At 41.5% G+C, this 288,358-nt stretch overlaps 9 protein-coding genes across 22 annotated transcripts in view; 3 read left to right on the top strand and 6 right to left on the bottom strand.

Moving 5' to 3' along the window:
- CDON (cell adhesion associated, oncogene regulated) overlaps positions 1–61,550 on the top strand; it is a 102,526-nt gene extending 40,976 nt beyond the window's left edge. For 3 of the 4 annotated variants that reach the window (XM_033204847.1, XM_033204846.1, XM_033204848.1), the window contains exons 3-20: positions 1–186; positions 1,686–1,832; positions 2,984–3,127; positions 4,088–4,375; positions 5,956–6,225; positions 11,413–11,766; positions 16,031–16,329; positions 17,988–18,162; positions 20,203–20,334; positions 24,683–24,886; positions 27,144–27,325; positions 27,798–27,903; positions 32,703–32,825; positions 38,348–38,569; positions 41,351–41,631; positions 44,303–44,382; positions 56,430–56,773; positions 57,317–61,550. The exon at positions 1–186 is cut by the window's left edge and continues 87 nt beyond it. In XM_033204847.1, coding sequence (XP_033060738.1) covers positions 1–186; positions 1,686–1,832; positions 2,984–3,127; positions 4,088–4,375; positions 5,956–6,225; positions 11,413–11,766; positions 16,031–16,329; positions 17,988–18,162; positions 20,203–20,334; positions 24,683–24,886; positions 27,144–27,325; positions 27,798–27,903; positions 32,703–32,825; positions 38,348–38,569; positions 41,351–41,631; positions 44,303–44,382; positions 56,430–56,773; positions 57,317–57,480 — 3,701 coding nt within the window. In that variant the 3' untranslated portion in view covers positions 57,481–61,550. The remainder of the gene's footprint in view (positions 187–1,685; positions 1,833–2,983; positions 3,128–4,087; positions 4,376–5,955; positions 6,226–11,412; positions 11,767–16,030; positions 16,330–17,987; positions 18,163–20,202; positions 20,335–24,682; positions 24,887–27,143; positions 27,326–27,797; positions 27,904–32,702; positions 32,826–38,347; positions 38,570–41,350; positions 41,632–44,302; positions 44,383–56,429; positions 56,774–57,316) is intronic. The other variant, XM_033204849.1, reaches the window with a different exon arrangement.
- A 499-nt stretch (positions 61,551–62,049) lies between these two features.
- Positions 62,050–72,296, bottom strand: VSIG10L2 (V-set and immunoglobulin domain containing 10 like 2). Its single transcript, XM_033206005.1, has 12 exons — positions 72,215–72,296; positions 70,314–70,664; positions 69,768–70,043; positions 68,064–68,339; positions 67,208–67,456; positions 66,286–66,546; positions 64,666–64,956; positions 63,970–64,266; positions 63,180–63,302; positions 62,847–62,871; positions 62,686–62,738; positions 62,050–62,535 (listed from the first exon to the last, which is right to left on the bottom strand). The coding sequence occupies exons 1-12, from the start codon at positions 72,294–72,296 to the stop codon at positions 62,438–62,440; spliced, it is 2,382 nt and encodes a 793-aa protein (XP_033061896.1). The 3' UTR covers positions 62,050–62,437.
- A 21,681-nt stretch (positions 72,297–93,977) lies between these two features.
- Positions 93,978–112,495, bottom strand: DDX25 (DEAD-box helicase 25). The gene is made up of 12 exons (XM_033204465.1): positions 112,290–112,495; positions 111,591–111,657; positions 111,275–111,319; positions 110,663–110,798; positions 108,875–108,967; positions 108,660–108,762; positions 106,701–106,815; positions 105,675–105,852; positions 99,903–100,140; positions 98,353–98,515; positions 95,695–95,883; positions 93,978–94,269 (listed from the first exon to the last, which is right to left on the bottom strand). Exons 1-12 carry the CDS (start codon positions 112,350–112,352, stop codon positions 94,208–94,210), a joined length of 1,452 nt encoding a protein of 483 aa, XP_033060356.1. The 5' UTR covers positions 112,353–112,495; the 3' UTR covers positions 93,978–94,207.
- A 139-nt stretch (positions 112,496–112,634) lies between these two features.
- Positions 112,635–123,012, top strand: PUS3 (pseudouridine synthase 3). The gene is made up of 5 exons (XM_033204466.1): positions 112,635–112,781; positions 113,482–113,681; positions 120,160–120,583; positions 120,699–121,264; positions 122,209–123,012. Exons 3-5 carry the CDS (start codon positions 120,206–120,208, stop codon positions 122,708–122,710), a joined length of 1,446 nt encoding a protein of 481 aa, XP_033060357.1. The 5' UTR covers positions 112,635–112,781; positions 113,482–113,681; positions 120,160–120,205; the 3' UTR covers positions 122,711–123,012.
- Positions 115,859–131,618, bottom strand: HYLS1 (HYLS1 centriolar and ciliogenesis associated). 8 transcript variants are annotated; one of them, XM_033204470.1, is made up of 4 exons: positions 128,026–128,717; positions 125,014–125,064; positions 117,341–117,395; positions 115,859–117,159 (listed from the first exon to the last, which is right to left on the bottom strand). In XM_033204470.1, exon 4 carries the CDS (start codon positions 117,132–117,134, stop codon positions 116,235–116,237), a length of 900 nt encoding a protein of 299 aa, XP_033060361.1. In that variant the 5' UTR covers positions 117,135–117,159; positions 117,341–117,395; positions 125,014–125,064; positions 128,026–128,717; the 3' UTR covers positions 115,859–116,234. The 8 variants fall into 8 exon arrangements, with proteins under 8 accessions (XP_033060361.1, XP_033060360.1, XP_033060358.1 ...); XM_033204469.1 differs by lacking the exons at positions 117,341–117,395; positions 128,026–128,717 and adding an exon at positions 131,204–131,618; XM_033204467.1 differs by lacking the exon at positions 117,341–117,395.
- A 7,816-nt stretch (positions 131,619–139,434) lies between these two features.
- PATE2 (prostate and testis expressed 2) lies at positions 139,435–239,601 on the top strand. Of its 3 annotated transcripts, none has more exons than XM_033205305.1 (11): positions 139,435–139,758; positions 190,676–190,826; positions 194,133–194,231; positions 195,262–195,503; positions 195,732–195,862; positions 195,992–196,483; positions 235,325–235,521; positions 235,628–235,756; positions 235,902–235,925; positions 236,513–236,641; positions 236,996–239,601. In XM_033205305.1, the coding sequence occupies exons 8-11, from the start codon at positions 235,705–235,707 to the stop codon at positions 237,130–237,132; spliced, it is 342 nt and encodes a 113-aa protein (XP_033061196.1). In that variant the 5' UTR covers positions 139,435–139,758; positions 190,676–190,826; positions 194,133–194,231; positions 195,262–195,503; positions 195,732–195,862; positions 195,992–196,483; positions 235,325–235,521; positions 235,628–235,704; the 3' UTR covers positions 237,133–239,601. The 3 variants fall into 3 exon arrangements, with proteins under 3 accessions (XP_033061196.1, XP_033061195.1, XP_033061194.1); XM_033205304.1 differs by lacking the exon at positions 235,325–235,521 and adding an exon at positions 219,724–219,828 and having other exon boundaries at positions 235,678–235,756; XM_033205303.1 differs by lacking the exons at positions 235,325–235,521; positions 235,628–235,756; positions 235,902–235,925; positions 236,513–236,641; positions 236,996–239,601 and adding an exon at positions 196,810–199,354 and having other exon boundaries at positions 139,436–139,758; positions 195,992–196,015; positions 196,343–196,483.
- PATE4 (prostate and testis expressed 4) lies at positions 149,329–168,884 on the bottom strand. Its single transcript, XM_033205306.1, has 4 exons — positions 168,701–168,884; positions 164,120–164,236; positions 162,449–163,795; positions 149,329–149,339 (listed from the first exon to the last, which is right to left on the bottom strand). The coding sequence occupies exons 1-3, from the start codon at positions 168,756–168,758 to the stop codon at positions 163,674–163,676; spliced, it is 297 nt and encodes a 98-aa protein (XP_033061197.1). The 5' UTR covers positions 168,759–168,884; the 3' UTR covers positions 149,329–149,339; positions 162,449–163,673.
- On the bottom strand, positions 215,142–218,736 carry PATE3 (prostate and testis expressed 3). The gene is made up of 3 exons (XM_033205308.1): positions 218,605–218,736; positions 217,231–217,353; positions 215,142–216,261 (listed from the first exon to the last, which is right to left on the bottom strand). The coding sequence occupies exons 1-3, from the start codon at positions 218,651–218,653 to the stop codon at positions 216,137–216,139; spliced, it is 297 nt and encodes a 98-aa protein (XP_033061199.1). The 5' UTR covers positions 218,654–218,736; the 3' UTR covers positions 215,142–216,136.
- Positions 239,602–266,155: 26,554 nt separating the features above from the next.
- PATE1 (prostate and testis expressed 1) lies at positions 266,156–269,718 on the bottom strand. Of its 2 annotated transcripts, none has more exons than XR_004435934.1 (5): positions 269,642–269,718; positions 269,302–269,337; positions 268,567–268,602; positions 268,191–268,312; positions 266,156–267,408 (listed from the first exon to the last, which is right to left on the bottom strand). XR_004435934.1 is itself a non-coding variant. In XM_033205965.1 (5 exons), exons 1-5 carry the CDS (start codon positions 269,691–269,693, stop codon positions 267,275–267,277), a joined length of 384 nt encoding a protein of 127 aa, XP_033061856.1. The 2 variants fall into 2 exon arrangements, 1 of the variants encoding a protein (XP_033061856.1); XM_033205965.1 differs by having other exon boundaries at positions 267,275–267,408; positions 268,563–268,602; positions 269,642–269,693.
- Between the last annotated feature and the right edge of the window lie 18,640 nt (positions 269,719–288,358).

The raw sequence follows: 288,358 nt of genomic DNA, 5'->3' as shown, positions 1-288,358 counted from the left end.
GGACCACTCATATCTCATGGTTGCATAATGGAAAAAAATTGGATGGAAACATGGAACATATTAAGATTCATCAGGGGACTCTGACAATTCTTTCTCTTAACTCCTCCCTTTTGGGTTACTACCAGTGCCTTGCCAACAACAGCATCGGTGCCATTGTGAGTGGCCCGGCAACAGTATCCGTGGCAGGTGAGTTTAATTTTGTCCCTGTTATGTATGGGTTTTCTGGAAATTACTGTTAGTGCTTGCATTTCTGAAGAGGGGAGAGACTATGGACTTTGGTGTAAGGCACATAGGAGTTTTTGTCTCAGCCTTGACTCTTGCTGTGAGTAGAGCTTGTGGAAATGCACTCAGACCTCTGAGCCTGGCCTAATGTCCTCATCGGTAACAATGATATGGAAATGATTTTTTTAAAGTTACACAGTTAGGGCAATTTTTTTTTTCTTTATAATCTCTGCAGCTCTGCCAGGGAAGGACCCTTTTCTAATGTGAATTCTGAACAATTTCTTTGTGAGTACTTGGAAGTCCATGATATCATTAACAGCAAAAGCCGTTGTCGACTCTGACCCTTAGTTATTTCCTGGAGTCCTTTGTCTTCCTGTCACACCTAACTGTTCTATTTGCCTTGATTACTGAGTGATTTTAATTCATTTAATTGAAACCGTGGTTAAAAAGCAGGAAAAAAGTAACTGTAAAGAAAGGAATGTTGAATATTGAACTTACGGAAAATCTGGAACGCGTGGTTTTTCTTAGTAAGTTGGAGCCATCTGCCTTTCAAATGGTGATGGCTTCCAGTCATGGAAAACGTCTTTGTAAGGGCACCCCTATTTACAGAACAAATCTGGATTCCCCAGGAGTAGTGAGTTTGTCATAACTGAGAAGAGTAAATGTTTTTGTAGAGCTGTGACCCGTGGACAGCTGTAAGACGCGCACTGGAGGGTGGAACTCCTCGTGGCAGGCTGCTGAGCGCTTTGAGCCCTGGAGATCATAAGAGTTCCCCCGCAGGCTCCATCCTTAGTGAACTGAGACTGAGAGGAATTGAGACCAAGTTAGTAGATTCAGATGATCTAAACAATGATATCCTTCCTTATTTTTTTGATGTCCTAGGTTCGTTCCAGAAATCATTTTATTGCGATGTGAATAACTACAAACAGACTAGGGATCTGTAGGGAAAGTGAGTTTTGATGGGGGACTGGATTGAAAAGGATTTATCTTGACCAAATGGGAATAATTATGCTTTATAGTTCTAGATGTCTTAAGAGCAGTTTATATTTATTCTGGTTCCCTAGAAGCATTGACTTATGAAAAAGGGTGCCATGACTTAGGTCTTAGCCCTCAACCATGCACATCTGCCCCAGCTGCTTTCTTTTTTCTTTTCTTTTCTTTTTTTCTTTTTTCTTGAGATAGGGTCTCACTCTGTTACCCAGGCTGGAGTGCAGTGGCACGATCTTGGCTCACTGCAGCCTCAACCTCCTGGGCTCAAGTGATCCTCCCACCTCAGCCTCCTGAGTAGATTGCCCCAGCTGCTTTCTGAGGTGAAAAGATCGTGCAGCCCTTTGGACTGGGGTCAGCTGCCACAAAGGCCATGCTGCAGATGTTGTTTCTAATTTTTAAACTTCCTTTGGGAAAAAGAATTCAAATTTGCATTTATTTATTTATTTACTTATCTGTTTCCTTATTTATTTCAGTTCTTGGTGATTTTGGTTCATCCACAAAGCATGTTATTACAGCAGAAGAAAAAAGTGCTGGTTTCATTGGCTGCAGGGTACCAGAGAGTAACCCCAAAGCTGAGGTGCGCTATAAAATCCGGGGAAAATGGCTGAAACATTCCACAGGTGAGACCTTTTGTGAAAAGCACACACATAACAAATGTTCATTGAATAAGCCACTTCTAAGCTCTGTGTGCTAGAGATGAACTGTGGATACAAGAAGGCATGAGTGGCGAGGACTAAAACAAGTGGTTACAATATACAAATAATTACGGCCCCGTCCCCTGAGGCCTCACTCCCTCAGTTCCTTCAGACCTCCATCAGATTTCACTTCCTTGGAGAAGATAGCCCTCATGGTCCTATCTAAAATAATATACCTGGTGCTCTCTGGCCCCTTTATTTAGTTTTGCTTTTCTTCATAGAATTGATCACACCTGATACTGTGTTATTCATATTTCTGTTAGTTTATGATTGTATGTCTTTTTCTCTGACCTCCCCACATACCCCTACTGGAATGTGGGCTGCATGCATGCAGGGTTTTTGTCTGCTCTTTTCCTTGCTGTAGCACTTGTGCCTGGCCATTGTGGGCAGAAAGTAGCCCCTTAATATGTGTTTGTGGGAAAAAAATGAGTGACTAGACAATGCAGAAACACCATGTGACCAGTGCTGTAGGCAGAGGTTTGCCAAAGTCGAAGCATGTTTCTTATGCTTTGAGATTCGCTATCGTTAAAATGCTTCTGCCGAGTTTGATTTGCTATGCTAATTCTGTTGACCTTTTTTTCTATTCTGCTTTGACTTTCCCTTTCCTTCATTTAAGAAATTATCCTTGATTACTTCTTTGCCACTAATCTCATGTCTAAACGTAATGCAGGCTGTCTTGTGGCTCACGCCTGTAATCCTAACTTTGGGAAGTTGAGGCAGGAAGATCACTTGAAGCCAGGAGTTCAAGACTAGCCTGGGCAATATAGTGAGACCCCATTTCTACAAAAAATTTAAAAATTAACTGGGTGTAGTGGCATGCACCTGTAGTCTCAGCTACTCGGGAGGCTTAGGTGGGAGGGCCGCTTGAGTCCAGGAGTTCCAGACTTAAGCCGTACTTATGCCACTGTACTCCAGCCTGGGTGACAGAGTGAGACCCCCATCTCTAAAATAAAATAAAATAAAATAAAACAAAATAAGATGGAATAAAGCATAATGATCAACCTTTGTGAGTTTTAGTTGTGCTGTGGTGTCCTTCATAAAGGGAGAGGCCTAACTGCACTCCCTTCCTTCCTCAGAGAATTACTTAATCCTTCCATCAGGAAATCTTCAGATTTTGAATGTATCCTTAGAGGACAAGGGATCATACAAATGTGCAGCTTATAATCCTGTCACACATCAGTTAAAAGTTGAACCTATTGGCCGAAAGCTCCTTGTGAGTCGTAAGTATTTGGGAGAATGGTAACTGGTGGAAGAGGAAGAGTCCTCATAAAAATTTGGGCAATGATAGTTCATTTTTTTCCGAATCCTGTTTGTTTATCATAAAAAGTCTTACCAAAAAAGGAAATACAGGCTGGGCATGGTGGGTCACCCCTGTGATCACAGCACTTTGGGAGGCTGAGGCAGGTGCATCACCTGAGGTTAGGAGTTTGAGACCAGCCTGACCAACATGGCGGAATCCCCGTCTCTACTAAAAATACAAAAATTAGCAGAATGTGGCGGCACGTGCCTGTAATCTCAGCTACTCGGGAGGCCAAGGCAGTAGAATTGCCTGAACGTGGGAGGCAGAGGTTGCAGTGAGCTGAGATTGCACCACTGCACTCCAGTCTGGATGACAGAGTGAGACTCTATCTTAAAAAAAAAAAAAAAGTAAGTACATTAATGCATTATAGAAGAGTACTGTACATGCTTTAAAAATGTAACTTACAGAAGGGAATTTTGGCCAAGGTGACAGAGTGAATACACGTGGAGAATTTTGCCCTTTGTTCAAACAAGAAGAAATAGAGGAGATGCAACTTTATAGTAGTGGTCATTAAATTGGTGTCTGTGAATTTTGAAGAAAAAAAAAAAAGAGCTATGTCTGTCCTCTTTCAGATGTGATGAAAATCATTGTTGATTTTTAGGTTATGGCGGTAGAGTTGAGGTGGCACCAATAGTTAGAGCACAGTGAAGGCGTGGCTTCTGAACTTGTTGGGAATTCTGCATTCCCAAACCACCAATTCAGAAGTAGCCCTAAAAGACCACAGAAATCTTTTAATTCTCAACTAAAAAGGATTTAACTGCCAAATAGGACCTTGTAGTATAAAGAATACGTGGGAAAACAGTGATACCCACAGCTTTGCTAAGCAAGAGATTAGAAACGAAGACTTACTAATAATCTCTCGTCTCCTTTCCTTTTCCAGGTTCTTCTTCAGATGAGTTTCACATTCTTCACCCCACCCATTCACAGGCATTAGCTGTTCTTTCTCGTAGCCCCATAACCTTGGAGTGTGTGGTGAGTGGGGTCCCGGCTCCTCAAGTGTATTGGCTAAAGGACGGGCAGGACATTGCACCAGGAAGCAGCTGGAGAAGGTTGTATTCTCATCTTGCCACAGATAGCATTGACCCAGCGGACTCTGGAAACTATTCCTGCATGGTGGGAAACAAGTCTGGAGATGTAAAATATGTGACTTACATGGTTAATGTACTTGGTAAGATGTAGTTTTTAATTTTTTTCAAATGAAGCCATTTTTCTGGTCTAACTGGTATCTGAAGGAAAGATCCATTTGTGAAATTGAAATAGGAAATATCTAGAAATATCTACACCCTAGCCAGAACAAGTTTCATTTTTATAATGGACTGCTGAATTAGGCCATTTTTCTGGGTGGCATAGAGCATTTCGCATGGAATATTCTTGGAAACCTCACCCCCAACCTAGTTATGCAATATAGAGATTATTCTCTCTTCTTCATAACATGGAGGAAAAAACTGGAAATCAGGAGAATGGAAGAATCTAGCTGATATCTGTGTGTAGTATCCAGTAGTAGTAACTAAGACAGAGTACTAATGAGAAAATGTCAGGCCAGGCACGGTAACTCACACCTATAGCCCCAGCACTTTGGGAGGAGGTCGGAATACTTGAGCCCAGGAGTCTAAGACCATCTTGGGCAACGTGGCGAAACCCCATCTCTACCGAAAATACAAAATTTAACTGGGTGTGGTAGCACAGGCTTGTAATACCAGCTACTTGGGAGGCTGAGGTGGGAGGGTGGTTTGAACCTGGGAGGCGGAGGTTGCAGTGGGCTGGGATCACGCTATCGTGCTCTAGTCTGGGCGACAGAGCCAGACCCTGTCTCAAAAAAGAAAATGTCATCTCAAAAAGAAATCAATCTATTTAATTTAATTTTCTTTTTTTGGATGCTCTTACCAATGCCTGGGTGATAAAATTGAATTGTTTCCACCCACATTTCTATATTTATACTTTATTTCAAAGCTATTCGTTTCTGAGCAGCTACCTACTTCACTATCATGTGTAGCTGCAGAAAATGTTTTCCTTTAATGAAACAGATTTTCATGAAAAAAATAGGTGGAAAGTGGTTTAATAGTGAATAAAATTGTTGTAAACACTGCATGTATTTATAATATTTATAACCATAACCTGCTATAGGTTAGCAACATTGGAATTAACGTAAGTGTATGACAAGTGAGCTTTGGAACTCAGTGATTAGGACTGGATTAATATGCATAATTTAGACATATGCTACAAATTCTGATAAATGATTTACTTTTTCTGGGTAATAAGTGACTTTAAGGATCCCTAACGGAAGTTTCGTTTTTTTGTTTTCGCCTGTTACACATCTAACCTCAAAGTTGAGTTGACCATAAAAATAATTTAACCTCTGAATAAACATTCTTCTGTTTTGGCTCCTGTTTAGTGTGAAATCCAGGGAAATTATTACTGTATTTCAAACTAATCACCTGAAATAAATGCTAAGAGAAGCCCAGGATTAGAAACTATTTGTGTATATGTGTGTATTCCCTTATGTTGTGGGGAGTTAAGTGGGTGGAGTAATCTGTGAAAGGAGACGATATGTTATTAGTAACATATGGTTTATCCTATTAGTGGAACATTTCTAATTTTTTTCTTGATTACCACAGCAGACAGAAGAATGTGAATAAACAGTGCAACTTTGTTTCAACTGGTTATTGGTAGAAAGAAGATTTTTATGACTTGATAATTTAAGAAGTCCGTTTTGAGGGCTAGAGTTTAATTTGTGTGTTTTATTTTCAGAACATGCTTCCATTTCTGAAGGACTACAGGATCAGATAGTGTCTCTGGGTGCCACAGTACACTTTACCTGTGATGTTCGTGGGAACCCAGCCCCCAACTGTACCTGGTTTCACAATGCACAACCTATTCATCCTTCCGCACGACATCTAACTGCAGGAAACGGACTGAAAATCAGTGGGGTTACCGTGGAAGATGCCGGAATGTATCAGTGTGTAGCAGATAATGGGATTGGATTTATGCAGTCTACTGGAAGACTTGAAATTGAAAATGGTAGGCTTTTCTTAGGTCATGCCAGTCGTAAGAACGTTTATTTTCCAGGTGGGCTTTTGTTGTGGTCAAAAATGAAATTATTTTTACTAAAAGAAAATAACCCTAGCACCATACAAGAACGGTGTTCATTCTCCATGTTCCTTGCTAGTGACGGGTAGGCATTTTCATGAAGAAGTAATCTTATTTAAAATCAAGCTCATTAAAAAAAAGTTTTTAAAAACTTTTCAACAGATTCTTCATACTCTAAAAATCTATATGGTACAATCTCTCTCTTAATCTTTTTTTTTTTTTTTTTTTATGATGGAGTCTCACTCTGTTGCCCAGGCTGGGGTTCAGTGGCACGATCTCAGTTCACTGCAAGCTCTGCCTCCTGGGTTCACGCCATTCTCCTCCCTGAACCTCCCAAGTAGCTGGGACTATAGGCGCCTGCCACCATGCCCGGCTAATTTTTTAAAAAATATTTTTAATAGAGATGGAGTTTCACCGTGTTAGCAAGGATGGTCTCGATCTCCTGACCTCGTGATCCACCTGCCTCGGCCTCCCAAAGTGCTGAGATTATAGACGTGAGCCACTGCGCCCGGCCTGTGTCTTACGCTTATTCTCTAGACAGTTCCTCTTTTTAGAAATAATTAGTTTTGTCAGTTTCTTGAGCAGCCTTGTATGTAGTACACATACAGGTGGTTTCACACAACATGAGAGAGTATATGTGCATTTTATAACAATATCTGTTTTTGTTTTTGTTTTTTTACCTAAATAGTGGTAGCATTCTTTACCATACATTTTTTACTTAACATCTTGGGGTATCTTCTCACATGGTACATAAAAAGTATTTTCATTCCTTTTTAAAAAATTGCTGCTTAGTGGTCCATTGTATAGTTGTAACAATTTGACTAGTACCTGATTGATGGTTATTTTTAATCTTTTGCTATTACAAGTAGTTCTATAATGAATGCCCTTCTACAAAGATTATTTTGCACATGTGTGAGTATTTGTAAAAGCAATTCCTAGAAATGAACTTGCAGAATAAAAGCGCATCTGTGTTGGTAATTTTGGTAGAGATTACTGAATCACGCTCCATGGTCGTTACCAGTGTTCACTCCCACCAGCAACACTTAACTCTCCTTGTTTCCTCAAACCCTCACCAACATGGGGCATTGTCAATTTTTAAAGTCTTTGCCAATCTAGTAAGTAAAAAAAAAAAAGAACCATTTAATCTGTATTTCTTTTATTACAGGTAAAGTTGGGCATCTTTTCATGTTTTTGAGTCCCGTAAATTTGCGTTTCTGTGTATTGACTGTTCTTTGTCTCTTGCTCGTTGAAAAAATTAGGTTGTTGGTCTTTCTTCTTGATTTATAAGAGTTCTTTATCTATTAGGGAAGTCCATTGTTTATGATATGAGTTATAAATATTTTAAATTTCAGAGAATCAATATATGGACCGAATATTCTGACATTAGTGTAATTTATTTAGAAGTTAATAATGAAAACATAATTTTTAAAAATTAGCATGTGTTTGGACATTAAAAATTATACTTCTCAATAGTTGGATCAAAAAAGAAATCGTAATGGAAATTTAAAATACTTTGTACTGAATGATAATGAAAAGGCTACAGTCAATTTTGTAAGAGACAGCCAAATAGAATTTAAAAGGAAATTTACAGCCTTCTGTGGCTGTAAAAGAAAATTAGTAAGACTAAAAACTACTGCGTGAAGTAAAAGGGTAACAAAATAGATTCAAAGAAAGGAAAAAAGATCATAAAAATAAGGGCAGAAATCAATTAAATAGAAAACAAAGATAAAATAGAGAGGATCAATGAAGATAGAAATTGGCCCTTTGTAAAGTCTAAGAAAATGGACACATCTTTGGGGAAAATGACCCAAAGAAAAGAAAGCAGGTACAAATAATATTAGGGACAAAAGAAGGCTATAAATACAAGTCTTACAGCAATTAAAGATAGATTAAGCTAAATTTTATGACAATTTATAATAAAGACAGAAATGGACAGATTCTGAGGAAAAAATGTAACTTAGCAATGCTGACTGAAAAGAAATAAGCTTGAGTAGTCCTAACCCTATGAAATCAGTTGCATTAGGAGTTAAAAATCTTCTCACAAAGAAAATAAGGGGCCAGATGATTTTATGGAGGTTCTACCAAACTTTGAAGGATAGACGGTTTCAAATATTATACAAACTGTTTCAGAGAAGAGGAAAAGATGGAAACTCTCCAGTCTTGATTCCAGAAACTCAGTAAGATGGTGCAAGTAAGGAAAATCAAAGGCCAGTCTCATTTATGAACATAGGTGTAAAAATCCTAACTAATATATTAACAAGACAGGACAGTGTAAAAAAGAAAAGACGTCATTTCCAAACAGTTATCCCAGAAATCCACTTGAAAATGTAGAGTGTCATTCACTCTATTTATTGAATAAAGGAGAAAAACAATGTGATTATCTCACTAGAGATGGAAAAACATTAGACGTAATTGAGTACCCATGTTAGACACTTAGAAAAGTAGAAATAGAGTTGAACTTTCTTTTTTTTATTTTTATTTTTTTGTTTTTTTATTTTTTTTTGAGACAGAGTCTCGCTCTGTCGCCCAGGCTGGAGTGCACTGGCCAGATCTCAGCCCACTGCAAGCTCCGCCTCCTGGGTTTACGCCATTCTCCTGCCTCAGACTCCCGAGTAGCTGGGACTACAGGTGCCCGCCACCTCGCCCAGCTAGTTTTTTGTATTTTTTAGTAGAGATGGGGTTTCACCGTGTTAGCCAGGATGGTCTCGATCTCTTGACCTCGTGATTCGCCGGTCTCGGCCTCCCAAAGTGCTGGGATTACAGGCTTGAGCCACCACGCCCGGCCTGAACTTTCTTAGTAAAGAGTGTCTAACAAGGACTTACAGGAAACATTGCATTTAATGGTGAAATATAAGAAGCACTCCCTTTGAAAATCTCTTCTGGCCATCATTATACTGGAGATCCTAACCAGCACAGAAAGACATGAAAAGTAAAAGAATGAAAGAACCCAGATCATTGTTAATTTACAGCCAATATGATTGTCAACATAGACTATCCCAAATAGTTTGCTGGCCATTATTGTGACTGTTGTATGTCCTATTATGACCTGTTATGATAAATAATAACATTTAGCAAGGTGGATGGATGAAGACCAGTGAACAAAAATCAGTTGCCTTGGCTGGGTGCAGTGGCTCACGCCTGTAATCCTAGCACTTTGGGAGGTCGAGGCAGGTGGATTGCCTGAGCTCAGGAGTTCGAGACCAGCCTGGGCAACACGGTGAAACCCTGTCTTTACTAAAATACAAAAAAAAAAAAAAATTAGCTGGGCTTGGCGGCGTGCGCCTGTAGTCCCAGCTACTCAGGAGGCTGAGGCAGGAGAATTTCTAGAACCCAGGAGGCGGAGGTTGCAGGGAACTGAGGTGGCGCCACTGCACCCTTCGTCTCTTAAAAACAAAAAATAAATCAGTTGCCTGTCTGTATACCAGCAACAAACAGAAAGTATAATTTAAAAACCACCTTTTTTAATATTATAGCAGTAAAGCATAGCCAGTTATATAAGAAGATATACCAGTTCCTCAATATTATATATTGTATTTAGTATTATATAGTTATCTGGTCTTTCTAAAAATTTTCTGTGGATTCATGCAATTCTAATTAAAATCCCATCATAGTATTTTAAGGACCTTGACAAACTGATTCTAAAATTTATATGGATAACCCAAGGCCCAAGAATGGCAAAGGCACTCTAAAAGAAGGAGAAAAAGAACGTGGGAGACTTGCCTTAAACATCTAAAATACCTGTAGTAATTCAGAAAATATTATATTGGTACAGAAACAGATAGACTCTTGGAACAAGATAGAGACTTTCAAAAAGACATTTGCATGTAAGGGCTTGACTGAGCCGGCACTGCACATCAGCAGGGAGGAGACCGATTTCGCATTTTGATGTGGGATAACTGGCTGTCAACATGGAGGTAAAAGTGAAACTCAGTGTCTTACTCACATTGTATAAAAGATACATTCTCAGTGGATTCAAGATCTAAATATGAAAGACGAGATGAAAAAAGTTTTCAAGAAAACATTGAAGAATGTATGATCTGTGGGTAAAACTTTTTAATAAGACATTTTAAAAGACTGATTTTAAACGATATGACCACATTGAAATGAAAACATCTTCCTAATAGATACTGTGAAAAGCTGAAAGGATAAGCAGTACATTACGAAGGAGGTACTAGTCACATACATACCTGAACAAAAGAACAGAATCTAGTATATACAGAGAATTCCGAATCATTACAGAAAAGATTCATGACCCAATAGAAAAACTGACAAAGGCCATTTCACAGAGGACAAAAATTAATAATGTCAAATAATCACGTGAAAAGATGTACAGCCTCATTAGACCTCAGGAAAATACATGTTCTGAGCAAGGAGATAGCATTTTACACTCAGTAGCTTGGCAAAAATCCAGAAATCTGATATCAGTTGTTGGGTGGTTTTGTCAGACATGGGAAGGAGGACTAGAGAAAAAGAGACATACTGGAGAAAATGTCAATTACTTTGGTCAATACTCCATTGTAAGCTCTCTTAAAAATGCCTCCAGAGAATATTAAGACCCAAAGGAAAGACTTGGTGCCACTTTAATTTAGAAACAAAAATGCTGTTCATGTCTATGGGAAAAAAATACAGGTATCATCAGTGTCAACTTTTATTCAGAACAGGTTTTTTTCTCCCAAGCTTTTTATAATCAAATTCCTGCCTCCCTTCCCACCGTACCCCACAAAATTGACCATTTTCTTGAAGGAAAATTATCTGCTTTTATACTTACATTTTCCTGTTAAGGTCTGAGGTTTCAGCTTCATATGTTCTATATTTGCAGTGGTCAAATATGTTTAGTGTACCTTCAGAAAAACTCTCAAAAGATTTCTTTGTATATATTCCTTTCTTTCTGAAGGACAGGAAATTTATGTAGGAAATGTTTAGGAGCCTACAGCTATGAAACAACTCTACTATTTATTGACAGTTTTACTTGGTGAAAGTTGAGAAGGGAACTAACAAGGAGGTAGCTATCTTGGTTTTAATCATTACTCCCACATTTACATGATAGAATGAAATTGTTTTGCATCGTAGATACTACAGTGTTCTTAATTTTTCATATGTCAATCACTTTTTTAATAGACAGTGGATTCAAGCCAGTTATAATTACGGCACCAGCAAGTGCAAAGGTGGCAGACGGAGACTTTGTCACTCTGTCCTGCAATGCCAGTGGGCTGCCGGTTCCGATCATTCGTTGGTATGACAGCCATGGATTGATAACCAGCCATCCATCTCAAGTCCTGAGATCTAAATCCCGAAAATCACAGTTATCAAGACCTGAGGGCTTGAACCTGGAGCCTGTGTACTTCGTCATGTCCCAAGCTGGTGCAAGCTCTCTCCATATTCAGGCTGTGACTCAGGAACATGCGGGGAAATACATCTGTGAAGCTACAAATGAACATGGTACCACACAGGCAGAAGCATCTCTCATGGTTGGTGAGTTGCCATTATTATTTATTTTTAGTTGAATAAGTTCCTTTTATAAGTTAAACTGACTTGAAATGTTATTTTAATGAGTCCAGCAATCTGTATTTTTTCCTGATGACAGTGAAATGTAGAACTGTGTTTCTTGGTATTTCGCTTTATGTGAATCACATGAATTTTGGTCTCTGTTTCTGATGTGTTTGTTAAGATTGTAGTTGCAATATAGAAAGTTCTCATTTGGGAGCAGGCCCAGAATATAACCTGTCTTTGGGATTAATGTTTTTGGTTTTCTAAGCTACCGAAAATGATATTGCAGACATTTTTTTATGCCCTTGATAACTACAGTATTGGGTCTAAAGGACTGGCCTTCATTGAGAATGTAGAGTTGTGGTACTATTAAGTAATACCTGTTTGTATATATTCCCTCTGTCTTATCCGAAGTTATTTTCTAATGGGATGTATAATATTAATTCTTCATATTTTACTGATTTTTTGTGATGGTGACTTAAAAACTATGTATGATTTTTGAGGTACTGGTATATAGACTATTAATATTCATGGAAATGAACTCAAACGTGACTTAATTCAAGTTCAAACCTTCCATCAGTAGGCTTTTAGAGCAGTGTCCCCAACAACTAGTCAGTTGGCTGTAGATTGTCACCTTACTTGTCCTGCGAGAGGTCCAATATCAAAGGCAATAGTGCCTTCAGTCTCGGGTAACTGAGGTCTCTGACCCTGGCCTCTGCTTTAAGGGGCTTAGCGTGGCTCTCTTCTGCCTGGGGCCATGGTTCCACGGGTCAGAGAGCCCACGGGGTCAAGGAGCAGTGCTTATGCTGAGCTCAGAGCCCACGTTCCTCCTTCTAGACAGGTCTGGGATCCAGCATTCCCTGCTTCAGTGAGTTCACAGTTGTCCCCACAGTTCCTCTCCCCTGGCCCATCCGCCACAGTCTGGACCACACGACCAGTGTGTGGGCACCCTTAGCCAGAGCAGTGGCCAACGGGGGGTCCTTGGCAGAGGAGTGATGGTTGAAATAAAAAGAGTTTGTATGTGCACATACGATTTCCCTTCACGTGCAAACCAGGATGCTCTTGCTCTGAATGAAGGTGGAGGTGGTGGAGAAGTGGTGGAGACCGGGGACTTCCCCTTATCCTCTTGTGCATGTTAGAGATGGGAGAGATGTGGAGGCTGAGCACAGGGGCTGTGTCAGAATCCCGGCTCTGCCACTTAGCAGCTTTGTAACCTAAGGGCAAATCCCTGAACTCCTCTGTTCTGTTTCCTCATCTGTGTAACAGGTATAGTGAAGGTGCCCACTCATGGGATTGATGTGAGAATCCGAGGAGTTAATGCATAGTAAGTGCTTAGAATGGTGTCTGGCAATAGAAAGCCCTCCATTGATACTAAGTATAAAGTTATGATTATTACTGTCTAATTATTATTAAATTATAGTGATCTCTTGTGGCAGTGTTAAGGGAAGGAAGAAATAGTTACTGATTTTAGAAACCTTAAGAATCCTCAAATGAAGAAAGTAGTTCAGTGTTACATAAATTTGCACCTATAAATGAATATGTGTGTGTTTTTTATATTTCTATTCCTCTAGGCAAAAATAAGAGTGGCTCTGCTCCAAATTGTTAGCTGCATGGCAGGTGTAGTTGCAGGAGCTTCTTGGGTAGAATTTAGCTGAAGGGATTATGTGAATACAGAATATAGAGAGGCAGATGTCTTAGTTATGGCTGATGGAACTAGACATTTTGTCTAACTTCCTCATCTTAAATATGAGAAATCAGAAGCCCTTTGAAGTTATATGAACTAACTTTAGAAGATCTTTAAGATTCCCATGTGCTCCAGGATTTTATGTCTTGATAAATACCACTTTTGTATATGGTAACCCTATCAGCTATATTCTACCAAAGAGGTCCTACATTGTCTTTTTAAAATTTTCTAGTATAATTATTAAGATCCAACTGAGTTTATTAAAACTCAAAACAATACATAACAACTCACTTCTTTGCATAGGAATCTGAGCCTTATGAAATTCTAGCATCCTGACAAGTCATTTACTTTGTCTACTGTACTGTAAAGGCGAGAGTAAGCTAGGTTAGAGAAAGAGAGACCTTCCTCCCCAGCCTTTTGTTCTTTCCAGAGACCTTGGGTTTTTGAGGTCCTGGATGTACAAATATTTGTAGAGTGTGTGGTACTCCTTAAAACTATAATGGGAGTTGGCGTGGGTTTCCTAAATAGTTTGGGTGTGAGTTGCTGGCAGCAGTGGTCACAGTGGGAGCGTCTTTGACAGATATGGTTGTACTCCCTTCCTATTTAATTAGTTTCCACTTAGAGTCATTAAGTTTATTTATGTTGCCATAGTTGCATCAATCTCTTTTCCAATTCAAAAAACATTCCACCTTAAAAGATGCTAGATGCCTATTCTACCCATTTCATAGAGTTCTGAAGATAAGTTGAGATAATACACGCAAAAATACTGGGGAAGTACTGGTAAGGTCTTTTCAGTTGTATTGAGTGTATCTCTCAAGTGCCCAGATTATATCGTTGAAACAGAAGAAAAAAGTTAATTGAATCCCCCTTTTAATAAAAATTCTGGAGAGGTCTCATTGCATCTTAAATCTTACAGAAATGGAATTTTGATACTCAAGACAGTGGAGAAGCTGCAGGATAACATTTTTCTCATGCTTCTGTATAAACTGAGGCATGTGGCATTTAAACTCTTTTACAGCCAGATCCCACTTCCCAGTGGAAAACTGCCCGGAGGATCCACTAAACTTCTAATGATAAAAAGATCCTTCTCCACTACCTCAAGCCACAGTTAATTACCTCCACTTGCTGAGTCCGTCTCTCTGCATTAGCAGGCACCAGATCACACCCTGAACATCAGTCTGCAGTCTGACTCACTAGATAAACACTGCTGTTCCAGGAGCAATATTTTGAAGTTGTCTCAGTGAACTTAATTAGTTTTCTTCTACATTATTTCCTCACTAGCTTCTTGTTTTCTCTGATGGAAGATGCTTCTGGGACACCCTTTCTCTCTTTTACACTAACAGAGAACTAACCTTACACTGTTAATCCTATTTCTGTTGGTTCTCTGCTACAGTGCAGCCCTTCTCCCAAAAACACACCCACCTTTTACCAGGAATCTGACTTCATTTTGGAAATGAAAGTAGTACGTTGCTTCCTCTGCACTCTTCCTCCACAACAGGAGTGAAAAATAGAATTTTCCGTTGCCAGTATTAATAGCAATTTAGAGAAACCACGCTGTCACTCCTTAGGTTTTATTGTACTGGCAGTATATTTGTTTTCGTAAATTGTTCCTTCTTATTTTTTTTTCACAGCAGCACCGTTAACATTCTTCCTGGCCGCTGTCACTTAGTCTCTCTGAACCTTAATTTCTTCATCTGTAACATGGGAGTATTGCCATCTACCTAAGAATGTTTTGAGAATTAAATGAGATTATGTTTATAAGAAAGCTCATACAATGCTTGGCACATAATATGTGCTCAGTAATTATCTTTGACTATATGCAACCTGTGTATTTTTTCGGTGCAAATAAATTATTTTTATCTTCCTCTGTATATTCTGTATGCTGTTAGTAGTAAGTGTTAAGGCTGCCTGCTTGTTTTATCTTTTGTTAATTTTTTTTTGAGACAGGTGTAGTTGCAGGATCCCCTCAGGTAGCAGTTAGTTGGCCTGCTGCCCAGGCTGGGGTACAGTGGCACCATCATAGCTCACTGCAGCCTCAACCTCCCCAAGCTCAGGTGATCCTCCCACTCAGCCTCCCAAGTAAAGTAGCTGGGACTACAAGTGTGTGCCACCATACCTGGGTAATTTTGGTGTTTTTTGTAGAGATAGGGTTTCACCATGTTGCCCAGGCTGGTCTCGAACTCCTGGGCTCAAGCGATCCACCTGCCTCAGCCTCCCAAAATGCTGGGATTACAGGTGTGAGCCACCATGCCCAGCCAACTTGAAATCTTCTGAGGTTAAACTAGCAAATTATTATTACTAAAAAGAATACTCTTAGAGAACAAGGAACAAATAAAAACATTTAACTGCTACACTATTGCATCATATAATTGGTCCACCATGAGAAAAGATTTCGACTAGAGGGGTTAAATGTTTCCATGAATTATAAATGGCAGTGTTACCTGTTTTAACTTCCAGGGCTCAAATTGTGCTAACAGTATAAGTGAGGGCAGTCACGTCACAAACTGGGTAAAAGATGCTGAAAGGAGGGTTTCTTCACGCTCTCTTCTCTCTTTCTCCCTGTAGTTCCTTTTGAAACAAATACAAAAGCAGAGACAGTCACACTTCCTGATGCTGCTCAGAATGATGAAAGAAATAAGAGAGATGGTTCAGAAACCGGGTTACTGAGCTTATTTCCAGTGAAGGTCCATCCCAGTGCAGTGGAATCAGCACCAGAGAAAAATGCCAGCGGCATCTCTGTTCCTGATGCCCCCATCATACTGAGCCCCCCACAGACCCACACACCAGACACGTACAACCTGCTGTGGAGGGCAGGCAAGGATGGTGGGCTGCCCATCAATGCTTACTTTGTGAAGTATCGAAAGGTAATATCTTGTCGTTTATCATCTTTCTCTGCTCACACCTGAACATTCTTTGTATGACATATACTGTTGTCTTTTCCATTTGTGGAATGGCAGGAAACAGAACAAGAGTGTTCCAGACTGATGAGTTTGTCAGAGAGATCCCAATCATGCTGGATTTACCAATCCTAGGAAAACACTGAGAGTGAAGTATAATTTCCCCCCAAATTGGAATTCTAGGAACCCAATGATGTCTTTACATGTGTAATCAAACGTTTTAACCCTTCAATATAAAGTTCTATAACCACTTTTAAAATACAAACTCCTTCCCTCTCTAAGGTAGTAGAATACTATTTATTTAGCAAATAAAGCAGTTTTTTATTAAAAACAACTGTTTGAACAGAGTCTGTGGCATAATTTATGTCAATTGTTTGTGTTTCAAGTTTGTTTGTTAGTTTGTTTTGAGACAGGGTTTTGCTCTGTTACTCAGGCTAGAGTGCAGTGGTGCGATCTTGTCTCACTGCAACTGCCGCCTCCTAGGTTCCAGCAATTCTTGTGCCTCAGACTCCCAAGTAGCTGGGATTGCAGGCATGCACTACCACACCTGGCTAATTTTTTTGCATTTTTAATAGAGATGGGGTTTTGCCATGTTAGCCAGACTGGTCTTGAACTCCTGACCGCAAGTGATCCACCACCTCATCCTCCCAAAGTGCTGGGATTACAGGCATGAGCCACTGTGCCCAGTTTCAAGTTGCCTTTTTAAATGTATTAAAATCATACATTGTTTGGTCATTTTTTGGGGTAAACCTTGGGCCTCTCTCAGTTAACTCTTCAAATATTGTTTTCCCCATGGGCTTGTATTGGAGCAGAATGGAAAAGTTCCTCTCTGTTTAATGAACCCAGTAAATGAATGAAGTGGGAGGGATGCATTCATATTTAAAATAATTTTCTTTGTTCAAGAAATTTTAGTATACATTGTTGAATGGTAATGTTTTTAATGACTAGGAAAAATCACATGATGATATTTTAACATGATGATATTTGAAGGTTTACATACTGTTTCTAACCTAATGAATGATTCTAGATGAGGAAGTTTGTTAGTAATCTCATCTACCCTAAAACCTCCATGCAATATTGTTTCTTGGTTCCATTAATCAAGAAACAACTGATTAGATCTTTTTATTTCCTTTAACACATACTGAACAGTGTCAAGGCATGAAGCAAGAATGCTGGAAATATATAATACATAATTATATAATTAATATACATGTAATATAATATCCATCTTACATTAGCATGTATCTATTATGTATACTATGTAATTACCAGTGATACCTATTATTTTATACTTATTTTATTCTTCATTAGCCCAGGAAGAAAGAAGGTATTGTCTCCATTACAAGTAAAGGAAACAGAGTCTGCGAGGGCAGTAACTTGCTTGAGGCCACACATTAGTGGTCAGATGCAGAGCCAGGAGTCCTTCTACAGTGAGAATTGCAGCGTTCTTGCAACAGATCTTGTATTTCTTAATGTGAAGAAGTATTGTGTCTTTTTTACTTACCGTGGTGTATTACTTCTTAAAACTCTTCTAGAATTAAATGAATCCTAGTTTTGATCAAATGTAACCGAAAGTTTTCCTCTCCTCCATCTCCTGCTTTTCTGGTGTGTTTTCTCTTGGGCAGCTGGACGATGGGGTTGGCATGGTGGGAAGCTGGCACACGGTTCGAGTCCCAGGAAGTGAGAATGAGCTCCATTTAGCTGAGCTGGAGCCATCTAGTCTTTATGAAGTCTTGATGGTAGCAAGAAGCGCAGCAGGTGAAGGCCAACCTGCCATGCTTACCTTCCGAACCAGCAAAGGTGAGTGAGGGCTTCCTTTGGAGGAACGAGCTGGCTGCCCTGATGTCAGTTTACCAGTAAGAATTCTTTCTTTCTTTTTTTTTTTTTTTTTGAGACAGAGTCTTGCTTTGTCGCCCAGGCTGGAGTGCAATAGCGCGATCTCAGTTCACTGCAACCTCCGCCTCCCTGGTTCAAGCGATTCTCCTGCCTCAGCCTCCTGAGTAGCTGGGACTGCAGGCACCCACCACCAGGCCTGGCTATTTTTTTGTATTTTTAGTAGAGACGGAGTTTCACAGTGTTAGCCAGGATGGTCTTGATCTCCTGACTTCGTGATCCACCCGCCTCAGCCTCCCAAAGTGCTGGGATTACAGGCGTGAGCCACCGTGCCCAACCAGAATTCTTTTGGATAGTAGAAATTCCTCTATATAAATATACTAAATGACCCTATTATACCCTCCCCCTTCCATTTTGGGGTCACGTTTAGGTGCTTGTATTGTCCTGTTCCATCGAGTATTCCACAGATGTTTTTGAAAGCTTATGTTACATAAGGCAGTGAGGATAGATGACATAGGGAAAATGAAGATGGTCAAGATGAGATCCATCCCGACAGAGCTTATACTTCGATGAGAAATCTAAGATGTGTAACTTAATACCAACTACAAGACAGTATTCAGTTCAGCTAATATTTATTGAATGCCTTTTATGTGTCAGGCAAGAAGCAAAATAGGCAAAACTTGTGGCCTCATAGAGCTTACATTCTAGTTGAGAGAGACTTATATGTAAGTTGTAAGTACATTAGAAGGTGTTAACAGATACAAGTTAGGGGTGGATATAGGAAGTATATGGGGTAGGAGTTGTTAACAGTTTAAGCAGGTAGCCAGAAAAGTCCTCAACGAGCAGCCGACATCAGAGCAGAGACATGAAGGAGGGGAAGTAGAAAGCCACGTGTCTCTCTAGAGAAAGAACATTCCCAGCAGAGATAGCAAGTGCCAGGGCCCCGGGTGGGGTGTGCGTGGTGTTCACTAGGAGCACGAGGGGGCCACTGTGATGGGAGCAACGTGGGTGAGGAGGCTGTAGGGAACAACGGGGTGTCCACATCACACAGCACACCATCCACCTTGGGAGGACTTTGTCTTTACCTCTGAGTGAGCTGGGAAGAGCTGGAGCATTTGAACTGACTGGAGTCTGGATAGAGTGGAGGTGGGCAGGAGTGTAGGCAAAGAGACTAGCATATGCCAAGTACCACAGGAGATTTCCAAGGACAGTGCTGGGGAAGCACAAAGGAAGGATATTTTTGTCTGCGGGGCAGCTTGTGAGGGAATCCTTGATAAAAAAAGATGCCATCGTGGCTTGGCTGTAAATGAACAAAGAGACGTCAGTGGGTAGAGAAGGGAACTGGATGGAAGAGTATTTTAGTATGGCACTGGAACGGAAAGGAGGTATGAAGATTGAGAAGAAACCAGCTAGTGGCTTTTGAAAAGACCCTTTCAAATAATTACTAAGTCTGGCCAGAAAAATAACAAGTACTTTCTATGTTAAATGTATCTTGAGTTAATTTTCATATTCAGTCATTAGGTGTTCATAGAGTCTGACTTATAAATACTGAGTAATCTTGCGTTTCAGTTTTTAACAAATCACACAGTTTCACTTTTTGAAAGATGAAAACGATGTGACACTTGTCCTTAGAAAACTTAGCAGAAGCTCTTTAATGGTGAGTTGTATGGCTTAGAATTCAGAAATATATACAGTAAAAAGAAAAATGGACGAATAGTTTGAACCCCTAGTCATTTGGCTTTTTCACCTGTGTTTTGGCGACGTAAAGTTAGAATGAAGAAAGGCATATTTTAGCTTTACTTTAAAGATACTGGAAAAAGACAAAGTAAGTTTTGGTCAGTTCCTCAGATCAGCTAAGTATTTATGAAGCAGGTCTTACATGTAGATGCTGTGGCAGATCAGTTCATAGATTTATAACCACATACCAGGTAAGTTTCACAGTGCTTTTTTCCCCACTTCTCATACATATAAGCTCATGTTACTGTATATGGTTTTTTACCTTTCTAGAAAAAACAGCATCCTCAAAAAACACCCAGGCATCCTCTCCACCCGTGGGCATCCCTAAGTATCCTGTTGTTTCAGAGGCTGCAAACAACAATTTTGGAGTGGTACTTACAGATTCCTCTAGGCACAGTGGAGGTAAAAAGAATAATATTTTATTGTTTCTTTACAAATATAACTGACCTGCTTCAGATTTTGGGAGGTAGGGTGGAATAGGGTGTGTATTTTCATATCTTACCATACAGGTCTCTTAGGTTCTATTTCAGCCATTTTAATGTCCTATATTTAAACTTTGGCATCTCAGTGTCATGATTAGTACTTAACTTCATTAACTTTGACTCAAAATGTTCTGGTACTAAGTTTTTAGAACTCAAGAAAGGAGTTTTGTGGCTAGGCACTGTGAGAGGCTGAGGTGGGCAGATCACTTGAGACCAGGAGTTTGAGACTAGCCTGGGCAACATAGAGGGAGACCCTGTCTCTACTAAAAATTCAAAAAAATTAGCCAGTTGTGGTGGCACACACCTGTAGTGCCAGCTACTCAGGAGGCCAACGTGGGAGGATCGCTTGAGCCTGGGAGGAAGATGTTGCAGTGAGCTGAGATCGCACCCCTGCACTCCAGCCTGGATGACAGAGTGAGACCCGGTCTCAAAGAAAAAAACAAAAAAACAAAAAAAGGGGTTTTCTGTGTCTTCTCTGGTAAGAGAAGGAAATTTTTATTTTGAACTCTGAAAATCTCACTTTTTATATGTGTGTGACTCATCAAAATATATAGTGGTACCTGTGATAAGTTGTTTTACTGAAGGATTGCATGTTACATTCCCCTTTCTTTTCTTTTCTTTTTTTTTTTTTTGCTATATCTAGTTAATCTTATGGTTTTTAAAGGTCTTGGCTGTATAATTTTCAAAAGACTTTTTTAGTATTTAAATTTCGCACTTACATGAGCTCTACACTTACAGCCAGGTATGCTTTTTGTGATTGTTCTAAAACATCAGGACATCTAGGGAAGACTTAAAATTTCATTGCTAAGCTCTAAGAATTTTCAGACTTGACTTCCATATTTTTACCATTTTCCATGAATTGATCTCAGACAAAAGCAGGTTGTAACACTTTGAACTCCCTCCGGAGCACCTCTGTCTTCAGTATCATGAATCTCTTCTACTTGAGTGCTCTCATCTCTGAGGCACCTTTCAGCTACCTTAAGCAGATTATATATGAGTATTAATTTCATGTGAATAAAAGTAATGTCTGAAAAACAAAAACCTTGCCATTTATTTTACACATCCTCTGGCAGATACTATATGAAATGCTGAACAGCAAAGATAAAATAATCCTTGCCTTCAAGAAGTTTACAATGTAGGCCTAGCACGGCGGTGCACAGTGGCTCATGCCTGTAATGCTAGTGCTTTGGGAGGCTGAGGCGGGAGGATCGCTTGAGTCCAGGAGTTTGAGAACCGCTTGGGCAACATAGTGAGACCCGGTCTCTACAAAAAATGTATAAAGTAGCCATGTGTGATGGGGTGCACCTGTAGTCCTAGCTACTCAGAAGGCTGAGGCAGGAAGATCGCTTGAGCCCAGGCATTTGAGCTGCAGTGAGCTATGATTGTTCCACTGCACTCCAGCCTGGGTGATAGAGTGAGATCCTGTTTCTATTTTTTTTTAAAAATTACAGTGTAGTGGATGATATAGATAGCTAAACCCATAACAATATGTGGATAATGTAGACAAACTAGTAACGATTTTGATTGATTATGCTTGATACCCTTCGTGTTACGGGTTTACAAGAGAAATATCTAAGTCAGTCACTCAGTGTAGACAAGGGTGAGTAGATAAGAGAGGCTTCTCTGCATCGTAAGCTAAGCTTCAAAGGACAAAGACGATACAGATAGATGAAACAGGAAAGGAGTTTCTAGCAAAGACATCTTGTGCAATAGACAACTGGCTGACATGTTCTATTTTGTTTAGAGATTGGGAGGTTAGAGATTTTATTTAGTGTGACTGATTGCTGTGGGGAATGATGCTATAGTGGGCAGGTAGGTGGGTGCCTTGTGTGATACACTTCAAAGTTGAATCTTTCCTTGAAAGCTATAATGAACCCTTAAGGATTTTAGAGAAGGAGAAGGGAGGAATAGCAAAAGAAAAGGCTAGAGAAATAATAAGGCGAGTGACAGTGTGGATGGAGGAGGGGGGAGGATCTGTATGAGAGATTAGGGGAATGGAATCCACACTGAATGAGAAGGAGAAAGATGATGGATTGGGTGTGGGCACCAGAAGACCATTTACCAAGAGAAGTAATAAGAGTTTTTAGGTGAAGATTATGGATTCAGTTTTGGAAATCATGAGTTTGGAATTGTCCAAGAAGAGATAACCATAAGAAATGATTTATTTAATATTCATAACAACCTAATGAGGAACAGATTTCCATATCTGTTTCACAGATTAGGAAAGTGACACAGGAGGTTATGCACAATGCCTCAGATCATCCAGAAAGTGGATATTCAAGTCCATGCTATTCAAGTCCATGTCTAACTCCAAGTGCCGTCTTTCTTTTATACCTTGTTAACAGTCACGTGCTGTTTCTTTTAGATATTGAAGATATTCTTTTCTGTAGAGACATTTTCCCCAATAACTTTATTTTTCCTGTTTGATCTGTGGTGTTTGGTGAATTTTGATTTCAGATGAGTCAACATAAGGAAGTCGTTCGATTTTCTAGTATTAAAAAAGAGTCACTAACCATTCTATTCATTCTGTTTTCATTGCTTTCTACCTTGAAAGGAATACAGTAAGTATCACTCAGCATTGCCTGCTTTGAATATAGTCCTGTTTTATCCCTTAAGCAATTTGTTTTTTAAAATGCTACAGTTTTCTCCATACAAATACCACATTGAACTTTATTTTTTTCTCTCTTATGTATTTGTATGGTGAGTTGAAGACATGCTGAGGTGGAAGGGTGTTGCTCGGTTGAGGAGTATGGCATAGGCTAGAGGTGGGGCTCCCTATTGGCTTTCCCAAAGTAACTACTGCCACTGTGGCCCAGAGTTGGCCCTCCACGTTCCAGCTCTAGAAACTTGATTGGCAGCATGCCGGAAGATCACTGGTTTCTTGAAAACCAGCTCATGTCTACACAATTCACAGATGATCAAGGCAAACCAGAATGGCAATTACAAGTTTGCGATGTCACTGTCCTACAGACTGGATTATTTCTAGCCGCATTCTTTCCTTGTAGGAACCCAGTGGGAAGCTAGTTACAACCACAAGATTGCTTGTTGTGTTGGTCTGTTTGTGTTGCTATAAAGGAATACCGGAGGCTGGGTAATTTATAAAGAAAAGAGGTTTATTTGGCTCATGGTTCTGAAGGCTATGCAAGTATGGCACCAGCATCACTTGGCTTCCGGTGAGGCCTCAGGTTACAGTCATGGTGGGAAGTGGAGCGAGAGCAGGCACATCACATAGTGGGAACGGGAGCAAGAGAGACGCCACATGCTTTAAAATCACCAGCTCTCCTGTGAACCAACAGAGGGAAAACTCGCCTACTACCATGTAGGGAGGCACCAGGCCATCATGAGGGAACTGCCCCCATGCCACAAACACCTCCCACCGGGCCCCACCTCCAACACTGAGGATCACTTTTCAACAGGAGATTTGAAGGGAATAAGTCTCCAAGCCATATCCCTTGGTCATCAAGAAGAGTTAGATACATGGTTTCAGTGGCTGATGAGCTTATTCCTCATATTTTCACCTCCTGCAGGGTCTAGACCATCTACTTTGTGTGTCAGGGCATCCCCTTTCCTCGGCAGTGCCAAGTGAAAACTGCTAGACCCTAGCTCCCTGACCCCCCTTTCTACATGTTCACGTGGATCATGTTTTCTGCTAGCACTTTGATTTAACGACCTATCCTGTCTTCCTGTATTCATACTGAGCAGCATTCTCTCTCCCCTTTATTAACAGTATTGATTTTATCTCTTGTTTGCCAACTTGTAGTCTGTATTTTGGAGTAACCTTCCTATAGCCATGAGGTGTATTAAGATAATACGGAATAGTAATAGTATTAGAATTAGTAGGTTGCTGAATGCATTTTGTGTAGCTTGGATAGATGCAGAAAAACATATAAATAAGATAACACATAATTGTGAAAGTTTATTATAAATTTTAGCCACAGTCAAACTTGAAGCATCAAATAGTACTTACATATTATTTTAGCCATGAATCCGAATAGCATGGTCAAAATGATCGTACTTGTTAGCTTTCAGTTTTTCAGAGCTAATTATCAAATTTGTAGATTATTTTACTTTCTCTTTCTTTTATTTCCTGTATTCCCATTAGCTTTTCACAGAGGAGGGGAAGATAGCTGTAAATGTTATAAACTCTGGCAAAAAGTTTGATGAAGAACGTTTAATAAGAGGAAGTTTGGGACTTACCCTTTTCATTTATCTATGTAATTCTTACCTCTGACATGGTGGGTTACTGAAATGAACGTTTCCGTGTTTAGTTCCAGAGGCACCAGATCGGCCTACCATCTCCACTGCGTCAGAGACGTCGGTCTATGTCACTTGGATTCCTCGGGCAAATGGGGGTTCTCCAATCACTGCCTTCAAAGTCGAATATAAACGGATGAGGACCAGCGATTGGCTGGTGGCAGCTGAAGACATCCCTCCTTCCAAACTTTCAGTGGAAGTTCGTAGTTTAGAACCAGGTAGTAATATTCAAACATTTCCTTTTACCATCGGTGTGAACTTTAGATACATACATTTATATATTTTGAGATGGGGTCTCACTCTGTTGGCCCAGGCTGGGGTGCAGTGGCATAATCATGGCTTACCTCAGCCTCCCAAGTAGCTGAAAATACAGGCACTCACCACCGTGCCTGGCTCATTTTTGTATTTTTTGTACAGACAGGGTTTTGCCATGTTGCCCAGGCTGATCTTGAACTCCTGTGCTCATGTAATTTGCCACCCTCGGTCTCCTGCTAAAATGCCAGGATTGCAGGCATGAGTCATAGCACCTGGCAGATGGAAATTTTTAGTAGTCTTATATTTTTTTCTGATTGTTAAAGTATTCATGCTTATTGTATAAAAATGTGTAAATAAAGAAAATATAAAGAAGAGAATAAGTCGGGAGGCTGAGGCAGGAGAATGGCATAAACCCGGGAGGCGGAGCTTGCAGTGAGCTGAGATCTGGCCACTGCACTCCAGTCCGGGCGACAGAGCGAGACTCCGCCTCAAAAAAAAAAAAAGAAGAGAATAAGTCATCTAAAATCCACCCATTCAGAGATAATCATTGTTTATATTTTGTTGTATTTTTTCGTAGCCTTTTGTCTCTCTTTCTCTTTTTTTTTTTTTTGAGACGGAGCCTTGCTCTGTCGCCCAGGCTGGAGTGCAATGGCACGATCTCGGCTCATTGCAACCTCCACCTCCCATGTTCAGGTGATTCTCCTGCCTCAGCCTCCCGAGTAGCTGGGATTACAGGCGCCTGCCACTACGCCCAGCTAATTTTTGTATTTTTAGTAGAGAAGGGGTGTCACTGTGCTAGTCAGGCTGGTCTCGAACTCCTGACCTCAGGTGATCTGCCCGCCTCAGCCTCCCAAAGTGCTGCGATTATAGGCATGAGCCACCGCAGGATCATGCCATAAATACTGTTTTGTTATCCCATGTTCCCCATATTTTATCATATATGTTTTCCTGTATCATTAAAAATTCTTCACAAACTCAACTTTTAGTAGAGATTTACCTTTCATATAAATAAATATACCATAATCCACTTCGCTATTCTTTATTTCTGAGCTTTAGAGTATTTCTGTTTATTTGGAGTTAGAAATACTGTGGTGTACATCTTATATGTGTGTGTGTTTTGCTATGACTGAATACTTTGAGAGGAAAATTGCTTGTTATTTGACAAAAATTACTTGATCTGCTGAATTTCAGCACAGTTGTAATACTCAGTGCTTCGTGTTATGGACATGAGTCAGTGATGAACATGCGTTTGTTCTTTAAGTTTTGTTTCAGCAGAGGAACCCTCCCCTCCCCACAAGAATCTTGAGGCGATGTGAGAGAAATTAAACCATAAAAGACGAAAAGCATAAATCAACTTTCTGTACTTTCATTCGTTTAGGTTTCATGGCAATTTTTTTCTGGGCTTTTAAATGTACATTAGTAGCAAATGCCTATGGCTGTTAAAACAAGCACCATGCGCAGCATAGGGTCATGTAGGTGTAGTTGGGAGAAGCATCAGTTTTAAATGTAGGTGAAGCTAAGAAACATTCCATAGATTGAAAACACTGTCTTCAGAAGCTCAGTAATTATTTTTGAACTATCGGGAAACTTGCTTTAGGATTTTAATTTATTCTTTAGGTTCAGATTTTCAGAAATTCATAGTCCTCAGCATTTTTTTAAGTTCTTAATATCTAATTCAAATAATTCATTCCCCAGTAGTTAAATCTGCTCCCTCTTACCCTGTTAACAGTGAAGCCAGAGTGACATCTGCGGCCGCCCACACAGTGCCTCTTTATGAGTGTATTCACCGGATTAAACCGTGCTTCAGTTGTTTTCTTTTAAAGTGAAAAGAACCTAGTTTTGGGGACAGGTAGTTCAACTAACACTGTCATTGACGGGTATGACTTAGAACAGGATGGTGAAAAGAGCACATGTCCTCTTTCCTATTCTCTACCTGCTTCTTCCCTGAGATGTCATTCATGTTTTGCAACCCTCTTTCTTGGTGACTCCTAAGAAGGTCTTGGGATCTTGAACACAATGCATGGAGCAGCCACTCCCAGTTGATGGAAATTGTCAATTGGGTTGAAATCTATTTACCATACGGGCTTTAGATACTTTATTTTAGATAGGTACTTAAGCACAGTTGCCATATTTTGACTATTCTGCCTTTCGTTGTCTTATTACAGCTTTTCTTAGTTATGTTTTGTTGTTGTTGTTGTTTGTTTTTGTTTTCCCTCAAAGGTTCAACATACAAATTTAGGGTCATTGCCATCAACCATTATGGTGAGAGTTTTCGGAGTTCAGCATCTCGCCCTTATCAGGTGGCTGGGTTCCCCAGTCGCTTTTCCAACCGTCCAGTAACTGGACCCCACATTGCGTACACAGAGGCTGTCAGCGATACTCAGATCATGCTAAAGTGGACGGTCAGTAAACATCTTCTGGAATGAGATCTTCTGGTTTGGTCATGTTAACAGTCAATTTAATATTCTCATGACACAATACAGTAAACAGCAAATTTTGAACTTTAATTGAGGGGACATGCAAGGGCACCAATATTTGTCTAAATAAGAGCACATATTTTGAGGAGGGGCAGGGTTAAAAGGAAAATTGTTTCCTCAGCTCTTATCCAAATGTTGTTAACTTAATTGCCATCGTGATTTATTCGTTTTGAACCAAATGTGCTGCCTACCCAGGGAAATGTACTGCCTTATTTCTGTTTAACTTTGCAATAAGCTAAATGCTTTTAATACCTTTGAAGTAAATTAAAAATGGCCATTATTGGTATGTTTGCAAAACGAAACTAGAAAAATGTGACCAAGTAGATAAAGAAACCTTAATGAATGAGAAAATTATATTTGTTTTTCTCTTTGACAAGTCTTTGCTTCTATTTTTTAGTACATTCCATCAAGTAACAACAACACTCCCATTCAAGGATTTTACATCTATTACCGACCAACAGATAGTGACAATGACAGTGATTACAAGAGGGATGTTGTAGAAGGTAAGTCCACCTGGCCTACTGGAGTCCCTGTAAAGGCGCTTTGGAGAAAGAAGGTTTATGAATATAAAATGCATCATCCCAAGTTAAGACAGTACAAAGTGGAATGGTGTATGTGTTATTGCTGTTGAATTTGTCCCAAAGAAAGCCACCTTTTCCCATTGAATATATGCAGCACCTTATATTTTGGTTGCAGAAACTTGTACAAACATTGGGGGAAATATGATTAATCAGTAGTAGTTCATCTGAAAGAACATTTTGATTTCTGTTTCATTTAAATGAACAGTGACCTGAGTTTAAAAATCCATTGCAATGTTCAGCTTTTAAAAAATAATATCTCACTCATTTTCACTGGAGTCTGTCCTAGAAAGATCAAGTCTTAAGCATCTTGCTCGCTTGTAGAGATGCTGAGAAATTGGAATGCATGTAGAAAAGAAAGAAAACAGCTAAGAAGATGGCGAAGGGTGTTGAAACTGCTTTTTAAACTGCGTTTAAATAGAATCTACAGTTTTGCCTATGGCCTGAAGGCTCCACCTGACCTGGCTGGCCCCTGTCTACACCACGTCTCTTGCACCTCTCCCTTTCTGGCCCTTCTTTCAGTTTCCTTGTGTGCACGGAGACATTTTTGCCTCAGGCCCTTGGCACAGGGTAGTTCCTGTTGCCTTTACCTAGTTGTGTGCACAGAAAAATTGTCCCACTTTTCAAAATGTTTGACAGTCAAGTTACGGGGAGTCGGGTCTTCCCCGTAACTTCCTCTCAGGTAACTTCCTCTCATTTACATGAGAAGGTACCTTGCCGTAGTTTCTAACCATACCCTTTATGTTTATTTCATAGCAGTTATCAAAGTTTAAGTACATGGTTTGTGTGTGTGTGTGTGTGTGTGTGTGTGTGTGTGTATTTGAAACTGTTTGCTTAAAGTCTGTCTCCTCTACTAGATGTTAACTCCCTGGTGAGCACGGGACCTTTTCTCCCACTGCTATGTCTCCAGAGCCTACAATGGTGAGGTGGCCAGTATTGAATTAATGTATGAATGGAGTCCAAAAAGAACAAGGGAATGTCGAACAATATTCAGGTTGAAAAAGACTAGCAGAAGCAACCTGATCGCTGCCTTCAAGTATTTAAGGACTGTTATGTGGAAGAGGAGCTGAGTCAGTTGGGGGAGGAGAAGTTGCAAGAAAGCAGTGTAAGAAAGAACTTTCTTTTTTTTTTTTTTTTTTTGAGGCGGAGTCTCGCTCTGTCGCCCAGGCTGGAGTGCAGTGGCCGGATCTCAGCTCACTGCAAGCTCCGCCTCCTGGGTTCCCGCCATTCTCCTGCCTCAGCCTCCCAAGTAGCTGGGACTACAGGCGCCCGCCACCTCGCCCAGCTAGTTGTTTGTATTTTTAGTAGAGACAGGGTTTCACTGTGTTCGCCAGGATGGTCTCGATCTCCTGACCTTGTGATCCGCCCGTCTCGGCCTCCCAAAGTGCTGGGATTACAGGCTTGAGCCACCGCGCCTGGCCAGAACTTTCTAACATAGCATTCCTAACATAGGTTCCCGCACAAAGTCGTCAACTCCTTAATGCTGGAAGTGCTCAGCAGAAGCTGAATGCCCACTTCTCAGTGATATCTTGGAAGAGATTCTTGATATTGGAGGAAGTCTTCTTCCAAGTTCTTTTTTTCACTTCAAGATTCTGATTCTTTGAAATAAGAAATGTCCTAGTGAATTATGTCAGAAAATTGCCATAGGCCAAGGTTATTTTCCATATGACTTCTTGACATCAAATACTGCATATAGTTTGTGTTCTAATAAATCACTTTAACTATGCTGGATCACATTTCTTAAAATATTGTAGCAGTCCTTTTCATATTTATCCAGTGGAATGACTTTGTACTATAATGAGAAATTTATGACCCAATTCTTAATGCTCGGCACATAGTAGGTGCTCAGTAAATATTTTTTGAATGAGGGAATGATTGTTTCTTTTCTGCCATAACTTTTAGTGGCAAAACTATTCTGTGCTCTTAGGACTCACCATAGTAGCTGTCTCACGGGAAAGAAGAGCCTGGAAGGGGCGAGCCTGGAAGGGGCATGAGGGGATGTTGGGGGTGGGGGCTTTCCTGTGTTCTCTTTGTTGACTTAGGTATGGGTGCCATGGGCATGTCCAGTTTGTGAACATTCATTGAGTGGTACAGTTATGTGGACTTTTCTGTATGCATACTTTACATCAGTAAAACGGCTATTTTAAAAAAGAAAAGGAAGGATAATATTTAGGTTGGTGCAAAAGTAAAAAGTAATTGCGGTCTTTGCCATTACTTTTAATGACAAAGACTGCAATTACTTTTGCACCAACCTAATAGTGATTGTTCTCCATTTTGGGCCTGTCTAGGTCTTCCTTTTATTTCACTGACTTTAGGGCAGTGGGGATGTCAGAATTTTATTTTTAAAATTTTTTGACAGAGGCTAAACATTTGCCATAAAATAGTTCTAAATAAAATGAGTATCTGTCTCTGTCTCTCTGTTTTTCTCTCTCTCATCATCACCCTTCTTGGTTCTCTGTTCTAGAAATATTCACTAATAAACAGTTTTAAAACTATATTCTCTAGTCAAATCTTTGAGCTTTTACAAACTTCTGAAATATGCATATTGAGCATGGAACTTGGAAATTATTTAAAGAAGCTTTTATATCTAGTAGTGTCTGCAAATGTGAGTTTTGCCTTAGGTTCACAGAGCACTTGTTTATAAATGTAATATACTGAGCAGTTAGATGTTTAAGTGGACTTCACTATGCTGTATAATTTGCTTATTCTATATTTTCAAGTTTATGCATTTGAAATTCTTTTTGTGGCAGTTGGAAACTATTGGTCTGTTCTCCAAAAAGCAGGAACAAAAGTATTCATCCTTTGTACTTAAAGTTTTTTTTTTTTTAAGTTTTAGATTACTTCTGTGAATTGACCCAACATTTAAACTTTTGAAAACAAAATTAAAAGTCAAATTGTAAAAAAATACAGTAAGAGAAGGACAATTAAGCTATCCTGTTTTCTGAATTAGATTCCACATGTAGATAAACTATAAATGTTTCCAGCACACCAGTGTTTTGGTGTTGAATATTTTTATCTTTTAAAGTTAAGTCAATTCCAAATAAAGTATCAGTCATTCTGATCTTTAAGTCTGTGCTTTGGTTTCTCTCTGAGGTAAATCCTTACGTTTTCTAAAATATCCTTTGGGAAAATAATTGCCTGTTAATCCAAGGATATGTGCTGGTTGGTCGGTTTTAAACCTAATGATGTACTTAGTTGTCTTATTCATCAATGGTCAGTAAAATTCTTTCTCTTTGCTGATATTTCCTGTAATTTTAGCCAGTGGAAGAATAACTATACCAATGGAATATTAATCTAACAAGATATGTATCATTTTAACGATTTTTCTCTCATTAGTAACATATCCAAAGCCTAGTTTAATTCCATTTTTATGAACACTATGAAAGGAAAACTTCAAATCTATTGTAGTAATTATTCAAGAGAATGTTTGTAGTGTAGGTGAATGTAGGGCCAGGTTGGGAAAGACCCAAGGCTAGAGAAAAAAAAGAAGTTTTTTGGAAAGCCTTTGGATTTTAGAGGCAGATCTATTCCATTTTCAACCAGTTTTTGAGTCAGTATCTTTTGGGGGATCCTTTTTACATTTGTAAATGGGGCATAGAACTCCTCACTTTTGAGCCTTTCAGAGATGATCCTAAAACAAGCAGATTTCCTTCCTTGGAAACCATGGGTCTGTACAAGTGAAAGGTGTTGTACTGTTGACCTGGAAAGAGGCTTGTACTTCCAGATTGAAATATTTTTGTCTGTGTTGAGTTAGAAAGGAGTCTGGTGATATTGGTCCTGTCAGCCAAGTAGATTTAACTTGCATGTGTGGTTTTGTTTTGCTTTTTTTCTCCCCCTTTAATTAATTCTTAAATCAGTCGGGGGTATGCTTGAGTTTCTAAGAAACAGTGGAGACAGTCTGAAGAGATATTTCTACAAGGGATTAAGGGTGCTTGAAGAGTTAATTTAATCTGGCAAAAGTGTCCCTGCTTATGAAAGATTGTCACTGGTCCATGGAAGTCAAAATGAAGAGTGATTTCTACTGGAGTGTTCAGTTTAGGAGTGTTTCTAAATGAAATGTTGGCTGTGTGCCATGGATAACAGAATCATTCTATTAGAGATACTTGTGTGGTTTGGAGATCTTGACTCAAAGCAGGAGTAGGTGGTGGCTAAGAGTTTCTCATAGTAGATTTGGCTTTTTGATGATTCTCAGCAGTTTATTCAGGCATTTGGTCATATGTCAGTTCATGTTGCATCCATGACAATGGAATTGAGAGCTTTGCTCGGGCCATTCTTGTAACTGGTCAGTTGCTCTGGGTAGTACACCATTTGCTGGTCCCGAATGTACTGTTGCTTTTTGGTGCAGGAACATAGCGGATTGAGTTGCTGGGTTACGATGGGGATGAAAGGACTTGAGGTTTCTTTCCTATGCATAAAATTAACATGTATTTTATGAAAGACTCCCCACTAATTACTTTTAGTGAAACAAGTATTATTGCCAACACACAGATATAGTTTTAAGTCAGCTTATCTCTTCTCTTTACCTTTTTTTCATGTCATGTAGTAGAAATGCTGTTTATCTGTGGTGCATTAGTCAAATACTTACTGTTAAGGACATTTTTATTGCACAAACTACTAGATGGTGGTGGATGCTGCTCCAGCCTCATCCTGAAAACATTAACTAATTATACTGATATTATCATTTAGGCTGTATGATGTGTAAAGCCTTTTATTTTTCCTTTTAGGTTCAAAGCAGTGGCACATGATTGGCCACCTGCAGCCAGAAACCTCCTATGACATTAAAATGCAATGCTTCAACGAAGGAGGAGAAAGTGAATTTAGCAATGTGATGATCTGCGAGACTAAAGGTGGGAGAAGTTTTGCTTTTTCCCTGGACAGTGATAGAATTCCAACCCTGGATTGCTGCTTCTGACTATTGATATATTCTGGCTTTTGTTTTGTTTTGAGACACGGTCCCACTCTGTCACCCAGGCTAGAGTGCAGTGGTACAATCTCAGCTTGCTGCAACCTCCGCCTCCTGGGTTCAAGCGATTCCCCTGCCTCAGCCTACCAAGTAGCTGGGACTGCAGGTGTGCACCACCACGCCCAGCTAATTTTTATAATTTTAGTAGAAATGGGGTTTCACCATGTTGGCCAAGCTGGTCTCGAACTCCTGGCCTCAGGTGATCCACCCACCTGGGCTACCCAAACTGCTGGGATTACAGGCGTGAGCCACCACACCCAGCCATGACTATTGATATATTTGCCTAAGGAAATTTCTGCTTTGGACCATTTTCTAGGTGCATACACTTACACTGTCCAAACAAATGGGCTCGAATACTTGTCTAAAAAATAGTTTACATAATCATTAATCCTGCTCATTAATTTCTGTGTGACTCTTAAGTAAATCACCTCCCTTCCTTTTTCTTTATTTTTATTTTATTTTATGTGTTTTAGAGACGGCGTCTCACTGTGTTGCCCAGGCTGGTCATGAACCCTTCCTTTTTTCTTTACAAAGATGATAGAAATATTTGTTGACTACTTTCTAGATTGCTGTGAAAATGAGAATACTAACAAAAGTTGAAGAATATTAAGAAGTGCAACATATGTTTAAAGTGGTTTCTTGAGTGACAGATAATGTAACTTCTATCTACTTGTTTAATTAAGTGTAGTAAAGTTTAGAATTAGCAGTTGCTAATTCTAAATTGAACATTCTCAACTCTGCCTGCATAGGTAGATTCACTGTCAAGAGTGTTGCTATCTCTAAGAAGAGAAGACACCGTAGGGGAATAATAGAAATAGCTCATGTAGATGTTTACGAGCAAAAACACTCTTGTCCACAGTCTCAGTTAATCTTCACAACAACTTTGAGGATACTGTCAACTGCAAGGAACACAAAAATCTCCTCTCAGTAGGCTTCAACAGTGAGGAAATGTGTTATCCCAAAAATAAGCAGCCCAGAAGTAGGTAACTAATTCCAAGGTTGTTTAATTCAGGAGGCTGAGGCAGGAGAATCGCTTGAGCCTGGAAGATAGAGGTGGCAGTGAGCCAAGATCGGGCCACTGCACTCCAGTTTGGGCAAGAGAGTGAGACCTTGTCTCAAAAAATAAAAATGTTCATTGTTTTCTGTCTTTCCTGTTTGCCATGTTCCCGTTGCCAGCTTGACCCTAAGACTAGCACTGCTGTTAGCTCGCCACAGTTCTGGGCATCACCTTTAAGGTGTTATAATGTCTGACAGTGTTTGTTTTCAAGAACAAGGAAGATTTCCCCCAAAGGCCTCTACTAGATCTTCCCACAAGTCTCATTAGTCACAATTCAGCCACACACTGCCCCCAAACCATCGACCAGACTTATCCCAGAGTTTCTGTGGGGTTGCGGTAGACACCCAAACAAAATTGGAGCTCTGATAACTTGGTAAAGAAGGCTGTTGAGTGAGCTGGGCAGCCATCAGTGCCTCTACAGGTGATCTTATTATTCCTTTTTAAAAATGAGGACATGAAAAAGTCGATTTTTTAAAAATGAGGAAATGGAGGCTCCAAAAGATTAAATGATAAGCCAAGGCTTAGTTCTAGCTTTTAAATTCTAAATCATGTGTGTCTCTGCTGCAATACTCACATCCTAAGTCCATACTTAAACATATATCCACATAGCTTTAGACTTACCTTGAATTTCATTTGTTTAGCATATATTTGAGTGCCTTTTTGTACCAGACACTGTGATGTGTTCGTGGGATACTTGGAGTAAAGTTAAATAAAAATGAAATTTATCATCTCTGTCCCCAGGATATTTAAGAATCTAGCCAGATGAAACATAAAACATTATAACTGTTATTTATAGTAGTATAATAGTATAGCTGTGATTACAATAGTATGCCTCATTTTCTGACATCAGTAGGGAATGAATAGGTTCTACCTACAGACTTTCAGATCAGTGAAAAACAAAAAACTTCTTTGAAATGTTAACTGTTCATGTTGAATGACTTTTATGTAATTATATATTACATAATTCCCAGCCTGTTTAGATGGAAGAGCTCATGTATACTTCAACCTTTAAAAAATGACTCTAGGTTCTTGTGAACAATGATGGTTTTATCTTGAGTAATTGAGGAAGGTTTTCAGGGATGACAGAGGCGCTGAAGGCTGGCTGTTTTCCCTTCCCACTGAAGATCAGAGACTGCTGTGATGTTTCTTTTAGTTCTTTGGTTTCTCTCTCTGTTTTTCATCTCACCTTTCTTATTTCAGGCTGTTAGCTGTCTCTTCCTATCAGTGTTAATGGATCTCACTCACCCTTCAATGCAAGCCATCTGTCCTCAGTTTCTAACTTTAGCAAGGGGTTGGAAACCAGATCATGAAGCTTGATAGAGTTACAAATGAATTAAGAGTAAATAAAGAGTGATTAAACCTGACCGACTTCCCTATGAGTAATCATGATCTTTAATATATGATATGGACCATCCATTGTGCCTCAGAAACTCTTTTGTTTTCTTTAGGGTCGGCCAGGACATAGAATTGTATAATCTAACATACCACCTCAAGTAGAAATTTCCTTTAGCATCTCTGCCAAGTATTCATCCAGCTTTCAATAAGAGAGAACACCTTCTCTTGAAAGATGACTTCTTTTCTCATTCCCAGCTCTGTTTGGTGTGGTTGATGCTGCTAGAAAATTGAACCCCAATTTAATGTTGTTTGTTGAATAGATTTTTTTTTTTTTTTTTGAGACGGAGTCACCCAGGCTGGAGTGCAGTGGCGTGATCTCGGCTCACTGCAATCTCTGTCTCCTGGGTTCAGGTGATTCTCCTGCCTCAGCCTCCCGAGTAGCTGGGACTACAGGCACGTGCTACCAAGCCTGGTTAATTTTTTGTATTATTAGGAGAGACAGGGTTTCACCGTGTTAGCCAGGATGGTCTCGATCTCCTGACTTCGTTACCTGCCCAGCTCCGCCTCCCAAAGTGCTGGAATTACAGGCATGAGCCACTGTGCCCAGCCAAGTAGATTTTTATTTTTTATTTTTTTCCTGGTTTTTCCTTTTTTTTTTTTTTATTATACTTTAAGTTCTAGGGTACATGTGCACAATGTGCAAGTTTGTTACATATGTGTACATGTGCCATGTTGGTGTGCTGCACCCATTAACTCATCATTCACACTAGGTATTTCACCTAATGCTATCCCTCCCCCATACCCCCACCTCATGACAAGCCCCAGTGTGTGATGTTCCCCGCCCTGTGTCCAAGGGTTCTCATTGTTCAATTCCCACCTGTGAGTGAGAACATGCAGTGTTTGGTTTTGCTCAGAATGATGGTTTCCAGCTTCATCCATGTTGCTACAAAGGACATGAACTAATCCTTTTTTATGGCTGCATAGTATTCCATGGTGTATATGTGCCACATTTTCTTAATCCAGTCTGTCATTGATGGACATTTGGGTTGGTTCCAAGTCTTTGCTATTGTGAATAGTACCACAATAAACATACGTGTGCATGTGTCTTTATAGTAGCATGCTTTATAATCCTTTGGGTATATACTCAGTAATGGGATCACTGGGTCAAATGGTATTTCTATTTCTAGATCCTTGAGGAATTGCCACACTGTCTTCCACAATGGTTGAACCAGTTTACACTCCCACCAACAGTGTAAAAGTGTTCCTATTTCTCCACATCCTCTCCAGCACCTGTTGTTTCCTGACTTTTTAATGCTCGCCATTGTAACTGGTGTGAGATGGTGTCTCACTGTGGTTTTGATCTGCATTTCTCTAATGAGCAGTGTGATGATGAGCATTTTTCCTCATCTGTGTCTGTTTAGCTGAGTAGATTTTTAAAAAGCTGCTTTGCTTCTGTGGTTTGTTGGCACCGTAACAGGAAATTCAGTATAATAACCAATAATAACAGCAGAACCGATTGACCACCACCCTGAGCCAGGCTCTAAGTGCTTTCCATGGCTTAACTCGTTTACCCTTCATTACCACTAGATAATTGATAAAGCTCTTATTAATATCCCCGTTTCAAAATGTAAAAACTGGCTGGGCACAGTGGCTTACGCCTGTAATCCTAGCACTTTGAGAGGCCAAAGTGGGTAGACCACTTGAGGTCAGGAGTTTGAGACCACCCTGGCCAATATGGTGAAAACTTGTCTCTACTAAAAATATTTAAAAAATCCAGGTGTGGTGGCAGGTGCCTGTAATCCCAGCTACCTGGGAGGCTGAGGCGGGAGAATCTTGAACCTGGGAGACAGAGGCTGCCGTGAGCCGAGATCATGCCATTGCACTCCAGCCTGGGCAACAGGGCGAGACTTTGTCTCAAAAAAAAATAAATAAATAAATAAAAACTGAGGTTTTGGAGGTAAAAGTCATACAGCTAATGATAGGTGGAGGTGAGGTATAAACATAGGCTGTGTGCTTCCGGAGACTGGCTGCCAACCACTTTGCTCTGCTGCTTTTCTGTGACATGTAGAGAGTTAAGAACATACGATTTGGGGATGAGAGAATGAGGTTTGAGTCCCACCTGTTATTAGTTTTTGTTATTGCTATTACCCAGAATACCGATGAACCGGGTAAGAGTACTGCACCTACATGGGCTCCAAAGGCTTTGTTTTTGGAATGCTTAATACTATGTGTGAGATTTTGGAATGTCGTTCTAGTAACCCAAAGCCATAATTTCTATTATTGGTAGTGATTTTTATATACATGGTAGAAGCATAAAATACGTAATTCTGAGTCTTGTTTAGCTCAAAATATATCTGACAGAAAGGAGTTTGTGTTCCATCCATAAGCGGAAATCCTTTTTTTTTTCTTTGAGATGGAGTCTCGCTCTGTCGCCCAGGTTGGAGTGCAGTGGCACGATCTTGGCTCACTGCAACTTCTGCCTCCCAGTTTCAAGCAGTTCTCCTGCCTCAGCCTCCCCAGTAGCTGGGATTACGGGCACCCGCAGCCATGCCCGGCTAATTTTTGTATTTTTAGTAGACACAGGGTTTCACCGTGTTGCTCAGGCGGGTCGTGAACTCCTGAGCTCAGACAGTTGCTCGCCTCGGCCTCCCAAAGTGCTGGGATTACAGGCGTGAGCCACCGTGCCCAGCCTAAGTGGAAACACTTTCATTTCAACTATTTGGGAGTCTTCTCCAAGTACAGTTAAGCAGATAATCATATAGCAGTTTGGATGAGACCAAGTGCATATGTTTCTCTGCTCTTAGGATTTCTCTAAAGTTTGTGGACTAAAACTTTGGCACATCAGGTTTTTAAACTTTGGAGCCCTCTTTGTGACTCATTGGTGGTCAGATCATCTCAGTGACAAGAGTAAACAGACTGGCTTGCATTCCTAACCAGACCTCCTTCAGAGAGGAAACCATTGCATGGAGTCTGTATTCACTCTGACATCATGTTTTCCTTTATATTTCAACTAGTGAAACGTGTTCCTGGAGCTTCTGAATATCCTGTCAAAGACTTGAGTACCCCTCCAAATTCTTTGGGAAGTGGAGGAAATGTGGGGCCTGCAACCAGCCCTGCCAGAAGCAGTGACATGTTATATCTGATCGTTGGCTGTGTGCTGGGCGTCATGGTCCTCATTCTGATGGTTTTCATTGCAATGTGCCTGTGGAAGAATCGCCAGCAGAATACCATACAAAGTAAGTCACTCATAAGTATTTCCTTCTCTTTTTCTAAAGATGGGTGAACAAATATTGTCAGAATAAATATTGATTTCTAACACTGTTGTGTATTAGTGTCATGGTATGAAGCACATGAGATACTCTTCATTCAGAGGAGATGACTTTAAAACTGTCCTAGCTGTCAGCCAGAGTAAGTGGAGCATCAAATTAAATTGCCCAGCAGACATAAACACCAAAGCCAAAACTAAGCAGGTCTCTAAGTAAATAGCTGACTTATTGCTGGGAAACTCCAGCTTTGTTGGACCACCAAAGAGGAGCCTGAGCTCTGGAATTGCTGTAGGAACACCTTTACACTGGTACAGAGCTTGCCAACAGGGAATAGAAAAGCCATGATGGAAAACAGGTAGTGAAAACTTCTCTAAGTCACTGTCCCTGAGTGACACGTAACCAATGAGGATAGTGCAGCCCTATTTCTGTGCCTGATGGACTCAAGACTGCTCCAGCGTGGCATCCTCTTCCTGGAGTGTATCTAGGAATACATGTGCTTGAACATCGGCGATGGCTCTGCTTTGAAATAACAGTGAAATAACCTAGAACCCCCTTTCTCTTTTCTCTTCCTTCAGTTCTCTTCACCTCACTGTCCTACTTTTTGTATTATCTCAGCTATTACAAAATAGGATCATCAAATCAAGCAGAGAGTTTAGTCTTTGGTGAGAGGAAGTTTTTTGATTTTCCCTTTGGCTCCAGAATAAGGAAATGAAAGAAAAGTGAGGGACGACCCCAGCAGGCACTTCCGGTGGCTGTTAGCCAGTTCTCACGCATGCTCCCCTTTTAGTTACCGGTTCCGGGGAAGAAAGTACTCTGTTTGTATTGAATGGTGCCGTCCAAGAGATAGGGGGAGAGATGGTGGCTGCATCAGGCTGAAAGGGATGGTGATCATTTGATTTTCTAAGTGGTTTTAATGCCATTGCCTTTAATTGTGTGAGTGTGTGTTGAATCATTAAAAGAGAAGTATTAATCTGAAAGGGATGGTGATCATTTGATGTTCTAAGTGGTTTTAATGCCATTGCCTTTAACTGTGTGAGTGCATGTTGAATCATTAAAAGAGAAATATTAATCTGGTCATCTGAGCTGTATTAATCGGATTAAAGTCATCCTACTTTGTGATGTGATATGTTTAAAAATGGATTCTCATGGTGGTGTTCATTCAGTCATTTATTCAAAAGATAATCATTGTCTTCTGTATACCAGGCACTGTTCTGGACAGTGGAGATGTAATGGTAAATAAAATAAACACCACGTCTGCCCTCTCAAAGTTTATAGTTTAGTGGAGACCACAAGCAGGTGTACGGAGATGACACACCTGGGCAAGAGTGCACAGTAATGTGGGCAGCTAAGGAAAGGAGGGACACCTAATCCAGGCTTGGCGAGCTCTCCTGCCTTCGAAGATTTTATCCAAGCTCCAACAACAAATCCTGTACAGTTTGGACACTTTAGTTTCTAAGAGATGTTTTACTTTTTCTACGTATATCTGGTAGATGTGCCTCTGGAAATCAGAGTTTTGAGACAGTCATTTATATGCTTTTAATAGAAGGAAATCGAAGGCCAGGCACAGTGGCCCACGCCTGTAATCATAGCACTTTGGGAGGCCAAGGCGGGCGGATCACGAGGTCAGGAGATCGAGACCAGCCTGGCTAGCACGGTGAAACCCTGTCTGTACTAAAAATACAAAAAATTAGCTGGGCATGGTGGCACGTGCCAGCTACTCGGGAGGCTGAAGCAGGAGAATTGCTTGAACCCGGGAGGCAGAGGTTGCAGTGAGCCAAGATCATGTCATTGCACTCCAGCCTGGGCAACAAAAGCGAAACTCCATCTCAAAAAAAAAAAAAGAAAAGAAAAGAAAATAGAATCACTTTTTGCCTTTGGTACCCCACACCTTCCAAATGGGTTATAATGACTAAGCAGCTGTATGAATGGTCAGTGACTGTATGTACAGCTCCATCCTTTTTTTTTTTTTTTTTTTTTTTTTTTGAGACGGAGTCTCGCTCTGTGGCCCCAGGCTGGAGTGCAGTGGCCGGATCTCAGCTCACTGCAAGCTCCGCCTCCCGGGTTCACGCCATTCTCCTGCCTCAGCCTCCCGAGCAGCTGGGACTACAGGCGCCCACCACCACGCCCGGCTAGTTTTTTGTATTTTTTAGTAGAGACGGGGTTTCACTGTGTTAGCCAGGATGGTCTCGATCTCCTGACCTCGTGATCCGCCCGTCTCGGCCTCCCAAAGTGCTGGGATTACAGGCTTGAGCCACCGCGCCCGGCCTCAGCTCCATCCTTTTACTGAACATAGTTGTTTATTGCTACTGGAAAAACCCCATTAAAGCTAGTCTTTTGTTGTCATTTTATGCCGTTTTTTCCAGCACTTTGAAGTATAATATCTAGGAGTTTAAGCACTTTTTCCTAGTGTTGCCAGTACTCTGATAGTCTAGCTTGCCCAATATGTTCATTCTCTTTTGAGTAATTTCTTCCTAGGTAATTTTTCTTCCTGTTAACAGAATCATAATTAACTCAGAGTGCACAGCTATCTCTACACTCTATGGAAAATAATAGCAGTAACTTTATTAAAGTATGTCTTACAAGTAGGCTTTAAGTGAACATTTTTCAAATGTTTTTATTTTAGTCTATTTGTAGTCTCTTAGGGGTTTTATCAGTAAGACCTTCTCAGGAAGAAGATTGTCCTTTTTAGGACAATGTCTTATTTTGTGTGTGTATGTGTGTGTGTGTGGCTTTTTTGTTCGCTTTTAACAGAATACGACCCACCAGGATATCTCTACCAAGGATCAGATATGAATGGGCAGATGGTGGAATACACCAGTCTCTCGGGAGCAAGTCAGATAAATGGAAACGTTCACGGAGGCTTCCTAACCAATGGCGGTCTCAGCAGTGGCTATTCCCACCTTCACCATAAGGTCCCCAACGGAGTCAATGGAATTGTGAATGGGAGCCTAAATGGAGGGCTTTACTCTGGGCACACCAACTCTCTAACCAGGACACATGTGGATTTCGAACATCCTCATCATCTAGTGAATGTAAGAGACCTAACTATAAATAAAAACCCCTCTGTCCCTCAGGGTGCCAAGTGCCAGAACAAGGACAGCATGCTGGGCTTTGTTCAATATGGAAACCTCACAGGTTCCCTTGAATGGAAACAGCATCGATCACTGGCAGCCCTTTGATCCCGAGTAGTATTTGTAAGTTGTTTTCTATTGCCAGGTAATAGTTATATTCATCAGTTTAGTTTCATTTTAAAATTATTAAACACTGAAAGTGGAATACCAGCAATGAACAGACTGGAAGTTCTTTAGATGAAATGGAAATACCACTGGACATAGACTAGACCAAATAACTTTAAATTTGATTTATTGAGAGCAGGGTCTTGAAAATGCAAATGCTGAGAAGAGGCAGGCAGATCAGGACATTGTGGGAGTGAGATGGTAGCGCTGGAGGTGATGCCCACCTGGAGAGCACAGACTGTGTCTTCGGGAAACAGCTGCAGTTTGACACGGTTGTCATGGGCTGAGGGCCCAGTGTTGCCACATTTTCTGATTTTTCAAAACCTCTGTAAATCCAGGTGAAATTGACCGATTTTTACATGCTGGCCCCTAATTCAAATATGAAAACATATGTAGGCCATGCCAGACATCTCTGCAGGCCACCGGGTTGTGACTTCTGACCTTTCATGGGCTTCTTTTGTTGGTTTTTGCCCAATATGTTTTGTTGTTGTGGCTGGTAAGCTTTTCACATTTTACAATGTTAGTATTCTTTAGCCACAAAGAGTGATAATCCCTTAAGACAACCTTATTTCAGAGATGACTAGTTGATACCGTTTAATTTTCGAAATGGGAGTAGAATGACTAGCATATTTTAGACTTAGCTGGGGTTCTCTGCACTAGAAAGTTTGATTTATGACATTGTTTGGATGCACATCTATATTACTTTTGATCAAATAGATACCGTGTTTAATTGATCGAATTAAGCACTCAGTTTTTGGCATTGTTCTGATTACAAATAAATTTACCGTGACCCACAGCGTGCTGCGGTTTGAAGAAGCTTAGAGGTTTTCTTTCCCCATCTTCAGTTTATTAAAGATTTGTTAAAATCTATTTGGAGAACAAAACTAATATGTACTCATATTTTAAAGCTAGAAATTGAATGGCTTTTGTGTGACCTGCCTTTTGTATGTTGTGGAAGAAATATGAATTTGCTTTAATGCATCTCACTACTAAAAGAGAATAACGATTTCATTGTTGTGTGTGGAAAGATACAGCATGTATTCAGACTTCTGAACGTCTTTGGTCACCATTCCTAGTCCAAACTACTACGATTGTCCAAGAAAACTGAAGGAGAGAGTAGTAACGTTTGAATAGCACACACTGTTTCCATAAGAAGAAAAAATAAGGCCAATGTTTCTTTAGTGTTTGAACACAGAACCTTGGGTTTTTTGAACAGTGAATTTCTATTTAAATAATAGGCACCCCATTTGGTGTACAATGTCAGAAGTTATCTGTGATTTTAAATTATTAGATTTCTTTTCTGGGTGGGGGAAATGAAGAAATTTTAACAGTGTTAGTGACCCTAAAAATCATTGCACTAACTTTAACATGTTTAGGGATTCAGAGAATCCCTAACCCACAACGTTACCTTGCAGGTGGTGAAGTTCGTTTTCTGAGCCTTTCAGGTTTGCCCTCAGACAGAATATAGGATAGGAGAGTTCTTTTCTCTTGATATGTTCTTAATCGTTCCTATTGCTGGTTGGATCAGAAACACTGAAGGAAATTTTCAGCACTTTTGGTTTGCTTAGATTCTGGCTGCTGTTATGAAATGAATGGAAATGGAAAGTATTCTAGGAAAAACAATTGCCTGAACTTTTCCTAACCTTGAAGGCCTGCTTTGGGTTTGGGTGCAGTGTGACAGCTTCTCCCACCTTTTATCAAACTCAGTTCTGTTTTTCTTCTGAAAGCAGAATTCTGCCTGTGACTATCAGGCTAGTTTGATTTTTAACTTCATTTTTGAAGAACCTTGCTATCGTTATCTGTCAAGCGAACATTTTACAATGAGGTATGTGTTAATCTGGGCATTTTTCTTAATTGCTGGGCAGTTCCGCCAAAACCAACATCCAAATATTAACACGCCCCCTCCAAATCATTGCTGGCCACAGATCCTCTCCATCTGGAAAAATATAGCGTGCTTTAAAACTCAGCGTTGTCAAGTGAACAGACCTCATCGAAATAATTACAGGAAAATGAAGATGAGTTTATCATGTGACATCATCCACACAGGTTTTACACCCTGTTTCTCCAACTGGCATCACATGAAATTCTTCCCTGACTGCCGAGAAAGGAAAAATGAACAGAGGCTATAACGTATAATGTATTTTGAGCCCACTAGATTTGAAGGGAAGTGACTAAACCTTTCCCTTCATTTATTTGCTTTTGTCTATTACAGAAATACGTAGAAAAACCTGGCAGTGAAGTTTTTGGAATACAGTTTAATATAGCGCAGAACTCTCATTCACTCCTTTGTGAATATGGGTCAATGATATTCACAATGGCATTGCTCTGGGACTTGGTTAGAATATACCATGTGCCCATTTATGGTTGACATGGCTTATGTGTATTTGTGATTATTTGGCTACTGGTCTGTGGGCACCTTCAGCATTCCTTCTTCTTTTCTTTTTCTCTGACCCTCCTTCCTGTCCAGGGTGGTGGAATGTACACGGCCGTGCCTCAGATTGACCCTCTGGAGTGTGTTAACTGCCGAAATTGTCGAAACAACAATAGGTATGTTAATAATGTGTCTGCACAAGCTGTTGTGAATAAGGCATCTGCATCCTTTTATTTTTCCCTTCAGCAAAGGAAGTTCTTGGAATTTTACGTAGGATATAAAGTTCAGGATTTGCAGTCTTAAATGTAAGGCTAGTACTGATTTTTTGCCTCTGCTTTCCAATTTTTATCTTTTTGTGCCTCGGTGTCTTTAGCTATATAGAAACAATCGTAAAGAGTCTGTTTGTCACGGAAATATTATTATAAGTCTTCATGTTTTTGAAAATTTTAAATTAGAGTCATTCTCTGTTATAAAGACCTAATCTTTTCTCACCTTTTATTTTCTACTCTATGTTATGGGATGTTATGAGGATGAATGACAGTGTGTCCAAGTGTTGGGGGGAGGCGGGAACCCTCTGTATATAGTCATGTTTTTTTCATAGTAATATTACTGACATTTTCCTACCAGATTATCCAGTGTGTTTTTTTTAATTCTTAAAATCTTAAGAAAATTAAGTAGCAAAACCTTGCTTTGAATTTTGTATTTTAGTTTTAAAAGTGATGTGTACTCACAATATTTCAAACAAGATAGAAATATGTAGAGCAATGTGCATTTAACACACAGGATATTCAGCACACCTTCCTACTATCTCTATATTAATCCCAAAGGATTACCAAGCTTTTTGTTGTATTAAAGTTGTTTCAGAAATCTTAGTTCTTTTTTTTACACAATATTGTTATTGAATTACATGGTGTCAAAAGTCCTTCCTTCTCAGTTCTAAAACTCTACAACCAAAAAGATTATATCATAGTTGGTACACAAAATAACTGGCGTATGGGTTGGAGTTTAGATATTTTATTATTGAAATGATGTTTGACCTATATACTTAAAATGGATTAACAGTTAAGAGTTGTCTCTGGGAGTTACTGAAACCAGAACTTGAAGAAGGATGAGGCCAACCATCGAATTAAAAGTACATTGTTTCAGCCTGCGTTTTGAGAGTTGCAGAACAAAAGCAACGAAGCTTCTTGGAGATTTTTTGTTATCATTTACTTAACCCATTTCAGTGTGTCTATAAAAGAGCCATCTGCTTATTTTATGTACTAAGGTTTACTTGTTACATATCTCAATTGTTTATGACCCTGGTTTTCAAAATGTTCATCACATTGAAACCACATTTTTGTCTTGAGCTTTTCATGGACTTTACCACAGTTTGTTAGGCAACATGCTAAAGACCTGGTAAAGATGGTTCATGTACCTGGCGAGTAATCAGATGGATTTAGTTACAAGTGGTTTTGCTTAGAAAGATAATGTGTTTTCTTTTATGGTTCTTGGTCATCAGCAGATCTTGATTCTCCCTGGACAATAGAATGGTATAACGACAGGATCTCTGGTCTAAGAATAAGTAGACCTGGGCTCTGACATAGCTTAAACCTGTGATCTTGTGAAACTTACATGATGTTTCTGAAGCTATTTCCTTAACCAAAAAGGGGAAAATTGTCCTAGGTAATGTAAAATTGCTCCCAACATAATGTGATGGTAGTCTCTGGCAATTTCCTGCCAATCATGTCTTTGTGATGAAGTATCATCTTAATATCAAGAATACATCCCATGTCCTTAGAGGGACTTATATGACCTCTGCCATTTAAATGACCTTGAATTTGTGGCTATTTGTATGTGTAATGGGGGTGTGTGTGTGTACGTGTGCACGCACGTACGTGTGCACGCACGTGCGTGTGTATGTAGTATTTTAGTATTTGAAAGTTTTCATTATAATAGTTTTTTTTCCCCTTTAAGACAATGGGCAATTGTATTTCTATTAATTTTCAAGTTAATGACTTACTGCATTTCATGTGTGTGGGTTTTACTGTTATCTGGGAATTTAGGTGAATTCTCTTCAGCTTGGAACACCAGATGCTTTTTCTTCCTGATTTAAATTTTCTTCCTCATGAGAATCTGCCTGTTGAGGGCAAGTCTTTACTTGCCTGCATTGCCTCCAAGGTTAGCCAGCGTCTCACCTGGCTCCCAGGAGCAACTGTATGATTTTGACACTTCATAATTGGATAGATATTAATAAGTACCTACCTTCAGCTCTGGAAAACTTGAATTATTAAATTTAAAGATTTTAAGTCTTTTCACTTTGGAATTGAGAACAGGTATCTCCTCGTAAGATCTTACAAATGACAAAATTTGTAAAAAGCTGTGAACGCTGAAAGGTAGATGATATGTGGTTTACTCTCAAAATGTAGAAAATGGTAGTAAGTTGATGCTTTTGGAATATCCACATTGTTACTGTGAATGAGTTTGCATTTCTGAATGTCAGCTGCAATAGTGTAAACATAGACAGAAGCACGATTTCAGTTAAGTTATATGAGGGCTGTCAAGTGGGCCTCATAGGGTTTTTGGCCATTTGGTCAAACAAAGCAAAACAAACATGTGAAGTAGTAGACTATCATAGTTGTAGGGAGAGAAAGAAGAATTTTGAGAGATTTAGGATTTAGAAAGAGACGAGTCTGAGAGATTAAAAAAAAGAAAAGACCAAGTAATTGGTTGAAGAGGCCAGTGAAAGAAGCAGCTGAAGGTGATGTCTAGGTGTCTGGGTGCAGCCATCGAGGCAGAAAACACTGCAGGAGATGAAGAGTTGCCACCCCACAGTGTACTTCTGGGGAGTTGCCCTCTGAGATCTGGCGGTGCCTCTGCAATTCACCTTCTTCATTCCACAGATACTAAGAACTGGAGAAGTCTTGCGTGGGGCCTTTTCTGTATGGACTCTTACCTGCCCTGTGCCCTGCCACTCCAGGTTCTTTTTTCTCTGCCTTCTCCGTTGTAAACTTAAGCATATTTCTTGGAGTGAGCTTTTAAGAAACAAGACGTTGCCAACCCTTGACCCCTCTTATCTCTCCTTCTGGAGAGAAAACATTGCCTCTATTACGTATATGAGAGTATGATGTGAACAGTTGAGAACAGGTGAGGGGAGGGTGCACTATATAGATCTGTGGGGAAGTTTTTCTTGATTCTGGGGCTCTTGTGACATGCCATAAATGACCGCTTGCCTCACTGTGTTCCATTCCCTTGAATCCTTTTTAGTTTCTTTTGGTTTTCTTTTGTTGTTTTGAGACAGAGTCTCACGCCGATACCCAGGCTGGAGTGCAGTGGTGTAGCCTTGGCTCACTGCAGTGCTGCTTCCTGGGTTCAAGTGATTCTCATGCCTCAGCCTCCCTGGTAGCTGGAATTACAGGTGTGTGCCGCCATGGCTGGCTAAATCTTTTGTATTTTTAGTAGAGACGGAGTTTTGCCATGTTGGCTAGGCTAGTCTCAAACTCCTGGCCTCATATGATCTGCCCGCCTTAGTCTCCCAATGTGCTGAGATTAACCCCTTTGCAGTTTTTAAGAGTAATATGTAAAGCTCACTATGAACACCTAGAAAGAAGCATATTTAATGCAGCTTTGCAGAGAGCCAGTTCCTTACACCAGAGACCTAATCAAGAAATCCTTGTGCCGTTTGGGCATTTCAAGAGTTAAACGGATTTTAATCAAAAAACATCGAAAGCTTTCTGCCCTTCTCTTCTCCTCTCCTGAATTCAAAAGTCAGTAATGCAGCTCTGGATATGTAATCAAATGTGGCTTATTAGTTGCTTGGCTAGTTTAATGGAAAGGGATTGACATTAAATCTGGTCTTTTTTAACATCAGCCTTGATAATTTGTAAGAGAGAGTAGAGAGGACACTGATGAAATTCACAGATGAACAAACTGAGAGATCCCATCAGGAAGGAATGAGAAATTAAGAGTCTTAGACAGACTGGAGATGGACAGGAAGTCTCCCAGCAAAAATCAGCTTGGAAAAATTATATAATTCATCTGGGAAAAAAAGTACAAGTTACATGGCTGATAGTCAAGAGAAGTAGTAAAACGATTGGGAACAGTGCTTTAGAGAACAAAGATACTACAGATGACTTCCGAGTTTTGTATAATGACAACCTTAAAAGTCTGTGTCTTGGGTTTGGGAATACTCTTTCACCAACCTGAAACCCTCCGTGGATGTCAGATGTCCTCTGATGACAAAAAAATATAGAGATGAATATGAGAACATTAATTATAATAGCAGTTCTTTCAGGCCTAAGGTTTGATCTACCCAGTTGGTTTGCTAAGTATGAAAACAAGAAGTTGTCCAGTTCACCCAAGCTTTTTCTTCCAGCAGAAAACGTGCATTCAGCTTCTCTTCCATCTATGGTAATCTCCCTATTTCCCTAAAAAATTCAGAGTGCTGTGTTGAATTTAAAAAATTGATCAGTACCTTCCTTTTGGGGAAGTTATATCTCCCCAAATCTGTCTCCTTCTAAGATGGAGACCTAGGGCCTGTTCTCACGAAGTCAGGGAGTCCAGCTTTCTGTCTTTCTTTATAAGCTCGTGTGTGTCTGTCAACTTGCCATGTTCAGGAATACACTCAGTCATTTGTTGTCACTCCACATTTACTGTCATGTTTTATGTGATGGCTGCTGATAATTCCCAAAAAGGAACTCCCACTCTAATGCTGCAGTCCTCGCAGCATCCAACAGAGCAGACATCGAGAAGGGAAGACACTGTGGCCCTGGAGCGGTGCCTTCAGGGTTCTTTTTATTTTATTTTATTTTATTTTATTTTATTTATTTATTTATTTTATTATTATTATTATACTTTAAGTTCTAGGGTACATGTGCACAATGTGCAGGTTTGTTACATAGGTATACATGTGCCATGTTGGTGTGCTGCACCCATCAACTCGTCATTTACATTAGGTATATCTTCTAATGCTATCCCTCCCCCTCCCCTCCCCCATCCCCACTCCCCACAGTAGGCCCTGGTGTGTGATGTTCCCCTTCCTGTATCCAGGTGATCTCATTGTTCAATTCCCACCTATGAGTGAGAACATGTGGTGTTTGGTTTTCTGTTCTTGCGATAGTTTGCTGAGAATCATGGTTTCGTGCTGCATCCATGTCCCTACAAAGGACACAAACTCATCCTTTTTTATGGCTGCATAGTATTCCATGGTGTATATGTGCCACATTTTCAGGGTTCTTTAGGTAGTAACTGATAAGCTCCCGAAAATAAGAGCTGGGTCAGCAAAATGGCACAGTGACAAGTGGAAACAGTAGAGGTGAGTGGAATTTTAAGATAAACTACCGGCCGGGTGCGATGTCTCACACCTGTAATCCCAGCACTTTGGGAGGCTAAAGCAGGCAGATCACGAGGTCAGGAATTCGAGACCAGCCTGACCAACATGGTGAAACCCCATCTCTACTAAAAATACAAAAATCAGCCGGGTGTGGTGGCGCGTGCCTGTAATCTCAGCTGCTCTGGAGACTGAGGGAGGAGAATTGCTTGAACCCGGGAGGCAGAAGTTGCGCTGAGCCACGATCGCGCCACTGCACTTCGGCCTGGCGACAGAGCGAGTCTCTGTCTCAAAAAATAAAAAAGACAAAGAAAAAGAAAACATAAACTACCACCAAGATGTAACTATTTCAGAAGTCCCAAGAATATATGCATGAGAATAAGTATCACACATCCAAGAGATTCACAGATAGTTCTTTCCCTCTAGGCATAATCAAAAGAAGAAACTTAATGCAAAAATTATATAATCATCTAATCAAAGTAATTCTGTACATAATCATGCTTAACAAATATTAAACTGTGTAATCAGAAGTGGAATATTTTGAATATGTTCTAGAAAATATTTCAGAGGTGCTGTATAGTTTTACAAGAATATCCAAAATATGTTTAGTCAGCTACTAAAGCACCTTATTCTTCCAAGCACAATCCTACCCTACTCTTCCAATCTTTTATTTCCTAGTCTGTGCTATTCAGAGTGTTGCCTGAAGAATATTTTATTATTTTTTGTGATGCCGGAATAGAGTCATTTTGCTATCTCACAGATTGGTCAGACAGGCCTTTCCTGTTTTACTAAAAGTTATCTTAGTAAACTAACAGGTCCCAGACCACCTGAGGTTTTACAAAACAGCTTAGATTTTTGTGATGTGTCAAGATGCATAGAACTCCATTTACTCGATGTTTTTAAACTTAAGATTAAACAAAGTAGTTTCATTGAGCTAGAGACAACTCAGTAAAAACTTTTATTCCACCTTATGCCAGTAATAACTGCATTTGAAAGACCATTTGAAAAGCCTAAGATAGTGAAGTGGCAAACTATTTGCATTATATAAACTGTAAAATATGCATTGTGAGAGCATTTTATTGAATGTCATATGTGTGCAGACATTTGTCCTGTTTTCTTATTTACTACTTTAGATTTGTCTCTTAAGTTTGCATAGGTACAGATATGATTTTTGTGATCATCTAATTGCTTTGGAAATTTTCACTAAAGCATTATTAGTAAGATAATAGTTTTCATGGGCCGGGTGTGGTGGCTCACGCCTGATTTACATTTGGTTAGCTAATTGGTTAATTACTGATGATTATGAGTTAAGATTCAGTGTACTAGAAAATTTTAAATCAATGGGGTTTATGCTGAAACTCAGGTTACAGTTGCTTTACAAATCTAACTCCCAAGGATGTTACTGTCAACACCACTCTAGTAGTAATTGAGGGTCATAGTTCAGAATAAAGTAAACACTGCTATGATTTCCTGTTTTACTTCTCTGAAAAACAGATGCTAAAGAGTAGGTAATAGGAAATTGTACTTCTCTCTTGCTAAATGTCTGTAATTTCTTTAAGAAGTTTATGTATTTCATATGCTTGTTAGCGCCCAGCACATAAAGCCTGTGTCAACACGCTGACGACCACACTTGTGGTTGGCCCGTGTGCCTCTGTCTGGCCCGCTCCTCCAGTCCTGCCCCATCCGTAAAACTTCACTGTCACTCTGACAAAAGTAGTTTACACACTGTTAGTCTGCCTTTTAGACTTCATTAAAAAAAATCTCATTCTGTAACTTGGCTTTAAATTAAAGACAAGAGCAGAAGAAAAGAAATTAAACGGAAAGAAGCCGGAGGCTTTAAGGGCATCTTATTGTCTGGCGAGTCATCATTGTTTTGTTATATCAGCATTATGAGTTCATTCAAGTTCGATCTATATAAACAAGTTATTAATTTCTAATATTTTTAGGGAGCTGTCCTAGGTTTTCAAATTCCGGCAAATATGTGTATGTGTTTTTTTTCCTACATCTTAATTTTCCTTCTCTTACATGAAAACTTTTCTTTCTGATCTCATACTTCTTCATTTTTAAAATACAGGTTTTAGCCAGGCGTGGTGGCCCACACTTGTAATTCTAGCACTTTAGGAGGCTGAGGTAAGAGGATTGCCTGAGCCTAGAAGTTCAAGACCAGCCTGGGCAACATAATGAGACCCCATCTCTACAAAAAAAAAATTAAAAAGTTTTTCAGGAATGGTAGCATGTGCCTGTAGTCTGATTGAATCTGATGCAATAAGGAAGAATATACTGGGACTAGTCTCTGTCTAGAATGTGGGAAGTGCCCTATTCTCGTAGCCTCAGCTGCTCTGGAGACTGAGGTGGGAGGATCACATGAGCCAGGGAGGTCAGGGGTGCAGTGAGCCATGATTGTGCCCAGCCTGGGCAGCAGAGTGAGACCTATAAAGAAAATACAGGTTTCTAGTAGCTTTTTATTACCTCCAGATTCTTTTTTTTTTTTTTTTTTTTTGAGACGGAGTCTCGCTCTGTCGCCCAGGCTGGATGGAGTGCAGTGGCCAGATCTCAGCTCACTGCAAGCTCCGCCTCCCAGGTTCACGCCATTCTCCTGCCTCAGCTTCCCGAGTAGCAGGAACTACAGGCGCCCGCCACCTCGCCTGGCTAGTTTTTTGTATTTTTTAGTAGAGACGGGGTTTCACCGTGTTAGCCAGGATGGTCTCGATCTCCTGACCTCGTGATCCGCCCGGCTCGGCCTCCCAAAGTGCTGGGATTACCACCCTTTGAGCCACTGCGCCCGGCTGCCTCCAGATTCTTGCAGAGCAATGCGACATCCAGGCAGAAGATCACTTAGTACATTTTAGGCCATCACTGTTGAGGGATTTCATTAAGTACCTGACTGTACTGTGTGTCCTAAGGCATCTGACACCGAGAACTGTCATTGCCTTTGCTCCAGGAGATTGAAGTGTAAGTCAGATAACTTTGAAGCTGACAGATAATAGAAGGACCTTACAGATCCCAGAATCAGTATTGAACTAGGACAGAAATAACTACTATCATGATGCAAAAACTCAAAGTGCATCCATTCATTCTCACTTTAATATATGTGTCTATCTTACTGTTGGGCATGGGCTGCTATAAGGTACTTTGACTGTTAGTTTAATTGTTGCTCCCTGATAATTAAAAAAGGAACCAGTCTGGTGTTCTAATGTTTATCATTTTTAAAAAACATTTTTGAGGTCCTATTGTGTGTCATTTTCTATGTGCTTGGGGCCAGCCATTATGACATTAGTTAGAGTTTAATGTGAATTAGGACTTTTACCACTTTTCAGACAATACAAATACTTTAGAACATCTTAACTCCATTTCCCCCTCCAATGTTTTGTGTTATTTTCATCATTTGTATTCTAAAAATATTTAAAATCCTCTAAGACATTAAAAGTACTGCTTTTGCAATCCATATTTATTCAGAATTCTCTGCTTTCCTTTTTTTGTTGCTACTCATTCCTTTCTGTATTTCCTTTTTTTAAAAAAATCTGTTGCTAGTCATTTTCCTTCAACTTGAAGAACTTCCCTTAATATTTCTTATAGTACAAGACTGAAGGTGACAGTTTCCCAGCTTTTTTGTCAAAGAATATCTTTAATTTGTCTTCATTTTTGAAGGATTTTTTTCTTTTTTTTTAACCGCGTATTGAATTATAGATTGGCAGTTACTATCTTTCTGTATTTTAAAGACATTATTCTGTTACTTTATTGCTTCCATCATTTCTGTTGAAAAATCATCTATACAGCTATTGTTGTTCCCTTTCAAGGTAATACGTCTTTTTCTTCTGGCTGCTTTTTTGATTTTGTCTTTGTATTTTGCTTCTACTCATTTAATTATTGGCATTGATAGGTGTAATTTTCTTTGAATTTATTCTGCTTAGGATCCACAGAGCTTGGATCTGCGGCTTGTGCTTTCATCAGGCTTAGAAAACTCTTAGCCTCTATGTCTCCAGTGCAGCTTCTGTTGCATTCTCTCTTTTTCCCCTGCAGAGAGACTCCAGTTATACGTAGAGTTTTTCGCCATACGGTGCCTCCTGTGTTCCTTCAGCTGTTTTCGTATTTTCCATCCTTTGTCATGGGAACTGATGTGCTTCATGGTCAACAATCCTCTGTTTGCCTGTGCCCAGCTCGCTCTTATCCCCACGTGTTGAGTTCTTAAAGTTCAGTTACTCTACTTTTAATTTCAGAATTTCCAAGTGATTATTAATATTAGATTCTAGTTCTCTGTTAAATTGTTGTCGTCTACTTTATTGAATGTATTCATCCAGGTTTTAAAGTCTTTGCTAACTCACTATCCACGTCACTTGTTTTTCTCTTGTTCTTGTCTCCTGATGTGCCCTGTACTTTTTATTGAATTTTAGACATCAGATATATAAACTTGCAGAGTTTCTGGAAGATGTTTTCCCCCTCTAGAAAGGATTTCCTTCTGCCTTTGGCAGGCAGTTGGACAAGGCCCAGATCACTTTAAGTCATTCTGGGATTGACATGATTTGGTCCTAAGTTTCAGTCTTTATAAAAGCCCTCTCTACTCTCTTTCTGCTTCACTCTTCACTCTTTCAGTGCCTACCACGATGTCTAACCTATGGAAGGTATTTAGCAAATGCTTTCTCAATAAAGGGTTCTTTCAGATAAGGTTTTTTATATAGATGGATAATCATTAAATTCTCAGTAGTAGTAGTTCAGATTCACAAAGGCTTTTCTCCCCCCAACCTTGCCCCACATTTCACGCTGTTTAGAGTCTGTAGATTCCATGCATTGAATACATTCAGGGGGACTTGAGGGTTCCCCGAGTATTGGGAGACTAACAACAAAATGCAGGAAAGGAAGACACTGATCACGTGGACATTTTTAAGTGGCTTTCAGATGAGTGCTCACCTTTGCCAGCATCCAGAAAAATTTTTTATGAGTTCGGGGTTGAATAAAATAGACAAGAGAATAAGTCAGGAATGCCATACTCTTCTGCAGTCATGACACTTCTAGACCAGTGCTCTGATTGTGGCTCCAGTTAACGTCCTTCCACACCAGGGTTTTCTTCACTAATTATTCACTGAAGACATGCGTGGAAACACATAGGTTATATCTAAATCAGGCATTTTTTTGCTATAGAATTAAGCATTAAAATTAGAGTCATATTAATTATTCTACACAGATGAATACTTGTCTTACCTTACTTACCAGGTGACTGGTCTCTGAATTTAATTATCTATATAGTGAGTATATTTCTCTATTTGAAATTAAAGTTGGAGTTATTTAAAGATTTGGTTTACTGACAGATATCTTATTCTCTTTCAGGTTTATATCTGTCTTCATGCTTAAGATTTGGTATTTCCAATAACTTGAACCAGTGTAACTGCTAGCAATAGTTGATTAGACTTTTACTGATTTTTCTTTGCCCCAGAAACATATCAGCCCATGTTTAAAGGATGCAAATCCAAATAATTCTTATCTTCATTGCCTAACATTATCTAGCTCCAGGATACTACTGGTCAGTCCTTTGTGTTTCCTACCTAACACGTCCAAATCAAAGCCCAGTGCAATGTCATCTCCAGACTTTTCTTACTCCCAATTTTAGGGGAAAAAAAAATGTCTCTGAGGTTCCAACTTCCAGAATGTTGGAATAGCTTGATCATCAACAGATAATAATGATAAAATCTGGATTATTTGAAAGTATTGGAGAATAAGCAGAAGCAGGCAGAAACAATCAGAGTCTACCCTTGTAATAAAATATGTGAGATTTATGAGTTTATGGGTTTTCGTCTGAAAGCGTTCTCCAATCTCGGGGCAAGGATGCAAGCAGAAGCTATCGGAGCACTGAGTTTGATGCCAGCAGAGCAACCAGAAAATTAAAAGGAAAATCCAGTTTTAAAAAAATTACTATACATGTGAAGAAACAGGAAAATGTGATAATTAAGGGGGAAAAAAGTCAATAGAAACAGACTCTGAGATGACCCAGGTGTCACAATTAGCAGATAATGACTTTAAGCAGCCATTATAAATATGTTCAAGGACTTAAAGGAAGGTATACACATAATAAATGAACTTATAGGGAATTTAACTGATAAACAGAGCCTATACAAAAGACCAAATGGAAATTCCAGAGCTAAAGAGCTCAATAACTAAAATGGAAAATTTACTAGTTGAGCTTAACAGTTATTGGAGACAACAGAGGAAAAAGTCAACGAACAAGAAGATAGATCAGTAGAAATTGTCCAGTCTGAAGAAGAGAAAGAAAAAAATTAAAATGCACCTTGTAGGTAAAGGCGGGAAGTAAAAGTAGAGCAGAATTGACGTGAACTGCTCAGTGGTAATAAATTCCAGTAATTAACTCTGTGAAGAAAAAAGTTGAAAAATTAAAAATTCCTGGATTTTGAATGTCTAATCCTTAGTGTTTCCTCCAAGAATGAGGGGGAACATATCGTCTGATTTCAAAGCAATGTGTTTTTGGTTAACTTTCCCGAGGTCGTTTCTTTCATGTGGCCGTACATTTCTCAGCTTCCTATCCTCCTCTTCCTCTCTCATCCCCTCATTCTTCCCAGTAGCTAATGGCCTTTTCCTTCTGGGTGCTACTTTTGGGAGCCAGTTAATAATGAAGTAGATGACTTCTGACAGTAGACTAAGACAAAGGAAGCCTGTGTGCTGGGACATTATATAAGGATGCATTCTTAAGTCTTCTTTTGATGTATTCTCCTGTTGTGCGGCACTTTTCACTATCATTTTCAAATTCTCAGGATTTCAAATCGTGGTGAATCATTTAGTTGTTTTTAAGCATCAGTCTTTCTTAAGAGTCTGTGAGTACAGAATACCAAATGATATTTCAAAATAGGCTTATTTTAATTATTGTCTCCTCTAGACACAATTCTGTTTCTTTTGGTTTAAACTCTGCAGGTGTTTCACCAAAACCAACAGCACTTTCAGCAGCAACCCTCTTCCTGTGGTCCCTGTAGTAGCACCTTATCCTCAGGATGGTTTGGAAATGAAGCCCCTCAGTCACATGAAGGTGCCTGTATGCCTGGCTTCCGCAGTCCCTGATTGTGGCCAGTTGCCTGAGGAGAGCGTCAAGGACAATGTGGAACCAGTCCCTACTCAGCGTACCTGCTGTCAGGACATTGTAAATGACGTCAGCTCTGATAGCGCAGAAGATCCAGCAGAGTTCAGCAGAGGTCAGGAAGGCATGATCAACCTTGGGATTCCAGATCTTCTTCAGTTAGCTAAGAGCTGTGTATGGGAAGGTGATGCTTTCAGAGTTTCCCCTCTATGATTAGTTTACATATTTCTTGGGAGACTGGGTGGGATGCTGGGTCCTTTAAAAAAAGATAGGACTCAAATTAAAGGATTCTTTGAAATTCTGTTATTACTCATGTCCTTCATCTCAGGCTGTCAATCCCATCACACTTTCGAAAATCTATTTGGAAATAGGCTTTGATTTCATTCATAGGGTAACAGAAGACGTGGTGGAAGAATGCATTTTGTGAACATGAGCCCCTTTTTGATTTGAGTTGGTTCTGGAGTGGTAACCTTTCTATCAGATGGTTATTTTAGGGCTTTTAAGGGGTTGCTTTAATCCTCAGGTGGATTGTATAGCTACTTATGAGAGTTCAACTTTATTTAAACCTTTTAAACCTTCTGTCTCCCTCAAATTCAAACACAAACCAGGTTCTACTTACGCTCGTTTTTCTTTCTTCATGGCTCAAAGTGTGAAGAAGTTTTTAGACTGCTTTGTAAAAATCCACCTTTATCATTTGATAATGCTCCCAAACCTTTCTGTGTTTCAGGAGACAGCTATGCCCATTCAGAAACAGAGAACGACGTTGTAAGTTGGAATGCTCTTATTTTGCCACCTGTCCCAGAGGGCTGTGCTGAAAAGACAACGTGGTCTCCGTCTGGCATTCCTTTAGACGGCCCGACAGAGGTCCTTCAGCAGCCCCAGGAAACCTGAGGATGTGCAAACAACCGGTCATTTTCCAACTTCAAGCCAGTAACTGCACAAAACAGGCCTGGGAGTGAACTGTGTGAAGGACCTTAATTCAAATCAGAGAAAATCATTATTTATTTTTTTGTAGTAGTAATGTCATATGAATGTATCTTAAAATGTGTGCCCTTTTATATTATTTATGCCTTAAATGTTTTCTTCCCCATTCCTTCCTCCCCCCAGTAGGAAACAACCTTGTTTTGCATAGTATTCAGTCACCTGGAGGGCCGAGGGGTCCTTCCATGTTTTCTAACAGCTACAGTGACAGCAAGAGCTCCTCATGCAAAGGATCCCATCTCTTGGCTGTTTTGGCTGGGAGGGAATGCAGGGGCCACTTGAAGGTTGCCACCCGCTGGGTTTTCAGGTAGAAAATGGTCTTTTAATAGTGTATTCTCAGACATTTTTTTTTTTTTTTTTGAGATGGAGTCTTGCTCTGTCGTCCAGGCTGGAGTGCAATGGCCTGATCTCGGCTCACTGTGACATCCGCCTCCCGGGTTCAAGCAATTCTCCCGCCTCAGTCTCCCAAGTAGCTGGGACTACAGGCATACAGTCACCTGCCACCACACCCGGCTAATTGTTTTGTATTTTCAGTAGAGACAGGGTTTCACCATGTTGGTCAGGCTGGTTTTGAACTCCTGACCCCAAGTGATCCACCCGCCTCCGCCTCCCAAAGTGCTAGGATTACAGGTGTGAGCCACCACGCCCGGCCTGTATTACCAGACTTTCTGAGAACACTTTGAAGTCAACTGCAGTTGTGACCCATGTTTATAATAGCGGACTTGGCTGGCGAATTTTACAAGAGTGCCTTCCACAAAAGTGGTAATGTGTCCTGTTGACTTTCTATCTGCACGTGGGCACAAGTGACGTTCATTTGCTAGGCACTAGTCATCGTGTTGTGGACGTGGTGGAGTGTAAGGTCTTGATGAATTCTGGCAGTATGCAGAAAAGAAACCAAGGCCAGAGAGACAAATAATGCCTCATGTCCCACTGCTTTCAAATTCCATTTATTTATCAAATGGCTACTATGGGGCTCTTTTTGACTGTTTCTAGGAGTAGGAACAAAGTAAGACATTAAGTGGTGCCTTGAAGAGAAAGATATACATTTTTAGAAGAAAGAAAGGGGAAGGCTGCAGGGAGCCCGTCTTGGTGGGAGCTCTCCAGTCTGTTGGATTAGCGTAGGAATATGCTCATGGTGCCCTGAGGCTGAAACTAGTCATCCCCCACCTCCAACATAGGCAGCAGCCTGCAGGGGTGAGTGTCAGAAAAGACTTATGTTGGAAGAAAAGGGTTTTTTTTTTTTTCTGAAATTTCCTGATACCTCTTTCAGAATGTCACCCTTGTAAACAGGCACCCAAAGCGTTGGTCAGCAGAGCTCCTGACCACGGCAACCTCTGCGTGACAAGGACATTTGCAGCTGCCTTTGGAAGGCTCTTCACATTAAAAAGCAATAATTATATCATTGTGTTTCATAGCTTGAGTCAAGCTTTCAAGGATCACTGCTCCTTTTTGCATTATGCATCCCTTTGGGGAAAGAAACAAAATTATTCTCTTTATATAGAGTCAAGCAATTCCAGAAGTGAAGAAATGTTAGTTTCCCAGAAATCGCAGTGGAATAGAATATAATACTATGTTAACCAACTTTCTGTATAAATGCGTCAGTATTCCCTTACATATGTCTATATATTTTATAATAGAACTGTTAGTGAAAATGTGCTTGTTTAAGCTGGGTCACTATGCAAGAGTTACTTCCAGTAGAATGTAGTGAATGTAATTCCCTAGTCAGATATTAGGGATGCTGTAGACCCAAGTTCTACATTCCAGATGTCCGTGCCTATAGTATACTGGATTTATTCTTCATGTTGCTTCGATGCAATTAGCTCTGGAGGGGGATAGCTGCGTCCTTTATTTATGGGACTAGCAAAGGACAAAGTCCCAGCGCGCAGAATCTGAAAACATACCCTGTGTTAGCCAATCAAGTTACAGCAGTGCTGTCACAAAGGGCGTTTTAGAAAACAGGCGAGTCGATGTCCATAGACGACAGCCATTTTGATTCAGGAAACAGGTGTATTAGCATGAGCCTTAGGTCATGAACTGCTTTTAAAGATTGAGTTTGAATATGGGATCTGTCCATGAGGAAGAGAAAATGGCTTTACCTTTAGGACAATCTCATTGTGGACTGCTTTATTTATATTATTAGTAACGCTGTTTTAAGTGTTATTCTTTTTATTGTATTTTATTTATAAAAAATGCCTTTATATATTGAAATATATAAATATATATATATACACACACACATATATATATAATTGCCTTTATGTTTAGGCGGTATGAGTTCTCCCTAAGCGTGAGTTGGCTCTGAAACTTGTCTGCCCTGCACAGGCACCCAAACAGTCCTACCTAACGTCACTTCACCAGGAAATGAGAGGACATGGTACAGTGTGAGAGAGAGCACTAACACGTGTTGAATAACTGCTGTGTACCAGGCACTGTGCTCGGTGCTTGTTACTGTTAACTCATTTAACCCTCACAACACATCTACAAAGTTGACATTAAAATCCCCAAGTCACTCAGTGAGCCATGGGACCTGAATCCGAGCCCAGTTTATCTGGAGCCATAATCTGGGCTCCTCCCATTTTTCCATCCTGCTTTCCACAAGCATGGCGGTTCACTCTTTGGATAGAACCAGTCCCGTTCCGTCTGCTGTGATCTGTCCCTGCTGTGGAATTCCTCCGAGGCTCCAGCTCCGCAGCCGGAGAAGCTGCCCTCTGGCCTCTGTGGGCAGAGCTCTGCTTATGACTTCGTCTTCCAGGAGTCCACATTTCTCCCCTTGATGCGCCCGTCTGCCACCTCCACCTGGAAATTTGAGCTTTACTGTGCTCAGTGATCAGGAAGTTGGTCACGCCTCTTCATGTTCCTTCTCATCTAGAATTCTGTGTGATTGTTTTAGCGTTAAACTGCCCTGCTGCCACTGTATCATTTCACTATCTCCTTTTAATGTTTTTCTTTCAGTTTTGCACTGACAGTCTGGTGACAGGTGCTGCCAGGGTGCAAGTGAAATGGCAATGTTCTAAACCTTTTGCAGTGTTCTTAGCAAAAGCCTTTCTTTCTGGGTTTTGTTTTTGTCAAATGAGTCTATGAAGACTCGGTGCATCCGGCTTGGGCTGATCGTGCCACAGATCTCATTCCAGCTACAGTACTGCCAAGAAGTGAAGTTTAGAATTGAATTTTACCTGTGTTGCTCTCTTTTAAAGTAATGACTTTGAGGTGCATGCTTTGTATCATACTGAAAAGTATGTTTGATTTTCCTTAAAGTTGTAATGTGTGAAACTGTACATATTTTGAATGATGTAGCTTTGGCAGGTTTTATTTGGTTGACATGATTTTATATTAAAAGAGAACGCTGCTTTCATATAGCGTAGCCCGAAGGTGGGGCTACTCCCTGTTTCTACAACGCTGCTTATAGTTTGTGACTGGGGTGGGCGCATGTCTTCCTCTGAAATTCTTTGGAGCCTCCACCCCTGTCCTCCCCTGAAACTCCCCCTGTGCACACCCTTTCTGTTCTGGCTGCAGAGATCAAGGCCCTGAAGGAGCAGGATCTTGGGCAAGTGTTTTAGGGGAGGCTGAGAACATGCCTGAGCCTGGGGGGCGATGTGGAGGCAGGCCCAGCTCCTCGGGGCAGCTTTGCGTTTCTTTGGAAGGAAGGGAGGTGGGTAGGAGAGGAGCTTGGAAGGATGACGGGGAGCGGTCCTGCCTCACACGTTGTCTATTTTTACCGTTAACCTAGGTCCACATTGTTATGAACTCCAGTATAGAGATTTAGCCTTGTGAAAAAGTGTTGTTTTACTGCCCTACAAGATACACATCTGTAGGCATCTGTGACCAGAAAGGCAACAAAGTCTTTTGCATTGGGTGTGGCCCTTTTGTATTTTATTTCCCATATTTAAATAAGCCTTCCTTACACCCTAGCCCCAGTCCTGAGAGCTTTGAGGGTAGCTGAAACCCCTTATCTAATAAAGTCTAACTCTGTGAGAACCACAGAACCTTCTTCAGTTTCTCAATTTTCTGTCTCCTTTCAGGCGCCACTTCCCTTGTGCTGGCGGGTCACCCGTTGGCTTTCTTGCCGTTTCTTCTCATCTGTGTCTCCTGCAGAGGCGGCTTGGAGTCCCGAGTCTTCTAGTCAGTTGAACAAGCATTCATTTGTGTTTTCACCCAGATTGCAGACACACACACAAACACACACACACACTTGGAGCTAGTGAGTCATGCTGGCAGCTGACATTGTGACTCTGGAACAGCCCCGGTGTTCTGTGGGCCAGCTCCCCCAGCCTGGGGACGGGAGGCTACATCTGCATTACCTCCGCTCTGTATCTTGTGGGCTGGGACTCCTGGAGTCGGGCCACTGCAGCGCCAGTGATGTTCTTAAGCTGCGGTTGAGCGCAGGAACGCACACCTACACACCTTGTTTCTCCCCACTGGCCACACCTGGGACCCAGCCATCAGCCTCTCTGCGGGAGTTGCGATGGAAATAGCCCTCCGTTGGCATGAACATCAGCTCTGATTTATTTAGGAATTGCTCCATCCAGACTTTTTTCTGGAAGCAGCTAGCTTGCTCATACGTTTGTGGCACCACAGACGGTTCCCAATTCCATGGCTGTCACTTGCCCTCAGATACCCAGTGATCCTTCTGTCCCAATTGTGGGTCCTCCTCCTCGTCCTGCCACCTCTGTCTTCCACAAGCTGGGCCAGGGCTTCTCTTGTAACCGTGTCACTTAGGGCCTTGCACCAGTTGGAAAGACTGGGTGTTAAGTGAAAGTGGTAGTTGGTGTCTTAGCTACGTTGGTTTTACGAGCAAAGTCTGACAGAAGCGCTCTTCCCCAATCCCACCTGCCTTCCCTAAGCCTATTTGCATCTTCCTCTCTGGGCCTCATGGTGTTGCAGTCACTGTGATGGTGACATTCACTGGAGCATCCGTGGTTTCTTGTGCAGGATCCAAACCTGGGGCGGTAGTTGGTGCTTCAAGGCCTAGGAAAAGCGTATGTGGGCAAAGAACAGAGATGCCTTGGGAGTGTCCAGACGTTCCCAGAGCTCAAGAGAGACCCAGCGTCACCCTCAGCACCCAGCACTGGTCTCCTTGCACATGAGTCGTCTTTTTCTGGATATAGTCGTGCTTACCTGCCTGCACCTCAGCATCTTCTCTGGGGCCCCTCTGTTGGTGCCTTTGCTCCCTGAGAGTGAAGTGGGAGAGTAAAGTTAGTGGCAACTCACTTCCCTCGCTTTCCTTTCCAACTGGAGGAAAGCCCTGGCGCCCAGGATGACTGGGGTTCCACACTCACATGGGAACAAGCAATTGACCAAGGCCTGTAGGAAGGAAAAGAAAAGGAACATTACTTGGCCAGCCCAGCAGAGATCCCAGGAGAACGGCCCTCTCTTTCCCAATGGGCTCTGTACTAGGGCCTCAGGAACCCAGAAGGGGATGGCCCCAGGTGCCTGGGTTGGGGGTTTGAGCCCTGAATGGCAACATCTAGCACTGGGGAGAGGGTCAGAATTAAGGAAGAGCCTAGATTCTTCTCCCCCGGGAGTGCTGCAGCTCTCTTTTGGATAGCTCAGGGTCTGGCCACCCTGTGGGGTCAAGCAGCCCTTCCCTTCCCATTCCCATTCCCACTCACAGGGGAAAGTCTCTGGGTGCCGGGCAGCATACTGGAACACCAGTAGAGAGGCCACCGTTGCCACCACCATTCCTGTGCCTGCTGCACCCAACACCGCTGGGTAGGCACTGAAGGGGGGGTCCGCTAGGAGGGGAGAGCATAGGTTACATGGTTTAGAGCCACTGCAGAACTTGGGTCACAGTGGCTTGTAGGGAACCACTAGGGTTCTGGAGAAGCGGTGCCCTGCTCATCCAGTTCCCCCTGCAGCTGACATGGGGGACCCAGAGAACCCGGAGATCAGGTCTCTCCCAAGGAACGTGGCGCTCTGTCTGCCTAGTGCTGTGGGGTTTGACTCTCCTGCCAAATCCCGTTTCTGGTGCAGAAAGCAAAAGTCTGGTTATCTTGGCGGCTTGGGGCTGAAGAGAAGTATGCCATAAACTAAGGAATTCCCAGGATGGAGAGGGGGCAGCAGGAAGCCGAGAGCCTGCCTGTAGCCCTGGAGGGGAGACTGAGGCACAGAGTGGGCTCCTGTTCTTAGTCACCGGCACCTTTTCCTTCCTCTCTATTCTGATCACATGAATTAGGGTTCCTAACCCTCAGCCTGGAGCCTCCCGAGCCCCACAGGGAGGGATGGGAAAGAGCCGTAGAGATTATCTGAGGGGAGAGTGGAGAAGTGGACAGGCTGGGGACGGGATAATTCAGTAGGAAGGGAGCAAATGAACAGAGGAGGGGGTGCTCTGTGAAGAGGCAGATGAACCAGAGGCCGGTGCTTTGGAGAAAAGGTGGGTCCCTCCCTGGCATTAGCTGGCACCTGGTATCTTCACCTCAGAGGGATGTCCTGCAGTGTGGTGATTCAGAGCCAGGATGCGGAAGGCATAAAGGACCCCGGGGTCCAAGCCTCCCAGCCGCCGGCCTCGGCTCTCCGGCTCGATGTCACTAGCTGCCGTCTCCCACGCCCCAGCTCCTAGGCCCAGGGCACTGGCCTTCCGCTGCACCAGGAAGCCCGTCAGGTTCCCGGGGCCTGCGATGGCCCATTGAAGCTCCACCTCTCTCCGGTGCCTCCCGTAGGTCAGGCGGCTGATGGTGACGTTGGGAGGAGCTGGATATCCTGGGTGAGGGTGGGGACACAAAGAGGCACATGGATACCTACAACCACGTGAGCTTGTGCCCCCAGATTTGCTCCTGTCAAGAGGCAGCCTGGCTGTGTGGAAAAGGCACTGGGTTGGGGTCTGTGGACCTGAGAAGCCCTGTCTTGTCCCACCAGTTTTTTCATGTATAAAGTGAAAGGGAGGCGATGCTGCCTGCACGGCGTTCTGTCTGCCATGAGTGTACCAGATTCACGCACATGTTGCCCATCTAGCTCTTGAGTCCTGCCTATGCCCAAGGAAGCTCAAGCGCTCACATTTGGGAGCGGGGAATCCTTGTGCCTTTCCACTTAAAGCACTCTGTGGCTGTTGGTCTCCCGGCCCCCACCTCACCACACACACACACTCGACCCCTCACTCACTCAGGACCTCCAGCAGCACGCTCCGACTGCTGTTACCCACGGCGTTGCGAGCCACGCATTGGTAGGTGCCCCTGTGGTGTGCCGGGTCAGCATCATAGATGCCCAGGCGTAGCTGGGCACCCTCAGGGTGCAGCGTGAATCCTGAAGTGCCATGGTCCACCTGCTGTTGTTGAGGCCCCAGCCAGAGGAGCTGGGCAGGTGGTGTGCCCCCACGGAGACAGCACTCCAGCCAGGCCTCTCCCCCCTCCAACACTGACACGCGGGGCTCAGCCACGTCCAGCTGTGGGGCTTCTGCGGGGACAGAGAGGATGAGGCTGGCTAGTGGAGGGCCTGGGGACAAGGTGCTGGCCAGCATTGGAAGGGATGGAGAGGAGATGGAGCGGGGAGTGCTGCAGAGTTGATAAGGAGGCCTGTCTGGGGCCAGTCTGCTTTCTCTTCACATTCCCATTCTATGCCAAGTTCCTGTCGCAGTGTGCTCCAGGGCTTGCTGATATAGGATAAAATCAGCAGTGTTCCTCCCTGCTCCTTCCCTGCCCCACCCTAGCCTCAGCTCCTGCAGGCAGGGGCCCTGCCTTACTCGTCTCTGCATGAACAGCCCCTTCCAGCACCTGTCCTCCCTCCCACTAGGGGCCCCCACCTCCTGGCTGGCTCCAGGCGTAGCGCTGGGCCCATAGCAGGCGCTCAGATTTTATGGACTGACTTATTAAAGACCCAGACTCTCAGGTGTCAATGAATCTCCTACGATGGAATTTCCGGTCCTGAGACTGAGTAATAGGGAAGGAAATATTTGGGGTTGAGGCCTCCTTAGAGCCCTGAGAACATGCTAGTTACCAAGCCTTTGGAGACCAAGAGGTAAACCATTCTGTGAGAACTGTTGTATGTGACAGCTTCTCTGTTTGCTTTTTTCACTTTTTTTTTTTTACTTTGATATGTAATTCTTTTTTCCTGGTTGCAGTAAATAGACTGGCAGAGCCAGATGAAGACAAGGAGGAACCAGACCAAAACCAGAGTAAGAGAGGTAAAGAACTGACTTTGGAAACATTAATGCAAATCAACAGTATAATCAGGCATCTCTCTTACACAAATCCATGTGAATGAAGACTATGCAATTGACATTTCCACATCACCTAGATCAGTGCTATCCAATATTGTAGTGAGCGGCCACGTCAATATGGGAACTTGAAATATGGCCAGGCCAGATTGAGATGTGCAGTAATTGTATATATACCAGATTTGAAAGATAAGATGTCAAATATCTCCTTAATAATTTTTATGATTACATGTTGAAATGACAGCATATTGGATATATTGAGTTAACTAAAGTATTTCACTTGTTTCTTCTCCTTTTTAAATGTGGCTGCTAGAATATTTTAGATCACATATATAGCTCACATTATATTTTCATTATACAACTCTGACCTAGCCTAACCCCCTCATTTTATGGATCAAAGAAAACTTGAGTCCCTGGGAGCTCAGCTCCTACCTACCTCCTAGCTTGCCCGTCCTCACTGACTCGCTTTCCATGCCAGCACAGCCACCCCCCAAGATCTCTGTATCCTGGTTCCAAAGGGTTGCTCCTCCTGTCCCAGTCCCAGAACAAACTCGCTAGCCCCTACTCACCCAGCTGGAGGTGGCAGTGGGGGTCAGGGGTCCTGAGCAGGTGAGTGCCCCGGCAGGTGAACTCTCTGCCAGCCAGATCTTCCTGGGCCTGCAGGAGGTGAACGGCCATGGAGGAGCTGCTACCGCCCAGGGGCTGCTGCTGTTCGTCAAGCCAGCTCAGCGTGGCGGGGGGCTCGCCGCCAGGCCACTCACAGCTCAGCATGATGAACTGGTGCCCCATTGTGGCTGTGCTCCAGCAGGTGGGCCTGCCGAGAGGCTCCCCTGGAAAGAATGATGGCTCAGCATGGCCCTGTGGAAGGAGGAAGGGCTTGGCACATCCGCACTATCCCCCTTCCTGCATTTGTTCCTTCACTCCCTCCTTCCTTCATCACTTTGTCACTCACTCATTCACACACTCATCATTTATTGATGGCTGATCATGTGCCAGGGAAATGGTGGGAACAGACATTAAATAATGATTATGATTTAATGTGTGCTAGAATATAGACAGAAAGACTAACTCTCTGGGGCTTCCAGAAAGAGGACAGGATGACCTCTGAGCTCTGTCTGGGCTGATGGCTGGGAGTTTCTCTCTGCACACTTGGCAGAGAGAATGCTGAAGGCAAATTTCAAGCCCAACATGCGTCAGAGCGGTAGAAGGGCAGCGTAGGGGCGATGAGAGGCTGCTGACCCTGCAGGCAGGGACAGTGGGGAGGTATCAGGGCTCCAAGCCCGAAGTGAGGGGGACAGAGCACAGTGTGGATGGGAAAGGTGGGAGATGGGGACTGAGAGCTGAGTGCCGCCCACCTGCTTGTGACATGGCGTGTTTTGGAGCCTGCAGTCTGGAGCGCCACCCAGATCCCAGGCCCCCCAGCTCTCCCCTGACCTCTACACACACTCTGCCTGGAATGTCAGAGCCATGGGCTTTCCTGTGTCCACTCACAGAGCGTGACTGTGCAGAGGGCAGGCGGTGCCAGGGCTGGGTGCTGGCCAGTGCAGGTGAAGACGCTGCCACTGGAGAGCTGGGCGGCTGCATGACTCCAGGTGACGTTGCTGGGGGCAGTAGGGCCAGGTCCCTGGGGTCCTTCCCACTGCAGCTGGGCAGGCGGAAGCCCTCCAGGCCAGGCGCAGAGCAGAGTCACAGCCCCAGGGCTGGGATGCACTGCACAGGAGGGCTGTCCCTCAGGGGGATCTGGATGGGGAAGTGAGTGAGGCTGGCGCAGGCTCCACTGCCAGTGCCCTGCAGTCCCCAAGCCCAGGCCGGGGGTCTGGAGGCCAGGGGTGTCAATGGGTAGAGGAGTAGGGAGAAGTGAGTCAGGGGAAAGACTGAGGCTCTCTGAGGGGCTGGTGAGGAACAGGCTGAGCCCTCAGGTGAGGGGCGGGAGGTTACCAAGTGTACAGGAGTTTAGAGTCCCCAAGGAATCCCAGAGGCCCCATGGAAGGCCCCGTCTCCCATTCTCATCTTTGCCCCTGGGCACCCAGGAGCCAGCACACCTTGCCTCACTGCCATCGCCCTTCTCTGTGCCTCAGTTCAGTCCGCAGGGCCATGGGAATAATCACTTAGGGGCGGGAGGCTATGTAGTGTCGGTAGCTTCCCCCCTTCCCTTCCCCTTCCCATAGTTTTCTTATCCTCTTTCCCTGCCCTCCAGCTCCACTTGGTCAGAGATGTCCCTCCAACAAGAGCAACTTCGGCACGCCTCTCCACGGGGCAGCTGGGTCTGCCTGAGAACAGGCCCACAAAGGCTCCAGCGTGAGTTGTCCCCAGGCCAGGTCTGGGCGTCACGCGACCCCACACTCACAGTAGATGGTAAGCTGGACAGTAGTCTGGGTGCGGGAGTCCAGGTAGCTGTTGTGGGCCAGGCAGGTGTATAGACCCGTGTGGACACGGCCTGCTCTGGCGATGACGTAGGTAGGTCCCGTGTGGACTTGCGTGTGGTCATGGAGCCACACGTAGTGACTAGGCGGGTTGGAGGCAGCCAGGCAACTCAGGGTCACCTCTTCCCTCTCACTGGCCCAGAAGCCCTCCTCAGCGAGTCCCAGTGGCTCCACAGTGATCACAGGCTTGTCAGGACCATCTGGAGAGCAAGGAAGGCCGGTTACACCTCCCCAACTTCATTCCTTCATTCACGCACATGCTCATCTCTGAATGTATGCATCAATCCTGGGGGCATGTAGTATGCTCCGGCCTGTGTCCACCCGGAGGCTAGGCCCTCCTGGAGCTCAGAGTCCAGGGACCATGAGCAAGTCCAGGGTGCTCAGGGCGTATGTGTGGAGGTGAGCGCCCTGGGCTGTGAGCGCTTCCTGGAGGGACTCCTGGGTTGGGCCAAGGTGGGGCAGAAGAGAGGAAGGAGACCAATGCTCCCCATGTGCCTGAGACTGAGGGGCTCTTGGAAGCAGACAGGCAGCCACTGCAGACTGCAGAAGTAAGATACCGCAGTGGGGTGACGCCCTGAGCCCGATCCCAGCAGCTGCCTCCTTTCACTTCCTTGGACTCCACCTTCCCCTCTCTTCCTGCGTTCCAAGCTCGGGGTCACCATCTTCGAAGCTCTCCTTGACTCCCAAGGAGTTCTGAATTCTCTGCCTGCTTCCAGTCTGCTCCTGCCTCTTTCTCAAGAACTCTCCTGCTCACCTGCCTCCTCAACAGTCCTCAGTTCACAATTTCCACAAACCACCACCGTGAAGACCAATAAATAGGACGCCATTTGTCCTTGCTCCTTAAAACGTCTTAAGACCAGCACTGTCCAATAGGCGGATGCCAGCCACAGAATTTTTTTTTTTTTTTAACATTTTCTAGTAGCCAAATCTTAAGTAAAAATGACCAAACCCAATCAAGCAAAAAACAAAAACCACCAATAGGTGTTTTACTATTTAACCAAATATATCCAGAATGTTATTTCAATATAAAATCAATATAAAAGTTATGGATGAGGTATTTTACATTCTTTCTTTTGGAATAAATCTTCAAAATCAAGTGTGCCTTCCATGCATACAGCACAGCTCAGTTTGGACTGGCTCCATTTCAAGGGACCGAAGATGCACATGCGTGGCTGCCCTGTGGGACAGCGAGCTCTGGGCCACCCCGGCCTTCATCTTTCCCCCAGGGCTCCTGATTTCTAACTTCAGGCTGGCTGCCCTCTCCTCCCACTGTGGCCCCACCCCCTGTCTCCTCGGGGTCCCGCTGGTTTCTGAGAGCCCTCCAGGCTCAACCTAAAGGCAGACTTTCCAGGCTGCCAGTGAAATCGCGAGTGAGATTGTAAGCATGAATGTATGCACGTTTTCCTGGAAAAGGGTGTCCGTGACCTTAAAAAGGCTAACAGCCTGGAACTAGAGCTGCACTGGACACCAGGGGCATAGCACCCCGTGACTCTTGCCTGCTGAAGACTTTTAGAGGGCGGAGCACTGCCGCAGAGGAGGGATTTGGAGAGTTCTGAGGGGTGGAACCCGAGTGTGGATGGGGAGGTGAGTGTGAGCCCTGACAGCTCCCCCACCACAGTCTGACTCACAAATGACGTCCAGGAAGGCCCCGTCACTGCTCAGCCTGTTCACGGAGTTGCGAGCACTGCACATATACCAGCCTAGGTGTGTCCGGTTGACAGGGTCCAGTCGGAATAGTGGCTCAGTGACCCCCACCAGGGCTTCTCCAAGGCCTTGGGATGCCTGATGCTGCCAGGCAAAGGTCACAGGCTCTGTGCCCTCCCGCACTGCACACGTGGCCACCACGGAGGCTCCCTCCACAGGGGACGGGTTACTCAGCCGCACTTGAGGCTTAGACACCGGCACTGGCCAGAGGAGGGAGAGGCCCGCTGTGTTATTACAGACCCAGGACATGCCCAGCTGTGTCTGGTGCCCCCACCCCTGCCAGCTGGGGACTCACTTGCCCACCCACCCTGACCATCCCGTCCTCATCACCCCAGCTTTCCTCAGTCCCTGGAGTGGGGCGCCCTTTAGAACCTGGACCCCCCCCACACACACAAAGGGAATGGGCAGCACACAAGCAGAGACATCCAAAGCAGCCCGTGGACCCGCTGCAGCTGGGGCCAGGCCCTCACCCAGCACAGCCAGCGTGAGGTGGGAGTAGGCAGTGTGGAGCTGGCCACCAGTCACGTGCAGAACCTGGCACAGGAAGTGGCCGCGGGCACCCTCTCGAAGTTCCCCCAGCACCAGGCTGCCGTTCCTCAGACTCACGACTCCCAGAGCCGAGGCGATGGCCTCCACCTTGGACATGGCTCCATCGGTGACGGCCACAGGCCGGGGAACCAGGGAGCCCAGCGGAGTGAAGCTCCAGAGGACCAGCAGTGGGGCAGGCCCAGAGCCACAGGCCAGCTCCACGGAGCCACCTCGCACTCCCTGGACAGATACCACCTCCTCTGCAGGGGCCTCGGGAGTCGGGTGGGGCTGGCCTGGGGAGAGAAGGGGCATAGCAGGACTTCTGGGCTGCTCTGGGCTCTCCTGCACTCCCTGCCTTGCCTGGAGCCTCTCTTTTTGGTTCTGCAGTCCCAAGTGGCCCAGGCAGGGTTCAGGAAGACCACAGAAAAGCTTTTCTGGAGTTGGTGGGCAAGAGACAGTTTCTGCGGGAGCCTCCGGGTGTCCTGTTTGGAGACACTGAAGGAGGGGTTGGCTGAAGTCAGAGAATGGACTGGAGCAGAGATCCCCACTCCTCATGAGCCACTAGACCATTCAAAAGGCAGATTCACGGGCGTCACCCCAGACTATGGGGTCGGTCACCCCCCGTGGTGGTGACGGGCTAGGGCCCAGGAATCCATATTTGTAACGAGCACCCCAGGATGAGGCTGATGATCAGTCCTGTGATGACGGTGACCCTGGAGATAAGGAGATCTGCATGGCCGCTGGCAGCTTGGGGTCTGGAGTTCCCTGTGTAAAGATTCCAGGAGGATCCCTGGGCTCATCCCACCCTGTTCCAGTCGCATTGCAGCAAGGGGAAGAGGACACGGCCTGCATCAGCCCATCCAGCATTCATTCAGCTAAGCATAAAGTGCTGGGGTCACAAGGACAAATGAACCCCCCATCTCTGCTCTCATGGAGCTCCCAGTCCGTCAGGGACCAGCCATTAAGTAGTTCCTGTGGAGTAAGTCACTCAACAGGTATTCTTGGCTCAGGGCCCAGCCCTCAACCGCAGCCTAAGCCCAAGTACCATGTTCCCCGCTGTCCCCTCACATGCAGCCAGGGTGGGCCTCATGCCATAAAGTGCTGAGGGCCTCAGCAAATTTGCATGAAAATAAGTGCCTGGGGCCGGGCTCAGTGGCTCACACCTGTAATCCCAGCACTCTGGGAGGCTGAGATGGGCGGATCACCTGAAGTCAGTGGTTTGAGACCAGCCTGGCCAACATAGCAAAACCCTGGCTCTACTAAAAATACAAAAATTAGCTGGGTGTGGTGGCACACACCTGTAATCCCAGCTACTTGGGGGGCTGAGGCTGGAGAATCGCTTGAACCCAGGAGGCAGAGGTTGCAGTGAGCCGAGATCACACCACTGCACTCCAGCCTAGGTGACAGAGCAAAACTCTGTCTCAAAAAAAAAAAAAAGAATAAAAATATATAACCCAGAAACCAATTTCTTCCAACCCCATGGACGTTGCTTTGGCCTGAGATGCCAGCATCTCTCACCTGGATTACGGCCATGATCTCCTGATTGCCCTAATGCCCCTCAAAAACTGGGAACTTTCTGAAACCTAGATCTGACCATGCCACTCCTAAGCTTACCACCTCACAGTGGCTCTCAGGATGACTCCAGCTTCTCAAGGTAAAGCAGAGTGCTATCACCTACGAGGCACATAGTAGTCACTCAGTGAACGCTAGTTAAATGTCTTGCTGATGAATGACTGAATGGACTTCATGCAATGGCTACACAAGTGCAAAAGGAGGATCCCTCAGAAAAAGGCAGGAATAGCGGGATGGGAGTGGGAAATGAACCCCCTGGGGGATCACTCACCTGAGGCCCTCAGGTGCAGAAGGCAGAGGCGTATCAGCAGCAGGAGGCTGACCGGGTCGTGCTGGGCCCTCTGACCCACCATGGCCTCATCTCCCTGGTGGCCACCCACCTGAGGCTCCTGCCTGACTTGTGGGCCCCTTCTACCCAGAGCAGAGCCCAGCCCCGTGAGGATGGTGGTCTGGCTCAGGTTGCCAACTTCAGCCCTGCCCATGCCTCCACCCCTGCTCTCCTGTTACCCTCAGTGCCTCGATGACTCGTGAATTATTTACGAGATGATTCACTCCATCCATAATGCAGAGTTGGGGAGGGCAGGACGTGGCTGGGGCAGACCCGGGGAGAGGACCACCAGCTCCCTGCATTTTCACTCGAAGGATATTGTAAAATTAGAGTCACTGAACAGAGTTGAGAAAGACCCCCAAACTCTTCTGACCCAATCACCTGCCCAACACAAGACTCCCGAACACAGGGACTGGGATAATAACACCTTCTTTGTTGTAAAGAGTATATTATGAATATCAAACGACAAGACTTACATTAGCAACGGGGGGCTTTTGGGGTGCTGCAATGTGCTGTTCCTTGAGTTGAGTCATGGTTACAGTTCTTCAAGCTGTACATTTATTTTTTATGTACTTTACAAATCTTTGATATAATTCATGCACCCAGATGTGTTTGATATCATTCATGCCTGTCCACGCATGCGCTCATGCACACACACGGGTGAACAGCATGCAGTAGGTGCACCATTCATGCTCCTGGCTAGATTTGAAATATCAAGTCTGGACCCCGGAGCTGGACTGGAGCCCAGCATTCCTGCTGTCCAAGACCCTCTGAATTCTCCTCTCCAGCTCTCCGAGCATATCCTGTTGTCTAGTTGTCTCTGAATGACAGCCCGAGAAGGGGTCAGATTTTTCCATCCTCTGGTGGCAGGGTTAGACGGAGGATGAGATTCCTGAACCCCAGTGAGAAGGGGGATCTGATGTCCGGTTTCAAGTTCTCCAAGGCTCAGCCAAGACAGGAGCTGTCAGACTTGAATTCCAGGTGACTCCTCCAGGGCCCAGAGATGTCACTGTGGCACTCTGGCTTCTCACTTGCCTGGGACAGTGGCTGCATGGACGGAGGCTGTATGGACAGACCCCTATCCCACCCTCACTCGGCCCTTCCATGCCTTCCTCAGGGTCTCGAGTCCCCATTCCCTCCTAACTTAGCCATGGGGCAGAATGGCAGGTGGTCCCTGAGAGTCAAGTTTGACTGCCCCTGGTGACCAGTCCATATGGGCCACTCATTTTAATTCCCCCACTCCCTAAACTGGGAATCTTCTCAGAAGTCCCTTAGAGGTTCCTATGGAATACAGTGTGGGGATCCGGCAGCACTGTCCAGCTCAGGGTGGCTTGCCCCCGTCTCTGGAGAGAACAGGAGAGTTCCAGCCGTGTGAATCAGGGGAGCTTTCAAGGATCCTCTGGCGGCGGCAAGAGCTTGTGCTGATGCGGAGTTAGTCTACGCTGCCTGCGTTATCAGCCCCCCAGCCTTTTCTCAGCTGGGGCATCAGGAACACGGAACTCAGGTGGGGCTCCTCAGCCTGCTCTTTCCCCTGAGGAAGGGGACCCTTGAAGGGAGAACCAGGGAGGGAGGGTATATTGGTCAGGGGTCTCCAGAGAAAAAGAACCAAGAGCCTGTATTATATACAGAAAGGGATTTATCATAGGGAATTGGGTCATGTGATTATGGAGGCTGACAAATCCCAAGATCTGCTATCCACAGGCCTGAGATCCAGGGAGAGCTGAGGTTTCAGTTTGAGTCTGAAGGCAGGAAAAGACCGCGGTTCCAGTTCAGGCAGGCAGGCAGGCGGAGTTCCAGCTTACTCAGCCTTCTTGTTCTATTCGGGCCCTCACCTGATTGGGTGAGGCCCACCCACATTGGGAAGGGCAATGTTCTTCACTGATTCTATCAATTCAAATGTTCATCTCACCCCAGAACACCCTCCCGAAACACCCAGAGTGATGTTTGAAATGTCTGGATACCCCATGACCTAGCCAAGTTGACACACAAAATAGACCATCACAGAGGTGAAGCCTACCCCCCATCCTGTGCCCTGGCTCTGCCAGAACAGGAACCCCACGGCAGAGCCACAGCCCCTGTCTGGAAGAGAAGAGATGTGTCTGGAATGGGAAAACAGGCCCAGGGTTCTTATCCCTGCTGCCTCGGGAGCTGAGGAGCTGGGAGAGACAAGGTGAGCTGGTTCCTTGTTTTGAGAGACAAGAAAGCTCAGTAGTGAGAACACACCTTGATCTCTTTACTACTGTGTGACCTCGGGATCTTACAGAACTTCTCTGAGCTTCAATTTCTTCCTTTATTTAATGGTTTTCCTGAGAGGAACGCATGGGATTATGCATGTATAGCTCCTGCCTGTTAAACTTACTTATACCCCTTAACCAAAGAACGTAAACAATGAATTGAATAAATGTTTCTTGAGCGTCTAAGTTTAAGGCACAGGGATGGGGTCAGATTTTTCCATCCTCTGGTGGCAGGGTTGGAGGCCTGACAAGAGATCCTCTCTTCCCCTCCTTCCTCACTTCCAAAGGAGCTTCAGCCACACTGATGTCACCTGGTGCTGCGGTCTGCACTGTGCAAGCTCAGCAGCTGGGCCCTGGGGCAGGTAAAGCTGTGGATTCCCAGGTTCTGGTGCCTGCTTCTCGTTGTCCCCTGCTGCTCAGGGCCTGTGCTCTCCACCCTCACTGCGTGGCCTCCATCCCCAGCCTGCCTGGGTCCCCAGGGCTCACAACAGCCTGGAGGGAAGGACAAGCAACTGTGTGGACTAAGGAGCAACCTGGAGTCCCTGGAGTGGCCTCGCAGCTGAACTCAGAAATGAGGGAGTTATAAGGAGGGACTCGGGACCTAGACTCCAGTAGTTTGAGGTGAAATTTTGCAGGACCAGGCTGAGGTTCCAAAAGGGATGGTGGGAGCTTCCTTTGCACACAGGAAGCCCCTCTGCCACCTCCTAGAGAGAAAGCCCTGCAGCTCCTCCTGGGGGAACGTCAGGTGGGCGCTGCATGACCTTGGGTAAGCAATCCGCTCTGTCTTGATCTTGTGGCCATCACCTGTGAAATGAAGATAAGAATAATAACTCCCTGTTCAAGTTATTGGACAAATGACATAAAATCACCAGTATTAAGCCCCTCACAAGCACCCAGCGTGGCACATAGATACATTGAATCAATGTTAGCTCTTGCCCTCCTCTTTAAGTTGAATGCAAATCTGCTTCCCTGACACTTCTATCCTTGGGGAATTCTTTCATGCAAGTTTTGTAAAATTACTCAAATCCCACTTTCAGATGAAAGTCATTCACTATTTGAAACTGCGTGTGCAGCTCTTCTCTTCTCCACCTAAATAAATAATACTAGTTACCATTTGTTGTACACTTACATACACCAGGCATGCGTTAGGGGTTCCCCACAACCCCATGAGAAAGCATTGCTATTCATATTTTATGAGTGGGCTCAAATTCTCCATGTTCTTCCCATGACTTGATTTTCTGTGCCCCAGGTTGCTCCCCATCTTTGGACATTCTCTGGTTTGTCCCCGTCCACTCTGAGACTGTGGCTCACTCAGTCTGGCCAGGGGCCTGTGGAACTGCTAAGTCCCTTCTTTTCTGACAAGAACGCTCGAAGTCTTGCTCAGTTATTTACTGAGTTTCACGAATCCCCCCCAGCTAACATTTATCCTGTATCAGGGCATGTTTGCTACACCGCTCCCTTGGGGCCTCCCCTGGCCCCTGAGGACGACGGGGCACACCTGGCTCTTCTGAGAGGAAGCGGTGCCTTCCTGAGTCTCCCTGTGTCTTTGGACGAGGCAGTGGTGCGGCTGGAATAAGTGCCAGGTGCCTGCAGCTGCCTCCTCTCCAGGACCCTCCACTGTGCACGGGCAGCAGCTACACCAGACCGTGGGTACTTGGTAAACTCAGGGACAGATGACGTTTGTCTTGCACCACATCCCTGTGCCTCAGAGCCAACCTACAGGCCCCTCCTTTTGTGCTGTGGGTGTTAACCCAGCTCTCCGGCCGTGCGACCATTTTGAACCCTGATTCTGAAGTCACAGGGCTTTGGAGCGGCAGCATGCGAAAGGACAGGGACAGCTGGGCTGGGAGGGAAGCAAATGCTTCGGGAGCAAATGGCTTCTCCACGTGTGCTGTCAGGCCAGCCCAGCCCTCCGCTACCCCAGCAGGAGACCAGTCAAGGGCTGCAGAGGAAATGGGTTAGAGGCTCCGCAGGCAATGTGTCCCCAGCTGTGCTCACGGCTGAGGAAAGGAAGGGGGACAACAGGGACAGAGGACAGGCAGGGGCCACTGCCTAGTCACTTTATAAACTGATCCTTAGAGACCAGAGAGGAAATGAAGGAGGCCCTGGATGGAAGGGTTGGGAACAGGAGGTGGACAGATCAGGAGAGGAAGGAAGGGGAGGCAGACGCAGGCCGAGGCTCAGGCAGTGACAGTGCTGGGAGAGCACCTGTTGGGGCCGCGGGGAAGGAGGCCTAGTTTCTGGCACCAGCTCTGCCTGGGAACTAACCCTCCTTCCATCTGCTTTCCATTCCCGGGGCCCTTTCTCAACCAACCCTATCTGGGCACGTGGAGCAAAACACTCACGGCTTCTGTTTCCCGACTGGTTAAAAATGTGATTGCAATGCCCGTCCTGACACTGTTCAGGGCTGTTGTGAGAGCCACATGGTGGATTAGTAAGAGCGTATAAGCCGCTGTGCAGAGATGTGAAGAAAGAGGAGAGCTGGAATCACATCAGGGTTCAGATCTTGGCTCTGTTGCCCACTAGCTGAGTGATGACGAACAAGTTGCTCACCCGCTTCACGTCTTAGTTTTTCCTCCGTGAAATGGGACTAATTGTTTATTAGACAATATTAGAAGCCAGGCAGGGTGGCTCTCGCCTGTAATGCCAGCACTTTGGGAGGCTGAGGCAGGCAGATCACTTGAAGTCAGAAGTTCGAGACCAGCCTAGCCAATATGGTGAAACTCTCTCTCTACTAAAAATACAAAAATTAGCTGGGTGTGGTGGCGTGTTCCTGTAGTCCCAGCTACTCAGGAGGCTGAGCCATGAAAATCACTTGTACCCGGATGGTGGGGGTTGTAGTGAGCCGAGACTGTGCCACTGTACTCCAGCCTGGGCAACAGAGAAAGACTCAGTCTCAAAAAAAAAAAAAAAAAAGTTAGAAAATTAATTTTGTTTTATGTGAGAATAGTTTTTTTGATTGTGTAAGACCATGTTTCTATTTTTTAATGAATACGAAAACATTCAGCAATGAGATGTCCCAGTGTCTTTGGATTATCTTAAACCACCTCACAAAAATAGACCAGATGCTGCTTTCACCAGGCCTCTAGCCCTGCATTGCCATGGGGATTCTTGGAGGGAAGAAGCTGTACCTGCTTGACATACACGTTAACATCTTCCTAATTTCGTAAAAGTTGTGTGAGGTGTGCTGGGTGGTGGAAGGGGTGAGAAGGAGAAAGGAGAGTGCCTTTGGGGGCAGTTGGAACAGAGAGGAAGAGATTTCCCTGAGTTTGGGGATAGGTCAGAGGTCACTAGGTACCTGGGAGAAGAACAGTCTGGAGACAGCAGGCCAGGACCCCAGAGCGTATAGGACTGGAGAGCTATTGCTGACTGCACAGGCCCACAGAAGGCTTGGACGACGAGCAGGCCAACCACCACCACGATGGACCAGCAGTTAGAGGCCTTCCCTTGGTTTCGTTCCTCCTAAATTTCTTAGTCAATTTGTGAGGCTATACTAGAATACCTGAGGCTGGGTAATTTATAAAGAACAGAAATTTATTTTCTCACAGTTCTGGAGGCTGGGAAGTCCAAGACCAGGGCTCCAGCAGGTTCGGTGTCTGCTGAGGGCTGCTGTCTTCCAAGATGGTGCCTCCAGAGGAGACGAAGGCCACGTCCCCACATAGTGGAAGGCAGCAGGGCAAAAAGGGATGAACTCCCTCTGCCAAGCCCTTTTATAAGGGCAGCTCCTCTCATTCACAAGGGAGGAGCCCTCATGGCCTAACCACCTCTTGGAGACCCCATCTCTTAATACTACCACATTGGCAACACCTGAATTTTGGGGACACATTAAAAACATAGCAATAAGCCCCCGGGTTCTGGTGGGACACTGGAGAAAAGGCAGGAGCCCCAGGAATGAACTCAACTCTACTTGATTTTAGTGAAATGGAGAAATGGATATTTCTGTGCACCTAAGTTTGTAGAGTAAGAGTCGCACCTTCTACACCACTACTCTTATTATTGTTAGCATTGTTGTTGTTGCTGTTTCCTGGGCTGTGGCACTAGTTCTCAGTGCATCTGAGTGCCATCTGATATGAGCAAAGTGCTCAGGACAGCTGCAGTTCCTTCCCTCAGGAAAGACTCCTAGCACTTCAGTTCCCAGGCTCTCCCTGGGTTCTGCCCCATCTGGCGATGGTGCTGCTACCAGGCTGGGAATGACAGTATAGGGAGAGTTCTCTGTAGTTGAAGGTCTGCTTGGAGGGCTCCGGTAGGAGTCTGTCTGGACCCAGTACAGGGGATGCCCACCAGGCCGGCCGTAGCCTTCAAGGGTGGGCCAGACTTTTGAGGTCTGTGGGGGAAGCCAGGGACCAGCGAAACTTCTAGTTGCTCTCTCCATCTTCAGGCTTGTCACCTCCCTTCTACCCCCTCCCAGTGCCCTCCACCCAACCTGGCTAGATTCTCCAAGTTCCCTGGCTGGGGAGCAGGAAGGAGTGGGGAGTTTCCATCATGTCTCTGTAGCGCTCCAGGGCGAGGCTTGGCAACTGGAAACTGTCAGCCGCCTCCTTGGCGACCATCAGCCAAATAATTCTGGGAATGGAGGAGGGAAGGGAGCTCTCAGCAGGGCGGCCAAGAGAGGCAGCCCTCACTTCCCAGAAAAGTTCAATTCCTCACTACCTATGTCAACTGGGGTTCAGTCAGGAGACAGAAACCACACACCAGTTAGTTCGAAAAGAGAATTCAGCATAAGGAACTGATAATGAGGTATGAAGTTGTTAATTAGGTAAGGAGAGGGTAAGGAGAGAAAAGAGTAAGGTTTCCTGGGGGTTGCAACTGGAGGAGCAGCTACCACTCCAGGGCTGGAGAACCCTAAGGAAGAGTTTTAAAGGAGGGTTCCAGAGCCTGTGACCCAGACATCTGAGGAGGGGGCTCAACTCAGTGGGAGCTGGGGTCTCTGGGTGTGAAGGAAGGACTCCTGCACCCAGACCTCTGTGGAAGGGGCACCTGCCAGCTGGTGCTGGGGTCTCTCAGGTAGGGGTGCAGGGCTGGGGTAGGGGGGATGATGAAGCTGCAAGTGTTGGAAACACTGCAAACTGGACCAGGTGCTGCTCCAGGAGGGGCCTGCTGTTCCTGGGGTGAAGATGTGTTGCTGGGGTGCCCTAACAGGGAACACACCGATGCAAACAGGAAGGAGCCTGTCCAGACTTCCTGTCCTGCCTGCAGCCTCCCTCTAGTGACGGGCAAAGCAGAAATGGAGTTGGCATGGTCCAAGCCCAACATTGCAAAACTGACTATAGAAGATACAGGTCCAGAGCTGAGAAATAAGAACCTTGTTACCACAGTGCTGGAAGTTCTGGTCTTTCAGCCTTGTCGTTAGTGGTAAGAGCAATGCTGAATGCATAGTGGGTGCTCACCTAATACTGTTGTCTGGTCACTGCCTCTGCTGATTCCTGAAAAGGCATCTGGGCAGGTAAGGAACGGGCCCATCCCTCCCCTTCTTGGCTTTATTCTGGCCTGTTTTGAAGTTACTGGCATTCACAGGCTCTGACAGCTGGAAGGAATTTTTATAATGGTAATGATGAAAACAACAGCAGTGAAGAAATATTATAAGTGGCCTAAGGAAAACTATAAAATTACTGGAATCAAATCGTACATTAAAAGTACAGGACAAGATAAATAGCCCCGTGGGGCAGAAATAGAACAAAGTTCAGAAATTTATCCCTGTGCGTATGGATTATAGTGTACAATAAAGTTGGTATTTCAAACCAGTGGATTCAACTATGGTTTCTTTAATAAATTGTATAGGCACAGTTGGCTCTATGTCTGAATGAAAAAAAAAAAAAGGTTAAGATCTCTACCTCATTAAATTATTAAAATGAAATTTCAGAGAGTTGAAAGTTTTAAATGTAACATTTAAAATAGTTTCATGAGCAAAAATATTAGGAGACTATATGATCTACAGTTTGAAGAGATTTTTCTAAATAAAATAGAAAATCCAGAAGCTACAGAGGAAAAGAGAGACATAAGATGCTTAAATTTTAGAAAGATAAAATATACCACTGGGATCATGAGGTCGGGAGTTCAAGTCCAGCCTGGCCAACATAGTGAAACCCCATCTCTACTAAAAATACAAAAATTAGCCAGGCGTGGTGGCACGTGCCTGTAATCCCAGCTACTCGGGAGGCTGAGGCAGGAGAATGGCTCGAACCCAGGAGGTGGAGGTTGCAGTGAGCCGAGATTTCGCCACTACACTCCAGCTTGGCCAACAGAGTGAGACTTTATATCACACACACACACAAAAAAAGATATTGCTGGGTGCAGTGGCTGTGGCTCATACCTGTAATCTCAGCACTTTGGGAGACCAAGGTGGGCAGATCGCTTGAGCTCGTGAGTTCGAGACTAGCCTGGGGAACACGGCAAAACCCTGCCTCTACAAAAAATTCAAAAATTAGCCAGGTATGGTGGCGCACGCCTGTAGTCCCAGCTACTGGGGGGGCTGAGGTAGGAGGATGGCTTGAACCCAGGAGATCAAGGCTGCAGTGAGCTGTGATCACACCACTGCACTCCAGCCTGGGCAACAGAGAGACTTTGTCTCAAAATACAAAACAAAACAAAACAAAACAAAACAAAACCCAGAAAGATAAAAGATACCATACGTAAAGTCAAAAGACAAACTATACACTGGAGAAAATATTTCAGTATGTACCACCAATAACAAGTTAATTTCTGGTACACAAAAATCCTGTCTGTCAATAAGAAAGAAAAATAACTAGTAGAAAAATAGGCAAAAGATAGAAATAGGTGATTCATGGAAGAGAAAAATCCAAATGGACAATACATTTATGGAAAGATGCTGAACCTCACTAAGAGTCAAGGAAATGCAAATTTTAGAGATGGGATACTGCTTTTCATTTATCAGAAAAGCAAAAATTAGTAAGAATGATCATACTGAGAGCTGGAGAAGATGAGGGAGAAACCACCTTTAATCATAGCTGGTGGATATGTGAATTACCCCAGACTTTTCAGAAAGGGACCAGGTAAAATATACGAAAATTAAAAATATACATCTCTTTGACTGAGCTATGTAATTTTTAGAAATTATACTATAGGGGAAAAAAAGCAAGCTTTTAGTATTTGAGGATATGCATACAAAAATGTAGCATTTTTTTTTTTGGTATTGGCAAAACCATTAGTATTGATTGAATGATATATATATACCCATATAATGTAATGTTATACAACTTTTAAAACAAGACATTGGCCGGGCGCGGTGGCTCAAGCCTGTAATCCCAGCACTTTGGGAGGCCGAGACGGGCGGATCATGAGGTCAGGAGATCGAGACCCTCCTGGCTAACACGGTGAAACCCCGTCTCTACTAAAAATACAAAAACTAGCCGGGCGAGGTGGCGGGCGCCTGTAGTCCCAGCTACTCGGGAGGCTGAGGCAGGAGAATGGCGTAAACCCGGGAGGCGGAGCTTGCAGTGAGCTGAGATCCGGCCACTGCACTCCAGCCTGGGCGACAGAGCGAGACTCCGCCTCAAAAAAAAAAAAAAAAAAAAAAAAAAAAAAAAAAAGACATTACAGAAAGACAAACGTTCTAGGATTCCACTTAGATGAGATACCTAGAGCAGTCAAAACCACAGAGACAGGAAGTGGAAGGTGGTTACCAGGGACTAGAGAGGGAGGGAAATGAGGAGTTGTTTCATGGGTATAGAATTGCAGTTTTGGAAGAGAAAAAGTGCCGGAGATGGGGTCCACAACAACGTGAATATACTCAACACGACCGAACTGTACACCTGAAAATGGTTAAGATTGTACATTTTATGTTATGTGCATTTTACCATGATTCTAAAAAAAGAATAAATTAGAGGGATTTCCACAATGTTTTGTTAGGTGAGAAAAGCAATCTGCAGAGAAATCTATGTGGTATTTGTAAAATAAATGACGATAAAGGTAAATAAACGCCTGCTGGGTAATCCAGACCTTCCTGGCCGCGCCCCGAGTCCTCCAACTCCAGAGCACTCTCCAGGCTGGTCCAGGCCTAGGGCTCTGGGCAGGGGCTGGTGTTGAACTAAGCTTACTGGCTTTGCCAGCCCTAGGTGGCAAAGCACCCTTTAAACAAACTTCTGCCCTGGTGTTCTCCATCTCGACTCTCCTCCCCCAAACACTAGGCCCCCACAGGTTCTGGCACAGCCAGCCAAGTCCCACAGCTGTTTCTAATATTCTGCACAAACTTTATTGAAATGAGAAGCCCCGTTTATCATCCTTCAGGCCCCTGCTCCTCCTGATTAGGTACAGATGACCTGACAGTCAGTGGGGCCTGAGCCAGCAATCAAAGAGGAGATTGTTCTGAGCCAGGAGGTGAAAGGGGCAGAGGCCTGGGAAGCCAAGCCGGGTCCAAGGAGACTTGGGCCAGCCAGGAGGAGATGGGGGAGATTCTCAAGCTGGGGGAAGGAAGGGAGGGCAGGGCTGAGTAAATTATTCAAGGACCCCTGGTTTGCTCATCTTCTCTGGCCATATATTCTCTCTGGCCTCCGAGCCTCCTTCAAAAGGCTTAAATTCTATGCCAGAAACATCTCCCCATCTCCAATCTCCAAACTCAGCCCCATTTTGCTTTACTTTCTTGTGGTGACCTCCTACCTCATCCTGTGACTTAGAATGCATTAACCATCTGGGAATGAAGCCCGGTAGGTCTCAGCCTCATTTTACCCAGCTGCTATTTGAGGCAGAGTTGCTGTGGTTCAAACACCTCTGACAGCTTTGCATGCTCATGTGTAAATTTCAAGGTGTTTTCCTTGAGGCAGATGTTCATCACGTTATAATCACTGTCTTTCTGAACTCAGCCATGAAAGGCTGAGTCTGATTTCATGTGCTCTGTCCTCATCATGACACTGTGAGAAGAGGAGGTCAGAGTAATCCAGGAGGGGCAAATGGTTCTGGCAAAGGCCCAGAGGTGGGGTGAACAGGGTGTGGCTGGAGGGTCTGGGAGGCACACAGGTGAAATGACCAGGACACTCTGAAGTGGTCACTCTAGCAAAGCGGCTCCCAACCTTAACAGGCATCAGGACCACAGAAGAGTTTGAGGGAGAGATTGCTGAGCCCCACCCCGAGAGCTTCCGATTCACAGGTCTGTGGTGGGGCCTGAGAATCTGCATTTCTAAGAAGTTCACAGGTGCTGCTGCGCTGCTGCTGCTGATCTGGGGACCACATCGTGGGAACTGCTGCCCTAGTGTGAGAGATGCACTTTGGGCAGCATGCTAGTGACGCGTGGATGGACGATTCTTTCATTTGTTTTAATGCATACTGGAAAAATGCAAGTAGCACATCAAACTATATTTTTAAACAATGAGTAGATTTAAGAATATATTTATATTTTTATATACACATATTTTTAATATTTTTAAACAATGAGTAGATTTAAGAATATATTTACACATACAGGTAGCTGTATGTAGCATGAAGATTGGTGAAGATGGTGATGGTGCTACGGGAATGATTGAGGTTTGGGCAGTACTGACACAGGAAAGGGCCAAGAATGGGATTCAGACAGGCCCCAGTCAAATTCTACTTCCACTGTGTGATGGCAGATCCAGCCTCGCAGCTTTCTTGTTTATAAAATGGCATGACTACATTTCCATGAGTGTTTTTCAGGATGTGTGAGGATCAACTAACAACTAACTAGCTCCTTCCCTCCTTTCCATCCTTCCCCAGGAGGAAGGCACAGTCCCTTCCCTTGGACTATTCTCATTCTAGGCAACAGGCTCTGTCACCTTTAAATGCCAAGAAATTGTGAGGGGCTATGGGAATCCCAGGTCCCCACCCTTAAAACAGAAACCACCCCTCCCTCTGGTTGAAGCCTGAGGATTCTGGAAGGGGAAGCAGGCTTGGGCTGGGGAGCAGAGGGTCCTGCAACTGTCCCCCGGACGGGCAGGCACAGACCCTGGGCCCCCAGCTTGTCTACCTCCCCGGGCTCAGGCTGCACAGTGCAGTCCTGTGGGGCAGCAGTGCCTTTTCTAATCTTGCTGCCTTAGGTTAATATCAAAGCTGCTTGGCGAATCCTGAGCCCGTGCCCATGTGAGGTGGGTGGACCTGGGTCTGGCCTAGAGAATCCATCCAGGACTGAATCCACGTTCCTTTTTCAGGGGCAGTAGGCCCCGTCACAGGGCCTAGTCTGAATGGTAGTGGGAGAGCAGCAAAGAAAACAAATAACAAGGAACATTAAAATATTATTGGGATCATCAGCATGGAGAAACTTCTCTGGAGGCGCCCTCCAGAAAGCTCAAACTCCGAGCAACTGGTCTTGCTCCGGTCCAAAGGACTACTCATGGGAGGGGTGACGACGGGAGACAGGCAGCGTTTTAAGTGAACCCCTAAATCCATGATTTTGGCGGAGCCCTGTAAACTCGAGCGGTGTTTCCATCACACCATTCATTCCACAGGGCTTTCTGCTCCCTGCCCTCCTCATTTTAATGATCTCAGACAGACATAAAAATGGCTGAGCTCAGCATAAGTGACTGAGACATGAACATTGCCTCAGGGTCCCCGTGGACCCCAGCTGGGTACCATGCCGCCCTAGGTTCTACTTTGACAGGATAAAGTGAACTCATATATTCAGTTGTTTTAAGTGAGCTAACGCTAGGCAGTGCCAGAGGACGAAGACATAAATCTTTCCTAGAGCTCAGAGTCACTGCCAAACACCTTGGATAAAACTTTCTGCTTGTTCAAGATGGTTTTTCCTCCCCTCTAAAAATGAGAGGAAAAGTACGAAAAAATCTAAGGGGCTAGGGGAGGGTGTTAGCAGATTCTGGGAATGACAAACTTGTCAACGCTTTGGCCTCATAAAAATTCTTTTAGTAAGAAAGGCAAACTTTTCAACTGATTTTTCTTACCGCTCTTAGTGGGTGCCGAGGGTGTCACTGGTCACCTGGTCTGCCTGTGTGTTAGCCCTGGCTGGGGAATGAAGGCTTTTCTTATATCTCTGCAGGATGCATTTGCATCAGAGGTGGGACAGCTTGTTACATATCACCCTCGGCTGTGATCATAGCCTCAGATGCTTCTCAACTGGAGCAAACTCAAGCAAGCTGTTTGAAAACATTTTGAAAACCTCCCAGCCAGAAGGAAACCTTGTTCTAACAGTACAGAGCAGTTCAAGGAAGAGGCAATGAGTGGTGTGCCCCACATGGCCTCCGTGTGGCTTGAAATGAACTCCTTTTTTCTCTTTTGCTGATTTTCTTTGCAGATTTTATTCTTTGCAAACACTTTATAGCAACAAACACGTGAAAGTAAGTCACCCACCCTCTTATCAGCCCTATAATTTGTCAAATGGCTTTGTGTTTCTAAGTTTCTTGCCTATACACATACCTTTTATTTTTATTTTTTTATTTTCTGAGACCAAGTCTCACTCTGTTGCCCAAGTTGGAGTGCAGTGGCATGATCTTGGCTCACTGCAACCTCCGTCTCCCTGGATCAAGCAATTCTCATGCCTCAGCCTCCCGAGTAGATGGGACTACAGGCATGTGCCACCACGCCCAGCTAATTTTTGTATTTTTAGCAGACAAGGGGTTTCATCATGTTGGCCAGGGTGGTCTTGAACTCCTGACCTCTGGTGATCCACCTGACTCGGCCTCCCAAAGTGCTGAGGTTACAGGCATGAGCCACTGCACCTGGCCTGTACACATAGCTTTAAAGCATAACTGTGACCAGGATTCTAGCACCCCCTAACCCCACTCTCCTTTTTTTCAGCCAAGAATCCTCACCTAGATCCGTGATCTAAAACTTTGCTACTCAAAGTGTGGTCTGTAAACTAGTGGCAGCACCATCCCAGACCTACTAAGCCAGAAATCTGCAGGTGAACGAGATCCCCAGTGGATCATATTTATGTTAAAGTTTGAGATAGAGTGCTCTAAAACAGAGATCCCCAACCTTTCTGGCACCAGGGACTGGTTTTGTGGGAGACAATTTTTCCACAGACAGGGGTGTGGGGGGAATGGCTTTAGGATGATTCAGGTGCATTACATTTATTGTGCACTTTAATTTCTATTATTACATTGTAATATAGAATGAAATAATTACACAACTCATCATAATGTAGACTCAGTGGGAGCCCTGAGCTTGGTTTTTTGCAACTAGATGGTCCTATCTTGAGGTGATGGGAGACAGCGACGGATCATCAGCATTAGATTCTCATAAGGAGCACGCAACCCAGATCCCTCGCATGTGCAGTTCACGATAGGGTTTCTGCTCCTATAGGAATCGAATGGCGCTGCTGATCTGACAGGAGGCAGAGCTCAGGTGGTAATGTGAGTGATAGGGAGCGGCTGTAAATACAGACGAAGCTTCGCTCGCTCACCTGCCACAAACCTCCTGCTGGGCAGCCCGGTACCGGTCAGTGATCCGGGGGCTGGGAACCCCTGCTGTAAAACACATTAGCTAAGACAAAACTCTACCACAAATTGGGGTTACACAATTTCCTCCTTCCCTCCCTCTTCCCATAGTTGTGGAACATCTGGGGAGTGCTAGGAACTGGGTTGGGTGCTGGGCCTGACAGAGAGCCAGGTCCATTACAAATGGTCCCTACCTTCAAGCCATTTAGGCCTGTCAGAGGCTGAAGCATGATAGCACTGTGGTGTCAGGGAGGAATAGGACTGAAGAGCTGGAAGAATCCTGGGGAGGTGGAGCCAGGGCAGGTGATGTGGCTTTGTCCATGGCCACAGAGCAGGTTCATGGGCAGGCAGGACTCGAGCCCAAGCTTCCTCCTGTCACGTGCACTCGCTCTTGACTGGCAGAATTCGGACCCTTGGCAGACAAGTTGGCATATGGGGATGTACAGAAATGAAATGCCCGAGGTTGCTGCCAGGTCCTCCTCTGTCAGGCAAGCCCCTGGAGACCACCTCAGCGCCCACCCTCCCTGCCTCTCCCCTCGGCTAGAACAGCCTCTTGCTCAGGTGTCTAAGGGGCTTTGCTCCTAGCATATCTCCTGACCTTTTTGAGACAAGGAAGATCTAGCATGTGATTCAAAACTGTAAAGAAATCTATTCTCCACAAAGTAATGTATGCACTGAATACATTACTCCTGCCAAATGGATGCCATCAAATAAAATATCAGAGGAACTTTTGGAAATTGGTTAAATGGATCTAAAACTGATCTTGAGGAATAAACTGGTAATGACATTTTTTCAAATATGAGAGATAATGAAAACAGCCAGGAGGGGGAGCAAGTCCTTAAACTAAAACACATTGTATAACAATAATACACAAAACTGTGGTGTTGGCCCAAGAATAAACTGGAATTAAGTAGATACCCAGAATCTTGTTTTATGTGTTTTGAGGTATGTAGAAATTTAATATGATAAGGGAGATATAAGAATAGGAAATAGAGGTTTCTCAGTGATATACCTCACACCAGAACAAATTACAGATGGACTAAAGCTGAGTATCTTTTTTTTTTTTTTTTTTTTTTTTTGAGGCGGAGTCTCGCTCTGTCGCCCGGACTGGAGTGCAGTGGCCAGATCGCTGAGTATCTTTTTAAAGATAAAAATCACAAGAACTAAAAATAAAATTAAACATGTTTTCTAGGGCAGTGCTAATATTCTAGAACCAGTAGAGAATCAATTATTGATATATTTCATTACAAAAAATTAAATAATTTTGTGTGAAACAACTATAACACATTTTAAAATGCAGTCAGACTGAGACAGACAATATGTTGTCAGTAAAATAGAAGGTTAATGTCTTTATTTTATTTGGAAACAGAAATTCACGCATATATTTCACACAACTGGACAAAGAAAACATTAACATCTCACAAGATAAAAGGGCAAAGAACACTACAGATGCTTTTCAAATGATGAACCACTTTAAAAAATACAATCTTGTTTGTTCGAAGAGAAACATAAACCAAAAAAGTTACCAAGCAATTTTAAAATGAAAATATCCCTTGCTGGTCAAGGTGAGGTGAATTTGGTGTGAAACTATATATTAGTACAGCCACAGTCTATTGAATGCAATGTAGCCCTAACAGAATCTGTTAAAATGCTACTAGTTTTTGACCTGGTACTTGCACTTAATGTCTCTAATCTTAAGAAATAATTTGGAATATTGAGCAAGAAGATATTTGCTGCAGTATGATTTATAATTTAAGCTCTGGAAAAATGGACATCCCATAAATGTTTGACAAAGACAGGTACATGCATATTCACTAGATAGGACCATCTGGTCAATTATTATTTTGAAAATATAATCCCAAAGACTGTGTGGCAACATGAAAAAAACACTTGAATGTTTCAAATAAAAAGATATAACACTATAATTAACCACAAATGATTATATTAAAGTGAACAGGACTGTATCAAGCTGATAATTTTTATGATAAAGTCATTAGATTTTTGATATTTTGCTCTACTTTGTTTGCTGTTTCATTGCTTTTACAATGTGAACATTACATTAAAAATAATCCACATTCAGCATAAGCTTGGTATAAAGAGATGGCCACATGGGGAAGGAACCAATGCATCTGAAAACTAAGACAGGGTGCAATTAGAAGTTAATCACCCCATTTTCATTTGTGGAAAACAATCTTCTTTTGTGCAAAGCTTCTCTGACTCATGTTCCTCCACCTGTGTAGCTATTCTGTGTAGGGTCATGGAAACATGGTATCTTAGAATGGACAGAGTCTCTGAGATCATTTTATTCCAACTCCTGGTAATTCAAGAACCAGAACTACAGCATCTGTTACAAGTTACTATTCATCTTGATTGATTGAATGCTCTCAGGAATGGGGAGTTCACCACCTCATAAAGCGGCCTGCTCAGTCTGTGCCTTCTAAATCATGCCTGAAGCCATTATACATGACTATATTCAGAGGAATGTAACCGAAAGCAAGAGATTTCAAGCCATGATCACAAACTAAGGAACTGGAGTGAGGCAGTACCATTCTTTCTAGCAACAGAAAAATATTAAGCTCAAAATAGGAGACCATCCTCATTTATGAAAATTATATTCTAGAAACTGGAATAGAGAAACCCATGGTTATTCTACTGAATATAAATAATTATGGGCAAAGGTTAATTCCCAAAGAGAAATGCTACAGAGAGTTGTCATGCTTCTCTAGAGACTTATTAAAACTTTCAGTTCTTCTGAATACAAGAGGGAGACAGCCCCTCTTCAGAGCTCATTTTTATTGTATCAGAGCCTCTGGCTCTTTCTAACCTCAGCAGAAGTGGAAGTCTGATGAACTGGTAAAGGAGGGCCAGGCAGTTCCAGACATGGGCCCGTGGGACCCTCCATGGGTTTGCCAAACACAGTGGGACATCTCTTAGGCAAGAATCATCCCAGTGCAAGTGTGTTTTCTGTATTTCACTAGAAGAATCTAAAAGTTTAATGTTTAAAGGGGGATGGAAAATCCACATTAAAAATGGAGAATGGTGCTTCGGCCCCACCCACATTTAAAACTGATAGTTTGCAAAGCAGTAAGAGAAATCAGCCAATGGCTCAAATAGTATCTCTCCTGGCAGACACCAGGCAACACAGTGAGGGGCAGCGAAGGAGGGTGTGGGAAGTCCAGGCCCATCCTTCTGAGGGACCCAGGTGGCACAGGAAGGTGGCAAGGGATAAGGCAGAACACCAAGAGTGAAAACACCAACCTGGGGATGTCAGCAGCAGAACAGGAAGAGGAGTCAGCAGACAGAAATGAGAAGGAGAGGCTGGGCGCAGTGACTTACGCCTGTAATCCCAGCACTTTGGGAAGCCAAGGCGTGTGGATCACCTGAGGTCAAGAGTTTGAAACCAGCCTGACCAATACGGTGAAACCCCATCTCTACTAAAAAAACATACAAAAATAAGCCAGGTGTGGTGGCATGTGCCTGTAGCCCCAGCTACTCAGGAGGCTGAGACAGGAGAATTGCTTGAACAGGGGAGGCAGAGGTTGTGGTGCCGAGATCATGCCACTGCACTCGGGAGGCTGAGACAGGAGAATTACTTGAACCGGGGAGGCAGAGGTTGCGGTGCCGAGATCATGCCACTGCACTCCGGCCTGGCCAACACAGTGAGACTCCATCTCAAAAAAAAAAGAAAAAAAAAAGAGAGAGAGAGAGAGAGAAGGGAAAATGTCAAATTCTCTCAGCCAGTAAAAGTATAGAAAATGTTGGGGTTGAGTGCCTCTTGGATTCTTTCTAGAGCAAAAAGTTGGATTCCCTGTAGCATAGAACAAGACTGATGATTTCATAGTTTGTGGGTTAATATGATATGAGGGTCTTGGATATACATCATTATTGCCCAGAAGTAATGGAGAGTTGAAGTGAGAGGGTTAGGATTGAAGCGAATCTGACCTTTCTGTTACTCCCTTGGGAAAAGCAGTCTGTGCCAGATGGCTGGGCTCCTGAAGACCCTCCTGCAAGGCTGAGCATGATGGGCTGTCTGTACAATGTGGATGAGAACAGAGTAATGGTTCAGAGAGCAAAGTGCAGGCCCATCCCAACAGCTGGACTGTCTCCGCATGGGTTCTCTTTCTAATCTAGGTCCTGACTTGAATCAAAGGGATGGAGACTGAGCCTCTCAAGAGAACCAGGAACCAAGCCAAGGCTTGACAAAACCAGCCTCTCTCTCTCTGGTGTCTGGAAAGGTACTGCTCATCATCCACCGCCCCCATCACTCCTCTAAGATTTTCCACTGTTGGTCATATGTGCAGAGACTGCCAGCAGCTTTCATGGTGACCGAGCTTTGCTGAGGAGGATCAACACTTTCTCATGACCAAAAGCAATAATGTCTCTTGAGAAGCAGCTGTCACACATCCTAGCAGACTATGACCAACTCATTTGCCTTTCCTATTATTCATGGTTGCCTTAGATCCAGCACCTAACATCATAGCAGCCGTGTTCCAGGCGAGGTGTTCACTCACCCACTGGAAGTCACAGCCCTGCTCTACGTAATCATGAATTTCAATATGCTAACAGTATTAAGCCGGCCAAGATCAACTTAATGGATTTGGTTTAGTCTTTGGTGCCAAGAAATATACAGCTGATTAACCCAGCTCACAGTTGCACTGAAATCACCTGGTGTTTCCTTGCCTCTTTATCTACTTTGTTCTCAGGCAGGCATTGAGAGAGATGACCTTGGCCAAGCCATGCAGGAAGACAGGAAAATTGCTTACAGCTCTGACAAGGAACCGCACGCTGCAGAAAACAGCCTTTGGATTGTTGACTCACCAAACTAGCCAGTTTGTGTTAATGCAGCTGTGATACAGGATGGCTTTCCTGCCTCCTAGGTGGCGAGACAAAGGGATGTGAGGAGGGGGCAAAGGGGAACGCAGAAAAATGCCCAGTGCATGCAGACCCGTGGGAACAGCTGTCAAACAGAAATTACCGAGGACACTCGTGAGGGTAACTGGTGGAGATCTTACCAGAGTTTACACTGGAAAGGGAAGTGGTAACGTTTTCTTTAGGACGCCCCAAGGCTGAGCTGAGCATGGTGGAAAGTCCAACTCGATTCTCGAATAGTAAGAGAACAAAGTGTCTGGATATACTTACCATGCTCATTCATCCTGTGCCATATAATTGGGGTTCAAAACTAGGATGGAAAACCTCAAAAAAATTATTAGTGAATGAGGAAGTGGCAAAAGAAAAAAAATTTACTCAACAAAGACAAAAGTTCCTTGGACGCCTAGGATGCACTGGGCACTGTGTTAGGAGTATTGAGCGGACAAGAGTGATCACCAGCTTCCAGTCCAGAGAGGACGGCAGATGTAGGATAAGGAGAACCAGGATGGACACCGAGCAGCAGGAGTTCCACGTCTTACAAGTTTTGTCCCCGAGGGCCTTTCTGCCTGAGGGTCTCCCCCGGGACGGCCGTCTTCAGTACCACTGCTCTACCTGTGCTTGTGGCTCCTTATGGAAGCGGGTATTTCTGGGCTCTGCCCTCGGAGAGTCTGGTTTCATCTGCATGGGGAAGGAAATCTGTATTTTGTTCCCCGGGCTCTCCAGGTAATGATGATGAGCTGCGTCTGGAACACCTCCTCTCATAGACTCAGGTTAGAAAGTTGCTGGGAAGTCCACGCTGAAAAGGCGTAGTTGAAGACATCCTGCTCTCCTGTCGTAGATCCTGAGTGTCCTCTCCTCTCGAAGCTGACCTAGATGGCATTAGGGTCCCTCCTCTGTGCTACACTAGTGACCCGGGCCCACTAGTGACCTGGGCCCGCTTGCTTTTGCACAGTCTGTTATCATGCTGGCTTATTCTAGGTCTCTGCCATTAGGCTCTGAATTCCAACATGGCAGTTGTATCTCACTCACCTCCTTTTCCCTGGTGTGTAGCATAAAGGGTACACAATAAATATCTGTTGCTAAATGAGGGAGGGTTTTTTTTTTTTTTTTTTTTTTGAGACAGAGTCTTACTCTGTCGCCCAGGCTAGAGTGCAGTGGCATGATCTCGGCTTACTACAACCTCAGCCTCCCAGGTTCAAGCAATTCTCCTGCCTCAGCCTCCTGTGTAGCTGGGATTACAGGCACGCACCACCACCCCTGGCTAATTTTTGTATTTTTAGTAGAGAAGGGGTTTTACCATGTTGGTAAGGCTGGTCTTGAACTCCTGACCTCGTGATCCGCCCGCCTTGACCTCCCAAAGTGCTAGGATTACAGGTGTGAGCCACTGCACCCAGCCACGTGATGATTTTTATGTATTTCTGAGCCCTGCTCTCTGGGAGAAAACACGGGCAGGGTGACATGGAAGAGGAATATCAAAATAGATATGCCAGGAACCACCATCCCACCGGTGACAGGGGCGCTCACTGCAGCCACTGGTGCAGTCTGGTGCCATGACAGAGCTGGTATCAGCTCTCTATTTACCCCATTTTCTCAAGCTCACTACACTTTACTTTTGAGTAGGAAATACGAAAAATTAAAACGTATCTCAATGGGACTTGTGGGAAAATGTCCAGGATTCTCAGATATACCTTTAAATGCTTAAAAACAAAAAAAATTTTTGCTCTCTGAAATGTTACTTCTTTAATAAGGTATGTGGGTTTTTTTTTTACCCTCCACCGACTGCTTTTAAGAAATGCCCATAATAAAGCCGCACTTTTAGAGACCATGAAATAAATGATGAGGGAGAAATCTTCTCTAATTTGAAGACAGTAAGAAGCAAAATAGAAAAATATTCTGAAATTCTGTATGTCCCTTGAAACATTAAAGAAGCAAAATAGTCTTTCTTCCTAATGGTTTCACTTTTTAAAAGTTTTAATCTGTACTTTCACTTAAGAACATGCACATGCATGCATGGGGGAGTTTAAGGTGAGGAGCGCGGAAAGGCACAAATGGCTGGAAAGGGCACCTGTGAACGAGGTCTGAAGACACGGGGCTTTCTCCTACCCGCTCAGCTTCCAAAATCAGCGAAGCTCTACCGCCCTCTCGTGACACAGTAAGATGCTCCCGAGAGGCACGAGCTGCTCAGCTTGTAAAAACCAAATCCAAAAACACACAGTAGCCCACATTGAGATATTACCTGTACAAAGATTAGAATAAGAAATAATCTTGCTTTTTTTTTTTATTCAAAAGGATCACAAGCTTCACATCAATTTGGTTTCAAAAAGACCTCATGTCTTAACACTAAATACAGTGACATTTATTTTGCCATCTGTGACAGTTTCATGTCGAAAAAGCCCAACATAAAAAAACTACCTTCAAAACCCACTGAGATGTTCTCACATAAACTAGGATATTGCACAAACAATAAAGTTCTTTCTTCAGTAGTCAATCTTTTCAATTTCATCCATGTCTTCAGCGTTGAGTTGTTTAATACTGCTGTCTAAAAGAACAAAAGAGAACAGAACCAGTGTTACGTCAGGGTCTAACTGGAACTTCATTCCATCCAGATTTCTGAAGACAGTGATACCTTGTATAGAAAGCCCTGATATAGGAACATAAGGAAGGAAGGGTGTCAAAGTCACTGACCAAGACTAACTCAAACAGCATCAAGTGCCACAGACCATGGAATGCATGTATCTAGATACACTGGGGCAAAGAAGGCCAGAGTGGAAGTGAGGAGAGCCTGGGAGGGACTGAGGCTCTTCTACTGCAGTCACTGCCTGAGACCAGGGCCTTAGGAGCTCACCATAGCAACAGTGGCCTTAACGCATCTTCCTCACCCTGTCCTCCCCAGTTAGCCTAGCACAGGGGCACTTAACCTACTTCCCTGAAAGGTCGGTGGATGCGCTACAGTCAGTCTACCAACCTAGGAAAATTATATTCCAAATGGCCTGTGTGTGCCTACGTGCATTTCCCTGGGGAGAGCGCTTATTGCTTTCTACAAAGGTTAAGTACCACTGTCCTGGAAGGTGTTCCTCCTCCCCTGCTCCTCAGCCAGATCCATGGGCTGTGGGGCACGGGACAATTCGAGCCATGGGACCTTTGGAGTTTCCATCAGAGAAATCCGCCAGTCCAGAGTTCCAGCAGGCCGTCATCAGAGCCTGCCTTGTTTAGATGGGGGCTGGAGGAAAGGCCGCAGACTTCAGAATTTAGGACTTTCCCGTTTGGGAGGGTGGGCAAGAGGAGGGAAAAAGCATAAGTAAAAGAGAACTGAAGAGAATCTTAAAGGATGTTACTACTTTGCTTAGGGGATTTCTTTATAAGATGTGAAAATCTGCTCCACAATCTGCTCTGCCTTCACAAGATGTGAAATTCTGACTCCAGAATGAGTTATAACATGTAAATATCAGCTCTATTTTTTTTTTTTTTCTGAGATGGAGTCTAGGTCTTTTGCCAGGATGGAGTGCAGTTGCATGACCTTAGCTCACTGCAACCTTTGCCTCCCGGGTTCAAGTGATTCTCCTGCCTCAGCCTCCCCAGCAGCTAGGACCACAGGTGCCCACCACCACGCCCAGCTAATTTTTGTATTTTTAGTAGAGATGGGGTTTCACCATGTTGGCCAGGATGGTCCGGATTTCCTGACCTCGCGATCTGACTGCCTTGGCCTCCCAAAGTGCAGGGGTCACAGGTGTAAGCCACCGCACTCAGCCTGAGCTCATATTAATTCTACTTGATCAAAATAATTTTTAATTACCATATAAGCACTATTTAATCATCTGTCTCATATTAGAACCCTGGTCCTGTGAAGCAGAAGCTTTCCAGTTCATGCATTCTGCTGCCACTACTCTCATGAGCTCTCCAGCACACATCATGGCTGTCAGACCGGCAGGTCTACAGGTCATATTGTGAGGGTGGTGCTACTTACTAAAGTGGTCCTGGATTTTCATGAGCGAGGGCAGCTTATCCACTTCAATCATGTTGAAGGCAAGGCCCTTCTTCCCAAAGCGCCCTGTCCGCCCTATGCGGTGGAGGTAGGTCTCATAGTCTGGCTCCTCTCCTTGTTTTACAGGGAGATCAAAGTTCACAACAATCGTGACCTGCTTCACATCAATCCCTAGAAGAGGAAAAACACCAGAGGGTCCTGCAATGCTTTCCTCAGGACACGGGCCATTCAAATACCATGTTTGCCAAGGGAATTCGTATTTACAGAGAAAATTTAGAAATCCAACCTGGGCTTATGTAATTGGGACGGGTACTTTGGTTAGGAAGTTTGCTTGCATGCTGTGATGCTTGCATGCTGTGATGTCTTGATGCTACATAACAGTGTCCATAGAGAATGCTACAGAAATGTAAATATACACAAGGCATGTGTGCGTGTGTGTGTGTGTGTGTGGTGGAGAGGTGCCCTCACCAAGCCCACAGAGCCACCCGCTCATCTCTACTCCTGCTGTACCAAGTCCCCAGCAGGCCCTGTAGTCTCACACCTGCTTACCCACCATGGGGCTCTGGCTCTGCTCCATTTCATGGCTACTGTTCTGGTCAGGTCTTTTCAAGCCCTTACCTCAGCAGTTATAACAACTTCCAGACTGATTTCTCACCACTCTCTTCCCCTACTCCTCTCATCTCTCCTATGATGGTCGCCAGAGCAATGTCCAGCACACCTGTGTTCAAAACCCACTGCCCAAATTGTACAGGAAAAGTACAAGCAATTCAAGACCTCAAACCACCTAAAGTCTCATCTCTTTCTCTCTTGACTCACAAATACAACACTCTGGTCAAGGTCTGGCCATTTCCTGAACAAACGTAAATTCTCATTCAACTGAACTGCTACCCTTCCTGCAAAACTTTTCTTTTTCTCTTCTTCTTCTCCTTTTTTTTTTTCTTTTTGAGATGGAGTCTCGCTCTGTAACCCAGGTTGGAGTGCAGTGGTACGATCTTGGCTCACTGCAACCTCTGCCTCCCGGGTTCAAGCGATACTCCCATCTCAGCCTCCTGAGTAGCCGGGATTACAGGTGGTCATCACTGTGTCTGGCTAATTTTTGTATTTTTAGTAGAGACACGGTTTCACCATGTTGGTCAGACTGGTCTTGAACTCCTGACCTTAAGCAATCCACCCGCCTCGGCCTCCCAAAGTGTTGGGATTACAGGCGTGAGCCACCGCACCCGCCCTGCAAAACCTTTCAGATTGAAGGCTGCCTCGGAAGACTTCTGCACTTCCCCTCCCCACTGTGCCTTCCTTCTCAACATTAACAAACTGTCCAGGTCAGGATCCTTGCACTCCTTGCACTGTGCCTTGAGCTGGAGCTCTCTGTGCCTTCCTTCCTCTAGGGTCTAGAGTTATGCTGTCCAATATGGTAAATGTTAGCACCATGTGGCTATATTTAAATTAGATAAAATTAAAAATTCAGTTTGTCAGTCACACTAGCCACATTTCAAGTGCTCAAGAGCCAATATGGTTAGTGGAAAAATTCAGTTCCTCAGTCACACGAACCGCATTTCAAGTGCTCAAGAGCCAATATGGCTAGTGGCTACCAACTGAAGAGCACAGAATAGAACATCTCCATCACTGCAGAAAGCTCTACTGAACAGCACCAGTGTAGAGAGGTGAGAGTCTAGACTGTGAGCTCCTAAGGGATAGGAACCTCATCCTTTTTTCAGGATACCCTTCCCAAGAGCAGAGCTCAGCATCCACTCCTAGCACGGCAGGTTGTCAGGTCTGTGTGCTAAACTAAGAATTAACCAGGAAATGTGGTTTGAGTATGGAGTCCAAGCAATGATTTAGGAGGGATGAAGAATGCAGGAAGGCCCTTCTCTTGAAAAAACAAAGGATTTTTTTTTTCACCAGTAGTCAACACTTTTAAAATCAGAAACTCCACAGAGATGCTCAACATTATTAGTTATCAGAGAAATGCAACTTAAAACCACAATAAGATCCCAGTATACATCTACTAGAATGGTTAAAATTAAGAGTGACGTTAGCAATTGCTGGCAACTGGAAGAGTTTTACAGCTTCTTATAAAGCTAAATGTATACTTATCACAGGACCCAACAATCCCACTCCCAGATATTTACCCAAGAGAAATGAAAGCATATCTCTAAATAAAGACCTACACATGAATTTTTATTACTGCCTTGTTAAGTATAGCCCCAAACTGAAAACAATCCAAATGTCCATCAACTGGTGAACAGATGAACTATCAATAGAATACTAGCAGTAATTAAAAGGAAATGAACTGCTGGTGCATGTAATAATACTAATGAGATTCATTAGTATTATTATGAGCATTATGTCAGGTGGAAGAAGTCACACAAAGGCTATATACAGTATGATTTGATTCTGTGTCTCCAAAAATATGGAGACAGAAATCTGATCAGTAGTTGTCAGGGGCCATGGGATGGGATGGGAAGGGAGACTGGCTGAAAGGAGTGTGAGGAAACTGGGGAGATGGAGATGCTCTATATTTTGATGACAGTGATAGCTGCATGATTGCATGTTCGTCGAAACTCACGAAACTGTACACTTAAAAAGAATGCATTTTATCATATGCAAGTTAGAACTCAAGACCTGACTCAAAACACACACCTCGGGCGCAAACATTGGTTGTTATGAGAACCTTCTCTTTCCCATCCCGAAACCTCTGAATGATGGAAGCTCGCTGCTCCACGGTCAGTTCCCCGCTCAACAAAGACACCTGGTGGCCATCCTGGATCATCTCCACGGTCAACCACTTAGCGTTTCGACGAGTCTATGTAAAAAAGCAAAACCCACCACAGCACCCCAAGATTAAGCAGAGCAGCCTAGCTGTGCTTGTGACATCTTGCATGCAGGGCGGGGGTAGGAGAGGGCTGCAGAGGAGTTTAGTTTCACCTCTCCCTCAGTCCTCGACGGCCTTAAAATGTGGCATGGCATCCTCCCTCTGTCTGTGCTTCTAAGGCTCCCATTCTCTCCACCAGTCAGACCTCTGGCTTTCTCACCCACGAAATGGAGATAAATGTGCTACACCTACCTCACATGTGCTATGATGACAAAATGATATCATGTAACAATGGCAACAACAGACACTCTAAGAGTGCTTGTTTCCCATGTGCCAGACATCTGGCTGAAATCTTTACGTGCATTACTGTGAGGGTCACGTGTTTTCACAACAAATTAATGAAGTAGCAACCTAGTTTCATTTAAAAAATTAAAAACAGGCCAGGTGCAGTGGCTCACACCTGTAATCCCAGCACTTTGGGAGGCCGAGCCGGGTGGATCACCTGAGGTCGGAAGTTCGAGACCAGCCTGGCCAGCATGGTGAAACCCCGTCTACACTAAAAAAATACAAAAATTAGCCGGGTGTGGTGGCAGGCACCTGTAAGCTCAGCTACTCGGGAAGTTGAGGCAGGAGAATCGCTTGAACCCAGGGGGCGAAGATTGCAGTGAGCTGAGATTGTGCCATCGCACTCCAGCCTGGGCAGCAGAGTGAGACTCCATCACAAAAAAAAATAAAAAATAAAAAATAAAAAATAAATAAATAAAACACAAACAGACAAAACTCTCAAAGCTTAAAAATGTTATGTAACTTGCCTAAGGTTGCATGGTTAGCCAGTGGCAGAGCTTTCTTTTATTCTACAAATATGTTTTTGGTGCTGTCCACGTGCCAGACAGGTGCTGGTCTAGTGCAGTGGATATGGGAGTGAATGAGAGAGAGGAGACCCTGCTCTCATGAAGCTTAGAGTGTTTACGGGGTAGTGAGAAAATAAAACACACGAACATGAGAATGTCAGAAAGCAAAAAGCAAACATAAAAATGGGGTGCTGTTAATGATGAATAACATCCTTCACCTGATAAAGGGTGTCTGTGCAAGGTACAATAAACATAAACTGAAATGGGGAAGTGTCAGAAGCAGTCCCTCTGAAAGAAGGCCCTGTGTTTAACATCACTTTGAAGATCCTATTCCATTAACCTTTTTATGTTTCACCCATAAAATACAGGTAATTTCTATTTAGAGATTTAGAGCTGTTCTGAAGATTAAACTGGAGACACACAAGAAGTGCTGAACATGGTGCCTGGCTACAGGGCACTTATTATCGTCCCCCACCTCTCCCTGTAGGCATATCTGGGCACGATGAAGACACACCCACAGAGTGTACCTGGCAGAAGATGATGGCCTGGCCAATGGTGATGCTGCCATAAATGTTGCACAGAGCTTGGTATTTGTCTTTCCTGTGCTCACACAACACGTAATATTGCCGGATGTTGTTCAGGGTAAGCTCTTCTTTGCGTAACTTGATAACATTAGGGTCAGGGATGATTCGTTCAGCAAAGTGCCACACGGAGTCCTCAAAGGTTGCTGAAAAGAGGAGCATTTGGCATTCGGAGGGTAGAGCTCTGTGACAGAGGAGAGAAGGCTGTCACCTGGCTGCCATCCCGTCACTCTTCTTCAAGCACTTCATGCCACTGCCATCAGCCGCTGCACACAGCCCTATTCCACGTGAGGTGCTGCCTGCAACGACCAGCTGTATCTCCAGGCAGATAGCCAAGGTCCTGCCCCTCCTTGCCACCAAGAATTTAGAAAAGTATATAAACAGAATGTGGAGCTTAGGGCAAAGTTTAGGTATATATTCTGGAGGGTCTGAGGTTTCTCATGCCAATTTCCTCTTTAGGAGAGGCAGACTCACGCAGTCACAAGAGGGGTAGACTAGATGCTCTTTATAATTATAATCTCACACAAAGGTAAATGGAGACGAAGGAAACAGAGCCAGTTATTTGACAGCAGGCATTATATATCTTGGGAGGGAAAGAACAGCCACAACTAACTTGATTCAGAATGGGAAGAACTAGATACAAATTAAAGGGGAGCAACAGGGGAAAATACAGTGACTAAAATGTACTCATTCTGAACACAGAATGAATACAGGGCTGATGCACATAAAGTTAAAGAACAGGTGAAATCAATTTGTGGAGTTAGCAGTTAGGATAGAGGCTAATCCTTGGGTAAAGAGAGGGACCAGTGAGCAGAAAGGGGTTATTAAGGAAATTCTAGGGTGCTGGTAAAATGTTATTCCTTCATCTGGGCTGCTGTTAGAAGAGCATGACTTCTTGTGATAAATCACTCAGTGGTACACTTATCATGTATTTCTCTGTATATACTTCATACATCAATAAAAAGTTAACGTTTTAAAACAAAATAAACGAGAGAGACCTGAGGGAAATCAGCTCTTTTGAGAGGGAGACAGAGCACTTTGAAGAATAAACTGTTAGTGCTAAAAGGGAGTGAAAGAGACCATATAGTCCAGTGATTCTCTAACTCAATTTTAAGACTAGGGTCTCGATCATCAAATAACAATCCGATAGACCTCTGTTCAATTATGTGAGACTGTCTACCTGTGTTATCGTCTCAGCTGCCCACATCCCACTAATGTGATCATAAAGAGATAAAAAGAATCCACGAAAAACATGGAGAATGGGAGAAGAGAAACTGGTTGGATAGGTTATCTAAATACATTTTTGGAAGATGGAAGGGGTGGTAAATTAGAAAGTGGATGAAGCTATACCATGAGCACTGCAGAACAGAATGTTGATGAAAACGTAGCTAACTGTTCCCTCAGAACCACCGAGGTCTAGGATCTGCGAGCTCCAGGAGCCAGAGAATCAGGGGGAAAGAACTGAAAACAGGGCATATATTAGAAAACATGAGGAAATCTCTGCATTCCACATGCTAGGGCCTCTTGGCCACCTGCTGGGTCACCATCCTGCATCTGGAGAAAGATTGCACAAGGATTTATATCCTAAGGCTTGGGCCATGTTACTGCGATAAATATTGCGGAGAAGTAGTCTAGTTTGAAGCTTAGTGAAAGTTTAAGAGTTTGGATTGTTATTCACAAAGAAAAAATCTATGCAAATTATATAACGCAAGAAAATCATGGGATATTCTGTAGAACACACTGGATTTTGAAGACTTAGTATGAAAAAAGAATGTAAAATATCTCATTAATAATTTTTATATAGATTACTTGTTGAAAGGATATTTTGGTGCAATAGGTTAAATAATATATATATTTATTAATTTCACGTCTTCCTTTTTGGATGTGGCTATTAGAAAATTTAAAATTATACATGTGGTTTGCATTAAGTTTCTGTTGGACATCACTGGTTTAACTTGTTTTAAGCAAAAGGAAGGAAGACTATAACAATGGAGGGCTGATCAACCAGCATAAATGCTCTAATTATTACTTAATATTCTCTTGAGTATAAAATAAAGGAGACTTTCTTAGAAAGCCCTTTTTGGGGCCAGGCATGGTGGCTCACACCTGTAATCCCAGCACTTTGGGAGGCTGAGGTGGGTGGATCACTTGAGGCCAGGAACTCGAGACCTGGCCTTGAACTTAATGTCATCCTGATCTCCAGGCTTTTCTTTATTACCTTTTTTTGGGTCATAAACAAACTGGCCAACATGGAGAAACCCCATCTTTACTAAAAGTACAAAAATTAGCTGGGTGTGGTGGCACGTGCCTGTAATCCCAGCTACAGCTACTCTTGAGGCTAAGGGAGGAGAATTGCTTGAACCTGCGAGGCAAAGTTTTCGGTGAGCCAAGGTGGCGCCACTGCACTCCAGCCTGGGCGTCAGAGCGAGACTCCGTCTCAAAAGAAAAAAGAAAAAAGAAAAGAAACAAAGAAAGCCCTTTTTCACTACTAATATTTCCTGGAGTTTTGAATTTCTCATTTGCTGTTATATAAAACAAACCAACCTATTGGTAAGAGGATGACAAGGAGGGAACCTCCTTTGATCTCTGCTCAAAATTATTTTAAATAGGAAGGCTGAGGCAGAAAACATGTATAAGGGGCAGGTGGATCCCTCTACTTTAGGTAGATAGGCCTGTGGAAGTAGGAGATTAGATGTTTATTCTGTGCAGAAATTCCAGATTTGGGGATACAAGCCGTAGTAGAAAGTGGGGGCAAAACATATGGCCGAAAAGAGGAGATCAAGTGAAAATATGTACATTAAATAGGACGGCCCTCTCAGCCTGTTCCCCCGCCTTGCTCCCAGAATGTCAGCAACCAAGGGTCTATCCCCCAGATAAGAGAACAAAGACATTACATAGTCCTAAAGACCTCCAGATGACAATTAACACACAGTGGGCTTCCCAAGTTACAGCCCCAGCCATGCACACAGAGCTGTCCACTGGAATTTTAGCTTCTCACCCTAGATCGTGAAAGACATCTAAGTGTCACCACATATGAAGAGGAACATTCTGCTGTGAAAGAGGCTATAGGAAACAAAAAGGAAACTTGGATAATTCAGAGACGTTAAAACAGAAAAAATTTTTAAAATACTAGAATTAATGTTCTCAGAGAGACAACAGAAGATCCTACATGTGTAACGCAAGAAGAGGAAGCTATATGAAAAAATCAGAGAATACCACTAGTGTGATTGAGACAGAAACAGAATGCTCAATGACTGTGTTATTTTAATGACAAATGGAAGGAAACAACAAAATAATAGCCCTGTGTATGATTATTTCTTCTATTTTATATCGTTATATTTTTGGATTGTTATGATTGTGTTCCAGATGGGCTCTCTAAAAAGTTGGTCACTCTAGGGAAAGAGATAACTTAAGAAATGTTCCCAGAACTGGCAGGCCCAGGTTTTGAGAATGAAAGGGTGCAGTATGTGTCTAGTATGATGAATGGAAAAAGACCTGAACCAAAGTATGATATTGAAAACTTTCAGAATACTATAAAGAAAGAAGACCGCCAATGCTTCTAGTGAGAGAAAAAAAAAAAAAGGTCATAAATAAAAGCTTGGAGATCAGGGTGACATTAAACTTTTCAGTAACAACAGTAGAAGCTGAGGATATTAATTATATATTATAATTATTTTTAAAAACTTTTCTGTTTTGTACATTCCTCTGAATTTAGAGAGAGAATGACATAGGATTCCTATCTAGGCAAACTATTAGCCAAAAGATCAAATTTACCGGTATAATAAGGACATTTTCAGACATGTAAGAGCTGAAAAATAAATCTTTTACATTATTTTTCAGGAAGGCATTAGAAAATATACTCCAGCATACTGAGGAAGTACTCCAAAAGAAATGACCCAAGATATAGGAGATTTAAAACTTAAGTGAGTAAAGGAAAAACCCCATGATGACAGCTGTATAGCAGATCCACCAGACTGAAGCTGGAGAGAGGGAGCTTGGAATATCGGCAGGAAAAAAGAGAAATGGATGGATTTTTTGTTGTTGTTGTTGTTTGAGATGGAGTCTCCCTCTGTCGCCCAGGCTGGAGTGCAGTGGTGCGATCTCCGTTTAGTGCAAGCTCCGCCTCCCGGGTTCACGCCATTCTCCTGCCTCAGCCTCCTGAGGAGCTGGGACTACAGGCGCCCGCCACCATGCCCAGCTAATTTTTTTGTATTATTAGTAGAGACGGGGTTTCACCGTGTTAGCCAGGATGGTCTCCATCTCCTAGCCTTGTGATCCACCTGCCTCGGCCTCCCAAAGTGTTGGGATTACAGGTGTGAGCCACCGTGCCCAGCCGAGAAATGGATGGATTTTTAAATTTTATTTTACTATTTGGAGATATCACAGACATATGACACATACAACAGAATAGCTAAGGGAAAATTAAAGATCCTTACACAGTGATACTAACTAAATGAAAAAAAAAAGTAAAAGCAATGATTACTTCTAGAAGAAAAAGCTTTACAAGAAAAGCAGCCCTTTACATTAGTGGTATCTGTATCTGCGGGCTCTACATCTGTGGATTCAAACAACTGTGGATCAAAAATATTTGGAAAAAAATTGTGCTCCTACTGAATGTATACAGACTTTTTTCTTGTCATTATAAATAACCTAGAAATGATTTAAAGTACACAAGAGGATAAGTTATATGCAAATACTGTAACATTTTACGTCAGGGACTTGAACATCCACAGATTTTGGTATGTGCAGGGGGTCCAGGAACCAATCCCTTGTGGATACAGAGGGGTAACTGTAATTATAATAATATGCTGTTTGGCTCAGCAGTGAACAATCCTTACACTGTCACATGATATCAATACTGACGGTTAATGTGACCTAATTCATGGCATAATTACAGAGAGGTGATGGGGGGATAGGAAAGGTAGAATGGGTGGTGTTTTCAAAGACCTCAATTCCCACTTCCTATAATGGGAAATTAGTTGACAATGACTATACATCAGGAAACAGCAGTATGAAAATATTATTTAAAGGTATGAAGGTTAATATCAGAAAAGAAGTATTCTCTTCAGGTTGGAGCAAGGGGTTACTGTTTTTCATTACAAGTCTTTCAATACTAATTGAATTTAACATTGAGTATGTAATACTTCATTAAAAAATACGCGACACAGATTCCTAAATCCCACTTACAGAAACTCTCATTCAGTAAGTCTGAGGCTGGGTCCGGTAATCTGTAGTTTTAAATCTCTCAGGTGATCCTGATAGAGAGGCCTAGGAAAACGACACGGCTTTTTATAAATTAAGAGGGAAAGTCAGGACTAGATTACCAGCCTCCTGATCCCACATTACTGTGTCCTCTACTCTATCTCAATTATCCATTGTATTCTCACCAGGCTTTAACAGATCCTCTGCAGAATTCTGGCCAAAATATAGAACATATTGGCAAATTTGGTGCAGATGCACTATATATTAATAGAGTCCATCTGTAAGCTGTGTTGCAAAAGTAAAGCACTCAGGCAAGATTGCAAACTGATGAAGCTGGAAAACTATAGCAGTCTGAGGGACTCTTGAACTGGTGAAAATAATGTAAAAACCCAAATTTATTTTAGAGGTGAAGGTGGTGAGGAGTTAAGCAATAAAGAGATAATGTGGAGGAGTAAACAAATGAAATTCCCCGTCTGGACAGAAGGCTGAGGAAGAGAGGAGGACTCTGAAGATTACCTTTGAATACGAATACTATGATCTGAAAATCCTTGAGTGTCAATCATCACATCTGCTTCATCCAGGACAAACACACGAATCTTAGTCAAATCAATCAATTTTAGTTTAAAACACCAATCTAGGACAGTCCCAGGAGTGCCAATTATAATCTGTTTAGTGATGTCGGTGCCTCTGGGAACTGGGGAGAAAAGGGTTTTAAGCACTCCTTCAGATGCAAACAACTCCAACAGGTCACAGTTCAGGGCAGTGCAACATAAAGCTCATAAGCAAAAACACAGTTTGCAATAATTTTCCAAGTGGAAACCCTGAGGGTCACTGTGGTTTTTGATTCTGCAGAATTTTTAGGATAAATTTCTGACTTTATCTTAACTTTAACTGTGAAAAATGGCACTTCCCCAAACGGAACACAACCAAAATGTCCATCAATAGGTTACATTAAATAAATCATGAAATATTGGGCAGCTAGTCAAAGGAACAAACAGTATGAAAAAAGTGCTCCCATTTTTGTAAACACTCAATGAAAACAAATATAAATATGGGCATTTGTATGTGCTTGTATGAACTCAAAAAAAAAAAGCAAAAAACAAAGGCTTGCCTGTTTACTATGTGATCTTTGGGATTACGTTTTTGGAGGGCAATGAAGAACAATTTTCACTTCTATCTTTTCACCTTTTTGTCTTTTAAAGCTTTTTTCCCCATGATAAGCTTATAATAGTTTAATGAAAAATCCCAAAATAAAAGCTGTCCTGCACAAAACCACCAAGTCTTGAAGTAAGGACTATACAAAGGCATCCTCTTGCAGGATGTGGAAATGATGTGGCTAACATTTAGTGGGTCCTTACTACGTGACAGGCATTGTGTACAATGCTTTACCAACATTATCTCAATTCTGATAACAACTCTACGACATGAGTGCTATTATTTCCCCCATTTAGAGATGAGAATGCCAAGAAGTTACATAAAATGCTTATTAGCGGGGAAGCCAGGATTTGAAAAATCAGCCAGGACTGGCTTACTGGTACATACTTCGATTCCCTCGAATGGCATACATCACTTGAACATCCACACAGAATTTTCCCATCTGCTCAACCACACGGCCAGTTTGCAGAGCCAGTTCGTAAGTAGGAGCTAGGCAGAGGCACTGTGGGATAGAGAGAGAAGAAGGGAGGAGAAAGGTTCTTAAAAGCATCTTTCAAATGTCAACTACAAGAAAAATTTGTACAGGGAGAGACACAGAAAGGAAATCGAAGGTTTTCGTTGAATGAAATATTTTTAATTGGATACAGTTTACTAGTTGACAGATTTGAGGTGAACATTGAGTATGAGAAGAGGAAGGGGCTGAGGAATGGAGAAACAGCTACCTTTTACATATTCCTCTCTAAATGGTTATATAGAAACACAAGTTACTAGTCACCCTTTTTGGGGTGGGGGAGGCATAGGAGGGGGAAGAATGAGATGTAGGGAAGCTGGGAATCAATGAATGCAAGACAAATTACAGTTTGAGTTCTATCCCATAGCTCTCATTTGCTATTAAAAGTCTGTCTATTTTTGAGGCTGAGCGCAGTGGCTCATACCTGTAATCCCAGCACTTTGGGAGGCTGAGGTGGGCGGATCCTGAAGTCAGGAGTTCGAGACTAGCCTGGCCAAAATGGCAAAACCCCATCTCTACTGAAAATACAACAAAATTAGCCAGGTGTGATGGCGGGTGCCTGTAATCCCAGCTACTTGGGAGGCTGAGGCAGGAGAATCACTTGAACCCAGGAGGCAGAGGTTGCAGTGAGCCAAGATTGTACCACTGCACTCCAGCCTGGGTAACAGAGTGAAACTCCATGTCAAAAAAAAAAAAAAAAAAAGACTGCCTATTTCGGGAACACTCCTTGCTTGATCCAATCTGTTTATATTACCTATATCTTTATAACACATGATACGATATATATAACATAATATAATATATAATGGGCAGAATATTCCCCCAAACTCTGTTATTCCATACTCCATAAAAATGATGGTTGCTGATGAATAAAGATGCTGATGGAAAAAACCTGTGGTATCTAATGCACTTACATGGGTCAATTAGGAATCTGTGAGAGGGAAACATAGCCAAAGTGCTAAAAATACCTTTCACACACATTTTTCAAAATGTGCTCAGGCATAACTTATCCTACATGATTTTTATTGATAATATCAAACCCTAAGCATAAATTTCACTGAACTTGTCTAAATGCGTAAGATTTCCTCTGCCTTACCTATAGCTGACCTGGCTGATCAGAGTGGAAGCTAACTGACAGCGCCTTGGTGTCCCCACAGCACTTAATGCATATGGGTACTCAGCTTGTCAAGCAAATAGGGAGAGACGACCAGATACTTTTCATGAGAGGAAACTACACTAGGAGAATGGTACAACCGGGTACCAGTGCCAGTCTTGACTCAGCCACTCTCTGGGGACCTCAAAAAAGACACTTCCCTCTCCAAGCATCAGCGTCCTCCTCTGCTAAAGTGAGGTGGACTACATGACCTTCTGGTCCTGCAGCTAGATGGCTGTAATTATTGCATGCTTAACTTATGCCAGGCACTGTGCTAAAAATGTAAATTACTTCATTAAATCCACATGATGACTTTATTCAATGTTTAATGAGTGGTTTCTACAAGCCAGGCGCTGTGCTAGGTATTAGGATTTAAGGGTGAATAGATCAACTATGATACATTCCTTTACAGATAAGGATTAACAGACTGAGATTTATTAACTTGCCTAAGACAGATAGTTAGTAAGTGGGAGGTTGGATTCAAACTACTCAAGACGATAAAGCCTGTCCTCTCCATCACTGTCCCATACTGCTGCCCGATGCTCTATGATTTTATGAAAAACATGTCTTTTCTAAATATTTTATCACCGTAGTAACTATATTATTGCACAGGAATATCACCTATTACTAAATTAGCACTGGTAGTGCAAGCGTTCCCAGTGTTCTCTCAGCCTTGCCTTACCTGTGGGAACAATTCCAAGGCATTAACTCTGCTTAACATTGCCAACACAAACGCCGCTGTCTTTCCTGTTCCAGACTGGCTCTGTGCTATGAGGTTCTGGGGTCTGCAGAAAACAGAAGACCACTGGGCTAAACTGAATACAAGAGAGTGGACATAAACTGAAAATAAGAAACTAAACATAACCAAGTTAGAATACCACTACCCTGGAAACTCACGGATGTGCCAGCATCATAGGGAGAGCCATCTCTTGGATTTTGGATGGCCTATTAAATCCCATTGCATAGATTCCTTTTAGTAACTCTTCCTTTCTGTCAAAAAAAAAAAAAAAAAATCAAAAACACAGCTTATAGTTGGTCAGTAGCATCAGAAATACATACCTGAAAGGTGCATTTCTAAATTAAGTCACTTTGCCGCTGAGCTTTAAAACTAGTATTTGGAGATAGATCATTCATACCTCAACTTCCAAACATAAACAATCACACCTGTAGAGCTGGACCACTAAAATAATAAGCTATGCCATAAGTCTAGGCGAAGGACAGTGGTAAAGACCTTAAGCCAAACCTTCTGTTGAATGAAGCAAAAGAGGAAAAACTCATTGGATGAAAATAATATATCCATTTGCCGAGAGAGTTATATTTTCTGCCTAAGCAGAAAACTAAGTGACATTTACTGTTTAGTTCCTTTTCACGAATGATATTGACATTTTTGACAGTAATTTTCAGAAAAGACAAATTTTTATTTAGGTGATTCTTAGATTAGTTCTTTCTAGGAGTAGAAGACACAATATTACTTTATCCTTCTGAGGCAATGTTTCAAAATGCAGCTTTCCTGAGGGACTTAAGAAAAATGACAAAATGACGATAAATCAAATGGACTAGAACACTTCAACTTTTAATGACATGCACATTTGTGTGTGCTTAATTGGTAGAGGGCTGGCAGCCCACCTTAAATCATGGGTAGGCTTTCTACCACTTAGAAAACTTCTGGGAACTAGGATTTTGGATTTTTAGCCTTAGTAGGTTTCAGCGCTTTTCTTTCTGTTAAAATACATTTTTTTAGCGTCAAATGATAAATACCTAAGGAATGCAAACCCATTTGTGAAAGTTATTCAGTTTAATACCATTTGAAACAAAATATAATCAGGAAAGTAAAAACTTATAACTTATCTACAGTGGGTGAAGTAGGATGTCTGGGTCATTAGAATCTGGGTTCTGATATGGAGAGGGGCAATCTGGCAGTGCTTAGCTTAGCTATCTATCCCAGGATGAAAATATCTTACTATCAAAAATGTTCTCAATTCACCAGGCAACTTGGGTATCCTAATGTTCTTCTTTAGAACATCCTTTCTTCTTCTTCTTCTTTTTTTTTTTTTTTTTTTGAGACGGTGTCTCGCTCTGTCACCCAGGCTGGAGTGCAATGGTGTGATCTCGGCTTGCTGCAACCTCGGCCTCCTGGGTTCAAGCGATTCTCCTGCTTCAGCTTCCTGCATAGCTGGGATTACAGGTGTGTGCCACCATGCTCGGCTAATTTTTGTATTTTTAGTAGACACGGGGTTTCTCCATGTCAGCCAGGCTGGTCTCAAGCTCCTAACCCTCGGGTGATCCGCCCTCCTCAGCCTCCCAAGTGTTGGGATTTTAGGCATAAGCCACTGCACCCGGTCTGAGCTATATTTTGATTGCATAGAAATGTACAAATCTCGCTTTAATACTGAATATTAAAACAAAAATTAACCAGGCATGGTGGTGCATGCCTGTAGTCCCAGCTACTCGGGAGGCTGAGGCAGGAGAATCGTTTGAACCTGTTAGGCGGAGGTGCAGTGAGCCGAGATCATGTCACTGCACTCCAGCCTGGGCGACAGAGTGAGACTCTGTCTCAAAAAACAAAAACAAAATATTCAGTATCAGAAAACAAAGAGGAGATCCTGATGGTTTTTATTATAAGCAGATTCGTTTGTTCTGTGCTTTTCAGTATTTTTCCCATATTAAAAGAGTAAAAATACTCACAGCCGCAGCTCTTCAAATGTCTTTACTGAGTAAAGTGGAGAGCTGGGATCCTTCTGTAAAACTTCCACACGGTGACTGGATTCTACTAAGGACTGACGGATTAACTTGTTTAAGAGTGAATTAGCTGCCAAATCCACTAGAAAAGCAAAAATAAAAAAGAGGACATCAAGCTTCCTGAATGACAACAAATAAGTTGCTCTTGCTCTTTCAGTGGTTGCATACCAAGCAATTGCACCTACGCTCATTTTTCCTCTAAAAGAAGGTTCCAGAAAGAATGACATAGCACTGAGAATCCGTTCTTTATGAGGATTCAGTTTCTTATGCTCTGTTACTTCACCATCCTCTAACTTCAAAGTAGCCTATGGCCATCTCCATGAGACCAAATCCTTGACAGCTGGAAATTCTGAACCCAATCCCTGCATATTCCATTTCAACTTCCTATAAATAAATATACCTTCCTCCTAATTTAGTGTGTCTCCTGATAGTCACTATAAGAAAACAAGAGCAAAGACAGGCCTTTTCCAATTGAGATAATATTATTCACTCACACTATTAAAGTTATAAATGAAAACAGAATGCCAGTAGATACATGCAAATGAATTCATCTCCTACCTATATCATCTTCATCATCTTCTTTGATGTTATTAACAGAACCATCTGGAAAGGATGGAGGAGAAACAATACAAGTAAAGACAAATGCTGAGCAGAAATGTAAAGCATACTATTCATTTTCTTCCTGACTCTTCAGTGTCTACTGGCAAGAAGAGTCATTTCATGGAGGAGTGGACGAAATGATTGGGAAGGTAATGGAGAGTGTTGCATGTCACACTGAAGAACTCGTCGTCTCTCACTTGGCAGGGACGGGATGAAAGCAAAGCAATGCTTTTTAATCACTGGGGTTGCTCTGCTTTGCCCTAACAGCACTCACCTATGTTTCGGACTGTAGTACTCTTGACACCCCGAAGGTTCTTCCGGGGGTGGTTGAGGTTTGAAAACTATTGAGAGACACAAATTTCAACCAATATTAGGATGCAAGCCCTAAGCAGCCCAGTGCTTCCCTACCACAGGGGCTGGGAGGGATTCAGGGAAGGACACCCGGGTATTGTTTCCTTTGCAATATTAGGTAGCAGCAGATTGCTTTCGAAGTTAGGTTTCCTGTATGAATCATTCTAAAATTGGAGATTTTCTGTATTCCCTGTACATGAAGTTTCTCTTTCCTAGGCCTGTAGTTTAGAGTTGGGCAGTACTTGGGCTCACGGCACCAACAAGGGGAGGAGGGCTAGGAAAGCGCGCTGGCAAATGGATGGAAGCAAGCTGAGGCTTAATGAGCAAACGGGCAGAGCAGAAAACTCGGGGTCCAGCTAGGACTATCAGAGCTGCGTTCCCACCCTGGATTTCCAGAGGTAGCCATTTTTGCCCTTTCTAACCAAAGGTCTTGCCTCTCGCGGGGGTGGGGACGGGGTCTCCCTCTGTGGCCCTCTTCCAAACCCTTCCCGCATCTCCCCTCCAGCATCTGACGCCCCGCTTCGAACGCTCGCGGGCTCTCCCTCCCCTCCCGGCCGATCTCCCTCTGTGAGTGGGAGCTCCACCCCCGCGGCTGTGCACCCCCCGACTCGGTGGCGGTTACGTGGCTGTTCAGCCGCTCGCTCTCCGCCGCCCCTGCGTCGCCTCCCCACAGTAACGACGCCATGGCTGCGATCGCTGCTCCCGCCCCCAGCACGTGCTTCCACCACAGGCGCGAGGCGGTGCTGGCCCTATCCGCTGGCCAATGGGCTTCCTCAGGGGGGCACGCGTCCGCGCCCGGGACCCCCGCGGTGCGGCGCGCAGGCGCTGGAAGGCGGGGTGGGGCGCGGGGCGGAGGGCAGAGAGCGGGGCGGGGGGCGGAGGGCAGAGAGCGGGGCGGGGGGCGGAGGGCAGAGAGCGGGGCGGAGGGCAGAGAGCGGGACGAAAGGGAGCGGACCCGGGGGCGGAGGGGACAGCCTCCGTTCCCGCTTCCGCCCGGCTGCCAGCCGCGCACACAGCCCTCCAGGCAGGAGCTCCCCTGACTCCCCGCCGCGCTTTACGCCCCGTGCCCGTTTTCCTGGAAATTTCCGCCACCGCATCACAAGATGTCAGAAAGGTTAGCGAATTGCTTAGAAAAGTGGAGACAAAATCTGATGAATTTGATATGACGAATGACCTCGGGGGCACAGTTGCGGAAAGGAAGCAGAGCTGTTCAAGCTCTAACTGCCGTTCCTGCCCTAGATACCTGTGATGTTTCACATAGGCTTTTTAAAACTTTTATTTGAAATGTGGTCTCTTGTTAAAAACATTTCCTCTCGGTATAACCCCTACGTCCTACATGCGTTTGCATAATACGGGTAGATCCCTGGATCCCTGGTACTAATGATTTAATGACTGCTCAATTTGGACGAAAGAACCAAATTCCACCTCCCCCCCGCCCCCCCGTTTTCTAATTGTAATTTTGAGATTTTGATCAGCATTTCTGGAATTGGGGGCGAAAATACAAAAACACACGAAACTGCAGTCATGATCTCTCCGTGGTGCTGAAGCAACGCTCCCGGCTCTGTTCGGTCACTCTCAGGGCACCTAGTCGTTTGTTTTGAGATTATCATATTCATTTCAGCTTTTAATTCTAATAGTAAATGTTTTCGTCTCTCAATGGTAACTTTCTTCTCATTTAACTAGGTACAAAATCGAGCCAGCATCTTCAATTTTTAGTTTTCGTGTAAGGATAGCAGACATTTGAAAAATTATCTTTTTTTCTATTAGTTTAGCGTAGCACTAGAATTCCTCCTTTTATTGCTGTCCTGCCACAGGCCCAGATCCTCCCTTGTTGGTGGAGAAACAGTAGTTGGACTAGAAAACTTGAGGTAGATTCTAGCAGCAAGCTCGGTTCTCAGAACTACATTTCCCACAAACGTGGACTACACTTCCCATGAGGGCTCGGGCGCCTGCGCAGACGACGCACAACGACAGCTTCCTGTCTCGGAAACGCGGCGCGGCTGGTTACCGGAAAGTAAGTGTGGGATTTTTGGGATGGGTTACTTTCTGGGTTCCACAGGGGAAGGGACAGATGGACACCCTGCTGAACAGTTGTCTGTTGTCTTCTTTTTGCCCTCTTTCACATACTTTGGTCTTTTCAGGAAAGCATTGCTGTCTGGAAATGAGACATCGCTTAAGACCATGTATTTTTCTTTTGTGCCTGGTACTTTTCTGGAGCTCCCGGCGGAAACTCGCCGCAGTCGGGGCGTCTTTAATTCCGTTGTGACGGGAGCTTCAGTGGTCCTTGTACTGTGTAGTACAAAAGTGCTCTGCTGCCCCACTTAGAACTGGATGCTCATTAAACAGTAGAAGTTGAGAACCCAGGATTATGTGGGAGGCTGTGGCAGCAATTTTCAAATTATTTTGGGGATTGCCTTACATACAGAGCACGATTGCTTTCTAGTGATCATAGTGCGTGTCTGCTAATCCTTTGGACAGTACTCCCTCTTCCCCCCTTTGGATTAATGTAAAGTTTATCAAGAGGAATGCTATTTGTGTTAACCCACTGGTTCCTGAGATTAGAACTTTTTTTTTTTTTGGAGACTGTCACCCAGGCAGAGTGCAGTGGCGTGATCACTGCTCACTGCAGCCTCGACCTCCTGAGCTCCAGCGATCCTTCCACCTCAGCCTCCGACTAGCTGGGACTATAGGCGCGCGCTATCTTGGCAGGCTAGTTTTTAATTTTTTGTAGAGACGGTCTCGCTCTGTTGCCCAGGTTGGTCTCGAGCTCCTGGCCTCGAGCGATCCTCCGTCTTGGATTCTCAAAATGTTGGGATGACAGGCGTGGAGTCACGGCGCCCGGCGCAATGTATGGAACATCTGGTGATGGCTGTTTTAGTTTGTCATTGGTGCTTAGGGGACACACAAATTCCCTCTTTGTGGTCACCTGGCAGCCCTGGCCAAGGTGTTACCTTAAGCATCTGCTGGGAACTACTGCACTTCACCCTGAAGAAGGATAAGGTGTGCTGGAAAAAGCACTGTAGTGTACCAAGTCCTGTTTTTGCCACAAATCTGCCTTATAACCAACTAGACTCACTCTCTGGCCTAGTTCTTTAATTAGCAGGGGAGATGAACTAGTTAACTTTGGAGACTTTGGTAATATTGGACTTTTGAGATCCAAATAAATAATTGGAGTGTTTTGCATGTTAAAATCACCATGTAATTTTTGACCTCATAAAAAGCCTAGGTGTAAATACAAATTACCTTTAATCTCACTACTCAGGAGTTAGGTTTTGATCTTTCCCTGTGTGTACTGAGATCATCCTGTGTTTATATTTCACTTAATTTGCACCTTCCCATATTACTTTCCCCAAGATTCCCAATGACTATTGAATATTCTGATATCTTTAAAAACATTTACTGTTCCACTGTTGGTGGACAGTTTGCAGTTTCTACTTATTTGCGGTGAGTATATCCTACATGTATCTGAGTTGTTGATTACTTCTTTTCCTGACAAATGCCTAACAAACAGAACTGGGTGAATATGTGAATTATGTGGCTTTAAATGTTATAGGGAAAGTGATTTTCGCAGACGGTGACGGTCAAGGTCATTCACCTTTATGTTAGAGCTTTTTCTCTGTGAACAAGCGAACTGTGCCATCATTCTTCTGGCCTCTGGTGTTAAAACTGACAACGTTTAGATTTTAGATAGTCCCCGTTGGGTTAGAAATATCAGGAACAGATAAAGTAGAATTTAAGGTGAGCAGAATTCATATTTTGATCTGCACCCACACAGGCTAGGTAGGTTCACATCGGTATTTAATTTTGCATCTGATTCCAGATGTTACTAGTTTGAAATTCTACTGGAGTAGGAATAGTCTTCCAAGTGATGCATAATTCCTACAAAAATCTCGGGCAAATTATAAAAAGCATGGTATTCCAGAAAAACAGCTGGCAGGCAAAATATTTTTGAAGTAATTCTGAAATAAAACAAGTTTGAATCCTGTATGTTATATGGTACTGTTTTGGGGCATTATTTAAGTAAAACTACTTGGATTTGTTGTATACCTTTAGTAATGAGGGCTATGTTGTTAACCTCTGCCATCCTTTAGGACTGTGTAAAAGGCAGGTTTTTGTTCCTTCTTATGAGCTCTCATCATAGCCCAGGTTCAAGATCATCTTAGGCAAGTATTTCAATAATGTTCAAGTTCATGAATTTCCAAAATACTTTAATTGATAAGTGTAATGCCCAGCAACTTAAAAAACACACATTAAAGCACAGCAACTCACAATGATAGGTAAAAAAAGGTTACAGGACACAAAGGGCCCTTACTAATTTGACAAAATAGAAAGACCAGGTCTGTTGTTCTTTCTGATGATTTATCTTGCAACTGCTGGAATTTGAGTGGCAATTTGGAAGTATTATCTGATACCAATGTGATATATAGCTAGGAAAGACCAATGATAGGTGAAGTCCTTATCGTAAGATGTTTCTAAGAGCTTTTCAAGACAATTGTTTCTATTTAAAAGGAAAGATATAAAGAGCTGGGTTATCTCAAACAATCCTGTGAAAGAAGTTTAAAACGATTTAAGAAGGAGAAAGAGGGAAGGGAAGCTTCCTGGGTATGACACCATTTGCAAGGTCACAACGAACACCCCAACGGAGTGCAGACCTTTTCTTCTCTGTTGGTACTAGATAATTGTTTGGGACATATATGTGCTGAGGTTTGGATTGGGGTTCTGCTCGACAAAGCATCTGCTCTCGGACACCCCAGCGTAATTCCTTCCTATGATCTTCACCAGGTAAACGCATTGAGTCCCAGTCCCGTTTGTACTCAAAATACCGGGCTACCCGGTCTGTCTTGCCCCGGTTTCGGCTTAACTGGTCCAGCTTTGGGAGAATAAAGGACTTGGGTCTGCTGGCAACAATCAGGTCTTGTTCGTAAGCTGGAGAGCCCATTCCTTCTCTTTGTAGAGAGCAAATGAACTGATCTTGAGAAATTCCTTGGTATTCATGTGGTGGATTAAATTTTTGTGAAATATCAAATGAAGATTCCTTGTCTTCCTGGAACTGCACATTCATCAGCCTTTGTCTTAAGTCCCAGAGACCCTGATCATTTTCTGTACCAGATTCTGATTCACTGATAATCGACTCATCTGTTACTAATACTTCCCCATCTGGCTTTCTACGCAGCACCTTTCTCTTCATCACTGGCTTTCGGAGTCTTTGGGAGGCCTCAGAGACTGTTTCTGAAGTGACATTACTTTCTACATGTGGGTACTGTAGTTGCACAGGAAGAGCAGGTCGCTTTCCTGGGGCTACTGAAGCTTTACTGTAGGGATCATATTGGATAGATTGGGCTTCTCTCCTAACATCTCCTTCACCCTGCCCTGCACAGATGTGGGTAAAAGCTGTAGCAGCTGCCAACATTCGTTCTTCTGGATCCATATTAGCCCATATTTGTCCATCAGGTAGAAGTTCTTCCATTGCTTCCCCTACACTGTCGGACCTTCTGCAAGAGATAACATTGGTCAGTTTTCTGATAATAAATACCCAGCTCATAAATTGCTCATTCTCTTCTATTTTATAGCAGTCAAGTGGAGAAAGAATGGCTAAGGCAATCATAAATTCAATACAGGGTAGTATCAGAACAGTTTAGAGGGGCCTTAACTCAGTTCTAGGTAATCTATTACCTGCTTTCATTTCCACTCTTACTCCTGCTTTCTACTGTCTTGCCATCTTCAGGTCCTAAAACAGGACAGTATAGTTCTGGCATAAGAAAAGCTTGAAACTACATGATATGGGGCATACTGCTTAATGTACACTGTGTAACAGGTACTTAGGGAGTATTTTATGTGCCTGCCATTGTCCTATGTGCTTTACATTTATTAATTCATGTAATTTTCAGCTGTGGGATTATCTGCTTTTCACAGATGAATAACACGAGGCACAGAGAAGTTAAATAACTTGCCCAAGGTTACTCAGCTAGTAAGTAGTGGAGCGGAAATTCTAACTCAAGCAGTTTGGCTTTGGACTGAGTCCCCGCTTTTAACCATGAAAGAGTGATTTGATCTAAAAAAAAAAAAAACAAAAACACAAAAGCAGTGTTGTGTTCTCACACACACATATAATGTGTGTATACACATAATTTCTATGCTTTAGTAATTTTTTTTTTTTTTTTTGAGATGAAGACTTGCTGCCACCTAAGCTGGAGTGCAGTGGCACGATCTCGGCTCACTGCAACCTCCACTCCCAGGTTCAAGCGATTTTCCTGCCTAAGACTCTGGAGTAACTGGGACTACTACAGGCATGGGCCACCATGCCCAGTTAATTTTTGAATTTTTAGTAGAGACAGGGTTTTACCATGTTAGCCAGGCTGGTCTCAAAACTCCTGACCTCAGGCACCCCACCCGCCTTGGCCTCCCAAAGTGCTGGGATTATATGCATGAGCCACCGTGCCCAGCTGTCTTAGTAATTTTAACGCATCTTCAGTTGTCAGCTAAATTTATTCTAGTGTCTGAAATAACTTAGTACCCATATCAATCAGCCACATACCCAATGCTAGTTTCCTGACTGGATCTGAGATAGGTATCTACTGCCCACTATTTCCTGTGTCCCCACTGTTTTTCTTTTTAAACCGAAAAACTAATACATGCACATGATAATTTTAAGCAAGGACGTTCCCTCCCCCACCAATTTTTACTCTCAAAGGCAATTTCTTATGATTATCCAGAAATTTTCCATATTCACATGTACATTTATTTTTTTATACCATAAAGGAGAACACTACACAACTCTTCTGAACCTTAAAGATAATCTTGGTTATCCAGCTATATCAGCACAGGCTGACCTTCTTCATTTTATGTTGCGCGGAATTCCAATGTATGAATATACCATACATTTATTCAGCCATTGCCTTACTGTTGTAATTTAGGTTTATAGGTTTACTGATGCTAAAACAAGTATCTTGCAAGTTTTTATCTATTTGTGCAAGCATATGAATGGGTTAAATTTCTAGACATGGGAGATGTGGGCCAAAAGGTATGTGTATATTCAATTTTGAGAGCTGTTGCCAAAATGTTTACCTCCAAAGAAGCTGTATTGACCATATATTAACAGAGCTTGTTTCTCTATTCCCTCTCCAATGTGGTATACTATCAAACTTTGTCTTTGCAGTCACTTCCTTGAAAAATAGTTCATATACTTTTGCATTTATTTCAGCTGAGTAAAATTGAGCATTTAGAAATTTTTTTAACAAATATTTTTATAAGCTTTTTTCTTTTTGTTTGAAATGCTTGGTCTTTGTCCATCTGACTCTCAAGTTGCTGGATTTTTTTCTTTTTCATTAAAACTGATTTATATATTCATGAAATACTTACATATTAAGGAAGATAGCACTTCACCATCACTTTTCTTCTCAGTTTGTTGTTTGCCTTTTGACTTTATATTTTGCTGGCAGAAATTTTTACTTTTAGGTCACATCTTTTGTTTTTCTACAGTTTCTGGGTTTCTAGACTGTTTTGCTTAGAAATGCCTTTCCTACTCCAGAATTTAAGAAAAACGTTATCCCCTGTTTTCTTCTAGTACTTTGTTTCATTTTTTACAGTTTAAACTTTTAATCTGTTATAGATACAGAAACTCAAGAGTAAAAAACTAAGCTACCTACACTTACATAACATAGCCTTAGAACAGATGTGGAGATGGTCTTCTCTAACTAAAGTAACTATCAGTCACAGATTGTCTAGGACCATCCCAATTTTAAAGATGTAGTGCAGTTGTCCTCAGATTACTGAAATATAACAGGAATTTCTACACTGACATCTACATTACATCAGACTGACTTTTTAAACTATTAGAGGTACGGAAATCTAATATGCATTTAATTCAGCTTTAAAAAGGGGTCAGTGTGCTTAATTACCTTTTTTTCTCCCATCAAAAAGGCTTAAAGTGAGAAAATCTTGTCTCTAGCTTCTGCTTCCAATGTGAAATACAACCATCAGTAAGCTTCTTCAGTTAGGCTAGCTTCTACTGCACCACCTAATATTCATCTAACGAATATTAGATGATGGAACATACAAGTCATTTATTTGAAATAATGGAAAGCAGTAGAAACCCAGAGCAGACATAAGTAGCCCATATAAAGAAATCTTATGACTAGAGAATTGAATACAATGAGAAATCAAATGGAAATGTTTTAGAGGAAAAATATTTGTAACATCAGTCCTCAATCAATTCAGTGAAGATAGAGAAATGAAATCTATAGACATTCTCCCTAAATTTTGACTGCTTCAATGAAACCTTAGTAATGACAGCTGAATAGTTCTTTCCCTCTGTGAACTGGCCAGAAGGGATGGAAAAGAATATCTATGGATGATCAACCCACAATAAAGCTAATGCTTGTATCCCTGGAAAAGCAAAAGTATATTCTTTGGGCATTAAATTTTATATACCATTGGAACATCATCAAAGGAACTGGCGCTGAAACTGTTGTATCCCTTTGCTCTCTTTTCAGACAGCGTGGACCTGTATGATTCCTTTATTCCTGGGGCTGTTGCATCATGGCTGATAATGACACAGACAGAAACCAGACTGAAAAACTCCTAAAAAGAGTACAAGAACTGGAGCAAGAGGTGCAAAGACTTAGAAAGGAACAGGCCAAAAATAAGGAGGACTCAAATATTAGAGAACATTCATCAGGAGCTGGAAAAACGAAGCGTGCATTTGATTTCAGTGCTCATGGCCGAAGACATGTAGCCCTAAGAATAGCCTATATGGGCTGGGGATACCAGGGCTTTGCTAGTCAGGAAAACACAAATAATACCATTGAAGAGAAACTGTTTGAGGCTCTAACTAAGACTCGACTAGTAGAAAGCAGACAGACATCCAATTATCACCGATGTGGGAGAACAGACAAAGGAGTTAGTGCCTTTGGACAGGTGAGGGCCAGTACACTGCTTCTCAGAGCGAGCAATGCTAGGGTATTCTAGGTATACACACAGTACTGAGATGATTGGTGTCTCTAAAACCCAGTATCTTTGTCTGACTCCACAGGTGATTTCACTTGACCTTCGCTCTCAATTTCCAAGGGGCAGGGATTCTGAGGACTTGACTGTAAAAGAGGAAGCAAATGCTGCTGCTGAAGAGATCCGTTATACCCACATTCTCAATCGGGTACTCCCTCCAGACATCCGTATATTGGCCTGGGCCCCTGTAGAACCAAGCTTCAGTGCTAGGTTCAGCTGTCTTGAGCGGACTTACCGCTATTTTTTCCCTCGTGCTGATTTAGATATTGTAGCCATGGATTATGCAGCTCAGAAGTATGTTGGCACCCATGATTTCAGGAACTTGTGTAAAATGGATGTAGCCAATGGTGTGATTAATTTTCAGAGGACTATTCTGTCTGCTCAAGTACAGCTAGTGGGCCAGAGCGCAGGTGAGGGGAGATGGCAAGAACCTTTCCAGTTATGTCAGTTTGAAGTGACTGGCCAGGCATTCCTTTATCATCAAGTCCGATGTATGATGGCTATCCTCTTTCTGATTGGCCAAGGAATGGAGAAGCCAGAGATTATTGATGAGCTGCTGAATATAGAGAAAAATCCCCAGAAGCCTCAATATAGGTGAGTTAAAAACAAAAAACAAATGGCGCATGGCTGTAGTGCCAGCTACTCAGGAGGCTGAGGGAAAGAATTACTTGAAGCCAGGAGGCGGAGGTTGCACTGAGCTGAGATTGGACCACTGCATTCCAGCCTGGGTGACAGAGGGAGACTGTCTCAAAAACAAAACAAAAAAAAAAATGAAAAAATAGCATATCCTCCTCTCCCCCGTAATTATCTAAATAATGGTCACTGATTCTGCCTTCATGAAGCTTTAATCTGAATTGTAGAATGTTATGAACATGTAAGAGAGAGCAGTATATTCTAATTTCCTCTCATTGTTCTATCCCATGAGTAAAGAGACAGGTGTTTTGACCAGGCTCCTTAAGTAAAAGGACATTAATTTCTACATCTTTGTTGTTTCTGAATTTATGTTGAGGTATTATTGTTAGGATGTGGTAAGATTAAAATGAACAAACTATTCATATTAAATCTTGCTTGTTTTATATTACTGAGTAGTCATCCTACTGTACTTCTGAATTTTTCCTAATTTCGTATTTCTGAAACGGTAGGAAAGAAAGAATAGTCAAGATTTTTATTTTGAGAACAGGCTGAGATAGACACCAATAATTTTACCCATACTATACAAAATTGCAATGCTATTAACAAATTTGGAAAAAATACCAGCTGTTTTTAATTTTATAGCAGTATGATGGAGCCATGTCTTGTTAGCACTGACATTTACCTAACATAGATCAGGTTGGTCTATGATTTGTTGCATTTTTCATTATTGCAATAAAGGTGTTCAAGGTTAGGGATAGTGAGATATTTTCTCAGCGATTAGTCAATATTAATATCAACGGTGACCTCCTACCTGGCTCCCTTAATGCAACTAACCCTTAGATTTTAAAGAACTGTTAGATGGCTGCTATGTATTCTCAAACTCTTTCTTTTCTCTTTTTCTCTAGTATGGCTGTAGAATTTCCTCTAGTCTTATATGACTGTAAGTTTGAAAATGTCAAGTGGATCTATGACCAGGAGGCTCAGGAGTTCAATATTACCCACCTACAACAACTGTGGGCTAATCATGCTGTCAAAACTCACATGTTGTATAGTATGCTACAAGGACTGGATGCTGTTGCAGTACCATGTGGAATAGGACCAAAGATGAACAGAATGACAGAATGGGGAAATGTTAAGCCCTCTGTCATAAAGCAGACCAGTGCCTTTGTAGAAGGAGTGAAGATGCGCACATATAAGCCCCTCATGGACCGTCCTAAATGCCAAGGATTGGAATCCCGGATTCAGCATTTTTTACGTAGGGGACGAATTGAGCACCCACATTTATTCCATGAGGAAGAAACAAAAGCCAAAAGGGACTGTGATGACATAATAGAGGAAGAGAATACTAATTTGGAGACACCAACAAAGAGGGTCTGTGTTGACACAGAAATTAAAAGCATCATTTAACCACAGACAATTTGCCAGGATCTAGGAACCACCTAATGGTAGGTGGACAGAAAGGAAAAAAAAAATGTACTTGCAAGTACTAAGAATTCAGATGATCAGCTCTTAAAAAAAAAAAAAGCAAAAAGACTAAAGCCCTATTAAGGAAGTTATTGCTTTAATAAGAAATTTCAAATACTCTCTTATCCCAGTCCAAAAGGATTAAGAGATTAAAGAAGCAAAAAGCAGTCGTAAAATGGAGACGTATTTACGTACACCTGGAAACCTGTGCCTTGTATTCAAATTAAAGCGTAATCCTGCAAGTATCCAATTTGTTGTGTTTTTCTCCCCCAAAGCAGCTAAGTTATTCACTACTCATCTGAATTTTCATAAACTGCCTCACCTGAGTGTCTTATTTTCTAAGACAGAATTTAAGAGTATTAAATTCATTTAATTAAAGATTGGATAAATTGGTTTAATGCCAGGCACCTACCTGGAAGTTAACTAAATGAATAAAGCACAGTACCTTATCTTACAAAGCATATAAATCTAGTGCAAAGGTTGGTAAATGTTTTAGGCTTTGTGAACCACAAATGGTGTCCATTGCATACGTATTTTTACAATCCTTTACAAATGTAAAAAGCACTCATAGATCGTGGGCCATGGTGTTTGCCAAGCCTTGGGCTAGTGACTATAGGCAAGTTCTTATAGAGGAGATATTAAAGCTAAATCTTACAGAACAAGTGGGAGCCAGTTAAAGTGAGGATAACCACTTTAAGTGTGTCAGAAGGCAGAAGATACAGTTTGTATAAAGGGTTAGAGATGACAGGATATGCATTCAGGCAACTGTGAATTCTTTAATATGGCTTGAGAGTGACAAGAACGTAGTTTAAAAAGGTAAGCAAAGGTCACATTTGTAGAGCAAAGGCATTCCTTAAAAAGCTTAGATTTTGCAGGGCCACTGAAAGAATTTACATGCCCAACAGAACTGTGTGGCAAAAATATTGCTCTGAGTGTTCTGTGGATGGGAAGAGGGCAAGATTGGAGGCATTGTGACAAATTAGGGGGCTGTTGGAGTAATGGAGGCAATGGATGATGAAATGGCCTAAAAGAGACTTTTAGTGAGGCGAACGGAGAGAAGTAGATGAATTTCAGATTAAGAAAGTAGAAACAACAGAACTCAGTGAATATGCTGTTCAAAACTAGGGAGGCTTTCTAGATAACTCCTAAGTTTCAGATGTGAGCAAAATGAGTGGCTGGTAGTACCACATACTGAGAGAGGAAAAATGAGATGGGGCTTTGCTTGTTCTCAAAGCAAAGTTAGTAAGTGACTCTCAAAATATTACTTGTGAACACCAGTATTTATTCAAAAGAACTCAAAGTTGTCTTAAATACATTATCCTTGGCAGCCACAAAAATAATAAACATCAAAGTTTGAACTCAGACCTTCTTCCTCAATAATAATTTTCATAACTGCAGCGTGTGTTACCTACCCACATTTAGAATTTTTGCAAATGCTACTACCTCAGAGAACGAGTAATTTTGCAAACTTACATTTGAAGGCTTCTTGTTTATTCTACCTACAATGACTGTTTTGACTTATGTAGTCACTAAATTCTTACTCTTCTAGATCGGATAGTACAATCTAGTCAACATTGAAAGGATTTTACTTAAGATCGAAGACCCTGATCCTCTAATTTACACTTCTACCATGTTTATGAGATCCAAAGTTTTACTTACCAACCAATAATTAGTTATTTCCTACCCATGTTCAAGACTCCAGGTATACAAATATGTTTTCTATCCTCCAGCTGCTAGTGCAAATAACACATGGGACAATTAAAAACAATACTAATATATAAATCATAAACTAATGCTGCATAATTGCTACAGAAGCCCAGCAGGGGGTGGACCACAGAAATAAGACTTCACTGAAAGAGTTCCAGATTTAGGAAGTAAAATAGCATACAAAAGGTGAGGTGACCCTGTAGTACTGAAAAGTACATTATAATAGCTGTTATATCCTAGCAGAGAGGGAACCAGAAAATATCCCCATTTTAGAGAGGGGGAATAGTAGTACAAAATTACTTAAGATTTATTCAAAATTGCCCATTGTATCATCCAAGTCTTCTGGATTTGAACCATTCTCACTGCTTTTTGGGTCCTAGTCTATCAACACTTCATTATGCCCTGAGTATTCTTAAAATGTAATTACTTTGGCCTTTGATTTTGATTTAAAGATCCTCTTTTTCATGTAATCAATGATCATAGTGGAATAAAACATGTAAGTGCAAACCAAAGTTTTTTTTTCTTTCTGAATTTCTTACCTTATTTCAATGTATCTTGATTGGCATTTACATTCAATTAAAAAAAAAAACCTAGAAAAGAAGAATAGAGCTTAAAAAAATTAACTCTGAAGCAGTGACCCATGGAACAAAATGCACTAACCAAAAGTCATTGTTAGGATACTGTGTAGAAGCAAAGGAATCAGAAGATCAGGGTCTTAGATCTTAAGTAAAATCGCCGGGCGCGGTGGCTCACGCCTGTAATCCCAGCACTTTGGGAGGCCGAGGCGGGCGGATCACAAGGTCAGGAGATCGAGACCATGGTGAAACCCCGTCTCTACTAAAAATACAAAAAAATTAGCCGGGCGCGGTTGCGGGCGCCTGTAGTCCCAGCTACTCAGGAGGCTGAGGCAGGAGAATGGCGTGAACCCGGGAGGCGGAGCTTGCAGTGAGCCGAGATCCGGCCACAGCACTCCAGCCTGGGCGGCAGAGCGAGACTCCGTCTCAAAAAAAAAAAAAAAAAAAAAAAGATCTTAAGTAAAATCCTTTCAAGTTTGGCTAGATTATACTATCCAATCTAGAAGAGTAAGAATTTAGTGACTACATTTTTGGTAGTTGCCATAGAAAAAGTCAAGACAGTCATCACAGGTGGAACAAATGGAAAGCCCCCAAATGCAACTTTGCAAAATTACTTGTTCTCTTAGGCAGCATTTGTACAAATTCCGAAGTCTCTGACCCATGGTCGGGACTAAATAAATGTTAGAATAAAGGAACTATTTCAATAGGGTGTGAAATTTAAATGACACTTTTTATATATCTATACATAAATAACCATTTGTGAGACTCTGTTTGGGCCAGGAAGACTTTTGGCAGTAAAGCCAAAAGCTAGTTTTTTTTTTTTTTTTTAATGGCATGTGTCCTACTATACAGTGATTGTGTTATTTCCTCTGCGTTTCAACTGTGTCACACTCCTATTTTTTTCCTTGAACATATGAAGATGGTGTTTGCAAACAATAAATAAAATACAAACTTTAATAAGGTCCATAGGTAACTGTCAGTTCCTTCTCTTTCTAATAAAAAAGATAGAGCAGTTCTTTCTCTTTAGAGGGAAACTTTCACATAAAAGCTAGAGCAACTTGTATTTTGTAAACACAGACAACATTGACCAAAATACCTAATGATATCTTCTCTCCAAAAATCTGTGACTCAGCATCCTAGGTTTAGCTAGTTACAATCAAAAGGATTTAAAGGGTAGAAGGGGCAAAGACTTTAAATTGAGATAAAGGAACTGGGTCAGTAGACTCTTACAGGGAGGCTATTGCAGTTACAACAAATTTCTCTACCTCTGGGGAGGTAAGCAAGCTGCTTAAAGAATCAGTATTAAAACAAAACATCCTACCACAAAGGCAAACAATACCATAATGAAGGCAAAAGAGACAACAAACTGGGAGAAATACTTGTAACAGGTTTAAAAATCAGTAATTTGAATTCCTCTTAGAAAGCTGTTAAAGGGTACACATGTCAGTAAGATAAGGGAGAAAAGACAGATGCTTTACCAAAGAAATAATAACTAATGAACAGGCTGGGCACAGTGGTTCATGCCTGTAATTCCAGCACTTTGGAGGCTGAGGTGGGAGGATCGCTTGGGGCTGGGAAGTAGTTTAAGACCAACCTGTGCAACACAGCAAGACCCCCATCTCTCAAAAGAAAAAAAGATTAGCTAGGTGTGGTGGCGTAAGCCTGTAGTCTCAGTACCATGGGGGCTGAAGCAGGAGGACCGCTTGAACCCTGGAGTTTGAGGCTGCAATGAGCTATGATCTGGCCACTGCACTCCAGCCTGGGCACAAAGTCAAAGTCTGTTTGTAAACAACAACAAAAATTAATAAACAGAAAACATGTTCAATCTCAATAATGTGTATAAAAGCATTAAGACACCATTTCAGATTGATAAGATTTTTCAATACCCAGTGCCGGCGAGTGTGTGAAGAAATAAAAACAAGCATCCTTATTCTGCCCTGTGTGTTGGGGATAATCGGTTTTTCCAGAAGGCAGTTTGGGATTATTATTGTTTTTTTTGAGTCGAGTCTCTGTCGCCCAGGCTGAAGTGCAGTGGCCTGATCTCAGCTCACTGCAACCTCCGTCTCGCAGGTTCAAGCGAATTCTCCTGCCTCAGCCTCCCAAATAGCTGAGAGCACAAGCACCCGCGACCACGCCCGTCTAATTTTTTTTTTTTTAGTAAAGACGTGGTTTCACCATGTTTGCCAGCTGGTTTCAAACTCCCAATCTCAAGTGATCCGCCCGCCTCGGCCTCCCAAAGTGCTGGGATAACAGGCGTGAGCCACCGCGGCCGGCCTGAATTCTGATTTATAATGCCAAACTGCCCTCTAGAAAAAACGGACTATTCCCAACACACAGGGCATAAAGGTGCTTGCTTTTATTTCTCCACTTTCTCACCAGCATTGGGTACTGAAAAATCTTACCAATCTAAAAAGATATCTTAATGTTTTCCTTTGCATGCTTAGTGAGATTGCATACTGTTTAGAATAGAAAAGATTTACTTCCATTTCGGGGTTCCATGCGGCAATTCACAAAAGCTGCAGCTAGAAGGCGACAAGACACGCTCTGCCTTCCAATGGCAAAGCTCGCAGTCGCCCCGCCTGGCCGCGGGCGTGGCTAAGACCCGGGTCGCCAGCGGCCTTCGGGACTCCGCTCCAGCCCCGGGGCCGTCGCCGGCCTTTGCCTGGTCCCAGGGGAGCGGCCCAGAAGCTAAGAGAGACCACCAGGACAAAGACGACGACGGCGGCGGCCAGTGCACACCATGACCTACAGGGGCCGCGGCCCGCCGCGCACAGCGCCTGTAGATCACGCTGCCCGGGCCGCCTTCCTGATGAACGTAGAGGTTCGGGACTGCTTGCCAGGCAGGACCTGGAAACCAGGGAGGGAAGCTGCCACTCTGCACCATCCCGACGGTGGGAAAAGGAGCTAAAGCTCCCGCGGCAGTGGGCCGGCAGTCACCAGGTCCCCGCATCCCGCCGCTTCCGGCCGAAGGCTTACCCGCGTCGCCGAAGTCCACTCTCTACACCGCGTCCTGCCCGCAGCCAGCAGAGCACCGCAGATTCTGTTACCGTTCACGTAGCTGGCGCAGGCGCACTTCCCCCCCACCCGCCGAGCCTGCCGTTAACCGCCTGCAGCTGAGGTTTAAATCCCGAGAGCGAACCGGCGCCCTTAGCCCCGCCCACCGTCCCTCTTATTGGTCCTGAGGGTAAACGTCCTCCAAGTCTGCATCCTGATTGGCGCCCATTTTCTCTTGGCCTCCTCTGCAAGCGGGAGCACGCCCGGGATTTCGCATGCTGCCTTAAAAATGGATATCCGAGCCTGCCTAGCTGAGGCGTGCAGGCAGCAGTTGTTGCTGCGATGCCTCCGGTGTAGTAAGTCTGGAAGGGAGGTTGGGCCCTCGAAGAGAAAGAGAAAACCCTCAAACCTTGGCTAACGGCGAGGTAGCTGGGATTTTGGAGAGGCCGCCTAACGTTCTGCCACCTCATTGGAATCAGCCTCCGCCCTTCTTAACTCCTGGCTGCTGCGGGGCCAGTGGTGCCAGGAGGGGAAGGCGCTCAGGGCACGGTTCCAGCCGTCTGCCTGTGCGCTCTAGACGTGCTCCTGGGGCCTGGCAGAGCGGCTGTATGAAACCCCGGCGCACTGAGCTCTTCCTTTCCTCTGCATGGTGTGCATTTCTGGCGTGACCCGTGGCTGCGTATCCGCAGCTCCTCCCACGTTACTGTGCTCCAGCCACCGACTGACTGCCTTGCTCCAACAGGCACTTGTTTTCTTTTGGAATGTGCCTGTCTCCTTCACATGGTGTAACTCTAAACCTTTTTTTTTTTTTTTTTTTGAGACAGAGTTTCCCTTTTGTTGCCCAGGCTGGAGTGCAGTGGTGCGATCTCAGCTCACTGTAACCTCCGCCTCCTTGGTTCAAGAGATTGTCCTGCCTCAGCCTCCCGAGTAGCTGGGATTACGGGCGTGCACCACCATGCCCGGCTAATTTTGTATTTTTAGTAGAGACGAGGTTTCACCATGTTGGCCAGGTGATTGTACCCGCTCGGCCTCCCAAAGTGCTGGCATTACAGGTGTGAGCCTCTGCACCCAGTCACTAATTTTTTTTTTTTTTTAACCTGACGTTTTAACTCTTTTTGCATCTGTACCTGTAACAAAAAAAAAAAAAAAAAACTAGTGCTTGGGGATTGCTGAGGATGAGATCTGTAAAAGCAAGAGGAGAGGCCCCTACGGTTCAATATCCTAGTCAATACCAAGCAAACGTATCTCAATTGGTCGAGTCCTGAGCATTGCATTGCATTTAAACAGGTGCTAGTTGTCAAGTTCAATTTACACCATTTCTTAAATCCAGGATTCGGTGGGAGGGGATAAATGTTTAATCCTTTTCCTCCAAACACTTCGTGTTATCTCTTACTCTCCTTTGCCTCAGGGCCTTTGTGCTACCTCTAAGGCACTTTGAATTTGTGGGAGGAAAAAAATGGAATGAACAAAGGAGGGAAGATGACAGAAGTAGGTTGTGGAGATTTGAGTGACTGCCCCTACATCTGCAATATCATAACACTCCTTTAGTGCAGCGGTCCCAATTTTTTTGGCACTGGAGACGGGTTTCATGGAAGACAGTTTTTCCATGGTCAGAGAGGGGGTATGGTTTTGGGATGATTCAAGCGCATAACATGTATTGTGCACTTTATTATTACTACGTTGTAACATATAATGAAATAATTATGCAACTCACTGTAATGTAGAATCAGTGGGACCCTGAGCTTGTTTTTCTGCAACTAGATGGTCCCATCTCGGGGTGATGGGAGTCAGTGACAGATCCTCAGGCATTAGATTATCGTAAGGAGCATGCAACCTAGATCCCTGACTTGTGCAGTTCACAACAGGGTTCACGCTCCTAAGAGACTCTAACGCCCCTGTTCATCTGAGGGAAGGAAGAGCTCAGGCAGTAATGCCAGATGGGGAGTGGCTGTAAAAACAGATGAAACTCCTACCACTTGCCACCTGCCGTGAGGCCTGATTCCTAGGTACCTGTCCGTGGCCTGTGGGTTGGGGACCTTTGTTTTAGTGCACATATTCTTTTCTTTCCATCGGAGCAAATTCAATATGCTCACGTTTTATCTTTTGCCTGCATGACTTTTTCTTTGGCTTTGTATCTCCAATCTGTCTTAGAAACCAAAGAGTAGATGGAATCATTTTTCTTCCAGCTTTGAACATCAGCATACTCCTTATGGATCCCCCAATTCGTTTCTTTTTCTTTTTTTTAATTTTTTTTGAGACAGAGTCTTGCTCACAGGCCAGGCTGGGGTGCAGTGGCATGATCTTGGCTCACTGCAACCTCCACCTCCCAGGTTCAAGTGCTTTTCATGCCTCAGCCTCCTGAGTAACTGGGACTACAGGTGTGTGCCACCACACCTAGCTAATTTTGTATTTTTAGTAGAGACGGGGTTTCACCATATTGGCCAGGTGAACTCCTGACCTCAAGCGATCTGCCGGCCTCTACCTGCCAAAGTGCTGGGATTTCCAGCGTGAGCCACCGTGCGTTGCCCCAATTAGTTTCTTGTTATCTTTTATATTAAATGTTGATCTTTGAAAACCTTTAATACATAGCAACTTGAAGGATCTACTCCTGCGTATTTCATATTTCAAGTGGTATCTTGTGTTCTACCCAACCCTGGTTTTTTTGTGGATTATTTAGTCTTCCAATTTTTCTTAGATCTGATTTAATAATAATGCTTGTGGTTCCCAGAAATTTGAACCCATGTCAAACTTTAAACAAGAAACTTTAACCAAGACCACTTAAAATACAGTATATAGAAGAAAATCTTACTCTGCAAACCAAATCTCATCTTAAAAATTTGTTATGGAAAATTTCAAACAAATTTTGAAAAGCCATACATAATGAAGCCCAGTGAACTCAATACCAGATTCAGCAATGATTAACTTATGACCTGTCTTGTTGCTTCTATATCACTAACCACATACCTTGTCTTGTTTTGAAGCAAATACGAAGTATCTGAAATCTAAATATTTCAGTATAACCTCTGGAAAATTAAAGGACCTCTTAAAGCATAACCATAATATTATTATCACACCTGAAGTACTTAATATGTTTTCTTGCTATCATCAAATATCCAGAGTTCAATTTTCTGCTTGTCTTTTTTTTTTTTAATTTGCTTACCTGGGTCAGGATCCAGTCAAATCCACGTGATATGTCAAATCCATATGTTCTTAAGCTTCTTTTATTCTTTAAATTCCTCCTTCATTTTTTTTTCCTTGCAATTTATTTGTCGAAGGAACCAGGTGATTGGTCCTGTACAGTCTCCCATAATCTGGATTTTGCTGATTACATCTAAGCGGTGTCGTTTAACATGGCTTCCTTACCTTTTGATTGCAACACAGCTCTCTTCTGTATGCTTTCCCTAATTAGGTGTTGTTGGTTTATCAACTCATCAACTTCTTTATGAACTCAAATATTGCTTTCAACTGGTTATATCATCATGCTTAAGTTAACCGCTCCTTTTTTTTTTTTTTGAAACAGAGTCTCGTTCTTGTCGCCCAGGCTAGAGTGCAATGGTGCGATCTCGACCCACTGCAGCCTCCGCCTCCTGGGTTCAAATGATTCTCCTGCCTCAGCCTCCTGAGTAGCTGGTATTACAGGCACGTGCCACCGTGCCTGGCTAATTTTGGTATTTTTATTAGAGACGGGGTTTTGCCATGTTGGCCAGGCTGGTCTTGACCTCCTGACCTCAGGTGATCCACCCGCCTCGGCCTCTCAAAATGTGGGGATTACAGGCGTGAGCCACCGCGCCCGGCCAAGTGAAGCACTCCTTTATGATATCTTTGCTTACCTCACCTCTTTGTTGACATTTTCAGACAAACTTCTTCAGCTATAGTCCTCCCTTATCTGACTGATTACATCCTGTCTCTAATATTTTCAATTCTTCTCTGTTTAAGTCTTCTCAGTATTGGAGGCAGAACAATAACGGCATAAAGAATAATAACATGAAAATAACCAGCTTTCCCTTGACACTGCTGCTCCCTTCTGTCAGCCTTTTTGCCCATTCTCTTTCTCCTGTTTTCTTTGCTCAGTTGCTCCTTAAGTCCCTGCATTCTGGATTCTACCCTCATCAGTATATTCAGACTGTACTTTCTTTTGTTTTTTTTTTTTTTTTTTTTTTGAGACGGAGTCTCGCTCTGCCGCCCAGGCTGGAGTGCAGTGGCCGGGTCTCAGCTCACTGCAAGCTCCGCCTCCTGGGTTTACGCCATTCTCCTGCCTCAGCCTCCCAAGCAGCTGGGACTACAGGCGCCCGCCATGTCGCCCGGCTAGTTTTTTGTATTTTTTAGTAGAGACGGGGTTTCACCATGTTAGCCAGGATGGTCTCGATCTCCTGACCTCGTGATCCGCCCGTCTCGGCCTCCCAAAGTGCTGGGATTACAGGCTTGAGCCACCGCGCCCGGCCACAGACTGTACTTTCAAAGGTCACCAGTGACTTTTTTTTTTTTTTTTTTTTTGAGACGGCGTCTCGCTCTGTCGCCCAGGCTGGAGTGCAGTGGCCGGATCTCAGCTCACTGCAAGCTCCGCCTCCCGGGTTCCCGCCATTCTCCTGCCTCAGCCTCCCGAGTAGCTGGGACTACAGGCACCTGCCACCTCGCCCGGCTAGATTTTTTTTGTATTTTTTAGTAGAGATGGGGTTTCACCGTGTTAGCCAGGATGGTCTCGATCTCCTGACCTCGTGATCCGCCCATCTCGGCCTCCCAAAGTGCTGGGATTACAGGCTTGAGCCACCGCGCCCGGCAGCCAGTGATCTTGATAGTCAGCTCCAGTTGTCTTGCTCAGCCCTCATTCTTTTTTACTTCTTAAAAGTATTTGAGGCCGGGCGCGGTGGCTCAAGCCTGTAATCCCAGCACTTTGGGAGGCCGAGACGGGCGGATCACGAGGTCAGGAGATCGAGACCACCCTGGCTAATACGGTGAAACCCCGTCTCTACTAAAAAATACAAAAAACTAGCCGGGCGACGAGGCGGGCGCCTGTAGTCCCAGCTACTCGGGAGGCTGAGACAGGAGAATGGCGTGAACCCGGGAGGCGGAGCTTGCAGTGAGCTGAGAGCCGGCCACTGCACTCCAGCCTGGGCGGCAGAGCAAGACTCCGTCTCAAAAAAAAAAAAAAAAAAAAGTATTTGATAATCAATTCTGCAAATATTTAATGAACCCCCGTGGTAAGTACTGTGCTATGTGTCTTGGTGATTTGATAGTGAATAAAAAGACAAAATTTCTGCCCTTATGGAGATTTTGGTCTGATAGGAGAAATTGACACTGATCAAATCATCACAAATCACAGTTGTCCGTCAGTGTAATCTGGGTATTGGTTTCAGGGCCCCTGCATATGCCAAAAATCCATGCATACTTAAGTCCTCAAGTTAGATCCACAGAACCCACTTATATGAGAAGTTGGCCCTCTGTATACCCAGGTTTCACATTTCTCAAATACTGTATTTTCCATTGCCTTTTGTTGAAAAAATTCACAGATAAGTGAACCTGTGAGTTCAAACTTGTGTTGTTCAAGGGGCAACTGTATTATAAAATTACAGTTGTATTCAATGCTAAGGAGAGGCAAATGGTCCAATGAGAACATTTAATAATAGGGAGATTTGGCACAGTGTCACTGAACCAAGCACTGAAGGATAAGTAGGTGAAAGGACGTGGAGGGAAGTGAAGAGGGTGAAAGGAGTTTGCTAGGTAGCGGGAATAGCATACTCAAAGGTCTATGAGAATGGAAGAGTCAAGAAACATAAAGACCAGCAAAGAAAATAATAGTAGAGCTGAGACTGAGAGATAGACAAGGGTCAAATTGTGCAGGTCCTGCAGGCCAGCCAAGGCAAGAGATTTGATAAGAGCTCTAGAAACTGAAGTATTTTAAGCAGGGTTGGGGCTTGACTTCATCAGATAAGGGCTATATATTCAGATTTGCATTTGAAATTATCTGTTGGCAGCACTGAGGAGAATGGATTTGAAGAGGGGAAGATTATATGTGAAGTCCAAGTGGGAGACAGTTACATTATTCCAGGTGGAAGACTGTGGTAGCTTAGGCTAGGAGGATGATAGCCAGAGATTTCAAGAAGGGGATAGAGATAGTTTGTTGCTAAAACTCATGATGACTTGAAATGGATTGACTGGGATTGGGATGTGAAAGAGAGGCAGGTCATGGATTATTCATAGGATTCCTGTTTGCGCAACTGGATTCTGTTTTCTGAGATAGGGAACACAGGAAGAAAACCGTGTTTTGAGAGACAGAGTTAGATTTTGGGCATGTAGAATTTGAGATACCCTGGGGGCCTCCAGGTGGAGATAAAAGTAGGTAGAATATAAGCTCGTATTATGGTGTCATATTATCTAGGCACAAAATCTGCCTCCTCTACTCCCTGTTTGTGATAAGGACAAGTTATTAACCTACTTTGAAGAAGTAAAAAAGAATGAGGACTGAGCATGAGCATGGAGCTTAGATGAAACATATGGCCTAGTGATATGGATGTATGACTCATTTGCATATAGGTGGATGTGGTTTAAGTAAAGGGCAAGAACAAGGTCTTCCAGGGAGCAAGTACAGAATGAAAGAAGGCAGCCTGTGTGGTACCAAGTGTGTTCACTGCCCTCTCCTGCAACTCTCATTCATGCAACTCTGAGGGTACCTTGTGCTGGCTCTCCTCCCAGCTCTCTTCTGCCTCTCAACTATTGCTGTACCCCAAGTGTTGATCCTTTCTGTTTCTGTTTTTGTTTTTTTAAATCTTGGAGAGCTTAATGGTTTTGTTGCTTCTACTATCCATTTTATATGGAGTAATTTCAAAATCTGTATTTCTAGTCCTTACCTTTCTCCTGAGTTTCTAATATCTACCTTAGCTGTATTCTAGCGTCTCTACATAGATGTCTTTTCATCTTCCCGAATGCAACATATCTGAATTTTTTTTTTTTTTTGAGACAGAGTCTTGCTCTGTCGCCCAGGCTGGAGTGCAGTGGCGCGATCTCCGCTCACTGCAAGCTCCGCCTCCCGGGTTCACGCCATTCTCCTGCTTCAGCCTCCTGAGTAGCTGGTACTATAGGTGCCCGCCACCACGCCTGGCTAATTTTTTTGTATTTTTAGTAGAGACAGGGTTTCACTGTGTTAGCAAGGATGGTCTCGATCTCCTGACCTCATGATCTGCCTGCCTCGGCCTCCCAAATATCTGAAATTTTTATTACTTATCTTTCCCCTCTGGATTCACCATGTGATTCCCCTGTTTGTGTCTGTGATATTGATCACTCCCAACACTTTTAATCATTTTTTACTTTTTCTCATCCTCATTTTTCTAATAAACATTACATTATTAAGCTTTATTACTCTCCTTTCCATTCCCTTTTTGCTACTAATTACTATTTGAGTCCTAATTATTTCATTCTTGGATTCTTTCAGTAACACATTTAATAATATGGGAGGTTATCAAAAGATACAATTACAGCAAATTTAGCTTCAGATTCAAATTGGCTCACTCTTGTGATTCCAGAATCAAACAACACCTCATTTTATAAAATAGAATGAGTGTTCAGATGAAGTGAGCAGAAGAGTTTGGCTTCATAGGCAGAAAAGGGAAGAAGAAAGCAGAAATGGAGCAAAAAGCAGATTGGTCGGTTCAAAATTTCTTTCCTTATAGTGTTAAAACAGGGAACATCCTCATCATGCTAGCTTAGGTAAACTGTACTCCTGATTGGCTGCTACGATTCTTCTGTGTTTGGAAAACTGGCCTGTTTCAGATGTCAGTTTGATTATGTGGCACCTATATGAATGACTGCATTCTGGTTTGTTTGGTCTCTTGGGACCTAGTGCAGGAGGCTAGTCCAAACAATGGCCTCCCATACTTTGTTTACATGGCATAGTTAAGAATATAAGCTCATATTATGGTGTCACATTATCTAGGCACAAATTCTGCCTTCTCTACTCCCTCGTTTGTGATAAGGACAAGTTACTTAGCCTCTCTTTGACTAAATTTTCTCACTTATAAAATGGGGATAATATGCTTGAGCATGGGAGATAGAGGCTGTAGTGAGCTATGATCACACCACTGCACTCTAGCCTGGGCGACATCTCACCTAGGCTAGAAATCTCACCTTTGAAATCTCCTAAATGAAAAGAGTAGCTTTTGAATGCTAGGGAGATGACTGGTTGCAGAGTAGGGGCTGGTCACCAGAAAGACCAAGGCATGATTAGAATTGGTTGGAACTTTCAGCCCTATGTCCCGGTCACCAGGGAGGGGAGAGAGGCTGCAGACTGAGTTGATCACCAATGACCAATGTAATCAATCATGCCTATGCAATAAAGTTTCCATAAAAAGTTAAAAGGGTAGCTTGTGGGGAGCTTCCGAATAGTTGAACATGTAGAGGTTCCTTGAGGGTGGCATGCCCAGAGAGGGCATGGAAGCTTCATACCCTCTCTCTCTCACATGCTTGCCCTAGGTACCTCTTCCAGCTAGCTGTTCATCTGTATCCTTTGTAGTATCCTCCATAATTAATGAGTTGATGTAAGTAGAGTGTTTCCCTGAGTTCTGTGAACTGCTAGCAAGTTAATTGAATCCAAGGAGGCCGTTGTGGGGGCCCCCAATTTATTGCTGGTCGGTCAGAAGTATGGGTGACAATCTACTACTTGTGACTGGCATCTGAAGCGGGGGGATTTCTTGTGGGCTTGAGCCCTCAACCTGTGGGATCTGACCCTATTTCGAAGTAGATAGAATCACAATGGAACTAGAAGACACCCAGCTGATGTCCACTGCACAGTTGATTGCTTGGTGTGTGGGGAAATAACTCCCACACATGTCGTGTCACAAGTGTTGTGTTGAGTGGTATGTGAGAGTGGAGGGTAAAAAAGTTTCACTAATTCAATTTATTTTATGGCGTTGTGGTGAGAATTAAATTAAAAAGTGCATGTTAGCACAGTGTCTACCAGGTAATAATAACTAAATACATTATAGATACTGTATAGTATTGTTATTCATTCTTATTCTTATTAGATGAATAGCTCCCTGCCTTCCCTTATATCTCTTTTGGCTCAATCCATCCTACATAATTGCCAGATGAATCTTCCTAAAACTTTAAACAAGTTATTTTGCTTAAGCCCTTGCAGTGATTTATGTTTGCCAGAGTAAATTCAGTTTCTCTGGGTTCCTGCACAACTTGGAGCCATCCTGCCTTTTCAGTCTTATTTCCCCTCTACTCAAGTCCTCTATTCTAGCTAGTTTTGTTACTTTGCTGTCCTGAAAGCCACTTGGCTTATTTAACTCTGTGCCCTATACTGCCTTCTTTATCTAGATTGTCCTCTCGTCTCCTTCCGAATCCCATGGAGCTATTGAATTCTCAGCTCCAACTCACCTCTTCTACCAAGCCATGCCTAACTACCCTTAAGCCATTGGAATCTGACCATCTTTGAAATTTCTGTAGCACTTGCTTTTGTCATTTAACACCTACAACATTTAGATTGAGACTGTTATTATTCTGTTGAGTCTTATCTTTTCTTCTTGAGCTGCTTTCCTTTCCGATCTTACTTTCTGATATTTCATAATGTGAGACCTTCACCAGTATGTTTACTGAACACTCAAATGTCAGCTGTGATGATGATGGACAATCAAAAATGTCTCCAGACATCAACAAATGTCCAATCCACCGTGGGGTCAACAATATCTAAGATTGAGAATCCGCATCTAGTATTCACAACGTCTAGCATTGCTACAGGATAATGATGATGAAGAGATGATGGACATTCCACTGATAGTCATATAGGGCCTTCTCTGTTTATGTCTCTTTCCAGCAATTACAAAGGCAGTGTGTTATACAGGAAGCAGCAACAAAGGATCAGGAATCAAGAGACTAGAGTTCTGGTGTCAGTAATTTGCTTTCATAATTTGGATAAGTTAGTCTGTGTTTCAGCGATTTCACCTACAAAATCAATAGTTAAATGAGATATTGTTAATTGCTTTCAATTCTAAAATTCTTTTCTTCTTAAATCTGTTGTTTAACGGCAACTCAAGTTTGTTATTCTCAATTATTCTTATTTACATATTAAGCATTTTTACTTATATTTTGCCTTACTGTTATTACTTTTCTAAGTATATGTGTCTTACTCTCTCAAGAATATCAAGCTTTTTGGGGCAGCATGTGTGTTATATTTGTTGTTTTTCATAACATCTAGTATTGCTACATGTACAGTGAAAATCAAGTTTGGTTGAATCAATTTTGATTTATTTTCATTTTTGGTAATTTTAGCCCTTATCCCTCAGGAGAAAAACATTTAGTTACTTCCTTTCACTTAGTCATTTATTTCACTTAGTTCCTGTCCTGAAATTACTAATAATCAGTGAGATTCCTCATTTGGGAGGGACAGAGTGAAAGATATTAATGTTGTAAATCAGGGGTTCTCAACCTCAGCACTATTGACATGTTTGTCTTGATACTTCTTCGTTATGGGGGCTGTTCTGTGCGTTTGAGGATGTTTGGCAGCATTCGTGGCCTCTACCCACTAGATGCAGCAGCACTCTTTCCATCGTGACCATCAAACATGTCTCCTGACATCACCAAAAGTCTACTGTGGGAGTTACAACATCCAGAATTGAGAATCAACTCTTTTAAATAAAAGGAAGACTAGAAGCGCCAGATTGTGAAGGAGGTTTTCTTGTATTTCTTTTTCTTCTTTTTTTAAAATTTTACTTTAAGTTCTGGGATACATGTGCAGAACATGCATGTTTGTTACATAGGTATACATGTGCCACGGTGGTTTGCTGCACCCATCAACCCGTCATCTAGGTTTTAAGCCCTTCATGCATTAGGTATTTGTCCTAACGCTCTCCCTCCCCTTGCCCACCCCACCCCATGACAGGCGCCCATGTGTGATGTTCCCCTCCCTGTGTCCATGTGTTCTCATTGTTCAGCTACCACTTATGAGTGAGAACATGCAGTGTTTGGTTTTCTGTCCCTGTGTTAGTTTACTGAGAATGATGGTTTCCAGCTTCATCCATGTCTCTGCAAAGGACATGAACTCGTGAATGAGGTTTTCTTTACATCATATTTCTTTGTATCTGGCTTACTTCTTAAATTTTTAGAAATAAGAGATCCTCTGTCACTTTACCCAATTATCTCCACTGGTAACATCTTGCAAAACCATACTACAATATCACACAAGGATATTAACATTGATAAGGTCAAGATAAAGAACAAGGTTCCCTCATGTTGCCATTTTATATCCACACCCATGTCTTTCCACCCTGACTTCCTATTTAAATGGAATCATACAGTATAGAACTTTTGGGATTTTTTTTCACTCAAAAAATTATCTGGAGATTCATCCAGGTTGTTCTTTTCCACTGTTGAGCAGTATTCCATGGCATGGATGTATCACAGTTTGTTTAAACATTTACCTGCTGGGGGACATCTGGATTATTTCCACTTTTTTTTTTTTTTTGCAATTGCGAACAGTGTTACTATAAACATTCACATACAGATTTTTGTGTGAATATGTTTTCATCTCTCTGGAATAAATGCCCAAGAGTACAATTGCCTGGCTATATGGTAGTTGCATGTTTAATTTTAAAAGAAACTGCCAAACTAATTTATTTTCCATGTACATTTTGTATTTCCATCAGTGGTGTATGAATGATCCAGTTTTTGTGCATCCTCGCCAGCATTTGATACTGTCAGCTTTTAATTTCAGCCACTCCCTAGGTATGTAGTAACATTTCATTGTGGTTTTAATTTACATTTAATTCAATGTAGCTAATAATGTTGAAAATCTCATGCATTCGTCATTTGAATATTCTCTTTAGTGAACTGTTTCATGTCTTTTGCCCATTTTCTAATTTTATGTTTTTAATGTTGAATTTTGAGAATTCTTTATATGTTCTAGATACTAGCCTTTTGCCAAACAGGTGTTATGAAAATACTTTCTCCTGATCTATAGGTTGTATTTTTATGCCCTTAGTAGAGCCTTTCCCCAAGCAAAACTTTTAAATTTTATTAAGTCCAACTAATTAATTTTTCCTTTTATGGATCATACATTTAGTGGTAAGTCTAAGAACTCTTTACTTAGCTCTAAATCCCCAAAATTTTCTCATTTTTTTCTAAAAGTTTCATATAGTTTTACATATATATGTAATATGTATAATATTAATAATATAAATATTACATATATTTTACATTTCTGTGATCCATCCTGAGTTAATTTTTGTATAAGGTGGATATGGTTTGGATGTGGTTTGTTTGTCTCCACCAAAACTCATGTTGAAATTTGATCCCCTATGTGGTGATGTTGGGCTGTGGGACCTAGTGGGAAGTGTTTGGGTTTTGGGGGTGGATCCCTCATGAAATGGCTTTGCATTCTCACTCTAGCAACACTGGATTAGTTCTCACAAGAATGGATTAGTTCCCATAAGAGTTGGTTGTTATAAAGCCCGGATGCTCTTCAGGTTTTCTCTCTTTGTACCTGTTCTCTTCTCCTTTGACCTTTTCTGCCATGTTATGACACCTTCACCAGAAGCCAGGGTGGCCATGTCATTGAACTTCCAAGCCTGCAGAACCATGAGCTAAATAAACCTCTTCTCTTTCTAAATTACCCAGTCTCAGGTATTTAGAGAATGGTTTACCTTTAGAGAATGGTTCTGGTTAACTTCTGGACTTAAAATCTCCTTGCTAATTAAGTACTGTTTTAACTGGGGGCAGAATGGGTGCCTTAAAAGAACGTAGGGACCTAATGGCGGTTTTCCTACTGATAGGGCAGTATCAGAACTAAAATTTGGCTTTGGAGGACATTTTACTTCTAATTGTTGAAGGCGGAGTTTTCCCATTCACAGAAGTGGCATAAAGCCTGGTCTCTGGTATAGGGGTGCAAAAAGGGAGGAGAACTGGAAGGCTAGAGTGTTACAGCAATGGATCGACAACGTGTCTCATGGAAAGGCTTCCTGTTCCACTAGGTGGCGCTATTGCCCTAGAAATACCACGTGTTTCCCAGAGGAAGGGTAGAGAAATGATTATTGAGAGAGGCTTTTTGCTCCTAGAAAATGACAGAAAACAGCATTCCCTTGTGCTATATGCCCAGTTACTATGGCATTCGCTAATCTTTCCTAACAGGGCTATTTCCCTGTTTTCAAAGGGAATGCTTCCAGTTTTTGCCCATTCAGTATGTATTGGCTGTGGGTTTGTCATAAATAGCTCTTATTGTTTTGAAATACATCCCATCAATACCTAGTTTATTGAGAGTTGTTAGCATGAAGAGCTGTAAAATTTTGTCAAAGGCCTTTTCTGCATCTATTGAGATAATCATGTGGTTTTTGTCTTTGGTGCTGTTTATGTGATGGATTACATTTATTGATTTGTGTATGTTGAACCAGCCTTGCATCCCAGGGATGAAGCCAACTTGATCGTGGTGGATAAGCTTTTGGATGTGCTGCTGGATTCGGTTTGCCAGTATTTTATTGAGGATTCTGCATCGATGTTCATCAGGGATATTGGTCTAAAATTCTCTTTTTTTGTTGTGTCTCTGCCAGGCTTTGGTATCAGGAAGATGCTGGCCTCATAAAATGAGTTAGGGAGGATTCCCTCTTTTTCTATTGATTGGAATAGTTTCAGAAGGAATGGTACCAGCTCCTGTTTGTACCTCTGGTAGAATTTGGCTGTGAATCCATCAGGTCCTGGACTTTTTTTGGTTGGTAGGCTATTAATTATTGCCTCAATTTCAGAGCCTGTTATTGGTCTATTCAGGGATTCAACTTCTTCCTGGTTTAGTCTTGGGAGAGTGTAAGTGTCCAGGAAATTATCCATTTCTTCTAGGTTTTCTAGTTGATTTGTGTAGAGGTGTTTATAGTATTCTCTGATGGTAGTTTGTATTTCTGTGGGGTCGGTGGTGATATCCCCTTTATCATTTTTTATTGCGTCTATTTGATTCTTCTCTCTTTTTTTCTTTACTAGTCTTGCTAGTGGTCTATCAATTTTGTTGATCATTTCAAAAAACCAGCTCCTGGACTCATTGATTTTTTGAAGGGTTTTTTGTGTCTCTATCTCCTTCAGTTCTGCTCTGATCTTAGTTATTTCTTGCCTTCTGCTAGTTTTTGAATGTGTTTGCTCTTGTTTCTCTAGTTCTTTTAATTGTGATGTTAGGTTGTCAATTTTAGATCTTTCCTACTTTCTCTTGTGGGCATTTAGTGCTATAAATTTCCCTGTACACACTGCTTTGAATGTGTCCCAGAGATTCTGGTATGTTGTGTCTTTGTTCTCATTGGTTTCAAAGAACATCTTTATTTCTGCCTTCATTTCGTTATGTACCCAGTACTCACTCAGGAGCAGGTTGTTCAGTTTCCATATAGTTGAGCGGTTTTGAGTGAGTTTCTTAATCCTGAGTTCTAGTTTGATCGCACTGTGGTCTGAGAGACAGTTTGTTATAATTTCTGTTCTTTTACATTTGCTGAGGAGTGCTTTACTTCCAACTATGTGGTCACTTTTGGAATAAGTGCAATGTGGTGCTGAGAAGAATGTATATTCTGTTGATTTAGGGTAGAGAGTTCGGTAGATGTCTATTAAGTCTGCTTGGTGCAGAGCTGAGTTCAATTCCTAGATATCCTTGTTAACTTTCTATCTCATTGATCTGTCTAATGTTGACAGTGGGGTGTTGAAGTCTCCCATTATTATTGTATGGGAGTCTAAGCCTCTTTGTAGGTCTCTTAAGGACTTGCTTTATGAATCTGGGTGCTCCTGTATTGGGTGCATATATAGTTAGCTCTTCCTGTTGAATTGATCCCTTTATCATTATGTAATGGCCTTCTTTGTCTCTTTAGATCTTTGTTGGTTTAAAGTCTGTTTTATCAGAGACTAGGATTGCAGCCCCTGCTTTTTTTTTGTTTTCCATTTGCTTGGTAGATCTTCCTCTATCCCTTTATTTTGAGCCTGTGTGTGTCTCTGGACGTGAGATGGGTCTCCTGAATGCAGCGCATTGATGGGTCTTGACCCTTTATCCAATTTGTCAGTCTGTGTCTTTTAATTGGAGCATTTAGTCCATTTGCATTTAAGGTTAATATTGTTATGTGTTAATTTGGTCCTGTCATTATGATATTAGCTGGTTCTTTTGCTCGTTAGTTGATGCAGTTTCTTCCTAGCATCGATGGTCTTTGCAATTTGGCATGTTTTTGCAGTGGTTGGTAAAGTTGTTCCTTTCCATGTTTAGTGCTTCCTTCAGGAGCTCTTGTAAGGCAGGCCTGGTGGTGACAAAATCTCTCAGCATTTGCTTGTCTGTAAAGGATTGTATTTCTCTGCAAATCAAAACCACAATGAGATAGCATCTCACACCAGTTAGAATGGCAATCATTAAGAAGTCAGGAAACAACAGTGTTGGAGAGGATGTGGAGAATAGGAACACTTTTACACTGTTGGTGGGATTGTAAACTAGTTCAACCATTATGGAAAACAGTATGGCGATTCCTCAAGGATCTAGAACTAGATGTACCATATGACCCAGCCATCCCACTACTGGGTATATACCTAAGGATTATAAATTACTCTACTACAAAGACACATGCACACGTTTGTTTATTGCGGCACTATTCACAATAGCAAAGACTTGGAATCAACCCAAATGTCCATCTGTGACAGACTGGATTAAGAAAATGTGGCACATATACACCATGGAATACTATGCAGCCATCAAAAAGGATGAGTTTGCGTCCTTTGTAGGGACATGGATGCAGCTGGAAACCATCATTCTTAGCAAACTATCACAAGAAAGAAAACCAAACACCGCATGTTCTCACTCATAGGTGGGAACTGAACAATGAGATCACTTGGACTCGGGAAGGGGAACATCACACACTGGGGCCTATCATGGGGAGGGGGGAGGAGGGAGGGATTGCATTGGGGAGTTATACATGATATAAACGTCATGCACATGTACCCTAGAACTTAAAGTATAATAAAAAAAAAAAAAAAAGGTACAAAAAAAAAAAAAAAAAAAAAGGATTGTATTTCTCCTTCACTTATGAAACTTAGTTTGGCTGGATAGGAAATTTTGGGTTGAAAATTCTTTTCTTTAAGAATGTTGAGCCAGATGGGGTGTCTCACGCCTGTAATCCCAGCACTTTGGGAGATCAAGGTGGGCAGATCACGAGGTCAGGTCATCAATACCATGGTGAAACCCCGTCTTTACTAAAAATACAAAAAAATTAGCCAGGTGCGGTAGCAGGTGCCTGTAGTCCTACCTACTTGGGAGGCTGAGGCAGGAGAATGGCATGAACCCGGGAGGCGGAGTTTGCAGTGAGCCGAGATTACACCACTGCACTCCAGTCTGGGTGACAGAGTGAAACTGCATCCCAAAATTTAAAAAAAAAAAAAAAAAGAATGTTGAATATTGGCCCCTACTCTCTTCTGGCTTGTAGAGTTTCTGCCAAGATATCTGCTGTTAGTCTGATGGGCTTTCCTTTGTGGGTAACCCGGCCTTTCTCTCTGGCTGCCCTTAACATTCTTTTCCTTCATTTCAACTTTGGTGAATCTGACAATTATGTGTCTTGGAGTTGCTCTTCTCGAAGAGTATCTTTGTGGCATTCTCTGTATTTCCTGTATTTGAATGTTGGCCTGCCTTGCTAGGTTGGGGAATTCTCCTGGATGATATCCTGAACTCGTTTTCCAACTTGGTTCCATTCTCCCCATCACTTTCAGGTACACCAATCAGATGTAGATTTGGTCTTTTCACATAGTCCCATATTTCTTGGAGGCTTTGTTCGTTTCTTTTTAATCTTTTTTCTCTAAACTTCTTTTCTCGCTTCATTTCATTCATTTGATCTTCAATCACTGATACCCTTTCTTCCACTTGATCAAATCGGCTACTGAAGCTTGTGCATGTGTCACGTAGTTCTCATACCATGGTTTTCAGCTCCATCAGGTCATTTACGGTCTCTTCTACCCTGTTTATTCTAGTTAGCCATTCGTATAATCTTTTTTCAAGGTTTGTAGCTTCTTTGCGATGGGTTCAAACATCCTCCTTTAGCTCGGAGAAGTTTGTTAGTACCGATCATTTGAAGCCTTCTTCTCTCAACTCGTCAAAGTCATTCCCCATCCAGCTTTGTTCTGTTTCTGGCGAGGAGCTGTGTTCCTTTGGAGGAGAAGAGGCGCTCTGATTTTTAGAATTTTCAGCTTTTCTGCTCTGGTTTCTCCCCATCTTTGTGGTTTTATCTGCCTTGTTCTTTGATGATGGTGACATACAGATGGGGTTTTGGTGTGGATGTCCTTTTTTTTGATGTTGATGCTATTCCTTTCTGTTTGTTAGTTTTCCTTCTAACAGTCAGGACCCTCAGCTGCAGGTCTGTTGGAGTTTGCTGGAGGTCCACTCCAGACCCTGTTTGCCTGGGTATCACCAGTGGAGGCTGCAGAACAGCAGATACTGCGGAACAGCAAATGTTGCTGCCTGATCGTTTCTTTGGAAGCTTCGTCTCAGAGGGGCACCCAGCCGTATGAGATGTCAGTCTGCCCCTACTGGGAGGTGCCTCCCAGTTAGGCTACTCAGGGATCAGGGACCCACTTGAGGAGGCAGTCTGTCCGTTCTCAGGTCGCAAACTCCATGCTGGGAGAACCACTACTCTCTTCAAAGCTGTCAGACAGGGACGTTTAAGTCTGCAGAAGTTTCTGCTGCCTTTTGTTCAGCTATGCCCTGCCCCTGGAGGTGGAGTCTGCAGAGGCAGGCAGGCCTCCTTGAGCTGCGGTGGGCTCCACCCAGTTCAAGCTTCCTGGCCGCTTCCTTTACCTAGTCAAGCCTTAGCAGTGGCGAGCGCCCCTCTCCCAGCCTCGCTGCCACCTTGCAGATCGATCTCAGACTGCTGTGCTAGCAGTGAGCTAGGGTCTGTGGGTGGGGGCCCTCCCAGTCAGGTGAGGGATATAATCTCCTGGTGTGCCATTTGCTAAGACTGTTGGAAAAATGCAGTATTAGGGTGTGAGTGACCCGATTTTCCAGGTACCGTCTGTCATGGCTTCCCTTGGCTAGGAAAGGGAATTCCCCGAACTCTTGTGCTTCCCAGGTGAGGTGATGCCCTGCCCTGCTTCGGCTCACGCTCTGTGGTCTACACCCACTATTGGAAAAGCCCCAGTGAGATGATCCCGGTACCTCAGTTGGAAATGCAGAAATCACCCGTCTTCTGCATTGCTCACACTGGGAGCTGTAGACTGGAGCTGTTCCTATTTGGCCATCTTGGAACCTCCTCCTAATGATGGTGAATAATTCTTTTAATGTTTTCATGAATTCAGTTTGCTAATATTTGGTTGAGAATTTTTGCATATGCATTCATCAGGGATATTGTCTGTCCTTTTCCTTTCTCCTAGTGTTCTTGTCTGGATTTTGTATCAGGGTAATGCTGGCCTCATAAAGTGAATTTGAAAGTTGTCTCTCTGCTTTGATTTTTTGGATGAGTTTGAGAAGACATTAGTTCTGGTGTTAGTTCTTCTTTAAATATTTGGAAAAATTCAGTGGTAAAACTCTCTGGTCTTGAAATTTTCTTTTATGAAATGTTTTTATTATTACTAATTTGATCTTCTTAGCCATTATTTATCTGTTCACATTTTCTATTTTTTCTTGACTTGGTCTTGGTAGGTTGTATTTGTCTAGGAATTTGTTCATTTCTTCTAGATTATCCCATTTGTTGGCATATGTTTGTTCATAATAGTTTCTTACGATTTTTAGTATTTCTGTAGCATTGGTTACAATGTCTTTTTCATTTCTTATCTTATGTAATTGAATTTTTCTTTTTTTCCTGGTTAGTCTAGTGATTTCCTTAGTCTGCTGAAATTATGTATCTTTTTAAAAAACCATCTCTTAGGCCAGGCACAGTGGCTTACGCCTGTAATCCCAGCACTTTGGGAGGCTGAGGTAGGCAGATCACGAGGTCAGGAGATCAAGACCATCCTGGCTAACACGGTGAAACCCTGTCTCTACTAAAAAATACAGAAAGTTAGCCAGGTGTGGTGGCACGTGCCTGTAGTCCCAGCTACTCAGGAGGCTGATGCAGGAGAATCACTTGAACCCGGGAGGCGGAGGTTGCAGTGAGCAGAGATCGCACACTGCACTGCAGCCTGGGTGACAGAGCGAGACTCCATCTCAAAAAACAAAAACCAAAAAACCATCTCTTAGTCTTGTGTGTTGTTTTCTATTGTTTTTATAGTCTACTTCATTTATTTCTGCTTTGATCTTTGTTATATTCTTCCTTACACTAACTTTAGGCTTACTTCTTCTTTCTCTAGTTCCTTGAGGTGTAATATTTGATTGTTTATCTGGATTATTCTTAAATGCAAGCATTTACCATTTTATACATTATATATGTTTTTCGTAAGACTGTTTCTGCTGAATCCCATAAGCTTTGATACATTGTGTTTCCATTTTTGTGTTGAGGTATTTTTTTTTACTCTTTTTTTAAAAATTTCTTTTGAGATCCTTTGGTTGTTTAGGAGCATGTTGTTTAATTTCCACCTAGTTGTGTCTCACTATTTCTCCCGTGATTGATTTCTATTTTATTGTTGCTGTGATCTGAAAAGATGCTTGGTGTGGTTGCAATTCTCTTAAATTTGGTAAAGTTTGTTTTGTGGACTAACATCATACTGAAGAATTTTCTGTGTGTGCTTGAGAAGAATGTGTATTCTGATGCTATTGGGTGGAATGTTCTGTATGTCTGTTAGGCCCATTTAGTCTAAAGTATAATTCAAGTCAGTTGTTTCATTATTGCTTTTCTGTCTAAATGATCTGTTCACTGTTGAAAATGCAATACTAGTATCGTATTGCCGTCAATCTCTCCCTTCAGATCATTTAATAATTGTTTTATGTATTTAGGTGCTCAGATGTTGGGTTTGTATTTATTTACAACTTATATATACTCTTGTTGAATGAATTCATTTATCATTATGTAATGATCTCTGTCTTTTTAACTAATTAATTAATTCGTATTACCAGATAAGGAGAGTGTCTTTTTTAAAAACTAGTTTTTGACTTAATGTTTATTCTGTCTACATATAGCTATCTTTACTCTCTTTCATTTCCATTTTGTGTGGAATACCTTTTTCCATTCGTTCTCTTTCGAGCTATGTACATCCATACTAGCACTGTGAATCTCTTACAAGCATATAGTTGAATCTTGTTTTTTCAATCCATTCAGCCTCTGTATGCCTTTTTATTGGATAATTTAATCCATTTACATTCAAGGTAATTATTGACAGTTAAGAAATTGCTACTATCATTTTAGTATTGTTTTCTGATTGTTTTGTAGGTCCTTTGGTTCTTTCTTCTTTTCTTGCTGTCTTCCTTTGTGGTTTGATGGTTTTCTGTTGTGGTATGCTTTGAATACTTTCTTTTTATATGTCATGCAACTATTACAGATTTTTGCTTTGTGATTACCCATGAGGCCTACACAAAATATCTTATTCTTATAGCAAGGCAGCCTTAGGGTAATAACAACTTAACTTTAATCACATGCAAAATATCTACATTTTCATTCCATTCACACATCTTTTATGATTTTGATATCAAAATTTACTCCTTTTGGTAATTTGTACCCCTTAAAATTTTTTTGTAGGTACAATTATTTTTAATAGTTTTGTCTCTTAACTTTCATGGTAGAATAAAATTGCTTTACACATCTCTTTTATAATGTGAGAGAATTCTGAGTATGACTCTATTACTTATAACAACTGGGTTTTTTACTTTTTTTTGTTTTGTTTTTAGTTAGTGGGTTGTTCATTTTAGCTTAAAGAACTCCCATTAGTAATTCCTATAAAGTAAGCCTAGTGGTGAAGAATTCTCTCAGTTTTTGTTTATCTGGGGAAGTTTTAATTTTTCCCTTATTTTTGAAGGACAGATTTGTCAGGCAAAGTATTCTTGATTAGCAGACTTTTTCCTTCACCACTTTGAATGTATCATTCTACTCTTTTCTAGCCTGCAGGGTTTCTGCTGAGAAATATACTGAAATCCATATTGGGGCACTCTTGAATGTAGTATGTCTCCCATCTGTTGCTGCTTTAAGTATTCTTTCTTTTCCTTTAAGTTTTGATAATTTGATTATGATATGTCTTATTATAATACTCCTCTTTGGGTAGAATTTGATGGTGATCTCCAAGTTTCCTATACCCAAATGATATCCCCTTTCATCAGATTTGGAAAACTTTCATCCATTATTTTCTTAAATATGCTTTGTAAATTTTTTCTCCCTTCTTCCTTCAGGAACTCTTATTACGTCAAGATTTGTTAGGTTTATGGTGTCCCATAATTTCCACTGGTCTGCTTCTCTCTTCCTTTCCTTTCCTTTCCTTTCCGTTCCGTTCCGTTTTCCCATTTCCTTTTTTGGTTGGATAATTTCAAATGTTCTCTTGTCAGGCTCACCAATCCTTTTTTTTGAGATAAAATCTCCCTGTGCCTCCCAGGTTCAAGTGCAGTGGTGTGATCTTGGCTCACTGCAACCTCCGCTTCCTGAGTTCAAGCCATTCTCCCACCTCAGCGTCCCAAATAGCTGAGACTATGGGCTCCCGCCACCATGCCCAGCTAATTTTTGTATTTTTAGTTAGCATTACCCAACCAGACAAAGACACTTCAAAAACAGAAAACTCCTGGGCAACATCTCTGTTGAATAATGATGGAAAAACCTCCAACAAAATACTAGCAAACTGAATTTACCAACACATTAGAAATATCACTGATCATAACCAAATGAGATTTATCCCTGGGATGCAAGGATAATTCAACATACATAAATCAATCAATGTGGTACATCACATCAACAGTATGAAGGACAAAAACCAGGTGATATTTCAATTGATGCTGAAAAAGCGTTTGATAAGATTCAACATGCTTTTATGACAAAACCCTAAAAAAACTGGGTGTCTAAGGAACACACCTCAACATAATAAAAGCTGTGTATGACAGACCCATAGCTAATATCATATTGAATGGGGAAAAACTGAAAGCCTTTTCTCTAAGTACAGAAACATGACAAAGATGCTCACTTTCACCACCATAATTCAACATAGTACTGGAAGTCCTAACTAGAGCAATCAGACAAGAGAAAGAAATAAAGGACAACCAAACTGGAAAGGAAGAAGTCAAATTATCTTTGTTTGTAGATGATACAATCCTATATTTGGAAAACCTAAAGACTCCATCAAAAACCTGTTAGGACTGATAAAAAAAATTCTGTGAAGTTACAGGATAAAAAAATCAACACACAATAATCAGTAGCATTGCTATATGCCAACAATGAACAATCTGAAAAAGAAACCGAGAAAGAAATCATATTTACAATAGTCACAGAAAAAATTAAATACCTAGGAATTAGCAAAAGAAGTGAAAGATTTCTACAATAAAAACTATAAAACACCAATGAAAGAAATTGAAGAAGACACCAAAAACCAGAAATATATTTCATGTTCATGGATTGCAGGAATCAATATTTTAAAAATGTCCATACTACCAAAACAATCTAAAGATTCAATGCAATTTGTATCAAAATATCAATGATGTTCTTCATGGAAATAAAAAAATTCCTAAAATTTCTACAGAGCGACAAAAGATCCAGAATATCCAAAGCTATCATGAACAAAAAGAACAAAACTGGAGCAATCACATCAACTGACTTCAAATTATACTATAGAGCTATAGTCACCAAAACAGCAAGGTACTAGTATAAAAACAGACACATAGACCAATGGAACAGAACAGAGAACCCAGAAACAAATCCACACACCTACAGCGACGTCATTATTAATAAAGGTGTCAAGAACCATACACTGGGGAAAAGACAGTCTTTCAGTACATGGTCTTGTGGAAACTGGATATCCATATGCAGAAAAATGAAAGTAGACCCCCATCTCTTGCCATATACAAAAATCAAATCAAAATTGATTACAGACTTAAATCAAATACCTGAAACTGTAAAACTACTACAAGAAAACATTGAGGAAACTCTCCAGGACATTGTATTGAGGAAATATTTCTGAGTAATACCCCACAAGCATAGGCAATCCAAACAAACAAACAAACAAAAAAAAAAAAAATGGAGAAATGGGATTACATCAAGTTAAAAATCTTCTGCACAGCAAAGGACACAATCAGCAAAGTGAAGAGACAATCCACAGAATGGGAGAAAATATTTGCAAACTACCCGTCTGACAAGGGATTAATAACCAGAATATACAAAGAGGTCAAATGACTTTAAAGGAAAAATACAATAATATAAAAATGGATAAAACATCTGAATAGCCATTTCTCAAAAATAAGACATGCAAGTGGGAAACAGACATATGAAAGGTGCACAACATCATTGATCACTAGAAAAATACAAATCAAAACTACAATGAGATATCATCCCATTCTGTTGCAACAACTTTTACCCAAAAGTTAGACAATATCAAATGCTGGTGAGGATATTAGGAAAAGGGAACCCTTGTACACTGTTCGTGGGAATGTACAACCACTATGGAGTTTGGTGGTTCCTCAAAAAACTAAAAGTAGAGCTACTATATGATCCATTTTACCCTCATACCTATGTTCATCAATTGTTGATTATTCTCAACTAATCATAAAGACATCAGAACATTGTATTTATTATTCAGCACATAAGAATAATAGGAACTGCCTTAAGTCTTCCAATCCAAGCAGAACTGGGTCGACTCCTAGGAATATATCCAAAAGAAAGGAAATCAGTATATTGAATAGATATCTGCACTCGAGTTTATTGAAGCACCATTCACAATAGCCAAGATTTGGAAGCTACCTAAGTGTCCATCAGCAGATGAATGGGTAAAGAAAATGTGATGCCTATACACAATGGAGTACTATTCAGTCATACAAAGAATGAGATCCTGTCACTTGCAACAACATGGGTGGAAGTGGAGGTCATTATGTTAAGTGAAATAAGCCAGGCATGGAAAGACAAACTTCACATATTCTCATTTGTTTGTGGAAACTAAAAATTAAAACAGTCGAACTCATGGAGGCAGAGAGTAGAAGGATGGTTACTAGAGGCTGGGAAGGGTGGTGGGGCAGGAGATGGGTGTGGAGGAAGAGAAGATAGTTAATGGTACAAAAAATAGAAGGAATAAGACCCACTATTTGATAGCATATCAGGATGAATATAGAAAAAAATAATGTGGCTGGGTGTGGTGGCTCACGCCTGTAATCCCAGCACTTTGGGAGGCCAAGGTGGGTGGATCACTTGAGGTCAGGAGTTCAAGACCAGCCTGGCCAACGTGGTGAAACCCTGTCTCTACTAAAAGTATGAAAAAAAAAAAAAAAAAAGCCAGGCATGGTGGTGGAAACTTGAAATCCCAGCTACTCGGGAGGCTGAGGCAGGAGAATTACTTGAACAGAGAGGCGGAGGCTGCAGTGAGCTGAGATTGCGCCACTGCACTCCATCCTGGGTGACAGAGCGAGACTCCATCTAAAAAAATTTAATTTTATGTTTAAAAATAGCCAAAACAGTATAATTGGATTGTTTGCAACACAAAGGGTAACTGCTTAAGGTGACGGATATTACATTTAACCTGATGTGATTATTATAAATTGCATATCTGCATCAAAATGTCTCAGGTACCCCATAAATATATACACCTACTATGTACTCCCCAAAATAAAAATAACAAAAAAGAAAATGAAATAAGTGAAGTTGAACGGGTGCGTAGAGTGCAAAACAGGAAACATGAGGCAGAACCTACACTTACTCATAGTTTGGTGAGATTAAAGAACATGTAATGAAGGGAAAATTTTAGTTGCTTTCAGAGACAAGGAATAGGCATTTAAATAGAAACACAAATCAGATTCAATTCAGAATTCTCAACAGCAACACTGGGTACAAAAATACTACAATATAATTTTTCAGCATAATGAAGGAAAATAACTTTGAAAATGCACAAATCCTAAGGAAAGGTGACTTTTCAATGATTCTAGAAAAGAAAAAGAAATTGTGTTCTGATTAAATAATTTGCAGATGATATAGCATTTATATGGGATAATAAGGAGAATTATATAGAAAAGTTGCTGGTTGTGATGGTTAATACTGAGTATCAACTTGATTGGATTGAAGGATGCAAAGTATTGATCCTGGTTGTGTCTGGGGGTGTTGCCAAAAGAGATTAACATTTGAGTCAGTGGATTGGGAAAGGCAGACCCACCCTTATTCTGGGAAGGCACCATCTAATCAGCTGCCCGCACAGCTAGAATGTAAAGCAGGCAGAAAAATGTGAAAAGAGTAGACTGGGTGAGCCTCCCTGAGCCTCCATCTTTCTCCTGTGCTGGATGCTTCCTGCCCTCACACATCAGACTCCAAGTTCTTCAGTTTTGGGACTCAGACTGGCACTCCTTGCTCCTCAGCTTGCAGACAGCCTATTGTGGGACTTTGTGATCCCGTGAGTTAATACTTTAAAAACTACCATATATATATATCTATACACACACACACACACACATATACATATATACATATATATGGGAGTTTTTAAAGTATATATAAATATAGTTCTGTCCCTTTGGAGAACCCTGACAAATACATTGGGTATAAAATCAGCTTACAATATTTTTTGAAATTTTATTTTATTTTTATTTTAAATTCTGGGATACATGTGCAGGACGTGCAGGTGTTTTACATAGGTAAACATCTGCCATGGTGGTTTGCTGCACCTGCCAACCCATCACCTAGGCTTAAGCCCAGCATGCATTAGGCATTTTTCCTAATGATCTCCCTCCCCCAGCCCCCCAACCCCTGACAGCCACCAGTGTGTGTTGTTCCCCTCCCTGAGCCCATATGTTCTCACTGTTCAGCTCCCACTTATAAGTGAGAACATGTAGTGTTTGGTTTTCTGTTCCTGTATTAGTTTGCTGAGGATAATGGCTTCCAGCTGCATTCATGTCCTTGAAAAGGACATGATCTCATTCCTTTTTATGACTGCTTAGTATTTCATGGTGTATATGTACCACATTTTCTTTATCCAGTCTATCATTGATGGGCATTTGGGTTGATTCCATGTCTTTGCTATTGTGAATAGTGCTGCAGTGAATATACGTGTGCATGTATCTTTATAATAGAATGACTTATATTCCTTTGGGTATATAGCCAGTAATAGAATTGCTGTGTCAATGGTATTTTTGGTTCTAGATCTTTGAGGAATTGCCACACTGTCTTCCACAATGGTTGAACTAATTTACATTTCCGCCAACAGTGTAAAAGTGTTCCTATTTCTTTGCAACCTCTCCAGCATTTGTTGTTTCTTGACTTTTTAATAATCGCTATTCTGACTGGCATAATATGGTATCTCATTGTGGTTTTGATTAGCATTTCTCTAACGATCAGTGATGTTGAGCTTTTATTCATATATTTGTTGGTTGCATCAATGTCTTCTTTTGAAAAGTGTCTGTTCATGTCCTTTGCCGACTTTTTAATGGGGTTGTTCATTTTTTCTTGTAAATTTGTTTAAGTTCATTGTAGACTCTGGATATTAGACCTTCGTCAGATGGATAGATTGCAAAATTTTTCTCCCACTCTGTAAATTGTGTTCACCATTCACTCTGATGATGGTTTCTTTTGCAGTGCAGAAGCTCTTTAGTTTAATTAGATCCCATCTGTCAATTTTTACTTTTGTTGCAATTGCTTTTGGTGATTTTGTCATGAAATCTTTGCCTGTGCCTATGTCCTGAATGGTATTACCTAGATTTTCTTCTAGGGTTTTTAGAGTTTTGGGTTTTACATTTATGTCTTTAATCCATCTTGAGTTAATTTTTGCACAAAGTATAAGGAAGGGGTCCAGTTTCAATTTTTTTTTTTTTTTTGATATGGCTAGCCAGTTCTCTTTTTTTTTTTTTTTTTTTTTTTTTTTTGAGGCGGAGTCTCGCTCTGTCGCCCAGGCTGGAGTGCAGTGGCCGGATCTCAGCTCACTGCAAACTCCGCCTCCCGGGTTTACGCCATTCTCCTGCCTCAGCCTCCCGAGTAGCTGGGACTACAGGCGCCCGCCACGTCGCCCGGCTAGTTTTTGTATTTTTAGTAGAGACGGGGTTTCACAGTGTTCGCCAGGATGGTCTCGATCTCCTGACCTCGTGATCCGCCCGTCTCGGCCTCCCAAAGTGCTGGGATTACAGGCTTGAGCCACCGCGCCCGGCCTTATGGCTAGCCAGTTCTCTCAGCATCATTGATTAATTAGGGAATCCTTTCCCCATTGCTTGTTTTTGTCAGGTTTGTTGACGATCAGATGGTTGTAGATGTACAGTATCGTTTCTGAGTTATCTATTCTGTTCCATTGGTCTATGTGTCTGTTTTTGTACCAGTACCCTGCTGTTTTGGTTACTGTAGCCCTGTAGTATAGTTTGAAGTCAGGTAGCTTAATACTTTCAGCTTTGTTCTTTTTGCTTAGGATTGTCTTGGCTATATGAGGTCTTTTTAAATTTCATATGAATTTTAAAATAGTTCCTTCTAATTCTGTGAAGAATGTCAACTTTAGTTTAATGAGAATAGCATTGAATCTATAAATTGCTTTGGGCAGTATGGCCATTTTCACGACATTGATTCTTCCTATCCATGAGCATGGAATGTTTTTCCATTTGTTTGTGTCCTCTCTGATTTTCTTGATCAGTGGTTTGTAGTTCCCCTTGAAGAGGTTCTTCACTTCCCTTGTTAGCTGTATTCCTAGGTATTCTAATGTCTTTGTAGCAATTGTGGATGGGAGTTCATTCTTCATTTGGCTCTCTGAAACTTAGTTTGGCTGGATATAAAATTCTGGGTGGGAATTTTTTTTTTTTTTTAAATGTTGAATATTGGCCCCCAATCTCTTCTGACTTGTAGGGTTTCTGCTGAGAGGTCGGCTGTTAGTTTGATGGGCTTCCCTTTGTAGGTGACCTGGCTTTTCTCTCTGCTGCCCTTAAAATCTTTTTCTTCATTTTGACCGTGGTGAATCTGATGATTATGTGTCTTGGGTTGATCTTTTCATGGAGTATCTTACTGGGTGTCTCTGGGTTTCCTGATAGAATATTGGCCTGCCTTGCTAGGTTGGGGAAGTTCTCCTGGATGATATCCTGAAGTGTGTTTTCCAACTTGGCTCTGTTCTCCCCATATTTTTTAGGTACCCCAATCAGTCATAGGTTTGGTCTTTTCACATAATCCCATAGTTCTTAGAAGTTTTGTTCATTATTTTAATTCTTTTTTCTCTAATCTTATCTGCCTCTCTTATTTCAGCAAGATAGTCTTCAAGCTCTGATATTCTTTCTTCTGCTTGGTCTATTCATCTATTGATACTTGTGTTTGCATTGTGAAGTTCTTGTATTGTGTTTTTCAGCTCCATCAGGTCATTTATATTCCTCTCTAAACTGACTATTCTGGTTAACAGCTCCTGTAATGTTTTATCATGGTTCTTAGCTTCTTTACATTGGATTAAAACATACTCCTTTAGCTCAGTGAAGTTTGTTATTGCCCACCTTCTTAAGCCTACTTCCATCAATTTATCCAACTCAGCCTCAGCCCAGGTCTGTGCTCTTGCTGGACAGGTGTTGCAATCATTTGGAGGAGAAGAGGCTCTCTGGCTTTTTGAGTTTTCAGTGTTTTTGCATTGATTGTCATCTCCATGGGTTTATCTACCTTCAGTCTTTGAGGCTGCTGACTTTTGGCTGGGGTTTCTGTGGGGTCTTTTTCATTGATTTTGTTGTTGTTATTGTTGCTTTTTGTTTGTTTTTCTTTTAGAAGTCAGGCCCCCCTTCCCCAGGGCTGCTGCAGTTTGCTAGGGGTCCACTGCAGATCCTATTCACCTGGGTCCCACCTGCACTTGGAGGTATCACCAGTGGAGGCTGCAGAACAGCAAAGATGGCTGCCTGTTCCTTCCTCTGGGAGCTCCTTCCCAGAGGGACACCAACCTGATGCCGGCTGGAATGCTCCTGTATGAGGTGTCTGGAGGCCCCTGTTGGGAGGTCTCACCCAGTCTGGAATAACAAGATTCAGGACCTGCTTAAATCAGCAGTCTGGCTGCCTCTTGGCAAAACAGGTGTGCTGCACTGGGGGAAAACTCCCTCATCCGGGCTGCCCTAACTCTTCAGAGCTAGCAGGCAGAAAAGACTAAGATGGCTGATCGGTGGAGACCACAGTGCCCCTCCTGCTAGGGGCTCATCCCAGAGAGATCAGAGTTCTGTCTATAACCCCCTGGCTGGAGATACTGAAATGACCACAGGGAGGCCCTGCCTGGTGAGGAGGCATGGGTCAGGGTCCCACTTAAAGAAGCAGCCTGGCTGTGATCTGTCACAGCCACTGCACTGTGCTGTGGGGAACTCCTCCTAGTCCAAACTGCCCTGTCTCACTGGCACTTGCAGGGGAAAATGGCTGACTGGAGCTGCCGTGATGGTGGTCACCCCTCCCTGCCAGGAACTCAGTAGTCTTAGGCAGTTCCCAGCCTGCTGTCTTGACTGGCAGGGATTCCAAGCCCGTGGGTCTTAGCATGTGGGGTTCTGTGAGAGTGGAGCCTGCTGAGTGAGGCCGCTTGGCTCTCTGGCTTCAGCCCTTTTCCTATAGGAGTGGATAGATCTCCTGCCTCACTGGATTTCCTGGAGCTAAAATATGCAAAACACCTGCATCTCAGTGTCTGCGCAAGTGGCTGCTGACCTGAGCGGTTGCTGTGGGTCTGCACAGCTCTGTGCTTTGGACCCAAGGCCCTGGTGATGTGGGCTTACTAGGGGATCTCCTAATCTGTGGGTTGCAAAGATCTGTGGGAAAAGCGCAGTTTCCTTGGTGGGGTAGCACAATCACTCACTGCCTCCCTTGGCTGGGGGAAGGAGCTCACTTTGCCCTCTGCAGCTCCCAGGTGGGCCCTCACTCCACCCTGTTTTTGCTCACTCTCTGTGGGTTGTGCCAACTGCCTAGTCAGTCGCAATGAGAGAACCTGGGTACCTCAGTTGAAGAGGCAGAATTCACTCACCCTTTCGTTCTTCTTGGTGGGAGCCTCAGACTGGAGCTGTTTCTACTTGGCCATCATGGCACCTCCCCCACAACTTACAAAAATTAATAGCACTTCTCTGCATCAGTAATAATGAAGCATAATATACAATGAAAAGCTAAGTTACTATTCACAACAACACATATAGAAAAGTTTCTAGAAATTAATTCAACCCAAAATACTCAAAAACTTTATGGAGAAAATCTGAAGATAATAAATGGTTTTGATCATAATATGAAAAAATGGAGAATTATTTCATGTTCTTGAATGAAATGACAACTCACCTCAATAAAATTTTCAATTGCACTTTTGTTGCATTTAATAAATGTATTCTAAAATTTATGTGGAAGAATAAATGCACACAAATATCAAAATCAACCTTGAATAAGAAGAGTTAAGAAGAATGTATCTATTAGAGTCCAGTTAAGAACCATTAACATTTCTTGAAGTCATAATATCAAAAAGACACCTGTATACATATGTTTAGTTTATTGCAGCACAATTGCAAAGATATGGAACCAACCTAAGTGTCCATCAACCAATGAGTGGCTAAAGAAAATGTGGTATATATACACCGTGGAATACTACTCAGGCACAAAAAGGAATGAAATAATGTGTTTTGCAGCAACTTAGATAGAACAGGAGGGCATTATTCTAAGTGAAGTAACTCAGGAATGGAAAACCAAATACTGTTCTCACTTATAAGTGGGAGCTAAGCTATGGGGACGCAAAGGCATACATGATGGTATAATGGACTTTGGAGATTCAGAAGAGGGGAGAGTGAGAGGTGGCGAGGGATAAAAAACTATATATTGGGCCTGGCGCCTTGGCTTACGGCTGTAATTCCAGCACTTTGGGAGGCTGAGGCGAATGGATCACCTGAGGTCAGGAGTTCAAGACCAGCCTGGGCAACATGGTGAAACCTCATCTCTACTAAAAATACAAAAATTAGCCAGGTGTGGTGGCACACGCCTGTAATCTCAGCTACTTGGGAGGCTGAGACAAGAGAATCACTTGAACCCAGGAGGCGGAGGTTGCAGTGAGCCAAGATCACACCATTGCACTCCAGCCTGGGCGACAGAGTGAGACTCATCTCAAACAAACAAAACGAAACAAAACTCCCAAAACTATATATTGGGTGCAGTATACACTACTCAGGTGACAGCTATGCTAAAATCTCAGACTTCACCAATATACGATTCATCCATGTAACCGAAAACCACTTGGACCCCAAGAGCTATGGAAAAAAAAAAAAAGAAACATTCACATTTCTAGGTTTTCAAGCAAGGGGAATTAAATACAAGAAAATGGTTACAAAAGTGTTGAGAGATTGAAGGAGCCAAAAAGAGAACAATGCTGTTCCCCAGAGATCCGTACCTGTGAGAAGCTGTTATCATCCCTAGGGCTGCAGGAGCAAAGGGAACTTGGTATTATCTAGAGTCCATAAGTGCTGCAGGGTAACTGAGGTGAGGGAGAGCCTGCTGCTGAAGCTGCCTGTGTAATATTGTCATCACCACTTTTCAGGAAGCCAGGAACCTATATTTTTGCAGAGCAGAAGTTGCTGATGCTGTTGGATTTGCTGCCACAGATGCCATGAATACGGTGCTATTATGTTAGCTGGCAGTCTCCTGCAGTTGTTTGCTGCTGCCACTGCCAGAGCCACAGGCTGGTTTTGAATTTCCTGCAATTCAGAGAAGAGCAGTAATGGGCAGGAATGGAACTGAGAGCCAACAGACAAAGAAATGGCACAATGAGGGAACTTTCCCTACCAGATTTAAAGACATTCTACAAAACTATAGAAAAAAAAATAGCATAGTATTCATTCGAAAACAAATTGTCTTAGTGTGTTTGGGCTGCTATCACAAAAATACCATATCCTCGGTAATTTATAAACAATACAAATTTATTGCTTATAATTCTAGGGGCTGGGAAACCTGAGATTAAGGTACAAACAAATTACATGTTTGGTGAGGGCTCACCTCTGCTTTCCAGGTGATGTCTTCTTGCTGTGTCCTCATGTGGTGGCAGGGGCAAACAAGCTCCCTCTGGCCTCTTTCATAAGGACAGCAATCCTATTCATTAGGTCCCCATCCTTATGACATAATCACCTCTGAAGGGCCCTATCTCTTAATGCTATTGCACTGGGGATTAGGTTTCTGCATATGAATTTTGGTGGGACACAAACGTTCAGACCATAGCATGAATAGAGAATGGAATAGAATGGAAAGTTTTTTTTTTTTTTTATCTTGAGACGGAGTCTTGCTCTGTTGCCCAGGCTGGAGTGCAGTGGCGTGATCTTGGCTCACTGCAAGCTCCGCTTCCCGGGTTCACGCCATTCCCCTGCCTCAGCCTCCGAGTAGATGAACTACGGGCGCCCGCCACCACACCCGGCTAAGTTTTTGTATTTTTAGTAGAGGCAGGGTTTCACCGTGTTAGCCAGGATGGTCTCGATCTCCTGACCTCATGATTCGCCTGCCTCGGCCTCCCGAAGTGCTAGGATTGCAGGCGTGAGCCAACGTGCCCAGCCTAGAATGGAAAATTTTATATGCACGCACACACATGGCCACACACAAACATATTTGTATGTATATGATACTGTGATATAATAAATACAGAATTGATACTGGAACAACACAGGGTTGAACTCTGAGAGTCTCCTTAGATGTGGATTCTACTGCCTCTGCCACCCCTGAGATGGCAAGACCAGCCCCTCCTCTTCCACTTCCTCCTCAGCCTATTCAATGTAAAGACAATGAGGATGAAGACCTCTATGAAGATGATTTCCACTTAATGAATAGTAAGTGTACTTCCTGTTTCTTATGATTTTCTTAATATTTTCTTTTCTCTAGATTTCTCTAGATTACTTTATTGTAAGAATATAGTATATAATACTTACAATGTACAAAATAAGAATTGGCTGTTTGTAAAGTTTTTGGGTAGTCAAAAGTTATATGTGGATTTTAGACTGTACTCCTAACCCACATGTCATTCAAGGGTAAACTGTATATTTTGGTCTTTTTGTCCATGTCCTGGCACAGAGCTCCTAAAATGCTTGTAATTTTCTAAGTGATAAGAGAAATAGGAGCAACTTGTATTGTAATATTTGGTATTTTGTCCTTGGTTCATGAAGCATTTGCATGTCTTACAACAAATCCTTCAACCATGCCTGAGTTTATATTAGTGAGGTGATTTTTGCAAAGCCTTTAAATAACCACAGAATAAAGGCTGGTTGCCAAGGGAATCAACCATGTGATTAGAGGGTTAGAACTTTCAGCCCTGCGTCTCGACCTCTGGAGAAGGGAGGACTGGAGGCTGAATTAATCACCAGTGGCCAATCATTTATTAATAATCAATCATGTCTATGCAATGAATCCACCGTTAAAAATTACTAATTAAAAGGGTTTTTGGAGCTAATGCGTGGTGAACAAGAACACATCTGTGTGCTGGAAGGGTGGTGCATTCTAGACTCCACAAGGACAGAAACTCCTGTGCTCAGGACCCTTCCAGACCTTGCCCTATGTATCCCTTCATCTGGCTGTGCATCTGTGTCCTTTAATATATCCTTTGCAATAAAGCCATAATCATAAGCAAATTATCTCCTCAGTTTTGTGAGCTGTTCTAGCAAATTATTGAACTTGAGGAGGGGAATGTGGGAATTTCCAGTTTGGACCTAAGTTGTGTATAATCTGAGGACTCACAATTTGTGATTGGCATCTGCAGTTGGGGGGCAGTCTTGTGGGACTAAGCCGTTTGTCTGTGGGATCTGAACTAACTCTAGACGATTAGTGTCAGAATTGAGTTAAATTTTAGAGCACTCAGTCAGTATGCACTGGGGAATTGGATAATTTGTTGGTGTGGAAAACCCCATGTATTTCGTGTCAGAAGTGTTGTGTGTGAGACAGTATAGTAGAAAAAACAGTGATTTTTTTCCTTTATAATTAATGATAAAAATTGTATAACAAGTGAATGTAGAAAGGATAGACTTTGTAGTCAATGGTGTTAAAAAATCTGACTCATTCTATGGAGAAAAATAATACTGGATCTTTACTTAAGGCAATATTACAAAGGTGGCTTCACATAGGTTAAAGATCTGAATATAAAAACAATAACAAATCAAAACAATGTCCCCAGAGACCCTCTGGGGATTCTTCCCAGTGAGGACTGAGGATTCTTCAGAGAGGTAGGAGAACTACAAATGTACAGTCATAGGAGCTAAGAGAGGAGAGTTTTAAGAAGGGGACTGATATGGTTTGGCTGTGTCCCCACCCAAATTTCATCTTGAATTCCCACGTGTTGTGGGAGGGACTGGTGGGAGGTAATTGAATCATGGGGACAGGTTTATCCTGTGCTGTTCTCGTGATAGGAGGTCTCACGAGATCTGATGGTTATTATAAGGGGGAGTTTCCTGCACAAGCTCTCTTCTCTTGTCTGTCACCATGTGAGACGTGCCTTTCACCTTCTGCCATGATTGTGAGGCTTCTCCAGCCACGTAGAATTGTAAGTCCAATAAACCCCTTTCTTTGGTAAATTGCCCCGTCTTGGGTATATCCTTACCAGCAGTGTGAAAACAGACTAATACAGGGACATGACCTGTTAAAAGAATTTCAGTGAGTACACGAGCTAATGAGGAACTGACAAATTGAGCTATTAGGACATCATGTTTGATTGCTTCAGAACATAGCGAGGCACCGTTTACTACAGATATACCTAAAGGATTATCTGCAGCATGTCGTGAAGTTTAAAATCCATAAATTGATCTCCACATTCATTCATAGCACTTGCTCTGTATTCCTCTCTTCCTGCAGGTCAGCATAGGCCCTGAGTGGTGGATACTGTTGTCACCTAGACTGACCCCTGGGTACTCAGGCTTACCAATGATTTGAATTCCTAGAAGTTTATTTGGATTGTATTAGTTTCCCATTGCTGCTATAATAAATTATTGCAAACTTAGTGTTTTAAAACAATACACACTTAGCAGCTGAAAACAACACCCCCTTAAAGTTCTGGAAGCCAGACATTCCAAAATGAGTCTTACAGGGCTTAAATCAAGGTGTCGGCAGGGCTGGTTTCTGGAGGCTCTGAGGGGAGAACCTATTTCCTTGACTTTTTCAGCTTCTAATGGCCTCTTGTTTTTTGCTTATGGCCTATTCCTCCATCTTCAAAGCACGTGACTCCAATCTCTGCTTCCATCATCACATCATCTTTTCCTCTTCTGCGTCATATCTCCCTTTACTTGCATCTTACAAGGACATTTTGATTGCACTTAGGGCCCCCCAGATAATGCAAGGTAACCTCCCCTTCTCAAGATCCTTAATCACATTTTCAAAGTCCCTTTTGCCATATAAGGTAACATTCACAGGTTCCAGAGATTAGGATGTAGAAATATTTGGGGGTCCATTATTTAGTCTACCACAGGGATAGAAATCAGAAATCAGGAGTAGAAGACAAAAGAGTAAGCAGAGCTCATGGAGGATTTTGTTTCAGTGTTCATGGTTTTAGGGATCTAGTGGTGGAGGCTGGGTGTGGGGAACCCCTTCATTGCAATGAGGACACAGCCCCTGCAGCTCTCTCTGGGATCTTAGGCCAGTGTGGAATTTGGTGTGGGAAATAAAACAGTTCATGCTGGTTGGTCTTGATTCTGGATCTTGATCAGATGATCCTCTGCAAGTTCCTAAGCTCCATTAGAAGACGTTACAGAAGTTTCTGTCACAGCACAGTGTCACTCTCAACAGGCCTCTTTTGGAGTACTCCTCTTCCTGGCACTTATACTTACACATATGTGTTGAGTACATATGTTTGTCTCCTAAAAATGAAGAAGCCTGTTATAAATGCTGGAGGAGATTGCCTTAATAGTGACTTACTAAAACTCACCACCAAGAGGAATAGGACTTAACACTGGGTCTCTTTCCTTGGCTCCTGGGTTCATGTTCCCAATCGCCACTGTGACTGGCTCTGGATACCAAACCCTACACAGTGCGAAGTTGAAAATTATCCCTTCTTGCCCCCTCTTTTATTCCTTGCCTTACCTCCTAGCAGGACTAAATGATATTGAGTTCTTTATTCCAGGCACTAGCAAGAGTGATGGTTCTTTGCAGGCATTTTTGGAGTCTTCATGAGCCCCACTTACCCCTGAAATAGGCTGTTGTTGAACATAACTCATTTTCTTTTGCAATGCAAGTGCCTCGGCCTGCCATACACTTCCATCCTTCTGTGTATATGCAGGTATTACACTTCAGACCCATAACTGCAGGGTGGAGAGAATAGAATATTCAGGCTGGATCGTGGGACAATGGGAAAGTGAGTTTTCAGCATCAGTAAGAGGTTGCGTATTGACTATACTGTCCACTCACTCCATTAGCTGGTATTTGTGGAATTCTTGATTAATTTAGCTTTGTAAGTTAAGCTAGGAGGTGGACACAAAAGATAAGACACAGCCTCTGTGACCTGAATAGGGTCCATTTATATTTGAAGGCAAGATAAACATGTGAAATAATAAAAGAACAGCAAAGATAATATATAGTCAACCAGATAAATCCTGTGATGCAGATTAAGAGTATAGCAACAGGCAGATTACTGTGGGCTGGAAAAATAGGGAATACTTTAGCTAAAGACTTGAGCGGGCTCTTGAGATGTAGGTTAAACTTGGGTAGGTGGGGGCAGGGGATGGGCAGAGAAGGTGTTCCAGATAGGTAGTCATAATGAGGGAGAACACAGAGGTAGGAATGAAAATGGCATGTTTAGAGTGCACTGACTGAGATTACACCCTCTGATGGCTCCATCTGGCTTGGTCTGGCCTTTCTCTTTTTTTCAGGGAATAATTGCAACCAGGCAGAGAGACTGATTTGGGAGTCCCTGTAACCAGGAAGTAAGAGGAGAGGAGATGCAGGGTAGGGAGATGACACTGGAACCTATGGGTAATTTAGATTTAAGAACTAAGTGATAGTGATGATGGGGAAAGAAAGTAGAGTATTTCAATCTTCATCTCAGATGTTCCAAGGTTATAGAATCAGAACTTATATGGAGCCCAGGAGAACTTGAGTGCTATTGATTTATGTCCAATTTTGGGAATGGTCTTGTGGCATCTCTTCATTCTGAATTCCATTCTCACTATTCCATCAAGACTATCTTTTTGCTGACAACCTCTTAATGATAAATCCAATTGCCTTTGTGTAACCCTAAAGTTTATTCATTTTCCCTTCACTCAACAATGTTGAATTAAAGTGGTAAGTGTGAACATCCTTCTCTTTTCCTCTTATTTAGGGGGAAAGGATGATGTTAGTTGCTGATTTTTGAGCATTTTCCACATTCTGGACATTTTTTAGGTGCTGGGAATGCAAAGATAAACAAGTGTTTACATACATGCTGGAGACACAGGCATTAAACAATCCCTCCAAATAAGTACAATTGTATTATAATATCAAGAAATAGTTAAACATGCAATGAGAGCATTTAAGAGGGAAGAACTAACGTATTTTAGAGAGCCAAGAAAGGTTTCTGTGGGGAGTGGGCTGTAAGGTGAGGCCTGATCGTAAATAAGAGTCAGCCATGTAAGTGGGTGGTGTGGTGTGGGCAGAGTGAAGAACATTTCAGGCAGAGGGGATAGCAATGAAAAGAAGCTTGTCTGCTGAGGAACAAAAATGCTAAGGTAACTGGGGCACAGAATGGAGTGGGTTGTGCTATGAGACACGACTGGGCAGGTGAGCAGAGATTCAACTTCCTGAGCCCTCCTAGGCCAAAGACATGAGTATGGTTTTTGATCCATTAGCAATGGGAATTTATTGAAAATTTTAAGCAAGGAAGTAATCTGATCCTATTTACATTTATCTAGCAGGTCAATATGGGACTTAAAAGGGGCAAACAGAAAACAATTTTATTCTTCTGCCCACTACCCATTTGAGTATTCTTTCTAAAGCTAGTTCTCCTAGTCCTGCAGGTAATTTCAGGCAAGGCTGCTAACTTGTCTATGTACTTTTAGAAAAAAAAAAAAAAGTCTTGCCATCACTTTTGGGCATAAGAATAATTTGGGTTCAGTAATTTATGCATCGAGTCCCATGCAATAATAATAAAATAGCTCTATTTCATTAAAAGCCCACATTTCTCACCAGCAACCCGCTCTCCCTGCATGCATGCCCATGCACACCCACCCACACGCACACACGTATGCACAGACACATAGCTCAGGCTTGCTTAGGTGTTTGTAATGGGCAGGAGAGGGTGGCTTTGACTTTTTCCCTATTTCTCTTCTTGGTTTTCTCCTACTCACCTCTGGCTTATGAGTGATAGTTTCTGACCCATTTCAGTTGGTAAGAGGGAGGCGGACAGGTAAAGGACAGGAAAGATTTCATCGGACTGGCTCTGGTGCCATCATCTTTTGTCCATGGTAGTTATTTAAAACCCAGTCTCTTGGACTTTGTGTTTAATAAAAGCTGACTCATTTTCTTGAGCCAGGAGAACTCATTTTCTTGAGTTCCTTGAGTCAGGGGAACATTTGTGGGTTCTTCAGGATTTCCCCAACAAAAATATTGAAGTCCACTACTGTATCGTGGGTGGTGTATTTCCTGCAGCTGGTGATTATATTTTCTCTCAGCTGGAAGAAGCTAGTGGCCCACACCTTGCTAGAATACCTTGTTCCTCCAGACAGTCCTCTTGGATAGAACTTTAAACAGCTCAAGACTGAGTTGCTTGATATGGCATGGCCCAGGTCAGATCCAGGGGAATGTGTGCATATCCTCCCTGCTTGTATGTAATGCAGCTCAGCTGTCTCTCAGTTCCACCATTTCAGGGCTGTAGCCTCAGGCTCCCTCTCACCTTTAGGTTCCTCAAGCCCACTGTACCTTCCAAACACCAGAGGACACTATCAATTTCTCCCTGAAGCAACTTTCATGAGGCTTCTCTCTCTCACTGGAGTTGGAGCAGGCTGCGCAGTACACTGATAATGCCCTTCAAATAATTGTCTCTTTGGTCTTTAATCTCTGAGTATTTCCAACTTCAACATTTTAAAAATACATTATTTAAAAATAGATAATACTTTGATGTGACTAAATAGTAAGTAATAGAAAAAGAATGTTATGTAAAGTTGATCTCCCACTCTTGCCAGCTAGTTATCCAGTTTTCATCTGCCAAATAAAGGAAACCAGTTTTATTCATTTCTTTTATATCTTTTAGATTGATTTTCAGTATATTCAAGCAAATATAAATATGCACATGTATCTTTTTAACCCCTTTTCATAATTGGTAGTATACTATACATACTCTGCACTTTGATTTTTTGAATAATGTATACTAAATGTATCGTGTTCCATTGTAGTGTACCATGCTTTAATTAACCAGTCTCTTAAGAGAATTTAAGTTATTTGCATTTTTTGATATTATTTGCTGCAATAAATAATGCTGAACATATTTCATTTGTGTCGGAGTATATCTGTAACATAATTTCATACCAGCAGAATTGCTGGATTAAAAAGTAAACACTTTCTTAATTTTGATAGGTATTGCCGAATTGCCTGCCAGAGGAGATGTAACTATTTATTCTCTTGCTATCAATGCTTGGAAAATTCTTGTCTCACCACAACTGTAATACTCAAGTATTTTACGAAACTCCTGGATGTTGCCAATCTGATAGGTCTAAAATGGTATTTCAGTGTTCTTTTAATTTGCATTTTTCTTAGTATGAGTGAGATTGAGCACTTTTTATATGTTTAATAACCATTTTAATTTTCTTTTGTGTGAACTGTCTACACACTTTGCCCATTTTTCTATTAGGTTGTTGGCCTTTTCCTTTTTGATTTTTTTAAAGGAGGCATTACATATCAGGGATATGAGCCATTTGTTTGTGATGTGAGTTACATTTTTTATTTTTGCCATGAGGAATATTTTGATTTTCATGTGTCAAATTTGTCAGTTTTTCTTTTAAGAGCTCTGGATTTTGAGTCATAGTTAGAAAGGCCTTTCTCATTTCTAAGCTTGTAACTAAACAGATTATGTCATATTTTCTTATAATTCTTTTATGGTTCATTATTTCTTACTAAGTGTCAAAAGGTAGCAAAATAGAAATATAAGGTAGAAATATAATCATATTTGAATCACATTTGATAGGTAGAAAGCGTAGGAATCATTCACTAATTTTTAGTGAGTGTTAAGGGAGAGGGAGATTTCAAGGGTGACTTCCAAGTGTAAGAGGTGTTTATTGATGAAAGACTAAAGCTCAGAATAGAAATCTGGCTAGGATATAAAACTGGGCATTTTCAGCATGTAGATTGTAATTGAAGCCGTGGAAGTGGATAAGTTGATATAGAAGAGGGTGTGACTGGATAGCATAAAGCCTTGAAGTATCCCAGTGTTTAATGATCAGTTAGAATAAAGAATCCTACGAAATACACTGAGAAGTAGCCAGAGGATAGGAAAACTAGGAGAGTGTAGGAGAGAATAAAGGAGAAAAGTGTATTAAGAAAGTAAGGGACCAAAATGAGGTAAGTATGGATGAAAAGTCAATTAATATGAAATCAGAAATTTGCTGTCCTGTTTCCCTGCAATCAGTACATTTTCTTCTGGATTAGTATGTTGTATATGATCTCTCTGACATCCTGAAACTCAGATTGTACTGAGTCTTCAGGTCTGAGCTGGAGCATGTGAGTGAGACTTGGAGAGTAGAGGTTTAGAGAACAGCACCCCTAAGTTGCCTCCCTCCACCCGCATTGTTCAAACTTACCCTCTTTGAGGTAGAGAAAAGATAAGCTCATGAGGAGCAGTGTGTTCATTTTCCTCATTGGATGCTTGTTCGGGCGACAGAAGGTGTGCTGAGTGAGGTATTGGAAAGGACAGCCACTAGCTTGCTTTATAAAGCTTAGATGTTTGATCACAGCCAGTAAATAGAAAGGAGGGAGGAGTCCCTGATAAAGGCATGAGGCAGAACTGTCCTTTCCCCACTCCTTTCTCTTAAGGAGCCATAAGTCTGTACTAATGTGGAAAGTTCAGGCTGGTGAGCAGTGTCAGGGAATGCTTCTGGCTAAAGTTGAATTAGATTTCCACCCCTGACTCTTCATCCTCCCTCTGCCTTCCCTGCCCCGTATCTGTCTTCTCCCCACTTTTTTTTTTTTTTTTTAAGAGACAGGGTCTCACTCTGTTGCCCAAGCTGGAGTGTAGGGGCTCATTGCAGCCTCAAACTTTTGGGTTTTTTTTTTTTTTTTGAGACGGAGTCTCGCTCTGTCGCCCAGGCTGGAGTGCAGTGGCCGGATCTCAGCTCACTGCAAGCTCCGCCTCCTGGGTTTACGCCATTCTTCTGCCTCAGCCTCCCGAGTAGCTGGGACTACAAGCGCCCGCCACCTCGCCCTGCTAGTTTTTTATATTTTTTTTAGTAGAGACGGGGTTTCACCGGGTTAGCCAGGATGGTCTCGATCTCCTGACCTTGTGATCTGCCCATCTCGGCCTCCCAAAGTGCTGGGATTACAGGCTTGAGCCACCGCGCCCGGCCACTTTTGGGTTTAAGCAATCCTCCTGCTTCAACCTCCACTGTAGCTGGGACTACAGTCTCTACTCACCCTTTTTTCTCTGTGTGTCTGCATGTGTGTGTGAGTGTGACTGATATGGTTTGAATATTTGTCCCCTCCAAATCTCATGCTGAAATGTAATCCACAGCACAATGGGAGCTGTTTGGGTCATGGGGGCAGATCCCTCATGAATTGCTTGGTGCCATCCTCATTGTAATGAGTGAGTTCTTGCTCTTGTAGTTCAAGTGAGAGCTGGTTGTTTAAAAGTGTGGAACCTCCCCTTCCCTTCTCTCTCTTGTTCCCTTCTCTCTCTTGCTCCCATTCTTGCCATGTAATACACCAATTCCTTTTTTGCCTTTCACCATGATTGCAAACTCCCTGAAGCCCTCACCAGGAGCAGATGCCAGCAGATGCCTCCTGTTCAGCCTGCAGAACTGTGAGCCAACTAAATCTCTCTTCTTTACTAATTACCTAGTAATTAGTCTCTGGTATTTCTTTATATCAATGCAAAAATTCACTAACAGAAAATCGATACAAGTGGGGTGTTGCTATAAAGATACCTGAAAATGTTGAAGAAGCTTGGGAACTGGGTAATGGTCAGAGGTTGGAAGAGTTTGGAGGGCTTAGAAGACAGGAAAATGGGGGAATGTTGGAGTTTCTTAGAGACTTGTTACATGGTTGTGACCAAAATGCTGGTAGATAGATGGATAGTAAAGGTCAGGCTGAGGAGATCTCAGATAAAAATGAGGAAGCTATTTGGAACTGGAGCAAAGGTCACCTTTGCTATGCCTTAGCAAAGAACTTGGCTGCATTGTATCCATGCCCTGGGAATTTGTGGAAGATTGAACTTAAGAATGATGACCTAGGGTATCTGGCAGAAGAAATTTCTAAGCAGTAAAGTGATATGGCTGCTTCTAACAGCCCACAGTTATGTATGGGAGGAAAGAAATAACTTAAAGTTGGAACTTACATTTAAAAGATAAGTAGAGGCTGGGTGCAGTGGCTTAAGCCTGTAATCCCTGCACTTTGGAGGCCAAGGAGGGCGGATCACAAGGTCAAGAGATTGAGACCATTCTGGTCAATATGGTGAAACCCCGTCTCTACTAAAAATACAAAAATTAGCTGGGCGTGGTGGTGCATGCCTGTAGTCCCAGCTCCTCGGGAGGCTGAAGCAGGAGAATCGCTTGAACCCAGGAGGCGGAGGTTGCAGTGAGCTGAGATCACACCACTGCACTCCAGCCTGGTGACAGAGCAAAACTCAGTCAAAAAAAAAAAAAAAGTAGAGCATAAAAATTTGGGAAATTCACATGTGGCAAAGAAGAAATGAATGTTTTCAGGAGAGGAATTCAAGTGGCCTATGGAGGAACTACTTGCCAGATATATTTGCATGACTAAAAGGGAGCCAAGAGCTATTATCCAATTATACATTATTACATAATAATACCTTTTATTGGATAATAGCTCTTGGCTAATAAAATCCAAGACAATGGGGAAAAGGCCATGAAGGCATTTCAGAAATCTTCAAGGCAGCTCCTCCTATCACAAGCTCAGAGGCCTAGGAGGAAAGAATGTTTTCAGGGGCCAGGCCCAGGGCCCTTCCGCCCTGTGCAGCCTTGGAACACTGCTCTCACGCCCTGGCCACTCCAGCTCCAGCTTCAGCTCAAAGGGGCTCAGGTACAGCTTGGACCATTGCCCTGAAGGGTGCAAGCCATAAGCTTTGGCAGCTTCCACATGGTGCTAAGCCTGCAGGTGTGCAGAATGCAAGATTGAAGGAGGCTTGGCAGCTTCCACCTCAGTTTCAGAGGATGTATGGAAAAGCCTGGGTGCTCAGGAAGAAGCCTGCTTCAAGGGTACAGCCCCCACAGAGAGGGTCTACTAGGACAGTGCCAAGAAAAAATGTGGTATTGGAGCCCCCACAAGAGTCTCGACTGGGGAGCAGGCTAGTGGAGCTGTGGAAAGGGGCCACCACCCTCCAGATCCCGGAATGGTAGAGCCACTGGCAGCTTGCATCTTGAGCCCGGAAAAGCCACAGCTACTCAACTCCAATCTGTGAGAATAGCCACAGAGTCTGCACCCTGCACAACCATAGAGGCAGAGCTTCCCAAAGCCTTAGAAACCCACCTCTCACACCAGCATGCCCAGGATGTGGACATGGATCCAAGGGAGATTATTCTGGAACTTTAAGATTTAATGACTGCCTTGCTGGATTTCAGACTTGGATAGGCCTCTTGTCCTTTTCTTTTGGCTGATTTTTCCCTTTTGGAATGGAAATGTTTACTCAATGCCTCTACTACCATTGCATCTTGGAAGTAAATAGCTTGTGTTTGATTTTATAAGCTCATAGGTTGAAGGAAATTGCTTTGAGAATCAGGTGAGACTTTGGACTTTAGATTTTTGAATGATGCTGGAACAAATGAACACTTTGGGAAACTGGTGGGAATAGATGATTGTATTTTACAATGTGAGAAGGACATGAGATTTGAGGGACCAGGGACAGAATGATATGGTTTGGATGTTTGTCCCTTACAAATCTCATGTTGAAGTGTGATTCCCGATGTTAGAGGTGGGGCCTGGTAGGAGGCGTTGGGTCATGGGAGAGGATCCCTCATGAATGGCTTGATGTTGACCTTATGGTAATAAGTGAATTCTTACTCTATGAGTTCATGTGAGGCCCGGTTGTTTAAGAGAGCCTGGAACCTCCCCTCCCTTTCTCCAGCTCCCTCTCTTGCCCTGTGATGTGCTGGCTCCCCCTTTGCCTTCTTCCATGATTATAAGCTTTCTGAGGCTTCTCTGGAAGTGGATGCTGGCACTATGTTTCATTACAGCCTGCAGAATCATGAGCCAAAATAAAAGCTCTTTTCTTTATAAATTAACTAGCCTCAGGTATTTCTTTATGGCAATGCAAAATGGCCTAATACAGCAATACTATCAGATTTCTGGTTCCGTAGAAATTTCTTATGCATACTAAGTGAAAGAGTGTCTATTCGTCATTAGGACAATGACTTATAAAATGGGATGACATATGAATCTCAGAATTCAAAGATTTCTAGAGAGTTTTATGTAATATGTAGGTATACTGATACAGCTTACTCCAATACTGAAAAATTTTTCCCCAGTTTAAGGCTTGGACAAGGGTTGTTTTTTCTTTTTCTTTTTCTTTGAGACAGAGTTTCACTCTTTTCGCCCAGGCTGGAGTGAAGTGGTGCGATCTTGACTCACTGCAACTTCCACCCACCGGGTTCAAGCGATTTTCCTGCCTCAGCCTCCTCAGTAGCTGGCATTATAGGTGCCTGCCACCACACCCAGCTAATTTTTGTATTGTTAGTACAGACGGGATTTCGTCATGTTGGCCAGGCTTGTCTCGAACACCTGACCTCAGGTGATCCACCCGCCTCGGCCTCCCAAAATGCTAGGATTACAGGCATGAGCTACCACGCCCAGCCAAGGGTTTTTTTTTCTCCTAAGCATCCACACCACAATTCCCCTACGCTTCTAACTTTCAGCATTGTCATCTTCATTCCTTGGAAACCTTGAATATTTCCTATGCCTGGGTGCTGGGAATATCTAGATAGGCTCTTGGAGGTTCCCGGCAAATCTCTTGGAGATTAGAAGTTTAGGGATGCAGGAAGAGAAGGGCTTCTCCAGAGACATTTTGGGTGAGGTCCTTCTTGGGATCTCCACGCATTTTCTGGATATTTTCTTAACGTTAGCTCTTTTAGTATTAGAGCTAGAACTATGTCTCAGCTATTCTCAGATATGTCTCAAATAATGTCCTTGCTGTTTACTCTTTAGGGAAACAGTCCATTTCTAACCTCATCCCATATCCTTCAATTTTATTTAGAAAAAACCTTCTGGAATAAGATTTCTTGGTTTTTGCCCCTTAAACATCTCAGTCTTCTTGGTAAAATGTAATCCTTTCAACTGTTGTCTCCAAGGTCACTCCTACCCCCTCCTCATTCCAGTTGTGGCCATTATCTCATTGTTCTCCTTGCCCAGGTGCCCTTGTCGGTGTGTGGCACCAGCTGGATGAAGCCTTTGACATCTACCCTAGCTAACAGATCTGGATTTCATTTCAAAATAACCATCATTAAGATCTTCCCTGTTTCCACCTCAGCCATGTCCTTCTTCTTGGGTATTTGGTACTTGGCACTTTCTAGGATCTTAATATGAATTACCTACCTTTCCTCCTTTCATATCCTTTATTTTACAGAAACCCCGTGAGATACGTACAATTGTCTCATTTTTGCAGGTGAGATAAGCTCAGAATGGTTCAGTAACTTACTCAAGGCCACACAGCTAGCAGGTAGCAGAGGGTTTGAACCCATGACAGTGTACAGCAAACTTGTATTTGAGATAAAAGGAGATGTCCTTTCTAGGAGTCATCACTGAGGCAGATGAGTGTGCTTTTTGCTATATTTCCCAACCTTTGGAGTCCTTTGTTATTGATTTCCTGTAACTGCACCATAGTAAATGAGAAATTCAGTTCTGTAATCTTTGGCTTAAGTGCTATGTATTAGTTTGCTATTGCTACTATAAATAAATCAGACATTTAGTGGTTTAAAACAACACAAATTTATTCTTCTAAAGTATTGGAGGCCAGAAGTCTGATGGGGCTAAAAGCAAAGTATCAACAGAGTTGGTTCTTTCTGTAGGCTCTGAACAGAGAATCTGTTTCCTTGACTTTTTCAGCTTCTAGTGGCCTCCTGTATTCCTTGGCTTATTGCCCGTTCCTCCATCTTCAAAGCATATCGCTCCAATCTCTGCTTTCATCATCACATTGCCTATTTTTCTTCCATAATCAAATTCTCTACTTCCTTCTTATAAGGACATTTGTGATTGCATTTAGGGCCACTGAGATAATGCAAGATAACCTCCCCAACTCAAGATTCTTAAATTAATCAGAACTTCAGAGCCCTTTTTGTATATAAGATAACATTCACAGGTTTCAGAAGTTAAGATGTAAAAATCCTTGGGGGTCATTATTTAGCCTAATACATATTCTCAGATGCGCAATCATTGCACCATCCCCTTTAGCCCTTCTGTTACCCATCAGCAATCACTTCCAGTAAGATATGTCTTTCTTTGCCTGGCTTTCTTGCCCATCTACATTCCTATTATCCCTTTATTTGGGCCATAGCAAACACCTGCTCTTCTAACAGTCTGTTGGGTTGTTTGACAAATCTATGCTTTGATATTTTGTGTTCTCTTGGCACCCTCCCCAAGTCCCTTCTTCATTTAGCTAACTCTTCACTAGCTTTCAAAGTCCTGCTCTTCCACTCCCTCTTCAAGGAAGCCTTACCTGATCAGGTAGTTTAATTTGAAGGCCTGTCATTTAAGCCTGTATGGCCAGCTGTGGTTGATGTATGTGTGGTCTTTTAAACTAGATTCCAAGTTCTGTGAGGTCATCAATTAGTATCTTAGACTAATGGAGAGTCTAGCACTTAGTATGTGATCAATGATGGTTCCTTGAATAACAAAGTTGATAAATTGATAAGTGGAAATTATAGGGGCAGAGACTTCAGCTCAACTTTGGGGAGAATTTTATCATAAATTGAACAAAAGATACAATGGAGGCCTTTGGGTAGTAAGTTTTTAGTAGCTGGAGGATTAGAGTGAGCATTGTCCTGGGAATGCTGTGGGGAACTCAGGTAGGGTGGCTTGGTTTTGGGGATTGTAAGTGGCTATGGGATTTTATGATTCTGTGATATTAGGTAAATAGCCCAAGAATGATCATATGGGGAGAACAGCCAGCACCTTCCACAGGGAGCTGCACATGACAAAGCTCTCAGGATGTTTGTTTTGCACCTCTGTGCCTGCTGGGCATGGTTGCTCAGGTTTGTTCAGTTATAGATAACTTCTGGAAACAGAGCGAGGCAGAGTGGTTGACTGAGAGATGAAATGATGCTGGGGGAGAGGATGCTTATTGATGTACTTGAAGACATAGCAATGGAAATTATTCAAAATGAAACAAAGAAAAAACTGGGAAAAAAATGAATGGCACATTGGTGAACTGCAGAACAATTTCAAAAGGAATAATACACATGTAATTAGAAAAAAAGGAAAGAAGGGGAAGAACAGAAAAAATATTTGAAGAGATAATGGCCCAAGTTCTTCCAAATTTGAGGAAAACAATAAGCCCACAGATTTAAGAAGTTTAAAAACCCCAAACACAAGATACATGAAGAAAACTACACCAAGGCACATCATAACCTAGTTACTTGAAACAGTGATGAAAAGAAAAATCTTAATATCATCCAGAGGGAAAGGCACATTACATACAGTGGAATGAAGATGACAACAAATTTCTTGTTGAAACAATGCTAGTCAGAAGACAAAAAAGCAGCATCTTCAAAGTATTGGAAAAAAAAAAAAAAAAAAAAAAAGACCTGTAAGCCTAGAATTCTTTACCCAGAGAAAATATCTTTTAAAAAATGAGGGTAAAATAAAGACTTTTACTAATATGAAATCCAAAGGAAATTCATCATCAGTAGACCCGTTCTATAAGAAATGTTAATGGATGTCTTTCAAGAAGAAAGAAAATGATATCAGACTGAAATCTGGATCTATGCAAAAGAATGAATAGCATCAGAAACAGTAACTGCATGGAAAAGTATAACAACTGTTTCTTAGTTTTAAATCTCTTTGACAGAATGTTAAATTTTCAAAACAAAAAATAATGAGGAATTGTAACATTTCTTAATATGTTTAAGTAAAATATGACAACAGTAGCACAAGGGCCAGGAGAAGAGAAATGGAAGTTGAACATTGTAATGTTCTTTTACCATATTTGTGATGATTAATATAACTTGAAGCTTACTAAAAAAAATACCTAGAATTTGTTTTACTTAGATATGGTAAGGCATGCAGATATAAAAATTACTATCATGAAGAAAGATTTTGCTCATAGTTACCAAGAAGCAGGAGGCACAGAACACTATGCAGGGGGTGCACATAGAGGGGCACATAGATAAGCACCAGGACTGGTCAGGAGACGAAGTGAGGGGAAAACATAGACAGGAGCCTGTATTGTTGTTTCTGTGGGAAAGGCAATTCAGGGCAGGAAAGCAGGCTTGGGATTGGCTAGTTTGCATTGTTTTAGCAGGTTCTGAAGTGTAAGGGCTGTCTCTAGCTGTCTGGTACCTGGCCCTTCGGTGAATAGGGCAGGGAAATGGTGAATCAGAGTATAAGAGGTTGATAAAGGAGGTGGTTGGGGTTATGAGCTTTGGATTGGTTGGTTTTTGTATGAAAGGTGTAACTCATAGACAAGTTGTTTACTATCTCTAGACATTGGTTTGTTCTGACAGGATAATCTGTCTAGGATCAGTTAGGCCCACAGAGGTCAAAACGTCAGTAAACACAGAAAATAAAAACATAATTAATACAAAGACAGGCTATGGTAAGTTAAACCCTATGTTTTTTAAAACTTAAAACAACCACTAAAATATAACAACAAAGAGTTATACTTAATAATCCAATGAAGGAAATAAAATGGAATCATTAGAAATAATCAATACAAAAGAAACTATTAAAAGAAGAAAAAGAGAACAAAAACAAAAGTACAAATAGAAAATGAACAGTTAGATGATAGATTTAAATCCAGCAATAGCAATAATCACATTAAATATAAATAGTCTAAATACTCCAATTAAAAGACAGAGTTTTTCTGATTGGATAAAAGCACAAGAACCAACAATATAGTGCTTGTAAGAAACACACTTTAAATATAAACAGATAGATTCAAGAGTATTTACTACAATGATGAATAAAAAAGAAGGGTTAAATATTTATTAAACATCCATCACTCGAAACCATATGCCAGTCGGAGCTCTCCTGTATGAGGTGTCTGTTGACCCCTGTTGGAAGGTCTCTTGCAGTCAGGAGGCACGGGGGTCAGGGACCCACTTGAGGAGGCAGTCTGTCAGCAGCGTGTGAGTGCTGTTCTGGGAGAATCCTCCTTGTCAGGATCAGCTGCTCTCTTCAGAGTTGGCAGGTAGGAAAGTTTAAGTCCACTGAAGTTGTGCCCACCACTGCCCCTTCCCCCAGGGAAGATAGACGTTTTATCTGTAAGCTCCTGACTGGGGCTGCTGCCATTTTTACAGAGATGCCTTGCCCAGTGAGGAGGAATCTAGAGAAGCAATCTGGCTACAGCTGCTTTGCCATGCTATGGTAAATTCTGTCCAGTCCAAACCTCCTAGCCTTCTTAGTACTGTCAGAGGAAAACCGCCTAGTAAGGCCTCAGTAATGGCAGACGCCTCTCCCCCAACCAAGCTCAATCATCCCAGGTCGATGATCTTCAACTGCTGTGCTGGCAGTGAGAATTTCAAGTCAGTGGTTCTTAGCTTGCTGGGTTCTGTGGGAGTGGGACTCACTGAGCGAGACCACTGGGCTCCCTGGCTTCAGCCGTCTTTCCACAGGAGTGAACAGTTCTGTCTTGCTGGGGTTCCAGATACCACTGGGGTATGAAAAATACTCCTGCGTCTAGCTCTGTGTCTGCCCAAACAGTCGCCCAGTATTGTGTTTGAAACCCAGGGCCTTGGTGGTGTAGGCACATGAAGGAATCTCTGATCTGTGGATTGCAAAAACCGTGGGAAAAGTATAGTATCTAGGCTGGGTATCATAGTCCCTCGCAACTCTCCTTGGCTAAGGGAGGAAGGTCCCCTGGCTCCTTGCACTTCCTGGGTGAAGTGATGCTCTACCCTGCTTCTGCTCACCCTCCGTGAGCTGCACCCACTGCCTAACCAGTCCCAGTGAGATGAACTGGCTACCCCAGTTGAAAATGCTGAAATCACCCCCCCTTCCGTGTTGGTCTCACTGAGAGCTGCAGACTGGAGCTGTTCCTATTTGGCCATCTTGCCACATTCCCCTGTGGCTGCTTGACAAATATTTCTAAGGCTCATTTTCCTTATATGAGAAATGAGAATGATAATAGTAACTACCTCATAAGATTTTTATGAGGATGAATTGAGATAATGCATGAAATTTCTTGGCATAGAGTAACTACTCAACCAATATTTGATATTATCTAGTCATTAAATCATCAAAAATGATGCTGACATTTCTGTGAGAGCATTCTGTAAAAGAAAAAAGTTAACGATTCAAGGAATTGAAAGAAATCTTTGGAACTTCAGTGGTTGGTGTTATTATGTATCCTACATGAACACAAAATTCGGGCTGCTTTCATTTTGGAATTTTCATATAATACAAGCTAGTAAAAATTCCCAGCATGAGACTCCTTCCACTAGAGAAAAGAAGAAGGAAAAGTAAAGGGGACTTTGTCTTTCACCTTAGGTACCAGCTCAGCCACAGGTGGGTAGAGCATCAGGTGGGTTCTTGGGGTCCCTGATTCCAGGACTTGGCTCATGGATGGCATTGCTGGACCTGCCTTGGGCCAGAGGGGAGGCCAGTGCCCTAAATGGTGAGTCCCAGGCCAGGCAGCATTCACGAGCTGACCGAAGAGCTCTTGGGCCTTAAGGGAACATGGATGGTAGCTGGCAATACTCACTGTGGGTCTGTAGTGTTGGTGGCAATGGGAAAAGGCTTCTCTGCTTTTGGAAAGGGGAAGGAAGAGTTTGAAGCACTGCATCTTGTGGTTTTAGTAACAGGTTAGCTGCAGGACAATAGAATACCAGGTAGACTTCTAAAACTTTTTGACTCTAGTCCCTGGCTCCTGGATGGCACCTCTGCCCCCATGTGTGGCTTGGGGGAACTTGCCACCCTGAAGGGAACACAGGCCTGGATGGTTTTGCCACCTGCTGATTGTAGAGGCCCAGGGCCTTGAGTGAACATAGGCTGTGGCACGGAGTGGTTACAGCAGGCCTTGGACAAGACCCTGTGCTGTGATAACTTCAGGTCTGACTCAGCTCAGTCTTTTGTCAGTGGCCACAAAGGTGCTTGTGTCACTCCATCCCCAGCTCTAGGTGACTCAGAACACATAGAGAGAGACTTTGTATGTTTAGGAGAAAGTAAGGGAAGAGAACAAGAGTCTCTGCCCAGTAATAAAAGAGAATTCTTCTGGGTCTCATCCAAGACCATCAAGGCAGAACCTCTGCGAGTCTGCAAAAACTAAAGTAGTACTGGCTTGGGATGCCTCCTAAAGCAGATACAGCTTAGATAACAACATTCAAGTTCTTTCCAATATCTGGAAAGCTTTCACAAGAAGGACAGGTGCAAACCAGCCCAGACTGAGAAGACTACAATAAATACCTAACTCTTCAATGCCCAGACACAAATGAACATCTACAAGCATTAAGGCCATCCAGGAAAACATGACCTCATCAAATGAGCTAAGTAAGAAACTAAGGACCAATCCTGGAGAAACAGAGTTATGTGACCTTTCGTACAGAGAATTTAAAATAGCTTTTTTGAAGAAACTCAAAGAAATTCAAGACAGCACAGAGAAGAAGTTCAGAATTCTATCAGACAAATTTAACAAAGGGATTGAAATAATTAAACAGAATCAAGTGGAAATACTGGAGCTGAAAAATGCAACTGGTATACTGTAGAATGTATCAGAGTCTCTTAGTAGCAGAATTGATCAAGCAGAAGAAAGAATTAGTGAGCTGAAGACAGACAGGCTATTTGAAAGTACACGGTAAGAGGACATAAAAGAAAAAAGGATGAAAAACAATGAAGCATGCCTAAGGGATCTAGAAAATAGCCTCGGCCGGGCGCGGTGGCTCAAGCCTGTAATCCCAGCACTTTGGGAGGCCGAGACGGGTGGATCGCGAGGTCAGGAGATCGAGACCATCCTGGCTAACACGGCGAAACCCCGTCTCTACTAAAAAATAGAAAAAACTAGCCGGGCGAGTTGGCAGGCGCCTGTAGTCCCAGCTACTCGGGAGGCTGAGGCAGGAGAATGGCGTAAACCCGGGAGGCGGAGCTTGCAGTGAGCTGAGATCGGCCACTGCACTCCAGCCTGGGCGACTGCGAGACTCCGTCTCAAAAAAAAAAAAAAAAAAAAAAAAAAAATAGAAAATAGCCTCAAAAGGGCAAATCTAAGAATTATTGGGCTTAAAGAGGAGGTACAGGAAGAGATAGGGGTAGAAAGTTTATTCAAAGGGATAATAACAGAGAATTTCCCAAACCTAGAGAAAGATGTAAATATCCAAGCCCAGGAAGATTATAGAACACCGAACAGATTTAACCCAAAGAAGACTAACTCAAGGCATTTCATAATCAAGTTCCCAAAGGTTAAGGATAAAGAAAGAATCCAAAAAGCAGCAAGAAAATAAAGTAAATAACATATAATGAGGCTCCAATGCATTTGGCAGCAGACTTTACAATGGAAACCTTATAGGTCATGAGTGAGTGGCATGGCATATTTAAAGTGCCGAGGGGGGGAAAAAACCTTTTACCCTAGAATAGTATATCTGGTGAGAATATCCCTCAAACATGGTGGAGAAATAAAGATTTTCCCAAATGAACAAAAGCTGAGGGATTTTATCAATACCAGACCTGTCCTACAAGAAAGGCTAAAGGGAATTCTTCATTCAGAAAGTAAAAGATGTTAATGAGCAATATTGTAATCACCTGAAGGCACAAAACTCACTGGTAACAGTAAGTACACAGAAAAACACAAAATATTATAATGTGGATTGTGGTGTATAAACTATTTTTAAGTAGAAAGACAAAAAGATGAGCAAGTCAAAAATAATAACTACAACAACTTTTCAAGATACAGACAGTACAATAAGGTATAAATAGAAACAACAAAAAGTTAAAAAGTGGGGGTAATGAAGTTAAGATATAGAGTTTTACTTAGATTTCTTTTTGCCTGTTTATTTCTTGCTTATGCAAACTGTTACATTTTTTCAGCTTAAAATAATGGGGTATAAAATAGTATTTGCAACCTGCATGGTAAGAACAAACCAAGAAATACACAATGGATACACAAAAAATAAAAAGCAAGAAACTGAGTCATATAACCAGAGAAAATCACCTTCACTAAAAGGAAGACAGGAAGAAAAGAAGAAAGAGAAGACCATAAAACAAATAAAACTGCAGGAGTTAGTCCTTACTTATCAGTAATGACATTGAATGTAAATAGACTAAATTATCCAATCAAAAGACATAGAGTGGCAGAATGGATTAAAAAAATAAGACCTGATGATCTGTTGCCCACAAGAAACACATTTCACTTATAAAGACACACAAAGATGGAAAAGAAAGGCATGGAAAAAGCTATTCCATGCCAATGGAAACCAAAAAAGAGCAGGAGTAGCTATACTTATTTCAAACAAAATAGATTTCAAGACAACAACAGCAAGAAAAGACAAAGAAGGTCACTCACTATATGATGATAAAGGGGTCAATTCAGCAAGAGGATATGATTGTAAATATCTATGCAACCAACACTGGAACACCCAGATATATCAAGCAAATAATATTAGAGCTAAACAGAGAGAGAGAGGCCCCAATACAATAGATTTCAACACTCCACTTTCAGTATTGGACAGATCTCCCAGACAGAAAATCAACACAGAAACATCAGACTTAATCTGCACTATAGACCATATAGACCTAATAAATATTTAGGGAACATTTCATCCAGTGGTTGCAGAATACACATTCTTTTCCTCAGCACGTGGACCATTCTCAAGGATAGACTATATGTTAGGTTACAAAACAAATCTTAAACCATTTTTTTAAAAATTGAAATAATACCAAACATCTTCTCTGACCACAAAGGAATAAAAACAAAAATAAGAGGAATGTTGGAAAATATACAAATACATGATAATTAAACAATATGCTCCTGAATGACCAGTAGGTCAATGAAGAAATTAAGAAGAAAATGGACACTTTTTGGACACAAATAAAATGGAAACACAACACACAACATACCACAACCTGTGGGATACAGTGAAAGCAATACTAAGAGGGAAATATCTAGCTATAAGTGCCTATGTCAAAAAAGAAGGAAAACTTCAAATAAACAACCTAAAAATGCATCTTAAAGAACTAGAAAAGCAACAGCAAACCAAACCCCAAATTAGTAGAATAAATAATAAAGATCAGAGCAGGAATAAATAAATTTGAAATAAAGAAAACAATACAAAAGGTCAATGAAACAAACAGTTGGTTTTGGGAAAAGATAAAATTGACAAATCTTTAACCAGACTAACAAAGAAAAAAAGGGAGAAGACTTAATCAAAATCAGAGATAAAAAGGACACATTACAATTGATACCACACAAATTTCAGCGATCATTAGTGGCTACTATGGGCAACTGTATACCAACAAATGGGAAAATCTACAGGAAGTGGATAAATTCCTAGACACATACAATCTACCAAGATTGAACCATGAAGAAATCCAAAACCGAAACAGACCAATAACAAATAAAAAGATCAAAGCAATTAAAAAAAAATACATCTCCTGGGAAAGAAAAGCCCAGGGCCTGATTGGCTTCACTGCTGAATTCTACCAAACGTTTAAAGAAGAACTAATACCAATCCTACTCAAACGATTCCCAAAAATAGAGGACAAACTCATTCTAGGAGGCTGCTAATTACCCTGGCAGCAGAACCAGACAAAGACATATCAAGGGGGAAAAAAAAACCAAAAAACTCCAATGAATATTGATGCAAAAGTTTTCAACAAAATACTGGAAAAAATGAATTAAACAACACATTAAAAACAGCATTGATTATGACCAAGTGGAATTTATTCCTGGGATGCAAAGATAGTTCATATGGAAATCAACCAGTGTGGTACATCATATCAGCAGAATGAAGGACAAAAATCACACAGTCACTTCAATTGATGCTGAAAATGCATTTGATAAAATTCAATATTCCTTTATAATAAAAACCTTCAAAAAACTGTTTATAGAATGAACATACCTCGACATAATAAAAGCTGTAGACAAACCCACAGCTAGTATTATAGTGAATGGGGAGGAACTGAAAACCTTTTCTCTAAGAACTGGAACATGACAAGGATGCCCACTTTCACCACTGTTATCCAACATAGTAGTGAAAGTCCTAGCTAGCACAATCAGAGAAGAGAAAGAAATAAAGGACATTCAAATTAGAAAGAAATAAGTCAAATTATTCTTGTTTGTAGATGAGATGATCTTACATTTAGAAAATCTTAAAGACTCCACCAAAGAACTATTAGAACTGTCAAATTCAATAAAGTCGCAGGATAAAAAATCAACATACAAAAGTCAGTAGCATTTCTATATGCCAAAAGTGAACAATTTAAAAAAGAAATAAAGAACATAATCCCATTTACAATAGCCACAAATAAAATTAAATACCTGGGACTTAACCAAAGAAGTGAAATATCTCTGTAATAAAAACTATAAAACACTGTTGAAATAAATTGAAGAGGATACCAAAAAAATGGTAAGTTATTCCATGTTGATGGACTCTAAGAATCAGTATTGTTAAAATGTCTGTATTACCCAAAGCAATCTATAAATTCGCTGAATCTACAGATTCAATTAAATTCCTATCAAAATATGAATGACATTCTTCAGAGCAACAGAGAAAACAATCCTAAAATTTATATGGGACCACAAAAGACCAAGAGTAGCCAAAGCTATCCTGAGTGAAAAGTACAAAACTGGAGAAATTATATTACCTGACTTCAAATTATACTACAGAGCTATAGTCACCAAAGCAGCATGGTACTGGCATAAAAATAGACACATAGATCAATGAAACAGAATAGAGAGCCCAGAAACAAATCCATGCACCTACAGTGAACTCATTTTTGACAAAGTTGTCAAGAGCATACACTGGGGAAAAGGCAGTCTCTTCAATAAATGGTTCTGGGAAAACTGGATATCCATATGCAGAAAAATGACCCCAGTCTCTCCCCACATACAAAAATCAAATCAAAATGGATTAAAGGCTTAAATCTAATACCTGAACCTATGAAACTACTGCAAGAAAACATTGGGGAAAGTCTACATGACACTGGTCTGGGCAAAAATTTATTGAGCAATCCCCACAAGCACAGGCAAAAAAGCAAAAATAAAGGGCATCACATCAAGTAAAAATCATCTGCACAGTAAAGGAAACACCAAAGTGAAAAGACAACTACAGAATGGGAGAAAATATTTGTAAACTACCCCTCTGATAAAGGATTAATAACCAGAATATATAAAGAGCTCAAACAATTATATAGGAACATTCCTAATAATCCTTTCAATAAATGGGCAAAAATTTGAACAGACATTTCTCAAAAGAAGACATAGAAATGGTAAACAGGCATATAAAACTTGCTAAACATCATTGATCATCAGAGAAATGCAAATCAAAACTAAAATAAGATATCATTTCGTCCCAGTTAAAATGGCTTATATGCAAAAGACAGGCAATAACAAATGCTGGCAAGGATGTGGAGAAAAAGGAACTCTCATATGCTGTTGGTGGGAATGTAAATTAGTACAACTACTATAAAGAACAGTTTAGAGGTTCCTCAAAAACTAAAAATACAGTTACCATATGATCCAGCAATCCCACTGCTGGGCGTGTACCCAAAAGAAAGGAAATCAGTATATGGTGAAAGGTAGGCGAGGAACAGAAAACCAAATACTACATGCTCTCACTTAAAAGTGGGAGCTAAACATTGGGTACACATGCACACAAAAATGGGAACAGTAGATACTGGGGATGACTAGAAAGGGGAAGGGAAAGGGGACATGGGCTGAAAAACTACCTATTGGATAATACGCTCACTATCTGGGTGATGGGATTATTTGTACCCTAAACCTCAACATCACACAATATACCCATGTAATAACAAACCTGCACAAGTACCCTCTCATTCTTCTGCACGTGGCTAGCCAGTTATCCCAGCACAGTTTGTTGAACAGGGAGTCCTTTCCCCGTTGCTTGTTTTTGTCGACGTTTTTGAAGATCAGATGGCTGTAGGTGTGTTGTGTGGCTTTATTTCTGGGTTCTCTATTCTGTTCCCTTGGTTTGTGTGTCTGTTTTTGTAACAGTACCATGCTGCTTTGCTTACTGTAGTGTTGTAGTATTTTTTAAGCTGGGTAATGATACCTCTAGCTTTGTTCTTTTTTGCTTAGAATTAATTGGTTTGGCTATTTGGGCTCTTTTTTAGTTCCATTAGAATTTTAGAGTAGTTTTTTCTATGTCTGTGAAAAATGATGTTGGTAGTTTGACAGGAATAGCATTGAACCTGTAGATCACTTTGGACAGTATAGCCATATTAATGATATTGATTCTTCCAATCAATCCATGCGCCTGGAATGTTTTTCCATTTGTTTGTGTCATCTATGATTTCTTGCAGCTGTATTTCTTAGTTCTCCTTGCCAGTATGCTCTTGGGTTTGTTCATAGCATATGTTACACTTTATTCTTTTACTTGTTTACTTGCCTGTACATTTCATGACAGTAGAAACCTCATCTATCATATCTATCATGGTTTTTCCAGCTCTTAGGACAGTGCCTGGAATCCAGAAGTGGGATCAATAAATATTGCTGAAAGAATGAAAGCCTTGAGGCAGGCAGAGCCTCTGTTTCTCTGCTGAAATAAACCAGCAAGAGCAGCCTCATCCTGTGGCAATCAAAGCATTGTCCAGAAGGGGGCGGGAGAGACAGTGTTTCAAAGGCCAGGGCTGCTAGAGGGTCCCCACTCCTTCGCTGAAAGGGATTCCTGTTACAGTAGTTGGCTCAGGAACTAAAATTTCAACTGATGTAATGTGGTGTGACAATAGTATAAACTGGTTATCTTGCAAGTGTGTGATTTGAGGGTGGGTGGACAAGAACATCAACTTCTTTTTCACATTTCTGTATTGATTAAAATTTGCAACAACTATATAATATCTTATGAAAAATGTAAATGGAAGCTTAAACATGTTTAAAAATATGAAATATAATTTGGCTGGGAAATAATGCAACATGATTAATCTCTGAATGTGGTTTTCAATGATCCCAAGAGATTTTGCTTCAAGCATAAAATATTTCCTTGAGCAGATTCAGACTACTTTAAAAACTTTACTCTATTTTTGTTTCTCTTCCTAATCTTCCATTCTATAGAATTCCATTTTATGAAGTTATAAAGGGTCATGTGCTCCCGTGGTGTGAGACATGACTGCTTAGATACCAAGAACTGTACGCAGCACAGATTTCCTTAGAAGGCTTAGAAGACCCAGAAACAATGGTTACAACTTTGTTGCTAGTTTCTGTTGTATGGCTTTTTTCTTTATTGCCTTCTACCCCCACTGTTTTATATGAATGTTTAAATATTTTATATGAATGTTTTTCATATATGAAGGCTTTTCTTTTTTATTTTAAAACCATTCAAAAATGCACTTTTGAAGTCCATGATATTCTCCATATTATTAAAACTTTCTTCAATTATTGTTAAGCAGTCAGCTACTAACATTAAGTCTTTTGCACTCCTATATATAGTCAAATGAGAAGAATGCTTGAAATCTTAATTTGTGCAGTGAGGGGTGGATTTTATGGGATAGAATGTCATACTACAAGATTGGAGCACATCTCAGCTTCATGCCAATGTAATGTTTCTTCTTTCTTTCTTCTCTTAAATTATCAGTGAGTTTTTTTTAGAGCTCTTCTTTAGAAATCTAAGTTTCTGTAATGATGTTTTGCTATGAAAACCATCAGCCATCACTTCTACCAACATGTGCTGAATTCCCAAACTGTATTGTGTGGCTCCCTTTTCTCTGCCTCCATAACCATTTTTCCAGCCTCAATACCTAGGCAGAGAACTTTTTCTTTCTAATAGTTAGAAACTGAATATGTTAATTTATTTTTTTTTCTTTCTAACTTTTTTTTTTTTTTTAAGGTTCAGGGAGTATGTGTGCAGGTTTGTTACACGGGTAAATTGCGTGTTGCCGGGGTTTGGTGTACAGATTATTTTGTCACCCAGGTAATGAGCATAGTACCAGATAGGCAGTTTTGTTTTTTTTTTTTTTGTTTTTTGAGACGGAGTCTGGCTCTGCCGCCCAGGCTGGAGTGCAGTGGCCGGATCTCAGCTCACTGCAAGCTCCGCCTCCCGGGTTCACGCCATTCTCCTGCCTCCTCCTCCCAAGTAGCTGGGACTACAGGCGCCCGCCTCGTCGCCCGGCTAGTTTTTTGTATTCTTTAGTAGAGACGGGGTTTCACCGTATTAGCCAGGATGGTCTCGATCTCCTGACCTTGTGATCCACCTGTCTCGTCCTCCCAAAGTGCTGGGATTACAGGCTTGAGCCACCGCGCCCGGCCGATAGGCAGTTTTTTGATCTTCACTCTCCTCCCCGCTCAAGTAGGTCCTCGTGCCTATTTTTCCTTTTCTGTATGTCCATGTGTACTCGATGAACATGTGAATTTCTGCTACTCTTTGTAAGGCTGCTTTGAAACTGTAGGCAGCGCTCAATCCAGGCTCCAGAGGCTCTCTCTCATGCCTGGCTGCCTCTCTGCCTCAGGGCTGACTGCCTCTAACACTTCAGTGACTTCATTTACAAGCAATGCAAACTGCTGCTGTCCAGGCTTTCTCTGTGCTTCTTGTGAGTATATTTGAGAGCAAAGGTAATCTGTATTATTATGTGCACGTTTATGCCAGTGAAGCACTGTAGTTGATGTTCCATGTTAAACTTAGCTCCAACCAGGATCCCTGTTATTGAATTGTGTTGCCACCAAATTCATATGCTGAACCTGTAACCCACAATACATTAGAATGTGACTGTATTTGGAGATAGGGCCTTAAAGAGGTGATTAAGGCTAAATGAGGGCATATGGATGGGACCTAGTCCAATAAGATTGGTGTCCTTATAAGAAGCGTGAAAGATACCAGGAATGTGCTTTCACAGAGGAGAGACCCTGTAAGGACACAGGGAGAGAGCAGCAACCTGCAAGCAAAGGAGAAAACAGCCCTGCTGGCACCCTGAGCTTGGATTTCCAGCCTGCAGAACTGTGAGAAAATACATTTTTGTTTTTTAAGCCACCTAGTCTGTGATATTTTGTTATGGCAGCCCTAGCAAACTAATACAACCTCTATTCAATTTGATCCTAGACACTTCCTGGTATTCTTTGGCTACTGACTCTCCATATGCTAATCATAACCAGAAACCTCCAGTGAACACTTTCCTGTTGTGGACCCTGTTCCACACCATTTACCTCCATCATCCCATTTCATCATCACAAAATTCCCATGAGCTTAGTATAATTATTTAAAAAATAATTATACTTCATGTAAGTATATATTATAATTAGTATAATTTTATACATAATTAGTATGGGCATGGAGAAGTTAACCAACTTAGGCACGATCACATAATCAGTAAGAGGCAGAGCTGGGATTGGAAACCAGATGGTCTGAAGCATGATGTTCTCCTGATGAGATGCTGCTGTCATGGTGTGGGACTCAGTGGAAAAAAGTGCAGAGGACCACACTTCTCTTGCCCTACTCCTTTCTTACTAGTGACACCACAATAAAGGGTTGTATGGATGTTTAAGACTTTACGGTATCAAAATGTTGAGAAAAATTGGTTTAATGAGAAATAAAACATTTCAAACTCTACACTTACTATGCCTCTCCCATGGTTAGAAGGACAAGAACATAAAAACAAACACAAAAGCAAACAGAAACCCCCAGTCACAGGTGGTGCCCATGCAAACCCCAATTCCTAGTTACGGTTGTCTGTATGAAAGTTTGTGTCCCTTAAACCTTCCATAGTATAAATTCCCACTATACTTTAGAAAAGGTCCCCTCAGTTGCCCTACTTCCTGCTCTTAGGAAGAACAGGCCCGCTTTCTCCCCACCAGTGTACATTCTGATGCATGATAATCCACATACTATTGCTCCCAAATGGAATTATTCAGGCATGAATAGGGATTGGATTTAAGGACAAGAACCTCTGTAACCTAGGGGAGAACAATGGGAAAAATCTATGGTCCAAAGGTGTACCCCTTCACCGTGCCATTCAGAAGGAGTTTGGGTCTTTGTACCTGCTGAAGTAGCCCATGATGGTGATGCTGTGCCAAGATCCCTGCCCTTTAAGATCACCCATCAACATAAGGTGCACATGTCTCTTCTCAATCTTCCTGGTCATTCAGCAGGAAATTAATGGTATGTACGCACTCTTGTACACACATAAACGCATACACCTGTGCACATATGAGCTTATCACTCTCCAAAAAATAGATTCTCAGAGGCAATGCAGTCAGTTTAGATCAGAATTAAGATGGGACACATTCCTTTAAGTAACACTGTAATCCACATAAATGTATGCCAACTGTAAGAACTGTATTATGCAGAATGATAGTAAACCCTACTTTGTTCCTTCTCCTCCTCTGCAACCATGTCCAGTGGCCTCAGATACACAGAAAAATGGGACCAACAGTTCTATCTTTTTCAAGCAACAGAGTCTCTCCTGCTGACTGCCAACCAATGGGTGCACAAAAATCTGGCAGAAATTCTAAAACTCTAGTTTTTTGAACCTCCTTTCAAAGCTGGATATTCTTAACTATTCTACTTGAGAGAAGGGAAGGAACAAGATAGTTCTTATTCACACATCACATATCAGAAAGGTAGGCATGGGGAGCTGCTCTTCCAGGTGCACAAACATTTGTGACTCAACATAATGGTTATCAGACCATCCCCTCTTTCTTATGCAACCAAATTTCCCAAGACAGCTGCTTTAAATGTATGAAACTCAGCTGTCCAAATAGTAAATGGTTTTGACACTTAGATGGCTTTCTTGACCTAGAGTAGAACTTGTTATTTATGATAATAGGAACAATTTGTGGGTTAGAAGTCTTCCCCTCTGGCCGTAGTTGAGCAAGGGGACAAACACTGTCTTTAATCCCACCTTTGCTGCCCCCTGGTTTCAGTGGGAAAAGCCACATTATTAGAGAGAAAGGCCCTGTCAAGAAAGAAAGGTCAGAAAGGTAGAGGCAGGGAGAAAAAGCAGAGGGTGTAATAGTATCACTGGGTGAGGCCCAGGAAGGTAAGCAGCACAGCGGGAGTTGTTACGGATGTCATTATTATAGCATTCAAGGATTGTGCCCCTTTGTGATCAGGGCCATTCTCTGACCTGGATGTCCTCTTTCAATCACTTGCTATGGGAAGCGTTAAGGAGTTTTGTCGTCCTAAGATAGAAAGAGATGAGAGTACTCAAGATAAGGCCTTTGGAATAGCAGAGTAGGATTGGTAGAATTGACTTAGCATTCAAAATTTCGGTAATTGTGCCTGACTGTGGGTTTGATCTGGGAACAGGTTCTCCTCTAATACTCCTGGAACAGCTGCTATAGGCATTCTCCTAGAAGAAAACCACTTATGCCTAGGAGTTTGGAATCTGGCAAGGCACTTAGAGGCTCCCAGAAAATCCCCAAGAGAAGGAAGACCTGCAGATGGGGAAAGATACAAGGTGAGCATCCCCAGAACCTTTAGTGGAGCTCCTTCTTGGGATCTACACATTCCTCTGAATGTATCTCTGTCTTTAGATTACCCTGGGTTGTACAGGTCGAGCTCTTACTCTATCTTAGTGAATCAGAGTTCAGCTAACTTCTAAGCTGCTCACCCATCTGAGAGAAACCAATCTGTTCTGAACTTGAGCTCCTGACTTCAAAGGCCATCTAGAAGAAACTGTTCTTGATCTCTTGCCCACTCCAACATGCGAGCAAAATCTCATCCGTGATGGTAGTTGACCTTTCAGAGGTCGCTCCTGCAGGCAAGACCATTGCCAGGTCTTTCCCTTCCCATGCGAGAACATCAGCTATAGGCCCTGGGTCACTCCTCGCCCTGGACAAGTGACTGCTGAGAGTGGCCAGTGCTGACTGAAGACCTACTCTCTGGTTAGTGAGTCTGTGTGGCTCCTGGGAATCCCAAATACCAAGTGTTTCATGATTTTACCTCGGTTATGTCCTTACATTTTGGCCTTTGGGAGAATAGATGGCAGAGTACTTGGTTCACTTTTACTTGGTGAAATAGAAATAATGAATCCCACAAAGTTATGTTGCATGGCAGTGGGCCCTCCTTTTCCCAGAATAACTTTATAATACATTTGTCTGAACCTAAGATCAACGTTATCACTCTCATGTGCTTTACACAAAGGTTTTCTCAGGCAGGGGAGGACAGGCAGAGGTCACAGCTAGGGAGCTGCAGCATCCAGTCCCTCCTCTCCAGCCTGACTTGTCAGTGTCCCAGCAGCCTGCAGTGGGAAGGGCAAGTGAGGAGATCTGCTAAAGCTGCAGCCGTGGAAACAGCTCCAGAACTGCTGTTTGGCGGTGGCTTGCAGGAATCCCCCATCCCTATGCTCGTCACTCCCAAAGGTGCTGTGCTACCGTCACACGTCGAAGGCAGGAGGCTGGTGAGAAGGCTGGAATAAGGCCGGACGGAGGGACTCAGGGGAAAACCCTCTCACCCTCCAGAGACTGACATCCTGGTGACTCAAATGAGGCAAAGCCATAGGAGCAGGGCTATGGGGTTCCTTTCACCCAGGTCAGTAAGTTACACCCTATGCCAGGCATGTGGCAGGAGCTGAACTAATGGAAGGAAGTGACTCAGAATTCGTATCTGATGCCCAATTCATACTCCATGCCTCCCTCACCTGCCAACATGGTCAGTGGCCTGATGACTAAGAAGACATGGGTCATGGTTTTCCTCTGCCTTTATATTGGGGTGACATTTTAATTGAGCCCTGTTTCTTATGTGTAAAATAAAGGCATTGGGCTATATTGCTTCCATGCCCAACTTCTCTCTTTTATGCATATGGTAAAATGGCACCTTCCGTGGTACCTTCAAGGCAGTCTGAAGAAAGCTTGGAGGGCGGTTAAGAGGAGCGTAAATGGGGCTTGGTCAGCAGGCTGATGTGGATTGGCCATGAAAGAGATGGGGGGGTGGGGTCAAGGGTTTCTGGGGGGTATCAAGACAGGCAGGGTAATGCCCTGGGGTTTCTCTTGGCTGCTAGAGGGAGCTTGGGTCTGAGGCAAGCCTAAGTCAGGAGACCTAGTTGTCTAGGCTCCTAAATCCTGTCAAGTCTGAGATACAGATGTCTAGTCTGACACAGACCAGATGGCATGGAGAAGAAACTGTCATGGAGAAGAAATGTGACCATACCCTGGCCACATGCTTCCTTTCTCTGCCTGTGAGGAGGCTGTAATAGAGCCTGGCCATCAGGCCGGTCTCCACCGTCTCGCTGACTCACTGGAACCATGGTGATTCTGCTTTTTGGGTCTCCTCCCTACCGAGCAGGACCGGGGCACTTCTCCTTTGGAGCTGGCAGAAGTGGTATCTTGCTGAGTGCAGGAAGCTTTCTTTTGGGGACTTTTGTTTTTATTTTGTTTTCCTTCGTTTTCCTAAAGGGGCAAAGTGAACACAACTCTGGGGTGACTACAAGGAGCCTAATTTGGTCTCAAATCTACCACCTTCTCCTCTCTCTGTAGGGATAAAGGATGGGTGCAAGTTGTGCCTCTGGGCAGGACAGGAGTAGGACAGGACAGGACAGGACAGGGCAGGGCAGCATGGACTATAACTCCTGGTATAGGAAGGAGCAGAGAGGAATGTCAAAGTCTTGGGCAGGAGCCAGGCATGGAGGGGAGAAGGTACAGGCTCTGGGCCCCAGGAGAGGACTTGGGGCAGGGCTGGGAAAGTTCCGGAGGCTCAGATATGAAAGGTGGGGAAGAAAGGGCAAGTTGGACAACACAGCCTCCTTTCTCTGGGAGGGAGAGGTGGCCCCAAGGGTCCAAGGCCTTTCTGCAGTCCACATTAGGCTGGTAGAGTGAGGTGTCGATAGGCTGAGCAGCCAGTTGAAGCTGTGGCTGAGGCTGGAAGTCAGAACTGGGGCATCAGCCTTTTCACAGGAGTTTATCAGGTGATGGGCTCCTGAATCTCCTGCCCAATTCTGGGCCTCACATTCTGGGAGGGAGAGTGATTTAAGGGGACAAATTCCACAATAAAATATTAAGTGCAAAAATCAGAGTATCACATGTGTGATGTTAACCGTGATAGTGCTTATTCACATGGGGTTGTGTGTGATACATTTACAGAAGTTATATTGGAAGCAGCTATGGTGAAGTAGTCACACTGCGTTTCTCAGAATTAGGAGCACAATGGGGATTTTCATTTATCAATAAGTTTAAAGTATCTTCAAAATTTCTGTTACTTTTATTCTGGGAAAACATTGTTCAAAATGCCTTGGATGAACTATAAGAGAGAGACTTGGGTTGGGTGGAGTCTGTAATTCACACCCACCTGTGTAATAATTGGGTGCCCAAGTCATTACGCAGGAGTGTCTTCCTAGGCCAGGAAAAAGGCCTGGAGGCCTCTGCTTGATGTTCCCAGCTCAGACCCTCTGGGGCTTATGGTCATGGATTGCTGCCTGTGTCTCACATGTTCCAAATGCACGATCCATAAAGGTGGTCCCCATGGGAATTGCTTCTCTGACAAAGGCACATAAATCCTAGATCTTAGTCATGCTTTGGAACCCCTTAGTCTCAATGGGGTTTGCTGATGAGTATTGTCTCTGCCAGACAGAGAAAGGCCCATTTTTCTTTGATTGAGACCTTTTTCTTACTCATTCTACTTCTCTCCCCCCACCATTGTCCTGATGATTCTAAGGCAGACCCACCTGGAGCTCCAGCTCTGGGAACCCTTCTCCAGACTGTAAACCTTGTGGTGAAATGGATTGATAATGTCCTGTTTAATCAGACAGATGAACACCTTGTTACCTTAGGAAAAACACTTCAACTTCAAGAATCCTTGGTCATCATCTGTAAGATGAGGTCAACTACTTCTAAACCACAAGGTTGTTCAGAAAATTCAAAGATGTCAGGTGAGTAACATGCCCAGAAGAATGCCTAACCCCAAGTAGAGCCTTAACAAATGTTTGTTTTCTCCCCTTTCCCTTGTGTAAATTTATTAACAACTACCTCAGATATACCTGTGATGGTTTTATTTTTACCTATTAGGTCACAGAGGCACAGAGAGGCTAAGTAACGTGTTGAGGGTCACACAGCAAGTGGGCAGCATACTTGGACTTCCATCCCAGGTGTGTGGGGAGTGCCTTCATAGTCAGGATTATGTGAGGGATCGTACTTGACATGTAGCACGTAGCACATGTCGAGCTATGGGAATGAGTCCACTCAGATAAATGGGCCCGACCCTCACTCAGCATTCACCACAAGGAAATCTGCCATTACCATTGCCTGTCTTCTCTGTAGTGACTGCCAACTGCAAGGTTAAGGCTAGGAATTTCATCATGTCAAGTGGAATTAGGGACTGTCAATATAAAGACTTTTGTACCCTTCCGTTGTGCCTCTCAGGTTACCAGTATCCAGTAACGCTATTAATCTTTTCATCAAATATGTCTGATGATCTGATGTGTACAGGGCATAATTATGGGTACTATGGTTAAAGCAATGAATGCAACCCTTGAAACTTAGGTGTTCATAGAGTTTTCATCTTGTGAGGGAAGAGAAAGAAAATGCACACACATAAGGAAAAGTTATAGAAGCACAAATTGAGTTGAGTACCCTGGAGACAAACTGAGGAGAGAAGGGACAAGGAAGTGTAGTTAGGGAGTTTTGGTCTTTTATGTATATGGTGGCCAGGAAATGCCTCATGGAGAAAGTGGCAGCTGAGAGCAGAAAGAAGGGTGGCAGGAAAGTATGACATCTTCTGGAGGAAGTAAGGAAAAGTCCAAGAACCAATAGGAAAGCTAATCTCCCTAACTTTCCTCTCTAACTTTCCCTCTACATACCCTTTCCAAAGATCAGTCCAAATAGATCTCCCCTTTCCTCTCCATAACAGCAGTGTAAATCTCTCCCACTGGAATCATTTATCATCTCTGCCTTCCTTGACAGAAATGGATGAATAAAGCTCAGGAGAAGCTGAGATGGTCTTCATGTCTTCCCCACTTTTTCCTGGCCTGTCCTGTTCATCCCATCCGTCAACGATGTCTTCTACACTGAGCAGTCAGACCATATCTGGAGTATTGGGCTCTGTTCCTGATGCCTCACTGTGAGGGGCAAAGTCCCACTGGAGGTCATGCCGAGGCGATAACCCAGGGTGGTGTGGTGCCCGAAAAGGACGGACTCTTTCATAGGTGCTTAGTGATCCCAGCTTTATTATATGTGAAAGGAGGTCATGTGGATGTGGAGTTAGAAATGTTCTGTGTAGACCAACATATGAAAACATAACCAAAGAGATTCTATGCCAATATGAATTAATATCTTATGATAAAATGAAACGGGGTGTCTGGGTGGGCTGAGTTCCAAGTAGCCGGAGGAATGCAAACAAAGACAGGATGTACCCTGTTCTGGGAACGTTGTAGTGGGATGCCTGAGGGCAGGTGATGAGAATAAATAAAGCTGGAACCTCTCACTGGGATGTTCTCAGGAAAAGGCCCCAGGATGTTCCGGTTGCTTCTACTGGGCATGTTCGTAGTGCTCTTCATGGATGAGGGTAAGCTCTGGAGAGGGACACACGAATGGGTGGTGAGAGATATGTATGGAGTGGGAGAAAGGGGTTTCTACACTTGGGTTTTGGGGCTGCTGTGAAATCATTTAAGAACAGTTTTTCTTCTCTTCACAGGAGACAGAGTCCTGACATGGAAATGTACGGTGTAGTTGGTTTGTCGTTTTTGGATAAATAATGCCACAGTGAGGGAGACATTCTTGAGTTCTCTACACATTGTCCTCTCCCCACTCAATACTCCAGTGTCTTCTTTCCTGCCTAGACTTGGGAGGGTCCCTGACTTCTTTGGGGGTCATAGCTGTTACCCAATCAAGGGATTAAGGTCCCCTGACAGAGGCCAGGACTAGCGTCAACTTTCTTCTCATGAGGTTTGCACCACCTCGATATAAATGTTTCCGGGTGGGAAGAGACTTCTGAAGCAGAATCACTTTCCCTAGTGCTGTTCTTTAAAGTGCCTCTCTTTTTCAGGGGTTCGATTTTGCAATTCCTGTGAACACTTTGATGGATCCATTTGCCACGGTGGCATGAAAAGTTGCTGGAAGTTTAATTTATATTCGACAAACAGGAGTTGTGCCACAGATCACTATTACTTTAGTGATCTCACTACAGGTAGGTGGTGGGGGGTGGTGTTACAGAGAGACACAAAATGTCACCAGTGGTGCCCACAATCCTTGGAGCCAAGTTGTGGAGGGAATCTGGAATCATGGGAAAGGGTGGGAAGTGGGATTCACCATACACAGACCTGGGTACGGGGGCCTGTATGGGAGGCAGGTGTCTTCTGCCTGGTCATGGCTAGAGAGACGTAGACAAGATGCAGACATAGTCTAGGGGCTTATTCCAGTCTACAGAAAACTGAGGAGGTACTGGAGAGAGGTCATTGGTAGGAAGGTGATGAAATGAGGCAAACTGACCACATTTGCCTTTCTTCCCTTTAGGGAGGTATCTGTTCCGTTATACAACACTGTCTTGCAGGCCCTGTGATGAGGGAATGGTCCAAGTATTCCACGACCTTCTGAGAGAAACGACTTGTTGCATTAATCAAAACAGGTGTAATACTGGCAGAGATAATTTAGATATTACAAGGATTCTTGGAGCAGAGCCTTAGGATGAAATAGTGTATGGTTCATATAATTATGAATGATTAAGGTTGTTAGACTATATCTCCTTGTAGTCTTGGCCTTTTTTTTCACCCAATGGTAATACCATCATCTTACATTTTCCCCCAAACCACTCTCTTCTCTATTCCAGCATATCCACCTATGGAAGCTCTGTCTTTCCAATGTCCGCGTTTCCATTAACAGGCAAGGGTAAATATCTAGGTCAGAAAAACCTCAACTCTGCCTTCTGGTTGGATTCCTCAGTCTTTGCTACCTGGTACCACCTGGCAGTCTCCACTTGCCCTTAAGTTGTGATGCTAAACCTGGCCTGAAGTTAGAATTCTAAAGTATTTTGCAAAGGAAGCAAAGTAGTTTTTATGGTAGAGCTTCTGGGGGAAGATCAGGAGAAAGTAGATTGGATAAAAATAGGGAGAAAGTTACCAGAAATTTTGGGAGAATGATTTGAGAGGAGAGTAGGAAAGCATTTGAGGCGGGGGGGCAGTTGTAGGTAGGGCTTATATTAAGAAGGGGTTTGGGAAAGTCAATGTGAAATTAGAAAGCATTAGAAACTCTGACTTATGTGAAAGAAATAGTCAATGTACTAGACATGAGAGTCACAGTGCTTGTCACCATTTTTGGGAAACTGCTGCACAGCTACTCCTGACAACAACACGGCTTAAGCTACAAAGTTTCTAATAATCTTTCCTTGATCACACTTGGCTGAGTGTTGGCCAGTTACTCTGTCTCTTGGCACGTGCTGTTGTTTAAATATCCCCTTCCAAAATTCATGTTGAAATTTCATTGCTAATGTAACGATATTGGAAGGTGGGGCACTTAAGAGGTGCTGAGCTCGTGAATGGATTGATGCTGTTATCATGAGGGTGGGTAAGTTATTGCAGGAGTGGGCTCCTGCTAAAAAGGATGAGTTTGGCCTGATTTCTTCTCTCTGTCTTGTGTTCTTGCTTGATCTCCCGCCATGTTATGATGCAGTGAGAAGGCCCTCATCAGAGGCCAGCATCGTGTTCTTGGAATTTTCAGACTCCAGAGCCATGAGCTGAATAAATTTCTGCTCATTGTAAATTACCCAGTTCTGTTGTAGTGACAGAAAATGAATTAAGACAGCATGTGAGGGATGCCCAGTCCTCAAAAATATTCAAATATCACCTTGTATTCTACATATCCATTGATAAAAGTTGATTGTTTTTAATCTATTGGCACAGCCCTGTAACAAAAAATGTTAAGGAGAGATAAGACTTTCAGATCATCACTGTAGTTTTCTTAACAAAAATAAGTTATGAAATAACAATAATCACTGAATTATTATTGGTTGACTTTAGTTTTACATTTTAAAAATGATTTTAGCCATCCTATGTATTAGAATCTACAGGCACTATGATATGTATTTTTTAGCTTATAATTATATACACACATATGTAATATTATCCCAAGGTTAGTCTCATCCCTATTGATATCCAGGATTATGACTGCTTATTAGTTTGTGTAATGTTGTATTTACATAAGTAGAATTAAATATTTAAATCTACAAATAAATTTAAACATATTTTAAATATGTGTATGATGGGATTTCTCCCAAATTTTATAATATTAGAATGAATACTATACTTTAACATCTTGAGAAATAGAAAGTAGATTCTTTCATGCAGGGTTGATTAATTAGTTTAAATGGACAGAATGAAGATGCTGGCAGTAGGTTCTAAAAAAGCAATGATTCATGGCATTTACTGGCTCTGAGCCCAGCCCAGCACCAGAGTTCCCTAGAAATTGCAGTCCTTGAGTCCTGGACTGCCTTTCAGTTTTGCCTAGGACCCCAAAGCACTTTGGCTAAGTTCTAGCTGCTGGGATGGGTGATTCCCCTCTGGCTATGACTGATCCAAATTGTTCCCTCTGTACACAAGTACTGGCTAAGCCCAGCATGGCTTCACTCTCCTCTGTGACAGGACAGCACTGAGTTCAATGCCAAGTCCCTCAGTTGCTGTGATCTCACTCCCGCAAGTGCACAGCGTCTCTGTGCCACGTGACCACTGCCAGAGGATGGGAGAATGGTGGTTTCAGCAATTCAAGACTATCTCTTCTACCCTATTTAATGCCTCTTTCAGTGATACAAAGTTAAAACCAGGTACTGTGATTGTTCGAACAACCTGATTTTTGGTTCTTGTGATGGTGTTTCTCTGTGTGTATATAGTTGTTAAAATTTGGTGATCCTACTAGAGGGACAAATGGTATAGGCTTCTTTTCTACCATCTTGCTCTGTCCTTCTCTGTGTATAATTTAAATGATCCGTAATTAAGTGAAAAATTGATTTTTATTTTTCTTAATTTTTTTTCTCTTGGCCAGGCCTGGTGTCTCATGCCTGTAATCCCAGCATTTTGGGAGGCCAAGGCAGGTGAATTGCTTGAGTTCAGGAGTTAAAGACCAGCCTGAGTAATATGATGAAGCCCCGTCTCTACAAAAAATACAAAAATTAACTGGGCATGATGGCATGCACTGTACTCCCAGCTGCTTGAGAGGCTGAGGTGGAAGGATAGCTTGAGCCCAGGAGATTGAGTCTGCAGTGAGTTATGATTGTACTACTGCACTCCAGCCTGGGTGACAGTGTGACACCATCTCAAACATTTTGTGTGTGTGTGTGTGGATTTATGGATACAAGTGCAGTTGTGTCACATGAAATATATTAGTCTTGGTTTTTGGTGTACTATTTGCTTATATATTGTGGTTTTAATGCAGATTTGTGGGGGCAGGTTGGCCCTCAGTCAGGGGAAACAGCTCCCAGTTGCTGTGAACAGCAACTGAAAAGAGGCTGTGAGTCATGAAGGCTGAAGTTGACTGCCTTAGAATTCTTGGGTTAATTTTAAAAGGCTTTGCTTAGAACTATCAACATAGTACTCTGAACTTTCAGTTAGGACATATTGGAGGCAGCAGTATAGTTTATGAAGCTCTGTAAATCCTTTTGCAAAAACACATAACACTAGGATAGTAAAGGGAACATGCCATAGACAAAATCAGGGTCCACCAGGGTTCCCTAAGTCCTTGGATATCTCAGATATATGGGAATATGTCATTAAAATTCCTTTCACGAAATAGAACTTGATCCTTAGGAAGAAAGGAACTGTTAGTAGAAACAAAATTGAGCAGGGTTTAAAGATTCAGATTATCAAAGAATATATATATATATTTTTTGAGATGGAATCTCGCTCTGTCACCCAGGCTGGAGAGCAGTGGCATGATCTCGGCTCACTGCAAGCTCCGCTTCCCAGGTTCATGCCATTCTCCTGCTTCAGCCTCCCAAGTAGCTGGGACTACAGGCACTTGCCACCACGCCTGGCTAATTTTTTGTATTTTTGGTAGACATGGGGTTTCACCGTGTTAGTCAGGATGGTGTCGATCTCCTGACCGCATGATCCGCCCACCTCAGCCTCCCAAAGTGCTGGGATTACAGGCATGAGCCACCGCGCCTGGCCAAGAATATAATGTTTCTGTATGTACACATATTCCCTAGTTTTGAACATGGAGTGGATATACAGCAGTAACACCACAATGGCAATGGGCACACCTAACACCTGTATTTTGGTTTCTAAATATCCTTTCCCATTAAGAAGAAGTAGGTAGGGCTCCTTGCAGGGAAAATACAAAATGAGCCTGGAATATTTAGGCCAGGGCTGAAATAAGTAAGTGTTCAAAGAATGATGGCAAAGGTGAAAGGGTATTGAATCAAGCTTAAAGGGACTCTCACTGGCCAAAATTGAGCATCAAAATAAATGTTATAATGATCATTATGACTCATTGAATAAAATAGGAATGATGAGTTTGTACTTATGTAATCAAACAGGTAGATAAGGAGAGGAAAAAACTTTTCCTTTAAGTAGATTGCCAGATAATAAATTAGATTCCTTCTAATAAACGTTGAAGGAGTATTGAAATTGGAAAATCACCATCTGACAAAAATGCCTAGAAATAATTCATCAATTCAGGCAAAAATGCTAAGATTATCACTAACTTATTAGTGTTAACAGATGATAAAACTAGTAGGTGATAAAACTTGTTGGTGAAAATGGAAAGATACTGGGACATTCACAAAGTCTGAGAACCTCACCAGAAAATAGTTAGCAATTACAAAGGGAAAATAAGTAATTTTATAGAAGAGAAATCATTTTAATTGTAATTAATTAACACCACTAGTAAAGAGATAAGATTATGTGTCCCTAGATAGAATGCACTGAGAACACAGCACCACTTTTGTGAAATTTTTGTCAAAGATCTATAATCTGTATCTAATCATGTAGACACATTGTGCAGGCCCAATTTGAGGGGAATTATATAAAATACCAGCTTATAATTTTAAAAGTATTAAAGCCATGAAAATAAGACCGTGAACCTATTCCAGATTAAAGGAGACTAAAGAGACACTGCAAATAAATGCAATATCATGATCCTAGATTGAATTATGTTGCTATGAAAAATATTACTGGGAAATTGATAAAACTTGGATGAGGTCTGTGGATTACATGATAGTTATTTGTCAATACTAATTTTGTGACTGTGATGATTGTATTGTAGTTATAAGAAAAAAAATCTCTGTTTTTAGGAAACACGTAGGAAAGAGTTCAGAAATGAGGCATCATATTAACTTGTATCATTAACAAGTAGTTCAGAAAAAAGATTCTTTGTAGTATTAGAAACAGTAGCTCTTCAATCAAACTATAATCAATCTAAAGTATATGATTTAGCTTAGAGTTTGGCTGTGTTAAATACAATTTGAGATAATATATATAGAAAAGCTTAGAATGGAGATGGCTAGGAAACAAACAAAAACACTCTAAGAGAGATGTTTGAAAATACTTGTAGAAAACATTTCAGAAATGAATACTGTTACTTCTGGCTTTTGGTTTTAATGTGATGAGTTGTTGGAAACAATGCATGCCTTTGAAATAACTAGAAAGATGGATAAAATAATAGTCAAATATTTATTATTGTTATGTTTTTGAGAGTCTCGCTGTGTCACCCAGGCTGGAGTGAGGTGGCACAATCTCGGCTCACTGCAATTTTGCCTCCAGGGTTCAAACGATTCTTCTGCCTCAGCCTCCTGAGTAGCTGAGATTACAGGCACACGCCACCATGCCTGGCTAATTTTTTGTATAAATGGTCAAATATTTTAAAATAATGTGAGAGGTGTGTGGATTCAGAATAAAAAGAAACTCAAATTCCAGAAAGGAAGACCCCCTTCTTAGGTGAGCAAAGACGAATAGGAACTTTAATGATATCTGCCAAGACTTTTCACAGTTGATAGAACAAGTTTGCCATAGACAGAGAGACTTTTTGAACTTAAACCAACCAAAGCTTCAAAATAGTCCTGACCCTACTCAAATGTGATGTGATCTTGGTGATAAATTCCTCCGTGTATCTGCTTCACAAAGAAAGAGTGTTCTCTCTCTAGGGGAAGATAATGCTTTCTACAATGTTGGGAATATAATAAAAATTTGTGTGATGTATGAAGAAGCAGGAAAAAGTAGGTGATAGAAGCAGACCAGATGTTGAAATTATGACATAATGACTTCAAAATAACTATTAAGATATATTAAATGAGAGAAAAAGATGGGCAAGAAGAAAATGTAAATAATTTTAACAGAGAAATAGAATGTATTAAAAAGGACCTAATGGAAAAGTGACTAGCTAGATGACCATATAGGATCCTCAAATGATCACCACTTTCAGAAACATCAATTTAAACAACTATCCATCCATGAAAACACCTTGACAAGAGCTAAGGAATTCAGGTGAGAGATTATAGAACCTTCGTGGAGTACATAAATAAGAAAAGATGGATTGAAGAGAGTAGGAAGAATAGTCTCACATTACCCATATCACCTCTTCCCCAAGCCCAGGCAGTACAACATGGAGAGAGATAGCCTCTGCATGGGGTAAAGAAAGTGAAATAAACACCCAATATCACTGCAGACCCTGTATGAGCCACTCCCCATACCCCATGAATGCCAGTATCAGGCTCTCCTCCATGGCTTCAGGCTCTGGGCCAGCCCCCATGGCCCTAGGCTCCAGGTTTGCACCCACAGAGTCAACCATCAGTCTGTCCCCCAACATCCAGACTATAGACTTTCCCTTGTGGCCTCAGGACTCAGACTACTCTCTGCAGGCCCAGACTCCAGGCTATCACCTGCAACCCCATGCTGCAGGTTTGCCCCAATGCCATTTTAGTCCCTGTGGACTCAGGTTCTATACACGCTCCCACAGGCCCAGGCTCCAGGTCCACTCCAATGCCAGGCTGACTCCTATAGCCCTAGTTTCCAGTGGCACCAAGTTCTAGGCCTGCTTCAGTGGATCCAGGGTCTAAGGCCACTTCAGGAGACCTCAGCACTGGACTGGTCCACATGAATCCAGTCTCCAGGATCATCCTTCCAGACCAGATTTCAAGATGATACCTTCAGATCAGAACCTAGATCCACCACTATGGGTTTAGGCTTTATGCCCACTCCAGTGCTAGAATGGCCTCTGACCCAGGCACCAGGCATGCCCCAATGGACCCTGGCATAAGGCCAGTGGACTCAGGACAAGGCCAATTCCTGTGGACCCAGGCACCTGGCTCACTTCATTGTTAAGCCAGCCCTCTTAGACCCAGGCACCAAGATCTTCTACTTGGTAACCCAGGCACCAACCTGGCACCAAGATCTTCCACTTGCTAACCTAGGCACCAACGAGCTCTCCTAAGGACTCATGTAATAAGCCTGCTCATAGACCCTACCTGGCAGCATACCTAGAATCCTTACATGTGTTAACTGAGCCAATCTGTAAAGACTGGAAGAAGTGCATACTTCTTCAAATGCACAGACACCAACATAAGTCCACAAGAATCATGAAAATAATAACAACAGCAGCAAAGGCAAAAAATGAAGTGTCAGTATATGACCCTAAAGTAATGGAGATCTATGAACTGCCTGACAAAGAATTTAAAATCATTATCTTTAAAAAACTGAGTTACAAGAGAAGACAGAACTAAACAAAATCAGGAAAACCCAGTACAGGAACAAGATGAGAATTTCAACAGAGATAAAACCATGAAAAAGAACCAAACACAAATTCTAGAAATGAAGAATAAAATGACTGAAATAAAAAGTTGAATTGGGAGCTTCAATAGCAGACTCAATCAAGCTGAATAAATAATTGGTAATCTTGAAGACAGGTCATTTGAAATTACCTAATCAGAAAAACAAAAAGAAAAAGGAATTAAAAAGAATGCAGAACGCCTATAGGACATATAAGACACTGGCAAGGAAATTAATTCACATGTTATGGGAGTCCTAGAAAGCAGAGCAAAAGGAAAAGACAGAAAACCTTTTTTTTTTTTTAAAGAAATAATGATAGAGGCTGGGTGCAGTGACTCATGCCTGTAATCCCAGTACTTTGGGAGGCCGAGGCGGGCAGATCGCGAGGTCAGAAGATCGAGACCATCCTAGCTAACATGGTGGTGAAACCCCGTCTCTTCTAAAAATACAAAAAATAAGCCAGGCGTGCTGGCAGGCACCTGTAGTCCCAGCTCTTCGGGAGGCTGAGGCAGGAGAATGGCGTGAACCTGGGAGGCAGAGCTTGCAGTGAGCCAAGATCATGTCACTGCACTCCAGCCTGGGCTACAGAGTAAGACTCTGTCTCAAAAAAAAAAAGATAATGATAGAAAGATTCACAAATCTGAAGAATTAAATGAACATCAGATCCACAAATTCCAAAGAGCTGTGATAAATACAAAAAACCTTCTATGACCACATTGTAATCAAATTCTCAAGTCAAAGACAAAGAGAAAATTTTGAAAGCATTCAGAGGAAATCAACTCATCACATAGAAGGGATCCTTTGTAAGACTATTAGTGATTTCTCAGCACAAAACTTGCAGGCCAGGAGAGAGTGGGATGATATATTTAAAATGCTGAAAGAAAAAAAAAATACTTGTCAACCAAACATACTATACTCAGCAAAACTATCCTTCAGAAAGGAAGGAGAAATAAAGACTTTCCCAGAAACAAAAGCTGTAGGAGTTTATCACCACTAGACCTGCCTTAGAAAAAGTGCTAAAGAGCGTGCCTTAAATTGAAAGAGAAGGATACTAACATCATAAAAACATATGAGAATATAAATGTCACTATAAAGGTAAGAATATAGTCAAATTCACAATACTTTAATACTGCATTAGTAGTACATAAATCACTTTTAACTCTAGTAAAAAGTTAAAAGACAATGACATTAAAAACAGCTATAACTATAATAATTTGTTAATTAATAAACAATATATAAAAGATGTAAATTGTGCATCAATAAAATATAATGTGAGGGAAGAAGAAGGTAAAGTGTAGAGTTTTTGTATACAACTAGTTCAGATTTAATCTGATTAAAATAGACTGTTCTAATGATAAAATGTTTTATGTAAGTCTTGTGGTAACCAGAAAGAAAAAGTCTGTAGTAGATTCACACACACACACACACACACACAGACAAAGATAAAGGGATCAAGGCATATCACTACAAAAAATCATCACATCATGAAGATAGATAGGAAGATAGTACAATATGATGTTTGGATATATGTATAAATTGTGAAATAGTTAAATCAACTAACTTATCTACCTCATATACTTGTTATGTTTTGTCATTAAAACATTTAAGGTCTACTTTTAGCAATTTGTAAGTATAATATACATTATTATTAACGATAGTTACCATGCTGTACAATAGATCTCTGGAATTTATTCATCTTGTCTGACTGACATGTTGTAACTCTTTGATGTTTCCTGAAGCCAAGATTCCCCACACAGACTGTGATTGCACGATCGTAGAATTTGTGCATGGGATTTCTCTCAGATCTCTCAGTGTTTGTCTGCACTGTTTCCTTTGCTGCAGTGTCTTTTATCTTTAAATAAAGATCTTATTAAGTATGCTCTATGAATTTGTATGTTCCACAGAGAATAAGTGTGTTCTATGAAGTCTGTTGGTTCTTTCAAATATCTGAACTTGAGAAACCTTTGCAATGCCTCAAAGAAATACTTGATAACTTCCAAAAATAGAATTAACATAAGCAATATTCACTTAACTACAGTGCGATAAACTAGTTGCTAAAAACCAATCCAACAAAGCACTGCAAGCTGGAAATGTAGCAACATACTGTTTAGTAACTCTTACATAAACAGAAAAATTTAAGACAAAAATGCAGAACTTCTTAATAGCAAGTATAGGGAAACATAAAATATCAGAAATTGTAAAATATAGCCAAGGCATTTTTCAGAGAAAAATTCATAGTATTAAATATACATAAAAAGAAAAAAGAAACAACCAATACACCCAACTCAAAATAGTAGACAAAAAAACACAAAGAAATAAGAAAGAAGAAAAGGCATAGCAAAGTAGAAACTAAAATCTATAAAAAGTAAGAAACTAAATCATATTACCAGAGAAAGTCACCTTCACTAGGGGAAGACAGAAAGGCAATAAAAAAGAGGAGACCAAAAAACAACCAGAAAATAAATAACAAAATGGCAGGAATAAGTCCTTATCAATAATAACATTGACTGTAAATGGACTAAACTCTCTGATCAAAAGACATATGCTGGCTGAATGGATGAAAATACAAGACTCATGGATCTGTTGCCTGCAGGAAACACTTCACCTACAAAGACATACATAGACTGAAAATGAAGAGATGAAAAAAGATATTCCATGCCAATGAAAACCAGAAAAGAGCAGGAGTTGCTGTACTTGTATGAGACAAAATACATTTCCAGATAAAAACTAGAAGAGGCAAAGGAGAAGTGATATCATTATATCACTGTATAATGACAACGAGGTCAAGTCCACAAGAGGCTATAATAATTTTAAATATTTATACACCCAACACTGGAGCACTCAGATATATGAAGGAAATATTATTAGAGTTAAAGAGAGAGATAGACTTCAATACAATAATAACCGCAGACTTTAACACCCCCCTTTCAGAACTGGACAGATCTTCCAGATAGAAAATCAACAAAGAAACATAAGACTTAATCTGCACTACAGACCGATGAATCTAGTAAATATTAACTTCATCTAAGAGTTGGAGAATACACATTGATCTTCTCAGCACATGGATCATTCTCATCATATGTTAGGTCACAACACAAGTTGTAAAACATTTTATAAAAATGAAATAATAGCAAGCATCTTCTCTGACCACAATGGAATAAAACTAGAAATCAGAAGAGGAAAGTTGGAAACTATACAAATACATGGAAATTAAACAATATGCTCCTGAATTGCACCTAAATGACCAGTGGGTCAATGAAGAAATTAAAAAGAAAATTGAAAAATATCTTGAGACAAATAGAATGGAAGCACAATATACCAAAACCTATGGGATATAGCAAAAGCAGTACTAAGACAGAATTTTACAACTCTAAGTGCCTACATTTAAAAAACCTTCAAATGAACACTCTAACAATTCATATTAAAGAATTAGAAAAACAAGAGCAAACCAAACCCAAAATTAGCAGAAGAAGAGAATTAATAAAGACCAGAGTAGAAATAAATGAAATTGAAATTAAAAAATACAAAAGATTCATGAAACAAAAAGTTGGTTTTTTGAAAAGTTAAACAAAATTGACAAGCCTTTAACCAGACTAAGAAAAAAGAGAGAAGATTCAAATAAATAAAATTGGAAATGAAAAAGGAGATAGTAGAACTGATACTGCAGAAAATGAAAGGATAAGGGTCATCAGTGGCTAACAGGAATAACCATATGCCAATAAATTGGAAACTCTAGAAGATATGGACAAATTCCTAGATACATACAACAAACCAAATTGAATCAGAAGAAATCCAAAACCTGAACAGACCAATAATAAGTAATGAGATCAACGTAATAACACAAAGTCTCCCAGTAAAGTAAGGAATGAGATCCAACATTTTTACTACTGAATTATATCAAACGTTTAAAGAACTAATACCAATTCTACTCAAACTATTCCAAAAAATAGAGGAGGAGGGAATACATCCAAACTCATTCTATGAGGCCAGTATTATCCTGATACCAAACCAGAGAAAGACATCAGAAAAACAAAACTACTGGCTCACATATCTGATGAATATTTATAAAAAAAAAAAAAATCTTCAAGAAAATACTAACAAACTGAATTCAACAACACATTAAAATATCATTGATCATGATTGATATGGTTTGGCTGTGTCTCCACCTAAATCTCATCTTGAATTGTAGTTCCCATAATCACCATGTGTCGTGGGAGGTTCCCAGTGGGAGGTAATTGAATCATGGGGGCAGTTACCTCCATGTTGTTCTCATGATAGTGAGTGAGTTATCCTGAGGTCTGATGGTTTTATAAGGGGATTTTTCTCCACTTCAGTCTGCACTTCTCCTTGTTGCCACCACGTGAAGAAGGAGAAGAAGAACATGTTTGCTTCCCCTTATGCCATGATTGTAAGTTTCCTGAGGCCGATCAGCCCTGCGGAATTGTGAGTCAATTAAATCTCTTTCCTTTGTAAATTACCCAGTCTCAGGTATGTCTTTATTAGCAGCATGAGAACAGACTAACACAGTAAATTGGTACCAGGTAGTGAGGCATTGCTGTAAAGATACCCAAAAATGTGGAAGTGACTTTGGAATTGGGTAACAGGCAGAGGTTAGAACAGTTTAGAGGGCTCAGAAGAAGGCAGAAAAATGTGGGAAAGTTTGGAACTTCCTAGAGACTTAGAGGACTCAGAAGGCAGGAAGATGTGGAAAAGTCTGGAACTTCCTAGAGACTTGTTAAATAGCTTTGATCAAAATGCTGATAGGGATATGGATAATAAAGTCCAGGCTGAGGTAGTCTCAGATGGAGATGAGGAACTTGTGGGAACTGGAGTAAAAGTCACTCTTGCTATGCAAAGAGACTGGCAGCATTTTGCCACTGCCCTAGAGATCTGTGGAACTTGAAAATTCAGAGAGATGATTTAGGGAATCTGGCTGAAGAAATTCCTAAGTGGCAAACCATTCAAGAGGAAGCAGAGCATAAAAGTTTGGAAAACTGGCAGCCTGATAATGTAATAAAAAAAAATTCTGGGGAGAAATTCAATCTGGCTGCAGAAATTTGCATAAGTAATGAGAAACCAAAAGGTAATCTCCAAGACAAAGGGAAAAATGTCTCTAGGGCATGTCAGAACCCTTCATGGCAGCCCCTCCCATCACAGGCCCAGAGGCTTAGGAGGGAAAAATAGTTTTCTGGGGTGGGTCTAGGGACCCCTGCTGTGTGCACTGCATCCCAGCTGCTCCATTTGTGACTAAAGGGGACAAGTTACAGCTCAGGCCATGGCTTCAGAGGGGTCAAGCTCTAAGCCTTGGTAGCTTCCACGTGGTGTTGGTCTGGCAGGTGCACAGAAGTCAAGAATTGAGGTTTGGGATCCTCTGCCTAGATATCAGAGAATCTATGGAAACATCTGATGTCCAGGCAGAGCTGTGTTGCAGGGGTGGAGCCCTCATGGGGAGCCTCTGCTAGGGCAGTGCAGAGGGGAAATATGGGGTTGGAGCCACAACACAGAGTCCCTACCTGGGCACTGCCTAATGGAGCTGTGAGAAGGCCACCATCCTTCAGACTCCAGAATGGTAGATCTATTGACAGCTTGCACCATATGCCTGGAAAGTCACAGACACTCAACACCAGCCTGTGAAAGCTGCTGGAAGGAGGCTGTACCCTGCAAAGCCACAGGGTCAGAGCTGCCTAAGGCCTTGGGAGCCAACCTCTTGCATCAGCGTGGCCTGGATGTGAGACATGGACTCAAAGGAGATCGCTTTTGGAACTTTAAGGTTTAATGCCTGCCCTATTGGCTTTCAGACTTGCTTGAGTCCTGCAGCCACTGTGTTTTGGCCAATTTCTCCCAAATAATAGTGGTTTTGAGGAAACTCAAAGAAATTCAAGATAACAGAGAGAAGAAATTCAAAATTCTATTAGACATCTTGAACCAAGAGACAGAAATAATTTAAAAGAATCAATTAGAAGTTCTAGAGTTGAAAAATGCAATGGACATTCTACAGAATGCATCAGAGTCTCTTAATAGCAGAATTGATCAAACAGAAGAAAGAATAAGTAATCTTGAAGACAAGCTATTTGAAAATTCACAGTCAGAGGAGACAAAAGAAGAAAAGAATAAGAAAGAAGGATTTCTCCATTAATTCCTATACCTTCTTTAAAGTCAGAATAGGTATCTTAGTTACTGGCAGTTTTCAGGTTTTTTTCTCCCTTGGTGATGATATGTCATTCCATCAGTGAAAAAATATTTTTTCTCCCAGGGGTAAGAAAGGTATCCTAGTAATACATTATCATCAATCATTAAACAGTAACAGTCTTGACACTTATCTTAAAACCACCCATCTCTTATAACCAGAAAGATTATCTTAGACTGTCCTTCACATTATACTTACTGCCTTGTGAGAATAAGAGTTGCTCACTGTGTTTATTTGCTGTCCTTCATATTCTCTATTGCACTATTGGTGTATAATGTGAAAAAGAATTTCATTGAATATTATTTGAAGTATTACAAAAGGCAGCTTGCTTTTTAATCTATGCATCTTTGGGTTTTTTGAAGAAGAAATTTAATTATTTGGTGTAAAAAGGAACTGTTAAAAGAGTTGGAAACTCTGCACCTGTGTATTTATATTTTTTAGCAATAAAGCAGCATGGGCTGAGAATGCAAAAAAAAAAAAAAAAAAAAAAGAATGAAGCATGCCTATAAGGTGTAGAAGACAACCTCAAAAGGGCAAATCTAAGAGTTATTGACTTTAAAGAGGAGGTAGAAAAAGAGACAGTGATAGAAAGTTTATTCAAATGGATAATATCAGAGAACTTCCTGAACATAGAGAGATTAATATTCAAATACAAGGTGGTGATAGAACAGTAAACAGATTTAACCCAAAATCCCAAAGGTCAAGGATGAAGCATGAATCTTAAAAGCAGTAAGAGAAAATACACAAATCACATACAATGGAGTTATAATATGTCTGTATGCAGACTTTTTAGTGAAGAATTTGCAGACCAGGACAGAGTCCTGGAGCATGAAATATATAAAGCAAATGTTATTAGAGCTAAAGAGAAATATCTCAATAAAATCATAGCTGAATACTTCAACATCCCTCTTTCAGCATTGGACAGATCATCAAAACAGAAAATTAACAAAGAAACATCAGACTTTATCTGCACTATAGAACAAATGGATCTAATGGATATTTACAAAATATATCATCCAACAGGTGCAGAATACACATTCTTCTCAGCACATGAATCATTCTCAAGGATACGTCCTATGGCAGGTCACAAAACAAGTCTTAAAACATTCAAAAAAGTTGAAATAATGCCAAACATCTTCTCTGAGCAAAAGGAATAAAACGAGAAATCAATAACAAGAGGAATTTTGAAAAGTATACAAACACATGGAAATTAAACAATATACTCCCAAATGACCAGTGGGTCAATGAAAAAATTGAGAAATTGAGAAATGTCTTGAAACAAATAATAGACAACATACCAAAACCTGTGGAATACAGTGAAAGCAGTACTAAGAGGTGAACTTATAGCTATAAGTGCCTACATCAAAAAAGAAAAAAAACTTCAAATAAATGACCTAATGATGCATCTTAAAGAACTAGAAAAGCAAGAGCAAACCAAACTCAAAATTAGTAGATGAAAAGAAATAATGATCAGAGCAGAAATAAATGAATTTGAAATGATGGAAAACAATACAAGAGAGCAATGAAACCAAAAGTTGGTTTCTTTAAAAAGATAAACAAAATTGACAAACTTTTATCCAGACTAAGAAAAAAAGAGGGAAGACCCAAATAATTAAAACTAGAGATGAAATAGGAGACATTACAACTGATATCACAGAAATTCCAAGGATCATTAGTGGGTACTATGAGCCATTATATGCCAATAAACTGGAAAATCTAGAATAAATGAATGAATTCCCAAGCACATATAACCTGCAAAGATTCAAACATGAAGAAGTTCAAAACCTGAAGAGACCAGTAAAAAGTAACAAGACCAAAACAGTAATTAAAAGTCACTCAGTTAAAAAAAGCCCAGGACTTGATGGTTGCACTGCTGAGTTCTACCAAACATTTAAAGAACTAATGTCAATTCTACTCAAACTATTCTGAGAAATAGAAGACAAGGGAATGCTTCCAAACATATTCTACGAAACCAATATTACCTGATACCAGAACCAGACACATCAAAAAAAGAAAACTGTGGGTAAATATCACTGATGAATATTGGTGCAAAATCCCAAACAAAATACCAGCAAACCTAAGTCAAGAATACATTAAAAAGATCATTCATCATGACCAAGTAGGATTTATACTAGGGATGCAAGGATGCTTCAACATATGCAAATCAATCAATGTGATACACCATATCGACAGAATGAAGGACAATATGATATTTTCAACTGATGCTAAAAAGCATTTAATACAGTTCAACATCCCTTCATGTTCAAAGCCCTCACAAAACTGTGTATAGAATGAACATACCTCAACATAATAAAAACCATATATGACAGACCCACAGCTAATATCATAAAAAATGAAAAAAAAAAACCCTGAAAATCTTTCCTCTTAGATCTAGAATGCCCATTTCACCTCTATTATTCAACATAGTACTGGAATTTCTAGCTAGAGCAATCAGACAAGAGAGGAAAATAAAAGGCATCCAAATTGGAAAGGAAGAATTCAAATTGTCCTTGTTTGCAGATGATATGATCTTGTAGTAGGAAAAACCTAAAGACTCCACCAAAAAATAGAACTAATAAACACACTCAATAAAGTTGCAGAATACAAAATCGACATTCAAAAATTAGTAACATTTATGTATGTCAGTAGCAACCATTCTGGGAAAGGAATCAAGAAAGAAATCCAATTTATGATAGCCACAGAAAAAATTAAATACTTAGGTATGAACTTAACCAAAGAAGTAAAATATCTCTACAACAAAAACTATAAAACACTGATGAAAGAAATTGAAGAAGACATTTAAAAATTTAATTACATTTCGTGTTAATGGATTATAAGAATCAATAGTGTTAAAATGTCCATACTACCCAAAACATTCTACAGATTCAATGCAATTTTTATCAAAATCCCAATGACATTCTTTACCAAAATAGACAAACAATACTAAAATTTACATGGAATCAGAGAAGACCCAGAATATCCAAAGGTATTCTGAACAAAATGAACAAAACTAGAGGAATCACATTACCTGACTTCAAATTATAGTACAGAGATATAGTCACCAAAACAGCATGGTACTGGCATAAAAATAGACACACAGACCTAGAACAGAATAGAACAGAATACATAGAACACACAGAACAGAATAGAGAATTCAGAAACAAATCCACACACATACAGCAAACTGATTTTTGACAAAGGTACCAAGAACATACACTGGGGAAAAGACAGACTCCTCAATAAATGGCACTGGGAAAACTGGATATCCATATGCAAAAGAATGAAACTTGACCACTACCTCTCACCATATACACAAATCATATCAAAATGGATTAAAGACTTGAACCATTAAATGAATGTAAGGGAACTTTTAGGAAATTCTCCAGGACATTGTTGTGGTCAAAAATTTCTTTGGCAATACCATATAAGCACAGATAATCAAAGGAAAAATGGACAAATGGGATAACATCAATGTAAACTTCTGCATATCAAAGGAAACAATATTAGCAAAGTGAAGAGACAACCCACAGAATGGGAGAAAATATTTCCAAACTACCCATCTGACAAGAGAATAATGACCGGGATATATAAAGAGCTCAAACAACTTTATAGGAAGAAATGTAATAACCCAGTCAAAAATGGGCGAAAGATTGGAATAGACATTTCTCAGAAGAAGATATGCAAATGGAAAACAGACATATGAAAGTGTTCTGAACATCATTGATCATCAGAGAAATGCAAATCAAAACTACAATGCGATACCTTATCCCAGTTAAAATGACTTATATCCAAAAGACAGGCAGTAACAAATGCTGGTATGGATGTGGAGAAAAGGGAACCCTCACACACTGTTGATGGGAATGTAAATTAGTACAACCACTATGGAGAACAGTTTGGAGGTTTCTCAAGAAACTAAAAATAGAGCCACCATATGATCCAGCAGTCTCACTGCTGGGTATATACGCAAAAGAGAGAACATCAGCGCATTGAAGAGATATCTGCACTCTTTGTTGCAGCCCTCTTCCCAATAGCTAAAATTTGGAAGCAAGCTAACTTTCCATCAATAGATAAATGGATAGAGAACATGTGGTAAATATACACAAGTGAGTACTATTCAGCCATAAAAGAAGTGAGATCCAGTCATTTGCAACAATGACAACAATGGATGGACTGGAGGTCATTCTGTTAAGTGAAATAAGTCAGGCACAGAAAGACAAACATCACATGTTCTCACTTATTTGTAGGATCTAAAAATCAAAACAATTGAATTCATCATGAACACAGAGATTAGAAGGATGGTTACTAGAGGTTTGGAATGATAGTGGGGGGTTGGAGGGAAGGTCGTGACGGTTATTGGGTACAAAAAATGGAATGAATGACATTTAGTATTTGATAGCACAACAGGCAACTACAGTTAGTAATAACTTAATTGAGCATTTAAAAATAACTAAAAGAATATAATTGTTTGTAACACAAAGGATAAATGCTTGATGGGATGGATACCCCATTCTCCGTGATGTGATTGTTGTGCTTTGCATGCCTTTGTGAGAATATCTCATGTACCCCATAAATATGTACACCAACTATGTACCTACTAAAATTAAAATTTTAAAAATTAAAACAGTATTATGGTGAGTAAAAGAAGCCAGGTTTAAGTGAATAGTTTCTGTGTGATTTCATTTATAATAAGTTCCAGAACAGTCATAATTGTTTCATGAATATAGAAGTGCAATGCTAATTACCAATCCCAAGCAAGGACTCCCACTTCCTGGAGAATAACAGGAATCCGCACTCTGCCTGTCGCCAGAAACAGGAGTCCCACTATATCTTGGGCTACTATTTAGTTCCATCATGCTTTAGTACCTATTTGTCTGAGTTCGATGAGACAGAACACGCCGACACACAACAAGTTATGTGAAGTCTGTTTATTACTTAAAGATGGGCAGCAAACAACAGACAAATCTCTTTGAGCCAGGCCCCCAAGTCTCAAGAAAGCTGTATAGGGTAGATGGTATTTTGACTATGTTTGCCTCCTTTTGCTGAGGGATCCTGAAAGGCAGCTCACCCTAGATTATATGCCTCAGGTGTCATCTGACACATGGGGCAAAGCTTCAAAGGACCTCCTGCTTCTACAGGGAGAGTTTGTGTCGCAATGGGGAGGTGATAATGGAGGTGGGAGGTGATAGTAAAGGTGAATGGCAAAGGAGGAAAGGAAGAGAGAAGGTTTAGGAATGGGAGGGGAAGAAATGAGAGTTCTGATGCACCTTAAATGTACATCTCGATAGGAGTAGTAGCGGCTGTGTAAGAGCTCAGTGATTGTCACAGAGGCCAGGAAGTCCCTTGTTTGCTATCTCCTAATAACAGTGTAAGGATGTAGTTTGTAAATGCCAGGAAAATCACAATGAGTGAGTTTGAAGTGGGCACTGCCTGCCGGTAGAAATAACTTGGTGTCCGTAGAGAAAAATCTTCAGTATCTGTCATCCATTTTCTTGCTATTTCTGCTTCATCATTCTCCTGACACATGGGAATTTTTGATAAAAATATTGTGAATTTTTAGCTGAAGGCTTTCTGGTGTACCTGAACTAGTTAAGCCAATTAAGGTTCTAGAATGTCCCTGCTTTAAATTTTACTGCACAGGAACTCTTGGGGCAGGTTTCTTGGAGTATGGCAATGCCAATATTCCTGATAACAGGAGAAATCCATTGTTCAGAACCACTATTCTCTGACTGAGGGAGAAGCCAAGCTGAAAACACCAGAAAGGATGACACTAGCTTAGTCTTCTTAGGTTAATGAGAAGGCAGGGGTATTGTCAGGACAGACACGAAAGGAAAGCAAGGGCTTCAGAGTGTGAAAGATGAGCAACATTGGGGACATTCCAAAGCGAGACCTCAGGAGGGCAAATATCTTAGAGTTGGAAGTTACAGTAATTGTGGTTGCAGCATGTATGAACATAAGTCCGATTCCCGATATCAAATGTCATGTCTCTGCAGAGTTTCTGACACACCATGTATGATATCTGCAGAGTATTGCCTAAAATAGGAAAGAACCACAGAAAATAAGCATTTGATTTAAGCTCTCCAAGGTGAGTAAAACCCAGCACTAGTTCTGTTGGTGAAAATTTAATCAGGCATCAGGGTAGGTTGAGGGATGACTTCCCAGCTTATACTCCCTAAAAGCAGCCAGGCAGGGAGATACAGAGGTCACTGGTCAGCTGCAGGGGTTGTTTGCCTGCAGTCCCTGAAAATCCTCAACTCTGTGTAGCTGCTTCATTTTTCTCTCTTGCTAGATTAGCAACTAGTGATTTAGTGTCTTCAAAGTCAAAATCAGTTTGGTCATTAACCAGCCCCTCTTCATCCTCTCCTTCCACCACTCTTCTCAGCCTTTGGTAATCATCACTCTAGTCTCATCTCCATGACATTAACTTATTTTTTAGCTCCTATACATGAGTGATAATATGTGATATTTGTCTTTCTGTGCCTGGCTTATTTCGTTTAATATTATGACCTCGAGGCTTACCTGTGTTTCTGCAAGGGACAGAATTTCATTTATTTTTATGGTTGAATAATATTCTATTGTGTGTATATACCATATTTTCTTTATTGTATGTTTCAAAATAGCTAGAGGAGAACATATGGAATGTTCTCAATACAAAGAAATGATAAATGTTTGAGTTGATTAATATCCCTATTACCATGATTTGATCATTACACATTGAAGGCCTGTATAAAAATATCACATGTACTCATATGAACAATTGTTATGTGTCAATTACCAAAAAAAAATCTGGTTGGTCAGTTTTCTTGGAAATATAGAATCCCAACTTCTCCCTCCTGTCTCATTGACTGAAATCATCTTCTGTCTGTATGCACAGGGACCTGTGCTACCATCTGTGCTCAGGGGCACTCTGCATTGGTTCTTCTCTTGAGATGTGAAATTGCTGAAGCACTATCCTAAGGATTCTAAGAATCTTACAACACCTTCCTTGACCCTCTAACTTACCCTGGTAGATCTTTAAGAGCATGCATGCCTCGTCCTTCTGAGCAGTACAGGCACCAAAGCCTCTTCTGCAGCGGTCTGTCCGTGTGCGAAGGTGGCATGTTATGCACCGAAGTGATGTCACTGCTGCAGAGAACACAGAGATGGTGTGAGACCAGGCAAAAGTGGGGACTTGGAATGGAGCTGGAAATATTCGATGGAGGTGGAGAATGAATAGTGGAGAGGGCGGGCAGATGAAGAGCTCCTGGTTGGGGTATTTAGGCAGTAAACAGTTGGAGCTCTTATGAACTCCTCATTTCAGAGTTTTAATAAAAAGAAAATGTCACCATATGAATAAAAGGATTCTGATCCCAGCTTTAGCCCTTTTAACCTGGATAACTTTAAGCAAAAAGTTCGCCTCCACGTCACTGATTTCTCCAGCTTAAAAATGGTGCTATGAATGCTAGCCTGGCCTACTAGAGATATGAGTGTGATAAGGAGGGTGAGGGCTTTAAAATATTTCACCCAAGCTATTGTTACTATTACTGGGTTTCTAACATTTGCCATTGTTTTGTGTTGTATATTGCTGCTTGGATATTGTTAGGTGATATATTCTGTTATTTTGAGCTTCAATCTGAATCTACATAAAGGCATCATCAATAGTAGTACCATAAGTGACACTTTTATGAGGTTCTGTGGGGTGAGCTATTCAAAATACAGGTTTAATTTTTAAAAATAGCCCTGGTCCACCTGAATAAGAAAGGAAAGTAGCAATGATTGAGCATCCCATTTGGGCCATGTTCACTCAAGTTGCATCTGATTTAATCCTCACAAAAGCCTTGTAAGCAGGCACCATTGTCCCCATTTCTTGAATGAGCAACCAAAGGTACAGAGAGTTTGAGACTGTGACCACAAACCATGAAAAAAAATCTGTCTGATCCCAGAGCATTCAGTACTTCCTCTCATAGAATTACTTATTATAACATAAAGTCTCTGAAAAGGATATCAAAAGCCATTGTTCAGTCCTAAAATAAACTGAAAATTATTCATTATAGACTGACATCTCCCTCAACAAATGGGATATAGGTTTACAAATAAAAAGGATGCCCTAAGGAAAATCTTGCCAGGGCTTGGGACTATGGGGAATGGTAGGGACCGAGGGAGAAAGTGGGCTAAAAGGGCAGGACAGAGGCCTGCCCACCTGGAGGAGAATGGCAGGAGGTTGAAAAGGATGGAAGACTTGGCAGGGAAGGCAAAGGAGCTTTCTGGAGGCCGGCTTCCCCTGGCTCATAAAAGTGGCCAAAGCTCAGCCCTGCATGGACGCATACTACACCTGTAGTTTCCCTGGAGCTCCCTAGATCCTGTCTCTCAAGTATACCCCTCAAGTCCAGGACTCACCCACAATGAGGCAGCACAGGGGGAAGAGGAACAAGAAGTGTTTGTTCATCCTGACCCGGAAATCTCTTGTGCAGGAAGAAGATGCTAGGGGCTGCAAGCACAGGTCTTTAGGCTCCAGAGAGGAAACCTTCTTCATCATAGGCTAGTGATTATTCATGCCTGGGGAGAGCCAGTCACACAAGGTTTCCTCTTGGAGCTCCAGTTCATTGGCTGCCCTCCTCACGGCAGAGAATAAAGAAAATTAATAAATGTTGAGGTTTGCATGGAGCTAACCTTTTAAAAAACATATGGTTTTGATATTATTATTCTTATCCCAATTTCACAGAGGAGGAAACAGGTTTGTTGAGGTTCCAGAAGCTTATCCCCGGTCACATATCCAGTGACTGATAGTGCTGGTACTCGAAGTATGACTTCCTAATTCTAGAGTCCACACGTTTCACCGCCGTGATTCAATGCCTCCCTGAGATTTATTCATGCATTCAACAAATGTTTGTTGAGAAATTGTATATGCCAGCACAGTTACATGAGTGACACCAAGCAATGAATAAGGCAGACAAGCTCACCTGGCTCCTCACATTATGGGTAAGAAACCAGAGAGTGAGAGAGGACAAGATATATAGTCTGTGACCAAGCTTGACCTTCCACCTAGAACGTTTGATTCTCATTCCCGAACTTTTACTTACAAGAAATCTGTCCTTCAAGGCCAGGGACTATTTACTTTGTGGAGCCATTAAATCCTCTCTAGAATTATTCCGTGACTTGATCTTTAGCAAATTTATATTTTGAATCTGGCTAGTTTTTTGTTCATAATTTAAATGTCTGTCTTTATGAAAGCTAACTCAGTTAAGATTCACTATGGGTAAAGTACTGGAAAACCATGACCACTCCTGGTATTCTAAGTCTCCTAAACCACCATCCAATGGCTGATGGCACTTGGTTAGAGATACTAGAAATATCCCATACTAAACTGCTTTAACAACATGTTCTTTAGTTGTAGGAACAATATGATCATTGAAACATATTGAGTCTGACATTTTTTAGACATCAGATGAAGATTGGGTAAAATATGATCTTTTGTTAAGTGTCACAAAATTTACAATGTTTCTTCTCTATGAACAGAGTATGGAGCCCACCTTTGCCTAAGAAGAGAGCCAGAAGTCTTAGAGACTTACACATGACGGAACTGGTTCCTTTGAAAGAATTGATTCCAGAATGGAGAGTAAGGTTGTGAGGCCTTTGGATCTAGTTTTCTACTCTACCATGTTTTAAAAGAGGGTGTTGAACACTGGATAGCATTTTTCAGAACATTCCCAGACTTATCAAGAAGACAAACTTCTGAGCCTTTGGAGCCTGGGCTTACCAAGTTATTAGGGCATTTCATTTGTCACTTGCTTTCTCTGCTTTATCCTCTATTTAAAAATTACCTGCTGGGTATAGTGTTCGTTCTTCAGGTGTTGGATACGCTAGATACGCAAACTTCACCATGCGATGATCTGTCCGTATCATAAGCCTGTGTATGTACTCCCTGAATCTATAAAAATAAAAATTAAACATAAGAAAATAAAGAGAGGGAGCAGCACTAGAATCAGAGCAAAAGAAGCAGACATTCTAGGTTAAACTGAAATGGATTTGCAGTTTCTTTTCTTCCTTCAAGTTTCTCCTTGGCAGATGCCTTCTGAAAGGCCAATTGTGTTTTGAATCTCCATTGTACCAGTTATTTCCAGTTAAGATTGTAGAATTTTGCAGCTCTACCCAAATGTTGGAGTCCTCTGACCTACTTCTCAGCCTCTCACAGTACCTCATCCATCACATTTTCTCTTGAAAACAACTTCTTTCTTCATTTATCATGGGGTAGGAGAGAAGGTGTTAGAACCTATTAATAGAGGTAGTGTGGCACAATGGAAACAGCATTTTCCTGAGAGTCTGGAGACCTGTGCCTGATCACTAGATAACTCATTGTGTCTTTAGCAAGTCGTTTATCTGTAATATCAGGTTTTAATCATTTTAAGGACCCTTTAGAACTTTAACATTCTGTGGTTCCATGACATACATCATGAAGATGGGTAGCAGGTTCTGTTATTCTGAAGTTCCTAGCACTCTGCTTGGCACATGATATCACTATCTGTGATGCCACTGCCATTGGCCACAGCACCCAAATTGATGTGCCCCCATGCCTAGAAGGCCCTCCACTCTGAATAGATGCTATTTGTTCTGCTCTGAGGAGAGGAACCAGAACATCGTGTCTTCGTGTTCATCGTCTTTCTTGGCTCTCTTGGCTCCAGGGTGGGTGACTGAGATCTTCATGATATCACAGATGAACAGTCCAGTGAACTTGTCTTTCTAAGTGCTGCCTTTTATTTTAGGGGAATGGACTTTGGCATAGAGTCAGGGATCAGGGTACTTTGTTCCTGGGTTCCCAGGGGCAGCATTGGTTTTTCAGAGTGTATATGAGGAACTGAGTAGGAGATTATGGCGCTTTAAAAATATCTGGTGGAGGAGTGCCTACTTGCAGGGCCCAGGAAAAACACCTAGAGTATACATCTAGCCCTTCCTACCTCCAGTTGCTGGTGGAGAGAGAGGTGAAGGAAAAAGAAACAAAACCAGCATGTATTGAATGCTTACTATGTGCCATGCACAAGGCTGGGCCCTTCTACGTAGATTGTCTCATGGAGCCCTGGTGACAACATGGTGATGAAGTGTATATCAAGGAGCAAAGCTGGGATTCAAACCTAGATCAGTGTCACTAAAATTCACGTTTCATTCATCATATTGCTGTTAATATGATGCTTCAGATGAAAAATCACAAAGTATAATAAAAAGTTGCAAAAAGCTCTTTCAGAACATTTATGAACTGATTTTATACATGCAAGTATCAGACTTTTTTAGCTCCTTACCTCCGTTCCTGAGCAAGGTTTACCAATATAGGTCTAGTGTCCTCTTAGTTTCATGAAGTCCATGAACTCTGATAGACAAATGTATATTTTTATTTTTTATTAACTTCTAATTGATGTGAATAATTTCTTTTTCTACTGAATATTGTCAACAAACTATGAGTATTAGCAGCGCCTGAGACTTTGTTACCAACAGAAATAAGTGAAAGATCAGGAATTAAATGATTTCATTTGCATCTTTGAACTTGTTAGGACACAAAGGTCATCCTGGTTTTATTTCTGTGAAAACATTCTTGTGAATGGAAGTGTGAGGCCAGACAAAATGAAAGAGCATCTTATTTCTGCATGTGCTAGAAATGCATTCAGGATGTGGGTTATTTTCCTGATAAGAAAGCTCAGTTTGAAAAAAGAAATGGCACATTTTGAAATGCAGTTTTGCTGTTTTTACAAAACCCTTTTCTTGTGGCTTCTCATACATTTTACCAGCTTGCTAAATGAAAGATGTTCCACGCGATGAGCAAATTTTAGTAATCTATGTTAGAAAGGGTTTGTGGACTGCAACAAAGGGACAACTTATTATTCATTTTCCTTCCCAAACAGAATAGTTGATTTTTTTATTATATACTTTAAGTTCTAGGGAACATGTGCACAGCGTGCATGTTTGTTACATATATATACATGTTCCATGTTGGTGTGTTGCACCCATTAACTCGTCATTTACATTAGGTATATCTCCTAATGCTATCCCTCAACCCTCCCCCTACCCCACAACAGGCCCCGGTGTGTGATGTTCCCCTTCCTGTGTCCAAGTGATCTCATTGTTCAATTCCCAACTATGAGTGAGAACATACAGTGTTTGGTTTTCTGTTCTTGCGATAGTTTGCTCAGAATGATGGTTTCCAGCTTCATCCATGTCCCTACAAAGGACATGAACTCATCCTTTTTTATGGTTGCATAGCATTCCATGGTGTATATGTGCCACATTTTCTTAATCCAGTCTATCATTGATGAACATTTGGGTTGGTTCCAAGTCTTTGCTATTGTGAATAGTGCCCCAGTAAACATACGTGTGCATGTGTCTTTATAGCAGCATGATTTATAATCCTTTGGGTATATACTCAGTAATGGGATTGCTGGGTCAAATGGTATTTCTAGTTCTAGATCCTTGAGGAATCGCCACACTGTCTTCCACAATGGTTGAACTAGCTTACAGTCCCACCAACAGTGTAAAAGTGTTCCTATTTCTCCACATCCTCTCCAGCACCTATTGTTTCCTGACTTTTTAATGATCATCATTCTAACTGTTGTAAGATGGTATCTCATTGTGGTTTTGATTTACATTTCTCTGATGGCCAGTGATGATGAGCATTTTTTCATGTGTCTGTTGGCTGCATAAATGTCTTCTCTTGAGAAGTGCCTGTTCATATCCTTTGCCCACTTTTTGATGGTGTTGTTTGACTTTTTCTTGTAAATTTGTGTAAGTTCTTTGTAGATTCTGGATATTAGCCCTTTGGTTGATATTTCTTCTAAAAATTTGAAGCAAAAACAAAAAAGAAGGCAATAAACAATTTTTAAAAATTTTAAGCAGTTGCCTGTTATTGAAAAGTCAAAAAACAACAGATGTTGGTGAGAGTTTGGAGAAGGAAACACTTTTACATGGTTGATGGGAATGTGAATAAGTACAACATCTATGGAAAAGAGTATGAGTGTTTCTCAAAGAACTAAAAAACAGAACTACCATTTGATCCAGCAATCCCACTATTACCTAGTGATAGAACCATAGTATTGGTGGTGATGCTGCTGTAAACAAACCTACTGCATTGCCAGTCATATAAACATATAGCACATATAATTATGTATGGTGCATAATAGTTGATAATAAATGATTATGTTACTGTTTTATGCATTTACTACACAGGCTTTCCATTCTTATTTTAGAGTGTACACATTTTACTTATAAAACAAAAAAGTTAGCTGTGAAACAGCTCCAGGCAGTCCCTTCAGGAGGTTTTCCAGAAGGTGGCATTGTTTTCATGCTCTGTGTATGTTAATGTCCCTGAAGACCTTCCAGTGGGACAAGATATGGAGGTGGAAGACCTCTTGATGATATTGATGTGACACTGATGATCATGACCCTATGTAGGCCTAGGCTGGTATGTATGTTTGTGTGCAAATGTGGTTTGCAAATAATTTCTCCCTGTATCTTGCCTTTTCATCCTCTTCAAGAGTTTAAAAAGTAAAAAAATTTAAAAACAGATAAAAGTTTATAGAAGAAGGTTATGAAGAAAGAAAAATATTTTTCTACAGTTGTAAAATCTATTTGTGTTTTAAACTGTTATTACAAAAGAGTCAAAAAGTTAGAAAAGTTAAAAAGTTTATAAAGTAAAAAAGTTATAGTAAGCTAAGGTTAATTTTTTTTTTTTTTTTTTTTTTGAGGCGGAGTCTCGCTCTGTCGCCCGGACTGGGGTGCAGTGGCCGGATCTCAGCTCACTGCAAGCTCCACCTCCCGGGTTTATGCCATTCTCCTGCCTCAGCCTCCCGAGGAGCTGGGACTACAGGCGCCCGCCACCTCGCCCGGCTAGTTTTTGTATTTTTTTTTTTTTTTTTTTTTGAGACGGAGTCTTGCTCTGTCGCCCAGGCTGGGCTGCAGTGGCCGGATCTCAGCTCACTGCAAGCTCCGCCTCCCGGGTTTACGCCATTCTCCTGCCTCAGCCTCCCAAGTAGCTGGGACTACAGGCGCCAGCCACCTCGCCCAGCTAGCTTTTTTTGTATTTTTTAGTAGAGACAGGGTTTCACCGTGTTAGCCAGGATGGTCTCGAACTCCTGACCTCGTGATCCGCCCGTCTCGGCCTCCCAAAGTGCTGGGATTACAGGCTTGAGCCACCGCGCCCGGCCTTTGTATTTTTTTTTAGTAGAGACTGGGTTTCACCGTGTTAGCGAGGATGGTCTCGATCTCCTGACCTCGTGATCCGCCCGTCTGGGCCTCCCAAAGTGCTGGGATTACAGGCTTGAGCCACCGTGCCAGGCCAGCTAAGGTTAATTTATTATTGAAGAAAGAATTTTTTAAAAATAAATGTACTGTAGTGTTCATAAAGTCTACAGCAGTGAATGGTAATGTCCTAGGCCTTCACATTCATTCACCACTCACTCACTGACTCATTCAGAGTAATTTCCAGTCCTTCAAGCTGGCATTTGTGGTAAGTGTCCTAAACAGGTGTACCATTTATCTTTTATAGCATATTTTTTACTGTACCTTTTCTATGTTTAGATACACAGACACTTAGCATTGTGCAATTGTCTACAGCATTTGGTTCAGTAGTGTGCAGGACAGTTTTGAGCCTAGGAGCAGTAGGCACTACCATATAGCCTAGGTGTGTAGTAGGCTGTACCATCTAGGTGTAAGTACACTCTATGATGTTTACGCAAGGAAAAATCATCTATTGACACACTTCTTAGAACATACCCTTGTTGTTAAGCTATGTATGACTCTACTTCTTGCACATCTGTATATCCTCTTCAGTGAAGTGCCTCTTCATGTCTCTTGTCCATTTTATAATTGGCTTATTTGTTCTTTCACTGTTGAGTCTTGAGAGTTCTTTATATATTCTAGATGCAAGTCCTTTGTTAGATACACAAAGGTTTGCAAATGTTTTCTTCTCTTGTATCTTGTCCTTTCAACCTCTTCAAAGGGTATTCACAGAGAAAGGTTTTTAGTTTTGAGGAGGCCCAGTTAATCGGTGTTTTCTTCTATAAATTATGTTTTTGATTTCAAGTCTAAGAACTCTTTGACTAGCTCTAGATCCTGAAGTTTTTTTCCTATTTAAAAAAAAGGTTTTATGGCTTTTGTGTTTTACTTTTACAGGACATGTTTAATTAAAAAGTCCATTTCCTTAGTAGTTGTAGGGCTATTCAAATTATCTATTTCATATTGGATGACTTGTGATAGTTGTGTTTTTCAAGGATTTGTTCCATTTAGTCTAAATTATCAGATTTATGTGTATAGAATTGTTTTTGCTTTTCTCTTATTATAGTTTTGATGTCTGCAAGGTCTATTGTTATATTCCCTGCTTCGTACTGATATTGGTTAGTTGTATCTTCTCCTATGTTTTAATTTGTTAGTCTCTGATATAGTTTGGATACTTGTCCTCACCAAAATCTGATGTCAAAATGTAACCCCAGGTGTTGGAGATGGCACCTGATTGAATGGATTTGTACCCAAGGTTTGAAATAAGCCGTACGGTTTCTTGCAGTTCAATAGTTCTATATGTAACTTGCAATGAGTACTGCATGATAGAAATTTAATTATTGATAATTGTTTGGTGGCAAATGTGTGTCTTATATTAGAAACATTGCTTGGGAAGGCAGGATTCTTTCTATCAACCTTGGTTTAACCTGTGGGAATATCACTTACAGAATTGATAGCTATACTTAAGAAGTATATGGCCGGGCGCGGTGGCTCAAGCCTGTAATCCCAGCACTTTGGGAGGCTGAGACGGGCGGATCACAAGGTCAGGAGATCGTAGACCATCCTGGTGAACACAGTGAAACCCCGTCTCTACTAAAAATACAAAAAACTAGCCGGGCGAGGTGGCGGGCGCCTGTAGTCCCAGCTACTTGGGAGGCTGAGGCAGGAGAATGGCGGGAACCCGGGAGGCGGAGCTTGCAGTGAGCTGAGATCCGGCCACTGCACTCCAGCCTGGGCGACAGAGCAAGACTCCGCCTCAAAAAAAAAAAAAAAAAAAAAAAAGAAGTATATTGGGCCATGCAAGAAAATATCCAAATCAAGGCTTTTGACTAACAAGTCACTAATGATGATTATATGTTAGGTTTTGTGATGTAAAAATAAATGTTTGGTGTCTGCCTTGGTTCCTGACACAGAGCTAGTCTCTTGGAATTTTCTTGGTGACAGGCAAGTCTTTTGTTCTAGTGAAGTGACTCTTGGTGGACTCCTGGATGGAGGCTGCTCACCAGAAAGACAAAGCCATGATTAGAAGCTTGGAACTTCCACCAGAGATGGGAAGGGTACTGGAGATTGAGTTAAAAATTGATTGTCCCTGTATCATGAAGCATCCATAAACATTCCTAAACTATGGGGCTCAGAGCTTTCGGGCTGGCAAATGCATCCACATGCTGGAAGAGTGGCGTGCCCTAACTTCATGAGTCACAAGATTCTGTGCTCAAGACCCTTCTGGACCTCACCCTATGTACTTCAACATAGACATGCTGTTCATCTGTTTCTTTATAATAAACCTGTCAATGTAAGTATAGTGTTTCCATGAGTTCTAAGAGAATGTTTGCAGAGAAGCAAACATGAAGGAGTTGTGAGAATTCTTGATTTGTAGCCAAGTTGGACAGAAATGTGGGTCCCCTGGGCACCCAGTACTTCTAACTGCGGTCTGAATTTGGGGGTAGTCTTGTGGGACTGAACCCTTAACCTCTGGTGTCTGCATTAAATCTGGGTAGTGTCAGAATTGAATTAAATTGTAGGAGATCTAGTTGATGTCTGCAGAAAACTGGGGAATTGCTTGATTAGCAAACTCACAAATTTGGTGTCAGAAATGTTGCGAGTAGAGAAGCAGGTTTTCTTTTAGCTCTCGACTGGAAAAAGTAAAATAAAACTGAAGAATAGCTTTTAAATCGTAAGGCTCTCAGGAAAATAACCTACCAAAACTTATCAGTTTGTAATGTTGTTACGTATGTTGACTAAGAATAAATTTTTTGTATGATGAATTCTTATGTATGGCTAGCTAATCAATACTCTGCTTTGACTCTGCAAACTGCTATGATATTTTCCAGTGCTAGTCACCTAAAGCTAATATGCTTAACATTTAAAAAATTCATTATATTATAACATTAATTAATTTTCCATTATGTAAAATGTTTTGAACATGCTGGATATACAGAAAATGAAAAACAGCTCAAAGATAAATTAACACTGCAATGCAAACTGTACAGAAAATCTGGCAGTATAAAGGAGTATCAAAGGAGGATTGATAATCAGGAAACTGAATTTATTCTAACCTTACTGGTGAATGTTGAAAGATGTGATCAATCATATGTGCAAGATACACTGTCAAGGGCAACTATAGGAAGCACTTACAAAGAATTACGAAGAGTCAGAGTAGCCTGATAAAGAATCATGAAAAACGGGATGTCAGTATAAAATCAATGTAACTACTGATGCAAACTGAATATCTGTTGTTTATGGTTGCATAACAGCTGGTGACTTTAATCAGATAAACAGAGCTGAAAATTGGCTTTAGCCAGTTGCTGGCTACTGGCAGGCATTTAGGGTATTTGCTTTGCTCAATAATAAAATCAGCTAATTCTGTACTTATGAATTGGCATGCTCCTTTGAGTCTTTATTTAGTTTCTATCTAACAGTGAACAGTGGAGGAATCCAAGAGATAGCCCTGAGAGTGAGGCCAAGGTCTGATGCAACTAATCTGTCACAAGTAGGCAGGGCCAATGCCCCATGTAAAGTGGCTTCCTCTGCTGTGAGACAAATAGGCTGGGACGTTTTTTGGGAGGAGTTAAGAAGTCTGGCATGCAGTGGTAGCTTCTACATCAGAAATATAGTTCTTCGCTTTGTGTTTAGTCCATAATGGTGGATACATTGTCATGTCCAGTGCAATGATTTAGGTGACAATGGTGACAATTTTATCAGCAACTGGACTCCAGTTGGTCTCACCAGGGAATGAGCCCTTACCATGGGCATTTACATGAGTGAAGCAACTGGTCTAATTTGTTTTGCATCCTCACAAAAGGGTATCTTTAATCTGCTAGTCTCTAGTCTTCCAAGTAGCAGACAAGGTTGCTTGGATATTGTCAACAGCCAATGTTAAGTAAAAATTCAACAAGGATCTTTAAGAAAAGTATTGGCCAGAGTTATGAACAGACCCTTGAGTTTTGCCCACTGAGCAGAGAAACCACATATACTTTGAGTTTTGCATAGCTGGGATGGATACCACTGGGTTTCAGCTTGGAAAATCTGCATACTGATTTCCACAAAGGTTGTACTAATTTACATTCTCAGTGACTCAGGCCCGTGCAATTACAGGAAGCTCTGTAAATTAAGGGATCCATAGAGCCAGTAGGTTCCCTTTGGGTGGTAGAGGAGGGGGATGGCTGCTACCTTTACATCAAAGCTGAGATGTTATTCAGGCCAGGCCACCTGCATTCCTGAATGTACAATTTCCTTTGCTTGGTGAGGGTTTTGGGCCCTGACCACCTGGTTAGTTGTTGAGTCTGAGTTTTCACACCCCAAAAAGGAAATAGCAGTCCAGAATGTTACAAGACTTTCTTCGGTCAGGCATTCAATTTTATTTTTTGTTTTCCTCTCTTAAAAAAAATCTATTTTTATAGGTTTAAGGGGTACAGGTACAGATTTCTTACATGCATATATTGTGTAGAGGTGGAATCTGGGCTTTTAGTGAACCCATCACCCAAATAGTGAACTTAGAAGTGAGAACATGTGGTATTTAACTTTGTTTCTAAGTTATTTCACTTAGGATAATGGGATCGAGTTCCATCCGTATTGCTGCAATTAACAAAATTTCCTTGTTTTTTATGGCTGAGTAGTATTCCACAATATGTATGTACCACATTTTCTTTATCCAATTATCTGTTAGTGGACACTTAGGTTGATTCCATATCCTTGGTATTGTGAATGGTGCCATGATAAACATACAAGTGCAGCTGTCTTTTTGATGTAATAATTTATTTCCCTTAGAGTATGTATCCAGTAGTGGGATTGCTGGATCAGATGGTAGTTCTATTTTTAGTTTTTTGAGAAATCTCCATACTGTTTTCCACAAAGGTTGTACTAATTTACATTCCCAGCGAACAGTGTATAAGCATTCCCTTATCTCCAAATTCTTGCCAACATCTGTTGTTTCTCAACTTTTCAATAAAAAGTTTTTATTTTTTTGTGGGTGCATCACAGGTGTATATATTTATGGAGCATATGAGATGTTTTTATACAGGCATACAATGCATAATAATCACATCAGGGTAAATGAGGTATCCGCTACTTCAAGCATTTATCCTTTCTTTGTGTTACAAATAACCCAATTACACTCTTTTAGTTATTTTTAAATATACAATAAATTATAGTCACCCCGTTGTGCCATCAAAGACTAGATCTTATTTATTCTACCTAAACATATTTTTGTACCCATTGGCTATCTTACTTCTTCTCTGACTTTTTAATAGTAGTCATTCTCACTGGTGTAAGATGGTATCTCATTGTGGTCTTAAATTGCATTTCTCTGATGATTATCGATGTTGAGCAGTTTTTCGTGTTTGTTGATCAATTGTATGTCTTTTTTTGAATAGTGTCTGTTCATGTCCTTTGTCCACTTTTTAATAGGGTTGTTTTTCTCTTGTTGAGTTGCTTGAGTTCCTTATAGATACTGTATATTAGCCCTTTGTTGCATGTGTAGTTGAAAAATTTTTTTGCATTCTATAGGTTGTCTGTTTACTCTCTTGATTGTTGCTTTTGCTGTTCAGAAGCTTTTTAGTTTAATAAGTCCCATTTATTTATTTCTGTTTTCACTGCATTTGTTTTTGAAGACTTGGTCATAAATTTCTTGGCTAGACAAATGTCCAGAAGGGTTTTTCCTAGGTTTTCTTCTAGGATTTTATAGTTTCAGGTCTTATGTTTAAGTCTTTAATCCATCTTGTGTTACTTTTCATGTATGATGAGAGGTAGAGGTCCAGTTTGATTCTTCTGCATCTGGCTAGCCAATTTTCCCTATTTATTGAATAGAGTGTCCTTTCCCTAGTGCATATTTTTGGTGACTTCTTCAAAGATCCATTGGTTATAGGTCTGTGGCTTTACTTCCGGGTTCTCTATTCTGTTCCATTGACCTATGTGTCTATTTTTATACCAGTACCATGCTATTTTGGTTACTATAGCTTTGTAGTATAGTTTGAAGTCAGGTAATGTGATGCCTCTGGCTTTGTTCTTTTTGCTTAGGATTGCTTTAGCTATCTGAGCCCTTTTTTGGTTCCGTGTAAATTTTAGGATTGCTTTTTCTAATTCTGTGAAAGATGGCATTGGTAATGTGATAGGAATTGTGCTGCTTTGGGAAAATGGTCATTTTAATGATATTGATTCTTCCTAGGCATTCCATTTTCATGAAAGCTTAATAGCATGTCAATAGATGCTTTTCAAAAGGCAGGTAGTTTTGTCAGGGAGGTGACACCAATGAATGTCTGGGTGGAGGTTGTCTCTTGGTTCCTAGAGTCTCCAGGTGACAAAATCAGCAGTCACAGAGGTGTGTAGCTAGAAGAGGTCATTAGGATTATGGGGCCCTCCAGGTAAAAAGTGAGACACAGCTGACCCTATAGCTTCCAATGCAGCCGTAGGGGTTCCTGTAGCTGTTGTTTGGGTTCCACTGTACGTTTTGCCTAGACTCTATCCTTAGAATTTTTTTCCCTACAGGAAGAAGAGCAAGTTGTTTAATGCAGACTTCTGGGGTTATAATAGCTACAAGGAGTTTGTTATTCTCAGGGGTGTAGAATACACAGGGAGGAGGAGAAAGCTGCCTTGGAGGGATAACTGGAGAAGTGGAAGGCTTTTTGTCACCTGTGGCACTTTGCCTCACCCACACAGGCCTCCCAGCATCTGAGGCTCTTTCTTTTTGCCTCCACGCGAGCTGCCGTAGTTTGTCCTGTAATTCTTGGTGCTTTCAGCTAAAACAGTTATGTATTGCTGTGTAACCAATTTCTCAAACCTTAATGACTTGAAAAAGTAAAATTTATTATTTTCTGTTGGTCAGAATCTGAGTGTGTTTTAACTGGGTCCTTTGGTTCAGTGTCTCTCCCAGATTGTAATCAAGTTGTTGGTTAGGACATAGTTCTTTCATGGTTCCACTGGGAAAGAATCTGCTTCCAATCTCAGTCACATAGTGATTGGCAGGATTCAGTGATTCAGGGTTGTTGGAATGTGTTGTTAGGTCCTGGACTCCAGATAAGAACCATATCCCTGGATGATACTTTGATTTCGGCCTGGTGAGACCCTGAGCAGAGAATCTAGTTATACTGTGTCCAACCTTCTGAATTATAGAAACTGTGAAATAATAAAATATGTGTTCCTTTAAGCCATTAAACTTATGGTAATTTTCTATGCAACAATAGAAAACTAATACAAGCAGATAACACGCTGGGGTTCCCTTACCTCCCATGAGTTTGGGTGCAAGCACTTGCTACTGGATTCCAGGATGTCTTCTATTATCTCTTAGTCCTGTCATGTGGGAGCCCTTGTCCTTTACCTTCCAGAGAGATGGTGTCTGTCATTATCTCATCTTCATTTCCCAAACTGTTAAGGACTATTAAGAGTCTGGATTTTATCCTACTTGCAAGCTACCAAGCTAGCCTGTTGGATGCTGGTGGAAGAAACAAAACCCCTGGATTAAAAACAAAAAGGCCAGGTGCAGTTGCTCACGCTTATAATCCCAGCATATTGGGAGGCTGAGGTAAGCAGATCACTTGAGGCCAGGCCAACATGGCAAAACCCCATCTCTACTAAAAATACAAAAAATTAGCTGGGCATGGTGGTGCATGCCTTTGATCCCAGCTGCTTGGGAGGCTGAGGCAGGAGGATCGCTTAAGCCTGGGAGGTGGAGGTTGCAGTGAGCTGAGAGGTTGCACCACTGCTTTCCAGCCTGGGCGACAGAGCAAGGCTGTGTCTCAAAAACAAACAAACATACAAACAAAACCAAAACAAACTAACAACAACAACCAAAAACAAAGGATTTTAGCACTCACAGCAAAAGCAGAAGCCAGCGCTTCATGTTGGTTTGCAGTACTCCTCTGGTTCCCTGAGTCTCATGGTGGGAAATATATGAGGCCCAGGTGGATGCTATCACACTGTGGGTTTGTGGTGAAGCTTAGGAACACTGTCCTAGAGGAATCTACCACTTGTTTACTAAGTGGAATCAACCCTACTCTTTGTTACCACATTCTTCAAGGTTCCTCACTGCAAACGTAACCCTGAGATATGGCCTGGGTGAAAAGCAGCCAGAGCCTCACATTTTTGGCATCCCCAGCAAGAACGTGCAGTGATGCTCTGGGCCCATGGTGCACTGCTCTCCCATAAAAATATAAGAAGCATGAGAGCAAATAATGAAATATTAAATTAAGAGAAAGTCAAAAAGAAGAAAAATTTAAAATCTAAAATAAATGAATAATGAAATTTAAAGACATAAAAAGTGAGTTTTTTAAAATAAAAAAGATTCACTCTACAAATCATAGAAGCTCTTGAAAAAAGGAAAAAGAACAGACAAGTATTAAAAATTAATAATCATAATAAAACTTTTCTGAAATGATTTTAAAAGAACAGAAACTTCCCATTGAAACAGCACACTGTGTACCTGAGAATACTGACGTGGTCTTGTAAAGTTACTGAACTTAAAAAAAAAAAATCCTTTGAGCTTTTAAGTCAAAAGATCGTACAACTTACAAGGGACAGAAAATTACTTTCAAGTGTAAAGAACATAAAGTTTTTTGACATACCAGGATTTCAGAATTATTATTTTTATAATTTCTTTCTGAACAATGAATCAAGAAAAAGTCCTTCAGATAGACAAAATGAGTAGCGAGACCTCAACATATGGGCTGATGATCAAGTTTAAATATAAACTTACTAGTAGAACAAAGACTAAGTAAAGATTCAAAGGCAGAGAGTGTAGTATGTAGTGACCGTATGGTAGGATAATTAGATATTGTATAACCATAAAAAAATGCAGGGGGTAGTGGTTGAGAAAATAAAGAGCATAGACAAAATTTTACAACTATTTTAGTAACCACCATTAGTGACGGCATTGTTATGCTGAGGCTTGTAGGTGTTTAATGTGGGATAAAGCAAATGATTGATTATAGGACATTCTAATTCTATTGAATTCTAATTTCATTCTATCCTGTATATGCCATATTATAATTCATATACATGTAATATTCTCTCTTACATCTTATATACCATATATATCATTCTAATTTTATTCTGTTCTAATTCTGTGTCCTTGAGAAGTAGAATTCTCAGTGTAAAACAAAAGAGGTACAGTTGTAATATAAAGTTAAAACTTTGCAGTCTTGAATTTCAATTTAAAATATTGACAGGAACTCACAAGGTATTTGTCATCTATTCATCTATCTATTTTTTTCCCTGAAGAGTCCTAGAAACCAGGCCAAATGTGCAGGAAAATTCTTATGCAATTACTGGGCTAAGATGACAATTTCTTTATAATTTTGAGAGCTATTGTCTAATTTTATTCTGTGCTGATATATGAAGTTATGACCCCATCAGCAGTGTATGACAGTGCTTGTTTTACTCCAATCTTGCCAACACAGTTGTGTTATCAAATTCTGATTATTGTCAATCTGTTAAGTAAAACTAATATCTGAATTTAGTTTTAATGTACATGACTAAAATTAGGAGTAAGGTTCACCATATTTCATGTGTTTAAGAAGCATTTTTGTTTGTTTGTTTTTTTCTGTGAACTATGACGTTATTATTGACTGCCTCCCTCCCCTTTGAATTGTTAGTCCTTTAAAAATCACTTTCTGGAATATCTTTGTGTAATAGGGACATTAGCCCTTAGTCTGAGATATGAGTTGCAAATATTTTTAATGGTTTATTTGTTATTTGGGCTTTGCTTATGGATTAATGATTGGTTTTCCATTTATGTAGAAGATTTTTTAAAAATATAAGTAATCTTTTTTTTATGGTTCTATGTTTTGAGCCATATATAGAAAAGTAACCCTCACCCTAGACTATAGAAACTCCTTCCATTGTATTTTCTGGCATTTCACTGTTTATTTATACCCTCCAGGTGGACAGCAAGTCCAGGATATTAAACACAGTTTCACTGATTTTCTTTGTAAATCTGCCTAAGTCGCATAGCATTTTCCTGTGAAATGTGAAACACTCGCTGCCTACTATCTCGGAACCCTTGCTGGAATGTAGAAAGTCTCATTTCTCATCTTTATCATAGTTCAAAAAACCAATCTGATAAAGTTGGATGCTCTGTGGAGAATGGACTGGAGGGATGCAAGGCAGGATATGGGAAGAACATTATTGATTCCTCTCACAAATATTTGTTGGGCATTTCCTTTGTTCCCAGCCTCTAGATGCCAAGTGTGCCATGATAAATCAAAGAAACCCCTTGCTTTGTTCTAGTGGAGGAGTAAAAAAGTGAGCCAATAGGAATGTTAAGATCAGCTCATGAGAATTGCTATAAAACATAAAACAGGGAAAAGGGTAGGAAATGAAGGCTGTCATTTTCTAGAAATTGAGCAGAAAATGCTGCTCTGTCTGAGGGGGTGACATTTGAGCAAAGACCTGAGTGAGCCAGGGAAAAGTGGAGAGAAAGGGGATTGGAGAGGAGGCCATTGCTCATAATGAGGAAGCCGTTGATGGCTATGATAAAAACTCTGGATTTTCTTTCAAAGGTATTAAAAAGTCATCAGAGGGTTTTCAGCAGGGGTGTGGCATCTATGACTTGTTCTCTGACTGCTTTATGAAGAAATGATTGTGAAGGGGCAGGGGAGAAGCATGGAGGCCAAAAATAAGGCCATTGCTTTGTCCAGGCAAGACAGGATGATAGATTGGATTATGGTAATGGCAGTGGCGACAGAGAGTAATAAACCCATGTGAGAAGTTAGTAGGGTAAAATGGATAAGACTTGCTGTTAGATTGCTCAGTGAGGATGAAACACAAGAAGCTGTAAAGAATACCTCCCAGATGTACTAAAATCTGCAACATTGTGAGGAGGGACTGGGCAAGACTGAGTAACTAACTGTTGGGTGCTATGTTCACTACCCAGGTGATAGGATCATTCGTACCCCAAACCTCAGCATGAAGCCATATACCACTGTAACGATCCTGCACATGTACCCCCTGAATCTAAAATGAGAAGTTGAAAATACTTTTTAAAACTCTGCAATATTGAAGTAGGAGCAGGTCTGGTGAATCAGGAACATTACAATTTCATTTTCATTAGAGGATTTGCACAAAATCAAAGTGAGTACCCTGTTTAGAATGCTGTGCAGCAATCAGATATGGTGGTTTGGCTCTGGGAACATTGTCATACTATCTGTCCCTGAAATTTTATGACTATATAATTTAGATGACTAGCCCAAGGACAGATCACGAAAGAACAACTCGCTCCTTCCACAGGAAGCTGCACTCGACAGAAGCTCCAGAATGCTTGTTCTTTTTCTGCTGGGCACAGTCTTTCTGCTCTGCCCCTACTGGGGTAAGTCCTGGAGACAGAGGGAAGCTGGTGGTTGGTTAAGAGATGGGCAGATGCTGGGGGAAGAGGAAGTTTTCAAAATTGGCTCTTGGGGCAGTGGCAAATGTATGTGAGATTATAACAAGGAAGGTTTTTCTTCTTTTCACAGGTGAACTTCATGACCCTGTAGAAGGTACAATCATGGCTTGTCTGAAGTCCTTGGTAAACAGGACTTCAGACAAGTTTACCTGTTTACCTTGGTAAACAGGCGATTTATGACATGTTTAGGAGCAAACCTTCCCTTCATCTTCAGAGAGGCCTGTAATCCATTCTTATTATAGAATCCTAGGGGTTTCGCCTCCTGCCAGACCTGTTTTGTCCATTTCTTAGAGTAAGGAAGCTAAGATCCACTTTACTTTCTTTTACCTATTACTCGGCAAAATCATCAGGCTAGATAAGGGGTTCATTACTGGAGGTCCATGGATAAATTTCATGGGAACCCTGACCTCCCTAAGTCATATACAGTGTTTGATTTATGTTTGCACAGGTTATCTTTCACAAGATTTTTTTAATTGGAGAAAATGTGTACAAATGTATTAATGTGTACATGGGGAGGACCACAGCATGATGATCCCTATCTTTCTCAAGATTACCAGGAGTCCATGCTCCAAAAAATATTAGGAACCACTAGGCAAGAGTAAGTTCCTGTAGTGAAGCCCCCAGCGCCAGAGAATATTCTCAAGACTGCATCCTCTAAGCACCTCTTTTTGTATCTGACAGTGACTGAAATAATGTGTTATAAATGTAAAAAATATCATCTCGGGTTATGCTATGATGCCATGACATCCTGCTCCCTGAAGCCTAAACAGTCCTGTGCAGTTGAGAACTTTTACGTCCTTACAATTAAAGGTAATGTGGAGTATAGAGTGACTGGAAAATCACCGCCACCATCCCTGAGAAACAGTGGTGTTCTTTTGCCCTCAGAGTGAGTGGGTGAATGGGATGGGTGCGTATGGGGTGGTCATGAGGGGATGGCAAAGACAGACTTTTCCTTAAGACCATATTGGGTGAAAAAGAGGCTGATGTCCCTTACCTGGCAGGGAATAAAATCTACTCTCTGGGTCAGCAATGAACAGACTCAGCTTTGGAACTCATTTGGGCCTAGAGAAAGGTTAGTGAGGACACAAAAACAGATTACTCCTAAGAATGCAGTGAAAGAAAACGAGGTCATTATGATCATATTTCCTCTTTTTACCTTCTCAGGGCAGAGCATGTATCATTATTCAAAACTGTCGTGTATGACCAACTGTGAGGACATCAACTTCTTGGGGTCCTCGAAGAGGGCAGAGCTCATCTGTTGTAATCATAGTAACTACTGCAACCTCCCTGAGGGAGTTTAGCTCTGTATATCTCCTGGATTTTGGGTTCTTTTTCAACCACTACCCTTTTTTTGTCTTCCCTGAACCTGAATTTTGCTCTCCTCTTCTATGCAATGGTAGAGAGTGAGAAAGCCAGCCCATAGTGAAAAGACAAGCAGGCATAAGGAGACGCAGTGCGGAGAGCAGAGCCTAGTGATGATGGGACCCTAGACTCACTCTTTGCACATCCGTGTCACTCACAGGTGGGAGGGGCTTTGCTCCCTTATGTGATACTGCCATGAATAAGCTCAGACTTAGTCATTTATTATCTCCTGTATGAAAATGTGAACACTTGGGCCATAATAATCTCCAATTTGTACTGAGAATTCTGTGAGTATCCTGTATCCTCATCTACACTCTTCTCTCAGTTGGAATTCTCTTTGGATTAGCCCCGACACTTTCTGGCACTGTCTTTTTTTGCCCATGGGCTCTGGAGAGGGCTAACCTCAGCTTCCCAGTGTGTTGGCAGCATGGGCCAAGTCTTTCTCTGATAGAGCTCTTGGAGGAACCTCAGGGCAGAAAAAAAAACCTGAACAGACAGGGATAAGGCATTAGAGAAAATTTCAGGGGGCATTTCAATCGGTAAAAACTAAGATCTGAGAGACAACTTGCTGTGGGTAGAATTGGCTTGAATTATCATTGCCCTGGCCGGCCAGGCAGCCTTGGGCACATGGTTGAACTAGGTGATTAGATTGGGAACAGATTGTTTTTTTAAGGATGGCTAGTCAGGTTCTTCTCATGGGACTGAGAAAACAAAATGCTGATAATGTGGCAGGTGGCATGGTAGTTGAAGATAATAGGATGTAAATAGATACCATGAGGTAGCGTTCGAGTAACAGAGTGCCCTGTGTAAGAGGAAGTTATGAGTATGCAGAAAGTGTGAGAAAGGTAGCATATAGGGGTAACAGTGGTGGGAAGAGAAGCAGGCAGACACAGAGAGAAACAGGAAGAGAAACTAAGTAGCATTGATGTTGGAGCACACCTGTGGCCAAGGTGGCACGTTTTCCTTGGATACACACTAACCCTGGTGTTTCTGTCCTTATGAGGCTGACTGCAGTTCTTGGTCCTGGTCTTCCATGAGCTTCTTTCTCTTATATTATGCCACATAAAATTCTTACAATGAACCAATCAACCTTCTATCTGAGTAGTCTGGTATACCCTATCTTTGTCTACGTCTGAGAATATAATCCTTTCTGAGGCATTCTCAATTTGCATTTTGAAGAGTCAGGATGAAAGATATATGAAGGCAGCTCTTTCACGGTAGACAAGCAAACTAGAAAAGCCAACGTAACATGAATATTTTAAGTTTGAGTTATGGGCTCTGGTTGTGTAAGAGTTCTCTCCCCGTTGAATCATGGGGACGGTAGAAGTCAGTCTAGAAAAAGAAAAGAAAATATTGTTTAGCTTTGGTTTTCAAAATAGACTTTAAAAATATTTTTGAATCGATGTTAAACAAAGCCAAAGTTTGGTTTTGTGGAGCACGCAGAAAGTTTTCATTATAAAATCTTTATGTTTCAAGAGCACACTTTGGCATTCTCAGCATTATAGCATTGAATTTGTCTTTATGTAGTGGATGATTTGGATTTGAATTTGGTGGCTTCCAAAATCTCCTTTGCTGATAAGTGCACCCAGTTGCATCATGTGTTGGCTTATGACAACTCACAGTTATTGACTTCTTTGGAGATTTGCTCTCTACTAAATATTAATAGAAGCAGCCTTGCCCAGATGCTAAACTCACAACCTGCATATGGGCCTCAGTCAATGAATGACTGGCCCCTTGTATTAAGGTAGAACTAAGTCTGTGGTGCAATTTTTACCCCAGAGCTTTTCCACGGGATCCAACTAAAGCTAGTCTTCAGCTGAGACCATGTTTTTGTTAGTAATTCCCCCCTAACTTCCCTTCATTCCCTTATTCTCTAAGTTTTAAGCTGACAAGACCAAGTGTTTTGTCCTACTGTGAACAGAGCTCTAAAACAAAATGAGGTCAGGTTAGAAAACGAAGTTACATTTTGGCACTTCCAAGTAATAGTGTGTGTAGTGTCTAAACTAACTCTTCCTGAGTCAGGATAATCTTTCTTCTTAGGCTTCCTTACCGACTAGATAACATTTCTCTAACCTTGGGGAATATTTTCTGTGCCTTACCCTATCTTGGGATATTCTTCCCAGTTCCATTTTCTAACCTGATCAAACGAACATAGCAAAAGTTAGGTGAAAATTTCTTTACCCACATGATAAAACACCAAGAATTTATCCTCTGATATGCACAGGTTCTTCTTTCATATATATACGTAATTATACAGAGAATTGTTTCTTCAGGTATCTTTTTAAAGGACAATACTTTGGCTAACGATCTGTTACTTTGTAACTGACTGGTAAATAACTCACACAACCTTACCTATTAAACCAAAATAAATTTCACGTGTATTACAAATGTAACTGTAATAAAGAAAAGCTTGCTTTTTGTTGTGGCTATCATTATTTGAACTTGTAGTTATGTGCTAGGCACACACCAAGCATTTTTAATATATGATCTCATGTAACCTTAACTTCCTATAAAGTAGCTATTATTACAAGACAGTTCAATAGATGAGAAACTTGAAGAACCGACTGGTTAAGTAACTTGTCAAATGTCACACAATTAAGCTTTCTAGTTACTATTGCTACATAAGAAATTATTGTGTTCACTAGTGCCATGGATCAGGAATTAAGAAAGTGTACAGTAGGTTTGTCTGTGTGCTGTGATGTCTAAGGCCTCAGTTGGGAAGACTCCAAGACTGAAAGTGATGAAAGAGCTAGAAACTGAAATCATTTGGAGGTGTCTCCACTCACGTCTTTGGAGTTGATGGTAGTATAAGTTGTGATGTCACCTGGGGCTCTTGTCAGAACACCTACACGGAGACTCTGCATGCAGCCCAGGCCCCTTCACCGCATAGGGGTCCCAAACTTCTTACATGGTAGCTTAAGGCTCTAAAGGTAAATGTATAGCTGACAAGATAAGAATTGCGTCGCATTTTAGGGCCTAACCTTGGAAGTCATGCTTCATCACTTCTGCTATGTTCTATTGATTACAAGTGAGTTACAAGCCTGGCCAGATTCTAATCTAATCTTTTGATTAGAGAGTAGTAAAATTGTAGAAGATCTTGTGGTATGGGAGCTATTGTTGCAGCCATCTCTGAAAACTACTATATGTTACAGCTAGTTAATGGCAAAGCTGGAATCTGATCCAATATCTGTATAATTCCAAAGTGCTCTCTCATTCTGTGTCAACTCATATTAGCAATATTTATAAATATTTATGTAATTTAATGGTAAACAAGGTTTTCTAACTATGACAGCAATCACAAAACAGGACAAGATCAACAGATTTGACTGCATACAAAAATAAATACTTAGTGAGTCAAAACCATCAAAAAAAGAAGATAAATGACTTCATGGAAAAAATATTTTTAATAAATAAGGCAGATAAATGGTTGACCTCCTTAGTATACCAATAGCACGTTCATATAAATTAAAACAAGATTAACTCTCCAACTAAAAAATAAACAAAGATGTTAACAGGTAATTCACAGAAGAAATATACATTGTTAGTGCATATGATTATATCCAATCTTATTTTTAATTTTGGAAATGCAAGTTAAGTAAACAAAAAAATTTTAACTTCTGATTATGATATTGCCAAACATGAAAATGTACACTGTTGATAGGAATGTAAGTGGTTTTCTGAAAGCAAATAAGAAAATAGCAGTATTTGTAAGAACTGGCATATATTTGGATCCAAAATTCTTACTACAAACTTAATTTTGGGGAAAGAATGAGGCAAAGTTAACAAAAAAATAAACACGTGAAGAAGTTTCACAGCAGTGTTGGTAATGAAAGTGAAAAGGTAGAAATAACCAAAATTACTTAAATCAAACAAGATACATCCATATGCTGAAATGCATCCATAGGAAGTGATGATAATGTCATTGTGAAATTATTGACATGAAAGCATCCTAAAATACATTCAGTGAAAAAAAGAAAATTTTGAAATTCTGTTTTTATTTAAAACTTATTGTTTCTCTCTCATCTATCATCACTTCACTTCTCTTTCTCTCTCAATCTATAAACTTTTAAAATAATTGCAATTTTACCAGTGGAAAATTCTGGGTTTTGGATGTACTACCTAGTTTTGAAAACTGGCATGATGCTGTTTTCTGGCACATGTATTTTTTCCTCATAGAAATAAAACTGTGGACAAAGTCTCAGAAATTCAATATAAAAAGGCCTTGCAATAATTCACATGTTGGAATTGGTAGAAAAGGAATTTAAAACAGCTACTATAAATATTCTCAGGGACTGAAAAAAAAGATAGCTATGAATGGATAGAGAGGAAATCTCAACAGAGAGTTGGAAAGTTTAGACCGACATGAGAAAATTCTCAAAAAAATAGCAAATTAAATACATAATTGTATTAAAAATTATTCACCATGACCAAGTGGGATTAATTTATGGTATGCAAGATTGGTTCAACATTTAAAAATTGACAAATGTAATCCACCACAACATGAAACTAAAAAAAAAAATCATGATCATAACAAATGACGCAGAAAAGGCACTAAAAACATTCAACATCCCTTCATGATAAAAACCCTGAGAAAGGTAGAAATACAGGAGAACTTCCTCTACTTGATAAAGAGCAACTGTAAAAATACCCACAGCTAACATTGTACTTAACAATGAAAACTGGACGCTTTCCTCCCAAGATCAAGAACAGAGCAAGGATGTCCTCTCCTACCAGTTCTGTTGAACATCACACCAGAAGTCTTAGCTTCTAAAAGAAGGGCAGACATTAGAGAAAGAAATGCAAATTAAAACCACAGTGAGATACCATCTCACGCCAGTTAGAATGACGATCATTAAAAAGTCAAGAAACAACAGGTGCTGAAGAGGATGTGGAGAAATAGGAACGCTTTTACATTGTTGGTGGGAGTGTAAATTAGTTCATCCCTTGTGCAAGACAGTGTGGTGATTCCTCAAGGACCTAGTACCAGAAATACCATTTGACCCAGGATTCCCATTACTGAGTATATACCCAAAGGATTATAAATCATTCCACTATAAAGACACATGGATACATGTTTATTGCAGCGCTATTTACAATAGCAAAGACTTGGAACCAACCCAAATACCTACCAATGATAGACTGGATAAAGAAAATGGGGCACATATGCGCCATAGAATACTAGGCAAACATAAAAAGGAATGAGTTCATGTCCTTCGCAGGGACATGGATGAAGCTGGAAACCATCATTCTCAGCAAACTAACACAGGAACAGAAAATCAAACACTGCATGTTCTCACTCATAAGTGGGAGTTGAACAATGAGAACACATGGACACAGGGAGGAGAACATCACACACCAGGGCCTGTCAGAGGGTGGGGGGCAAGGGGACAAATAATGCATGTTGGGCTTAAAACCTAGATGATGGGTTGATGGGCGTGGCAAACCACCATGGCACATGTATACCTATGTAACAAATCTGCACATTCTTTCATGTATCCCAGAACTTAAAGTAAAATAAAAAATAAAAATAAAAATAAAAGAAGGCCAGAAAAATTGGCCAAAAAATCTGAACAGAAAAAGATATACAGGTAGTAAATAAGCATATGAAAATATGCTTAACATCATATCTCACTAGGGAATTGCAAATTAAAACAACAATATTATGCAACTATACATTTTAAATGGTCAAAATCAAAAAATAAAAATAAAAAAACCCTAACAGCAATTTTTGTCAAGGATATAGAACAATAGGAAATCTCATCTGTTGCTGGCAGGAATGCAAAATGGTAACGTTGGAAGACAGTTGGTAGTTTCTTAGAAAGGTGATTATACTCTTGCTATGTCATTCAGTAATCATGCCTTTAGATATTTACTCAACCAATTTGAACAGTTATGCCCACACAGAAACCTGCACACAAATGTTAAAATCATATTTATTCATAATTGCCTGAGACTAGAAGTAACAAAGATGCCCATCAATAGGTGAATGGAGATGTAATCTATGGTACATCCAAACAGTGGGATGCTACTCAATGATGAAAAGAAATGATCTATCAAGCTATGAAGGACATGGATACATTTTAAATGAATATTGCTAAGTTAACGAAGCCAGTCTGAGAAGGCTACATACAGATGCTCCTCAACTTATGATGGGGTTACATCCTGTTATAACAATTGTAAATTGAAAATATTGTGAACTGAAAATGCATTTAAAACACTTAACCTACCAAACATCGTAGCTTAGCCTCGCCTACCTTAAATGTGCTCAGAACATTTATATTAGCCTATAGTTGGGCAAAAGCATCTAACACAAAGCCAATTTTATAATAAATTGTTGAATATCTCATGTAATTTATTGACTACTGTAGTGAAAGTAAAAAACAGAATGGTTGTATGGGTACTAAAAGTATGGCTTTTACTGAATGCTTATTGCTTTCATACATCTTCAAGTTTAAAAAAAAAATTGTAAGTCAAATCATTGTAAGTCTGGGAACATGTGTACTCTGATTCCAATTTTGTAACATTTTGGAAAAGACCAAAGTATAGGGTTGGTGAAAATATCAGTGACTGCCAGTGGATTAAGAGGAAATAAGGGATTGAATAGGTAAAGTATAAAAGATTTTTTAGGGTGATGAAACTATTCTGTATGATACTATACCAGTAAATACATGACACTATGCACTCGTCAAACCCCATAGAACTTTACTGCACAAAGAATGAACCGATGTATGAGAATTTTAAAAAATCATTTAGGAAGTCAGGGGATTCCAGGAAGGAATGCAGAATGTGACAAAAATGATTTAACTGTTACAAATGTGTGAAACAATCTTTCTGAGTTGGGTTGGGGGAAAACTTTCTGATCTGAGTAACTTTGTAAATGACTGGAGCCTATAAGCTTAGAGGCAAAAGAAAATGTATATAAGCTCTGCACTCTAGTTGGTAAAGTTGTTTTCCCCAAGGTTATAGGTTAATAATTCTGATACTGCTATATGGATACACTGTAATTGAACTCCTAAGCAAATGAATGGGGGCTGGTGGAAGCCAGGTTTCTCACTGTTGGAGTTAGAAGTTACAGATAAGCAACAGAAAAATGCTAGAATGATCAACGAGGTAATGAATTAGACATCAATATGAATTCATATTGAGTTAAATATAAATACAGATTACTTATAAATATGTATATAAATGAAATAGAAATATTTGTAAATATGTATATTTATGAGTTATTATACACACATATATTTCCTTGCTCTGTCAAATGAGAGCTTGGGCACAATGACAGCAATAGTCATGAGAACCCCAGCATCCAGATTGTGGTGTCTAACACCATTCTCAAAAAAAAAAAAAAGAACCGGCCGGGCGCGGTGGCTCAAGCCTGTAATCCCAGCACTTTGGGAGGCCGAGACGGGCGGATCACGAGGTCAGGAGATCGAAACCATCCTGGCTAACATGGTGAAACCCTGTCTCTACTAAAAATACAAAAAACTAGCCGGGCGAGGTGGCGGGCGCCTGTAGTCCCAGCTACTCGGGAGGCTGAGGCAGGAGAATGGCGTGAACCCGGGAGGCGGAGCTTGCAGTGAGCTGAGATCCGGCCACTGCACTCCAGCCTGGGTGACAGAGCGAGACTCTGTCTCAGAAAAAAAAAAAAAAAACCAGAGGTCCTTAGAAAAATGGCTGATTGTAGGACTGGGGCAGGAAATTAAATGATGGGATAGATCAGAGGGAAACAGAACAAACTGAGAGATCTCCCAATGGCCCAAACTGGATCAATTTGAATGACAAAATAAATAAGCCTAAAGGTTAAAATACATTAGCATGAATACAAGATAAATGCATAAATAAATGATAGAAAAAAATAGGAGAGAATAAACAAATATTTTATGCAGAATTCGAAATTATTTAGAGACTCCACCCTCAATGAGGTATAAAATAACCCCTTAAGTGTGGGCGGTGCAGTGACTCCTTTCCAAAAAGTATAGTATGAAAATGGGGTGAAAGGAATAACTTTACAGTAGAGAAGTCTAATAGATTCTCAGCTGAATGATCAAGGCTGAGTTATAAGTTATATGATAAACTATGTAAATAATACCCTAGTATGATTTAGTCTTCCTCCCAAGAATGCATACTTCAGTGTAATTATTAGAAAAGTATCAGACAAATACAAAACCTCTCATCAGTACCCTTCAAAACACTCAAAGTCATAAAAAACAATGAATTTTTCAGAAACCATAGTAATCTAGAGGGGCCTAAGGAGACATGACAATTAAATGTAATATCGTATCCTTCAATAGAAAAAAGACATTGGGTATAAGTCAAAAAATATGAATAAAATATTGACTGTAGTTAATAATGTGTCAATATTGATTCATTAATCATGACAACAGTATTATAATCATGTAAGATGTTAACGATGGTGGGGGCTAGAGGACTTGGTGTAGGTATGTGCTATCTTCACAATTTGTGAATCTAAAAATGTTATAGAATTTAAAAAGCTAAAAGTGAATGAGAAGTTAGAAATATTTTTAAAAATTGCTGAACCTTGATTTCAATGATTCCATTACTCAAACTTCACATAAATATTTCTTTGAGCCGGAATCAGCTGTTTTCTTTTTTAAATCTGCATCTGATTTTTTTTTTTTTCTAATACAATTCTTTATTTTACAAATGTCCTATCCTCTTGTATCTTCGTGATACTCTTGGTTTTGGCTTGCTTTCGACCCACCTTGATTTCATGACATGTTTACAATTTTGGCCCTGCTCATAATGGATTATTTTCTGATACGCCAGTTGAAATTCCTGGGAGAAATGATCTGATTGTCCCAGCTCATTATTTGTTATACTTTCATACATCCATTGCTAGTCTACACATTTGTCTGCACTTGCGTCAGGTGCCTGCTGTAGTGCGAAAGGCCATACGGTCGTGTCGTGGAGGACATGGCTACACAGGGGGTGTGGCCCTTACAGATCCCTTTGGAAGGAGGCTTGGAAGACACAAGCAAGGATGGTTGAGACCAGCTGTTTCCTTTCCTTCTGTGTGTAGCCATCCTCTGCTTTATCTAGCAGCCATTGTTATAACTTTAACACATTATGAATTTGTTCTTATTTCTTACAAAGTTACATAAAAATGTACTCTCTCACTGTTCTTCACATTATTAACTCCCTATTGAATTATGGCTAAGACAGCACAGCCCTTAAGAAACTCTGCTTCTTTCCTGCTAACAACTCATGGCTGCACTCTTCTGAGCATTGCTCTCAGACAGGAGGAGCTTCTCACCTGAAATGACTGGGAGGTTTGCCCTCTCCAAGGGTGCCCCACAGCCAGCAGTTGACTGATATGTGCGAATAAAAGGGAGGTTAACTTGCACAAGTTGGGGCTGGGTACAGTGTCGTTTATGTTCCAGACTTATCTTTTGGACAAAGCCTGACTTCACCTGAAGCATATCTTCTTCAAGCATCACCCCATTGTACCCTGTTTGCCTCATTCCCTTGTAGTTTTCTCCTGAGAGCACTTCCTCACTGCGTCATTTGCACCAGAATCCTATTCTCAGGTTCTGCTTCTGTGGAACCTGGCCAAAGACAGTTGGTAACAGGAGTGGACACAAAAAGCAGGCCGTAATAAGGAATATTCCATTGGATTGTTCAACTGGCTAAATGTCGATGAGTACCCTGTGGTGGCAGGTGGAGTACTGACTGCTGATATGTGGTAGCAGTGTGATTGTTAAAACTTTCAATTGTGGTGAACTTGGACTTAGAAGAGGTGGGAGAAGATGCATTTGCTTGTGGGTATCTCTCACTCCTGGGAAATACAGAGATGACAGTGATGATAAGGATTGTGGTATTGGACGGCTGTTGCTAAGCACAATTGGAGCACCAAAGACAGAAAATGGCAGGCTCATATTTATTAATCCAATTTAGACCAAAGTGTGAGCTAGAGGCCTTTCTTGGCAGCATTTAGAAATACCTTTACTTCTTGCAACTGATAATGAGGCATGGCATTCAACTCTCAGGGTTGGATAACTTTATAGAGAATGAAATTCTTAGCCCAGACAAGTCTCCTGAGCCAAAGTCAGGGCCCTCATAAGGAAGGAGTGTGACTCTGAGTCTCGGGATAATGGGGATATCTGGATTAGTATACTTAACTTCTTAAGCCCTGAAATTCTTCTTTTGTCCCAATGACCATGCAAGAAGATAGCAGTCTTTTTGCTAGAACAGCATAGAAAGGCCACAAAAATGTCTTACGGGATAATGCTTGACTTTCCCAGGATCTGCCCGTACTTTCTCTGCTGGCAACCAGAGCAATGAATTGGGTCAAAGCTCATCATAGACCAACTGGGGAAGTGCTGCTCTTTTTCAGGGAGGAGATCGGTTTGACACTGAAGGAGCTGAAGAGTCTAGCTAACATATTCTGGCTAAAACTGGGAGAGCATACTCGGAAGTAAATCCTGAGGGTGCTGGATTGATAAGGATGGAATATGAAACCAAATAAGGGAGAATTTTTTGTGTGTGGCACTTTCTCATGATAAGTGCCCTGGAGACTGATTGTTACTGATCCACCGATGGATGGCTCTTGAGACGCTGGAAAAAGTGTCAGCCCACATTAAATAAAGTAGAAATGCAAAAACTGCCTTGTCAGATTGTGCAAGAAGGGAACAAGAGGCTCATAGAATTCAACATATTAGAGTAAATCACTTAAGTAAGTTTGGAAGCATTACTTGCTGCCCTGTATCAAGGAAGTAAAAATCTGCAGGTGAAGGATTTGTCAGCATAATTGAGAAGATCACTAGTGACTTTCTTCTGTAGGTTGGAGCTGATGGAAAGAGGTGCTGCCACAGAATTGGGCTCCCTAAGAATGGGGAAGATAGGATCGCGAGCTAGGAAGAGCCAGGTGTCAGCATTTAATCATCAGATTCAAGGTGGGCAACATTCCTGTAATGGGTAGCAAGACTGGATGGTAGCCATAGAATCCTGGCCCTTAGAACTCTACAGAGATAACAAATAAAACATGGTTTTCTTAGGAACAAGTTGTGTGCTCCTCTGAAAGTAGTGCTTAATACATATGATCAAAAGAAATAAAAAATGAATGAGCAGAATATAGGCTTCAACTGTCGAATGACAAGTCACAATCCCTTGACTAGTTTTCATACCTGAGCCGGTTCTCAGACCCAGGAACATTAAACCAATGACCATTATATGGTGTAGTGCCCCAACAGATAGAAACGTGAGTTTGGAAACCAACAAGTTTGGAGATCCATTTGGGAAACTACTTGGGAGATTTGTGTTTGCTGCCCTGCAGCTTGACATTGTGTGCCTCTAGATGTCCTGGTGTCCAGAGGAGAAACCCTTTCATCAGGTGACTCAGTAGGTGTCTCACAAAACTTAAAGCTATGGCTGCCTCCCGGACAATTTGAGCTCCTTGTTCCAGTAGACTAACAGACACAGAAAGCAGTTACTATGCTGGAAGGAGTAATTAGTCCTGAACATCACAAGAAGGTAGACTGCTACTATATATGAAGGCAGGAAGGCATATATTTGGTGTTCAGGCGAACATATTCATAAACATGCCCCACTGGGTCATCTCTTGTTATTCTCCTGCCCAGTGTGAAATGTGAATAGGAAAGTACAACACCCTAGTCTCGTAAGTTCATACAGACCAGGAGCTCAGACTCCTCAAGGATAAGGGTCTGGGTTATCCCACCTGTCAAGCCACGTAGACCAGCAGAAGTGAGAGTGGTGTGGGTGAGGAAGGAGATAATAAATATACCTTATGTCCCCTTGACCAACTGCAGCAGTGGCGAGTAGTTCTTCCTATTAAAACATTTTCAAGAAATTTTGGCTCATATGGGGAAACTGCCTTGATAGACTAGTTTTTACTGTGAGAAGTTGATCTCAGTGAATAAGGTATAGACCCTAATAGATGCAGCTGGAGCCCTGTCCAGGTCCTCTTTACTTGGCAGTGCTATAAATATTAGCTACTAATAGCTACCAGTGACACCCTTCTCTTGAGAATTGCTCTTGGATTAGGGGAGCCACCTCACCTAGAAATGCCTCTTGTTGTGGGTGACACACACAAAAATGACTGATACAGGGACACAAGAGGATGCCCGTTTGCCTAGAGATGGGATGAGCCTGTGCTGTCAGTTATCCTCTGGCGTGCTCTGTGGGATGAGTCTGATGCTTAAGCTGAAACCACGTATATGCCTTGTTTCTCCCCCTGCTCTCTTCTGCTTTCTTTACTCTTTTACAAGTTATTCCTGAAAGTGCTTTTTCAGTGAATCACTTGCATTAGAATTCGTATCTCAGATTCCACTTCTAACTAACCAAACCTAAGATACTTATTTTTTCAGTTAAACAGTCTAGCCCACGGGTCAAATCTCCCTCATTATGTGTTGGTCCTGTAACTCCTGAAAACACCTGTTTCAGTACTTTGCAGCATCCACCTCGGGCAGCACACCTTCTTCTATATTACCTGCATGTCTCAAGGTTTTAGCCAAAGTCTTGAGAAACATGTTGGTACTCTTTGAGTTCAAATAGGAAACAGATGGTACGTTCAATAAGCATTTCGACAAGTTTTTTTTATGAAGGGCCTGATCACACAGGGTTATGCAGGGAATAAGGGAACCACAAGGAGAGTTCAGGGATCTGGAGCAAGAGGAGGTTGGATTTTCACCACCCTCAACCTAAAGGGATGAGGTGGAAAGGATGTTGCTGGGACTGGGAAGAAAGTGTGTTGAGCAGCGACTTCTTGTTGGGAGCATAGCCAGCCTGAAGCCAAGTCCTACAGCAGGAACCAGGAGACCTCGCACTATTCCCACTGGTCATTCAAACAGAGTCCAGAGGCTTTGGGGGCCCAGTGATATAAGCCATATTTGATATGGGGCAGAGAGCAGGCTGGAGAAGGGTAGGGAATGGGTGTGAAAGGGGTAAATGCAGGAAAGCCAGCACGCCCAGCACACCCCACCCGTTTTGCCTCTGAGCATCCGTTCTTCTTCACCTGGGTGAAAGAATGCACAAATTCTCATTACAATCATATGCTTGAGAGGCGATAGCAATTCATCATTCTGTCACCAAAAAGACCACGAAGCAGCCACCATCAGGGCTCTTGCTATAAAGCCGTGGCGTTCAAGGAAGGCAAATGAAAGGACTAAACAATGTAAAACTCTTTGCTGCCGCCTCCACTTCCTTAACTGGCTGGGATGTCTGAGCTGACAGTCAAAGTGGCCCTCTTACCCTTCCCATCCCATGCTCTTACTTCTGTAGCGTCTTAGCTGGGCGGGGTTCTCCACCTGGGGGCATACCCTGCAGGACTGGGTGCTTGTTCATTTGTCTTATTGCGTCGTCACAGTTTTCTAATGAACAGGACTATTCGGCAAAGGAGTAATGAAAGGTGTCCAGTGAATTCTCCGATTTTCAGGTATTGTCTTTCTTGCCGCCATTGTGTAATAGAAACTTCAATTCTTGTCATCAGAATAAATTCTTCAGTCAGGACAGTGACCTTTCTCTCCACCTATCAGACACAAATGGTTGAGAAAATTTGACATTCTGCTATCTTTACTCACTCATCCGCCCTCTTCCCATTCTCTCTTTCTAACATAGAGCCACTGAGGCTTCAGAGACTAATGGGCTGAAGGTAACCCCTCTAAATCATGGCACTATTTTTTGATATGTGTGTCTCAGGCTCAGTTGTTGATATAATAGGTGAAAGATAAAAGGAGTTTGGAAAATCCCTTCTCAAAATAATTCCCCAACTTAAGAGGCTGCAATCATGTTGCATCATCAGATTTTAAATTTCAAACCCTGTTTATTACTATATTATTTTAGGGTTTTTTTTTTTTTTTCTGTACCAAATCTTGTTTCACTCCTGAACAGAGAGATACCCAGGTTTTACTAGCATCAGGATGGCTACTGTAAGACACAAAAGAGAAAAATCACATCAAAAATAAAATAAACCTGGCCGGGCGTGGTGGCTCAAGCCTGTAATCCCAGCACTTTGGGAGGCCGAGACAGGCGGATCACGAGGTCAGGAGATCGAGACCATCCTGGCTATCCCGGTGAAACCCCGTCTCTACTAAAAAATACAGAAAAACTAGCCGGGCGAGGTGGCAGGCGCCTGTAGTCCCAGCTACTCGGGAGGCTGAGGCAGGAGAATGGCGTAAACCCGGGAGGTGGAGCTTGCAGTGAGCCAAGATCCGGTCACTGCACTCCAGCCTGGGTGACAGAGCGAGACTCTGTCTCAAAATAAATAAATAAATAAATAAATAAATAAATAAATAAATAAAATAAAATAAAATAAACCTTTCCTGTTACAACTTCTCCCAGTCTCAGAGGCCTCTAAGGTCCTGCCCGCAGGCCCTTGGCTGCTCGGCCGGACCTACTTCAGCACCTCCTGACAAGGCTGAGCCTGGGTTCAGAATGAGAGCCTTCTTATCTTTCCTGCAAACTGAGAACTTCACTCTGTTTTTTTTTTTATCTTGCTCAAATCCTAGCTAAGGGGAGTTCGCCCTACAAACCATGAAGTCTCACCAGAGGGATTTGATTTAACCCTATATAATGTGGCCTGTTTTCCAACCTGAGTCTGGTGCGCCACATAACGAATAAGGAAGGAAATCAAAATAGCTTAACCTCAAAAATATTTTCTTGCCATATCTTGAAATTACCCTGCAACAAGTATATTTCTTTTGGGTATAATCCATTTTCTATAGGGAATCCCCTTTCCCCCACTTTTTCTTTTTTTCAAGACCTAGGAAATAATCATCTAAGAGCCAGGCACCCTTTTAAGCCCACAAGAAACATTTTACAACCTACTCCCTCTGAAGTCTGCTGAGAGCTTCCTCAGCACAGTAAAACCTGGTCTCCACAACCCTCTCTCTCAACCGAAACATTTCCTTTCTGTTGATCTCAGGTCTTTAGATAAACTTAACCAATTGTCAACCAGAACATTTTTAAATCTACCTATAAGCTGGAAGCCCCCACCTCAAGCTGTCCTGCCTTTTGGGAACAAGCTAATGTATTTCTTAAATGTTTTTGATTGAAGTCTCATGTCTCCCTAAAATGCCTAAAACCAAGCTGCACCCCGACCACCTTGGGCACATGTTCTCAGGACCTCCTGAGGACAGTGTCGTGGGCCATGGTCCCTCACAATTGGCTCAGAATAAATCTCTTCAAATATTTTACAGAGTTTGAGTCTTTTTGTTACAAAACCAACATAGTATTTCTTCTCTCTTCTTCTTGTTGAATTAACTATGTTAACAGTGAGAATTTTCCAGGAACTCTTTTGTATCTCATGAAATGTAAGCTTCTACAATAATGTTTCACTGTTAAAAACCTTGGACGTCTTCTCCAGTGGGTCCTGAATCTCCAAACCGGGCTCCCATGTTTCCTGTTTCCAAATTATTGCCTCTGCAATAACTCATTTAATCTCTTCATATAAGTAAAGATTTTTTTTTCCTACAGAGGTGGTCAGAAAGTTAGTATGTTTTCTCTAATACTATCTATGAAATCAGGTTTCTATTCCCAGGCTGATAAATGTTGGCCATCTACCCCAAGGCATTAGCTGCTTTGAACCCACAGGAAGGATCTAGGGCCAGACCTACAGGCTCTTTCTTATGCTTGGCTGCTCCTCTGCCTCAAAGGAGGATAAGCCTGTACGTTTCAGTGGTTTGATCCAGCAGCAGTTCAAAATACTCCTCTTCGAATTCAGTTTCTACACTTCCTGAAAACTCCCACTTCAAAGCGCTCTTCTTGCAAGCACATTTGAGGGAAAAGATTAGTCTTATTTTGCTCATAATTCACTTCAATGCTATGACTGCACATCTCATTTCCATCACGAGCCCTGGTTCATTTACAACAGGTCACTCTCTGGGACTCAACAACTGTCCTTCTTGATATAATAAAATTTATTATGATTATAATTTTAATATTAAATAGATAATGAGCACTTTCTTGTGCCAAGTGCTGACCTAAGCCATTTATGCACATTATCCCATTTTATTTTTTCTACAACCTCATGAAGCATAGGGAGGTCAAGTTACTTTCTCAAAGTCTCATAAGTGGCAGAGCTAGAAACTGTAGGGAGTTTTACCCCAAATATGATGCTGCTGCCATGACACGGGTCTCAGTAAAGAATTTAACTAGCAGGGCCCAGCTTCTCTATTTCCAACAGTACTATCATTCAGGGATGTATAAATGTATCAGACTTACTGAGCAGCTGACAAAGGCAGAACTAAAATGCAAACTACACGTTGAATATGACTCCACAGCCCAATGGAAAGAGAAGGAAAGTGAAATCTATCTCAGGTGATCCTCTTGTGGATATAACCCAGGTCCTAGCTTTGTTCCTCTGTCCCCAAGTCTCTGAATCTTTATTCAAAATACCATTGTTTTCCCTTGTCTCTTTTGTTGTAAGTAGTATTCTTAGTACCTCAAGCCACTTCTCAATACCTAGCAGCTGGCAGGCATCCAATACACACTTGTTGAAGGAATGAACCCAGGAATAAGGTAAGGCCTGTCCACTTCCCAGAAGTCTGAGAGTGGTACTCAGTAACTCATGGAATTTTACTTCCAAAGCAAGGAATTGATAAACATTGCTGCAGGCATGGGGGGGAATGTTATTCAGGAGGACAGACTAGCATGGGTTTAGCTCTCCAAATTGTGCAAGGAGCAAGGATTGGTTTCAGCTCTTGGACTCCTGTTCCTCTTAAGAGCTTCCCAGCAATACAAGGTGAGACAACGCCTCTTCCATCATGGGGTATCCAGTTGGAAACTGGCTTATCCCAAATGCAAACATCAATTTACAGGGATAAATATTTTGCTGAGTAAATTAGAACCTAATATAAGCCCATCAACTGTGAGGATGAAATTTGCATTAACAGGCTTAATGTTACTTGGTCCTAATTATTCATCCTCCTGCTTCACGTCCTGCCCAGAGGTTCAGGGGCATAAGAATGAGACCATGGGTCCTACACTTTTAAGCAGCAAAACCTCTGTAATTTGATACTCAATGATTGACTTCACAAAGTCTGAGCTGAAGTTTTGAATCTACTACCTTTTTTTTTTGGCGTTGGGAAGACTACTATTTTAGACAGAAGATTTCTTTTTTTTTTTTTTTTTGAGACGGAGTCTCGCTCTGTCGCCCAGGCTGGACTGCAGTGGCCGGATGTCAGCTCACTGCAAGCTCTGCCTCCCGGGTTTATGCCATTCTCCTGCCTCAGCCTCCCGAGTAGCTGGGACTACAGGCGCCCGCCACCTCGCCCGGCTAGATTTTTGTATTTTTTAGTAGAGACGGGGTTTCACCGTGTTAGCCAGGATGGTCTCGATCTCCTGACCTCGTGATCCGCCCGTCTCGGCCTCCCAAAGTGCTGGGATTACAGGCTTGAGCCACCGCGCCCAGCCTAGACAGAAGATTTCTATGTCATTCTCTCTGTTTGAATAGGGATAGCAAGAGGATCACATTTTATTACATCCCCCAAGTAAATGAGGAATCAGCAAGGTGGTTGTGTATGTGTTGCTACATATGCAGGGGAAGGGGTAGCAGGATGGTCGTTCTTCCAGATGCATAAAATTTTGTGAAACGCAGTGCAATGGTTTCTAGGTCATTTCCTTATCTGATGCATTGGAAACCTCCCCCAAAGTTTCTGCTTTACATTCAGACAAGTGAGTGTCTAAATGATAAGAAACTTCTCATCTTAAATGGCCTCCGCATAGAGGTAAAGGAACTGTTCTTAACCAATTCTCTACTTCTTCTACCCCACAGCTAGGATTCAGTGAGGAAGTGACTTCATTGAACAAGATTGCAAAGGCACTGCTAGTAAAAGAGGGCAGGAAAAGAGAGATAGAGGCAGCAATGACAGCAGCATGTGAAACCCTTGGAGGGCAAGCAGTAGAAATCTTGATAGCAGTTAAAGAATTTCCTGATTATCAGTAATCATTAAGATAATCAGTACAGTAGATAATCAGTAAGGCAGTATCAGGCACTGCTTTGCCTTCCCTTCCTCTGAGCATAATGTTCTCTATCATTCTCTTGCCTGGTTCCTGGTTCCTTCCACTCACTGTGGTGTAAGTGAAGGAGTTCTTGACCTTCTCATCTAATAGAGTGTGATCTGTGAGTTTACACCATCTGGGGCCTCAGGAAACAACTGAGTGATAAATTTCCTGTCACAATGTGTTACAGCTTGGGAAATTTTGTCTGACTTGGACTTGGGTGCAGAATAGGTTATATCCCAAGAACACTGACCAGTCCCTCTAGGCTTTCTCCTTCCTTTTATCCACAACTTCCTCACTCCTCAACAACCTACAGAAGACTACCTTTTCCTAGAAGTTTGGAACAGCTACAATGGCACTTCTGAGTTACCAGCAAATCTCCAAGAGTTGGAAACTCTAGAAAAGGGGAAGAGACACTAGGAGAGGCTCTCTAGACATTTCACCTGAGCTTCTTGGAATCTCTATGCATTCTCTAGATATTTCCTCAGTCTGTGGCAACTCAAAATTGTACATCAGAGTCTAGTTGCACTGAATCTCAACAGTAAAGCTTAGTGAATGTCCTAATTGCTCACTCACCAAGAAAAACCAGATAGTCTGCTCTGAACCTGAGCCTCTGACTCCAAAGGACATCTAGAAGAAACTGTTCTTGATCTCCTGCCCACTCCAACATGCAAGCCAAATCTAAGTCTTAGTGGTAGTTGACCTTTATCAGGCCGCTCCTGCAGCCACCCCACTGCTAGGCTCTTTCTCTTCCCATACCAGAGCATCAGCTGTAGACCCTAACTCACTGCCCTCCCTGGGCACGTGACCTCTGAGAGTGGCTCTTGAAGCCTGAAGTTTCTGACATCTACCCTGGCTAGGGGATCTAAGCTACTGTTGAAAACAAGAAAAAAGAATGTATTCAACGATCTGTCATCAGTCATAGCATACAGCACTTTTAATTTTGGCAGACGGGGTGAGCGTCTGCCTGGATCACTCTTGGTCTGGGAATATAGAGATAATGGATCCCACAATATCATGTTGGGTAGTACCACTTCCCATTATTCCTGAATCACTTTTATAATAAATTTATGTGAACCAAAGGTCAATACTATCACTCTCATGTGCCTTACACAAAGGCTTGCTCAGGCAAGGGAGGACAGGCAGAGGTCACAGCTAGGGAGCTGCAGCATCCAGTTCCTCCTCTCCAGCCTGACTTGTCAGTGTCCCAGCAGCCTGCAGTGGGAAGGGCAAGTGAGGAGATCTGCTGAAGCTGCAGCCATGGAAACAGCTCCAGAACTGCTGTTTGGTGGTGACTTGCAGGAATCCCCTATCCCTATGCTCGTCACTCCCAAATGTGGTGTGCTACCGTCACACTGAGGGTGTGGAACGCAGGAGGCTGGCAAGCTGAAATAAGCCTGGAGGGAGAGACTCAGAAGAAAGCCCTCTCACCCTCAGAGACTGACATCCTGGTGACTCAGGCGAGGCAAAGCCATAGGAGCAGGGCTATAGGGCTCCTTTCACCAAGTTCAGTAAGTTATGCCCTATGCCGGGCATGTGGCAAGAACTGAACTAATGAAAGGAAATGACTCAGAATTCGTATCTGACCCCCAATTCATACTCCATGGTTCCCTCACCCACCAGCATGGTCTCTGGCCTGATAACTGAAAGGGTATGAATCAGGGTCTTCCTCCACCTTTATTTGGGTTGATCTTTTAATTGAGTCTTGTTTCTTCTGTGTAAATTCAAGGCATCTGACTCTATGGCTTCTATGCCTAACTCCTCTATTTTATGCATAATAGTGCCTTCCATGGTACCTTCAAGGCTGTCTGAGGCTAGCAAGTTTGGAGGGCAGTTAGGAGGAGGGTAAATGGGGCTTGGTCAGCAGGCTGATGTGGGTTGTCTATACAGAAGGATATGAAGGGTCGGGAGTTTCTGGGGGTTTGGGGATTCAGGCAAGTAGAGCAAGGTCCTGGGGTTGCTCTGAGATGCTAGAGGAAGATCAGGTCTGAGGCAAGGACATGGATCTACCAATCCAGAAGCTCAATAAACTCCTTATAGGATTAACCTAAATAAATCCATACTAAGACACATTATAATCAAACTGTTGAAAGCCAAAGACAGAGACTCTTGAAAGCAGCAAGAGAAATGTAACTTGGCACACACACAAAAATCCTCTGTAATATTATCTGTGGATTTCTCATGAGAAACTTTGCAAGCAAGAAGACAGTGGGGTAGTATATTTAAAGAATGGAAAGAGAAAAAAACTGTCAGCTAAGAATTCTGTATCTGATAAAACTGTTATTCAAAAGTGAGGAAAAAAGTAAGAAATTCTCAGATAAATAAAAGCTGAGTGAGTTTATTACCACTAGACCTGCCATTCAATAAATTCTAAAAGAAGTTCTTCAAGTTGAAATAAAAGTATGCTAGAGAGTTACTTGAAGCCTTATGGAAATATGCTGATGTCTAGTAAAAAACAAACGGGCAAATATCAAAACTGATTCATTATAATTTTGGATTGTAACTCCACTTTTTATTTTTTATTTATTTATTTATTTTTTTGAGACGGAGTCTTGCTCTGCCCCCAGGCTGGAGTACAGTGGCGCGATCTCGGCTCACTGCAAGCTCCGCCTCCCGGGTTCATGCCATTCTCCTGCCTCCACCTCCCGAGTAGCTGGGACTACAGGCGCCTGCCGCTACGCCCGGCTAATTTTTTTTCGTATTTTTAGTAGAGATAGGGTTTCACTGTGTTAGCCAGGATGGTCTCGATCTCTTGACCTCGTGATCCACCCACCTCGGCCTCCCAAAGTGCTGGGATTACAGGCGTGAGCCACTGCGCCCGGCCCACTTTTTATTTTATACAGATTAAAAGAAAATGAATAAAATAATTATAAATTATGTTAACTGGTACACAATACAGAAAGATATAATTTATGACATCAATAACATAAAGTGGCAGAACTATAAAGGAGTAGAGTTATTGTATGTGATTGAACTTGAATTGGTATCAGTTTAAAAGCCTTTGGAATGGGCCAACCAAAGACCACAGAATTGTAGCACTGTCAGTATGCAACACCAGCCTGAGAGAGTTACAGGCATGAGACGCCAGTCTATGAAAGCTTCTGGGTATACTGAGCCCAGCAAAGTCATAGTGGAAGGGATGTTTGAGGCCTTGATAAACCAAACCTAGTGTGCCCAGAATGGAGTTAGAGATTATTCTCCAACTTTAAGACTTAATAATTTCCCTGTTGGGTTTTGGACTAATTGGGGACCAGTTACCCCTTTCTTTCTTTGTATTTCTCCCCTTTGGAATGAGAATTTCTATACTATGCCTGTCCCAGTATTGTATTTTAGAAGCACGTAACTTGTTAATCTCACAAGCTCACAGCTGAATGAGTATTTGCCTCTGGTTGGAGCATGCCTTGAGTCTCGTCCTTATCTGATTTAGGTGAGATTCTGGGTTTTAGCCTTTTGAGTTGGTGCTGGAACAAGTTAAGACTTTTGAGGCTATTAGGATGGAATGAATGTACTTTGTGAGAAGAACATAAATTTTGGGAGGGCCAGGGGCTGAATGCTATGGTTTGAATGTTTCCTCCAAACCCATGTTGAAATTTACTTGCCAATGTAACAGTATTGGAAGGTGAGGCCTCTAAAAGGTGATTAGATCATGAAGGCACTACCCTCACAAATAGATTAATACCATTATCATGAAAGTTGATTAGTTATTGCAGGAATAGCCTCCTGTTAAAAAGAATTAGTGTGCCTTGATTTCCTCTCTGTCTCACACACCCACTTTCTCACCATGTTATGCCATTTATCATGATGTGACACAGCAAGAATGCCATCACCAGATGTGGCCCCTTGATCTTAGAATTCCCAGACTTCAGAACTGTGAGAAATAAGTTTTTTAAAAAAAGATATATTACTCAGGCTGTGGTCTTCTGTTATAGCAGCAGAAAACAAAGACAAACAGAACACAAAATAAATGGCAAAAGTAAATCCTATCTGTATTTTCTTTAAATGTAAAAAGATTAAACTCCCCAATTGAAAGACATAGATTAGCAGAATGAATTTTAAAAACAAGACCTAACCATGTGCTGTATATAAGACACTCACTTTAGATCCAAGAACATGCACAGGTTGAAAGGGAATGAATGGAAAAATATTCAATGCAAATAGTAATTAAAATAAGACAGAAGTGGCTATACTAATATCAGACAATATAGACTCTAAGGCAAAACTTTTTTTTATTTTAGTTTTTTATTTCAATAGGTTTATGGGGAACAGGTGGTGTTTGGTTACATGGATGAGTTCTTTAGTGATGATTTCTGAGATTTTGGTGCTCCCATCACTGAAGCAGAATACACTGTACCCAGTGTGCAGTCTTTTATCCTTCACGCCCCTCCAACCCTTACCATCCCACCCTTACCATCCCACTCTGTTGATAGTTTCTTTTGCTGTGCAGCAGTTCCTTAATTAGATCCCATTTGTCAATTTTAGCTTTTGTTTCAATTGCTTTTGGTGTTTTAGTCATGAAGTCTTTGCCCATGCCTATGTCCTGAAAGGTATTGCCTAGGTTTTCTTCTAGGGTTTTTATGGTTTTAGGTCTTGCATTTAAGTCTTTAATCCATCTTGATTTAATTTTTGTTTAAGGTGTAAGGACAGGGTCCAGTTTCTGTTTTCTGCATACGGCTAGCCAGTTTCCCCAGCACTATTTATTAAATAAGGAATCCTTTCCCCATTGTTTGTTTTTGTCAGGTTTGTCAAAGGTCAGATGGTTTTAGATGTGTGGTGTCATTTCTGAGGTTTCTGTTTGGTTCCATTGGTTTATATATCTGTTTTGGTACCAGTACCATGCTGTTTTGGTTACTGTAGCCTTGTAGTATAGTTTGATGTCAGGTAGCGTGATTCCTCCAGCTTTGTTCTTATTGCTTAGGATTGTTTCAGCTATATGGGCTCTTTTTTAGTTCCACATGAAATGTAAAGTAATTTTTTCTAATTCTGTGAAGAAAGTCAATAGTAGCTTGATGAGAATAGCATTGAATCTATAAATTACTTTGGACAGTATGGCCGTTTTCATGATATTGATTCTTCCTATCCATGAGCATAGAATGTTTTTCCATTTGTTTGTGTCCTCTCTTATTTCCTTGAGCAGTGGTTTGTAGTTCTTCGTATCCTTTGTAAGTTTTATTCCTAGGTATTTTATTCTCTTTGTAGCAATTGTGAATGGGAGTTCCTCATGATTTGGCTATCTCTCTATTATTTGTGTATAGGAATGCTTGTGATTTTTGCACATTGATTTTGTATCCTGAGACTTTGCTGAAGTTGCTTATCAGCTTAAGGAGTTTTGGGGCTGAGACAATGGGGTTTTCTAAATTTACAATCATGTCATCTGCAAACAGTGACAGTTTGACTTCCTCTCTTCCTATTTGAATACATTTTATTTCTTTCTCTTGCCTGATTGCCCCGCAGAACTTCCAACCCTATGTTGAATAGGAGTGGTGAGAGAGCGCATCCTTTTCTTGTGCCAGTTTTCAAAGGGAATGCTTCCAGTTTTTGCCCATTCAGTATGATGTTGGCTATGGATCTGTTATAAATAGCTCTTATTATTTTGAGATATGTTCCATCAACACCCAGTTTATTGAGTATTTTTAGCATAAAGCACTGTTGAATTTTATCAAAGGCCTTTTCTGCACCTATTGAAATAATCATCTGGTTTTTGTCAGTGGTTCTGTTTATGTGATTGATTACATTTATTGATTTGCGTATATTGAATCAGTCTTGCATCCCAGAGATGAAGCCGACTTGATCGTGGTAGATAAGCTTTTTGATATGCAGCTGGATTCAGTTTGCCAGTATTTTACTGAGGATTTTCACATTGATGTTCATTAGGGATATTGGCCTGAAATTTTTTGTTGCTGTGTCTCTGCCAGGTTTCGATATCAGGATGATGCTGGCCTCATAAAATGAGTTAGGGAGGAGTTTGTCTTTTTCTGTTGTTTGGAATAGTTTCAGAAGGAATGGTACCAGCTCCTCTTTGTACCTCTGGTAGAATTAATCTGTGAATCCATCTGGTCCTGGACATTTTTTTTGGTTGGTAGGCTATTAATTACTGCCTCAATTTCAGAACCTGTTATTGGTCTATTCAGGGATTCGACTTCTTCCTGGTTTAGTCTTGGGAGGGTGTATGTGCCCAGGAATTTATCTATTTTTTCTAGATTTTCTAGTTTATTTGCATAGAGGTGTTTATAGTATTCTCTGATGGTAGTTTGTATTTCAGTAGGATCAGTGGTGATATCCCTTTATCATTTTTTATTGCATCTATTTGATTCTTCTCTCTTTTCTTCTTTATTAATCTAGCTAGTGGTCTATGTATTTCGTTAATCTTTTCAAAAATCCAGCTCCTGGATTCATTGATTTTCTTGAAGGGTTTTTTGTGTCTCTATCTCCTTCAGTTCTGCTCTGATTTTAGTTATTTCTTGTTTTCTGCTAGATTTTGAATTTGTTTGCTCTTGCTTCTCCAGTTCTTTTAATTGTGAAGTTAGGGTGTCAATTTTAGATCTTTCCAGCTTCGTGATGTGGGCATTTAGTGCCATAAATTTCCCTGTAAACACTGCTTTAGCTGTGTCCCAGAGGTTCTGGTATATTGTGTCTTTGTTCTCATTGGTTTCAAAGAACTTATTTATTTCTGCCTTGATTTTGTTGTTTATGCAGTAGTCATTCAGGAGCAGGTTGTTCAATTTTCTTTTAGTTGTGGGGTTTTGAGTGAGTTTCTTAGTCCTGAATTGTAATTTGTTTGCACTGTTGTCTGAGAGACTGTTTGTTATGATTTCCATTTTTTTGCATTTGCTGAGGAGTGTATTACTTCCAATTATGTGGTCAGTTTTAGAATAAGTCCTGTGTGGTGCTGAGAAGTATTTATATTCTGTTAATTTGGGTGGAGAGTTCTGTAGATGCCTATGAGGTCTGCTTGATTCAGAGCTGAGTTCAGGTCCTGAATATCTTTGTTAATTTTCTGCCTCGTTGATCTGTCTGATATTGACAGTGGGGTGTTGAAATCTCGCACTATTATTGTGTGGGAGTCTGAGTCTCTTTGTAGGTCTCTAAGAACTTGCTTTATGAATCTGGTTGCTCCCATATTGGGTGCATATGTATTTAGGATAGTTAGTTCTTCTTGTTACATTAGTCCCTTTACCATTATATAATGCCCTGCCTTGTCTTTTTTAATCTTTGTTGGTTTAAGCCTGTTTTATCAGAGACTAGGATTGTAACACCTGCTTTCTTTTGCTTTCCATTTGCTTGGTAAATATTCCTCCATCCCTTTATTTTGAGCCTATATGTGTCTTTGCTCATGAGATGGGTCTCCTGAATACAGCACACTAATGGGTATTGACTTTTTATCCAATTTGCTAGTCTGTCTTTTAATTGGGGCATTTAGCCCATTTACATTTAAGGTTAATATTGTTATATGTGATTTTGATCCTGTCATCATGATACTGGCTGGTTATTTTACACAATAGTTAATGCAGTTTCATTGTCACTGGTCTTTATATTTTGGTATGTTTTTGCAGTGACTGGTGCTGGTTTTTCCTTTCTAAATTTAGTGCTTCCTTCAGGAGCTCTTGTAAGGCAGGCCTGGTGGTGACAAAACACCTATGGCCTCTTAACATTTTTTCCTTCATTTCAACCTTGGTGAATCTGACAATTATGTGTTTGGGGGTTGCTCTTCTCCAGGAGTATCTTAATGGTGTTCTTTGCATTTCCTGAATTTGAATGTTGACCTGTCTTGCTAGGTTGGGGATGTTCTCCTGGATAATAAAAAATTATTATAAAAGTGATTCACGAAGAATAGGAAGCAGCCAGAGAAAGGTCATGTTACCTACAAAGGGAAGCCCATCAGACTAACAGCGGATCTCTCTGCAGAAACCCTACAAGCCAGAAGAGAGTGAGATCCAATATTCAACATTCTTAAACAAAAAGAATTTTCAACCCAGAATTTCATATCCAGCCAAACTAAGCTACATAAGTGAAGGAGAAATAAAATTCTTTACAGACAAGCAAATGAGGGATTAGTTTTCTGTTTAATAATGAACTGATTTGAGACAGGAGAAACTGGCATTTACAAATGGGTATTCTGGCAACAACTGGGAAGTGGACTCCCCAAGCATTAAACTACAATCAAGGGTGTCTCATCCATTTCATCTGGATGGGTCTACATTAATTCATGGCTAGTTGCTAACAGCTTGACTTCTTCATAGTTAGAGTTTATTCTCACTGGAATAAGCAGATATTTGTGGATATGGATGTTCCTGTTAATAATGCTTCTGCTACCATCATTAACTGTGGACTTAGGGAATGCTTTATTCTCCATCAACGTGTTTTAAACACAGAATTATTTTCACCCAAGAAACTTATTTCACCACAAAGAAGTAGAGCAATATGTTCATGCCCATGGAAATCATTTATCTTACTGTGCACCCCATCATCAGAAGCAACCAGCCTGATGGAATAATGGAATGAATGGTCGGATGAAATCTCAATTTAACTATAAGTTGGGGGCAAACACTCTGAAAAGATTAGATTATATCTTAGAACGCAATATATGCTCAGAACCAGCAACTAATATATAATTCTGCTTTTCCCATAGTCAGAGTACACAAGTCCAAGAATCAAGATGTAGAAGTGGGAATAAATTCTCCCATTCCTGCAACTGATTTTTGTTCATTTGGAAGTCTTAGTTACTAAGGGAGAAATGCTTCCACTAGGGAACATAACAATACTTTAGTTGATTTGAATGCTAAGACCATTTTGGGCTCCTGATGCCTCCATGCCACAATATAAGCATAGAGGTTATTCTACAGGCTGAGAAAACTGATCCCCATTATTAAAAGGGAATTGCATGGCTGTTGCACAATGAGATAGAGATGACTGTGTCTGGAATACAGGAAATTCTCTGAAGTGCTTCTTTATTCTTCCTGTCTAATAACAGTAAATATAAAGCTCTGAAACGGAAAAAAAAGAAATCCAGGCCATTGAAAATTTGAACCTTTCAAGAATAAAGATTTTCATCACCCCACCAGATAGATAATGCTGACCAAGTGAGGTTCTAGTTGTGGAAAACAAAATACAGAATTAGTAGCAGAAGAAGGAAGTTATAAATATTGCTTGCAGCCTCATTAGCAGTTAAAAAAACAAACAAACACTGGGTACCTAGGCATATCTTTTTCCTTTCTTGTCATATTTTCTTCTTGTTTTCCTCTATCTCTTTGTTATTTTATGTAAAATTATTGACGGTAGTTGACAGGTGGAATTGATTGAATTTCAAGAGTATTTAACATTGCATGGAAATGAATATCAAGAATATCACTCTGAGATAGAGATGACTTTAGGACTCTTGTGTCCTTATTTAGAGAAAAAATAAGAGTATATTTACTTGCATCCATACAAGTATGGATAATGCATCTCTTTAGGCAAAAGCAAGAAGTTGCTTTTCTTGTTCAATGGAGTCCAAACACATAAAAAGGTATGCACAGATGTTGAAAGGTCAAAGGCATGATTGAACTGGTATTAAATGATTGTCTCTCAGTTTTAAGTTCACACTTCTATATTCTGCTTTATGATGGTGGTTTTTGCAAGCTAGATCCTTGTTAAATTCTGCCAATAGGCCGGGCGCGGTGGCTCAAGCCTGTAATCCCAGCACTTTGGGAGGCCGAGACGGGCGGATCACGAGATCAGCAGATCGAGACCATCCTGGCTAACATGGTGAAACCCTGTCTCTACTAAAAAAAAAAAATACAAAAAGCTAGCCGGGCGAGGTGGCGGGCACCTGTAGTCCCAGCTACTCGGGAGGCTGAGGCAGGAGAATGACGTAAACCCGGGAGGCGGAGCTTGCAGTGAGCCGAGATCTGGCCACTGCACTCCAGCCTGGGCGACAGAGCGAGACTCCGTCTCCAAAAACAACAACAACAACAACAACAACAAAAAAAAAAAAAAACAAAAAATTCTGCCAATAGGGGGTGCTGGAGGGAGACTGGCAAGCGGGACAAGGGATGCATCTTTTCCTGTTTGCTTCCTCTTCCTCTCAACAGCTTTTTACCTGGGCAGTGGCAGTTGGCTTCAGAGCTACAGTTGGTTTTGTTCCATGGTTTTCCCCCCACACTTTCAGAACCAGCTTCCTGGTGCCCTACAGAGATACCAGCACCATCTGAACAGTTCCCCTTCCCTAGAGGTATGTGTTTTATTTTCACGGAGGTCCTTTGTTCCTGAGATGTTTGGGCTCCAGTTCCAAGGGATCCCTCCCTCACACTTTTTAATTAATTAATTAATTAATTAATTAATTTTAGAGATGGGCTCCTCCTTCATCACCCAGGCTGGAGTGCCACTGTACAATCATAGCTCACTACAGCCTTGAATTCCTGGGCTCAAGAGATCCTCCAGCTGCACTTCCTTCCCCCACACTTCTAAGGTCTAAGGTCTAATTACCTTAATTACCTTAGACCTTAGAAGTATGGACGTCCAACATTTTCCTTGTGTTTCCCTAGACCTACAGGTTTTAGCTGTTTTTTGCAGTTTCTGTCTTTGTTAACTCAATATCTCCCTTTGGCTTTTTGTGTCCTTTAATACCTGGTTAACCCCTCTTAATTTTAAAGCCCCTGTAAAAAATAACTGGTGCTGTTTTTGGTTTCTGACTGACACACATGGAGAGTAGTATGACTTTCAGATTTGTGTGAAGAGTAACTGAGTCAGAAGATAAAAAGTGTTTATAGCAATGCCTCTCATATAGTAATTGTCATATAAGTGGAAGCTATTATTATTATTTACTTAAGATCTGTCTTTCCCATTCGTTTAAGCTCCATGAGGATAGGGATTATGATGCTGTCTGTATACATACTAGGGTCTAGCAGCACCTGGAACATAGTAGGCTTTGAACACATGTTTGTTAAAGGAATTAGGAAGAGGTTGGAGGAGAGAGAAAGAAGGAAACACAATTTGGGTATAGAAGAAAGGTAGCTTTCTTTATATTTTTATTATTATTTTTATATAATATAATATAATTCATCACTATTTCTGGGCTTCATTCCACAAGTTTCATTAGAAATCAGCCTCTACCCTTGTGAACATGTTCGGTCAAACTGCCATTTTTCTCCAGGGTGTTAGAATTATACAGAGTGGAAAGCTCAAGTGTGTGTGAGATGGAGGTAAGGGTGGGAGAGGCATCTCGGGTCACGGGGCATCTGTTCACACAAGTGGCTGATGAGATGTCTAGTGGCCAAACTCAAATGGCTTCCTCAGACCGCACAGTTCTCAGCTTCCTCCATGCCATGCTCCAGGCATGGGAATATTTGTGTTGCTGCTGGTGGTTCTGTCCCCTGGAAGTATCCTGCAGTTGTTCCCTGTCTAGAGGTTGATGCTTCCTTGTGAGTTTGCCAGGGAAGCTGGATACAGGTACTACCTCTAGAATCTCATAGATTTCTCCTGCTTTTATTCTCCAACCGCTAGCCCCAAACAGATCTGATTCTAGAAGGCAGACAATCTTTCTCTGTTCATGGTTCTGGTGCAGCTTCCTTTCTATGTCCCAATCTTCTCCTCACCCTGGGATTAACATTCATGAACAAACTCCAAGAAGACTTGAACCACTTCTTTTTATGTTGCTACTCCCCATCCCTTCAGACCACAGTCATGTGCTTTCTTTGGAGTGGGATAAGAAAGATAACACAGAGAGAAAAAAATGTGAAAAATATTAAAATACCTTGCCACAGAAGGAAGGAAAGCAGCAGAGGAAAGAGGAAGGGATTCTTTTTTGAAATTAAACTATCCTTTTCCTTCTTTTCTGAACAAACTGGCTATACAGTGAAAGCGCAAGGGTTTATAGCAACCTGCAGGATGGATTGATCTTGTTCGTGCTCTCAAGGTTATTTATTTACTTATTTTAAGGGATGAGACAGAGACTAGAACAGGAGAGGGACTTTCCTTTCATGTGCAGAAGATGGAGCCATGTCTTTGCAATCCTCTTCTGTAGTGTGTGTGTGTGTGTGAGAGAGAGAGATTTTTTTAAGAAAGTCATTGTGAAGAGGCTGAGGCAACAACCTCACCCAGAAATTGGAGTCACAGAAGAACCATTAACTTCTAAAGGTCTTCATTGCACAGGTCGTGGCTCCTGCAGCAGCTGAAGCTCACAAAATAGACACTCCACTTTATGCCTTTCACGTCAGCACAGTTCTTTAGGCAGTCCTTGAAGGTTAACCAGGGAGTACCGTCCCCTGTGGAAGGGATTAAAAACAGATCAGAAAGCTGGCCATGAAACTTCTGCAAAAAAACTTTTCTCCAGACCACACCAATATATAGAGATAATCTTGTGTAGTTCAAAGCTCCATTATTCAAATGTAAAGAACTGGAAGATGTTGCAAGTTGGGGGCTTCCCAAAAGAAATGCAGCGATGGAGCAGTCTAAAATGATTACTGGGGTTAGGGCAGTAAGGAGAACAGTAATTCAGGGAATGCCAAAGCTGGGTGTTTCTCTTGAGAATCTTAACACTGATTTAAGTGAGGGTTATAAATGCCAAGAGACAATTTAGCACAAAGGGTGGAAAAAGAGAAATCATGATGTCTTGTCTTAACCATCCAGGGCAATTCAGCCACAGTCTACTGATGACGCTGGCCCTTCTATTTCCACAGTTTAGAACCATCTGTAAGGAAACCCAGACAGGCACAAGAGGCATAAGGACCAAAAGCCCCCTCCTCTCAACAACTCACTGTTACCCATTGGGCATAGATTACACCTATTCTCTCACCTCGATTTATTCTCCTCTGTATTCTTCAGGCTTCTCAAAATACTAATTCCTTAGCTGTAGGCCCCCACCCTCCTTAGTGACCACCTCCATCTAATTTTCATTATGGTATATGATGCGGATGAAGGAATCAGCCATCCCAGGTGTGAGACTGCCTATAGTAAAAGTAAAGTAAGGTCTCCCCTTTCCCCTGTGGCTGATATGTTCCTGTCTACTTCCTCTGCCCATTCTTCTTTTCCCCAACCCACAACTTACTTTTGGAAATCCTTCCAACCATGCAGGCCTCTTCTGTTCCTGCTGTGCATATTCCTCTTCCTCTGGAGCAGTTTTCTCCCGGGAACTGGAGGTGGCACATCCTACACTGAACAATTTCTATACTTGGCCGGAGAGTGGGGAAAGAGAATTGAGAAACAATGGCACTACCACGAAAGAACCCCTCTCCCTTTTTGGGTTAGAAGTCTGCCTGGAGCCAGAGGACTTTGCCAGAGCCCATCAAGCGTGAACATCTTCCTCTGCGGAAGTACGCTAAGCCACGAGAGTGACTGAGGTTTACGGTCTCAGGAATGTTAGCCTGAAAAATGGGAGGGGAAAGAAAGGTGGAGGAACAAGGAAAAGTCCTCTTCATACTTACGAGGAAATTCATCTTTCACAACAGCTATTTCATTGGCTGTACTGGCAAAGAGAAAGAAAACACATCTGAAATGTGCCTGAGATTTACTCTTGTATTGGGTTGTTATAATCTGCCCTTCAGGGTCCATCCTGTACTCTTAAATTGGAGCCATTCCAGGACCTCTGTCCCCCTAATGCCTAGTCACCTACTGGGCATCTCTGCACCTCTTCTCTCCTTCTAAATCTCTTCACCTCTTCAGGGCTTCTCAGATTCATCTAACTATTCCTATAGGATGCAGCACAGACCAGAAGGAGAAAGATAAGTACACATGCTTTTCTGCTTCATTCCTTTCTTTTTAATTGACTCTGTGTAGCACAATTAAGGTAAAAGTCTTAATTGACTCTTACCTGTGGGTGCCTGGAATCTGACAATGGGGACAACCTGAAATTTGTGAAGTTGTCATGCTTTAGATTTGGCCAAGCAACATGTGAAAATCCAACATTCCACTTCCTCCTTTCCCTTTTCCTTGCCCTTCACTGACACTCCTAACCTTGTCCGTTGATGCTAATGTTATTTTGTCAAACCTAAAATCAGCTCCCATCCCAGCTCTGTGCTGCTGGAAGAGGTTGTTGAGTGTTGGAACTCAAGGTCTATTTCTGTTTTATTTTTTTTTAGCCCCTGGTGCTCACCTCACCCCACCCATCTTTTCCTCCTCAGACCTGCCCCTTCTCATACCACTTATCTATTTCTACTCACCTGCATCTTTTCTCTTTGAAAGTGATCCAGATAATGCTGTTGAAAAAAAAAAAAGATACACTGTCTGCAGACCTCATTTTCCAAACCCCATCTCAAAGCTTCTGTGAAATCCACTCGATTCCTCTCTAATCTGCCTCTTTTCCCCCCATAAAGGAAGGGAGAAGAGTTTTAGTTAAGGTCCTGGGGATATGACATACCCCGGGTAGAAGGCATAACATTAGAGCAGAAGCTCATCACGTTTCTGTTACGATAGGACTTCCATGAGAAGGCCTCTGCCATGAGTGCTCTCACCTGTTCCTAAATTCAGGATTCTTACCAGCTGTCAACCCTAGGGACTCACCCCTAAAGCAGCAGAGCAGGATGGGGAGTTCCAGCAAGAGGGACTTGTCCATTTTGGAAAGAGGGAGGGCCAGGCTAGAGCAGGAAGATTCAAGAGTGCCTATTTATACCCCTGCAAGGTTGGGCTTTCCTGCGAAAGGTTAGGGGTGGGGACGCTGTGGAAGCTCTTGGAAGGCATACCCTGCTCCTAGGGAAATCAATGTCTCTGTAATTTCTCTCCCTTGCAACTTGGCGGGAGAGGGAATGGCTAGGTCAATCCTGAATCTGATTTATTCCAGTTCTACCACTCAGGATTTTTGATGCCAGGTTTTATGGTCTTTTCACTATACCATACTGTAAAAGAATGCAAAGATAAAAACTGGGCTGGATGGGTAGAATTGAGAGTCATCTACATTAAGACATTGATTAAAGCTGAGAGAATATATAAGTATAAATCACTGGAATGCAGAAAGGCAAAAAGAAGGCTGAACACAGACTTAAAAATACATACCTCTAGGAATACAGAGAAAGGTGAGGCTCAGAGGCATACAGAGGGTTCCCATGAGGAGAGTCAGTTTCTCACTGTCAATCATCCTGGAAAGAAGCAGAGCCTAGGGTAGAAAATGAAAGCGAGGACAGAACTGTTTTCCTTTCTTGGGGCTTCCTCGTGGCTGTGACTTAGACTTTAGTTGGGAGAGAGAGATTTAAGACTACTTCACCTGGAGAAAGGTAAGCTGGTCCTTCTCACTCGATGGCAGGCCCGGGGATTGAACCCATGGATTCTAAGAGGAGCCATATCTAGTATCTCATTCTAAGTGTTCTGTTCATTTCCTTCAGTTATTGCTATGCATTCAGTGCATTGTAATGAATGTTGCAGCTTAGTCTCTTTTTTTTTTTTTTTTTTTTTTTTTGAGACGGAGTCTCGCTCTGCCACCCAGGCTGGAGTGCAGTGGCCGGATCTCAGCTCACTGCAAGCTCCGCCTCCCGGGTTTACGCCATTCTCCTGCCTCAGCCTCCTGAGTAGCTGGGACTACAGGCGCCCGCCTCGTCGCCCGGCTAGTTTTTTTTTGTATTTTTAAGTAGAGACAGGGTTTCACCGTATTAGCCAGGATGGTCTCGATCTCCTGACCTCGTGACCCGCCCGTCTCGGCCTCCCAAAGTGCTGGGATTACAGGCTTGAGCCACCGCGCCCGGCCTACAGCTTAGTCTTCATTGTCATTGTAGAGAACTGACAGAAGAGCCTGTGCCCATGCTTAGGGCAAAGCATATATTGCTAGGAGCATCTTCTCTATATGAGAAGAGGAGTAGCAACTGGAAGGAAGCAGGTTGCAGCAGGGCACAATGCAGGTCTACAGCCAAGTGGGATGGTGGTCTAAGCAAGATGTTGGCTGAAGTGGTTGGGGACAGCAAGAGTAATGTATAAAAGATTTTTGCATCCATGATATTTTGGAGGTTATTATCACATGCCAACAGATCAAACTGGCATTTCCATGCACAGAGTAAGAGACTTATATACTAACTCCTGATCTGGCACTGACTACGGTGATGAAGTTTTAAAATAACACCATGAAGTAGTAATGTACTACATACACACTTGTGCACACATTTGCACATACGTACACACACACACACACGCATCCACACATGACAGCATCGATTTTTGTGTTCTGCGTATTCATGGACAGAAGTCTTCCTTTCCTTCCTCTCATTTCCCTGAAATTTAGCATCTTCCCTTGCATCTTTACATTCCTTTCTCTTGCCTGTTAAGAGTTCCCCTCCTTTCCTTCCAGGAACCCCATAATTATTTGCCTAATGGCACCCATAAGAAAGAAGGAAATGTTCTCTTCTTCTGCCCTGTCAGAAACGTCTCCTTACCTAATCACACCTCGATAATATTATTATACCACTTCCCCTACAGCAGAAATTTCCTCCTCCCAGCCAATGATTTGTACTGGTCCACCTGTATTCCTTGCTTATATTTGAACTCCTTTATCGACTACCCCTTTTTTTTTTTTTTTTTTTTTTTTTTTTTTTTGAGACCGAGTCTCCCTCTGTCACCCAGGCTGGAGTGCATGGCCTGATCTCAGCTCACTGCAAGCTCCGCCTCCCGGTTCACGCCATTCTCCTGCCTTAACTCCCAGGTAGCTGGGACTATAGGCGCCGCCACCTCGCCCGGCTAGTTTTTTGTATTTTTTAGTAGAGACGGGGTTTCACCGTGTTAGCCAGGATGGTCTCGATCTCCTGACCTCGTGATCCGCCCGTCTCGGCCTCCCAAAGTGCTAGGATTACAGGCTTGAGCCACCGCGCCCGGCCTTCGACTTACCCCTAACATCTCCCCAAATGTATGAACACTCCCTAGCCTCCTGGCCCTAATACCTGATTTTCTTACTGAGTCTCACTCTGCTCCTTTTCTTTGTGACTCTAATCCTTTTACTTTTTGCCTTAAGGGACTCCCCACCACCAAATTCTTCTTATGTCATAAATTCCAGACCTGTGGCCAAAAAGTATTCAGGAATCTCTTTTGTCTTACTGTTTTGAACCCTATGGAACTTTGTAAAGCCCTTTATTCCCGATCCCCTCCTCTCTAGCACAGAGCTCGGGAGACTCAATTAGTCCAGAAGAGTAAGCCCTGGCTTATACCTCAACTCCGAGAGTGATGAGGTACTTAGTTACGTCTCTGTGTGTGTGATTAGAAGATGTTTAGATTATGGCTGAGAACTTTTAGTTTGCATCTCCAATGTTATCCTGCAAATAAAAAAAAAATGATGATTTTTGAATGGAAATTCACCTTCCAATCAGTTATTAATTTTAAAGGAAATAAATCTACGCTTCACAGGGAGTTTCACTGGTAACTGAGATGTTTTTACATAATAATCATTTTGAATATATTAACTGGGCTAGTGATGAATATCAGGATTTGAGGAAAGACATCTCAGCTTAGGTGGACCTTACATATGAGGAGGGTAAACCAGATGAACCACAGTTGTGGTTCCACTGCAGCACCAGTGGCCAGGCTCCTGGAGTTTTCCTAATACCACAGGACTTACACTAGTAGTGTGCAGAGAGGGGACAGTTCTTCTCTGTCAGGCTTTGAAGGAATGGTCAGATCAGAATAGCCTGTTCCTTTTCCCTCAGGCAAGTGAACAGCATAGCTCTGGGTGACTTAAACTAGATGAAATCAGAGTCATTCTATCCTCTTGAGGGACATGAAAGATGGAGGAAATATTCAGACAATATGGGCAGATCCAAGAAAGAGTTTCTAGGAGCCATTATGGCTCTGGGGAGCCTTTCTGTGTACGTTCTTTGCTACCATGAAACTTTCCATCCCTTAAGAATTTCCGTGAATCTCAGAATCTCTCAGTATGTTGACAGTTCCCCACATAATTTCTATTGTACTGAGGGTTGGAGAAGATATCCTATACATTAAAATGACCAGGGAGGCAGGTCTGGGATTCAAGAGTGAAGAAGTAACCAATAATTTATTTATTGTTCCTATTGTAGCTTGCAGATTAAATAAAAGTCCTGGATTTTGATATTTTGTACCAACGAACCTAGCTATCCCCCTGAGAATTCTGTTTAAAGGTGACCTCAGCTGAGGAGAAATTAGGGACTCCTCCCCTACTTTGCCTGGTAAATTCACAAGTACGTGAAGGCCACTCCCAGAGACTTCCTCTCAAACTGCCAGTGCACTCAAGGAGGCGTGTAGCTGCCAATATTGGTGAGCTTACTACATACTTGCAAAGTGTCTTTCTGAGACAATAAAAATGCTCTTTCTGTGTTTAGAGAGGCTATCTGTGGCCAGTTTGCCTAAGCAGTTTCTCCCTTGTTATTTCCCCTGTGTGTGTGTTCGTGTGCATAGGTGTGGGACTTTCATATTGGTGAAATATAATTCACATACCAGAAAAGGCATAAGATTTAAATTAATATTTTGAACTATTTTAATTCAAATTGTGTAACTACAAACCAGGTCAGAAAGTTCAGTATTGCTCAAACCACTGAAAACTCCCCATGCCAAGTGGTCCTCTCTAAATACATTGTTTTTTCCTCATCTGCTGGGAAACACTATTCTTTCTTTTATGAATTCTAACCATTGTTTTTTGTTGTAGTTTTACCACGCTATATTTTTGCCTGTTTTATTATTTTTTATTTTTGAGATGGAGTCTCACTCTGTTGCCCAGGCTGGAATGCAGTGGCATGATCTTGGCTCACTGCAACCTCCACCTCTCGGGTTCAAGCAATTCTGCCTCAGCACCCCCCTACCCATGCCACCAGTAACTGGGTTTACAGGTGCATGCCACCACACCCAGCAAATTTTTGTATTTTTAGTAGAGACAGGGTTTCGCCATGTTAGCAAGGCTGATCTTGAATTCCTGACCTCAGGTGATCCACCCACCTCGGCCTCCCAAAGTTCTGGGATTACAGGTATGAGACACCATGCCTGGCCACCTATTTTAAATATTGATGTAAATGGAATCATACAGTATGCATTCTAGGAATTATTCATGGTTTTGTATAAAGCTTTTTTTTTTTGCAACATATTATGGTATTTAGTTATATGAGTATTATGGTGGAGAACTTTCCGGTACTGATGGAAAACATCAGCCCAGAGATTCAAGAAGCCCAAAAAGCCCTAAGCAAGAAGAATAAAAAATGCAGCATGATAGTAAAATTTCAGAAAGTCAAAGAAAATAATAAAATGTTAAAAGCAACCAGAGGACAAAGGACATAATACATTCCAAAGAACATTACATTGACGGCTGAATTCTCAGTAAGAAGGAGGCTAGATGTTATGGGATGATATCTTTAAAATGCCAACATGTAATTGTATATCTAGAGAAAATATTCTTCTGTATTAAAGTGAAATAAACACATTATTAAGCAATAATAATGCCATTAACACACTTGCACTTACTGGGACTAAGTACTATCAACAAATAATTGTTAAGTTGAATTGATATGTTAATTTGAATTAATCAGCACTGGAGGGCAGATCAGGTTCCAAGATGGCTGAATAGGAACAGCTCCAGGCTACAGCTCCCAGCGTGAGTGACACAGAAGGTGGGTGATTTCTGCATTTCCAACTGAGGTGCCGGGTTCATCTCACTGGGGCTTGTCAGACAGTGGGTGCAGGACAGTGGGTGCAGTCCACCGAGCGAGAGCCGAAGCAGGGCGAGGCATTGCCTCACCCGGAAAGCACAAGGGGTCAGGGAATTCCCTTTCCTAGCCAAGGGAAACCGTGACTCACAGAACCTGGAAAATCGCTCCCACCCTAATACTGTGCTTTTCCAAGGGTCTTAGCAAACAGCACACCAGAAGATTATATCCTGTGCCTGGCTCCGAGGGTCCCATGCCCATGGAGCCTCCCTCATTGCTAGCACAGCAGTCTGAAATCTAACTGCAAGGCAGGAGCGAGGCTGGGGGAGGGGCACAGGCCTTTGCTGAGGCTTCAGTAGGTAAACAAAGCAGCCAGGAAGCTCGAACCGGGTGGAGTCCACCGCAGCTCAAGGAGGCCTGCCTGCCTCTTGTAGACTCCACCTTTGAGAACAGGGCATAGCCAAACAAAAGGCAGCAGAAACCTCTGCAGATTTAAATGTCCCTGTCTGACAGCTTTGAAGAGAGTAGTGGTTCTCCCAGCATGGAGTTTGAGATCTGAGAATGGACAGACTGGAGGACAAATGTATCCATTCAACAACTACTGTAGAGAAGAAAGAAAAGATTTCCAAAGTGATCTTTGGTTCCTCAGGCCCACAGAGTCCCTACACTGCCAACCTCCTTAGTGCTTCAGCCTGGAGTTCACCAAGCACAAACTCCAAGAATCTTCCTCCATGGTCAATCTTCCTGAATGCATGAGCATTAGTCCAGCTGTTCTGATTGAATCCGGAGGGACACAGATGTGTAATCTTTGGGCCAGCAGTACCTTTGGTACTTAAGAGGTTCATAAAAAAATCACCCAGAGACGTCAAGGATGATGTGCAAATTCAGTGCCAAGTTATAAAATGAAACCTGGAAGGTGACAATATGATTGAGGACATAGAGCTCATTCATGTCCACAGTGAGAACAGTAAAGGAGAGAAGGGGAAGCCAGATGAAAGGGAATAAAGAGTGAATTGTCTATCAAAATAAGTTAGAAAATAAAGTTCTAAAAACCATAGAGTGTAAAATAGATGAGGTAGCTAGGAATCAATCTAATGCAAGCTGTACGGCTTCTCCAGGAAAATAACACAATTTTTAAAAACTAAGATCCAAAAAAACTAAACAAGTTATTACAGAAACTTTTGTTTTGAAATCACAAGAAATTACAAAAAAATAGCTTCTATGTATTTTTTACCCAGTTTTCCCAATGATAACATCTTCAATAACCAATACATTTTCTAAACCAGGAAATAGACCTTGGTACAATACTATTAACTATTAACTTATGGACCTTATTTGAGTTTCTTCGGTTTTTACACATACTTTTTTGGTGTATATTACTATGAAATTTTGTCAATTGTGTAGGTTTGTGTAAAATCACTAAAGCAGGATACATAACTGTCCATCACCACATAAAGGGAACATTTAGTATGCAATCCTTTGGAAGTGGATTTTTTCATTTGGCGTAATAGCCTTGAGAACCATTCAATTGTTGCAAGTATCAATAGTTCATTCTTTTTATTGCTGAATAGTATTCCATTGTATGGATGTACCACACTTTGTTTACCCTTTTACCATTAGAGGAATATCTGTGTTCCTTCTAGTTTGAGGATATTACAAAGAAAGTTACTATGAACATTCCTTTCTAGGTTTTTGTGGAAACATGCGTTTTCTTTCTTCTCGGGTAAAAGCATTATACTGAGTGAAAGAATATACACACAAAAAGTGCTTGATTCTCTTTGTTTGAAATACTGTAGCAGTCAAAATTTATCTTAGTGACAGACAGTAGAGGAGTGGTTACAAGGGATGGAAGGTAGGGTTTGATGTTGATTGCAAAGGGCATGAGGATGCTTTTTGAGATTATGGAAATGTCCTATATCTTGATAATGGTGGTGGTTACACAGTTGTGCACACTGTCAAAACACAATGAAATCTACACTTAAATGTGTTCATTTTAATATATGTAATCTCTACCTCAGTAAAATTGTTTCAAAAATGTTTTGTGTATGAATCTAATAATTTTTCCTTGCATTGTTCATATATGTTTTAGGAAATTCTCCATATACATTTTGTACTTCTCAAATAAACAATTTAAAAAGAGAAAGAATAAGTTGGGTGTTGGTAGCCACTAGTGCAGGGTCATGATGTTGCTTGTAGGTGATGAATTCTCACTGAGAAAAACTTCTAAGCCACAGAAAACATCAGTATTTTTTCCTTTTTTGATCATGGAAGCTTAGGGAAGAGTTTCAGTTTTGAGAAAAAAAAAGAATGAGGTCACTTGAGTTCAAACTTCTGTCCTATTAAAGCTTTGATTAGCATTCCGTCCTCACGTAGAGGGATAAAAATCACACTGTGGTGGCAATAACAAATGGCCGTAAACAGCATGCCTTTCAGTACTAGAGTGTTCATACAGTGCCTCTATAACTAGTGTGTGGAACAACAAACACCCATTAGACTGACAAAACATGGCATGTTCAAAGGGTAGCAGTGTCCCAGCCACTGACACCTCTAACTTATCATATATCTTTTAATGTTGTGCTCCTTTCCATTGAGAAATATCAAATACATATGAAGTACACAAAACATATGTACATTTAAAAAGCTATAAGTAACATTTATGCAGTACTTACTAAGTCTGCTGTTATGTCTTTTTATTTTTTGCTTAACGTTTTTTCTTTTTTTCAGTACATGTCAAAAAATTTTTATTATTCTTGAGTGTAATATCAAGAAACAAGCTTTTGCAATTTTATACACAACTATTTCTAATTACCTGTTGCTTATTTATGTGAAGTTGAAAACATGGTGTGATTTTTGATATTCTCTCTTCCTTCTCCTTCCTCACACTAATGTCTTATTAATATTATTTTAAATTGATGAATCATAATTGTATACATTTGTGGGGTTCAACGTGATGTTTTGATATATATATACAATGTGGGGTGATTAAATCAAGCTAATTAACATCACCTTGCTTACTTATTATTTTCTATAGTGAGACATTTGAGATTTACTCTCTTAGCTATTTTGAAAGGTACAATACATTATTGTTGCATATAGTCACCTTGCTGTGCAATAGATCTCAAAACTTATTCCGCCTATTTACCTGAAACTTTGTACCCTTTAATCAACAACTCCTCATTCCTTTCCTCCTCAGTGTGTCAGCCTCTGGTAACCATCATTCTACTCTCTACTTCTATGAGTTCAACTTTTTAAGATTTCACATACAATTGAGATCATGTCTTATTTGTCTTTCTGTGCCTGGCTTCCTTCATTTAGCATAACGTCCTTCAAATACATTCATGTTGTCACAAATGATGGAATTTTCTTCTTTTTTGTAATTTGAAGGGTATGCCATTGTGTGTATATGTGTGTGTGCATGTGCATCACGGTTTCTTTGTCCATTCACCTTTCAATGGACAGTTAGGTTGATTTCCTAGTTCATCTATGGTGAATAATGCTGCAATAAACATGAAATTGCAGATATCTCTTTGAGAAACTGATTTCATTTCCTTTGAATATGTACCCAAAAGAGGGATTTCTGGAACATATGGTAGTTCTATTTTAATTTTGTGAGTAACCGCCATAGTGTTTTTCATTATAAGGATACTAATTTATATTCCCACTAACAGTCCACAAGGGTTCCCATTTCTCCACACCCTCCCCAAAACTTACCTTTTGTCTTTTTGATAATAGCAATTCTAATAAAAGTGTGAGGTTATATCTCACTGTTGTTTTGATTTGCGTTTCCCTGATGATTAGTGATATTGAGCATTTTTTTCATAACTTTCTGGTTATTCGTATGTCTTCTTTTCAGAAATATCAATTCTGGTCTTTTGCTCATTTTAATTAGGTTGTTTGTTTTCTTGCTATTGAGTTGGTTGAGTTTCTTTTAAATTTTGGATATTAACTCCTTGTCAGGTATAAATGCTTTATAGATATTTTCTCCCGTTTTGTAGATTGTCTCATTACTCTGTTGTTTCCTAGCAGTAAAGAAGCATTTTGATTTGATGCAGTCTCATTTGTCTATTTTTATTGCCTGTGCTTTTAGGATCATATACAAAAGTAATTGCCCAGACCAATGTCAAGAAGATTTTTTCCTCTGTTTTCTTCTGGTAATTTTACAGTTTTAGGTCTTATGATTAAGTCTTTACTGAATTTTGAGTTTTTAAAAAATATACATAGTGTAAGAAAGGGTTCAATTTACACTTCTGCATGTGGATATCTGGTTTTGCCAACACCATTTATTGAAGAGACTGTCCTTTCCCTATTTTGTGTTCTTGGCACCTGTGTCAAAGATCAATTGGCTATAAATGCATGAATTTATTTCTGGACTCTCTACTCTGTTTCATCAATTTAAATGTCTGTTTTTATGGCAATAATGTGCTGTTTTGATTACTATTGCTTTGATTTTTTGGGCTTCATGAATCTGAATGTTCATTTTTCTCTTCAAATTTGGGATATTTTCTGTCAATATTTATTTAAATAAGTTTTCTGCTCATTTCTTTTTTTCCATTCCTCTGGAATTCCTAAAATATCAGTTTACTTGGTGGCATCCCATTAAGTCCAATAGGATTTCTAAACTTTTTTTCATTCTTTTTGCTTTTTGTTTCTGTGACTAGGTAATATCAAATAATCTGTCTTTAAGCTTTCTGATTCTTCTGCTGGATCAATTCTGCTGTTAAAGCTTTCTGTGAAAATTTGTAATGCTGTGATTCTGTTTTTAGCTCTAGAATTTGTTTGGTTCTTTTTTTAAGGGTTTCTATCTCTTTGTTGAATTCCTAATTTTGTTCACGTATTATTTTCCTGATTCTATTTAGTAGTCTGTCTTTGTCCTGTTGTCACTCATTGAGTTTCTTTAAGATAATTAGTTTGAATTATTTGTCTGGCAGTTTGTAGATCTCTTTTTCTTTAGGGTCAGTTACTGATATTTTATTTTATTCTTTTGGTAGTGTCATGTTTCCTTGATTATTCATAATCCATTTGGCCATATGTTGAAATCTGAACATTTGAAGAAGTAGGCACCTATTCTAGTTTTTACAGACTGATTTTGACAGGGAAAGTCCTTTATCAGTTAGCCTTTCCAGAGATTCTGGGCAGGCTTTCTAGCAGGATCTGTGGGGGCAGGCTTGCTATTGAAGTCCTTGAAAAGGCTCTCCTGGACCTAAATATTTTTTCCCATTCTGTGACTTGTCTTCTATTTTCTTGATGTGTCTTTTGAAGTATAATACTAAAGTTTTTTTTATTTTGATGAAGTGTATTTTATCTATTTTGTTATTATTGTTGCTGTGCTTTCAGGGTCATAACTAAGGCCATTATCTAATCCAGTGTCATGAATATTTATGCCTATTTTTCTTCTAATAATTTTATAATTATAGTTCTTAGATTTAGGCCTTTGATCCACTTTAACTTAATTTTGTATATAGTGTAAAGCAGGAGTCCAACTTTATTCTTTCCCATGTACTTATCCAGTTTCCCTCACATCATTTGTTAAAAAGACTATTTTCCCAACTGAATGGTCTTGACACCCTTTCCAAAAGTCAATTGAGTATAATATAAAGATTTATTTTTAGACTCTCAATTCTATTCCATTGATCTAAAAATCTATTCTTATGCTAGCACCACACTATTTTGGTTACTATATGTAGCCTTGTACTATATTTTTAAATTGGAAAAGCATATGTCCTTCAAATTTGCTCTTCTTTTGACAGATTGTTTTGAGTATTCTAGGCCTTTGCATTTCCATATGATTTTTACTATCAGTTTGTCAATTTTTGTAAAAACAAAAACTGAGGTTTTGTTAGGGATTGCACTGATTCTCAAGATTGCTTTTGGGAGTATTGCCATGTTAACAATGCTAAGTCTTCCAATCCATGAATAAACAATTTATTTGCATTTATTTCTGTCTTCTTTAATTTCTTTCAGTGACTTGTTGTAGTTTGCAGTGTACGATTCTTGTACTTCTTCTGTTAACATTATTCCTAAGTATTTTATTCTTTTTGATGCTTATTAATTGGATATTTCTTTAGGAATTTCTTCTCAGATCGTTCATAGCTAGTGTATAGAAATATAATTAATTTTTACCTATTGATCTTGTATCCTTCAACTTTGCTGAATTGATTTATTACCTCTCATGTTTTTTTGTGTGTGTGACTGCCTTAGGATTTACAATATAAAAGATTATGCTCTCTCTAAATACAGATAGTTTTACTTTATCTTTTAAAATTTGGATGCCTTTTATTTTTTTCTTGCCTAATTACCCTGGCTGGAACCTCCAGTACAATGTTAAATAGAAATGAAAACTGTGGACATCCATATTTTCTTCTAGATCTTGAGAAAAAACTTTCAATCTTTCATATTATATGTGATGTGGGTTTTTCCTAGATGCCCTTTATCATATTGGGGAAGTTCTCTTCTTCTATTACAGTTTATTACTTTTTTGTTGTGAAAGGGTGTTGGTGTTGAATTTTCTCAAATACTTTCTCTCTATTGAGATATTCATGTGTCTATTATTATTACTCTGTTCTATTTATGTATTATTCTATTTGTGTATCACATTAATTAATATTTGTATATTTAATTAAGCCTTATGTGGTACATCCCCTTTGGTCATGGTATATGATCCTTTCTAAATATATTTAACTGAAGTCTGGTTTGCTAGTATTTTGTTGATAATTTTTATATCTATATTCATTAGTTATATTGATTTATAGTTTTCTTTTCTTCTAATTTTTTTTTCTAGTTTGAGTGTCAGGATGAATTAGTCCATTCTTGCATTGCTATAACGAACTGTCTGAGACCAGTAATTATAAAGAAAAGAGGCTCAGTTTCCTCATGATTCCACAGGCTGTATAGGAAGCATGGCTGTGGAGGCCTCAGGAAATTTACAATCATGGTGGAAGGTGAAGAGGAAGAAGGCACATCTTACATGGTGGGAGCAGGAAGAAGAGCAGTGAAGGGAGAAGTGCTACATGCTTTTAAAGAACCAGATCACATGAGAATTTTATCAGGAGGCAGCACTAGGGGAATGGTGCTAAACCATTAGAAATTACCCCCATAATCCAATCACCTCCCACAAGGCCCCACCTCTAACAGTTCAACATGAGACTTGACAGACCATCAGAGGGTAATACTGTCCTCATAGAATGAATTTAGAAGTGTTCCTTCCACTTCTTTGTTTGGAAAAGTTTTTGAAAGATTGGTGTTTATCTTTAAATGTTTGGTAGAGTGTACTAATGAAGCCATTGGTGCCTGGACTTCTCTTTGAAGAAAGATTTCTGATTATTAATTAAATCTTTTTACTTGTTGGCTGGGCGCGGTGGCTCAAGCCTGTAATCCCAGCACTTTGGGAGGCCGAGACGGGCGGATCACGAGGTCAGGAGATCGAGACCATCCTGGCTAACATGGTGAAACCCCGTCTCTACTAAAAATACAAAAAAAAAAAAAACTAGCCAGGCGAGGTGGTGGGCGCCTGTGGTCCCAGCTACTCGGGAGGCTGAGGCAGGAGAATGGCGTAAACCCGGGAGGCAGAGCTTGCAGTGAGCTGAGATCTGGCCACTGCACTCCAGTCCGGGTGACAGAGCGAGACTCCGCCTCAAAAAAAAAAAAAAAAAAAATCTTTTTACTTGTTATAGGACGATTCAGATTGTATATTTCTTCTTGAGTCAGTAATAGTTTCTATGTTTCTCGGAACATGTCCATTTTATCTAGGTTATCTAATTTGTTTGCCTATAGTTGTTGACAGTATTCCTTTATAGTCCTTTTTATTTCATTAGGACCAGTAGTAATATACCCCTTATCATTTCTAATTTTAGGAATTTTATATTTCTCTCTCTTTTTTTGTTGGTCAGAATAGCTAAAGGTTTGTCAGTTTTGTTGATTTATTCGTAAACTAACTTTTGGTTTTATTGATTTTCTCTACTGTTTTCTATTCTCTATTTTGTTTATTTCAATTCTAATCTCTTTTCCTCCTTTTTTCTGCTTCCTTTAGGTTTAGTTTGCTTTGCTTTTTCTAGTTTCTTGGATAGAAAGTAAGGCTATTGAGTTGAGATATTTCTTTTTGTATTAAAGACTCAAAGGAAACAGTAGATAAAGAACTAAAGGAAACAAGGAAAACAACTTGTCAACAAGTACAGAATATAAACAAAGAGACAGAAATTATAAAAAATGAGCCAGGGGGCGGAGCAAGATGGCCAAATAGGAACAGCTCCAGTCTCCAACTCCCAGCGCAAGCGACACAGACGACCGGTGATTTCTGCATTTTCAACTGAGGTACTGGTCATCTCACTGGGGAGTGCCGGACAATTGGTGCTGGTCAGCTGCTGCAGCCCGACCAGCGAGAGCTGAAGCAGGGCGAGGCATTGCCTCACCTGGGAAGCGCAAGGGGGAAGGGAATCCCTTTTCCTAGCCAGGCGAACTGAGACACACAACACCTGGAAAATCGGGTAATTCCCACCCTAATACTGCGCTTTAAGCAAACAGGCACACCAGGAGATTATACCCACACCTGGCTGGGAGGGTCCCACGGCCACGGAGCCTCCCTCATTGCTAGCACAGCAGTCTGCAATCTAACCGCAAGGCAGCAGCGAGACTGGGGGAGGGGCGCCCACCATTGCTGAGGCTTAAGTAGGTAAACAAAGCCGCTGGGAAGCTCGAACTGGGTGGAGCTCACAGCAGCTCAAGGAAACCTGCCTGTCTCTGTAGACTCCACCTCTGGGGACAGGGTGCAGCTAAAAAAACAACAGGGAAAGCAGCAGAGGCCTGTGCACACCCGAACGACTCTGTCTGACAGCTTTGAAGAGAACAGTGGATCTCCCAACACGGAGGTTGAGATCTGAGAACGGACAGACTGCCTGCTCTAGTGGGTCCCTGACCCATGAGTAGCCTAACTGGGAGACATCCCCCACTAGGGGCAGTCTGACACCCCACACCTCACAGTGGGGAGTACACCCCTGAGAGGAAGCTCCCAAAGTAAGAATCAGACAGGTACACTCACTGTTCAGCAATATTCTATCTTTTGCAACCTCTGCTGCTGATATCCAGGCAAACAGGGTCTGGAGTGGACCTCAAGCAATCTCCAACAGACCTACAGCTGAGGGTCCTGACTATTAGAAGGAAAACTATCAAACAGGAAGAACACCTATACCAAACCCCATCACTACGTCACCATCATCAAAGACCAGAGGCAGATAAAACCACAAAGATGGGGAAGAAGCAGGGCAGAAAAGCTGGAAATTCAAAAAATAAGAGCGCATCTCCCCCTGCAAAGGAGCGCAGCTCATCGCCAGCAACGGATCAAAGCTGGTCAGACAATGACTTTGACGAGATGAGAGAAGAAGGCTTCAGTCCATCAAACTTCTCAGAGCTAAAGGAGGAATTACGTACCCAGCACAAAGAAACTAAAAATCTTGAAAAAAGAGTGGAAGAATTGATAGCTAGAATAATTAATGCAGAGAAGGTCATAAATGAAATGACAGAGATGAAAACCACGACACGAGAAATACGTGACAAATCCACAAGCTTCAGTAACCGACTTGATCAACTGGAAGAAAGAGTATCAGCGATTGAGGATCAAATGAATGAAATGAAGCGAGAAGAGAAACCAAAAGAAAAAAGAAGAAAAAGAAATGAACAAAGCCTGCAAGAATTATGGGATTATGTAAAAAGACCAAATCTACGTCTGATTGGGGTGCCTGAAAGTGAGGGGGAAAATGGAACCAAGTTGGAAAACACCCTTCAGGATATCATCCAGGAGAACTTCCCCAACCTAGTAGGGCAGGCCAACATTCAAATTCAGGAAATACGGAGAACACCACAAAGATACTCCTCCAGAAGAGCAACTCCAAGACACATAATTGTCAGATTCACCAAAGTTGAAATGAAGGAAAAAATCTTAAGGGCAGCCAGAGAGAAAGGTCGGATTACCCACAAAGGGAAGCCCATCAAACTAACAGCAGACCTCTTGGCAGAAACTCTACAAGCCAGAAGAGAGTGGGGGCCAATATTCAACATTCTTAAAGAAAAGAATTTTAAACCCAGAATTTCATATCCAGCCAAACTAAGTTTCATCAGTGAAGGAGAAATAAAATCCTTTACAGATAAGCAAATGCTTAGAGATTTTGTCACCACCAGGCCTGCCTTACAAGAGACCCTGAAGGAAGCCCTAACCATGGAAAGGAACAACCGGTACCAGCCATTGCAAAAACATGCCAAAATGTAAAGACCATCGAGGCTAGGAAGAAACTGCATCAACTAACGAGCAAAATAACCAGTTAATATCATAATGGCAGGATCAAGTTCACACATAACAATATTAAGCTTAAATGTTAATGGACTAAATGCTCCAATTAAAAGACACAGACTGGCAAACTGGATAAAGAGTCAAGACCCATCAGTCTGCTGTATTCAGGAGACCCGTCTCACATACAGAGACACACATAGGCTCAAAATAAAGGGATGGAGGAAGATCTACCAAGCTAATGGGGAACAAAAAAAAGCAGGGGTTGCAATCCTAGTCTCTGATAAAATAGACTTGAAACCATCAAAGATCAAAAGAGACAAAGAACGCCATTACATGATGGTAAAGGGATCAATTCAACAGGAAGAGCTAACTATCCTAAATATATATGCACCCAATACAGGAGCACCCAAATTCATAAAGCAAGTCCTTAGAGACTTACAAAGAGACTTAGACTCCCATACAATAATAATGGGAGACTTCAACACTCCACTGTCAACATTAGACAGATCGAGACAGAAAGTTAACAAGGATATCCAGGAATTGAACTCATCTCTATAGACATCTATAGAACTCTCCACCCCAAATCAACAGAATATACATTCTTCTCAGCACCACATCGAACTTATTTCAAAATTGACCACATAACTGGAAGTAAAGCACTCCTTAGCAAATGTAAAAGAACAGAAATTATAACAAACTGTCTCTCAGACCACAGTGCAATCAAACTAGAACTCAGGACTAAGAAACTCAATCAAAACCGCTCAACTACATGGAAACTGAACAACCTGCTCCTGAATGACTACTGGGTACATAACGAAATGAAGACAGAAATAAAGATGTTCTTTGAAACCAATGAGAACAAAGATACAACATACCAGAATCTCTGGGACACATTTAAAGCAGTGTGTAGAGGGAAATTTATAGCACTAAATGCCCACAAGAGAAAGCTGGAAAGATCTAAAATTGACACTCTAACATCACAATTAAAAGAACTGGAGAAGCAAGAGCAAACACATTCAAAAGCTAGCAGAAGGCAAGAAATAACTAAGATCAGAGCAGAACTGAAGGAGATAGAGACACAAAAAACCCTCCAAAAAATCAATGAATCCAGGAGTTGGTTTTTTGAAAAAATCAACAAAATTGACAGACCGCTAGCAAGACTAATAAAAAAGAAAAGAGAGAAGAATCAAATAGACGCAATAAAAAATGATAAAGGGGATATCACCACGGACCCCACAGAAATACAAACTACCATCAGAGAATACTATAAACACCTCTACGCAAATCAACTAGAAAATCTAGAAGAAATGGATAATTTCCTGGACACTTACACTCTTCCAAGGCTAAACCAGGAAGAAGTTGAATCCCTGAATAGACCAATAGCAGGCTCTGAAATTGAGGCAATAATTAATAGCCTACCAACCAAAAAAAGTCCAGGACCAGATGGATTCACAGCTGAATTCTACCAGAGGTACAAAGAGGAGCTGGTACCATTCCTTCTGAAACTATTCCAATCAATAGAAAAAGAGGGAATCCTCCCTAACTCATTTTATGAGGCCAACATCATCCTGATACCAAAGCCTGGCAGAGACACAACAAAAAAAGAAAATTTTAGACCAATATCCCTGATGAACATCGATGCAAAAATCCTCAATAAAATACTGGCAAACCGGATTCAGCAGCACATCAAAAAGCTTATCCACCATGATCAAGTGGGCTTCATCCCTGGGATGCAAGGCTGGTTCAACTTTCGCAAATCAATAAACGTAATCCAGCATATAAATAGAACCCAAGACAAGAACCACATGATTATCTCAATAGATGCAGAAAAGGCTTTTGACAAAATTCAACAGCCCTTCATGCTAAAAACGCTCAATAAATTCGGTATTGATGGAACGTACCTCAAAATAATAAGAGCTATTTATGACAAACCCACAGCCAATATCATACTGAATGGGCAAAAACTGGAAAAATTCCCTTTGAAAACTGGTACAAGACAGGGATGCCCTCTCTCACCACTCCTATTCAACATAGTCTTGGAAGTTCTGGCTAGGGCAATCAGGCAAGAGAAGAAATCAAGGGTATCCAGTTAGGAAAAGAAGAAGTCAAATTGTCCCTGTTTGCAAATGACATGATTGTATATTTAGAAAACCCCATTGTCTCAGCCCAAAATCTCCTTAAGCTGATAAGCAACTTCAACAGTCTCAGGATACAAAATCAATGTGCAAAAATCACAAGCATTCTTATACACCAGTAACAGACAATCAGAGAGCCAAATCATGAATGAACTTCCATTCACAATTGCTTCAAAGAGAATAAAATACCTAGGAATCCAACTTACAAGGGATATAAAGGACCTCTTCAAGGAGAACTACAAACCACTGCTCAGCGAAATAAAAGAGGACACTAAAAAATGGAAGAACATACCATGCTCATGGATAGGAAGAATCAATATCGTGAAAATGGCCATACTGCCCAAGGTTATTTATAGATTCAATGCCATCCCCATCAAGCTACCAATGAGTTTCTTCACAGAACTGGAAAAAACGGCTTTAAAGTTCATATGGAACCAAAAAAGAGCCTGCATTGCCAAGACAATTCTAAGTCAAAAGAACAAAGCTGGAGGCATCACGCTACCTGACTTCAAACTATACTACAAGGCTACAGTAACCAAAACAGCATGGTACTGGTACCAAAACAGAGATATAGACCAATGGAACAGAACAGAATCCTCAGAAATAATACCACACATCTACAGCCATCTGATCTTTGACAAACCTGAGAGAAACAAGAAATGGGGAAAGGACTCCCTATTTAATAAATGGTGCTGGGAAAATTGGCTAGCCATAAGTAGAAAGCTGAAACTGGATCCTTTCCTTACTCCTTATACGAAAATAATTCAAGATGGATTAGAGACTTAAATGTTAGACCTAATACCATAAAAACCTAGAAGAAAACCTAGGTAGTACCATTCAGGACATAGGCATGGGCAAGGACTTCATGTCTAAAACACCAAAAGCAATGGCAGCAAAAGCCAAAATTGACAAATGGGATATGATTAAACTAAAGAGCTTCTGCACAGCAAAAGAAACTACCATCAGAGTGAACAGGCAACCTACAGAATGGGAGAAAATTTTTGCAATCTACTCATCTGACAAAGGCTAATATCCAGAATCTACAAAGAACTCAAACAAATTTACAAAAAAAAACAAACAACCCCATCAAAAAGTGGGCAAAGGATATGAACAGACATTTCTCAAAAGAAGACATTCATACAGCCAACAGACACATGAAAAAATGCTCATCATCACTCGCCATCAGAGAAATGCAAATCAAAACCACAATGAGATACCATCTCACACCAGTTAG

Source organism: Trachypithecus francoisi, unplaced genomic scaffold (assembly GCF_009764315.1).
Source record: "Trachypithecus francoisi isolate TF-2019V2 unplaced genomic scaffold, Tfra_2.0 Lachesis_group8, whole genome shotgun sequence".
Lineage (NCBI taxonomy): Eukaryota > Metazoa > Chordata > Mammalia > Primates > Cercopithecidae > Trachypithecus > Trachypithecus francoisi.
This window is presented reverse-complemented; position numbering and strand designations above follow the sequence as displayed.

Bases quoted from the DNA above. Each gene is read 5' to 3' on its own strand.
- PATE3 (XM_033205308.1), bottom strand. From the start codon at position 218,653: ATGAACAAACACTTCTTGTTCCTCTTCCCCCTGTGCTGCCTCATTGTG. The intron at 217,354-218,604 runs GTGAGTCCTGGA...TGTTCTCTGCAG, and splicing joins CCTGTGCTGCCTCATTGTGG to CAGTGACATCACTTCGGTGC. The intron at 216,262-217,230 runs GTAAGTTAGAGG...TTCCTATTTTAG, and splicing joins GCTCTTAAAGATCTACCAGG to GCAATACTCTGCAGATATCA.
- HYLS1 (XM_033204469.1), bottom strand. From the start codon at position 117,134: ATGGAAGAACTTCTACCTGATGGACAAATATGGGCTAATATGGATCCA.
- PATE2 (XM_033205303.1), top strand. From the start codon at position 195,787: ATGTTCTCAGGAAAAGGCCCCAGGATGTTCCGGTTGCTTCTACTGGGC. The intron at 195,863-195,991 runs GTAAGCTCTGGA...TTCTCTTCACAG, and splicing joins AGTGCTCTTCATGGATGAGG to GAGACAGAGTCCTGACATGG. The intron at 196,484-196,809 runs GTAGGTGGTGGG...TCTTCCCTTTAG, and splicing joins CTTTAGTGATCTCACTACAG to GGAGGTATCTGTTCCGTTAT.
- DDX25 (XM_033204465.1), bottom strand. From the start codon at position 112,352: ATGGCGTCGTTACTGTGGGGAGGCGACGCAGGGGCGGCGGAGAGCGAG. The intron at 111,658-112,289 runs GTAACCGCCACC...GTCTCTCAATAG, and splicing joins GCGAGCGGCTGAACAGCCAC to TTTTCAAACCTCAACCACCC. The intron at 100,141-105,674 runs GTAATCTTCAGA...CCTCTGTCACAG, and splicing joins CATAGTATTCGTATTCAAAG to AGCTCTACCCTCCGAATGCC.
- PUS3 (XM_033204466.1), top strand. From the start codon at position 120,206: ATGGCTGATAATGACACAGACAGAAACCAGACTGAAAAACTCCTAAAA. The intron at 120,584-120,698 runs GTGAGGGCCAGT...CTGACTCCACAG, and splicing joins GAGTTAGTGCCTTTGGACAG to GTGATTTCACTTGACCTTCG. The intron at 121,265-122,208 runs GTGAGTTAAAAA...CTTTTTCTCTAG, and splicing joins CCCCAGAAGCCTCAATATAG to TATGGCTGTAGAATTTCCTC.
- VSIG10L2 (XM_033206005.1), bottom strand. From the start codon at position 72,296: ATGGTGGGTCAGAGGGCCCAGCACGACCCGGTCAGCCTCCTGCTGCTG. The intron at 66,547-67,207 runs GTGAGTGGACAC...CATTCTTTCCAG, and splicing joins CCTCTGCACAGTCACGCTCT to GGGAGCCTCTCGGCAGGCCC. The intron at 64,957-66,285 runs GTGAGTAGGGGC...CTGTCCCCGCAG, and splicing joins CCACTGCCACCTCCAGCTGG to AAGCCCCACAGCTGGACGTG.
- PATE4 (XM_033205306.1), bottom strand. From the start codon at position 168,758: ATGAGGAAAATGAACACACTGCTCCTCATGAGCTTATCTTTTCTCTAC. The intron at 164,237-168,700 runs GTAAGTTTGAAC...TCCACCCTGCAG, and splicing joins TTTTCTCTACCTCAAAGAGG to TTATGGGTCTGAAGTGTAAT. The intron at 163,796-164,119 runs GTAAGTGGGGCT...CTTCATTTTTAG, and splicing joins AACAACAGCCTATTTCAGGG to GAGACAAACATATGTACTCA.
- PATE1 (XM_033205965.1), bottom strand. From the start codon at position 269,693: ATGGACAAGTCCCTCTTGCTGGAACTCCCCATCCTGCTCTGCTGCTTT. The intron at 268,603-269,301 runs GTGAGTAGAAAT...TTGCCAGTACAG, and splicing joins TTCAAAGAGAAAAGATGCAG to CCAATGAAATAGCTGTTGTG. The intron at 267,409-268,190 runs GTAAGTTGTGGG...TCCCTTCCACAG, and splicing joins GGTTGGAAGGATTTCCAAAA to GGGACGGTACTCCCTGGTTA.